The sequence below is a fragment of the Nymphalis io genome, chromosome 23 (genome assembly GCF_905147045.1).
Source record: "Nymphalis io chromosome 23, ilAglIoxx1.1, whole genome shotgun sequence".
NCBI lineage: Eukaryota > Metazoa > Arthropoda > Insecta > Lepidoptera > Nymphalidae > Nymphalis > Nymphalis io.
The window spans coordinates 2,150,635-2,382,495 of NC_065910.1; the positions used below are offsets into that span (position 1 = coordinate 2,150,635).

At 32.8% G+C, this 231,861-nt stretch overlaps 10 protein-coding genes across 18 annotated transcripts; 6 read left to right on the forward strand and 4 right to left on the reverse strand.

Annotated features, from left to right (window-relative positions):
• The first annotated feature begins 575 nt into the window (after nucleotides 1-575).
• LOC126777442 (uncharacterized) lies at nucleotides 576-6,103 on the forward strand. Its single transcript, XM_050500452.1, has 7 exons — nucleotides 576-609; nucleotides 2,148-2,216; nucleotides 2,991-3,073; nucleotides 3,513-3,635; nucleotides 3,827-4,076; nucleotides 4,472-4,584; nucleotides 5,774-6,103. Exons 1-7 carry the CDS (start codon nucleotides 576-578, stop codon nucleotides 6,101-6,103), a joined length of 1,002 nt encoding a protein of 333 aa, XP_050356409.1.
• Nucleotides 6,104-13,569: 7,466 nt separating this feature from the next.
• On the reverse strand, nucleotides 13,570-18,286 carry LOC126777709 (serine protease 33-like). The gene is made up of 8 exons (XM_050500862.1): nucleotides 18,253-18,286; nucleotides 17,507-17,623; nucleotides 16,435-16,543; nucleotides 16,023-16,162; nucleotides 15,870-15,947; nucleotides 15,168-15,250; nucleotides 14,487-14,609; nucleotides 13,570-13,705 (listed from the first exon to the last, which is right to left on the reverse strand). Exons 4-8 carry the CDS (start codon nucleotides 16,144-16,146, stop codon nucleotides 13,598-13,600), a joined length of 516 nt encoding a protein of 171 aa, XP_050356819.1. The 5' UTR covers nucleotides 16,147-16,162; nucleotides 16,435-16,543; nucleotides 17,507-17,623; nucleotides 18,253-18,286; the 3' UTR covers nucleotides 13,570-13,597.
• A 40,049-nt stretch (nucleotides 18,287-58,335) lies between these two features.
• Nucleotides 58,336-151,143, forward strand: LOC126777678 (protein Wnt-7b-like). 5 transcript variants are annotated; one of them, XM_050500804.1, is made up of 9 exons: nucleotides 58,336-58,522; nucleotides 99,855-100,147; nucleotides 132,790-132,921; nucleotides 133,316-133,413; nucleotides 139,134-139,245; nucleotides 140,128-140,296; nucleotides 146,161-146,360; nucleotides 148,253-148,395; nucleotides 149,896-151,143. In XM_050500804.1, exons 2-9 carry the CDS (start codon nucleotides 100,023-100,025, stop codon nucleotides 150,045-150,047), a joined length of 1,131 nt encoding a protein of 376 aa, XP_050356761.1. In that variant the 5' UTR covers nucleotides 58,336-58,522; nucleotides 99,855-100,022; the 3' UTR covers nucleotides 150,048-151,143. The 5 variants fall into 5 exon arrangements, with proteins under 5 accessions (XP_050356761.1, XP_050356760.1, XP_050356764.1 ...); XM_050500803.1 differs by lacking the exon at nucleotides 58,336-58,522 and having other exon boundaries at nucleotides 99,830-100,147; XM_050500807.1 differs by lacking the exon at nucleotides 58,336-58,522 and having other exon boundaries at nucleotides 99,830-100,147; nucleotides 140,128-140,287.
• A 3,434-nt stretch (nucleotides 151,144-154,577) lies between these two features.
• Nucleotides 154,578-156,415, forward strand: LOC126777693 (GATA zinc finger domain-containing protein 1). Its single transcript, XM_050500832.1, has 3 exons — nucleotides 154,578-155,100; nucleotides 155,349-155,535; nucleotides 156,179-156,415. The coding sequence occupies exons 1-3, from the start codon at nucleotides 154,690-154,692 to the stop codon at nucleotides 156,343-156,345; spliced, it is 765 nt and encodes a 254-aa protein (XP_050356789.1). The 5' UTR covers nucleotides 154,578-154,689; the 3' UTR covers nucleotides 156,346-156,415.
• A 522-nt stretch (nucleotides 156,416-156,937) lies between these two features.
• LOC126777715 (U6 snRNA-associated Sm-like protein LSm6) lies at nucleotides 156,938-159,024 on the forward strand. The gene is made up of 2 exons (XM_050500869.1): nucleotides 156,938-157,792; nucleotides 158,793-159,024. Exons 1-2 carry the CDS (start codon nucleotides 157,702-157,704, stop codon nucleotides 158,939-158,941), a joined length of 240 nt encoding a protein of 79 aa, XP_050356826.1. The 5' UTR covers nucleotides 156,938-157,701; the 3' UTR covers nucleotides 158,942-159,024.
• Nucleotides 159,025-160,550: 1,526 nt separating this feature from the next.
• Nucleotides 160,551-162,726, reverse strand: LOC126777717 (uncharacterized). The gene is made up of 3 exons (XM_050500870.1): nucleotides 162,580-162,726; nucleotides 161,405-161,487; nucleotides 160,551-160,885 (listed from the first exon to the last, which is right to left on the reverse strand). Exons 1-3 carry the CDS (start codon nucleotides 162,610-162,612, stop codon nucleotides 160,768-160,770), a joined length of 234 nt encoding a protein of 77 aa, XP_050356827.1. The 5' UTR covers nucleotides 162,613-162,726; the 3' UTR covers nucleotides 160,551-160,767.
• A 3,765-nt stretch (nucleotides 162,727-166,491) lies between these two features.
• Nucleotides 166,492-173,789, reverse strand: LOC126777638 (calcium-independent phospholipase A2-gamma-like). The gene is made up of 10 exons (XM_050500749.1): nucleotides 173,147-173,789; nucleotides 172,616-172,929; nucleotides 171,552-171,689; nucleotides 171,158-171,253; nucleotides 170,838-171,036; nucleotides 170,631-170,717; nucleotides 170,261-170,379; nucleotides 169,840-170,034; nucleotides 168,891-169,122; nucleotides 166,492-168,605 (listed from the first exon to the last, which is right to left on the reverse strand). Exons 1-10 carry the CDS (start codon nucleotides 173,265-173,267, stop codon nucleotides 168,340-168,342), a joined length of 1,767 nt encoding a protein of 588 aa, XP_050356706.1. The 5' UTR covers nucleotides 173,268-173,789; the 3' UTR covers nucleotides 166,492-168,339.
• A 122-nt stretch (nucleotides 173,790-173,911) lies between these two features.
• Nucleotides 173,912-191,996, forward strand: LOC126777639 (uncharacterized). Of its 4 annotated transcripts, XR_007670071.1 has the most exons (13): nucleotides 179,272-179,484; nucleotides 179,583-179,632; nucleotides 180,918-181,076; nucleotides 181,600-181,719; nucleotides 181,823-181,960; nucleotides 182,079-182,275; nucleotides 183,093-183,295; nucleotides 184,426-184,654; nucleotides 184,901-185,050; nucleotides 185,227-185,307; nucleotides 187,398-187,521; nucleotides 187,678-191,374; nucleotides 191,416-191,996. XR_007670071.1 is itself a non-coding variant. In XM_050500752.1 (12 exons), the coding sequence occupies exons 2-12, from the start codon at nucleotides 179,598-179,600 to the stop codon at nucleotides 187,844-187,846; spliced, it is 1,605 nt and encodes a 534-aa protein (XP_050356709.1). In that variant the 5' UTR covers nucleotides 173,912-173,930; nucleotides 179,583-179,597; the 3' UTR covers nucleotides 187,847-191,996. The 4 variants fall into 4 exon arrangements, 3 of the variants coding, with proteins under 3 accessions (XP_050356709.1, XP_050356707.1, XP_050356708.1); XM_050500752.1 differs by lacking the exon at nucleotides 179,272-179,484 and adding an exon at nucleotides 173,912-173,930 and having other exon boundaries at nucleotides 187,678-191,996; XM_050500750.1 differs by having other exon boundaries at nucleotides 187,678-191,996.
• Nucleotides 191,997-193,863: 1,867 nt separating this feature from the next.
• Nucleotides 193,864-196,087, forward strand: LOC126777645 (DNA polymerase epsilon subunit 2). The gene has a single exon (XM_050500758.1). The coding sequence runs from the start codon at nucleotides 193,980-193,982 to the stop codon at nucleotides 195,555-195,557; it is 1,578 nt and encodes a 525-aa protein (XP_050356715.1). The 5' UTR covers nucleotides 193,864-193,979; the 3' UTR covers nucleotides 195,558-196,087.
• LOC126777635 (putative ferric-chelate reductase 1 homolog) lies at nucleotides 195,802-230,648 on the reverse strand. Of its 2 annotated transcripts, XM_050500744.1 has the most exons (13): nucleotides 230,375-230,648; nucleotides 208,775-208,882; nucleotides 207,300-207,482; nucleotides 206,715-206,887; nucleotides 203,277-203,430; nucleotides 201,959-202,433; nucleotides 201,409-201,580; nucleotides 201,000-201,057; nucleotides 200,602-200,755; nucleotides 200,229-200,321; nucleotides 199,399-199,511; nucleotides 198,635-198,754; nucleotides 195,802-197,244 (listed from the first exon to the last, which is right to left on the reverse strand). In XM_050500744.1, the coding sequence occupies exons 2-13, from the start codon at nucleotides 208,868-208,870 to the stop codon at nucleotides 197,116-197,118; spliced, it is 1,920 nt and encodes a 639-aa protein (XP_050356701.1). In that variant the 5' UTR covers nucleotides 208,871-208,882; nucleotides 230,375-230,648; the 3' UTR covers nucleotides 195,802-197,115. The 2 variants fall into 2 exon arrangements, with proteins under 2 accessions (XP_050356701.1, XP_050356702.1); XM_050500745.1 differs by lacking the exon at nucleotides 198,635-198,754.
• Nucleotides 230,649-231,861: the final 1,213 nt, after the last annotated feature.

Consider the following 231,861-nt stretch of genomic DNA (forward strand, 5'->3'; position numbering starts at 1 on the left):
CGATGATCGTGGGTTCAAACCCAGGCAAGCACCACTCAATTTTCATGTGCTTAATTTGTGATTATAATTCATCTCGTGCTTTACGGTGAAGGAAAACATCGTGAGGAAACCTGCATGTGTCTAATTTCACTGAAGTTCTGCCACATGTGAATTCTACCAACCCGCATTGGAGCAGCGTGGTGGAATAAGCTCCAAACCTTCTCCTCAAAAAGAGGAGAGGAGGCCTTTAGCCCAGCAGTGGGACATTCACAGGCTGTTACGGCGTATGTAACCAAAATAAATAAGTACTTACATAAAAGTTTATTAAGAGTAGTATAATCTTGAGTTAAAATATAATATAATATGGTTCATGAATCGCTTCTTTAATAAATAACAACTTAAAGATCAAATAAACCACAAATTGTACGAAAAGGCGAAACGCTCTGTTTTTGGCCAATAATTATTTTGACTTACTGTATTATTTATTATGTAAAACTTAGTGATTTAAAAACTATAAAAAATAATTTAAAAATAAATCATTTAAAAAATAGTCGTCAATCGATATTTTATTTTTTTAAGTATGTGATGGATGTAAAATGCTTCTTATCAACCCTCCCCTTTTAGAAGAAGGTGATTAGAGCATATATATATAAAGTTATATATATGTTTTTTTAAATTGTAGTTGTAACAAGACAGACATCGAGGAGTTGCCGATGTGTTAAAAAAGTCTATGAGCCTTTTTTAAGCCGTTATTGTTTAATATTTGAATGAATGCTATGAGAATATAAACAGTATGTTATAGTAAGTAGTATGTCATATGAAATTAGCGTTTTGTCGAACTGACCACTTTGATCTGAAATATCTCCTCTTTGGTTAAGAATTGCAAATTCAAATTTATAAATTCATTTAGCTAGTACTTTTGAGTTTTAAAAACAGTAATTTATTTGTTTTTCCTCGTTATTTTTTCTTTGGCGTCGCTTATTACTGCACAATGGAAAACATGAAATATCGGTATATTTACGAGTACGAGTTCTACCGTGGCACCAGTGCTGCAGAAACAGCTCGAAGGATTAATGATGTGTACGGCGCTGGTGTCGCAAAAGAAAGCAGGGTATGTTTCTGGTTTCAACGTTTTTGTTCTGGGAAATTTCGACCTTCAGAACCAACCCCGTGGACGGCCGGAGACCAAAGTGGAAAATGAAGAATTAAAAGCTATTGTGGAAGCGGATCACAAGGCACTTCAGAGATAGCTGCAGGCTTCGGAGTAAGTGATAAAACTGTATTAATCCACTTGAAGCAAATCGGGAAAGTAAAAAAACTTAAACGATGGGTACCTCATGAATTGAGTGAATCGAACTTGCAAGCACGCATCGACTGCTGTGTTACTTTGCTCAATCGACGCAATAATGAAGAGATTTTAAATCGAATCATTACTTGTGATGAAAAGTGGATACTGTACGATAATCGAAAGCGCCCGTCGCAATGGCTGAACCCTGGTGACCCAGCCAAATACTGTCCTAAACGAAAATTGACTCAGAAAAAGTAAATTGTGAGTGTTTGGTGGAATAGCGCCGGTGTCGTTCGCTACAGCATTCTAAAATCTGGTCAAAAGATTATGGCAGATATTTATTGTCAGCAACTGCAAACCATAAAGGAAGAACTAGCTGCTAAACAACCGAGATTGGTCAATCGCTCTAGCCTACTGCTGCTTCACGACAACGCAAAACCACACACTGCACAACAAATCAAATAACCACTAAGTTAGATGAGCTACAATTGGAATGTCTGCGACATCCACCGGAAATTACCGGATTAATTACCGGAATTTGGACAACTTCTTACAAGGAAAAAAAATCAACTCCAATGCGGTCCAAACCGCCTTCAAAGGGTTTATTGATTCTCGCCCCCAAGGTTTTTTTTAGTACAGGGATCAATGAACTACCTATGAGATGGCAAAAGTGCATAGATAACAACGATGCATACTTTGATTAATTAAATATATTTTACAAAAAAAAAAAAAACTTTATATTCCTCCTATACAAAACGCCAATTTCGTATGTAAGGACCTAATATATTATTAGGTCAAAAAATTAAGTATTAAAGTTCTACAATGGAAACTAAAAATGACGTCTCTTATTATCAAATCATTAAATATACATATTTTCCAGGGAAACCAGTAAAATGGCCAGAATTAAATAACTCTTGGAAACAGATTTACTTCGTTGGATTTACGGATCGTAAGTTAAATTCTAAGATTTTATCATAAACATAGATGATAGCTACAAAAAATATTACAGGATTATTTACATTAAATCCTTAAATATACACAAATAAAAATTTATAAATAGCCACTGTGCAAATCGCGACTGCGTGGAATGGTGGCAAGAATTCAGAATTTCCCCTTTCGCAATTCCGATTCTCTTGAAATATGAACCAGCCATCTTGTTATCAGTATATAAATATTAATATTCAATTTTATCTTTAATAAATAAGAAAAGTAGACTAATTGAAAAAATCTAGTCAGACTGACGTTTCTAATTTATATATATAAAAAAACAGTAACAACCGTATCAGCCTGCGAATGTCCCACTGGTGGGCTACGGATTCCTCTCCTTGAGGAGAAGGTGGAGCTTATTCCACCACGCTGCTCCAATGAATTTTAGTGAAATTAGACACATGCAGGTTTCCTCACGATGTATTCCTTCACCATCAAGCATGAGATCAATTATAAACACAAATCAAGCACATAAAAACTCAGTGGCACTTGCCCGGGTTGAACCCACGAACATCGATTAAGATTCACGCGTTCTAACCACTGGGTCATCTCGGCCCAGTTACAACCGTGTTAACAATTTTTAATAATGCATCAAAAACTAGGCTAAGTAATGAAATCTCTTATAATACTATATTTACTTTTATATAAATTTACTATCCATATATAATAAATCTGTATATATATACTAAATCTAATGATGACAATAATTAACAAAGCCATTTAATAATTCTTTCAGGTCATTATCTTTTACAACATATCACTTATCAAATGGTACCAGTTGACATCGATAAATGCAGAGAGTTCTACAAGCAAGAAGAGGTAATGTTGAGAGAAATTTATATATTTCACACAAAACGCGTGATTTTTATTTTATAGTGAAGCATAAAGGTCACCTGATGGCAAGAGCCCATAAATGGTAACGCCCATAGACATTGGCATTGTAAGAAATTTTAAGCATTGTTAACATCGCCAATGCGCCACCAACCTTGGGAACTAAGATGTTGTGTCCCATGTGCCTGTAATTACACTGCCACATACACAACAATACCAAGTACTGCTGTTTTGCGGTAGAATTTCTGATGAGTGGGTGGTACCGACCCAGACGAGCCTGCACAAAGCCCTACTACCAGTAAGGGTAAAAGAAATGGGCGATGTACAAAAATGTTAAACATGTGAAGGTTAACTTGACTATTATTGTATTTATTTCCCTAGTGTTTGATAGTGTCACCTTGTACTCTGTAAATGTTTGCAATTCCAGTTGGATTTTAAATATATTTGGCCACGTCATGTATTATGCTCTAAAGGCGCTGAATCAAAAAGCCAGTGTACGTTTGAAGCTGGTATGGCGTTAGTGGCTAATAACAAAGGAACATTGACTTTGGTGTGCTATTTTTTTTTAAATTGTATTGCTTTTTTCCACAACACAAACATTTTTTGTAACTAATTATTAGTAAATTATAAATTACACAATTAGTTCGTGAAATAATTTCTTCCTAGTTTATAGTAGTCTTTATTTGGTGGTGACTTATGGTGATATGTATGTATTTATAAAAAAGGCATTTTTCCTTCCAGGTAGGTCTAAGTATATCTGGACCTGGCTGCAGTTTGCCATCTCGTTACATAGAGTTCTTTCCATATATTCCATGGATTAAATCCCATATAGTAACACTAAATCTAAATTTTACAAGGCGAAGTGGTACCACCAGGAAGAAAGACGTCGTACCGATTGATCCCAGTTTAAATATTGTCAGCGATTCACATTCAATGGAACATGATTTTTATGTGACAAAAATTAATGATACGACAATGGTGTTGAATGCCGGTACGTTATATTCCGTATAATCTATTTTTTGGTATATGAATATAGTCACCACTTCACGAGTAAGTAATGAAAGATGAAGAACTCAATTCTTACGGAATACCATTACACGGCCATGAATATATGTTTTGGCTTCAACTAAAATACTTTTATATTTTGTGGTATATACTTTCAAGTCTGCTTTTTTTCATTATTATTAATAAAATCGCTAAATGTGTTTATATAAATTGTATATTACCCATAAGTATTTCGAATACCATTACAAAATTTAGTAACCAAATACGTATTTCAATTGCAAAATTCCAAGTAATGCAAATACTGCCCCGTTCTTAACCTGTCCTTGGTGGAATTAACTCCACAATCAGTGATGGATACATTTGTTTTATTTTCAATTTTAGCATACGCCAATATTAAAGAATATATTGGAGACTGTCTGGACAATCCAGGTGTTATGATGTACAGGGAAGCTGGAATAATTAGAGCGAAGGGATATAATACTGGAGTTTATGCGGTAACTATATTATATTTGCCTATCGTAGCGCTTACTTATAGCCTTAACACTCCATAGTTTATTCTATTCGAAGAAAGAGTAGATATAAACAAAACTTAGATCCAAACATTCCATGCATGTTATTAATATGTATTAATATTTTATAGGCCACGGACGGGCAAATGGGCCACCTGATATGAAATGGTCACCATCGTCCATAGATATTGACGATGAAAGATATATTAAACATTCCTTACATCGCTAATGCGCCACCAACCATGGAACGAAAATATTTAGAACAATGTGCCTGTAGTTACACTGGCTCACTCACCCTTCCAACCAGAAATCAACAATACTAAGTATTGTTGTTACTATTATTTTGCCCGTCTGGATGGTACCTACCCAGCTTGCACAAATCCTACCACCAAGGACAAACAGTTTTTGATTAATATATTTTTATTTATTACACAACATTATTCCATTTAAATACATAATTACATGCACTTTAATTTTACTTCTAATGTTCCGATAACAACTTCGCCGACATTCGAAACGCCATTTTTTCGAACATCTATAATCATAGACTATTCAAGATCTCTAACAATTAAGTCGCGTCAATTCAATATCAAAGTTGATTATTTATCTTTACCCCTCTGAGGGTGGAATAAACTATAGATATTTTTATATTACTATTCTAGAATATTTTACACGTTAACACAGAAATATAACAAAGTCGATTTTTTTTTAATTATTTTAGTCAAATTTAAAATAGTCCCTCCCGATTCCCACCCGACGCAAAGCTGCCCAAAATGCAGGCCGCTTTTCCGCGCTGAACGGCAAAAGACAAGCTCTGTGCCAAGCAGGACCCGGAGCGACTGTCAAATCCCCCTTCTCTAAGGCTATCTATTCTAGAATGATCAGTATTACTTTGTAAGAACGTAAGCACTTACGATACACGACTATTTATTTACCAACAATCCAAATAAATTTTTATAGTCAATGTCGTATATATCACTTTTTGACATTTCACAATGGTATCATGATATTAGTTTTTGATTATTTCTCACAGAATAGCTTAACTCGTTTCAATTAATTATTAAATATTGGTTACCTTTGAAAACTTAAATAGTAATGCACTTGGCTTGCCTTAAAAAATACTTCTTTTTATTTGAAAATATAGTAACGTAAAAATTTCTAATTTTGTTTCTAGCTGTCATTATACGATCTATTTTACAATAAAATTACATGCGTCATGGTGACTCTGAAATGTAAAAAACGTTCCTTAAGTAAATTTTGGTACGAGAAAGGCTTTCGTAAGGATGACTTATCGGATATCATCAAAGTGATACCAGTTGCGAAAAGAGGGAAACCAGTCCCTCCGAAGATATTATTTCTAACAGATATGTATCATCGATACGATAAAATAATAACCGCGAATATTTATTTTAAATTTGAATTTAAACATGAAGCAACGATCAACATTGATTTCTTTGGAACCCTCGTCCCTACTACTACAACTACTTCTACTATAAATAATTAGTGTAAGTAAAGTTTTTTTATCTGTTGTTATTTTTATTGTTAACGTTAGTTATCCTACGTCGATTAATTTTTTTTTCTTTGATATTTTTAGTTTTTTTTCCATGTTTATCATTACTTTGTTTTTAATGGTAATCATTGATCAGCTTGCAATCTTCCTTTCTAATTCCAGTTGTATTTACATAGTTCGGTGCGTCTTAGTCTTTGGAAATTAACACGATATCGTCTGCAAATCTAAGATCATTAACATTTATCCCGTATACATTAATTCTATTGCACTTCCTAATCTAACTGACTAATACGTAAAATGGGTTTTTATTGTGAAAATTAACCAAAAATTTCAATATGTCAATAGCCATAATAAGGTATTTTATAAGTTAAATTTAAAGACAAATGGATATTTTATAATAGAAAACCTACACGTATATGCTCAATGACGCATCGTATGTCTTGACACAACAATAGACACATTTAATAAACATACAACAGAATGGTACCTACGGAATGGGAAAAGACAAAGAGAATTATTTGCTCAATATAATAAGATTTCTTACACACTATAAGCCACTAATATATCTATAAACCACGATCAATCTGATTGAGCAAGAAATATTCAATTAAAAAAAACGGTAATTATAATTATGGAGATGTAATTGTAATAAAGTATTTTAAATAGAAAATATTCAGCAAAGACACTAATGGCGTCTGCATTCACGGCTTAATATATCATAAAATTTTAAACCCATTTTATTTCTTCCTGTTACACTTTGAATCTAAGCCCAATAATCGTATAAGCATCATAATATTTACTAACGTGTAGCAAATTTAATTATATTTATTCATTATCTGAGTTTAATCTAATCATAGTATAAATTAAACCGAATTCTACATCACAGTAACGGGTCGGTTACAAGTATTTACACGATTATAATCTAACCTATAACCTAAGGCGTACCAGTAATACGTTATTTTGATTAATTGTTAATATTTAATATTTAATCGTGTATTGAGTTAGTGTTGTCATCAGATAGTTATGTTAATAAGTGGAGACAGAACTTGAAACTTGTTTATAGTCGCACGGTTAGGGTTGTAGATCTAGAATGTGTTTTCTAATATATTTTTTCGACACTGTAAATTTATTGTTTAATCTTTCGCTCGATAGATGGCGCTGTAAGTACATCGCGCTATTATTTGTTATTCTGTAAAAGTTAATAAGGTAAACTTATTTTTAGAATGTGTAAAAGTTGGATATAAGAATATATAATTTCGTGGTAATTATTTTACTAAAAACGGACGAGCAAACGTGCCACGTGATGATAAATGGCCCGCGCCCATAGACATCTTGGGAACTAAGATATATCCCTTGTGCTTGTAGTTACACTAGCTCACTTACCCTTCAAATCGGAATACAACGAAGCATTGCATTTTGGCGATAGAAAATCTGATAAGTGGTGGTTGGTGGGAGGTATATACCCAGAGGGACTTGTGCAATGTCCATCCATCAAGTAAAAATCGAATTAAAGATAACATATATAAGGTCGAGTGATCTAAAATTATTCATTAATATGTACGTAAAAACTAAACTAAGTACTGTTCTACACGTGCTTATCTTCAGCAGTCCTAAAAAGATTTTAATAATTGTGATAGATAGTGCTTTTTTTTTTTTTTATAGAAAAGGAAGGCGGACGAGCATATGGGCCACCTGATGGTAAGTGGTCACCAACGCTCTTAGACATTGGCATTGTAAGAAATGTCAACCATCGCTTACATATCCAATGCGCCACCAACCTTGGGAACTAAGATTTTATGTCCCTTGTGCCTGTAATTACACTGGCTCACTCACCCTTCAAACCGGAACACAACAATATCAAGTATTGCTGTTTTGCGGTAGAATATCTGATGAGTGGGTGGTACCTACCCAGACGAGCTTGCACAAAGCCCTACCACCAGTATTTACTAACGAAGGTTTAGTACCACATAGTTTTACGCTACCACCATAAATAGTGAAGCACTAACTATAACGATCAAACAAATAAATCTAGCAAACTATACTTGTATTTATTTATTAATAAAATATACATTTTCATTTATGTTCTACTTGTATTAAGAACGATGTAACAAAAATTATCCTATTGGATTTATCCATGTGATACCCATGTATAATCAAAATATAAGAAGAAAACACGAGGCTCGTCTGGTAAATAAATCTACATTGATTGGTCACAGATTTTATCTACCCACTCTATAAACTCATCATTCAACGGTAATAAAAGTCGTTTTTAAATGAAACTGTAACTTCATTATTTTATAATAAGCAAAAACAGCTGAATGTCGAAGTAATGACTTTGTTAAGTACTATTACGTATAAAAAGTAATGGCTTGGAGGCGATATTTTATATTACTAAAAACACAGTAACCAGCCTAATAATGATAATTAGTAGTATGCAGATAAGAAGAAAAATGAATTTTGGAGTGGGAGCAAATAAGCAGAAGGCTCACCTGATGGAAAATGACTACCACCGCCCATGGATATGTGCAACACTCGAGGGCTTGCAGGTGCGTTGCTGGCGTTTAAGGATCGAGTACGCTCTTTTCTTGAAGGCTGTTATATCATATAGGAAAAGTCGCCGGGAAAAACGGATTCCACAGAATGGTTGTGCGAGGCAGGAAATGCCCTTAAAATCGCGCTGTTGTGGAATTCCAGACATTGAGGTTTTGAGGATGAAATTAAGAGTTCAAAATCCAAATCCAAAGAATCAAGCAGCGAGTCCATACATCGATTTTTTACATAAAAGGATATCAACTTTAAATGTATTATTTGCACAATTTGTAAGAGGAAATAAAATATTATTATTATAGCAACTCTGCAGTTTCTCCTTTACACCAAATAAATTACATAGGTATCTTACTTTACAATTATATTTATATATCCTGTATAAATAACAACTGATACTAAATCTTATAAACTATCTACTTTTGCTATCGTGTACATAATCATGTATTAAGTGTGAGCTTAACCATTGCTTATTATTATTTCATTTTAAGGTCTCATATGGTGAAAATCTTGTTTAAGATGTCAAAAGCTTTTCTTTTTTATACTAATTTATTAATATTAATCTACTTTTATTATTTAATTTATGACGTCTTACTTTCGGATGTTATCAGCTGTTGTGTTTGCTTTTAATTTTTTTTGGATTGCTCTGTACATGTTTTAATCTTATATTATATGTTCTTTTAGTTATTATGTAAAAATCGCTAACATACCAAGACAAAAAAAATACACTGTTGTTAACGATTTTTTTTAAATCAGTTTCATCTCTGGATGCTAAATATGTATTTATACAAAGGACATATCATAAAAGATTAGCAATTTTTCTTAAAACCCATTCTTAAAAAAATACCTTCTTTTTTAACATTTTTTAGGGGCTTTGTGCAAGCCCGTCTAGGTATTTGATGGGAGATACCACCTACTCATCAGATATTGTACCGCCAAACGGCAATATGATGCGGCGGATGAGTGAGCCAGTGTAAGTATAGGCACAAGGAACATAACATCTTCATTTCCAAGGTTGGTAGCGCATCGGCGATGTAAGGAATAGTTAATACTTCTTACATCGCCAATGTCTATGGGCGGTGATGACCACTTAATATCAGGTGGCTCATATGCCCGTCAACCAACCTACATCACAAAAAAGAAAAAAAAAAACAAAATTAATCTGACGTAAACGAACTTTAACGAGTCTTAAAACTGTAATGTTAATGACTTAAAATTACATACAAAATGTATTAAAGTATCAATTATTGATGTGTCAACACCGAATTACGCTCAAGGAATTTATTTACAAGTTGTTATACCTCGTCTTAGTATAATCAACACTCGCGAAACAGAAAGAAGACATTTTTATGTCGTAAAGTTTTGCATTTTTAAGCGGTTAATTGACTCCAATTATGCATGTTATATTGGATACTGTTTTATTTCTTTTAAATAATTATTGTTCCCAGCTTTTGTCGCGTATATTTTATTTTATGGGATAATTTGATTGTCATTTTCATTTATAATAATGAAAAAATTGCAGAAGTTTATGATTAAATTTTCTATATAGTCTCCGAGATAACATATTGAACTGAATACGAGGGTTTTAAGCGAAGACTAAAACTACAGAGTTGTATTATATTGTATTGTTTTATATATAATTTACCTTTATCATATTATTCATATTATTTTTTTAGAGTGGAGACCGCGGATCGGCAAACGCAGCGTAGGGCGCCCTCGAGCCAGGTGGAGCGATGACCTTAAGAAAATGGCGGGCACCGATCGGATGCGGAAGGAGGAGGAGAAAGAGGTGGAGGCTTTGGCGCACCTTGGGAGAGGATGATGATGATGATATTTTTCAGTGTATATTATTTTTTTATATAAAAATATCTTAAAATGTAAAATTCTGAAATACTTTTTACTATTTCAGAATTTATGTTTATTATGATATGCTTAACTGATACATAATTAATCTCTAATACTCCGTATAAATCTGGGACGCGAGTGATTCTATAAATGCAACATATAACTTGTGTCAACGGGTCCTAACATTAAGACGTATTTAAATATATCTACTAATATTATAAATGTATTGATTTTATTAAATATAATAATTAAATGTAATAGAAAAAATAGTACTGAGTTTCTTACTGGGTCTTCTTAGTAGAATCCATATTGTTCAATGTTAGCTTAGATTTAATAATCCTGTAAAATTACGATTCACGAGTGTTTGTATTCGTATAAAGTATGATTATTCCTATTATACCTATTCGAATAAAGTATGATTTTTTTAATTAAAATAGACAGACAGGCAACTGTACGACAGTAAGTGACCACATCCGCCCACAGACATTATCGCTGTAAGAAACATTAACCATCCCTTACAGTGTGCCACCAATATGACATAAGATGTTTTCTCCATTGTGCCTGTTTGCTGTTTATTGCTGTTTGGCGGTAAAATATCTGAAAAGTGATGGGCACTAAGTAGTTTTGATTTTTGATTTATATATTATTCAAAGCAACAAAATTAATGTTCGCTTGATGTTGATAAAACCTTCTTAAATAAAGTTATTATTTTTATTCCGAAATAATTGACGACACTAAAACCGCAGGTAAAAGTCAGTATAAAATAAATTATCGATTATTTAAAACATGCTCTTTATCCACAGTGTGAGATTAATCAATTTCGACTTAATGCGGCTGCCGTAACGAGAATATTGCATATTTAAGCCACGTCTTCATATAAATAGCTATGGGGTTATAATTCATGGGCAACAGGATTCCTGCTTAATGGACCCGCGTAAAAATATATATTAATATAATTTTATACACCGTTTTACTATTTTAAGCTTGATGAAGACGACGACATGAAGTAATAGGATATTTTGTTGCGCGTTCACTCTGCGTGTAACGTCGTTTTATACATATATTGAATATTTATATTAAAAAAGCCATAACTTTTTGTAATTACTTTTTTTATTTATCATCACAGTTTACTATTTTAAAAATACTAAAGCCTGCCCGCGGCCTCGCCCGCGTTTGAAGGGTGCTCCAGATTAACATTCCAGGTTAAGCTTGCTGCGTAACAAATTTTATCAAAATCAATTTGGTGGTTCTGTGAATGCTTAACAAACAGAAAGATAGACAGACAGAGTTACTTTCGTATTTAAAATATAGACATTTATTAGTGTATAGACAATTATTCTTAATTCTTGTTTAGAATTACGATGTGGGATAAATTAATGTGGGATTCCTTTGTCTGCTCTTGGACTCAAAGAAGAAGACTACGGTCCTACACGGCGATTCTCAACGGTACCAGTATCTGCCTCTACCCGTCTCACTCGGGGAAACCACCAGCGTACACTGGGCACAACGTAGTTGCTTCGCATCCAATGCTACACAAGTATTCACCAAAACAACTATCACCGGTCATTACCTGTAAAAGCTGGAATGTGAATCGTTTCTTTCAACTCATCCAGTCTTGAAACGAGACGTTGAGACGATATTATAGAGTAGATACCTCATAACTAATCAAACGATTGAATGCCAATTTTATTCGTTAGTTTTCTATCTCGCTAGTTTTATTATAAACGGTATTTACAACCCGATGACATTTATATGCGTTACTTGTTTCCTTAATGATCCGAATTAAATTGACTCTTCACCGAGACATCATTTCCATTTGGGATTAAACCAAAATTCAAGAAAAGCAATAGTAATAATAGTTAAAAGGGGTAAACCCTAATTCGGGTTGACTTAATTAATCGGTTATTCAACGTTTTATACAAAATCAAAATGTAAGTTCTTGCTTTGCAATCAAACCAATATTGGCACAAAGTTACAGAAGACAAAGGCGTCAGTTTTGATTTTTGATCATCATTTTGATATTCAAAGTCAAAACGCTTACAATGAGTTTGAATATTTTAATGTTTTTTATAGAATATGAAGGCAGACAAGCATATGGGCCACCTGATGGTAAGTGGTCACCAACGCCCATAGAAATTGATATTGTAAGAAATGTTTTGCAGTAGAATATCTGATGTGTGGGTGGTACCTACCCAGACGAGCTTGCACAAAGCTCTACCAAATATAAATAATTGTATTAAAATTTATTTTGTTTTTTTTTTACTGCTTTGTCTTTTATTTGTTTATTTTACTTAAGATTGATAATAATTATTTATTACAAAATGTGTTAGATTAACAACCTATGCCTAATATTATTTGATTGTCCGAACCTATCGAAAATTTTTCAAATGCAGATATTAAAATAAAATGATTAGAAACATCAATCTTTAGTTGTTTGTAAATACAACTTTACAACTCTACGCACTTTTATTTCATTTTATTAAAAAATTCCAACAATAACTATAAAATAGATTTAAAAATTTGCTCAAAATCTTCAATTTAAAACTTTTTTCTGCTGTAACAGCATATAACGTTACATATCAAATGCTAAGGTGATGACCCTTTCAGTAATAAAACCGTAACGGTCGCCCTCAAATTACAATAAAATGAGAATGATACGCTCAGTTAAAATTAATTACTTCAAAGAACATTTAACTTAACCGCAATTAAACAAACTGTCGTTATACATTACATTGTATAATATTAGATTTGTCTTATTTTATCTACAACTAGAACAATATGGTATGGTGGTAATTTGTATATAGACAGCTTTTTAATAGTTACCTATAGTTTTCTATTGATTACCTTTGATATATTGGTTTAGGCTATTTATAAATTTAAAGAGTTGATATGTTTTAGGACTATTACCTTTATCAATGTCAGAGTTATGTTTCGCAGAAATTTTTCTTGGAATAACATTAGAAAAGTTAACTAATAGTTGTTAAAATATATGTATTATAATAAGTTACTTGCACTAGGTAATCTATGTAAAGTGGTTAAGTAAATTGAAGATATAAAGAGATAGAGAGAGATAGATATTTACAATGAGTTTCATTTTATTTAGTAAAATGTGTTATCAGTCGACGCTTCAATCCAGGGTTGGAACTTCAATATATCTATGAAGCGACTCGGGCCAGCACATCCGGGCCCTTTGATTCCGAAACCAATCTTAAACAATAAGATTATATTTAAAAGATTATAATATATAAATGATCATCTGTCACCGAATTTATATATTTCAAAGGCAATATTAATATTGTTATTTGTCTACCGGCTATATATAAGGCTTGTGTGAGGCATAAGAACAGAAGTGATAACAACAATATCCCACGGGCCAGACGATTCTGGCCTCGATAGCTAGTTTTTATCGCCAGGTGGACCGTTATAAATATACCGTTGCTTTTTATTTTTGAGATTTTATTGTTACTACTTGGTATTGTTGTGTTCCGGTTTAAAGGGTGAGTAAGCCAGTGTAATTACTGGCACATGGGACATAACATCTTAGTTTCCAAGGTTGGTGGCGTATTGGCGATGTAAGCGATGGTTAACATTTCTTACAATGCCAATGTCTATGCGCGTTGGTGACCACTTACCATCAGGTGGCCCATATGCTCCTCCGTCTACCTTGTTAATAAAAAAAATATCATATTTCAAATATCCCCATGTATAGGTATTTTATACATGTATTAGGTATTTATTTACGGTCATACTTATAAACCTTGCTTAAAGACTGTTAAGTTCAACACTAATTTCTCTCTTTCTATCATTATTGATTTGGCATTCGAAAGAAGAAGAAACAACATTGTATAACTAATTAATCGCTAAGTATCATTTATAAATAAGGCTGTTAATCTTTATTCGTGAAATCAATATACGAAATTACAAAAATAATAATATTTTCAAGTATGTATAGTAATTTTTATTATAAAATATATATTTCTTTACTTACTAAAACCCAAGGTCCTGTTGTATTTGAAACGAGTGCCATCCCATTTTCCCATACACAGTTTTTCTTATTATTCTTAGCAAATGCACAAAAGTAGTGTGAGGGTATATAAAGATTGTTTTTAAACTGGAATATTGAATTACAAAACAATTTATAAATATATAAAAAAAAACAATTTTATAATAATATCCGTATTTTAGATTCAATATCAAATAATTATGAAATTTTAACCAACAACATTAAAACAATTTTTTGAATAACTAATACTAGCTATGAATTTTTAATATTAATATTTAACCTCTATTTAAATGTTTTTTTTTTTTATAAGAAGTGAATAAAACTATACAGTTCAAGATCGTGGTCAGTTCAGATTGCGGTCTAACTTGTAACTCGATGTTATTGTATTTTACAAGTTTATTGTATTTTTCGAACCATATTATTACCTGCATAGTTGATGCCTCTTACTAACAAATAAGTGCATTTATTCAAATTTCCTTAGTTATAATATATATAATAATAATATAATATCCTGGTATATTATTCACACACGGCCATCTGATCCCAAACTAAGCAGAGCTTGTACTATGGAAACCAGACAACTTATATACTACATATTCTACTTTTCTTTCGTAAATACATACTTATATAGATAATAAGTTGAATAATAATAATGTTTCATCTTACCCCGATGCGATTATAGAACTCATTACAAAGCGGCTGGTCAACATATTCTAATTTATAAATTAATTTCTCCAGAAATTTATTTTCTGTAAGCAAAACTTCTGTTTAAATATTTTATTGTACTTTTAATCTAAAAAAAATATATTATATATATACGGTTTTGATGGCAGGTTCATAGAACAAATTGCCTGTGACGATATTTAATTCTTAGCCATTTCCCCTGAGCTTATAACAAAAAAAATAAAAAGCCTTAATGCCTAGAACAAATGGTTCTTAACTGAAAGTCACAGGCTTAAATCCAAGCAATCACCATTTAGTTTTCATGTTTTCAATATGTGTTTATAATGCATCTTTTGCTCGGCGAATAAAAAGAAATCATGAGAATGCTGAGGGTTGGCTGAAATTCTGATAAATGATAAACCACCTTACTCGCCTTAGAAGCAAGGTAGTAAACTCCAAACCTTCACCTTCATCACTAGAATTTTTTAAATTCACTTGGTGGTAGGGCTTTGAGCAAGCCCGTCTGCATAATTACCAAACACTCATCGAACATTCTACCTTTAATTAGCAATACTTAATTTTGTTGTGTTCCGGTTTGAAGGGTGAGTGAAATCTATGACATAATATCTTAGTTCGCAATGTTTCCATACCTATTATATAAAAAAATGTACAAAAAAACTAATAACAATGACTAAGAAAACTTACCGTCAGTATATCCCACTGCAAACAAATTATTTGATGTATTGTAACTATATTGAGGCCAGCAAATAGGTTTTAATTCATCTAAAAATGTTAAATGATATGAAAACTCAAAACTACCCTCATTCGAAACATATTAGTAAGCAATCATTATTGTACCTTGGTAATGCTCCGCCAATTCTACCAAAGCTATAGTATTGTAGGTGGCAAACTCATATTCAGGATGGATCGTGTAACTCATGACTCCACTCGACCATGTCTCATTATCTTTTATAATAAACATAACTTTACTTTCTCTCCTTACATAAAAAACAATTTATTTTTAAAATAAGAATTTCATTTTGTACTATACTTGAATTTTCTGTTCAATATATACACGAAAAACGCTTGATATTTTTTAACGCAAAAACTATTTTTAAGGACTTCGTAAAAACAAATAAACATTACTTGTATTTATTTTTTTACCAAAAGTACGAAAGTAAAACCAGTTTTATAAAAAAAATATTCCATTTTGTCTTTTGCCAAAAATTATCAGCCGTAAGATGTTTATCAATTTCAAAATGCAACATACGTAAACTTTGAATGAGATATCTTGGCAAGATCGTCAGCGTTTGTTATACAATAATTGTTCTTTACCAGAACTATTCCAGTTAGTGCTACTTTAAGGGAATCTTCCTCGTCTGAAATATAATTTATTAACAAGTTAAGGACACTTACTGGAAAAAACTTAAGCTGAAGTTTTTGTCGCACGCATAATGTTGTCATTCTGACCGAATCAGCCACGGCCAATCTCAAAAGACATTAGCCAACTGCGCAGGACACATTATAGTGAACAAGTGCGCATACACTTGTAAACATAGGTGCACTCTCTATTCCTTCACTCTCATAACTTGATGGAACGACACGACTGGAAAGAGTTTATGCGCAGGATCAACGGCTTTACGTGTTTTCGGAGGCACGGGAGTGTACACACTTCTAACTTCCAGACTGCGGGCTGCTATTCAGAATCAACGACATAAAAACTCAATAACTTGTTTATTGACCCGACTTTGGCTTTGACATGTTTGAACCCAGGTCCTCGGGATTTGCGGCTTTATGTCTAGCCACTAGACCAACGAAGCAGACATATTATGTTGTAGTTAATAGAAGTGAAAGCTAGGTTTTTCCTCTCAATTAATAGACGATAAATTATTATCTTGTATGATTAAAACATACGGATTATTGCAATCGCAGGAATTTCAGTACATGTTCCAGACTAATATACGAACGTGTGTTTTCAAATTAGATGCATTTTTGGTAAGGGTTTTATATCGTATAATGTTTAGTTCACAAATCACTGATAAGCGAAAAGTGTCAACCAGAAATGTGTGTTTTTTTTATATTGAAACTAGACAAATAACTATATTGAACCATCTAAAGCTTAAATCTAAATAACTTTATTATGATACAATATTTTTGATAGGAATTACTTGAAATAATTAAACTGTACAATTTTGAAAAACTTTAACGTTTTCTCCCAGAAATGAGCTATGAGCTTATTTGAGTGACCGAAGTTGCAATTGCACAATCATTTTCAATCTTCTATACAATATTATAATCTGAAAAGTAGATAAGACAATAATGATAAAGATAATCTTACTTACGGATATGAAAACGTAATACTCCAAGCCAAGGGAAAGTTTTCGTTTCACCAATAATACCTTCTTGTAAATCTGATCCTATTGACGCGTCACATGGCGACTGCTGTGACGTTTTGTGACCTAAATAACATAGATGTTAAATTGAATATAAGTTTAATTATAAATTGAATTATATATATATATATATATATATATATATATATATATTACTAGCTCTCGTTTATTCGCCCGTCTAAGGGAGAGTGGGAAGTGTTAGGTTAGGTTACCCTGTCTGTACAACCAACAAACGACCTGATACCGTGTATGCAATATTTCATTATTATCTGTTTAGTAGTTAAGACTTGAAAGTTTAATAAACAAACAAAGTCACTTTTTTATTTATAATATTAACGTTAATCAATCTTGAAAAGAATTAGCATTAACAACAGCCTGTAAATGTCTTATTACTTGAGAAACTCCTCCTCTAATTTTGAGGAGAAGGCTTAGACATTCCACCACGCTGTTCCATCCTGGGTTGGTTATTACACTCGTGGTATAATTTCATACGACACATGCAAATAAACACATGAAAAATTAATACTTCTTGCCCGGGTTTGAATCTTTAACATATGTATTCACGTATTCTAACCAAATTTATTGAATTCAAATAAGTTGATATACATGTTTAAATTGCCTACTCCGAAATAGCTTTATAGAGTGAATTAAAGGTGTAACGCGCCCTGTACATAATATTCAAATGATTAATTTACAGTTTGTAACATTGATTTCAACAAACCAGTTAGAATTATAAAAATCAAGCACTGCACGAAGATAAAAGACATTTTAGTGTAATAAAAAATAGTAATATTTAATTATTATTTGTTAAAAACCATGAAATTCTTGATAACATTTTTGCTACTAAAATTAACAATGTAAATGAAATTGATAACGACTGAATAATATAAGTGTTTTTGGTTTGTCATTATATTACTAAATAATTACGTATAAATACGTATTAATATACGTAATAATTACGTATTAATATAAGATCAAGGTAATATAAGGTAAGTATTCATCAATTTTAAATAAACCGTTTAAATATGAAATAAATTTCTTATTAACCTCGTCCTAGCTATAGAATCTGGTCGCCTTAACCAAGCCCGTGACCCTTGGTTCCATTGATTTGACAAAATGAAACAGAAATGAAACGCTTTGCTAAAAAAACTCATCTGAGGCAAATCATTTTAATGTTATAATGAGATAAATAATGAACTGCAACTTTCATATTTTGAAGCATAATATTTTACCGTATCAAAGTGAAACAACGTAAATTTACACATCATTTTATGATATAGTCTTACATTTTATTTCGTTGGTTTATATTCGGTGTACTTCAACTATTACTGATCAACGATAGACATTCGATGTTGATATATAAACACCGCTGGTTTTGAGACCGATTATAAAATCAACGTTGGTGTGATTCACATAGTATTTATACTGTCAAACCTAGGAATGCCAAGTCGTTCATTATCATACTTATTGAACCTAATTAAATTTAATAAGATTCTATACGTTTGTTTTAAAAATCAATGTATTTAATTAAAAATAACCGTAACAGACTGTGAATGTCCCACTTCTGGGCTAAAGGCCTCCTCTCCTCTTATTGAGGAGAAGGTTTGGAGCTTATTCCACCACGTTGCTCCAATGCGGGTTGGTGTTTTTTTTTATTTTTATTATTATTATTTTTTAATTAAAAATAAAACACACAAATAACAATTCGAATCGTAGAAATACTATGTGAATAACGTAATATTAGTACAACAATAAAATTGCATATTATGCATAACTCAAGGTCGAGAAAGTTTTCTTCGCTCATAAATCTGTTATTCCCTCAGCGCCTCTAACTATACCGTACCGTAACAGCCTGTGAATGTCCCACTGCTGGGCTAAAGGCCTCCTCTCCTCTTTTTGAGGAGAAGGTTTGGAGCTTATTCCACCACGCTGCTCCAATGCGGGTTGGTAGAATTCACATGTGGCAGAACTTCAGTGAAATTAGACACATGCAGGTTTCCTCACGATGTTTTCCTTCACCGTAAAGCACGAGATGAATTATAATCACAAATTAAGCACATGAAAATTCAGTGGTGCTTGCCCGGGTTTGAACCCACGATCATCGGTTAAGATTCACGCGTTCTTACCACTGGGCCATCTGGGCTCTAACTATAGTTATCTTTATTAATGGCTACAAGTGAAAACAATTCAGGTCCGATTACTAGCACTAAGTTAAAAACTAGAATACGCTCGAACTGGTTGGTTCCACTACGCTCTTTTATATATTATTTTTTTATCAGAATGAATATACGTGTTTTTTTTTGTTAAAATTCAATTCAATTACATTTCATAAATAAATGGCATTTAGGTAACTAATGAAATGATATGATTACCAAAATTTAAGTGATACTACTGGTGGCGACCACGACCGCTCTGACAAGAGTGTCACAATGAAGAAGACTGGTGGTAGGACTTTGTGCAAGCTCGTCTGGGTAGGTACCACCCACTCATCAGATATTCAACCGCAAAACAGCTGTACTTGTTATTGTTGTGTTCCGGTTTGAAGGATGAGTGAGCTAGTGTACAATGACTATGGACGTTGGTGACCACTTACCATCAGGTGGCCAATATGCTCGTCCGCCAACCCATATTATAAAAAAAACTGATATTAAATTTAGTAAAACGCTTACAAATAAAAACACTAATTCTAATTCTAAAATATCATCCCCCCCCTTTGAGATAAGTCCGCCTTTGTACTTATATTATTTTAAATAGCATTGAGTATTATTTCATTATATGATTATATTTCTCGTTATATTTAAAAGGGCGCACACGGCCACTACCTCAAGAAACACTATCAATTCTAGTGTGAAGTCTCCGCTATGACAGTTCTCCCCGTCTACTACCCCTTAGAAAAAATATAAAATTAAAACCAAAACAAATAACAATTTATTACGTATACAAACGTATGGCGTATAATTATTAGTATTATTTATTAAATCCAACAAACATAAATCACTTGATTTATGCAAAACAAATATTTAAACTAAATTTACCTCGAGAATAATTATTGTGTAAACAATACATTAAAGACAACTAATTTATTACTCACGACATACCCATTAGATAGTCCAAGACCAGATTTATTACGATTCGCTGATTACCGACAATCAATATAAAATAACTATAATTTTAAAAAGCCTGCAAATTGATATATATTTAAAAAAACATATGTCACAACTTTACTACTCATTTATTATTTGACGATGCAAGGCAAATAGCTCATCTTATATTAAGTGGTCACCCCATACATATAATAAGGTGTCTCATTCAAGATTCGGGTGAATTTGGAGGATTTGCAGGCCCAACTGACCACCCACATTCGAGCTATTTGCTGCACCATTTACCTATTCTACCGTCAATATATATTTTTGTTGGTTTAAAGTCAAGCCGTATGAGCCAGGTATTATAGGCTCAAGGAACATTATATATATTCAGTGGTTAGCTGTGCATTAACAGTGTGGCGAATTTTAACAGATAAATATATAATTCGTATTTTCTATATAGACATAACAATGTAAGTCAAGTGATTTTATTACTTCGATAGTATTATAACTATTACATTTATTACATGAACCAAAAACATGTTCACCTATTTGTTCACCAATTTTCCAGCAAATAATTAAGAAATCTACTATATAATCTACTTAGTGTTAGGGTTCTTAGCAGTTAGCAGGTAGCTCTGAAGGTGGCTCCTTCAGAAACTCATTTACCAGAGAAAATATTTATATAATTTGATAGTTTACCATTTTAAATAATCATATTCCATTTGTTCGTCTCCATATTTCTTATTATAAGTATCCTAAGGAACCAATCCCATAATAAATGAAACTTTATAACCTTCCAAGGCTTCAAATTAAAATTACGAATGAAAGAGTCAGTAGTGTTTCTTTGTGTCTTTTGTTGGATTTTTTTATGTTAAATAGAAAAGATGGCCCATAGACATGCGCACTTCATAATATTAACCGTTTTTTACATCGTCAATGCGCCACTAAACTTGGGAACTAAGATGTAATGTCCTTTTGTGCCTGTGGTTATATTGTCTCACTCACTCTTTAAACCCAAACACAATAATGCTAAATATTGCTGTTTGGCGGTTGAATATGTGCTGAGTCGACGGTACTTACCCAAACGGACTTGCACAAAGCCCTACCGCCAAGTAAATAGAATATAATAATGACAAAAAAAGATGATTTAAGAAGACAACAAAGACAAGACATTGAGCTAATGTCAAAAAATAAATTCAACAATTGTAACGTATGCAACATAACGCCACGCTATATAATGCCACGCTACATATTGTCACGCCACATGCCGAGACCAGACAAGCCAAGCCAAGCCTAGCCAAGCCAAGTCAAGCCAAACCTAGCCTAGCCAAGCCAAGCCAAGCCCAGCCAAGCCTAGCCAAGCCTAGCCTAGCCAAACCAAGCCAAGCAAAGCCAAGACAAGCCAAGCCATGCCATGCCATGCCATGCCACGACAGTTAAAGCCGGTACTGTCCACCAAGCCCGCCTGTATTAACTTAATACCCGATCGGATCATTTCGGAAGTCATTAGTTTTTGTACAAAAATGTTGCTATGGCAACCAAAATAACGGATGAGATGATGTAATGTGTGAAGTATTAAGATATAAATATATATATAGGCCTCTGCATCTTTGACAGATGATTTAAGCGGCATCGCGAAGGCACTTGCGTTCATGACTGAAATCCGTGGATGCCGCTACGCCTGGGCCAGGCGACTTTATGGCAACACGGGCTTGCCCAGTACCCATGCCACCCTCTCCTCCTCCCCAGCAGGATCCGCAGGAATGACGAGTCAATACGTGTGGTGCTGGTTTGGCCGCAGTTGACTGGCTTACGCCTAAACGGAGGCACCGCTCCGGGTTTAATATTAGTTTTCCTTCTTCTTTGGCGTGACGCTGGGATAATTTTGGGAAACAACGTATCAAGGAGAGGGGGGAGGATACTGTGATCACGGAAGATACAGGAATGTGACACTAGTAGCTAGAGCAGTCCGGGGTCGCGTACCCGTAGTGATTCCAACCAGCTATCGGACAGATAACTGGTAGATCCACCCTCTGGACAAAAGATATAGATATAAATATACATTCGATTATTGATATATTGTTACCATTATTACCTTCCTGTTTCAAAATGTTTAATAATAAAGCAGGTACAAAGTGAAATAAACTGCGCCTTTGTCTCTTTCACTCTCAATAAATCACAAATATCTGACAGAGACAAATATTAGTTTATTAATACGATATTTTCACATTTATTAATAAAATCATTTAAAAAGACGCAAGAAGAACACACATAAGGTATTATTTACACAATCGGATATCCGATAGTGGCTCGTCGGTACGGACTTGTTTGCATCACGAACTTGTTCAAGCGCATTATTTGTTTAGTTCGACGTGACAGTGACAAGTGGAACATGCCTTTGTTGCTTAAAATATTTACAAGGCTTTACTTTATAATGTTGCGTGTGCAAAATTAAAAAAATCCAGATCATTCGAAAGTTACTTTAATATATATATATATATATATATATATATATCGTACACTCAAACAAACAGATACACGAAAGGTGCTAATTAAAAGAACAATTGTCATAATCAAAAGAAAAAAAAACATCTGTATTGTTTTTCTGAATTTATTATTACAATTAATTAATTATTTTTAACCAGAAAAAGCGTCCTATTTATAATAATCATATTTTAATTTTAAGTAAGTTCTTAAACATATCTAAAATATAAAAGACAAATAAAAATATAAATACATGCATTTCAATTTTAAAGTTCAATTATCAAATTTAGAAAACGTGACATGAAAATATTACGACTTTATATAATACGAATAAAGTCCTGTAACTATTTTTATTTATAATTCATACATTACAGTAATATTTTATTATTATTTTTACTTTCAATTAATCAATAACGAAATCCTATAACCAATTACCTTTTTTTTCTAATACCTCAGGCGGCGTACCCCCCGCGTTGTCAACATTTTAATGCAAATACTTGTATCCGCGTCAAATTATCCCTATTATCAACAACACAAGACGCTTTAGGTTTACGTTCCACTACATATTTAGAACTATACGAGGCTATCTTTTGTTATTTCAGTTAATTATCAGCACATATTATACTGGTGGTAGAGCTTTGTGCAAGCTCGTCTGGGTAAGTACCACCCACTCATCAGATATGCTACCGCAAAACAGCAGGACTTGGTATTTTTTGTTCCGGTTTGAAGGGCGAGTGAGCCAGTATAATTACAGGCACAAGAGACATAACGCCTTAGTTCCCAAGGTTGGTGGTGCATTAGTGATGTAAGCGATGGTTAATATTTCTTACAATGTCTATGGGCGTTGGTGACCACTAACCATCAGGTGGCCCATATGCTCGTCCGCCTTCCTGTTTTAAAAAAAAAAGAAAACATATAATAGAAAAAACTCGCCCGCCCCATCTGTCGTCTGAACGCAATAAACTCAAAATATACAAACCGGATTTTTATACGGTTTTCATTAATTGACGATGTGCGTAATTGATGGGAAAGGTTCAATGTATTGGCTAAAATACGACAATAATTTTTGAACATTTTGGTGAAAATAATACCCTCTATGAGCTTTATGTACATATGTATTATGATATAAAATTTTCTGAATAATTATTCTACGCAATCATGCAAAGCCAGTGAACTAATTTTACCACTCAATTACCACTTTATCGCACTAGAATCGAAACGTAATCGTTTCGTTTAACCGTTTTTCTATTCTCATGAAACGATATGGTTGCGATTTGTCGAAGTTAGATCGAAATAAAATCGTAAACGTATCGTAACTACTATAAATTAGTAGATATACCAGTTACGATTCTACTAAGGTTTATTTATGCGTTAAATTGATTATGAACGCGCTCAGGACAGGTAAACTCCAAAAACTGGAAATTGTGTCCTATTTAAATAAATTTGAAAACAGAATACATATGTACAATTCTTATTATTTTCATTTGCAAGGTAAACTCAATGTAAGATACATAGTACAGTCAGAGGAGTATCATCCTTATACAGATAAGTATGTATTTAACAATATGCAATTTAGTTAAACTCCAAAGATATGCGGGAGATTCTTATCAATAAAGTACAGAGCTAGGAAGTGTCTAACGCCATGGAAATATAGTATCTTAAATCGATGCCTAGATGTCTAAGCTCAAAATAAACTTCTTCACATCCAACAAGTAATTCTTAATAATATAATTTTGTCCTAACGTTAAGTATTATTTAAGGATTATTAAGGAGTATTATTTGAGGAGGGGGAGGACATAACTTAGCGGTTAGAACACATGAATTTTAACAGTTGAATGCCGAAGTAAGCACGACTGAATTTTTATGTGCTTAATTTCTGCTTATAATTGGCGGTGGTGAAGAAAAACATTGCAAGAAAACCCGCATGTGTCTAATTTCAATCAATTGAGCCACATGTGTATCCTATACCTTTTCCTCAAAGAGAGAGGTCTTAGACCAGCATTTGGGCATTTTTTTTTAATTCCCAGGACATCATTTACATTTTCAGGTATTTACAGGCTGTTACTTCAATAGTTTCCTTTGAATACTGTTATTTTATTAACATAGATATGTAATTAATTTTGTGTAAAAGAGTTATCGGTACACCTATATACCGAATCGATTCTATATTTAATTAAATTTTGAGTTCTCATTTCACGATTCATAAAATAAGTCAAATCGGTATATATCTTGGTGGTAGTTTTTTTTTTATAGAATAAGAAGGCGGACGAGCCATCTGATGGTAAGTGGTCACCAACGCCCATAGACATTGGCATTGTAAGAAATGTTAACCATCACTTACATCACCAATGCGCCACCAACCTTGAGAACTAAGATGTTATGTCCCTTGTGCCTGTAATTACACTGGATCAATACTAAGTATTATTATATTCCGGTTTGAAGGGTGTGTGAGCCAGTGTAACTAAAACCACAAGGAACATAACATCTCAGTACCCAAGATGGTTGGTGCATTATGCAGTAGTAAGGAATGGTTAAAATTTATAACGGCTCTAATGTCTATGCTGGTGGTGACCATTTACCATCAGATGGCTCATTTGCTCATCCGACCATTTTATATAAAACAGAGGAGAAAATGGTATAAAAAGAAAGAAAGGTAACAAACGTAAAGGAGTAAATTAAATATAAACAAATTAATACTAAGCTTTCAAATAAAAAAGGCTTTTTTTTAATTTGTCATTTTAATATTAATTTAATATTTGTTTAATTTTATCATAAATTTCTTTCCTTCTAAACCGAACTCATTATAAGCAATTCAAAAATATGTTTTTTCTTATTTATCCAATCGCAATCCAATTAAATCCGTTTAAATAATAACTGTGTGTATTCGATTTCGATTTTAATGAGATTGTAAACATTATTGAAAGAATGATAAAAAGTTTGTTTCTAATACAATCTCCATATTTACATTTTTATTTCAAATACAGAGAAGTTACGAAGCAACGCTATAATCTTATGTAAAGTTTGTTTTTGTACTCTTGTTTTTATTTCATAACACTAAAGCTCATCAATATATATACAGAAAAAAAGAAGAAAATCGGTTGAACAATATAAGAGAAAATAGTACCAAGGATATTCAAGAAAGCACAGACGCAAATGTCTAAATAAGACAGAAATTATTTTCTTCACTGCAACGTATTATGAAACTAAATTAATGTTCTTATCGTATTTTTTTGTTGTTCTGCTTATTAAATTACTTGTTAATACTTTACTTTATATACTTGCTAAATAACTTGTTCTGGTTAGGTTCAATCCATGTTTCAATGTTAAGGTGGAAACTTTGTTGGCTTATGTGAGACTTATTTTGTTATCAAATGTTTATGTGTTATATTATGCTGTATGCTTCCCAAATAAATAAATAAATAAAGAATCGCAATTCAAATCTGATATGTAGTTTTAAGTAGCACCCAAGCGGAGTAAAAGCGTATCGCTAGTGCAATACTAGATAAATACAAAATTAAACCACATGAAATCTAGAAATCCAAAATAACTTAGAGCCGAAGAATGGATCATAACTCACAGAATAATGACCACAGTAATCTATTCCCACATAAACCACCATTAAACTCATTACACCGTCTTCGCTTAAACGTTTAGGAGATACGCCCACGAACATACATTCATGAGCGATTATCCGGTAATCATTTCTTAGTATACATTATCCTTTCGATAGTTGTAAATAAGATTTTTCCACTTACATGACTATGTATTTAATATTTTTATTATGTAATGCATATAATGTACATACCTTAATCTTAATAGTATAAAGAGAGAAGTTAGCTTTCAAAATAAATTCACGTCCCATCGACAAGCTGAGCGCAATATATATATTAACAATATATATATAATTTCGTTCAATCCATAATTGACTACTGTATTTTTGCAGATTTTTCTCGGTAGAATCTACATTCCAAACCAGTGGTAACTTTACTTTCACTTAGTTTCATGTTGTAACATGACGCTTCAAAAGTGCTTATATGAGCTTACTTGAATTAATAATATTTTAATTTGATTTATACTATATATATTTAATAAAGAAATAGTGAATTTATAAAAAAAAAACTAATAAAAATATACAAAATGAACTAACGAGTTTTTATGAATCTAGAAATGTTTACATGTTGATAACTTGCTGAAGCAACATTGAGCTTAAAACAATGCAAAATATTAAACAAAAAGTCTCTTAAGAGCAATATTTATTTTTTAATACTATTAATACAAAAAAGGTGAAGATTTTTTTTTTTGTTTAAACCCGCAACACTCCGTAATTACAAGTCGGATTTAAAAAAATATTTTGTATATGGCCCATTGTAGATAGCCCAATTCTTGAGGAAGAATATATTTTAAAATATTGTTATTAATTAATTATATTTAAAATCACTTTATGTCCTACAGAAGCGGAACAGGGAGTGCAACTCACACGAGTTACACTTCCTCCAATCTGCGCAAAGAAGCTAGTTAAACATAATATAATAAAAAAGTCGATAAAAGCTTCACTAGTGATCGAGCTTTGCACCAACTAATCAAATATCAATACGGTTAAATGTTTTATTTGTTATTTTGAGTGGATACGAGTAATTACAAACTCTAGGAATGCATCTATAAATGCATTTTTCAAATAATATGGATTACTTATAGTTAGTACTTGCAATGTTTATTCACATTTTGTTATTTTTAAATAGTTAAGAGCAATAAAAAACAAAAAATCAAGTTAACTGTGTGTAAGGATGATTATTACTGGCCGTTAATAATAAAAATAATATTTAAAAATATAATGAGTTTAAAAAAAAGAATAAAGGTAATCGTAAGCTATTTTATCTTTGTATAGTTAAATTTTTTTTTTTGAACAGAAAATATTGTTTTATTAATTAATACATTAAAGCCTTAAATCTATACAAATAAAAAAATAAAAATAGCTACTATACAAATCGTGACTGAATTTAATATAAAAATTTGTAATCTTTTCTTAATTACATCTTAATTATTAAATGATAAATATTATATATTTAAAGTATTTTTACTAAACGAGGCCAGGTAATTTAACTGTTTCGGTACTCATGCAATTAGGATCGCTTTTAATTTTATCTTGTTTGACAATTAACCTGCATAAAACCTTTTTCGAGAAAACACCTCTTTAGAAACCGGAATAAATTACAGTATTCGACACTTGAACATAAAAACAAGGAACTTTATAATGTGTACCTATCAAAAGATCTAAAAAATTGTACTGTTACGAACTATTGCAATGCATGTTGAAATAAAAAGAAGCCTGCTTAAATCATCTTCAAAATTTGTGCTTGTTAAAAGTTTCATATATGGACACGCGGCGCATGCGCGTAACATGCTCACATATACGTGACGTCCATCCTAAAAGAAAAACGTTTATTAAAATATGTTTGAGGTTTTGGGGAACAAATTTTTAAGGTATAATATGAATAATATTAACTAATCTTATGACAGAGATTTATGTACTGCACTTAAATTGCTTGCGTTATTTTTTTGTTACTTTTAAACTGCATTGCATACGCATACATACATATGTAACAATTTGCTCTGTATTAAATTCTAAAATAAACTAAAAATGTATAAATAATGTATACAAAAAAGCCTAGAAGTTACAGACATTATTCTTTTAGAAGTGATCTTTGTAGCTTTGATGTATGTAATATATATATATATATATATATATATATATATATATATATATATATATACAAACACACTAGTTTTCGTTTGCGGATTGAGTGATTGTAGGACCATTTAAGAACGTCGCATAACTTCTTTGCACACTCTCTAAATGCATCATTCATTTGAAAAGTAACTAAAAAATATCCATGTTACAGATAATGATAAATCAGAGTACATTTTAATGTTGTTTGGTAATGATCTTGAGAGCTCACTGGAGATGGTTTGCAATGATTAATAACGCTTTCAAGTAACCGCTAGGGTAAATGTACTACGGATAAGGTTTTCGTGCGTCCTTTGTACGATTTGAAATAAGTAATGGTATATATAAAGTTAATGTTTATGTTACTTTTTGCGTCGTACAACCGATTGAGTTGAACCTTTGCTTAGTCTGTATTGGAACTTTAAGCTTTCTGATATACCAACTTACAAAAGTGGCACAATATACATATGGAAGAATTTCATCCAACACAATTTTAAACACAACACAGGTTTCATCATAATATTATCCTTCAACGCCGAGCACGAAATAAATTATAATCTCGTGCTAAGCACATGAAAACAGGGATGTATTTGCTACTAAATAAATGTTACATTATAAAGGTTACATCTGCTACAGAACTTTTCAACGGAAAACAGTTTTATCGGCCCGACCTGGGAATTGATGGCCTCGGGATACCAACGAGGCAGTCAATATCTAGTGAAAAAAGCAATAGTATAATAAGTGAAATTAGAAAAAAAAATTAACAAGTATGATAGAAAACGTAAAATATACTATAAAGTATCGAATCTCATCTCAAAACATATGCGGAATTTTTTACAGTTTAATTTTTTCTTTCCTTGATTTCTACAATGGATATTTGAGCTAGCTTTGTAGCCGCAAGAAAAATCTAGAGACCCGTGATATTAAAATCAAGTCGTACGTTTGGTATATGAAATATATCCGACCGCAGACATCGTCCGATACTGATAGAGACCAATAGAGAATCAGGGTAAGCAGGAGCTTCGTTATTTTAATACTGATTAGTAATGAAAATGAAATAATCTTATATGCATATTATACATTTTTAATTACATCGTATATATTTTAAATTACATTTCGTCTAATTACTGAAAATACATTAAGTTTAATTTGAAATATAAATTTAAACGTAAAAATATCATTTAGTGATTATCACATAATTAAAGTTTAAACATTTTTTTTTGACTTAGGTACCATTTTTAGTTATCTTAATTTTCATAAATTTAAATACAAATAAAAATAAATCGTAAACCACAGAAATCAAATCAACAAATGACATATCTTATATCAAATAGTAGATTAAATACAAAACATTAAAATATGAAACAGATCGGCAAAGCGCGAGCTGAACATGATATCATACATTATAGAACACAAAAGATAGACCAACATTCTATTGTGTTGCCATAAATCTCTGTAAATAATATCGAAGCTTTGGGCCGAAGGACGAGCAGGTAGGGTGACCATAGAGTATGACATTTATTTTAAAGAAGAGTCACAAAAGGATAAACTTTTTTTTTATAGAATAGGTAGGTAGGATGGCCCATATGCCACCAACTTTAGGAACTACGATGTTATGTCGCATGTACCTGTAATTCACTGGCTCACTCACCCTTCAATTCGGAACACAATACCAAGTACTGCTGTTTTGTGGTAGAATATATGATGAGTGGTTGGTACCTACCCAGACGAGCTTGTACTAAGCCATAGCAATGGCATGGCATTAAAATCATAAACAACTCTTTTTTTCTCAACAATTCATTGGCAATTATACGAATTACGATATCATGTCCCTTATAAATAAAAAACAATACGATTTTTCTGTACAGTACAGTAACAGCCTGTGAATGTCTCACTGCTGGGCTAAGGCCTCCTGTCCCTTTTTGAGGAAAGGGTTTGGAGCTTATTTCACCACGCTGCTCCAATGCGGATTGGTGAAATACGCATGTGGCAGAATTTCATTGAAATTAGACATATGCAGGTTTCCTCACTATGTTTTCCTTCACCGTCAAGCACTAGATAAATTATAATCACAAATTAAGCACATACATTTTATTCTGTAACGGTCGAATTAGTAATCCACACACAGTCGATCCTAATGCCAAGCTAAAATAATTATATTAAATAATCTTTATTATGTGTAAAGTCGGAGAAGTAGCTGTACTCAGATCTGAATACTTGCGGTCAGAAGTATAGCTCTGAGATATATCTCAAACAAACAGAGCGGTTAGTTTTATTCTTGCGGTTTTCTACCGTTCTATTCAATTTAATACGGTTTTTAACACCAGGATTTATAATTTATGGAATACTTAGTTGTATACATTTCTAAAACTTATAAGATAATTTTGTGTTTGTCTCCTAGAAAAAGGATATAACGGTTAAGTTCATTCGTAAAATATGTTGATAATAAAAGATAAATCTTTTATATGTACTAAAATTAATGCCACTTAGTACTTTGAGTAGTACTTACTAGGTTGCGTATAGCATGTATAAAATTGCAGCTCAATCAGTTGAGAGGTCAGCATTACTTAAGTTAACTTTCAGTTGCAAGATTTGACCCACACATACGATTAACAGTTGCCATTACTAGTTAAACACGGCAGAGTATTATATATATACATATTTTCATTGGTCAAACGGTATAGAAGTGGACGTACTCTAAACTGGTGTCTACTTTTACATACTATGTCTCTGTCTACTTTTACTGGCGGTAAAGCTATGTGTAAGCTCGTCTGGGTAGTTACCACCTACTCATCAGATATTCTACCGCAAAACAGCAGTACTTGGTATTGTTGTGTTCCGGTTTGAAGGGTGAGTGAGCGAGGGTAAGCGATGGTTAACATTTCTTACATGCCAATGTCTATGGGCGTTAGTGACCACTTACCATCAGTGCATATGCTCGTCCGCCTACCTATTCTATAAAAAAAACATCAAGGTGGTAGAATAGAATTTAGAATTCTGGCGCGGTGTCCGGCGGTGAAACATTCGAAATTATATAATAATTATCTTATTTATCTTTTCATTTTTAAGTCTTATAACATTATCAACAAGTTTTTGTTGCGTTTTCATTAGGTAATAAACTTATATTATATAAGTTAATTGGTAACAATAAATTATAGTATTTCAATCGGAAACATGGTAACCCCAGTCGGAATGCTATAATCGGGCCGATGACATGTTTACGAGAGCCGTACCCCCGGATAAGATGTAATAGCCCACGATGCGACAAAAAATAAACCACAGAGACGTTTAAATTGTAACCTCCTTAGACTAAGAAGTACTTTGTTCGTGAGATCATAGGCATTTGTATGAACGAAGGATTTATCAGAGATCGAATATTTAGTCCGTTTGTATCCTATTCATAAATCTAAAGGTATAGAGGAGGAGTAGGTAGGAACAAAATTAAAAATATATGACCTTACTTGTGAACATTGTTTAACGGGTGATTAATTTAACAATGCTCTGTCTCCTTCTTTTGAATGTTGTATCAATGATGATAGAAAGAGAGAAATCAGTGTATAACTAAACAGCCGCAACAACCGTTATTACTATTATTTTTTTATTAAGTAATTTTAGATTTATGTTTCCCTGGTTCGGTTTTAAAAATATTTCAGTACAGTAACAGCCTGTTAATGTCCCACTGCTGGGTTATTATGGAGCTTATTCCACCACGCTGCTCCGATGCGGGTTGGTATACATATGTGGCATAATTTCAATGAAATTAGACATATGCAGGTTTCTTCACGATGTTTTCCTTCACCGTCAAGCACAAGATGAATTACAAACACAAATTAAGCACATGATAATTCAGTGGTGCTTGCCAAGATTCACGCGTTCTAACCACTAGGCCATCTTGACTTTCTGTTAATAATAAAATAAATATTTTTGTTAAATCAAAAATGTTCAAATCAAGGATGAATAAAAAATAAGTCGGGGCGGCGATTAGTAGAGTATATTTATCTATAATGAGGTATGAGTTTCATGGAAAGCTTAAAGGGATCACCCATGTGGTTCCAAGTGAACATATTTGTATAGTCTATTGTCAAGGTTCGTGTGTTTCCATTGTTAATACCGACATTTGATTAAAATCCAACGAAAAATATTCATTGGATAAATTCAAATTTTGAATTTTTGGTTCAATTTGCGTTATTGATAGTATAGGGAGTTGTTCATATAATTTATCAGACAATCAGCTTGTGTCCGTGAAAATATAAAACAAGTACAAAACAGGTACAAATTTGTGTACAAATTAGCGTTTAGTTAGTGTTTTTGCATATAAGGTAAATGGAACGGCGTTTTAATATTCCACAGCAAAGACCCCACTTACTGCAGAAAAGATAGCGATGAAGATCCATTCACTCATTATAGGATGTGTTGTTATATAAAGTATAAAACAATAACAAAAGAATAATATTGAAATTTAGGTATTTGTTTGATTCAAATGTTAATTATTCCGCATTGATATTAACTTTAGGTTACAAAATGTATATTAAAATATATATTGTATATTAATAAAAACAGGTGACAAACGTGTAACAGAAACGGTTTTACGTCAGAAATGTTACACTCGAAACTTGCAATAAATTCATATGACTATTTTAAAAATCAAAATAACGTGACGTATGACGTGAAACAATGGATAAACTCAGTTCGCCCTTCAAACTCGTAACTAATATGTTTGACACTTAATACTTCCTCCGAGTTTTTGAATAATACGGTAATAATACATTAGTTTGAGTTATCTGTTTTTCATGTTTTTTTTAAGCCGCCTTTGATATCGAACGATGTTTTAATAGTTCTTTGTGGGATTGATGTATGATATCATAATTAACGTGGACAAAAGGTCCCGACCCATTCAACGTTTTGTATTTAAATTTGTTTTTTTTTTAGCAATACCTTGGTTCGAATTATTTTATATATAGTTCGAGATTCGAGTGGTTTTTTCGCATTAAGGCTTATATCTTTTGATTTTTTTTTTAATTTTGATATTAAATTGATTCAGCCGAATATGAAAATACAAAGAAACACACAAAGGAAAAAAATATTATGGCACGATATTATATACTATGAAATAATTGTAATTTATTATAATAATATGATAATTTAACCAATGTTTAAAACATGCAGAAATCTATATTCAAACGCCCATCATATACAATTCGGTGATAACTTGTCAAGGTGACAATAATGGTGCATAATGCGCGTGCGCAGCCAACCGCTAAATCGCGGAATACTGGCACAGTTGCGATATTTACGAGACAAAACGCAATAAAAGCAATATTTATTTGTGTCTAAAGTGTACACTGTAGTGTTGTGAATGGCAGGCTTTACGCGGATTAGGAGGAAATCACAAATTTCCATTTCCCAACAGAATTGTCCAATGGGTGGCACTTTGATGAAAATAAATTATTTTTAGTTGGTCCGATTTCTTAATCGCAATTTTAACTGATATCAAAATAATTAGTTCGACTATCTCGTTGGTCTACTGATGGGCCGCAGATGCCCTCCTGGGTTCAAATGCGAGGTTGGGCCAAAATAGTTATTGGGTTATTGTGTCGAATTCTCAGTAGCAGCCCGGAGTATGGTAGTTGGAAGTGTGCGAGTACGCTCCCGTGACTCGGAAAGCACCTAAAGTCGTAGGTCCTGCGCCTGAACCCTTTTCGATCGTGCCAGTTTGCCGTCCCATTGGATTATGAAAGGCACTGTGTTTTCACACACACTTGTGCACTATAATATAATACGTCCTGCGCAGTTGAATATGGCCGCCGCGCCTGAAATCAGTCAAGACATCATTAATTATTTTGTCATTTTGACAGTTTTCTTAAGGAAGTTTAGCAAAACGTCAATTTTATTATAACCTTCAAAACAATAAACAAAATAACATGACACTTCCAAAGCTACTTACTACTATTACTACTAGTGCAAACCGCTTTATTCCGGTTTAATTTAATATGTGAACACTACTTTAAATGCAAAAACGTCTCCAAGCTGATTTCACTGTATTTGAATCGATGGCTTATAATATTTACAATACCATCATCTATGAGTGACAACTGACCATATTAAAAATATAAATAATACATTATAGAATTTATTGATAACAAACACTGCTTAACAAAATATAACGATTTTGCAATCACAATAAAATGTTACAAATTCCCTTTATTACGTAATTATTTTACTGTAAAAGGATTACATTTTAATGGACTGTTTCCAAACAATCCAAATTAATCTCCTTTACTCAATAAATTGTAATCAATTACTTATTTCCAGTATTTATATTTACTTGTATTGAAATAAACCGGCACTATGTAATGGTCTTACCTCTGAGCTATTTCAGTTCAGCGAATATGTCTTTTCAAGTGGGCGGTTAATAAAATACCACCGTTTTATGAGTTTAGTGTTGTAAGGATAGAAAATTTTAAAAATCGGGACTGTTTATTATTACGGGATTTTTTTACAGGAAATTTAACAAATTATTTTAAATATCAAATACTTTTAAATATTATTAATAAAAATAAAGTAAATATGTCGCATTTTAAGTAGTAGATTTGTGATACTATACTGGCCTTAATTTTCGTATTTAAATAATTATGATTTTGATATCAAGAAATGTAACTGTCAATGAGTGTTCACTTAATGGACAAAAGCCTCCTCCTTTTTTAGAAATTGGTTGCTGGAGATTATTCTCTCACGGTTCTTTTTGGCAGGTTAGTAAATTTGCGAATATGAAATTTACTATATAAAAGTTAATATACCATATATTAATTTCATATTAAAGAGCCCGTGAATGTCCCACTGCTAGGTTAAAGGCCTCCTCTCCCTTTTTTGAGCTTATTCCACGACGCTGCTCCAGTGCGGGTTGGTGGAATACATATGTGGCAGAATTTCAGTGAAATTAGACACATGCAGGTTTCCTCGCGATGTTTTTCTTCACCGTAAAGCACGAGATGAATTGTAATCACAAATTAAGCCCATGAAAATTAAGTGGTGCTTACCCGGGTTTGAACCCACGATCATCGATTAAGATTCACGCGTTCTTATCACTAGGCCATCTCGGCTTTTCTTAATGTTGATATTAAGACGTTAATTTTATAACACATACAACTGCACCGTCTGCCAAATATCTTACTGAAAAAAAAATCGGGACGTCACTAATCGGGACACAACAATACAGGCACAACACTAAATTATCGAAGTATTGGTGGAACGGATTGAGACGACTTTATGTTGTTTGAGCGATACTTTATATATTTTACTTCTTATTGAAATTAATGGCAGATTGTAGTGATTTAAACTGCAACTGTATTATCATCATAACTTAGCATTGCTAGATTGGTCTAGTATTTACTTGCTTTGAAACCTCACTTGATTATACAGTGTTTAAAATAAAGATCATTTTATTTGCATTTTGTTTTTGCTATCATATTTCAAGAAATGTTTTTTTTTTTTGTTTTGTTTTTTTTTTATGTGCAATATGGACAGTTACTTAATAAATTGAAGGAATGTCGACTGCGATATGACCATCCCATTAAGAAAGCCTTAAATATCCCGAACCGACCACGGGGAAGAGGGTGACCGCCCGCAACCCGGTGGTCAAACATACAAAAAGAGGCCCAGAAAGAGAATCTGAGTACACAGACAACCCAGAACAGAGCTCTCTGGCGCAGATGTACAATGAGACCCGACCCCAGCTGAACTGGGAAGAGGCTTTGAACAAAGAAGAAGAATGGACAGTTACTTAATATGTTAGTGAGTTTTAATTAAAATATATATGTATATTGGTGGTTGAATCAGTAATTTGTAAATTGATTGAAACAATTGATTTATCTGATCAAACGATTTTAATGCATATGGTTAAAGAAATTAAATGTATTATCGCTTGGCTACTACGAGATGGGATATAATAATTGCCTTTTAATAACTTTTGCTTGGTGGTAGGGCTATTTGCAAGCGTATTTGATTAAATACCATCACGTTTGTCGCCCAGCAGCAATAAGTAGTATTGTTGTGTTCCGGTTTGAAGGGTGAGTGTAACAACAGGGAAACGTCGAAGCGGCTACGGTTACGTTCCAATCCGATTGCAATAAAGAAAAATTGTTATTATTTCTACTAAGAACCCGGTATTTTATATATTATGCCCTCAGCACACGCGTCATAACGCGATCGAACCTGCGACTTAAACATCGCAAGACAACCTGCAAACCATTAGCCTATTGATGATAAAATTTCGTTGGACATTCAGCTCTAGATAATAAAGAGTATCTATTTTGCGCACACACTTGTGCACTATATCTTCTGTGTAGTTAATTCGTTTCACTCTATATTGACTGTCATGGCTGAAGTTCAGTGAGTTTTATTTAATATGTAACTACCAAAGGGATGTGTTGTATATTATGTATATATATGCAAGGAATAATATGCACTAATGCCTAAACAACAAATGTGAATATGGCGCACTTAACATCGCCACAATTTGTAGACTACGCGCGATGGGTGTACTCGTATAGTAAGTAACGCCTGTAAATGTCCCTCCTCTCCCTTTTTGAGAAGGTTTGGAGCTTATTCCATAACGTTGCTCCAATGCGGGTTGGTGGAATACACATGTGGCAGAATTTCGATGAAATTAGACACATGCATGTTTCCTCACGATGTTTTCCTTCACCGAAAAGCACGAGATGAATTATAAACAGTTTACAATCACATGAAAATTCAGAGGTCTTGCTTGCCTGGGTTTGAACCCACGTGCATCGGTTAAGATTCACGCGTTCTTACCACTGGGCCATCTCAACTCGTATTGCTAAGTAATAAATGCATATATTTCCATCGACTCAATAAAGGTACGAAGCTTCTGACATTATCTGTTATATCAAAAATTGTACAGACAACATAAAAAACTAAATACAAATTAAATATATTTATTGCATTTAAATCATTTACATAGAACTAGTTGTGACACTTTAGTTGACTAAAATAAATGCTTGCGAAATTATCTGAGTCAGCGCATATTATATTATATTTTGATTTATTGGCTAGATGCTTGTGATATATTATATCAAAAATAAATAGATTATGAAATACTGATTATGTTTATTGTATAATTATAACCGGTCATATTTTCGTTTCAATTATTATATTTAATATTATTATTATTATTAATTTCAATATATTATTGAGTTTCTTATCGGTTATTTTAGTTTGTAATAAACAGTAAAAGATACTGTTAATGTCCCACTGCTGGGCTAAGGCCTCCTCTCCCTTTTGAGGAGAAGGTTTGCAGCTTATTCCACCACGCTTCTCCAATGCGGGTTGGTAAAATACACATGTCGCAGAATTTCAATGATATATATACAAACATATATATATACTGACTGTAAATTTAATTTAAAGGTAAAATAAAGGTTCAAATTGCCTGCCTTCTTAATAAATAAATTCTTGATTTTATTATTAATATAATGTAGATATTTAAAAATGTCAAAAAATGCCTAAATCACAAAATGAAACCTATTTTTATAGTATTTTGTTTCGTCCGACAACATTATAGACTTCTAACAAAAAACAATAGTCTGATACACCGTTAGTAGACAGAATAGTTTTTCAAGGGTTTTTTGTCAACAGTACCGTATCACATCGAAGCGGAATTCGTGTAATACTTTTTACATTACGTCAAAACATTGCATCGAACTTATTACCAGTGACTGTTTTTTTTTATAGAATAGGAAGGTAGACGAGCATATGGGCCACCTGATGGTAAATGGTCACCAAACACCCTTACATAGCCAATGCGCCACAAACCTTGGGAATTAAGATTTTATGTCCCTTGTGCCTGTAATTACACTGGCTCACTCACCCTTCAAACCGGAACACAACAATAATAAGTACTGCTGTTTTGCGGTAGAATATCTGATGAGTGGGTGGTACCTACCCAGACGAGCTTGCACAAAGCCCTACCACCAGTGTTTTGTTTTATATAAATTGTATGATGTTAGATAGTTATCGAAAGGATTGATACGAAATATATAAATAATAATACTTATTAAGCTTTACGTAAATATAAACAAAATATAATTTAAATTTCGAATTCAAATAAAACGAAACATAATCTTGGGTACAATGCCACAGGACAATCTTTTAGACGGCGTGTTTTTTCTATAAACTAGTAATGCTTATTTTGTTCTTATTTTAATATGAGTTATAGAATATATTAATAAAAATAAAACTGTATGCTTTAATTTAAAAAAAAAAACATATTTTCTAAGAAAATAAAAGCATGATACTAAAAGCATTATGTAAATATAAAATAATCGTTGTTTCATTTTTTTTTATATTTAATGTAAATAAGTTTTGTAATATTAAATAAAATTATTGTCTAACATGTCAAGAATAATTTAAAAACTATCGATTTGACCAATAATAAACTATTGTTTTTAAAAAAAGTATCAAGCTGCGTCTGCGTTGATATAGTTCTCTAATCTTTCCGATCCGTGTCGAAGAAGGCCATTGCATTGTTTTTAGTAAGAATTCCACATAACCCAGTTACCCCACCAAGCTATCCCTTATTGAAGATTTCCACTGTGTGAAAAAAAAGTTTTGATTTAATTCAAAGATAGCTAATATTGTGTTGCGCAATTGAGTACTGTAATATCTTCTAGAGGATAAACCGGCCGGCTTATGCATGACTTTTTGTACTGAAGCATGCTATCGTTAAAGAGCAAATAATAATAATAATATCCTGGGACATTATTAACACACGGCCATCTTATCCCAAATTAAGCAGAGCTTGTTTTATGGAAACCAGACAACTGATATACAACATAAACTACTTTTCTTTTGTAAACACATACTTATATAGATAATTACAACCAGACTCAGGACAAACAGACATGTTCATGCACGCAAATGTCTGTCCTGGGTGGGAATCGAACCCACAACCTTGGCGTGAAAGGCAAATACTACCAACCACGCCAACCGGCTCATCAAATTATAAACATCTGTTATTTCATATTAAATATAGTTGAGTTCACACATTCATTAAATTTTTATTGTCTCATATTACGCTTGTAATATTTATGCACTATTTCAATCCATTATAAAGCTTTAAACAAAAACCGGTCCAGCAAAAAAGTGCTAAATACTCGCCATTAAGCGTTCAAATTGTTATCTCTTGCTTTTATCTTCGAATTTCAACAAATTAACAATACTGGACATTAGAATTGCATAATGTAGACTCATACAACAATCTAAGGATACTCATTCTTAAGAGAAGCGATAAGCGGAGCGGAAAATTATAAATTATTTTATATGTAAAATTCTGTATAATATTTAGATTGATAATTATTTTATTTTTATATTTATACTTGAATTAAATACTGCTTGGTGTTATAATACTTCAAATGAGACGATGGAAATAAAACAAAATAATATTAATTAATCTGTAATTAGGGAAATCTCTTTGCATTTTAGGTAACGTTTGCTACGTTTTTTGTGAGTTATATACTAATTATAGCGACTAATATATATATATATATATATATATATATATATAATATGAACTTATATATAAAAAAGCGAGTCAATTTACTATTAGAGTCAAACAATAGTTACGTTTATTAAAAACACATTACTTCAACTTTAATTTAATTAAAATTTAATAATTGAAATAAATTAAATGTACATTGTAAAGTGTAAAATATTAGGAAAGTCACATACCTATAGCTTTTTTCATATAAGTAATATCTACTATACTGTTATTTCAATTCTTATTTAATATTTTGACTCACCATAAAAAAAAAACTAAGACAAAAATAAACAATTTGTGGATTGTCTGAAATAATAGACAATATACTTTAGTCGATATTAATAAAACCAAACCCGTATTCATAGTCCTACCCCTAGAAAAACTCATCGGCTTTTAAGCGAATTAACGTCGCGCCGAAAGCGATAAAACCGTCACAAGCGATATCGCTCGCAGTAAAGCGTCTGACGGATCGCTACCGTTGACAATGGGATGACACGATTTTAGAGGTCCGTGAATATAGAACCTGTTTGTATTTGTTGTTTTTTTAATTATAAATATATTTATGGCGAATAAATTCTATTTTCAAATAAAATTATTTTTATTGTTAATAGATTAGCAGACTCGCCAGCCACCTTATGATTAGCACATAGACTTTGGCACTGGAAGAAATATTAACCATCCATTACATCGCCAATGCACCACCAACTTTGAGAACTAAGATGTTATATCTGATGTGCCTATAATTACACTGGCTTACGCACACAAACCGGAACCCAACAATATTTAGCTGTTAGGTGGTAGAATATCTGATGAATTGGTGGTAACTACCCAAACGGGTTTGCACACAGCCCTACCACAAAGAATGATTTTGTAATACCTAAAGTTTTTGAATGTTAGAATATTTAAATCTATTGCAATTCCTCTTTAAATTTTATTTATTATAATACAAGTCGCGCTCTACCTATTATGTACTTTTTTGTATTATGTATATCTGAATTCTTCGCAGATAGGTAACAAAACGCTATGGATTTATAAGAATAGAAATATAAATATAAGATAGATGTATGTTATAGAAATGCTACAGAATAAATAAAGAGACAATGATTTTTATAATGGCCGAGATGATCGTGGGTTCAAACCCGGACAAGCACCATTGAATATTTATGTGCTTAATTTGTGTTTATAATTCATCTCGTTCTTGACGGTGAAGGAAAACATCGTGAGGAAACCTGAATGGTGTCTAATTTCATTGAAATTCTGCCACATGTGTATTCTACCAACCCGCATTGGAGCAGCGTGGTGGAATAAGCTTCAAAACTTCTCCTCAAAATGGAGAAGAGGCCTTAGCCCAGCAGTGAGACATTCACAGGCTGTTACTGAACTTTATATAAAAATAATAATATAATAGAATTTGCCATCACCTTAACTTTGTTGAACCTCAACATATAAATTTTATTATAGCAATAAACAAATGTTTTGAAAATATGCATTTTAAAACTATAATTTTAAATGAGCATTAAATAAACGTTACTAAACATTATATTTATTATCAATTACTAAAAAGCTTATCGAAATGTTATTTTATGCAAAACAAATAAGCGAATCATATCGTCATAGTCATAATTTTACTTTAAGTATTTATTAAAAAATAAAATAGAGAAACGTAACGATATTTAATATAATACAAATGTTCTTTAATCAAATGTTAAGCTACCGGGTTTACAATGTAGATTATACTACAAAAACGGCAAGAAGTTTATTAATTACTTTCAATAATAAAACTTAAATGTTTATATATATATAATACATCAACGGATACAGACTCCACGCTGCATTGTCACCGATTTAATCTTCAATAACGAGTTAGTTTCTAATTTTAAAAGCCTCGTCTTATTGTCTCTACTGATGACAGGAGGCTATCTTCCAGTTCATGGTTTCTTTTCGGTCATAGGATCGGTATTGCGATTAAAAGGGGTAAAGCTGTCAGCATTGTTGCGACCATTACGCGCGGTCATGATTCGTACAGTAGCACTGTATATTTTTACAGCTTTTATATATTATTAAATAAATTAAAATGCATATTTAAACATTAAATACTTTGACCTAACATCTGCATATGCAATAAAATTAAGGATGTGTATTTTTAATTAATTTAACTATATTTTATAACAGTAAATCGTTTCTACCTAGCTGTAATAAATTAAAACTTATTTTCTGCAGTCGTTTCATTATATATACTACTTTATAGATTTGCACGGTTTCTATTTTTTATTTCGATATTTATATATTTATTCTAGTCCACAATTGTATAAATACTATAACGTATTTAAATAAATAATTTTCTTTAAACTTTTTATCAATTGATAAGCAATATTGATAAGACATTATTTATTTGCTAGAAATTTAAAAATGAATTAACAAAAATATAAATCAGGATTTTTTATCTAAATGATTTAGGACTTGAAGTCTTTTAACTTTATGTGATAATACGTTATAAATCTTAAGCGTATTATATTAAAAAACAATATTTTTTTTGTAATATTTAAAATTGAAAATAGATTAGTAATAGTTATTATTTCTATTCTTTATTATATCCTCTTATTTAAAGTTACTTTGGCTTAAATAATAAGAAAAAGTATGATCACGTTGTAAGTCCCAATTTAATTTTCTGGTGGTAGAGCTTAGTGCAAGCTCGTCTGGGTAGGTACCACCCATTTATCAGCAGAACAGCAAAACAGCAGTACTTGGTATTGTTGTGTTCCGGTTTGAAGGGTGAGTGAGCCTGTGTAATTACAGGCACAAGGGACAAAACATCTTAGTTCCCAAGGTTGGTGGCGCATTGGTGATGTAAGAGATGGTTAACATTTCTTACAATACCAATGTCTATGGGCGTTGGTGACCACTTACCATTAGGTGGCCCATATGTTCACCCACCCTCTTATTCTATAAATAAAAATGTATGAAATATCAATAAAATTGATTATTTTTATACAAACACTAATAATAAAAGTATAAACATGAGAAGTAAATATAAACTTAAACACCGACGAACAAAAGTGCAAAACTATACTAATAAATGAAGACGTTTGTTTTTGTAACGACGAATTGAAAAAAACTACTAAGAAGATGCAGCGCATTACGGATAAGATTTTAGTATATTGTATTATTATGCATATGTAACTGCGCTTGACAAATTCACTTACTTTATATTTAAGCTGTTGATGTAACAAACGTGAATTTCTTGCGTATAACTTATGTATTTAAAAATATAATAATATGCAGATATTTTTTTTTTTTATAGAATAGGAACGTGGACGAGCATATGGGCCACCTGATGGTAAGTGGTCACCAAACGCCCTTAGACATTGGCATTGTAAGAAATGTCAACCATCGCTTATAGCCAATGCGCCACCAACCTTGGGAACTAAGATTTTATGTCCCTTGTGCCTGTAATTACACTGGCTCACTCACCCTTCAAACCGGAACACAACAATATCAAGTATTGCGGTAGAATATCTGATGAGTGGGTGGTACCTACCCAGACGAGCTTGCACAAAGCCCTACCACCAGTAGTAGTAATTTTAGATAAACACCGACAGGAAAGTGTTTTCGTCAATATTACCTCAAAATAACTACGGAACCCTATCAATAGGTGAGAATATAATGCAACAAACGTCGAAAAATCTTATCCCATCAGTGCTCCATTTTTTTACGGTCTGGACTTCATTGTTTTTTAGAGACCATTTGTTTACGTATTAATTGGTAACAGGAATCCTTTTGAGCTTTTTTTTTAATCCAGTGTTTTGTCACGGTAACATTAGATCGAACTTTAGATTAATTCGATATTCAAATTTACATTTCAAGTTTTGTTTAAAGGAAATTGCTTAAGCCAATAATAGATATATAATACAAATTAATAATAATTAACGGTTTCGCTTATAAATGTTGTTCAGCGAGTGTTTAGCTAAACAATGCTGTGTCTTCTTTTCTCGAATGACAAATCAGTAATGTCAGATAGAGAAATCAGTATTTAGCAAGTTTTATAAGTAAGTTAATTGTTCAGTGTATATTCAATTCAATGTTATTTATTTGGTATTATAATACGTAACTATTATTTATCTATTTCTAGATTTAGCTTGTAGCTTCGCCCGCGTGTGCTAGGTGCTAGGTATAAAAAGCCTATCTCCTTCCTTGGGATTCAAGCTTGCTTCATACCAAATGTCATCAAAATCAATTGATCTGTTTAGTCTTGAAAGCTTTACAGACAGACACAGTTATTTTCACATTTATAATATTTATTTTGAGTTTTGGTTGGTCTGAAGAAATAACTGTTTTAAAGGATACCTTTTAAACTTATTACCCTTAAATATATTTTTATCTGTATTCCATCTGGTACATATAAATAAAGTGTTAAATAAATAAATATATTCAAAGGTAACAAAAAGTAAAAGTTTCATATCAATACAAAAAAAAAACACTTACATCCTCAAATAAAAAAAAAACAATTGATATTTATCGTAGATCTCGATGTGAACGAAGTTGTAGCGTTAGAGCGGTAACACAAAAATAAATTGTCGTTGAATATTGAAATGTCGCATATGTGGGTGCATCTAATCTCGTATCTAGTTCGTCTTTATAAGACTGACTATTAGCTACTACCCTAACAACGTTTTTTATAAAAATGTCTGTATACTAACTATGGGTTTATATAAATTAAAATTAAATTTATCTGAAAAAAACTACCCTAACTAATATAATGAATACAATAGTGAGATGGTCTGTTAGCTTCCACATTTTAATTACTCAACCGATTATAAAATGTTCTATTTATTTATTTAATCTTAGGAAGACAAACAGTTATGACATTTGAAAAATATTTATCACATTAAAAAAAATCATATACCAATCAAGTCTTCACAACAATTAAATCAAAAATTCATAGCAGAATAATAACAAATAAAATTTAAAATTAAATATTATTTAAAATTTTACGGAGTATGACCAAATTAATACATAATTTTGTAAAAAATAATAAATATAATAATTCTATTCAAGATGACAATTTATGGTGACTTTTTATTTTACATTTTATTACCTTTAATGGCATAAAAAATAAATCAAGATCAATTCAGGTTACAGTCGGTACAGAAAAGCATACAATTTGTTAAATATATTGCTGGTAGCTATACTTCCAATGAGAAGAAGAAAAAAGGAAAAAATAGTAAACAAAATATTAAAAGCAAAAATCGCACCATGCGAATTTCCCATGGCCAAGCCGTAAGACAATAAATAAATATAATATATATATATATATATATATAGACAATAATTTTATGTCCCTTGTGCCAGTGTAATTACAGGCACAAGGGACATAAAATCTTAGTTCCCAAGGTTGGTGGCGCATTGGCTGTATAAGCGATGATTGACATTTCTTACAATGCCAATGTCTAAGGGCGTCGTCTTCCTATTCTATAAAAAAAAGACTGTTTTCTAGAGTTTTTGAGTGAGGTACGAAATGAGTCACGAACAGACTAAACTGTAAGAACAAACCTGTAAGGCCATTCTGTAAGAACTGACTTGAAAGCCGCCGTAGAAAACGGTCGTAAATGTCAGAAAGTGAAATGCGACATTGACCATAACAACTATAATATTTCAAGAATACACGCATCAAAATAGTATATCACAATAAGTCGGTTGTAAACATTTCACGTTTGAATGAAGTAAGTTTTTACAGAATAGCACTGAACCGTATGTGTCATCTAATTTAAAATATCTTGCTTAAATTTCCCACTAAGCAAATGTAATTTAAATAACCTTCATATTTATATAAATCATTCCATATTAAGTTATCTGGATAAAATTCTTATAACGTAATAAAATCCTTAAATCGCTATTAATCAGTCGACCCATTTGGCATTGAGTCGTTAACAGTAAAACTCGTAGTATACTTTAATTGAATTAGCCATAAAATTCATCTTGTTAAGGTTCGAGTTAAGGGCATTGACCTAAAAATGTTTTAATGTATACGAAAAGACATTACACAAAATTAAACGGAAAACATTTTCAATTTAAAGCGACGTTTTATCTTAATTTTTTTTAATCTACAATATATATATATTTATCTTTTTATTTTAACTTGGTATTTTATAAAAATGTCTGTATATACTAAAATACCAAGTTAAAATAAAAAGAACAAAATACACATTACAAATTTAAAGCAGAAACACGCCGTCTAAAAGATTGTCCTGTGGCTTTGTACCCAAGACGCTGGCACTGTTGCCTCTCTGCACCGCTAGACTCAGCCTTTGGGCTAAATAAGCGCCAGCTCTTGGATCACCAGAAGTGTGGACCAGTTTCTTGGAAATATCTTTTATGATTCTTTTTGTATCGGACGACCATGGACCCAATGTTATAAAAACCCAGCCCCGCAAATTCATATCCGTTGCATAAGTGAATATTTGCGGCGAAAATACCTCGTCTACCTCGTTGGTTGGCCTGAACTCTTTCCGGTCTTCTCTGATTGCCGTCCCATCGGATTATGAGAGTAAGAGAATAGAGAGTGCACCTGTGTTGGCGCATACACTTGTGTCCCATAATTTATCCAGCGTAGTTGGCCAATCTCCCTTGAGACAATCCACCGTTGCCGAAATCGGTCACGCAGACATCATCATCGTATACAACTTTCTATTACCAATGTGTTAGTGTGAATGTCCATTATATAGGCATGGATATGAATGCAACATAGACCGAGTTGGCGCAGTAATTAGAACATGAGTTTTTTCCGATGATTAAACGTTTTTAAATGTGTTACAGATAGTTCTCACAATTTAAAGTGTAATTACGAGAGCGACTCTGGTGCAATAACAGAAAATACTCTTGTTCTCTCATTTTCCTTTCCTATTACATAAATTTATTATTAATTTACGCTTGCTGCTTTGGTCACTTGTAAGAGAAGGAGAGCAGAATCTCTCCTTCTTCTGGTGGTGTTAGATAATCTATGCCATTTTGTTGTAACCCTTGCAACGTGACAGCAAGATTTCATGATCATTTTTGCTTTTATTTGCACTTATTTGTACAGCATGAGATAGCGCAGTGCTTAGAACGCGTGAATCTTAACCGATAATCGTGAGTTCAACCCTGAGCAAGCACCACTGAAGTTTCATGTGCTTAATCAGTGTTTATAATTCATCTCGTGCTTGTCGGTGAAGGAAAACATCTTGAGGAAACCTGCATATGTCTAATTTCACTGAAATTCCACCAGTGTATTCCACAAAACTGCATTGGAGCAGCGTGATAGAATAAGCCCCAAAACCTTCTCAAAAAAAGAATAGGCCCAGCAGTAGGGCAATCACAGGCTGTTACTGAACTCGCTGTTAGTATGTTGCAACTGATTTTCAACCCACCTCCATTCCTCTGATTGAACTGAAATTTTGGTGCTAGTGGCGTTGGTGACCACTAACCATCAGGTGGCTCATATGGTCGTCCGCCTTCCTATTCTATATGAAAAAAGTGTCGTCGCTCATAGTAAGTCAAAATTAGTTTTTTTATATTTTTTTTTTGTTATATACGTTATAACGCTCATAGTCGCTGTCGCTGGTTTTCTATAATTAATTTCGCAGATATAGATATTTTTAACTTCACCCATTAATAAATTTGAATATCATATTTACAAAAATAAGACACTTCAGAAATAGACAAAATAGAGTACGGATGATAAAAACGGTTTAGTTGATGTAATTGAGCGTTTTATTAATAAAGTAAATACATTATAACAGCTGCTAACAAAACTATTTTAATAAATAAAACACCGTTGAGTATTCACTGATTTCCATGCCGCATAACTAATAATTAAATTGTATTAAAATACCTATGTAGATTAATCAGTGCAAATGAGTAACTACCGAATTTCTTGCCGGTAGAATCTGCATTCAAAACCCGTGTTAGCTTTTATTTAATGTAATACTGTAATATGACAATTCAAATTCTTCTCTTTTCTCTATTCGAACTCTTATCTCGAATAAAGAATATTTTAATTTTATTTCTTGGTATACAATTAATCTATTATAAATTAAGCAGAAAATATTATAAACAGGCTAACAGTTGCGTGCAGAGACTAAACAAAACTCTTAACAAGCTTACAACATAAAATCTTAATGGATGATAATGTTCTTAAGACGTTATAAAAAACAACAATAATGACATGCGTGTTGCTAGCTCATGCCCGCGGCGTTCCCTCTGCCTCATTACGACGCCATTACTGTGTCATTGTATGTCTGGCTGTCACAAAAACATACGTTTAATCGTATCGTTATACGGATGGGAGTTATGATTATTTCTCGTTCCTATGAGAAGTTAACAATCTTCGAGGCCTGGGGCAGCGAGGCCTAGAGGCGAAACGATAATATTTCAATACGACCTTAATAGATTACTGCGTTGAAACCGTTTACCTTATCTATAGATTTTTTTAATATGGTTTCAATAAACTTAGTTTATGATCTGAATACTAAATGAATCGTTATTAATAATAGATTGTAATAATTATTTATAGTGTTTTATAACACGAGGGATATTTGTAGATAATATATGTAGAGAATAGAATAGAATAGAGTTGTTATAGAAATTATAATAAATGTATTGTTATAGAAGTGTAATTAATTTTAGCCTGAGTTCGATCACGTGTATGGGGGATGTGCCGTGACATCCCCCATACACGCGTATGACCATATGTCCTTTTCGGTACCCTTATAACGCTTAAACAAAATATCATAATCATCGGTTAAATAGTTAAGACGTGAAAACGTAACAAACAGTCACTTTCTCATTTATGATATTAGTGAGGCTTTATAAGGAGTTGTTTATATTTTTGGGAATGATTATTCATTACCATTACTTCATAACATTACTAAGACCTAAACTAAATAAATTATTTTAAGGGAACTTATTAAAACAATTTCATTTATTCCCTTAAGCAATCAAATGGCTTCGATGACGGTGCCAATGCATACAGCCAATGGCTTCCAACTAATAACCTTTGTGTGTCAGGATTAAAAAACTTATAAATAACTTTATCTTCTATATTTTTACAAATACTGAAAATACATGTTTTAATAACAATATTGCTTAACGCTTTCTAAAACGCAAATATATTATTAAATATATCAAATAAAACAATGACAGGAATTTCGTAATTTCAAAGTTCAATTTGAGACCGAACAGCCCGGGTTTGGTTACACACGGTCTAGCTTTGATACATTTTGATAATGTCCGCATAAACAATACGAGTTAATTATATATTATTTAATTTAATTATATATGATACAATTAATTATCTATATTATTTAATAAAATTTAAATGTATTTACATTCAACTACACTCAACGACAGAAACAAAAGATGTATGTAAATGTAAAAAAGTAAAAAACTAAAAGATGTTTGAAAGAACTTGTTTTATTTTTTAGATACTAAAATACTTTGAAATGTGAATTTTTTTATCATTTTATATTAAGTAACTAAAATTCCCATCAATTAAATTATCTTTAAATTTAATTGATGGAAAATCGTACAATTTCAATACATACCGATTGATGGTATAAATGATTGAGGAATCTTATTTATGTTCTCTACCACAGTCTGACTAAATACAGGCCATAGCTGGACTAAGAGCATCATGTTAATCATGAAAGAAGTTAATTAATAGAGATTTAATACAAACATAACAAAATTTAAACCATTTATAATAACTTAAAAAAAAACCGTATATTTAATTATGTTTTTAATTGTTTTGCTGTCTCTACTCTTGATATTAGGGAAATCTGCGGTCTGCGGCTGAAATAGAACCTCACAAGTAACGGGGTGAGCGAGATGAATATATTCATGAGCTCATCGGGACAGACAGACGGATGGCTCCTGTTCATTAATATTTGCATAGATGAATAATTGATATTATTCCATCATACCTGTTATAATATTGGTTTATAATTCATAGTAATTTTAGTTGTAAATAAAACTGTCGAATGATAATTTTTCTTTAGAAATCATCAATTTAAAAATAACTTAATTTTTTTATATTTTGATTAGTATTTATTTGATTTCCATTGCACTTTATTTGAGAAAAGTAAAATCTGCTCTTGCATCAGCTAGTTCGCTATAACAGGTATATGGGCCAAGAAATATTTAGGCAATGAATTTAGAGTATAATGTATAATAAGGGTCAGTTAATATTTGTTTTAATGCTTTGAAACTGCATTTGTATACCTTAGTGTTTAAAATAATAATAAAAAAACTTTAAATATTTTGATATCATATATTACAGACATATTTCAGCTTGAAAAAAGTTTAAGTCTTAACTAAATATACATTTTCCTGTTCAAAAGGAATCAAACTTATATATAAGTTATAAGTATTATCATATATCTGAGAAGATAAAAATAATCGTCTAGAGGTAAATTTTTCGATCTCTTTTTTCTTATATTTTTTTTTTTGAGTTCATGATTTCACATACGGTATAACTTGACCAACACATTTATCAGAATTAAATTATATCAAAACGATTAACACAAAATCCTAAAATAAATAAAATAATAGTCACAGAGATATAAATATCAACATGTACTGTAAGATGAATCGAACCTGCGACCTCCTGTTGTGCAGGAATGCGCTCTGATTACGTTTTACGATTGAACAGTTACAACCAGTTGTAGAAAAGACATCAACGAGCATCCGTTATTCGCATGGAGCTATTACTTCAACTTGTTTTTGTTTATTTATTTTGCTTTTAAATTTTTCATTTTTATTTCAAATTTACTTTAACTGTATATATATTATCAATGCATATTATTGTATACAATATATAAATGTAATTTAAAATAATGAATATGTGTTTTTTAAATAGTTAAAAAACAAACGAGCAATTTTTTTTTAGTTTCTCAAACCAGAATCGATATTCTTAACTGGTGGTACTTTTACATTAATTCAATCAATCAATCAATCAATCAACAGCCAATCGTTGTCCACTGCTGAACATAGGCCTCTCCCAAGGTGCGCCAAAGCTCCCTGTCCTCCGCCTTCCGCATCCAGTTGGTGCCCGCCACCTTCTTAAGGTCGTCGGTCCACCTGGCTGGAGGGCGCCCTACGCTGCGCTTGCCGATTCGCGGTCTCCACTCTAGGACTCGTCTGCTCCAACGACCATCGGTCCTACGACATACGTGACCAGCCCACTGCCACTTCAGCCTGCTAATTTTGCAAGCTATGTCGGTGACTCCGGTTCTTTTCCGGATAATCTCATTTCTGATCTTATCCTTCAAAGATACTCCGAGCATAGCTCGTTACATTAATTATATTTTTCAAATATGATAACTTTAACGTCCTTAAATATGGTTGTATTTTAATAAATTAAATATTTGATTTTAAATACTCAAAAGAAAACAAATGAAGAAGTAAGAATCCTAATATCTTGAACGTAAAAATATAGAACATAGGAATTTAGACGTTTGATCTCTTGTGCCCGTAACTCTGGGTTTCTTATACTTCCAACCAGAACCCAATTTTATGAACGATTATGCTTAGAATTTACACAATATATAAATACATATATACCGTAACCGTAACAGCCTGTGAATGTCCCACTGCTGGGCTAAAGGCCTCCTCTCCTCTTTTTGAGGAGAAGGTTGCGAGCTTATTCCACCACGCTGCTCCAATGCGGGTTGGTAGAATTCACATGTGGCAGAACTTCAGTGAAATTAGACACATGCAGGTTTCCTCACGATGTTTTCCTTCACCGTAAAGCACGAGATGAATTATAATCACAAAATTAAGCACATGAAAATTCAGTGGTGCTTGCCCGGTTTTGAACCCACGATCATCGGTTAAGATTCACGCGTTCTTACCACAGGGCCATCTCGGCTTTTTACTCGGCATATACATATATACATAATAATTATTGTAAAAAAACATAAATGTTGTGTAATAAAGTTATATTGAAATTAAATAAATCTGGAATGTATTGTGAAAAAAAACAGTTTCATTCTCATATTAGATAAATATGGTCTACTGTAAGTCGGACTTAATCAACAATATTTGGAGCGTTCTTGTTTGAATGTACATTGCTATTACAGACACAAATGATATAAAAGGCGCGTTATATAAGTAAAAATTTAATATACATCTTAAAGTACTTTTTAATTATCATATAATAAATATTTTTTAATTTATTTCGTTTATAAAATTACAAGATATTACTATTTAATAATTAATTCACATTTACTTTCTCCCCAAAAGGGATAGGAGGCCTTAGCCCAGCAGTGGGACATTAACAGGCTGTTACTGTACTATCACATTTACTTCTTTGTAATAAAGCCTTGAGCTCCTATGCTTACGCTAAGGAAAATCGATTAGAAGATGCAATACTCGTTTTTGGTCAACTTTTCTTACAAAATTAATGTATTTAAGTGCAAAAGAGCTTATTTGACTGTGTTTTATTGTAATTGAAAAACACTTAATTTTCTGAGAAAAAGTTATCAAATTACCAATATGATAACTTTAACTTTTATTGCCAATTTGATAACTTTAAGGATACAAATTGGAGTAAGTTTCAAATATTAAAAGATTTCTGTTTAAATCTGGTTACATTCACATTTCATTGTATCTTTAAGTCTTAGGAAGTCATTCATTCATTTGCATTCGCTAAGCCTTGTTTTACTAATCGTTATCCTTAAATGGAAAGTCATTAACATTTTTAAGCCGTTACTTTATTGTCTATACAGGCACAACTTAAACAAGATTTGTAGGAACTGTAGCAATAGTAACAGCCTGTAAATATCCCATAGGTTTTCAAAGGTCTTAGAACTTTTGTACACCACGCTGAAGGAGGAGAACATTATTATATATGATATTTAAAAAGTACTTTAAGATGTATATTAAATTTTTACTTATATAACGCGCCTTTTATATCATTTGTGCCTGTAATAGCAATGTACATTCAAACAAGAACGCTCCAAAAATTGTTGATTAAGCCCGACTTACAGTAGACCATATTTATCTAATATGAGAATGAAACTGTTTTTTTTCACAATACATTCCAGATTTATTTAATTTCAATATAACTTTATTACACAACATTTATGTTTTTTTACAATAATTATTATGTATATATGTATTTATATATTGTGTAAATTCTAAGCATAATCGTTCATAATAGAGCTTATTACACCACGCTGCACCAATGCGCGTTAGTGTTTGTGGTAACCTACCCAGACCAAGTAACTCGGTCTGGATAGGTCTCACCCGCTTTTCAGATAAACTACCACCAAACTGTTGTTTGGTATTAACTGTTGCTGTGCTCCGATTTGAAGGGTGAGTGAACCAGTGTAAATACACAATGGACATAACATCTTAGTTCACTAAATTAGTGGGGTATTGGTGATGTAAAGAATGGTTAATGTTTCTCACAGCGCCATCAGATGGCGATCTTTTACTCGGCCATAAACCAATTTTATATAATAAAGTATATATCCGACACATACAGGATTCATCACAATATTTACCTTCACCGCTGTCCACGAATGAGCAGAAATTTAATTGATTGTATGTATTCAACAAACATCCAAAAATTCTAAATATTCTGAATATTCAAAAGGATGTAGAATATATTTTATGACCCTTGAACATGAAATTCTCAAGAGATAAGTAGCTTATGTAATCGATCAAGTGCTAACAAAGCATCGACCAGCTTTTCATGCTTTTCATGCATTTGATTTCTAAGCCACTGAATCATCGGATTATAATTCAAATGTGATTTATGTATAGAAATATATTCCTAATTCTTATTTTGATATAAATATCCCAATAAATATTTGCATCAGACGGTTTTTTAAGATTATAGTATGGGTACAACTAATTCCAAATGTTACATAGTTAAAACATAGTTGCTATATTCTTTGTGTGTTAATGTACTACTAGATGTCACTAGATGTCGTTAATAAATTTTTTGAAGTTCCTAAATCGCGCTGTCTAGTTTTTTTGTTAATATTATGTATGCTTATGTTAATGATACGTAATCTGCTCTTATTAGATTCATCATTTGGTAAACAATTTGATATGAGCCGCTTGTACAAACGAATGACCTAAAAGATAAAATAACTTAAGTATAACCAATGATCTTGGTAAATAATATTAATTATAAAATACATGTCATCAAAGCAATTACGTAAAATTTGCTAGCAATCGCTGGTCTCTGGATCTCTGAATTGTAAGATTTTAGTTTTAAGTTTATAATTTGTATGTAGAAGGAGTGCACAAAGACAATATTTGTGGCTTAATATGTCTTACAAAACGTACAGCCAATGAAAACATAAACTTCAAACTTAAAAACAAATGACGTGAAAGCGTTTTTTGACATTTACCTTTTTTATTGTAACAATGACAATTTATCATCTAGATAATCTTCATTTGTACTGCTAGGCGGTACGGTATTTGAGATAGCAAGCTTTCGCAATAGTATTTATTGTTATATTTCTAGTAAATACAGTAACGTTAACGATTAACGACGAGCCGTTTGGCGTGGTTGGTAGGTTGTGGGTTCGATTCCCACCCAGGACAGACATTTGTGTGCATGAACATGTCTATTTGTCCTGAGTCTGGGTGTAATTATCTATATAAGTATGTATTTACAAAAGAAATTAGTATATGTAGTATATGAATTGTCTGGTTTCCATGGCACAAGCTCTGCTTAATTTGGGATCAGATGGCCGTGTGTGAATAAAGTCCCAGGATATTATTAATCCAAGCTTAATCAAAATAATAATATATATTTGTAATAACTCAAGGCAATAAAAATAGAATAAAATTATTAAGTATTTAATTATTAATTGATTGGAAAATAACGATTTATTGGTAGTAGTTTAATACACTTCAGTACGTTCCCGCAAATCACAAATACTCGAGATTGCTGAGCCGCACTCGAGTAAAATAATTAGACTTCTGTTTAATCTGAGCCGCGTTCAACGTTTACGAGATGAGAGCGTTATTTTCTTGTCGAATAGCGAAATAACTGGATGTTTTTGCGGCGGTGCATTCGTGAAATTATTCTGTCATGCGCGTTGTAAAATTATCAGTAACTAAAACAACTTTTCTAATTAAACAAGAAAGCGCAGTAAGTTAGTGAGTTATATAAATTTAATCTGACTTACAAGTCACAGTTTATTCATATTTGGGGGATATGTTAGTAATTTAAATTGTACGACAACTTATCGAAAAAAAATAAATTTTTTTAAACTTAAATTTTCATAAAAAAACCTTAAAAAGTTAATTCAATCGTATGAATAACAAAACATCGTTTGCGAAACAAGAATTTTATTGTTAATATATGTTCGTCTTACAGATACTCATACATTGTACGTGTACATTGATACTAGCTCTAATACACCGGAATCACACTGCTTAAATTCAATTTTATAAAATTGGAATATTTTCTTTTATTAATAACGAATTATTGCATCGTTATCGACATCAAATTCATCAAAAAACATACTCAAATTCTAAAATCAACATAGAAAGCCGATATTCATTATTATAATAAAATCAATTATAGGCGTAGTCATACATGAAACAACTACCAAGTTATCGTCGTATAACGCCCTAATGAATGCACAAACTTCATTTAAAATTCACACATGAAAGCCGCCAGCAAAAACATCTCCACATCTCAACTGATGATAATCTTTAACGCCTTGAGCTCATATTTGCATCTAAACTCCCATACAAGAAGCAACCAGTTATATTAAATTGATAAGACAAGCTGGTATCCTGTCAGATTCAATCTTGGAATAGAAAAATCAAGCTATTTTAGGCCTAATAGCTCATCCAACTTCATTGTAATTGTTTTTTCATATTTATGCACTTTATATTTTATTTTGTACGTTTCGTAATAGTAATGTCAATCTACTTCGTTCTTCGTCTTTATTATTAAATATATAATAATTATGAAATAAAAATGTAATATGCCACGTTTTTTAAAATCAATTACATGGCTTATTCGTGCTCTTAAAGTATTGCGTCCCTATTTCTTGTTGAATATTTTACCTAAAGTAAAGTTAAAGTAACAGCCTGTAAATGTCCCACTGCTGGGCTAAGGCCTCCTCTCCCTATTTGAGGAGAAGGTTTGGAGCTTATTCCACCACGCTGCTCCAATGCGGGTTGGTGGAAATATTTTACCTATTTTACCTATTAAATGTTTATATTGAACTAATCAATCTATATGGGCCTATAATATGTTATATAATTTAAAAAAAAGTAAAACCCAGGTTTTTTATTACATTAATTATTTTCCTTTAATTTCAGTTTGATTTTATTGAATTCATGTTGTTTATAGTTTAAACCAGAGATATAGAATAAAACGATGAAAAGTTAAAATCAAACAAATTTACAAGGGAATAAAAACTAATTTGAAAAATATTTTACAGTACAGTACAGTAACAACCTGTGAATGTCCCACTGCTGGGCTAAAGGCCTCCTCTCCCTTTTTGAGGAGAAGGTTTGGAGCTGGAGCGCTGGAGCGGTGGACACACTGCTACGATGTGGTTTGATGAAATACACATGTGGCAGAATTTCAGTGAAATTAGACACTTTCAAGTTTTCTTACGATGTTTTCCTTCACCGTCAAGCACGAGATGAATTGTAATAACAATTTAGGCACATTAAAATTCAGTGATGCTTGCCCAGGTTTGAACCCACGTTCATCGGTTATGATTCACGCGTTCTTACCACTGGGCCCTCTCGGCTAGCTAAAAATCTTTTAATAAAATATTAAACAATTTAAAAAAATGTTTAACATTTTTCTCGTTTCCTAATAGAAACAAAATAGCAAAATTTATAATCTCCCATCAAAATACCTGCAAACTAATTTTTCTAAATTACTTTAATATACTACTTTAACTAAGTATTATGAAGGCGATAAACGTACTGAGTGCATTGCAATATCTTTTGCTAAAGAATTTCGTTCCGGGTGTTAAGCTCATTGGTGATTTATTTCGTGATATTATTAAACTAAACAGACATACTATCAGTAATATAACTACCAGTAGGTTCGCATAACTGACGTCACAGATTATTTGAACAGAGAATTTAAATATTTTTATTTTTTTTATATTTGGAATGAAACAGAAACGTGGTGAAAATTATTATTCCTTATTTAAAAGTTTAAATTGAATATATTTCGATATTTTTACTTCGATATATCAAAATGTAGATTAAACTGAGTCAACTGGCAACAAACTCAGGAGTTTACTATATTTCTCAAATGAAATACATAGTCAATGGTCAGCTCTGCCTTGGCATTGTAAGCAGTAAGCCATAACTTACACTGTCAATGCGCTACCAGCTATGGAATCTTAGATGTTAAGTCCTTTAAACCGGAACACAATAATACAAACTATTGAAGTTTGGCGGTCGAATAACTTAGAGTCAAGTAAAGTGTAAAATGGCGTACCGTACATCGCGAAAATAATCGTAAATAGTTTAATTATGTACTCTAGCATAGTTTTAAGGATAAATTGTTACTAACAATAATATAGATAAAAAATCATTTTTCGTTGTCTATTTTGTATGGACTTTTGTTGTCTGAAATAAACGTATTATTATTATTAGTAGTACTGGATACGTAAAGCCAAGGGTTTTATTTTTTTCAAATTAATATTTATATATATAGTTATTATATAGAGTTATTCAAGTAAAAAATTAAGTTAAAAATTTTAGAATATGAATTATTAACTACTATAAACACATCACAATATATCCACAAATATTATGATAAAAAACAAGCATTGCTCCCGTTAAGGCCTTAAGCATTTCCCATTCAAAGGCAATGGACACCGAAACGCAGTCAGTGGAATGAAATAAATATCGTAGTTCGGTCCATTCCATTTTCCCTTTAGTGGATGCTGAGAAGTCAATCCGAACGCACGTGCAGATAACTCTCCCAAATCCGCGATCGAAATTCGAATCGTGATTTTTTTAAGTGGACGTTTCATATGTGCCAGTGTTAAATGTGACGTTTTTTTCGGCCTAATTATTAAAAGGGTTTATTTTATAAAAAAAGAACACCTTATAAGAAAGTTTACGTAAGTTTTTGGGGATATTTTTTTTATGAGAAAATTATTTTTCTTAAGCATGTAAGATTTTTTTGTGGTTTGGTTTACTAAGATCCGTCAATTTAAGTTAATAAAATAAACGTTGAAATAGAACACATAAGTATAATAATTAAAAAAAAAAATTCAAAAATAGAAGATTATTTGGAATGGAACAACAAAATAAGATAAATGGAAAAATTTAAAATAATAGACTATTTATCGATATAAGTATATGCATTAAGTCAATTAATTTAATTGTATAAACACGGTAAATTATTTAATGAGTGTATATTCGAATTGACACTTTTTTTTTAATCTGATAAGGATTTATTTATTAACTGTTTATCGCACGACATGTTTTTACAAAGACATACAATTATATAAAAAAGTGAAGTTCCACTTCTTATACAAAAAAAATGTTTTGATTTACGATTATCTATAACTTACTTACAAAATACTTTAAATACTAATCTTATAAGTTTTAATCTAATTATTTTAAGTAATTCGTATTTTTTAATCTTTATTTTTAGAATTTATAATTTAAATAAATAAAATTATTTCCAAGCTAGAAATCTATCGTCTGATTTACCAAATTTCAAAAAGCATAGATTCATTGAATTGTTAACTTGCTTAAATATCGCTTCATCACAACTTTTAAAACTATTACCAAATTTGAAATGAAATTTAAAATAAGTCTAACTATCTTTTAATGATAGATTAACGATGTTTTTTATTACTCTGCTTAAATATTATTGATATTGTACGTAATATTTTATGAAAATACCCATCTAGGTGTATTGGATGGGATATTTCTTTAGACAAAAGTACTTATATAAATATAAGCGGACTCCCATTAACCACGCCGTAGTCCACTTAAGCCCCGCAGCTAATCGTACCATGAGTTCTATATACAAATGATTTTATATACAAACGTTGACATCTCATTTTATCAACATTAATGATTTGCGAACTGTCCATCCTTAGTAGGTAAATAATTACGTCGGTCTAGTAAGCAAAAGTTGGTAAGATATTTAATTAAATATTATTATAATGTTTATATATCAACAAATATTTTTACGACCTCAGTGCAGAACCTCTAAGAAATAAATATTTTTTTGAAATCATATTAATTTAGGCATGTTGAGTACAATAATAAATGCACACACACAATCACATATATATACATACAAAAATACGCGTACGAACATATTATTATCAATTGTTTTATTTTCTTTTTATTTTTCATTTGTTCTTCATATATATATATATTTACGACGCCTTAAAAAGTATCTATGAATCTAATTTAGTGTGCAATGAATTGTCGAAGAATCGCTGACTCTGATAGTACAATTTATATTAGTTTCGGAGTCAGAGGTCCACCACCAGTGTTGCTAATGTAAAAACCCTAGATTTAGACAATACTGCAAACAAATTGTGTAAATAAAAATATATTATTATTATAATCATTTCTTCAATATTTTTTTGAATGCATATAAATTGGTGAAATATTACGCTTTAATAATTATATTGTTTGTTATATTAGACACAGTTAATTATTTCGCTTATAAACATTCTGTATATTTAAAAATATATATATAAAGAGAAGATAAAGCATTTAATATATATTTGCATTTAATAAATAGAAACAGAATATATTAACATTTTAATCTTTAACTACGCACATAAAACAAAATGAATTTTGACTTTAAATTTATTTTTAATATGTCATGACATATATACATATTACGAGTATGAACATTACAATATTTTAAATCCATATGTCAATAAAATGAGTTCGAATTATTATGAATTTATTCCGGGTAACGATTTCAAATACAATGGTTTATTGTAATTATCATATAATAAAATTAGAAAACATTTCTAAATGATTACAATAAGAATTGAATCTATGCCTTATATACATATATATAGGAAGGCGGACGAGCATATGGGCCACCTGATGGTAAGTGGTCACCAACGCCCTTAGACATTGGGATTGTAAGAAATGTTAACCATTGCTTACATCACCAATGCGCCACCAACCTTGGGAACTAAGATGTTATGTCCCTTGTGCCTCTAATTACACTGGCTCACTCACCCTTAAACCGGAACACAACAATACCAAGTACTGCTGTTTGGCGGTAGAATATTTGAGTAGTGGGTGGTGCCTACCCAGACGAGCTTGCACAAAGCTCTACCACCAGCGTATATATATAGGATATGTTGCAAAATATGCTCTGATTAAAAAAGCTTCTACTGTAATATTATAGATTAATACTTAATAATTATGTCCTGATGACCGATTTCGATAACGGCGCTCAATCTGATGAGAGATTAGCCAACTGCGCAGGACATATTATAGTGCACAAGTGTGCGCAAACACACAAAAAATTCAGGAAAACTCAGATAAGATTTCATACGAACTTCTGTTGTACGTGCTTTCCGAGGCACTGCCGAAGAAAAAGAAGGCCGAGTGTACACACTTCCAACTTCCATTCCGGGCTGCTATTGAGAAAGACAGAAAAACTTACTAATTTTTAACGGCCTGACGACGAGATCTGTAGCCTTATATCTAGCCACTAGACTAACGAGTCAGACGAAAGTCATAAAGTCGTAATCTATCTAGTAATACCGAGATTATAAAACAATAAAGGCAAGTTATTGGACAAAGTTTCAACGATAATACTTAAGATAAGACAAACTTGTGATATTGTTAAATTAAAAAATTGTTTATTAAATTTTATTTTCTTGAAGTAATAAAAAAGCAAGCCGAGATGGCCTAGTGGTAAGAACGCGTGAATCTTAATCGTTGATCGATGATCGTGGGTTCAAACCCGGGCAAGCACCACTGAATTTTCATGTGCTTAATTTGTGTTTATAATTCATCTCGTGCTTAACGGTGAAGGAAAACATCGTGAGGAAACCTGCATGTGTCTAATTTCATTAAGATTCTGCCACATGTGTATTCTACCAACCCGCATTGGAGCAGCGTGGTGGAATAAGCTCCAAACCTTCTCCTCAAAAGGGAGAAGAGGCCTTAGCCCAGCTGTGGGACATTAACAGGCTGTTACTGTTACTGTTACTGTTGAAGTAATTAATTTAATTATGAGTAAATAATTATATAATTTAATTACTATAAATTAGTGAACTCAATACGGAACTAATACACGTTTAAATGTTTATAGAAATACCCGTAGATTCTGCGCCAAAGTTCGTTATGGTAATGAAAATAGTTTTTTTTTGTTATATTATTATTTATTACGAATAAATAACAAGAATGCTTCTTTATCCTGAATTCATATAGGATAAAGATTATTATTACCTACATATACTAGAATTTAAACAAAATAATAAAACAAAACCATTTACAAGAGGCAAAGGTATATAAACCTCAGGTTTTCACGCTAAACATAAACCCTCTTTTGTTTATTAAAGAAAAGTTTTTAATAACGTCTATATGCCAAAAAAACTGTAACGAGTTTTTTACGTCAGATTATATTTAGAAACGGGTTCGTTAATTAACACTTGCACCTGTCGTCGCGAACTTAATTTCATTCAATTAACGTTTTTTTTTAATTCCGTTACATCACGTGAATGAAATACTGAATTTGTTAACAGTTACTTCAATATTGTGTATTTATTATTTCAATTCGATTCGACGATTACGTACGAGTTCTTTTTTTGAATTTTGCGAGAAAATTAAATGGTATTTCTTTTATTGGGATGCCGACGATATATAATGTACTTAATCTATGGAAATTCAATTTTGTATGTAGTTTATGTATGTGTTTAATTATTTGTTTTGTTTTTAAAGTATTTGGTGGATTTTATTATACCTGAATTTACATAATATATACAACACCATATATTTCAACTATAAAATACTTTTGATTGCGAATACAGGTATATATCAACTCAATTAAACTGCTGATAAGCTCCTTTTGAGAAAATTTCCACCAAGATGCTCAAATGCAGGTCGATGGCTACACTTGTGCTAGCACAAGTGTAGCTATCTAGGATTTTAATCCCACCGCCACCATTCAACAACAAGTGTGAGATGATTGAATTGAATTAAGCACGTGAAAATTCAGTTCTGATTGCTGGTCTGAACTTATTTTCGGTATCTTATCTTCATGTTCTACCCACTGACGAGCCAGTTGGCGTGGTTGGTAGATACTTTCCTTTCACGCCGAAGGTTGTGGAATCGATTCCACACAGGATAGACATTTGTGTGCACAACATGTCTGTTTGTCCTTTTTTTTTTTTTTTTTTTTCTCGCTGGAAAAACACATTTATGTGTTTCCCCCACATGAGGTGGGGGGGTATGTGGGACTCGCCGGCGCTGAAGGCGCCGGAATACCCACTAAAAACCAGCGGTACCCACTCCATCTTGTCGGGGGACGTCACGGGATCGCTTGCGCATACTACCGTGCCGTCCCGACGGTTGGCCCGCTTCTGCGGGCCTCCAAATCCTAGGGGGTACTCGGGGTACAGAGACCCCCTGGCCCTGGCGACACTCACGGCGGGACGAGAAGATGCGCATAGCGCCGGCGTCTTCTCCCCGGTCTTCTTCGACGAAGCGGGTCAGCGGAGGCACTCTCCTCGCGCTCCCGCTCCGCGGCCTCCTTCTGCGACATGACATTTTCGCAGAAGGAGACCATCTCCATCCAGCACCTTTCGCTACCAAGCATGGCATTTATCACGCTCGGCAGCGAAAGGTCTCCGCCGATTAAAGTCGCCAGGGAAAGGCGCTGAGGCCCCCAAGCGGCACACTCCATCAGAGTGTGGCATGCCGTGTCCGTAGGCGCACCACACTCGTGGCAGGAGGGCGTTACCTCCCGCCTGACTATTCCGTGCAGGTACTTACCGAAGCACCCATGTCCAGTAAGCACCTGAGTCAGTCTGAAGGTCAGTGTGCCGCCTTTTCTCGTTACCCAGCGACTCAAGTGGGGACGGATCGCCTCCACTGTCGCCAGGCCTGCTGATGGGGACCTCAGATCCTCCTCCCACCTGCGAATCAGGGCTTGCTGGGCGAGAGTCCTGATTCGCAGCACCTCCTCCAACCCTGGACGGTCGCCACGCGACCTCACTTCCGCCCGGAACCGGTACACTTCCGCGAGCACCTCCGCCTGGAGCTCCCAAGGCGGATCGCCCGCGAGAAGTGTTGCCGCCGTCCACGACACCGTACGATATCCGCGTATCACCCTCACCGCTATGATTCTCTGCGGCCTTCGCAAGAGAACCTTGTTCCGAGCGGTGAGAGCGTCCACCCATATGGGAGCACCGTACAGAGCCATGGACCGCACAACACCGGCGTATAATCGCCGGCATGGCGTTTCCGGCCCTCCTACATTTGGTAGGAGCCGGCTTAAGGCAGCAGCAGCGTTGATGAGCTTCGGGCCAAGTTGTACAAAATGCTGCCCGAAGCTCCATCTTCCGTCCAGGGTCAGGCCCAGATACTTCATGTGGGCCTGCACCTTAATCACCGTCCCCTGGACGGTGATAAACGCCCCTCGAGGGGGGCCTCGACGTGGACCGTGGAATAAGAGGGCCTCCGTTTTTGAGATGGAGACCCTCAAGCCCAACATTCCTATGCGGTCCACTGTGAGCGACGTACCGACTTCGGCCAGGCGAGCCGCCTCCTGATAATTCCGCCCTGTCGCCGTGATGAGAGTGTCGTCCGCATAGCACAACACCCCCATTCTGGGAAGGACGGATGTCCGCAGGAGCCAGTCGAAGCCAACGTTCCACAGAATTGGGCCGAGAACTGACCCCTGTGGAACGCCACAGCCCACCCGACGCCGGACAAGACGCCCATCGCCCCCCTCCCAGAGGACTACCCGGTCCTGGAGGTATGCCCCCAACAGCCTCCTGAGATAGGAAGGCACCCCGTGGTATCGGAGTGCCTCCCCAATAGTCTCGAAAGGAAGACTATTGAAGGCGTTCGCAACATCTATCGATACCGCCAGAACTACGTCCCCTCGGGCCACCGCATCCGTGGTCCGAGTTTTCAGGGCGTCCAGGGCGTCGATAGTTGATCGACCCGCCCTGAACCCGTACTGAGCCTCTGACAGACCCGGCCCCACCTCGTCGAGGTGCTGAATAAGACGGGCAGCGAGAATTTTTTCGAAGAATTTGCCCGTCTCGTTCAGCAGCACAATCGGCCTGTATGCCGAGGAAGAATCTGGCGGTCGACCTTGCTTTGGCAACAAGATCAACTTTACCTCTTTCCAAGGCTTCGGAAACTGCCCGCTGCACAGACATTGGTCGAACAGCTCCCGAAGCCTTACGCCTAGGTATTCCAGAGCGTCACATAGAACACGCCCTGGAATCCCGTCTGGGCCCGGCGCAGTGTTTTTGGCCCTCAAGCGGTCGAAGGCCACCTCCATCTCCCGCTCCGTGATCAGTGGTGGAGCCACTGTGTCGTCAATCATAGTGCGAGGGACCATCTGTGGAGGGACATGCTCACCTGGATGGGGGAAAAGTTCCCCGACCAGGCGCAGGAGGAGATCCGATGACATTGTCTCTGTCACGGGGGCACCCTGCGTGCGAAATTTTCCACGCACACCGCGGAACGGACGCCCCCAGGGGTCCCGGTTCAGGCCCGCCAGTAGTTCTTCCCTAGCTTTCTCCTTGGCCTGACTTATCGCCAGCTGTAGGTCTTTTTTCAGCTGACGATAAGCGGCCAATAGCTGTCCCTCCAAGTCCGCATCAAAACCGTTGCGCCTCCTACAACGGACGTAAGCCCTTCGCGCCCGGCTGCACGTCGCCCGAAGCTCTGCTATTTCGGGCGACCACCAATACACCTGCCGGCGCGGAGCTCTATGCCGGAACCTAGGCATGGCAGCTTCGCAGACCTCTTTGAGGGCACTGCGCATGTGGTCCGCTAGCTCTTCTGCACTGGCGCCCTCCCACCTTCCTGTGGAACCCCATCGCTGTACGATGGCAGCCTCCCTGGCCAGCTCACGATCTAGCTGACTAAGAGACCACCTTGGAAGCGTGGTTGGCACCCTAGAGGGTTCCACCGACCTGATGTCTGTTTGTCCTGAGTCTGGGTGTTATTATCTAAATAAGTATGTATTTACAAAAGAAAAGTAGTATATGTAGATATCAGTTGTCTGGTTTACATAGCGCAAGCTCTGCTTAATTTGGGATCAGATGGCCGTGTGTGAATAATGTCCCAGGATATTATTATTACTGAGCCATCTCGACTCTCAGTAAATGAGCCAGTGTAATTACAAGCACAGGATAACATGTGCAACTCCAACATTAATATTATTAAACGTGCTGCATTATCGAATTATATATTTGTAAAGTTTAATAATTAAAATAATAAATAAACTTATATAAGTTAGTGTGGTCTTTACGTAGCCCAAAACATGTAAACGATACACTACATATTATAAAAGAAAGTCCCCCGCCGCGTCTGTCGCCCTCTGAATGCGAAAAATTTACAAAACTACTAAACTAATTTTCATACGGTTTTCACGAAAGGACTAGGTGAAAATTAGTTGAAATATTACTACAAAGCCGAGTTGGCCCAATGGTAAGAGCGCGTGAATCTTAATCGATGATCGTGGGTTCAAGCGCGACTGAATTTTCATGTGCTTAATTTGTGATTATAATTCATCTCGTGCTTGACGGTGAAGGAAAACATCGTGAGGAAACCTGCATGGGTCTAATTTCACTGAAATTCAGCCACATGTGTATTCCGCCAACCCGCATTGGGGTAACGTGGTAGAATAAACTCCTAAGCCTTCTACTCAAAAAAGGAGACTCCTTAGCCCAGCAGAGGGATATTCACAGGCTGTTACTGGTTCTACAATAAATGTTAGAGATGTCGGAAAAAATAATGCCGAACGGCTGAATGACGTGTATCGCGTAAACTCTTATAGAGTTATATCTATTACTATATAAACGAAGGATGTTAACTTATATACTACCCGTACGAAGCAAGGACTGATAAAAATAAAAACGGTTTTACTATTACGGCTTAACAAATTCTTACGATTATATTCGCTTTTTTTCATAATAATAATTATAAAGCAAGATCAATACAAATCGAAGCAGACAGAAGCTGCCATTTACGTCTAATTGGCCATAAAGCAGTTTACACAATTAATCCTTAAAAAATTAAATACATCGTAAAGTAATAAATTAAACAAATTAATTATACTAAGTCGATGTTATTTCACAATCACACCAAAATAGATTGATTGGAACATTTCGCTATTTTACCTAATATTTATTAAACAAGTTATCGGCCACGACTTTGCTTATAAACTCGTACTGCTTATCCACCAGTTGTTTTTTTTAAACACAAAAAAAAACTATATTTCATATGTATGTCCGTAAGCATTTTTTACAAGAGTAAATAGAATTTTTAAAAAACCTTATCCGACAAGGCTCTTAAAAATCTTTTAAATTGTATTTTTAAGTTAATAAATTAATTAACGTACATATATGCTATTGTTTTACAATGTAAATTACACTAAAAAGCCACTTTTTCTATTCTAGTCCAATCGGTTCAAAATCGGTTCAGCGGCTTAACAATGAAAAACGTAACCGACAAATAGACGGACACAGTTACTTTCGCATTTATTATATTAATGTAGCAGTAACTGTTCGATGCCCCAACAAATACGATTAAAAAATAACAAAACATATATAAAAAAACAACCATTTATACTTATCTAATATTTTTACGATTGCAACAATCTATCGTTAAGTGAGGGGGCGTACTTTTTGTTTTTTATACAATAGGCAGGCGGACGAGCATATGGACTTGACGGTAAGTGGTCACCAACGCCCATAGAGATAGGCATTGTAAGAAACGTTAATCATCGCTTACATCGCTGTTGCGCCACCAACCTTGGGAACTAAGATGTTATATCCCTTGTGCCTGTTATTACACTGACTTACTCACCCTTCAAACCGAAACACAACAATACCAAGTAGTGCTGTTTTGCGGTAGAATATCTGATGAGTGGGTGGTACCTACTCATACGAGCTTGCACAAAGCCCTACCACCAGTGATGATAGAATACAAAATTTATACAGAAATTGAATATATCACAAAATATTTGACCTTTATGTTTAAAAGGATCCTATTTGCAAATTTTTATGGTATTAGCACCAGTAGTTTGGGCTGTTTCTTGATATGTTAGTCAGTTATTTATACTTTAATAGCTAGATATATAATATAAAAATTCAGACAATCAATAACTTTTATAGAAATAATAAGAAATACAAAACGAATAGATTGATTCAAACGATGAATCATTAACATCGACAACCATCATTTATGGCACTTCGTTAGACATGGTTGTAAAAAGATATCGCCTACTGTGAAACGGACGGATTTATTATTATACAAGAAATAAACTTGATTAAAATTTTATATAAATATATGATATTATAAGAATTCTAGTCTTGGAAACAATAAATAGTTGTGAGGCTCGTGTTAAAAAATGCACATACATGGCAAATTAGAAAATCAAGTTTAACAAAAGATTTTTTTTTTTAATTATGGCTGATAATATGATATAAATAATAAAATTATGGTATCAAAAATATTGGTTTTATTTAGCCAATAGGCCACCAATCTTAGAAACTGAGATGTTTTGTCCCTTATGCAGTTACACTGGCTCATTCACCCTTCTAACTGGAATACTTAGTATTGTTGTGTGGTAGTAGAATATCTGAAGATTGTGTGGTATCTACCTAGACGAGCTTACACAAAACCGTATTACTTTTAAGCCTGCATTCTACGATTACATAGAATAGAATAGGAAGGCGGACGAGCATATGGGCCACCTGATGGTAAGTGGTCACCAACGCTCTTAGACATTGGCATTGTAAGAAATGTCAACCATCGCTTACATATCCAATGCGCCACCAACCTTGGGAACTAAGATTTTATGTCCCTTGTGCCTGTAATTACACTGGCTCACTCACCCTTCAAATCGGAACACAACAATATCAAGTATTGCTGTTTTGCGGTAGAATATCTGATGAGTGGGTGGTACCTACCCAGACGAGCTTGCACAAAGCCCTACCACCAGTAGATTATGGTATTCGTGTTCTAAAATGTAACCTTAAGAATGTTCTACGTACACACAGACTACATAAGAAAGCAAAAAACATTTTAATGTATAAATTATATATGACGAGCCGGTTGGCGTGGTTGGTGGATGCTTGTCTTTCACGCCGAAGGTTGTGGGTTCGATTCCCACCCAGGACAGATATTTATGTGCATGAACATGTCTGTTTTTCCTGATTCTGGATGTAATTACCTATATAAATATGTATTAACAAAAGAAAAATAGTAAATGTAGTATATCAGTTGTCTGGTTTCCATAGTACAAGCTTAATTTGGGATCAGATGACCGTGTGTGAAAAATGTCCCAGGATATTATTATTATTATTATTAATATAATATAATTCGGTTCGAATAAATAATGGAGTAATAACTGTTTAAAACATAAAAGTTATTACCCAATTTTTTATTCAATATATATATCCTAGACCGTAGGAACTAAGCTCTACCTTCAAATTTTGCTGATGTGATGGTTAATAAGTGGTTGGATGGTTCAATAAATCTTTTTCTTTCGAATGTCAAATCATTGATGATAGAAAGATATATCAGTGTTTGTAACGTATTATGGTCTTAATTTTAAACATTGTGTCTTGTACACTGGTTCACTCACCCTTCAAACAGGAAACGTTTTTGACGTCATATGAACAAATACTTTTATTGATATTGTCATTATTGAAACTAAACCGAAATAAATCACGAAAACCCCGTAGAAAAAATAATTTTATAATAGAGCAATTCTTTACAATTATACAATTATTTATGAACCCTGATAGTTGAATAATAAATCAATAAATTATTTATAAATAAAAACCTATAGAATGACTAATAATTAACCATATTGTGTACAGTTGATAAGTATTTTTACCTTTTCCAGTAAATAAAAAATAAACTGATTATATGTGACAGTATTTACAACACTAAAGTTTCATATTGCAACGTTTTATAAAGAAACGTTGCCCTAAAATCCTATTTTTATCGAAATAAAAGTTCATTCATCTTAAAATAACTTTAAGCTTCCGTGAATGTTAATTATTTTGTTAGTTTTTATATAGTACGAATATATCTCAATTATTGAACATTAGATATATTTTTTTGCTGTATTAAGTAGGTAGACTGGCAAGTAGGCTACTTGATGGTAAGTGTTCACTCCCATGGCCATTGGTTATGTAAGAAATATTAACCATTCCTTATATAGCTAATGCGCCACCAACCATGGAAATGAAGATTTTATGTCCCTTGTGCCTGTAATTACACTGGCTCATTCTCCATTCAAACCAGAACGCAACAATACAAAAAAATGCTGTTTAGCGTTAGAATATCTGACGAGTGGTACCTACCCAGACGCGTTTCCACAAAGCCCTACCACCTAGATAATATTGCGATAATTTCAAATTAAATATACATACGTACACGTATAAAAGTAATTACTACAAGGGCTATCTCTATATTGAATAGAAACATTATAGTGTTATTCAACATTCAGTTTATTTCGAACCTAGGACATCAGGTCATATAGCCTTACAAACGAGCCACCAGACCAACTAAAAAGACATATTATATGAAAATCATATATTCAAAGTTAAATAATGTTGATATCAGTATTTTATTAAAGTGGTACGTTATACACATATACAGTCACCAGTTTATACAGGGTTACAGGGTAATATGTCACGATCCTTTTAAAGGGTTATAGTTCAGGACAATAGCTATCAAATGACCCCCAAAATGCTTATGCAAAAGTGTATCGTTTTCGAGTCATTAATTTTTTAATATTTTTTTTATTTAAAGGATGTTTAAGATTCTAAAATTCAATAAAAAAAAAATCAACGTATTTTCCCTATTTTTTTTTGTATTTCTTGCTAGGGTACATCCTAGTTAATAATAACCAGTTATAAAACAAAAACAATCTTCAAGCATTTTTAAATTACAGATCCAAAACTGTACAACTTTTCGATTTTTTATTTTGATTCTTTAAGTTACTCGCAATTTTTTTGTAAAAATCACTATGGCTCTTATCGTGCGGATCATTTTAAAAACATCTGCGTTTCCTTAGCTATCCATCGGTACATAAAAAGTACAGTAACAATCATAAACTCAGGAGAAAATTAGATAACAAAGAGACCAGGTAGGAAATTCTAAGAAATGCTATTGTTAAGAAATTAAATCTGGATCAAAGACAAAAGGACCTCAATGCAAAGTAGTTAAAGATTATTTTTAATAGGGGTAATAGGTAAAAAAGGAGAGATAAACCAGAGCTGTTTGTGGAATACTATTATCAATTCCTTTGAATTTACCGTCATTTTTTCTAATTTCCTTTTATCTCATTTCTTTTAGGAATAAGAGTAATAAAACCTTGTCGGGGTACATAATACTCACTGTACTTGCACTGCTCGTATAGTGTGGACGCGCTTTAGTGAATATTGATCTCTTAAATTTTTGAAAAAAACCGCTTCGTTTACTGGACTCTGTTTCTTACAACTTCGTGACTCGGCTAGCTAAAAGGAAACGTACCGTACCGAGAAACGTCTTTGGGAACCGCTTAATCGCTTTTTGTGAGGGTTTCCCTGTTCTTTTTGAGACCAATATCGAATATTGTGGTAGTTAGTAATACCATCTTTGTCAAACTTTGACTCGTCTGTCCATAAAATTTTTCTCAAAAAATTGGGATTTTCTGCATCACAGTGTAGCATAAATCGGCAAAAATCTAAACGTCTTGCAGGATCTCCTTCTTCAATCACGTGTACGGGTGTGTAATGATAGGGATACAATCCAGCCGCGTGGACAGTAAACCAGACTCTCCATTGAGATACGCCCAGTCGGTTTGCCACAATATTGGTGGAAACTGTAGGGTCCTCTCGAAAATGACGAATAATTACATCTTCTTCATCTGGAGAACGGACACGAGGGCGTCCGGAATCAGATTGTCTCCTTTGCACGCGACCAGTTTCTCTAATTCGACGATACACACCAATAAAGACACTATTGTCAGGTGTCCGGCGATCCGGAAATCGACGATTATACTCACGACGAGCAGCTGCGGCGTCACCGTTACAATATCCATAGCAAAATAAGATGTCAGCGTATTCCTCATTAGAGTACGGACGACGAGAAGAATTTTGTTCTGCAGCCATAATAGTCCTTTTTACGCGCCAAGTTATCATAAACACAAATCACAAATTCCTTTTAGCTAGCCGAGTCACGAAGTTGTAAGAAACAGAGTCCAGTAAACGAAGCGGTTTTTTTCAAAAATTTAAGAGATCAATATTCACTAAAGCGCGTCCACACTATACGAGCAGTGCAAGTACAGTGAGTATTATGTACCCCGACAAGGTTTTATTACTCTTATTCCTAAAAGAAGTGAGATAAAAGGAAATTAGAAAAAATGACGGTAAATTCAAAGGAATTGATAATAGTATTCCACAAACAGCTCTGGTTTATCTCTCCTTTTTTACCTATTACCCCTATTAAAAATAATCTTTAACTACTTTGCATTGAGGTCCTTTTGTCTTTGATCCAGATTTAATTTCTTAACAATAGCATTTCTTAGAATTTCCTACCTGGTCTCTTTGTTATCTAATTTTCTCCTGAGTTTATGATTGTTACTGTACTTTTTATGTACCGATGGATAGCTAAGGAAACGCAGATGTTTTTAAAATGATCCGCACGATAAGAGCCATAGTGATTTTTACAAAAAAATTGCGAGTAACTTAAAGAATCAAAATTAAAAATCGAAAAGTTGTACAGTTTTGGATCTGTAATTTAAAAATGCTTGAAGATTGTTTTTGTTTTATAACTGTTTATTATTAACTAGGATGTACCCTAGCAAGAAATACAAAAAAAATAGGGAAAATATGTTGATTTTTTTTTTATTGAATTTTAGAATCTTAAACATCCTTTAAATAAAAAAAATATTAAAAAATTAATAACTCGAAAACGATACACTTTTGCATAAGCATTTTGGGGGTCATTTGATAGCTATTGTCCTGAACTATAACCCTTTAAAAGGATCGTGACATATTACCCTGTAACCCTGTATAAATAACAGTGTAATGTAGATTTTAATAAAAAATACGAATCGAGTGACTCAGTGGGTACCACGTGCTGACTAACCCAGGATTGCGTTTTTAAATCCGGTCGAGCAACAATTAATATTTTATTTATAAATATTTATGAATATACAGTCTAATGGTTAATTAAAATCTAAAACGAATTTCGTTTCCTCAAACTTCACCTTTCTTACTAATAAAAGTTGTATAGTAACTCTCACTCTTTCAAACGTCAAATTGCTGACGACAGAAAGAGAGATGATCTTTTAACAATTTATCACTACATCGTTTATCAGTAAGAATGTGTGATGTGATGTTTATTCCAATCGAAAAGGAATAAAGATAAAAAAGCCTTAATTTTACGCTTAATTTATTATAATTTACAATCAAGATGCCATTTTTTTGCGAATGCAAAAAAATCATAGATTATTCAAGATATTGACCAATTAAATCTAAATAAATAATCTCTGTGGATATGGAAATGCAATATTCCAATTTTGTAAGTCTGTAGATACCAGAGATAAAAATTATTATATCTTTATTCTACTTTTCGTGTATAGACCGGTGATTTTAACTGTGACTACTGACAGGGAACTATCAATAATTACAGACATATTATCAAAGACTGAGATGGCCTAGTGGTTAGAACACGTGAATCTTAACCGATGATCGTGGGTTCAAACCCGGGCAAGCTCGACTGAATATTCATGTGCTTAATTTGTGTTTATAATTCATCTCGTGCTTGACGATGAAGGAAAACATCGTGAGGAAACCTGCATGTATGTAATTTCATTGAAATTCTGCCACATGTATATTCTACCAACACGCATTGGAGCAGCGTGGTGGAATAAGCTCCAAACCTTCTCTTTAAAAGGGAGAGGCCTTAGCCCAGCAGTGGGACATTAACAGGCTGTTACTGTATCAAAGACCCCATGGCGCATTGACAATGTAAGGAGTGTTTCATATCTCGTACACACTATTATATATAGGACACTTATTCGTCAGCTAAGAGAAACAATGATAAAGTATTTCATATAATGAGTTATATTACATTTTTACTATAGGCACACGTTTCAGACCATTTCATTGTTTTTTTTTTAAATTAAATTGTCAAAGATCCAACACGAAAAGGCACGAAGCTCTGACGAATGAAACGAAATAAATTAACTATAAATATTGTAACGTCAAACATTTATGGCAAGGATTATTAAGATTTTATGAACAGTAATTAATTTTTATTACTAATAATATATATATATTCAAATATATTTTATTAATACCAAGATTTATTATAATCTGTAAAAAAAACACAAATTGAAAATAGTTTTTATTAAAGTATGATATTAAAAACACAGATACCTACATAATTCTTTAACAAGTTTATTATGTTGACAATGGTACGTGTTGATGACTCAGTGAAGAACACAGATTTTATATTACACAAATATGCGAGCAAACTTATGTGCACACTATACTCCTCATATCCATCGCCCGATGAGACAGAAATCCGAAATGTGTTAACAGAAAAATCCACTAATTTTATTACTCATGATTTTAATGCAGGAACTCAGGATTATAAACTAACTACTAGACCATCGATTCAGCTTAAAGTTGAAACACATTTGTATACGTTTTTTTATACCGACGAAAGCGAAGGCGCGTTGGAAACACTGTTGAAGATGGCGATAAATGGCTATTGCCGTAACAATTTTATAGTTATCTGATGAATTCTGACTAGGCTAGACGTGCCAGAACGCAGAAATTTAACCACAGCAACTACTCACCAGAGTGTGTCTAACAGCTGGCCTCTTAAACATTGACCTAAATCAATTTATTAACGGTAGCTGTCAAACGGTCGTTATTCCTTGAATATTTTAGTGAACTAAATTCGAAATCTGTCAAAATAAGATAAAATGAAAGCATTTTGCCTGGATCTAGTATTCAAGTGGAGATAAGAGCTACAACTGTGAAACAACTAACCGGTATACGTTGACAGACGGTTGATAAATTATTATACGTAATAATAATGCCAATCCTAGACATTATTACGTTGTTCGATAAAACTTAAGAAGACAAGTTTGTTTTTCGAAGAATTGACCGGTTATTGGTTTTTGATAATAACAATTACTAGTACATATTATATATACTATCGTACGTATTATATATGTAATTATTTGTAGGTATGTATGAGTATGATAAAACTATTTTTTTTTGTAATTTATTTTCCTTTTGCTCATCTACAAACGTATAATTATAATAATAAATAATATATATTCTGTGCAGTATATTAAAAAATGAACATATTATTATTTCCTATTGTCCTTCTTTTAAACAGAAAACAACGAATTTATTTAATTTATTTACATAATATTATATGTTGAATAGAAACATTTAAGTCTACTTTATGTCCCATGAAATATACGAAACCTTGGCTGCAAGTAATTAAAGTAAAAAATATAACAAAAATATTTACTATATAATGGCGGCTTTACCCGCCTGTAGGTCATTCTTTTCTGTCCCTCCAACACGTTGTATGCAATTTCAAACTAATCGGTTGATTAGTTAAGCCGTGAAAGCGTAATAAACAAACAAACAAAATAATTCTCCTAGTTAAGATTTGCAAGTAGAAGTTATACCAATCAATTTGCATTTGCCAGTCAATTTGCATTAGACGGTTAAACTTCTCGAAACGAATTTTCCTTAAGTGATCAATATTATCATATCAATAACATTCTATCAAATGGATTGTGTCAAGTTATATGCGCTGGCGAAACACTTGACATTATATTTCTTATTCTAATGCATGATCATTTACAAGAACAGCTATTTAATAGCTTAGATTAAGTTTATCGAAACCATCACGCGCTAATAATATTACAGTATAGTACAGTGAGACATTAACAGCCTGTTAATGTCTCACAGCTGGGCTAATTCCTCCTCTCGCTTTTGAGGAGAAGGTTTGGAGTTTATTCCACCACGCTGCTCCAATGCGGGTTGGTAGAATACACATATGGCAGAATTTCAATGAAATTAGACACATGCAGGTATCCTCACGATGTTTTCCTTCACCGTCAACCATGAGATGAATTATGAACACAAATTAAGCACATGCAAATTCAGTGGTGCTTGCCCGGATTTGAACCCACGATCGTCGTTTAAGATTCACGCGTTCTAACCACTAGGCAATCTCGGCTTTTTAAGGATCTCGGGATTAGCTACCTCGAGGAGGATCAGCTACCTCGAGGGGGATCAGCTACCTCGAGGGAAGCCAGTATTGTCAAGCTGGTTTAAATTGACAAATCGGTCAGATGAGACTCAAATAGAGTTTACCTTAACCTAGGTCAGATTCCGATAACTAATAATATTACTTAAATATAATTATATATATTGAATAAAATACATTTTTTTATTATTAAAAAAATACATAGAATTCATTATATTGTAGTACAAGGGTGTCTCTTAATTATGGCTAATTAGCCATTTCTTCCAGACAACCCAATCGAAAGAAACTTTAAAATAGAAGCCAAGTATGATAATAAACTTACATAAATGTACAAACGAATACGTAATATCTATATAAGATAATAACAAAACGTTGATTAATATTATAGACTTATAAATATAATAAAATAAAATATATTATTATAAAAACTCGTTAGAGAACCTAGGATCTGTCTATCTATTTGTTATTCAGCTTGTTATATTCTTGAGAGCACAATTTTGGTTTCGATTACAATCTAAAAGAGCACAAAAACTCTTGATAAGAATCGACCCGTATAATTAAGATATCAGTTGAACGTACAATAAGGTGCGATTACACTGACAGAGAGTTACAGCGGCCCAGTGGTTACGACCTTTGAATCGTTACCAATGATAGCCAATTCAAATTATAATAATTTATCTCGTGTACGAACGCCCATAGACATTGGCGATGTAAATATTAAGCATTCCTTGCATCGCCAGTGTGTCACTAACTTTGGAAACGAAGACGTTATGTCCCTTGTGTCTGTAGTTACACTCATACTTCAAACCGGAACGCAACAATAATAATTATTGTTGTTTGGTAGAATATCTATGGCGTCGATGTTTCCTATCCAGACGGTCTTGTATAAAGCTCTATCACCTTGTAATCTACTTGAGTCGGATGAAATTCTGCCATATGAATATCCACTGGAAGTAATAAAATGTGTTAGTAAATAAATAGAGAGTAAAATGCTTTAGCTCAGTAGGGAAATATTTATTTCTTCACTTATATGCACATTGAAGAATCAATGATATATTTATAGAAATATTTCATCACCTAACAAATTTTCGGCAGTATTGGCTGAACCTAGCATAATTCGTTCTGATCCAGATTTAACCGGTTAGTTCTCAAATAAAGCGATTTTCGTTTGACTTCATGACATTTCACGAATTTACTATTGTCCTTAATATCCTTACAAATATTATAATTCGTTTGTTATTCTACAACAATTTGTGCACAACGGTACTGTTTGCGACCTTCGTGCAGATTGTGGAGTAAAGTGCATCAAAAGTTACTTTTTAAAATTATCGATACATGCATGTCTAATAAAAATCTATCATCTAACATTGGATCAGCATGATGGATTGAACTGCAAACGTGCTTCTCAAAATGAACTTAGCCCAGCAGTGTATACAGGCAGTTACTGTAATATGTGCATTATGGATGAATTTCATATTCTAAAACAAAACGGTCATTCATCACGTTGAATTGGCATGTGAACTCAACTTTACAATTGAATAAATTATTTTCATTATGATCGTTTATATGTTACACTAGCGCTATGACATTTGATTTAAGTGTGATTTAGAACAGTTATTTGAAAACATTTAGATTATATTATATTTAATTAAACAATAAATGACCATAACAAATGAATAAACATAATATTAATTAATATTTATTACTATAATTATGTACATTAAAAGGACAATTAGAATATTTTGATGGGATAATAAAATTATAGCGATTTTAATTTGGCATTATGCCATTTTCTGGGCAACCTTTTTTATTATAAATTGGTAGACTATAAAATGGGCGACTTAATGATAATTGGTCATCATCACTCACAGACATTTTTTAATATAAGGACTGCCTCGTTGGTCTAGTTGCTTGATATAAGGCCGGAGAGCCGGAGGTTCAATTTCCAGGTCGGGCCAATAAAAAGTTATTGGGTTTTTCTGTCAGAAAATTCTCTGTAGCAGCCCGGAGTCTGGAAGTTAGAAGTGTGTACACTCCCGTGCCTCGGAAAACACGTAAAACCGTTGGTCCTGCGCCTGAACTCTTTCCGGTGGTATCGGATTCCCGTCCCGTAGGATTATGAGAGTTAGGGAATAGAGAGTGCACCTGTGTTTGTGCACACACTTGTGCACTATAATATCTCCTGCGTAGTTGGCTAATCTCTCTTGAGATTGGCCGCCGTAGCCGAAATCGGTCTGGAGGACATTATTATTATATTGACTTCACTGGGTCACTACACATCCTTCAAATCGGATAGCAACCCAACACTTAGTATTTCTGTTTGGGGATATAATATGTGATGAGTGAGCGGTACCCAGAAGGGCTTGCTCAAAACCCTGCCACAGCCTTGCTGTTCTTTCACACAACAATCGAAAGATCGATATGACATGAAGTTTATGCTCTGGAGTCTGGATAGTGGCGTAGGAAATTATCCCGGAAAATACACAAAAATTGTAGTGACAATCCGTAAATAACCCAATGCTCCATAGGTTACATTAAAGAATTGCTTGAAACACATTTCACTTCACCGGTTTCACATGTTTCATCCTATGATAAAATATAAATAGAACAAACACACACTTACTATTGCTTGTCCGGATTTGCCCGCAATCTTTCTTTATGACTTACGGATAATATTCACTGGGCCACAACTCAACAAGGACAGTCCAACAGACACATATGCAATAATTGTATTATATTGAGACTTCTAAGATTATATATACGTTATAATCCAATTACAACGATACATTTCGTTGATATCAAAATATCACGATCCTTGTTTATAAAATTGCAATACAAAAAACCAATCAGCTGTCCATCAGACTTCGGATTAAATAAATTGAACACGCGTCTCAGCCATAACTATTTGTATAATATTTTTTGTATTTATTTCTATTTCATAGGTGGTCTGCATATAATTGAGTGTGGTTTTAATCCTATTTCAAATGTATAGCAAAGGACTTTTTTTATCCTGTCTGGTTAGTTTTATATTGCAATAGCCCTGTTGTTGAATGAGTTATTTTAAATCAAGACCTCAGATTCAAATTAAAAGCAAAAACCGCTGATTCTTTTAAAGTAATATTAAAATATTTATTCACAAACTTGCATAATATGTCGATACATTGTAATACAAATATATTCACGAATTCAGATATTAGTAATATTACTACGTGCAATGTTAAATTTATTAATGCAAAAAACAAACATAAATATTGCTTAATACTTGATAAAAAAATATTTAAGTTATTATTTGTTAATTTCCATACATTATATATTTAACAGTAATTTGAGTTTCTTAACGTTTATTTTCGATAGAATCTACATAAGATACAAATACATTCCGACCCGATTCTATTTTTAAAATTAGTAATTATTGAATAAATTAAACTACATGGTAACTAAGTCACGAATATCACTATGACGTTTCAGGTTAACCAATATAATTGGTAACCCTATCGCTGATTCGGGTTGAAAGGTAGGTAAGCCAATATAGGCACTTAAAGGGCAAGAGTATAACATTCGTAGTTCCTATGAGTTGTCGACGCATTCAAGTTTCAGAACATTAATATATCTTAATTTAATATATATTAATTAATATATCTTACAGAGCAATAATTTGGCTGGCTTACCATCAAGTCACGTCAATAACAAAAAAAAATATATAACGTCATCATTTTTTATTTAACTATAACTTCTTAAAAATACAACAAGACAAAGGTCTGCATCATACGTCTTTCGACGACAGCAGTTACCTAATCGTAACGGACAATCATCATTTTGTCTCCCATTAGCGAAATGTATAGTCGATTAATGTAACTGTTTATTGACGAAATTGATACGAGTTGTCAAAAAACTGTTAAAATATGCGATACCATGTAACTTCATGAGAACTTATCAATTTTACTAAAACCTGTTTCGATGGAGATATAATAATTACGATAATTACGATACATATCCGCAATACAAAACATACAATCCAAAATAATTAGTATGATTTAGGAAATAAAGCTCATAATCCTATAGCCAGCCTCGTGTTCTTATTAACAGTACACTGCATTTTTGACTTGTAATATTGTACAGTTTTTTTTAAATAGTTATGTATATTTTCATACCAAATCCTTGGCATTTGGGTCAATTCGTAATTACGTGTTATTAAAAGCCCAATTTACATTATTAACTCCCCGGTTTTACTCGGAAACTATTTTGTTACGAAACTATTACATTAAATGTTATTTTTCTACACATTTATTAAACGCTACATATTTTTTTTTTGGTGATTATAATTTTAACGAATGTTACTTTTAATATAATGATATAATGAATGAAAGCAATCTCAATTAATAAATTTTATTTAACATCAGCTGTTTAATTGGTTTAAATCTTTCAACTGAATTCTATGCCAGTTCCACACAAGCGATTTTACTGCTAAAGTTTTATTCACTCTCATGACACTGTTTAAAATTGAACATACATATTTTTTAAAATTGCTAGGACTGCTATAACCGGCTTTTTGTGTTAACTTACTTATTTTTCCAATAAATCTCAATTTGCAAGCTGACATACTAACTGATCCACATAAAGACAAATGAAACCTTACTCAAAGCTAATAAAACCAAGAAACCACTTACAAATACGCGTTTTGAATATAAATAAATATTAATAAAGATGTTAAGATGTAATATCGAGATACGCTTGAAATATTAACCACTTTACAAGTGACTTTTAGCTCGACAAGTGCTACTTAATAGCTAATTAATCCTTTAGAAAGCTCGCATTCATCTGCCCAAAAACCGAGATGGCCTAGTGGTTAGAACGCATGAATCTTAATCGATGATTGTGGGTTCACAGCCAGACAAGCACCACTGAATTTTCATGTGCTTACTTTGTGTTTATAATTCATCTCGTGCTTTAAGGAAAACATCCTAGGGAAACCTGCATGTGTCTAATTTCATTGAAATTCTGCCACATGTGTATTTTACCAACCCGTATTAAAGCAGTGTGGTGGAATAAGCTCCAACCTTCTCCTCAAAAGGGAAAGGAGGCCTTAGGCCAGCAGTGGGATATTAAAAGCCTGTTACCGTACTGTTTTCCGTAATTTAAGCGTATATGACTCATATAACACATAATTATTTTATTATATTTGTGATGAGAGAGCTTTGGTTTAATCGTTAAAAATATATAATATATATAAGTTAATATATATATATATATATATATATATATATATATATATATATATATATATATATATATATATATAATAAGTTTATGTTCAAATTCAATATTCACTTAGTTTTCATGTAGTTAATCTCTGTTTATAACATAAAAAATATCATATCATGAAACGGGCATGTGTCGGAGCAGTGTAGTAAAATAAACTTCACTTTTTAGGCTTCACTTAATGAAGCAATTAAGATTCTAGGTGGAATTCATACTAGGTTGCATTTGCCTAAATTGTAATCCTTTTAAATTTAAATAAGGAATAGAAATTTAAAAAAATAACAAAATATATTGTTACATAATTGCATTTGTATTTCGAAGTCTCGTAGGAACGCGGAAAGTAAAATTACTGAGTTATTATTGAACTGGGTTTATAGTCTGAAATGTGGTGTTAAAATAGACGCGAAACAGTTTTCAAACGTATATAAATATTATGGATGAAGTACGCATCTATGCAATCGTATAGTTGGAAACAAATTATATACAATAATATAAGAATAATAATAATAATATCTTGGGACATTATTCACACACGGTCATCTGATCCCAAATTAAGCTGAGCACATCCATAGCACAATATGGAACCCAGATAACTGATATACTACATGTACTACTATTCTTTTGTAAGTACATACATATATAGATAATTACACCAAGACTCAGAACAAACAGACATGTTCAAGCACACAAATGTCTGTCCTGGGTGGGAATCGAACCCACAACCTTCGGCGTGAAAGGCTCGTCAGCACAATAAAATGTGTTATATGTATTTAATGCGTTATTCTATATTATATACGTTATTGTAAGCACCACTTCCGTAGTTCCGGTTGACACTTGCTACCATTACGTGTTGATTTTAATAAAACAAAACATTTTAAAAATGTCAACTCTATACATTCTAAAACGAAAACTTATATATTGGAGCGAACCAAATGTTAGCGTGACTCAGAAAATTATTTTTTCATAGTAATATTTAGTAAAAAAATTATATATATATTTTACGTCTTAAAAAACGCTTACTAAAAAAACTCAATGTTGCTTGCCAGTAAAACATAATAGGTTTTTATTGTCCTGACCCGGGATTGCAGACCAGTATCTCGGGATCTGCAGTCATATAAGCACTGCGCTAGACGATCGAGGCAGTTTGTTATGATGTTATCTTCGCTATATCCGTTCATATCGACACTCTGCTAATTGACGTTTCTAGCATGTAGTCAGGTCTTACTCACAAAACGATACTCAGGCAAGTACCTCTACACTCGGCAAGACTAGCGTTACTTGTCGCATCATCAATATGATTTTAAGCCTGGACATAACCTCTACAACACTTTAACAACTTTAATATTAAAATATTACTTATTAAATATTACTTTAATAAGTAATATTTTAAGTATAATGTTTGATTGAGATTGAATATATATATAAAATTTAGAGGATGTCAAAATAGCATATCACGTAAATAACGAGTGAAATAATAAGTAAGTTCTGACACAAAACCGGACAGATAGTTTGCGTACATATTTAACTACAGTAAAAATCCAAAAACAGCTTAAGTTACCTTTTTTTATATAGGAAGGCGGACGAGCATATGGGCTACCTGACGGCAAGTGGACCAATGCCCATAGATATTGGCATTGTAAGAAATGTTAACCATCGCTTACATCACCAATGCGTTACCAACCTTGGGAACTAAGATGTTATGTCACTTGTGGCTGTATTTACACTGAACACAACAATATCAAGTACTGCTGTGTTCTTACAGCACCAATGTTAATAGCGATGGTACCCATTTACCATCAGGCGGATCATATGCCAATCCGCCTAGATATTTTATAAAAATAATAATAATTGGCCAATTAAAAAGAGTCCAGGGTGTATTATAAATTGACCGTTGTAGATAGACAAGCAAAGACTCCTCCATAAAATAGACGTTAATATTGAACAGAACGACTATATACCATATACAGTCTATAAATTATGATTCAATACGATAAATCCTTCAATCGAAACGAAACAAAGAAAAGAAAGATGTTATCGCTTTGACTGAAAACTTCGTTTCTTTTACGACTTTAGATTTCTAAACTTGGATGATAATAGCATATCACTTACAGTATATAAAAGATTTCCGTGATTCAATAAAATAAACAACATATAAACATGAATGTAACTCTTAATGCTTTAGAATAGAGTTCAATGTCAAATGATAGTATCTCCCACTTAACTTTAACTCATATGGCCATACAACGATGCCAAGTTTTTCTGCGATGTTAAACGAGAATTACTACGGTTTGTATGGCTACGTAATACGGGTTCGATTCCCTGTTGAACAACTTAGTTGACGGGTAATTAAACACTAATGATAGTGTGCTATGCTGTAATTACGTCAACTTCTCAGACTCTCCGGCTAATTGAGTGTTTCGCAAAATATTATTTAAGTTATAATAATAAATAAAGACCTAACTAACGTATTATAGAAACGAATAAGTGTTGCATTTTCTTATAATAATATTATTATAACTTAGTAAAACTAAACTTTGAAATAAATTCAGAATTCGTACAAAAATTATAACAATTTTAGAACTTCAAAGTATGAGCACTATTTGAATAAATAATTGAAGTTGTTGATTAATGAATAATTTAATATTTTTTATTATTTAAATAGCTAACAAAAAAGTTTTTCTTTACATTTCCAATGCACACCCTAAAGACCCTACTCTCTCGACAGCAAAACTCGACGTCACACTTATAACCTCTTTTCTACTCATCTCTAAAAATGATCACGAAATTGTTTATAATTGAAAAAAAATAAGTAATACTCCGATTCTATAACCATTTTATTAACAAATGGTATGTAAATTAGAGCATGAAGATTTTTTTGTTTTATTATAAATGTTTGCATATCGTTTTAAACTAAAAAAACGTACTTTACTCATCCTTTTTCTATTCTATCCTTAGAGTAGAAAAGAAGTAGAGTAGAATAGATTATGAAGAACTAATCCTCATAATCCATTCTACGTATGTATTAGTTATTATAATAATATACTAACTAAATAATAATATACTAACTATTACGTGTCTCTATATGATAAATCAACTTTAGACTAAATTTTTATATACAGTTCTCGTCTCTTTATCTCAATCTTAAATCAATTGATAACTACCAAGAAGTTTGTAGTTTGAGGCCGAGAGAATTAAACAATTACACAGTTGCTAATTGAATTCAATGAAACATAGAACGTTTCTGAACGAAAAAAACTTTGTTAACTAATTCCTACTATCAATTCGTAAATGCTGTCTCGTGAAAAGTTGTCTGCTGTTTTATTTCACAATCAAATATTTTTATAACATTTCTCATTATGTACCTAATCAAATAAATAAATAAAATAATTAGATAAGGTACTATGTACATATGTATTGGAGGAAATAAAACCCATTGGTTAGAACACCCGAATCTTAATCTTAAACGTATATATTTTATATGAATAATTAATCTTGTCCTCGTGAAGGAAAACATCGTGAGGAAACCTGCATGTGCTGGATGAAAATCACCCATCCAATCCAATGTATATATGTATAATGATTACTATCGTCCTGGGTTCAAAATTGGAAATAAAAGTATATAATGAATATTAATTACTCTAGTAAGCCCAGATTATAGAGTAAGATTGACAATAGATTTAATTTAAAATACTTTTCTTGCTGACTGTACCTTCATCTTCATTTGCTCCGATCGATATATTTTAAAAATATAGAAAATACTTTGTATGGTTTCTTATTGTCACAATATTATTTTTTTATTAAACAATGTCAATATTAATTCCTACGCAATTTACCTTATTACCCAACAAAAGAAAATGTCACAACAAATCCGAATGTATTTCAAGCCAATAAGTGCGTATGTAAACTCGTCACCTTATCATGTCCGCATCGAATCTCATAATCACGAACGTAACTCAAAGTAAATCCGTATCGACACCTTACTCGACCGGGAAATCGAACCACGAGCTAACGAAGCCAGACCACTATAAATCGGATTAGTATTTATAATCGTGGCACCTCTTACAAGATAACGTTGAACGTGGTGATATCTTTGACTTGATAATAAAGCTGAATAAAGATGAATAATTTTAATAGCATCTGAGATCAAAACAACTATTTATTTTCTAATGCATTTTAAATTTTACTTTGTTGCTGTTTATGGGCTTAGATGGAAATAATGAATCTTAACTGAACGTCGTGGATAGTGATCTGACCTGGAACGACAAACTTTTTTAAATTCATTCATACATTGTTTTTCATATTGACGAAAAAAGTTTGATCAAAATCTATATAATATGTAATTATTTTATCAATATGAAAAAAAAAACAGTCTATAGAGTATTTGACGTGATTGTTTTATATTTTACAAATATTTGGTAAAATTTACGTTAATGGTATACTATACTATACACTTTTAAATTAACATTATTATAAAATAATTTGTCCAGATTGATTATCAATGCACAGCCAAAATCACTCAATCTATTTTTATCTATATTTGAAATTCAGGACCTTTCAACACAACACAACAACAAAGTTCCAGACTTTGTATGAATTTTATGTTTTTTTTTGTTTTTTTTTTTTTTATAGAATAGGAAGGTGGACGAGCATATGGGTTACTTGATGGTAAGTGGTCACCAAACGCCCTTAGACATTGGCATTGTAAGAAATGTCAACCATCGCTTATAGCCAATGTGCCACCAACCTTGGGAACTAAGATTTTATGTCCCTTGTGCCTGTAATTACACTGGCTCACTCACCCTTCAAACCGGAACACAACAATATCAAGTATTGCTGTTTTGCGGTAGAATATCTGATGAGTGGATGGTACCTACCCAGACGAGCTTGCACAAAGCCCTACCACCAGTAAAGTAAAGTAGTTATATAGATATCAATAATGAAACACGATATTTTTAAATGAAACTTATTTGGGCGCAAAGAAGATAATTTCTAATGTTTATGTAACGTTTGAGAAAGAAACCGAGTCGCACGCGCTTTGATGTTTGTCGTTGTACATCAATAAGATCGTCAGACTTAAACCAGAGTTTAGTAATTTAGAACGGGTAAGTGGGCTAATTGTTTGGTTATTTATCAGGGTATAAAATTAACGACTTAAATAAAACGTGGGCGTTTCGTCTACCACGTCCTATCCCAATTACTCCAACAGCAAATTGAGATACTTAGGCCGTTAATACTGTGGGTGTCAAATTGCGGTAATGAGATGTGCCGTAACATTATAAATTACTTGCACTAAATCCCGATCATAGAATAATACATCACAAGCAATTCATCAATATAAGGCTCATTATAAATTACTTAGCCTATAATATAGATCGAGTCAATGACATATTTTAATTATAAACGCTCGCCTTTCTCTATGTTTAATTTCTTGCTAACTTATATTCAAGTAGGTTGGATATTAAGATATTGGTTGGCGATTGCAATTGCTTGTTTTTATTTTTGTATTGAAACATCTACTTGCGCATCTTGGGGGTAAAACCGAACCGTACGTTAAACGAACAAACGCTCCTCTCTGCCGCCGCTGTTTACTCTCTTATGTATGCGTGGTTTCCTATATACTTCGTACTGGTGGTAGGGCTTTGTGCAAGCTCGTCTGGGTAGGTACCACCCACTCATCAGATATTCTACCGCAAATCAGCAATACTTGATATTGTTGTGTTCCGGTTTGAAGGGTGAGTGAGCCAGTGTAATTACAGGCACAAGGGACATAAAATCTTAGTTCCCAAGGTTTGTGGCGCATTGGCTATAAGTGATGGTTGACATTTCTTACAATGCCAATGTCTAAGGGCGTTTGGTGACCACTTACCATCAGGTGGCCCATATGCTCGTCCACCTTCCTAATCTATAAAAAAAAAAAAAAAGTACTATATATAATAATAGTAATAAGAAAGTATATTCATGTGATTAACAAATGAAACTACATGTATTATTTTTAATTTACTCCGTGTAAAAATCGTTTTTATTAATAAAAATTTAATCAATAAACATATTTTTTTTATATCTGACAACCCTTAATTTAAGTCCAAAATAATTCGTTCAATGTCAAATTTACGAATAATATTAGCAACAAGTAATATACATACTATTGTAATAGTTAAAGGGAAAACTTAGAATTGCTTGAACATTTAGAGTTCGTCATATTTATCTCTATTTTATTTTAGTTTGAACACTTTAATATATACTTTTTATTGCCCGTAAATGCTAACAATTTTAAATTAAAATACACTAGCAATACACAATGTTGTTTAATTAAAAACGATTCTGATTGCAAGATTGTCGAAACAATTGAACGAAATTCGTTTTATTTAACTGCCAGGTAGTAAAAATATTTTTTAATGCAATAAGAATACCGACATCCTTAATATAATATTTTGTATCTATGGAGTTTAAAATAACAGCTCCTAAATCGTACGAACCACTGACAGATTGACTGACAGTTCAATAACATAGACAACTTGGCCACCATATATAGTATTAAAATGTTATACTAAGCATATATTTTATATTTATAAGATAAATTACATAAGTACGAACAATAAATAATTAAAGAACGATGTAAGGACAATTGCTCGCTGTATATAAACTTCTTTATAATAGAATAAATACTCAAGCATATAAATATATACATAATATATTATATATAATAAAACATAATAAGTAATTTATAAAGACAATATTTTTTGAGAAAAAAATTATGAATTATCGTTTTTATTTTTTATTTATTTAAGAAAGGCTTGTTTTTATTTGCAAAGGGGCCATTTAGTGGCAGGTACACACTTCAGCCTATAAACAGGTATTTCAAATGTGTAAACCAATTATTGTTCCGTCAGCCTACCAAGGGATCAAAGATGCAATGACTTATTAACCTGTATTTACTCTACGCTACCATCAGTAGTGTTATTGGAATAGGCCATAAAAATATGTTTACAAATCCCTTATAAATTTACGGTCAGTGAATACATAGGACAAATTTTCATTCGCAATATCACCTCACGTTTTACTTTACCACCGAGATGAATTGTAAGCACAAATTAAGCACATGAAAATTCAGTAGAGCTTGGCCGGGATTGAACCAGAATCATCGCTAAACATTCTCCTCATCTAACCACTGAGCCATCACGGCTCATTCACACAATGACTAAACACGGTGATGAGTATATCCTTCGGTTAGTTACCTCAAACACCTTCCGTCACGACGTAGCCATGAACGGACGCTATTACAAAATAATAATCCTAAGTTTTTTTTAATACCTAATAAAAAGCTATGGTATTTCTTACACAGCCACGTTGTATTAATTAATTAATTAACCAGTTTCGACCGTCACATCTAGATAAACTAATTACAGATACTTATCTCCCCATCAGTAAAAGTCTAGACTTGAAAAAATACATATCTTTTTTATAGTTATAATTCATATTCTACTTTTGAATTTAATTTTGTTTTTCCTAATTAATAAACTTGCGATGTAGCACGTGTAACTGATAATTATTTAAATGAATCAATTTAAAAAGTTAGATTATATTTAATAGATGTCTCGTTTAAAAATACATTCAATTAGAACTATGATAATGATGACGTTCTTCTGAGCGATTTCCACCACGGTAGCCATTCTGTAGGGTAACGTAATATGCACATGTGTGTGCAAACACAAGCGCACTCAATTTCTTTATTCCAATAAACCGATGGAACGACAAATACGTCACGACCGGACCGGAAAGAGGACCGGAGAACCGACGACGACTCTACGTAAAAACTATCCAAGACATTTTTGCTTGCGATTTCAACAATCCTAAATTCTTCAAATTCCAACCTTATTCCTATGGCTAGCAGTGCTTTGACAAATAAATATCGTTCCAAATTTAAATTCTATTACAAACATACGTAATACTGAAATATAATTCCTCCTTTTGTTTAAAAAAAGAAACGAACTTTTTTGTAAAATATCATATCGTTCCAAATATATAAAAAAGTATAAAAAACACGTCCAATAATCTTAATCTTTGACAATCAATTCATTGATATATTAAATGAAAATTATTATTAGGTTTAAGTAATTTCTTTATAACTAATACAAATCATGAGGTAACCTTTGTTCAGCGTTTTATCATCAAACGTCACACTGTCACTAATCATAGACTTTACGTCTTACTTATACACACATTCCATATACAATTAAATTATCTATAAAGCCTTAATCCTTTACTGCATATATCAATGTACGTTACATTATGATTCTGAGATAAGTATTATTATATGACTATGAAATATATTTTAGGATAACTTCCCAGTGGAAAAGGAAAGCTATGCAAGGTATTATCGACGCTTAAATATTATAGCTTGAGTTTAGTATTGTGATATTACACCTTAAGCTTGATAATAACGATAATGATTTTTTCAATGTCCATATTTATGATTTATGGATTAAATAAAGAAGGTTTTTATGAATACTTCAAGAACCGATTTTGAAAATTCGCATACAATATGTAGGTAAAGTAAGACTTTTTAATTTGATTTACATAAAACTACCCTTGAAGTACAATACAATACTTTCACTAAAATTAATTTACAATTGCGGGAGGACATACAGTTTACGAGGATAAGTTACGTAATAAAATAAAAATAACTAAAATGGGTTCACGAAAATAAAGCCAAATTACTTACGTTCAATTTTAGCTACAGATGCTCAAATTTCAAATGATAAATGGGCATAAAATTATTAAAAAAACAGCGTTATAATTTATATGTAGCGTAAGCCTTATTATTAAGTACAAAGATTTGTCTATTTATTAATAAATGTATATATTAGTAATATATTAGTTACAGTGCTTACCTTCACTCGTATGAAGTAATTGATTAAGAGAGAAAAGAACAAAAGATTGGGTCATATGCCATAGATATATTATTGGTAATTTGAAATCATCTTTATATATATATATGTTTATAATGGATAACGCCATAGTTATTTATTATACGGAACGGCGCATAATTTATAGTTTATAACTTAACTAACAATAATAAAATAATATTGCTTAATTATATAACAATTAAATATATTTATATGATAAAACAATTTATTTGTATTTCGAAATGGCATTCCGAATTTAAAAAAGGATTTACGATTTTATTTAATCTTTAAAAAAAGTTTATGATCAAAAGAAAAAAGGCTAATTTACATATTTACCTCATATTATATATTCGATAATCATATGTGACTATTCCTTTACAATACAAATGTCTCCAGAATACAGTCCAATCCTTCTCTTTAAAAGGAGAGGAGGCCACTAATAAGCAGTGGGGTGGTTACTGTTTTTGGAGTCAATAGTTTATTTTTTTAATGGCAAATATTTCTATCTATTGCAAATTTAAAAGGATAATATATAGATGATTGCAATATTTACAGTGTTGCAATTAACGTGGCTTTTTTAGATGCAGATTTTGATTTATATTTTTAAAGTCATGTTTTTAGTTAAATAGAAAACAGATATTGAAATTTTCGCATTTCAAAAACAACAATCATTAAAATCGAATTTCATTTTATCGATATCTAGATGACACGTAAAATGCACACAAAATTTTAAAACTCAATTCGTTAATTTCTCTTTTTTTTAAAGTCTAGCTAAATATTTGATTCAATTATTTCACTAATTAATTTTTATACTTCTTCTAATATTTTTAAATAATTATAATTCTAATTAAATGAGACGTAGAGAAATGGTTACTAAATTAATTAAAGATTACATTAAAAAAAAACTAATGACGGAAACGACGGCCATTTTCGATTTCTAATGACGTCATAACATAATCTATAAAACATAAAAGTATTTAATTTAACGAATGTCAAGTATCTTATTTATAAGCCGGTTTAAGGGAAAATCTTGGTAGTCAGTTTTAGTAATAAAAATAATGTATGTACTTCAATATACGTATATAGTAACAGACCCTTTTCATATATAAATATGAATTTTATAAAAATGATAATAGGACTTCTTTGGAATAATATATATGCCAATATGAAACTACATTGTGCCATGAGCTTTTTTCTTAAGATATTTGCCCAGCAGTGGCTCATTTACTCTATTACTTTACTTACTTTATTGTTATATATCTAAAGGCAACCAGAAATTTATTTATTTTTCCGTAAGATTTTTATCAAAACGGGAAATCCTTCTATTCACCGATATAACGGAATTCAACACAAGCGCAGCCATACTTCAGGTTATAGTTGATAATGTTTACGACTATCGTTTGTACGAGGTGATAGTAAGCTGATATACGTACTGATATACTGTTACCTCATACTGACCGTGTATTCGTATTTCATTTCAAATATAAATGTGCGAACTTTGCTAATTTGTTTAAAACTAGTTACTCATTTTTGATGTTTATCTTATATTGTCACGTTGGTTTAAATTAAAATAGGGAAATAACTGAATTAAAATGAAATACTCTCATATGGGACATATTAAAGGAAAAACTTATCTGTTCAAATACTTTTTTACCGATGTAAAGGATGGAAGTGATTTATTTACTTTTAAGCTTATATTACACACAATTACAATACATAAAAACAATCAAAGCATAGAATATAATCTTGCAAATATGGCTTAATCGTTATTGCGAGATTGAGATCGTCCAGACAACCGTTGTGACAGGAATTTAACTATATGCAAGCAAAAGTTAGTGCAAGCAATAGCTTAGAAAAAATAAGTAGCTTAACATAAAAGGTTGTTAAATGACACAATATAATAACAAAAGACTGCCTCGTTGGTTGTGACTAGATATAAGGGCACCGACCCCGAGGTCCTGGGTTCAAATCCCAAGTCGGGCCAATAATAAGTTTTTGGATTTTTCTGTCAAAAATTCTCAGTAGCAGCCCGGAGTCTGGAAGATAGAATAAGGACACTCCCGTGCCTCGGAAAGCCCGTAAAACCGTTGGTCCTGCGCCTGAACTCTTTCCGGTCATGTCGGATTGCCGTCTCATCGGAATATGAGAATGAGGGAATAGAGAGTGCACCTGTGTTTGCGCACACACTTGTGCACTATAATATGTCATGCTCAGTTCAGTCATTTCTAATGAAATTGGCCGACGTGTCCAAAATCAGTCGAGAGGATATTATAATTAAAAAATAAAAATAAATAATATAAGTTATTTTATTATGACAAATTAATAAAAGTGTTTCAAAAGTTTTCTAAATATCTCATATTTAAAAGTGACACCCCCCTACAACATTTATATATGAAAATAACCGCCCGTTTCGACTTTAAAATCAAAATTTATACAACGCTTCCAATTTCCTACTTCAAATTGACATTTTCAAAAATCCTTCTATAGTGAGTGCTTATGTTATAAAATAGACCTATGTTCCAAATTTCAGATTCCTCGATTCATTTCTTGCTGTGCGTTAATAGACGGGATAAACAATTTTATGAGTATATATATATTCAAATACAATAAAGCACGAGATGGACGAATTAGTTCGTATTTCCTGATGGAAAAAAACAGATTAGAATTTATGGAATTTTTCCTTCAGTCATTGCATATTATATTTAATTGTTATAACAAATTAATGTTAGATACTTCGACCTTGAATATGAGTGTAATCATGAAATTAATTTCTTATATGAATTATATATACGAGTACATGCATTATATGTAATATATGTTTGAAATTAGTAAAACTTGTATGAATTTTGTATTTTTTCATCTCACGTATGTCCCTATGGTATCCGGGTGGATCATTTCGGACGTCATGGATTTAGCTGCCGCAAAAGCGCTAGCCGTGCATATGGCCATGGCTCTCTTAATGATATACTTCGTCGGGCTTTAGCCACAGCATCGATTCCTGCTACTTTGGAACCGAATGGTTTATGCAGAGATGATGGTAAGAGACCCTATGGAATAACATTAGTGCCATGGTCGATGGGACGTGTTCTTGTGTGGGGTGCAACTTGCATAGATACACTGGCAGTATCTCATATATATACATACTCTTGACATACGTAGACATATTTTTGAATATGTCTATGTTCATTCAATCAAACCTCGCTTACATAGCCAATGCGCCACCAACCTTGGGAACTAAGATTTTATGTCCCTTGTGCCTGTATTTACACTGGCTCACTCATCCTTCAAACCGGAATACAACAATAACAAGTACTGCTGTTTTGCGGTAGAATATCTGATGAGTGGGTGGTACCTACCCAGACGAGCTTGCACAAAGCTCTACCACCAGTAAAAAAAGTAACTTGCGAAAAGGTTGGCTATTTCTACTCCTGAACTAGTGCTAATGCCACCTAACGACATAGATGCAGGCAAAAAAATTACTTTTATAGTAATTCCAAAAGGAAGTCGGATCCTTGTGAATATTATATTCGACGTTTCTTTTGTGGTTATTATTTTTTTTTTTTTTTTTTTTTATAGAAAAGGAAGGCGGACGAGCATATGGGCCACCTGATGGTAAGTGGTCACCAACGCTCTTAGACATTGGCATTGTAAGAAATGTCAACCATCGCTTACATATCCAATGCGCCACCAACCTTGGGAACTAAGATTTTATGTCCCTTGTGCCTGTAATTACACTGGCTCACTCACCCTTCAAACCGGAACACAACAATATCAAGTATTGCTGTTTTGCGGTAGAATATCTGATGAGTGGGTGGTACCTACCCAGACGAGCTTGCACAAAGCCCTACCACCAGTAAAATTATAACAACTATCAAATAAATCATGGCAGCGACTACGCATTATTTGAAATTCAAGTTTATCCCTAGGGTTACCATATTTACGATATTTGGTACGGAGGTTCTCTTTCTCTTTGAGTAACTTAGTAAGGTTGTGTTTGAACCATTTAGGATACTTAGAATTCCGTAATTTTCGCTTAGGTACTAATCGCTCTATTATTTCATACAGAGTGCTATAAAGTATCTCAATCATGGCATCAACATTATTAAAATTGGAAAATTTATAGTACCAATCTATATTTTTTAATTCGTATTTTTTAATTAATATTTTACCAATCTCCAATTCATATTATTCGTTATTTATTTATTTATATCATTATTATAAGCGCATTACATGGATAAATTGCCTAAAATATGTGCAGCACAAACAGGTGGCCTTATCGGTTATTAGCGTATCTTACAACCTTTGAGTACCTAGCAATTTATTTGTAATATAATAAATAATGTCATTGTTATAATAAAAAATCAATCGGTGATATCATAATTGAAATTATTAAAAGTATTAATTAAAACAAATCATGCATTTTATAATAATTACAAATGAAACGTGATATTCGGGCTTTGTGGTTTTGCATACTCAACCGCCATATGTAGACATAGTATTGTTGTGTTGGTTTGAAGGGTCAGTGAGCCAGTGTAGCTTCAGGCACGAGGGACATAACATTTTAGTCCCAATGCTGATGGCGCATTGGCGATGTAAAGGATAGTTGATAGTTGATGGGCCAGTTGGCGTGGTTGGTAGATACTCCTCTTTCACGCCAAAGTTTGTGGGTTCGATTCTCACCCAGGACAGACATTTGTGTGCATGAACTTGATTGTTTGTCCTGAGTCTGGGTGTAATTATTTATATATGTATGTATTTACAAAATAAAAGTAGTATATCAGTTGTCTGGTTTCCATTGTACAAGCTCTGCTTAGTTTGGGAACTAATGGCCGTGTGTGAATGCCTATGAGTGAGTCTTACCATTAGATTGCCCACTATCAGTAATATTTATTGTAATTAAAAAACAATAGAATATTCTAATAAAATTTATAAATTATAACACAATTATACAATAATATCAATGTAAATATACATAAATTATACGATGTTAGTGGGTGATGATTGTAAATTCTCTATAATAAGACGATTAAGAAACAAAGTGCATATAACGATAACAGCATTTTGTTGTTAAAGGTAATATATGACCTATATGTAATGACCTTTAGCTTTAGAGATCCGTGATTAAATAATAAAAACCGCTAACATAAAAAGTGACTTGATTCAATGTGTCCTTGACAAATGTTACTTAATTAACTTAATTTGAATAGAATGACTTTATTTGACATTTAATTAAGTAATAAAAAATAAACTCAATGACATGAGTACAGCCTCCACCGGTGGAGCACATGGATTGCACATGGGTTTCTTTCATGGTTAATTTTAAAATTTTTAATAGGTAATTTTACCTGGAAAATTGGTCCCTTAAGAGAGTGAAATTAGGGATGAAAGTTCAGTTACAGTTCGTAGTTTTTTTTTATTAGCAATATCAAAATCGGTGTTCAGTTATGTGATAATATAATTCTATATTTCCAAATTTTTTTTTTTTACATAATGCAGGCAGTATTATGTAAAAAATAATTAAAGTATATTGCAATCCATTTCACGCGCTAAACATAATGTATCTAAATAGTCTTTTATAAGCACTCTTAAATATATAAAAACAATGTTGTTTTTTTTTAATCGCATCTCAACACTTCTTAAAGTAACAGCCTGTAAATGTCCCACTGCTGGGCTAAGGCCTCCTCTCCCTATTTGAGGAGAAGGTTTGGAGCTTATTCCACCACGCTGCTCCAATGCGGGTTGGTGGAATACACATGTGGCAGAATTTCGATGAAATTAGACACATGCAGGTTTCCTCACGATGTTTTCCTTCACCGAAAAGCACGAGATGAATTATAAACAGAAATTAAGCACATGAAAATTCAGAGGTGCTTGCCCGGGTTTGAACCCACGTTCATCGGTTAAGATTCACGCGTTCTTACCACTGGGCCATCTCGACTTCAACACTTCTTGTCCGTGGCATATTTACTCCACCGTAAAACAATACTTATATTGTTGTGTTTCAGTTTTGAAAGCGACTGGGACATTGTAATATCAGGCACGTGGGACATAACATCCTAGTTCAGAAGTGGCTTTTTTAATAGAATAATATCAATGCCCTATTAGGGGATTACTAATATTACTATTTGCCCCTACAATTAAGCGTATAACTTGCGTCAGCATTCGGACAATCATAGCCCAGGGGTCAGAATCGGACATACTTTTACGTTACGAAGGCCGGTAAACCATTGCGTTATTGACGCTTCCATATACTTCTTTATATAAAAGAGAGAAGAAGAGAGAAGAAGAATATATTCAAAACAAAACCTCTTTAATTTTTAACATTACAGAACATGATAATCTTAAAAAAATATTCTCTTTAAATACCATATAACCTTTCCAGACTTAAGACCACCTTCGGAATCATGTTTTTTCACTGCGCCTTGGCTCGTATCGCATCGAAACCGATATATCTGTTGTTTATTGTCCAAGTTCTGTTAATCTCATGTTCAACAACTATTGATAAGGAGATGTGAACATTTCAACATTGTACAATTAATGAACATACGCGACGAATCGTGTAGGTTTAGGTATTTTGTATTGTACCTTAAACAGGTCTTATGCACTTATATACAGAGTGCTTCACGCAACGTAGAATTTATTTGTTATAATTATATGTATGTAATGCAAACATTAGAAGACATTCATACATTCTTAGCAGTGTTATTATTTTATTGTCTTTGTCCAAGATCGTCTAGTTTGACACCCACTCATTTAGTCTACCGCTTATTGACAGTATTATAGTATTGTTAATCTGTATTCCAGTTTGAAGGATGAGTTCTATGACGTTCTATTGGTGACCAATTATAGTCGAGTTTTCGTCTCTCATGCTATTATAAATTTATTTTTATATGTTTTGTTAGCATCTATTACGCCTATATGACTTGACACTTTCAAATCTTTAATCACTGATAACAATATATGCTATGCTATTCTGTAAGAACAAAGTCGAAACTCAAAACGCAGAAAACCGTAATTTACCTGATACAAAGTAAAACTAAGTATCACTGCACAAAGTCCGACCATCAAGTAAAATTTTTTACTAAGAAATATGGCAATTAACTCTTAGTAAGGTATCTTTTTTACTAACATATATTACTAATATATATATTACTTTATATATAATTATATATATTCTTCTTAATTGGTCGCAAATACAACACGCATGCCTATAACATAGACCATAGACATACGTAACATTGCACGCAACACAGTGCTAACAATTGCTAATAAAATAAGTAAATATTGCACTAACGGACGCTACCGTGCTGTAATCTTCAAGTGAAAATTTTAAAATAATATCCTTCACATCGCATAGACACATTATTTTGCGATACAGGCAAGCCGTTTGTTACGCGTCAAGTTACAAACGAAAATCAATAGTGCTAGAACCTGAAATAGTATTAACCAACGTTTCATTTATATGTAATGTAATAAAATAAGTAGTATATTTAAGTTTGTTCAGCTCGCTTCAAATAAAAGTATCTTTTGTTTTGAAAACGTTACGTGTTTTTGATTTATAACGAGACCTTACTTTACCACGACTCACGACTATTACTTTATGGCTAATGCTATTTGTATAATAAATAATTTTATTGCCGCCATTCGACATTTCATTGTTTCTATTGTAAATGATAGTCGACACTCAATGTTGGATTGATGTTATTTAATTTCAAATAAAATAAATAACAGCCGTCTTAATACGGGCCTGATTCATAGGAAGGCAAAAGGAGCTTTATAAGAATAGTCACTTTTCATCCAATATGCAAATACACATACCATTATTAGTTATTAAAAAATACGTATGAAAAGTAAAAAAAAAAATCTAATTAAATTTAAAATGAACAAATTAAAGTTAAAGGTGACAAAGTAATATTAAATTAATAATTCTTCTAAGTTTTAAATTGTGTGCATACGGTTCAACTGTTAATCGATTAGAATAGACTAGTTTAAACGAGGTTATTCATATTTCAAGTACGCTGCTCCATTGGGGATTGATACATACATGTGGAAGAATTTCATCAGGTGCAGAATTCAGACAATTTATTCCTTCGCCTATTACGAAACACAAGATAAAATATATAAAAAAAAATCATAGTAAAACTCAGGTTTGAATCTTGGATGTTCCAGCCACTGGACCATATCTATCAATAAACAAACCAACACAATTGTAAAGTAAAATTATTGTTATTATAATCATTAATCGTAATAAAACATGCTTTTTCCGCATCTCGCGTGGGTTTCATACGACTTGTTTAATTGAGATAAGACCTTAATACGTCTCAATAACTCAATCTACTTATGTCTTACACAAAGATCAAATGCAAATGATCTTTCAAGTGTACATTGTTTGTATTTAATATTACTAATAAATAAAATAAAAGTAAAGTAAATATTCCACATCGTGGGTAAGGCCTACTCTTTTTAACCAGAAGGTTTGAAGCTTAATCTTCCTTAAAAACAGAAGATATTCATGTCAGGTTTCTTATAGGCAAGCGTGCTACATCTTAGACCGTGTCGATGCTTAACATCAAACGCTGGCCTATTAATTGTAAAAAAAAACAGTCAGTATTATCAGAATTGCATCTGACACGTGCAGGTTTCTTCGCACCGCCAAGTATTTTCCTCTCCCTCCTTTTTTATCAAACAGCACAAAGTATATATAGTACTAAAGACAGACCTTGATGATAAAGTATTCTTTACCAGTTAACTATAGTAAGTTCAGGATAGAAAATTTGCAAATGTGCAAAAGAGAAATAGACGACCGTAACAAAATAACAATATATTCAAAATAACATTTATAAAGAGACTGGCGGTAAGGCTTTGTGCAAGCCCGACTAGGTAGGTACCACCTATTCATCAGATATTCTACTGCAAAACAGTAGAACTTGTTATTGTTGTATACCGGTTTGAAGGGTGAGTGAGCCAGTGTAATTACAGACAAAAGGGACATTACATCTTAGTTCCCAACGTTGGTTGCGCATTGGTGATTTAAGCGATGGTTAACATTTCTTACAACGCCAAAGTCTATGGGCGTTGGAAACCACTTACCATCATCATTATATATATATATGTTCGTCCGCCAACCTATACTATATAAAAAAAAGAAACAATTTTGAATTGAATCCCATTCAAAACCAGTACCGGAACTGAAGAACTGGTTTAAAATCCAAACAAGGACCACTTAGTTTTAGTTGATGGAAATCGCGATGACTGACGATGGGATCGTGTCCCATTCCCACGGGATCATAGCGGAACGAGCTTTTTCTTATCACAGTGCTGCCCTTTGCCCAGAAGTGAGACATTTACGAGCTATATTTGCATGTAATGTGTGATCACCCAAACATTCGTAACATTTTGCAAGTATATTTACAACATTTGAATTATATTTATTCTAAAATTATTGTATTATAAAATTAGTGCAGACTTTTTTGTGATATATATATATATATATACAAAAAATATGTTGTGTTGTATTTAACGAGATAATTAATCACACTAATATAATAAATAAATTATAGCAAAAAACCCAACGCGGGCAGGTTTTTTGCTATAATTTATTTATTATATTGTACACATATATTTAAATTAATAAGGACCTAATTATGTACTAATATTAAACCAAGCCACAAAATTATTTGCAATCGATAAGCACACATTTTATCAAATATTTTACTTATCGAAATAAAACCTTTTTAATATTATATAAACTCAAACAATTTAAACAAAAAATCAATTAAAACCTTCACAGTTAAACCTTTCTTAAATCACTCAATAATACAAAGCAGTGTTTTTGTGAGCGACAAAAAATAATGTTCAGTGCGCAGTGGTTAAAAACAAAAAACATCTCGACTAAAAAGTGTCAGTGAAAATGTGTTTAAGGAGATAATATCGAAACAAATAATTAGGATGTGAAGCCATGTTGGAATGCGTGCGTCGCGCAGGCCCAGTTGTACGCGCGTCGACTAAAACTGGACAAAAATTCTTGATAACAACGAGACTCGTATTTTTTCTTGTGCCGTTCATTATACTTCTGTCTGTAAGGTAAGTTGATTATTTGTAACTAATAACTTTGTAAGCTGTAAAAAAACATTTAAAGTTAACTTATTTGGTAGCTAATAATTGATCAAAAATCATAATTATGATGGCCAGTAACCAGTACCAGTAACAGCCTGTTAATGTCCCACTGCTGGGCTAAGGCCTCCTCTCCCTTTTGAGGACAAGGTTTGGAGCTTATTCCACCACGGTGATTGGTACGATACACGACGGTTGGTAGAATACACATGTTGGCAGAATTTCAATGAAATTAGACACATGCAGGTTTCCTCACAATATTTTCCTTCACCATCAAGCATGAGATGAATTATAAACACAAATTAAGCACATGAAAATTCAGTGGTGCTTGCCCGGGCTTAAACCGACGTCCACTAACCACTAGGCCATCTCGACTTTTAATTTTTGATGATAATGATATACTCATGACCGTTTTCGGCCACGGTGACAAATCTCTGGAGGTCTCTCTAATCTATTCCCTTACTCTTATAATCCGATGGGACGGCAATGCGACACGACCGGAAAAAGTTCAGGCGCAGAGCCAAATGCTTTCCGAGGCACAGGAGTATACACACTTCCAAGTTCCAGACTTCGGGCGATTACTGAGAATCTTTGACAAACAAAAGTTAATAACTTTTATTGGCCGGACTTGGGAAACATAATCAAACAGCATCATTAAAATGACCATTAATCATCTTACGTTATTCTATTGCTAAACAACAATATTTTGTGTCGCTCTGTTCCAATTTAAATGAGTGAGCGTGTGTAATTAAAATCTAGACAGACCATATTTGATCTTCTAGTTGGCAGTGTATTGACGTTAAATAAGATCTATATTTCGTACAATGCTAATGTCTATTGGTAAATGTAACCATTTGATCGTTAGCGTTAATTCATTATTTATTTAGAAAACTAATTTCTTATAGTTTACAGTTAAAAAACAGGTTTGCAGATAGTAAAACAGAAGAGAAACAAAGAGAACACAGAGAGAATTGAAAAGGCTCAGACGAGAGGCTCTATTTGCATTACCAATATATTGTAAATACAAATAAAATTGGAATCGTAATTTATATAGGAAATGTAATCTAAATTATATGAAAATTATATACATGACACAAAATATAACAAAAACTCGTCCATTGCCTAAATATTGATATACTCTCATTTTTCATACCATTCTGGTGTTTTTCCAGTTTCTTTGAGTAAATCACAATAAAACTTTTTTATCTTTTATCTGTTAAAATAAAACATTTATTCAATTTTCGTATAATATCATGTATGTAAGTACATATTTTAGAATAAAACCGAGATGGGCCAGTGGTAAGAACGCGTTAATCTTAACCGATAAACGTGAGTTCAAACCCGGGCAAGCACCTCTGAATGTTTCATGTGCTTAATTTCTACTTATAATTCATCTCGTGCTTTTCGGTGAAAGAAAACATCGTGAGAACCTGCATATGTCTAATTTCACCGAAATTCTGCCACATGTGTATTCCAACAACCCGCAGTGGAACAGCGTGGTGGAATAAGCTCCAAACCTTCTCCTCAAAAAGGGTGAAGAGGCCAGCCATATTTTCCAAAAGTTTTCCTTTTTCAATTTTTACACATTGTTTTGAATTCACATAATTATCGTGCAAATAGATTGACCCCTATCAATAACCAATCAGCACTTCATGTCTCGTTATCGCGATGAATTTCACTAAAGATTTCACATAACTAGACCCCGTTACATTTTCTGTATGACATTTATAAAATTTAGCTCAGAAGTTGTATGTCTCCTAAAAAATGTTACCACACGTATAATTAATGCTTCATGCATTAATAAAATAAAATGATTATCTGAGAAATTATTTTTATAAAAAATAATCATTTTTATAAAAAATACTTTAATATACAGATAATTAATTTAGTTTTATTCGGAATGTAAATAATGATACTCAAAACATTGACTTTAGAAGCGAAAGTCCAATGCAGAAAATATACAGCCAAAAATATAAAATACAATGTCTGACAAAAAAATACAGGAGTACATTAGATGGTAAGACCACCAGTACCAAAACAATGTGCGGAAATTTACCTCAATCGTTCGCGTGGAACTGGTTTATAAGCATCGTTGCATGATTTGACACACGCACACTGACAGGTAAAGTTAAATGAAAAGCTTGTAGGAAACAAATTCAAAAAGTCGAATAATTGGATGTTCGCAGAAGAGCGGAGCTATTCTATAAGAAAACAAAACACAATTGGGAAATATCAGACATTAACTATAATAATGTTTACATTTCAAATCTATACGTTTTCTGCGGTGAATTTCGAGTTGTTCTTTCTAAATAGCCCCACAGATTTTAATATTTTACGAGTGAGATACGAATTGAGTCTTATGTAGTTACTGCTCCTGTCAAATACATTCCTAATAAATTACTTCAGTGCCGTTCGAAGTGTTTATAGTCATTGTAGTTACAAAATTAAGGAAAGTTGGCTTGTGCAAAAATTGCCTATAATAATTAAGAATAATCAGCTATTAACCAGCTTGCGCTGCAATACCGCTTTTTTAAACAATTCGAGTTATGCTATCTTTTTGTCAGAAGGATAAAGTAAATCGGCTACCTCATGGTAAACGGTCATTATCACCCATAAAGATTAGCGCTGTAAGAAATATTAACCGTTCCTAACATCGTCAATGCGGCACCAACCTTGGGTACTAAAATAATATCCCTTGGGCCTGAAGTTACACTGGCCCTTTAAACCGCAATACAACAATACTATAATATTGTTGTTTGGCAGTTGAATATATGATGAGTGGGTGGTATCCACCCAGAGGGGCTTGCACTAAACCTTCTCACCAAGTAAATCTATTAAACATTGATGGCACTATGCCAGAAATATCACTCAATTGCCAATGAGTGTCAAAGTTTCAACTCAGTCGGATGAACGATGCCGAGCACATAAAATACGAATATAAAGACAGATTTCATGTATAAGACAGTGAAATAAAAACTGTGATTTTTAATGACTATATACTGATTTGCTCATCTACCATCCAATTTCGAAAAACGAATTCCACGTAAGCCAACATAACTAAATAATTAATATAAAAATATTTCGTTTTAAAAAATGCGAAATAAACTAGTTTTTATCTCACCTGTTCTCTATAAAATGTTAGCAACGTTAATGACACATAAAATGAATACGAACTTACATTTATTTTTTTAATTAAACGAAATTAATAAAAATCAGCTCTTCCGGGGAACAGATAGAATATGTGGAACTTGACCGAAAATTGTGGATTCGGGTTCAAGCATATTTAATTTTTCATGTGCTTATTATTATTTTTATTTATAATATAATAGTGCTCGGTAGTAAATGGAAACCAGGATATTCTGCCACATGTTATAGCACTCTGAGAAGCAGCATGGTGATGTAAGCTCTAAATAGACGAGACCGCCTGTATGTTATACTTCTGTAGAAATAAGAGTGTTTTAGCTACTATTAACTAACTTATTACTAATATCATAAATGCGAAAGTTACTATGCCTGTTATACTAATGCGTTTTAGCTACTGAATCGTTTTCGATGAAATTTGATATGAAACTCGAACAACAAGGAAGAACATAGATTACTTTTTCATAACTTAACACCTGCCTCCTACCTAACACGCAGCTAAAGCCGCGAGCGAACCCTAGTATTATAATAAAGTAGAGGTTTATTATTGAGGAAAAAAATAATGATCGCATAATGCAAACATCATTACATAAAGGAAGGATAAAATTAGTATTAACGAATACGCTACTTAACCATCAATGTAATATATTATAGCGTAACTAACTTAAATGCCAAATTATCGTTACCATACATCATACTAACCATCCTCGAAAGATTGACGTAAAATAAAAATGAGGCGGTATTTTTTCAACAAAAGATTATGATACGATAATAATACGTACCCCGTAATTATGTTCGATAAATCGCATATATAAGGCGAACCGTACAAAACCAATTTTCAATACAAACAAAAAACAAACATGCAATCAAAATCCTTATGAACATCAAAGCCTATTAACCTTACATGCGACTTGAATGGTAATAAACTTGTTGACGTTTTTAAATGGGCTTAACGTAAACGAGTTGGTTTTCGGTTTGCGCTAATACTTGATACGCGGAGGCCAATTATGATTTTTTACCGTTTCCGCTTACACAGGGAATTTTATTACGTTACGCGAATGACAAATATTTTATTAGTCTCTTTTGTCAGTCACTTTTAGTTCAAAATAAGTTTCAAGGTTTTATGGGATGGTCCGAATGAAAAAATGCATTCCTTTTTTAAAATAGTTAAATGGCAAATCCATCAAGCATTATTGACAATACGAGTGATCTACACTATGTAGAATCCCGCAGCATCTTCGATCCGTGACCAAAACGGACATCCCAGTGATTTAGTGGGTAAGAATCCCACATAACCGGGTTCCTGTCAAGAGCCCGGTTGGGTACCTTTCTGACAACTTCCACTGCTTGAAAGAAATGTCTCTAACGTATGAGGCTGAAGAGTTTTAAATAACACCCCCATATTCAAAATTTGACAGTTGCGGTTCAGTCGAAATCGGAGAAGAATAGCAACTCGTGAAGTCCTTCCGGTCATAGTCATAATAAGAGTTACAAATTACATATCGTGCTTTTGAAATATTTATTGCTCTTGGAGCTTTTTTTCTTTTTAAAAAGTTTTCCGCATTGTATTGGCTAAAACGTTACAAAAAATTACAGAATTTTTTTTATTTGCGATCTCACAAAGTATACGGTACTATTTAAAATCCAAAATTATATTTTTAATTAGTGAATTGAAATTAATATGTAGTCATTTGCAAAACGTATATCAAATTTTTCATAGCAATACATAGAAGGAGTATTTACTTAATTCCATAACATAATGAATGCGTCAATAGCAAAATAAACAGTGATAACTTGTTATTTCTGAACGTAACTTGATGCGATCAAACCCATTATTACTGCCAATCCTTTAAAGCTGCCATAACCACTTAATGTGAAATTACCTTCTATCCTCTTATATAATATAAATTAAACCTTACACCTTTGATTTAAAGTACAATTTACAATACTTCTAATTTAGGAAATGACAACTGATCACTTCGATTCGGAACTCCGCTCCTCCCATCAACCCACGACTATAAGTTTAATATCAGAAACGTCAGCGTTAACGTTTAATTCAGTACATCATTTATTGATGTGCAGAAGTTTTATGTAAATGGATGTTCAGCTTGATCAGTACTGTCAGTCAAGTATCGATATTGATGGCGTGTGAATGACGCGCTAGATATATAAAGTCACGATAGTTACATTACTATCTGTGATGAAATTCATATGCGTCTTAAGTAGGTTCTTACGAATATGGAGTGACGCGAGTATTTCAATGAATATTTAGATTAAAAAAATATAGTTAAATATAAATCATAAATTTAAAAACTACTTTAATATAAGTTAATAATACGTTTTACTGGTGGTAGGGGCTTTGTGCAAGCTCGTCTAGGTAGGTACCACCCACTCATCAGATATTCTACCGCAAAACAGCAGTAGTTGGTATTATTGTGTTCCGGGTTGAAGGGTGAGTGAGCCATAATTACAGACAAAAGGGACATAACATCTCAGTTCCCAAGGTTGGTGGCGCATTGGCGATGTAAGTGATATTTAACATTTCTTATAATGCCAATGTCTATGGGCGTTGTTGACCACTCACCGTTAGGTGGCCAATATGCTCGTCCACCTACCTATGCTATAAAAAAAATTACAAGTTACAGCGTCTCTTTTTGGTGGTCGTGAACTATTTTAAAATTTAATTATAATAGACAAAACTTAAATATTTAAGTTAGTGGTTACCTTTTATTTTACCTTTTACTTTACCCATAGACATTAGTATTACAAGAAATATTAATAATAGACCACTCATTACACGAACAAATATTGACGCCAATAACTTTAAACATTTTTAGCTAAAATAAACTGTAATTTTACAACGGCGCCATAACATTTTAAAAACAACTTCCTTAATAGTATTTCTTATTTAAATCTCGGTTTTCTAAGAACTCATCAAATCTTGCCGTGCAAAAAATAATTGGGGCCAAAATTCCTTAGATTACTGTGACTCATATAACGTAGACGATTATGTATCAAAATATAGTTAAATTATGTTGGTATATATAAATATTTTTTGCCAACATGATAAAATATATTTTTATTTTTTATAGTATAGATAGGCGGATGAGCATATGGGCCACCTGATGGTAAGTGGTCACCAACGCAAATAGACATTGGCATTTTAAGAAATGTTAACCATCGCTTACATCACCTGTTGTGCCTGTAATTACACTGGCTCACTCACCCTTCAAACCGGATCACAACAATACCAAGTACTACTATTTAGCAGTAGAATATCTGATGAGTGGGTGGTACCAACCCAGACGAGTTTGCACAAAGCCCTACCACCAGTATTGATTATGATAGAAGAGGATTTTGAATTTCTGAAGTTTATTCTTCCAGCGAACTAAGCTGAAGAGATGTTCTTTACTTAATCGGTCGGTTCAACCGTTTGACGTTTTACGACGCATTAAAAATAAATTAAATGCGTTGAAATTTAAATGAAAATTTAACCGTGAGCATTGTTAACGCATAACGAATAAGGAGAAAACGATTAGTTTTAGTTTAATGTTTCACAATCTTATTCCCTTAATCGAAATGTTTCTACGTAACATTAAACCATTTAACAACCACCCGATACAGTCATCAAAGCATACTCGAATGACTGAATGACTGAGGAATGAACGAACATTATTGTATCGCAATGGATCAGCGTGATAAATAAATATCCGAATTCGGTCCCATTCGCAATTCACATGACTTTTGTCTTACTATTTAAAATACTGACTTTTCCAAGTTCAAAATGGAGGACGTTCGGAATTCGAATTTAATTTTTCAAGATATCAATAAAATTTATTTTCAAATATCAAATATATTTTTCGTATCTATATATGAGTATATATATAATTCTATATATAAGAGTATGAGTAAATATATTTTTCCTTTCTAAATTAATTTTCTTTTGCATACCATACCTTATTTTTTGCACTTTATAAGGTTGGCTGGTAATAAATACTTGTAATTGTTGTGTAATTACAGGCACAAGGGACATAAAATCTTACTTCCCAAGGTTGGTGGCGCATTTGCTATATAAGCGATGGTAGACATTTCTTACAATGCCAATGTCTAAGGGCGTTTGGTGACCACTTACCATCAGGTGGCCCATATGCTCGTCCGCCTTTCTATTCTATAAAAAAAAACTCATAGCAGCGCCCACCGTGTTGTACAGTAGTCTTAAATAAAAAAACATTAATTTATTGATTATTTCATAACTGCACAGTTAATTTTTTTTATCATATTTATCACCGAAATAAAATCACTCAAGACTTTTTAATACCGACTGATATTTACAAAACAATTACATATTCGCCGGGAGGGCAAATGACTCTACTCCACCTGATGGTAAGTGGTAGTAGAGTCCAAACGCGACGACGGCCAGTACAGACGGGAAAAACGTTCTGCACTAGCCGCCATCGCCTTGCCGGCCCGCAAGATGCCTCTTCACGCCTCGTTTGAAGGAACCCGGGTTGTAAGAGGAGGGGAACACGTGAGCTGGTAAGGAATTCCATTTTTTGGAAGTGCGACAAAGAAAGGAGTTGCCAAATTTCTTTGTTCGCGATGGAACAGTTAGGCGGTGACATCGAGAACCAGCTCGCGTGGACTTAAGAAGGAAGGGGGAAGCAAGAATTAGAGAGAATAATTCCTGAGAGCACTCACCGTGATACAGTCGATAGAAAGCGCTCAGTGCTGCTATCTCACGACGCAATTGTAAAGGTTCAAGGGTGTTTGTGACCTTTACGTCGCCAATAATGCGTACGGCACGTCGCTGCAACCGGTCCAAGGCCTCAAGTAGGTACTTAGCGGAGCCATCCCAAAGGTGCGAGCAATATTCCACGCAAGACCGTACCGGTGTTTTGTACAGCAGGCACAGTTGTTGTGGCGTGAAAAAGCGCCGCACCTTGTTCAGAACTCCGAGTTTCCGTGAAGCTGTTTTTATAACAGCCTCGATGTAATCCCTTGGACTAAGGTCGCAGCGAACGTCAATCCCCAGCATGGCGATTTTGCTTTACATCACCAGCGGAGTACCACAGAGGGAGGGAAGAGGGGAAAATGTTGACTTTTTCGCCGTGAGAGCGCATACCTGTGTTTTCTTGGCATTAAACTCAACAAGATTGTCAGAGCCCCATTTGGCGATGAGTTCTAACGTCCTATCGAGTTCAATGACTAGATCCTACCGCCTCTCCTCAATTTCCGCTCGCCCAGCCACTGCGCGTCCGTGGTATCCACCATGCACTGTACTATCGTCTGCATAGCAATGTATGTTCCCAAGAGAGAGCATATCATTGATGTGCAGAAGAAAGAGTGTGGAAGATAGCACAGATCCCTGGGGGACCCCAGCATTCACTACATAGAATTGTGAAGCGCAACCATCTACTAAAACACGAAGGCTACGCTTGTGTAGGAAGCTGGCAATCCAGGTGCATAGCTGAGCAGGCAGACCATATACCGGCAGCTTGGAGAGAAGAATTCTGTGCCAGACCCTGTCGAAAGCCTTGGAGATATCGAGGCTGACAGCCAACGATTCTCCATGCTTGTCGATAGCTTCACCCCAGAAGTGTGTTACGTACGCTAGAAGATCACCTGTGGACCGTTTTGGTTGAAACCCGTACTGACGATCATTAATTAAACAGTGATCTTCTAGGTAATGGATCAGTTGGTTGTTTAAAATCCGTTCCATCACCTTACAAAGTACTGAGGTGATAGCTATTGGCCGATAATTTGCCGGGTCAGACCGATCCCCTTTTTTGGGAACCGCTTGCACATTAGCTCTTCTCCAAGCCTCCAGCACACTTCCCGAAGAGAGAGAAAGTTGGAACAGGTGCGTTAACACAGGAGACAGCTCCGCTGCGCACTTCTTCAGCACTATGGCTGGTATTCCATCGGGACCGCTAGCTTTCCGTACACCAAGTGATTGCAGCTCCGCACGCACATCACGTTGCCTGATTTTAATGTCAGGCATCGTATGGCCACATGAAGGTATTGTAGGTGGCAGTGCCCTACAATCATCGATGACGGAATTGTCGGCAAAGAGTTTAGCCAGGAGATCATCTTGCTCTTGCGGACTGTGAGCTAGCGATCCGTCCGGATTTCTGAGCGGTGGCAGCGAAGGTTTGCAGAAATTGTTTTGCACAGACTTGGTCAGACGCCAGAAGCTACGGGAGCCCCTAGGATGCGAAACAAGGTCATGACCAATCTGTACAATGCGCTGGGCATCCGCTCTCGTGTATGCCTTTCTACAGGACTTGGAATTTTTATTATAGTTTGCTTTCAGTGAGTCAATGTTAGATGCCCCGCTAATGCAGCCGTTGATCCATTTGCGATATGCCGCCTGCTTAGATGATACAGCATCGGCACATTCACGAGTGAACCAACGGTTACGCGTACTCCTACTGACGAGATCTGAGCTAGGAATGTAGTTTTCCATTCCCAACATGATCTCGCCAGCAACAGCAGCGGCACTAGCCGTCGGGTCATTCCCACTGAAGCAACGTTCCTTCCAAGGGACCGACGCATAGTAATCGCGCATACCGTCCCAATCCGCTGACTTATAGTGCCAAACGCGACGTTTGCATACCGCTAGTGGCGGCAGCTTGGCCTGTGGCACTCTGGTAGATATAAGGCTGTGATCCGAAGAGCCAAGAGGAGCCTGAACCACAACCTGATATTCCACCGGGTGAGAAGTCAGCAGAAGGTCCAGTAGAGAAGGTGCTTACCCATCAATGTCTGGGATCCTGGTGGGCTGATCAACCAGTTGGGTCAAGTCATGTGTGAGAGCAAAAGCATGAGCAGTCCTTCCAGCATGGTCAGTTTTGAGGGATTTCAACCAGGATTCGTGCTGAGCATTAAAATCCCCCAAAAACACCAATTCCGCGTTAGGAAATTGCTCTTGCGCAGCATCTGCCACCCGACTAAGATGGTCAAATAATCGGCTTGTCTCCAAGTCACCATTGTGGGATCTGTAGAGGCACACGTAGACTCGGCTCTGACGAACCAGGTCCACACGTACCACCAACATGGAGAAGGAGGGGTCCTCCAAGCAGCGCAGTCGGTGACAGCAAACATCCGTCCTGACGAACAAGCATACTCCGGCTTTCGCTTTGAAGGATTCTTCAAGCGTGTAGCCGGGATAATTAAGATAGCTGGTATCGGCAGGACGGAGTATTTGTGTCTCCGTGAGAAACAACATTGCTGGCCGTGCTGTCTCGAGATGGTGGTGGACAGCGTTGAGGTTAGTGTGGAGTCCACGGATGTTAGAGAACTCGACCTCAAACACCGAGGGTATGGTGGGGGTGTGCACCGCTGTACGACCGTTATTTCTGTATTGTTGCGCCATTTGGGAAAAATAAAATGGAAAAGAGACGTGAAGCGAGCGATGTATTGCCACGATAGGGATGGACAAAGTGTGGAGGTGTGTTTCCCCAAGTGGTTGCCAAAAGGAAAAATACACTGACCCGCCGGACGGAAGGGCCCCCGAACCCCCCCGAAAGTGGCCGCCGGCACCCCACCTACCGGTCACCAACCGACACGACGGCCAACCCCGAGATTATGCGTGGCCTGGTGGGGTAGCCTCACGAGCTAGTTAGGCACGCTCGGGCCCCTGTACTATGCCACGGGCGGCCAGCGAAACAGCCGTTTCTTCGGGTCTCCCTGTCCGGCAGGTCAATACAGTTTCACCCGGCATTGGTTCAACAGCCGTCTCCATTGGACCAACACCCATCGCGGCAATACTCGCTCGGGCTCTGGCTGTACGCTGGCTGACCTCGAAACGCGGCTGCAAGCCACTTCACGAGTTTTTCACCATGCGTACGGTGGTAACAAGCCAGGCGGATGCTTAACATCCTCCCACCTGGGATTAAAACAAAACGGATACTAAAGTAACTGTTATAAACTATATAATAACGATTAATTTTATTTGCAGTGATAAATAACATTATTAAAACAATTAATCTTACATTTTATTGTTTCTGTATTGGTATTTGATCGTTGAACGTGAGAACGGAATCGTTACAATAATTAACACCTGTCGAATATATTAACTTTATTAAAACTATTATACCGTTAATATTAAATTCATTCCATACATCCATTGTTTTAAAGCATAACATTGTAGAAATAACGCGTATGAGTCATTTGTTTTGAATTAAATATATTGTCTATATATATTATAGGATGTAGAGAATTATGTAGTTTTCTTACCTAGTTCATATTCATCAGAAAGTAGTTATAAAATTTTGTGTAACTGCATTCGTAGAGATCGTAGTTATAATTAAAAATCATATTTATTTATTTTACTTTTCTTATCTTGTTTGTGATAATAATAATGTCCTCCAGACCGATTTTACCTACGGCGGCCAATCAAAAGAGAGATTACCCAACGCAGGAGATATTATAGTGCAGAAATGTGTGCGCAAACACAGGTGCACTCTCTATTCTCTCACTCTCATAATCCGATGGGACGGTAATCTGACACGATTGGAAAGAGTTCAGGCCAGTACCGTCAACTTTACGTGCTTTCCGAGGAAGTGTGAAAACTCCAGAGTGTTCACACTTCCAACTTCCAGATTCCGAGATGCTACTGAGAATTTTCTGACAGAAAAACCCAATAACTTTTTATTGGCCCGACCTGGGAACTGAACCCAGGACCTCCGGGTCTGCGGCCTTGATATAATCAAGCCACTAGAGCAACAAGGCAGTTTGTGATATCGATAATCAGTATTACAAAACAAAAATATCGATATTATTTACGTATATTTTATATTAATATATAAAGTATAGTTACGTTCAGGCAAATGCGGTACAACATAATTATGGTAAATTCAATTTGGAATAAATCGTACGTGCTCATGAAACAAACATTTTTCGGTTCATTAATTTCAAAATAAAGTCATTGATCTTATCAAATGTTATAGCTTGCAATCAACATTATACTCAGAACAATGCAAGGTCTAGACAAGGCTAACATATAATTATACGTAGATAATAAAATAGTTATTTTATATTTTACTTTAAACGTCAAATATAATATAACACTTATTGAGTCATATATAAGGATCTAAGTGTCATTAATATTTAAAAAAAAATAACATACTAAATAACAGATCTTATGACATTTTATTTCAGTAAAACTTACGATTGCGAATAAATATACGACTGTATAACAAGATACGAGAATTTATATGTAAGCATGTGGATAATATTTAACAAATCATACGCTGACGTCATCTGATGGTCGAAATCTTACACTTACTCGTCTGACGCTCGAAGTCTCAGTTAGCCCCTACCGTTTACCGAGCACTAAGATGCTCACACATAAACAATTGTAGTCATTGCCATATGACGGCCGTTCGACAGGATTTATGAAATTTTTCGATCGAGTCTTATTTCGAGATCCGATTTTATTAAATGGAATTGAGATGAATACTTACTTTAATTTATTTTTTTAAATCTAATCGATGCAACAAAATATCCATGCACGGGCTGTCGGCCCCGTATATTAAATATATCATGGTTACCGGATGGTCGGACGTTGATATGGTAGAATGACAATTGCTAATAGTTTTTTTTTTTGTTTTTCGACAAAAATATTTCCAATGTTATATAAATTATACCTTTTATAGTTTATATTATTAGAGTGTTGTGTACTGATATTTTAATTGTATATTAATAAAAATTGTATCCATTTTCGATATTATTTATTAAAGTAAAAGTTGAAGTATACTTTATTCAGACTCTTATAAACACTTTTGCTTCATTCTACAATTTTAAGCTTAATATAAAGCCACCACCCGTTCGGAATGTGGATTCTACCGAGAATAATAAATCACTTTTCAGTTTAATATGCAATTAAATAAATGTATGTAATTTTTTAATAAGCTGCTTGATGTCGCATCGGTATGTCGCTTTAATCACGCATACTTACATTATTATCTCACCCCAAGTGTCGAAAAAATTCTTCTCATATTTATATGAATAAAGAAAAACTGTAAAAACAAATAATGCCGCGTGGATTGCTGCCAAGTTATTTCTTCTTTTTTAATTAAACTGTAATTTATAATTCGTAATAAAAAAGGGCCAAAAAGGCGAGGAATTTTGCTAATAATATTTGAAATATTTACAGGTTGTTACTTTATTTCGGATATTAAGCTGTTAATTTGAAAACACAGATACACAGAAGTAAATATAATATTAAAAATTTAAAATATAATAAATTCTTCTGGAAAGAATTCTGGCTGAAATTACTAATTATAATTATTCCTCATCATTATTATCATTTTTCCGTGCACGTAGTATATTAAAACCGTTGATATAGTAATTAGTATACATGGTTTTGGAGTATATGATATATTTACAATGTACATATATAGAAATACAGGTCATCTGCAACCTTGATTACACGTTGTTCCTTCTCGTTGTGTAGAATTGTATTTTCATGTTCTCTCTGGCATTTCAATGTATCGATTTTTTTTTTTTATTTTAATAAAAAAACAAATGTGGTTAAGCCGTAACCATGGAATGTCTCACGTCTGTATTAATAGAGTAATTTTATTTCGAGGAGTGATATAATTCTAACGTAAACGTAAAATAAATGGGCACACCAGCTCATACCAATTATTATATAGGCGATGTCTCATCATCCTCAATAAGTCCAGCCATTCGTAATCTTTTGACAATCATTCTCACGCATTTAAAATCAGTAGCCTACGATATACACTCAAGTGTCACGTAATAAGCTTAATTCAAATGGTCCCGACGTCATTTTCATTCCTTTAAAGCACAGATAATAACATGTAATCTTATAAATAATGTCTTAATAGAACCTTTAATTTATATAATCTGTGAAACTGGGATTGGAAAGTTATGAAATAGAAATTTTTATCAAGGATAAACACGTTCTAATTGTTAATAAATTAGGAAATATTTCAGAAAAGTAATATATTTTATTTATTAATTAACAACCGTGTTTTAATAGGACTTAATCTTAAATTTCAAACGTCAAACTTTTAAGTTTAGAAAGTTTTATTCAGTACAGATAAATAACGTAGTTATTGAATGCAGATAATTTTATATTTATCTATACAGACATAACTGAATATATACATATGCAAAATATACCTAAAAATATATTATTACTTTATTTTTAAATTTCTATGACTATTTCCATTTTATGTACTGTCATTAAATAATTATTTTATTTATAATTTCATCGTAAAGAAATTAGTTACACCGTAACTACAAAGACGTACCTTATAAAAGTTTCTGGACTCGTAACAAATATATGAAAAAAAGTTAACGGTGACATCTGACTGACACAAGTAAAAATGTCGCTTATTGCTTTACAAAAAGTAGTCAGTAACTGGATACACGATAATAGTATATCATTACTGGCCGGATGGACATACGTACAATGCGACACGGTCTGGGGAACGTGGACAGAGGATCATTACGTGATTATATTATCTGTATTCTTTGTAGTTATGAGGTCGTATATCTTTTCATATGAAATCATACTTTTATAAACATTACATTCATTAATTAATTATATTTTGAAAGTAAACAATACCCTAAACATAGGTGGATAAGATAGGTGGTCCGTCTGAAGATCAGTGCGGCCCAAACTGTGGTCCAAGCTGTGAGCCATTTTGAGGTTATTGTGGTCCATCCTTTGTATTGGATGCTAAGCATACTTGTTAAATGCTTTATATAAAAATACAATAATAAAATTATATTATAGGTATATTTAAAAGAGCAGGAAGGTTATTATAATTAGACATCAAATACATTGTATTTGTTATGATAAATAGTTATAGACACTAAAGTTTTTATTTATAATATATATAAAAACATTCTTAGCTAAGGCTTATAAACTTAATACAAGTAACAGAACATGACGACAAAAGTACTTGTCTACTTGAATAAAGAATAAACTCTGAAAAAAAACCATCTGCTAATCGAATCAAAAATATATTAGGGCTATTCTATAAAAAAAAACTCGAAACTCACCGCAAGAAACGGTCGTGAAATGTCAAAAAGTGATATGCGACATTGACTGTAATAATTATAACATTTCAAGACTACACGCATGAAAAAAGTATATCACCGTAAATCGGTTGTCAACATTTCACCGGTGAGTAATGAAGTGAGTTCTTACAGAATAGCTGAGCAGCTGTGGTTAGGTATATTTCGTTTACGCCATAAAGCCGTTGGCAAGCAATCTGGCGCCATCAAACTGTTTTATTTCTTACTCTAATAATTAACATTGTTATCTCGAATTAAATATACTTGCCCGAAATAATAGGATATAACTCCAATCTGTATTAATTAAAATATTTGAAATAAAAAGGGTCCTCTTGTGAATTCTAGACTACATAACTAAACGGCCATTAAAATTCTACGACCACATTGTCAAAAAACTCATCTATCATACGATAAATCCCGCTCGAAATTCCCGATTCGATCAGTTTAGACAAAGAAAATATTTTTATAGTCAAAATTCGTTCAGAAATTCCTCACGGTCTCTGGACGTAAGCATGCAAATAATCCAATCTTCAAAGAATCCAGCCTTTGAGGCAAATAAAATAAATAAAAATAAATTAGCTGGAACGAAGATGCGGTGGTCTCGTATACGAAACACGTGAATCGGAATTCCTGATAGCATATTACATAAAACAAAAGTTTATTCCGCTATGGGCATACGATATCAATACATTCATGTGTTATAACAAAGGTGTTATAAAAAATTTCATGTATTATAATAAATAAATTTAACTTTTATTTATTAAATTTTAATAATAATAACTTAATACACGTATTATTTGTCTGTTTAAATTAATTTGCGATTCTATTGATGAGTAATTTTACGATCAATGCTACAAATAATTGCATTGAGAAAATACACAAAAAACAATTTTTAAGTAATAATTCAAAAGATAAGACATTAAATACAAATATATTTTTAATTTTGTTATCTTATAGAAAAAAAAAACCTATTCCGCTTTAGTTACGATATAGAATAACGTAAAAAGTATTCTCCAGCCCAGCCCAATTAATTACTTATAAATAATTAAATAGCTAACTCATTTAAAACTCTATTCAAAGAAAGATTTCCAAAAACCACAAATGAATACAAGAACGAAGTGGAATGGAATGTATCTGTTTCGAACGCACGATATATTACCATTAGAACGATATATGGAATTATCAAATCTTATTAAAATATCTCCCTTGATTTATGTAAACAAGACTGAGTCTTGTAATACTACAAATTACAAGAACATTAGGGTAATTTTACGATAATATAACCATATTAGTTGTAACGGACGACTAGCGGCCGCGGCTTAATATTGTTAGTCATAGCGAGTTTAGTCATTTGAGATTATTTGATTTTGATTATTTGATTTAAGTCTTACGTCAAACACACCTTGTGTTTATGTTTGATTCCAAAAATATTTTTTGTCTGTAAGTGTAACTATAAATGCAACAACAAATATTCGTTATTTGGAATTTATTATTTAGTCGCCCGGAGCTCCATGTTGAGTAACTGAATTCATTGCTATATTAAATAATTCTTTAATACGAAACCTACAATGTTTATATATTTTTATATATAGCATATTTACTAAGTGAGAAATTTGAATGATTTTTAATGGACTGGCAATGCAACATTTATATATAAATAAACAATGCAACACATGTATAAAAATATTTTTTTAAATATATTTTATGTAAAAACACAATTTGATTTGGATATATATGTAGATATATATAATCTTTGCTTGCTCGCGTGAAGTTAATCAGAACTAACCAGAACTAGTAAGGATAAATGTCAGACTTTTAAGAAATATGAACGGATCAATGCTTTTTAACGTGATTTATTATTATTAATGCGTCACGTGTGACGAACACGATCACGATTATAATGGTTGTAAGGGGAAATTTTGACGTCAGCATTTTTTTATCTGTCAATGAAAAAGGAATTTTAACAAAAAAAAATATGCATGAATCAAATAGACCTCCTTTAATGTATAGATTATTCATTACATTTTTGAATTCGGATTTTGAATTTTGGAATTCTTAACACAAAATGCGGTGATTGGCTGGATTGGCTGAGCCTTTGGTGTATTTTAATATAATTTCGTTTGAGTTTGCTAGTTCAACGTGCCTCTATATTTTCATTGCTAGGCATCATTACCATTGAAATTTCAAGATTATATTTTTTTATTATCTAGCTGAATCTTTACTGATAGTCCTGAAAATCAGACTGATTAGTGCAGTTGTAACTTTACTATTAAAATGAAATGCAATAGTTTGCCTATTGCCAAACATTATTTTTTTTTATTAATCAGAGTAGAAGACACAATTGCTTCTTTAAGCAAAATTAATTTGACTTTCTTTTTTTTTTTTCTTTTAACAAAAAATAATATTATATTGATAAATGATTAATAACTGATTGGGAAATAATACATATTATTTATTTCAGGTATTATTAAAAAAGGTGGTTGTCAATCAATTTTGTAAAAATTTTTGGAAAATTATTTTATTTGTAAATTATTCAATGATTTGATTACATGTATTTATAATTTTTAATTACTTACCTGCGTTGTTGGTCTAGTTTGTAGTTAATAAAACTGAAGATCGCAAGGTCTTTGTTCAAACTCCGTATTGAAACAATATAAAATTTTTTTGGGAATTTCGTCGAAACTTTTAGTAGCAGCCTGAAATTTAAAGGCATTCCAGCAGCTGTCAGGAGTAGTCCTGACAGCTGGTGGAATGCCTTTTGAAACGGTAGCGTTTAATCGGATTATAAGAGTATCGGAATTGAGAGTGAACCTGTGCTTATGCACAATTGTGCACTATATATCCCGAACATTCAGCTATTCATAAAAAACATAAGTAAATAATAAATATATTTATCATCGTGAATATATTTATATATGACCCAACTTTATATTGCAAACAATGAATTATTGATTTCTTACTCCTAACAAAAGTTTTAAACCATTCGCAGAATTCAAGGTTACTTACATTTTAAGTTATTTGAAATCAAATACAAGAATTTCAGCTTTAGTAATCAATATGTTTATTTAATGTGTCATTTGCGAAAATCAACGAATAGATAAAATTATCGTTTATATATTAAAATTTACGCAATAACTAATCAAAGTTGGAACCAATTAAAATCTCCTCTCATAGGAGTTAATTGTGTGTCTATTTTGCATAAGATAAATCGTCTAAAATCGGAAATGATAAATTATGAACATTATTGGAAGATAATTAATTAATGATTTATGGTCATAGTCATTTAGAAATTAGGTCAGGCTGCTTAAGGCACTGAACTGTTATTGGGGTCAGGTAGACCCCCTGCTGGGCATAAAACAGAGGTATAGACAAGGTAGATGAATTTATGTAACGAGGTGTCATGACGAATGTACAGTCAGAATCTATTAATCTAGATTTGAGAAATTAATTTTACAAAACTAAGCGGCCACCTAATAGAAAGTGGTCACCATGTGAATGCAGTTTCGTGATAGAGAGTTGATGTTGGTAATATTAAAAAGCCAAATTTTAATGATAAATGCTGTGAGGTAATGAGATATATAAGTAAGCCATTTAGTTTCATAAATCTCACTTTATTTTTTTAAATTAATTAATTAAATAACGATAACAAGAAAAGAATGTTAAAAATTATTAATAAATATATGTTAAATGCTGACTGTACCTAACAGATATTTTTACATCTTGACCATTAAGCTTCATTAACAGAATTAATTGTGTTTTAATTGGAATATTCAATTCATTTTTAATAATTTATAAACATTATGCAGAAAGAGCACTTGAACTTTAAACGAAGAACTGAAAACCAAAGCCCTGCAAGCGCCACTGACTTAAGGTTATAATTTTTTATTATTTATCTCGTGTTCGTTGTTAAAGAAGCATTGGGAGTAAGCCTGCATCATATTCTACTTGTACATTGACTAACCCTCAGCAAAATACCATTATGTATGTTAAAAAAAAAATAAGACTTGGAAGAATATCCTATTATTTGCAATTTGAAGCTTTCCTTGATAGAGTTAAAACTTTGTATAGTTTTAAATATACCTGGTATCATACTATTAACGTACAATAGAAAAAATTTCGCAAGTTATATCAGACACTTGTTATAAAAATAACTTGACATAGCAATATATGACAAACATGAACTTTTCCAAAATATTTCAATCAAATGTTTCAGCCGTTCAGTTATTTAGACACCAAAACCTTTAAGAGTTCAACGCGTGTAAAGCTACTATCAAACGTTTGTTATAGTAATCATTATCGGATTCTCTTATAAACGTTTGGCGGGTGATTAGTAAAACAATGTTTGTCTTCTTCTTTCGAATATCAAATCAATAATGACAGAAAGAGCGAAACCAGTACTTAATTAAACAGCAAAGGCCGTCTGTAGCTTATATAATCAGTGTTATATAATTACCACTACCTTAAAAATATTTAATAACGATTCTATAAACATAAACTTAAAATTTTGGTCAATAATGTTACGCTCGAATCTGTTTTATTTTTATATAATCTTGTTAAAATATTTTTATTTTTCTAAATATTTAATATTATATTTTTAATTAATGAGAATATAAAATATCCCTCAATATCGAACACTTAAGACATACTCGAAGATAATTTGAAATCAAAGATCATCGTAAAAAGTCGTACAATCGTAATCGAATCGTAAACGATTACCATTACGATTCGATTGTCTTGAAATAAGATATATACCATTTATATACATATCTTAATTTACTCCTAAAAAAGGGCGCCTTTTAAGGTAACAGCTAGTATATCTACATAGATAGATAATGACAAAACAGTTCAGTATCTCCAGTTTTTTCCTCTTTATATCAACCGTATTTTTTTGTTTGATCGCTATTTGCTAGCTTCAGTGATATCAATAAAAATGGATATAAGGAAAAGAAATTCAAAACACACAAATTTTCCTCGAATTTTCAATAATGTTTATTATGATCGAATTTTGACTACTAGACGAACACTAGTTATTACAGTTTGAAAAACTTCATAGCAGTGTGTAGTCCGCAAGAAGATAAATGCGTTATTTAGATAAAGAGTATCTAGCGTAAGTTGTTTACTGTCGAGCATTTGTTTGTCGGTGCGTTTCAAATAGATTTAAATGTAGTAAAGAGGTTTATGTTGGACTTAAAAAAGAAAAAAGTAAAAAAAACTTGTACTTACGATGTTACGATTATTAATGTCTTCGACAATTTACTTATCCCAATAAGTTATAAAGTAGGAGTCGTTTGTTTTCGATCAACACAAATACCTTAAATTCGTATTTAGCGTATAATTTGTGTTAAATATAAAAAATATTATATCATGTGAATATACTATCAATGTCTTTATAATGTCATAAGTTATGCGTTAGGCTTATTATACAGGTCTATACTTGAATATATTAGCTTTCAATCAATTTAAGCAAACGAATTAATTTGGTGTACTTTCGTATTGGGACTAACATTTTTTACTGTATATTGTCGTTTTGAAAATACATTTCTTTAAACATACAGTACAGTAACAGTAACAGCCTGTAAATATCCCACTGCTGGGCTAAGGCCTCCTCTTCCTTATTGAGGAGAAGTTTTGGAGCTTATTCCACCACGCTGCTCCAAGGCAGATTTGTGGAATACATATTTGGCAGAATTTCAGTGAAATTAGACACATGCAGGTTTCCTCACGATGTTTTCCTTAACCGAAAACACGAGACGAATTATAATCACAAATTAAGCACATGAAAAAATTCAGTGGTGCTCGCCCGGGTTTGAACCCACGATCGTTGGTTAAGATTCACGGTTCTTACCACTGGGCCATCTCGGCTGGGCGATATTCATTCAAATGATTATAATTGTATATAATTAATACGTGTATATTTTTGATTGATGAAAAAGAATACCACCTGAATTTTCTTGCCAATTCTTGCCTATGGAATCAAGATTCGATACCAGTTGTAAAGTGAACCTTGTAAAATTTAATATAAAAAGATTTTAAAGTGCTTATTGTTAGTACTTGTGAGCCTACTACAATTAAGTCTATTTTCATTGATTAGATTTTGATTAATTGTTACTAATTTTGGTCAACTGGTGTTAGACCTTAAGGGGTCTGAGTAGTTACATCTTGGTTATCACATATTCTACTGCCAAACATAAGATTATTACTGCTCTGTTCTAGTCTAAAGATTAAATATCTCAATGTTATTACAAGAAGATAAGAGACTTTACGATTATGATTCCATGGGGGTCGAAGCATTGACGATGCTTACAGCTTACACTGTAACCTCATGGAGTAGTTGCATACCAAACTTATTCTTCTTGAGGTACCTGTGCCCGAAAAATTGCTCGTCAGCCTTCCTAATAAAATATTTTACATAACCATCGACTTCAATCGCTAAAATACATAGTATTTTGTCAAGTATAATTTCCCTCATAATCGTTTAAGGCGTAATTGCATAATTCATGCCACTGCGTACAAACTACGAACAATTTAAATATATAAAACAAATTACTAATATTATTAAGTCAATAAAACATGATCTTTTTGATTATTCTGTAAGCTATATTTAAGTTAAACATTAATCAAAACAAGTTCGATAAATGATACCAACGGCTATTTATTAATTGGAACAAATTTATTAAAGCATATCTTTGGCATAATCTTTTCTGAAACTAGCATTTTACAATTAATTATTATTATAAGTTGAACGAACTTATATTAGACTGCTACACGTATTGTACTCTGATTTCCGGGCTTTGTAAGAAACATAGACTACACGAATAATTCTTTCTTTATTTAAATAATTACAGAATTCTTAAGCTTGATTTAAATTATCTTAATTATGTATATCATGTAAAAGGTATACATATATGTATATGGTATAGATGTATCTTACGTGGGAGCAAAAGGATACCACAGGACTTTGTTATTTAATTTTATATAATAAAATGCCCGTGCCTCGAAAAGCACGTAAAGCCATTAATCCTGCGTCGAACTCTTTCCGGTCGTGTCGGATTGCCGTCCCATCGGATTATGAAAGTTAGGGAACAGAGAGTGCACCTGTGTTTGCGCACACACTTGTGCACTATAATATCTCCTGCGCAGTTGGCTAATCTCTCTTGAGGTAATTATTTATTATTATACTATTAATGAATAAAATACAGGTAGTATTATTAAAATAATTTAGTTCTTGTTTGAAAGTTTGTAATTATAGAAGCATAAACTGAAGATATTGTTTACCGATTTCTTTTTAAACATATAGTTTTTACCAGTAAGATATTTTTCTATAAATATCCTTAATATATATTTTACCTTTATATTTATATACCTGGTTAGATTAAAATTATACCTCTATTACTTTACTCTACTACTAACCTAATTGACGGCCGGTGCAGGACGTCTGTGAGGGTACCACCCACTCATCAAACGATCTAGCGCCAAACATCAATATTCTCTATTGCAGCGTTCCGGTTTGAAGGATGTGTGAGCATGTGAAATTACAGGCACAAGATATATAATACCTTTTTTAATTCCATAGTTACCCCTTTGCCTTCCAAAAAAAATCTCAAGTCAGATGCTCAACCTAATCTTATTCACCGACCACCAAATAGTAAGAACTTATGCATTTACACATAACACTAACAAATTATAAATATACCTTACAAAAGTTTCCCAATATGATACGCCCAACCATCTTAATCTTATTAAATAATAACTCGTAACGCGGAATTGAATCAAGACAACGAATATCCAGTAGAAACTTAAATGAACACTTGTCTGGTCTCTTTAACCATTTAATGTTAATGTAATTTTCTAACTTTCGTATCAACAACAATAACCATTCAATGAGAGCGTTAAGGAGGAGGCTTTTATCCTGGAACATCTAACAAGTTAAATAGGACGTTGGAACGAATAGTCTGTAGTATTGTAATGTAACAATGTAATGGTGTAGGATACGTTTTTAGTGATAAGCGAAGCGGAAAATAAATTAAGGATGAATAATTTATCGCGAACAACATAAATAAATATCTTATAATTTAGTAAATATAAAAGTGTGTGTGTGTGTGTGTGTGCGTGGTACCCAAAACATTGGATAAAAAATATTCAAAAATATTGAAAGAATAAACGCTTATTCAACATTTAAAATCTAACGGTTTTACTTATAAGCGTTGCTTTTTTTATAGAATAGGAAGGCGGACGAGCATATGGACCACCTGATGGTAAGTGGTCACCATCGCCCTTAGACATTGGCATTGTAAGAAATGTCAACCATCGCTTACATATCCAATGCGCCACTGACCTTGGGAACTAAGATTTTATGTCCCTTGTGCCTGTAATTACGTTGGCTCACTCACCCTTCAAACCGGAACACAACAATACCAAGTACTGCTGTTTTGCGGTAGAATATCTGATGAGTGGGTGGTACCTACCCAGACGAGCTTGTACAAAAGCCCTACCACCAGTAAGTTTAGCCCATATAAAAGGCAAAAGAGACATTACATTTTAATTCCAAAGGTTGGTGGCGCATTGACGATATAAGGAATGGGGAATATTTCTTATAGTCCAATATATGGGGCCTTGCAAATTTATAAAATAAAAATAAAAAATCAGCTGTTTAAAAACTGAAATAGTGATCAATTTAGACTGAATGAAATAGATAATTTACAGCTTATAAAGCAGCCTCCTCATTATATTCGACCGTCAAGGGTAATTGATCTGCGATATGGCACGTGTGACAGACAAAACAAATTAGATTCCACGGTTGACAGCTCATTCACAATTGGCGACACAGATTGTGACAATATAAAGTCAGGTAATAGGTAGTCAGGTTGTGAATTAACAAAAAAATATTTTCTACGTTAAACCAAATTCCATTAATTATCAAACTCCGTCTTGATATATCTTTGACGCTATTATCACAACCTTTTATGATTTGAATTAAACAATAATAGGATTAAATTTTACCACAATAGATTTACTTCGCATCTATGTATTTGATTCAAATATATTATTTTCATTATATAAATGGAAGATGGGATTATGGGCTTTTTTATAGTAACTAGCTTCTTCCATTCATAAACATTGTCACTTATATATATATATATAAGAATGATACACCAGTAATCCTCAACCAACTATGTGATTTAAGATAAGGTTAATATGTGTTTCCTTTATTTAGCTTATAATTCATTTCATGCTCGGTGATTAAGGAAAACTTCGTGAGAAAACCTGCATGTGTCGGATCAAATATGTCATACATATATCCATCAATCCGTATCAGAGTAGTGTGAAAACTTTCGCCTTATAAAGGAGATGAGAGAGAAAAGAGCCTTAGCCGAACAAAGCAACATTTGGAGACTGACTTGAATATAACTCATGAAAGTTTAACGATATTGATATACTTTTTTTTATAGAATAGGAAAGCGGACGATCATATGGGCCACCTAATGGTAAGTGGTCACCAACGCCCTTAGACATTGGCATTCTAAGAAATGTCAACCATCGCTTACAAAGCCAATGCTCCACCAACCTTGGCAACACAACAATATCAAATACTGCTGTTTTGCGGTAGAATATCTGATGAGTGGGTGGTACCTACCCCGACTAGCTTGCACAAAGCCCTACGACAAGTAAATGACTTACATAGTAACCATCAAACAAGACATATATAATTACGTTACTCATGATTACAATTAGCGCTTCACTCGCGTCTGCGCTCCTGTCATAATTCAGAATGAAGGATTTTTGTAAAAACAGTCATCCACTCAAGGGTTTCATTCTCAAAAATCTTTCCTTAATACTAACCTACTGTGTAAATAAAGCCCGTATAGAAATGTTTGTGTTGTGCGTTGATGTGTCAGCGTTATATACATAGATAAAAACGCTACAATTGACACTTAGACCACACCCCGCCGTTGTCAAATACCCACTATCTCCCGCCCAGTAACGACATATTATTTTATACCGTCCAGTTTACCTTTATCGTACATGGATAAACGTAAATTGTAGACCATTAGAGAAATGAATATTAATGTCACAGATTATATTAACTCAATATGTGTCAAAGATTTAGATTAGATTCCAGTATCTCGTCTTTATGGATATTCGTATAAACATCGATGTTAAAATATTTATGTATCCCATCGAGTTGCATAAATGTAAATGTGTTTAATCTATGTTATGAATGTATTATTTGTTGTATGTATCCATATCTTATCTGTTTTTATTTTTAAACACAAATATATATCAAACTACGCTGAATATATAGGTATCCGTATCCGTAACAGCCTGTGAATGTCCCACTGCTGGGCTAAAGGCCTCCGCACCTCTTTTTGAGGAGAAGGTTTGGAGCTTATTCCATCACGCTGCTCCAATGCGGGTTGGTGGAATACACATGTGGCAGAATTTCAGTGAAATTAGACACATGCAGGTTTCCTCACGATGTTTTCCTACACCGTAAAGCACGAGATGAATTATAATCGCAAATTAAGCACATGAAAATTCAGTAGTGCTTGCCCAGGTTTGAACCCACGATCATCGGTTAGGATTCCCGCGTTCTTACCACTGGGCCATCTCGAATATATAGGTAAATATAATAAAATGTATGATGATGAATTTGAAGCTCATTAATTGTGGTATATTAAATATTCATTCTTGTAATGTTACAAATCGTGAACAATTAAACTATATATTTTATTAACTAAAATACGAAACTAATACTTTCTTGTTTTTTTCAGTAGATTCGAAATTCCAAATTTCAGTAGTAACTTTAGATTTAAATGTTTGTTCTTCAATCTACTTGATAAATTTCAGTAAATATAAAGATCCACATGTTTCACATCTACGTATCGTACCGAGATAAATATATTTTTTGTCAGGTAGATAATAGTTTTATATGATATAGTATTAAAAACTACATTGAAATTTGTTTGCGTGTTTTATGTTTAGTTTCATAAAAAAATAATGGACTTCAACAATATGCGATTCCAGTAATAATCTTATCTATACTAATATTATAATAATACTGCCTCCTTTGTCTACTAGCTAGATATAAAGCTGAAGATCCCGAGGTCAGGTCCGAGGTTCAAATCCCAAGTTTGATCAATAAAAAGTTATGTGTTTTTGTCGAAAATTATCAGTAGCGCCCTGGAGCTTTTACTGGTGGTAGAGCTTCGTACACGCTCGTCTGGGTACTCATCAGATATTCTATCGCAAAACAGCAGTACCTGGTATTATTGTGTTCCGATTTGACGGGTGAGTGAGCCAGTGTAATTAAAGGCACAAGGAACATAACATCCCAAGGTTGGTGGCGCATTGGTAATGTAAGCGGTGGTTAACATTTCTTACAATACCAATGTCTATGGACGTTGGTGACCATTTACCATCAGGTGACCCATATGCTCGCCTGCCTTCCTTTTCTATAAAAAAAAGGGTTAGAAGTTAGAAGTGAGGACACTCCCGTGCCTCGGAAAGCATGTCGTTGGTCGCAAGCAAGTCGTTAAAATATACGTTAGATGTATTATACATAGTGTTGACAAACTACGGGCGGGTAAACCGCTTGGGTTAATGCCTTAGTTTGTATTAAAATATTGATTTATATCTTATTATGCAAATTACTTCATTAGTCCGAAGTAGCTTAATATCGTTATCTCTAGCTAGTAGACCAGCGCGAACTATCGAAATAAATAAGTTATTAAGTTTATCTCTCAAGAAAGCTCGCAGTTTAGCAGTTGGCTGTATAACACATGATTCGTAAAGCACGTAAAGCCTGTGCCTAAATCTTGAGTCATATCGGATTATTGGAATAGAGAATATCCCTGTGTTTGTGCACTATAATATCTTCTATGCAGTATAGTCTCTCATGGCCGTCGTAGCTGAAATCGGTCAGAAAATCATCTTCGTCGTCTTACTACATTATATTATATCCCGAGTCGTGATGGATAGTTATTGCACTATAAATTGTCTTAGCTGTCAAAAGAGATTAGATACAAAACGTAAAGGGCATATTGATCTGCGACATACATTTTTATCAATTCGATTTAATTATTTGTATTAATAGTAACCGCTTTTAGTTTATAAATATTCAGCTTTCACATTAAATTTTCACCTTTAATTGAATCGATAAATAAATGAGTCTGAGAGGAATAAATCACAAATTAATTGGCTCGCGTGGGATCAACTTCAGTGTTTTATCTTTAAACCTACATATTATTTATACACGCTTCGATACCAATTTGTTGTTGCGTAAATGAAAACTATAATGTTGTCAAAAGGATATTGTTTCAAGAAAAGGAAATTTATTTTAATAACAATTTTATGTTTAAAATAATATATTGAATTGAATATTGTGCCTTTATGTGATTAAACCAAATTGAAAAAAAATATACCAATCCTAGATGAGATAAAACTCTTTTTAACAGAATTACAAATGTTTTCAAAAATATATATGTTATTATGATTAAAAATACTAAAATTAATTTTTATTATTTTTTAAATTATGGTTTATTCTAGTTAATTCGTTTATATTTAACAATTTACGTTTTAGTTTGTTATTGGGCGCTAGGTAATGATATTACACCCCAAAACTGGCACGAAATAAAATACACACGATAATGTTCATAAACAATAAAAAGCGTCGATCGCTTCTTAGACAACAAAATAAGATTTATAAAATCATTAAATATAATAAATAAAAGTAATTTAATTTTTTAATGTTTCGATTATTGCGTCGGTTTTTATTTTGAAAAATAACACATAACATTACACGTTGGTCAAGTTTTTATAAAAAATAATTTAAAAAAAAAAACTAATAAAAACCAATAGAAAGAGCTATTGTGACTTTTACAACATTTCATCACAACATTCAACTTTTAAAGACAGATAATACAAAATTAGAAATACCTTTCGTTATGATAAAACAACATAATAATGTTTGTCCAATTTATCTAATCCGGTTAAGTGTTCCACAATTCATACAATTATTGTAGAAAGACAGACGAGTGGGTAACACCGGTTCGTTATATAGATTTCGTTATGATAAGGAGAAATTATGTTTTCCGCCTCATAATCCATAGTTTTATGATAAGTTGATAAGAGAAATCCAGTCTAAAGAGGTGTGGAAAAGTCTTACATTTATATTTATTATATTTTTTATTGCATAAAGAAGGTAAGGTTTTATATTTTATTTTATTATACACACAATTCATTATTTTGTGAATAATTTTATATTTTAATCATTCTTTCATACTGTAAAACAAGCGTAAATAATTTCATCTGTCATGTACAGTAACAGTAACAGTAACAGCCTCTGAGTATCCCACTACTGGGCGAAGGCCTCCTCTCCCTTTTTTGAGAAGAAGGTATGGAGCTTATTCCACCACGCTGCTCCAATGCGGGTTGGTGGAATACACATGTGGCAGAATTTCAGTGAAATTAGACACATGCAGGTTTCCTCACGATGTTTTCCTTCACCGATTGCACGAGATGAACTATAATCACAAATTAAGCACATGAAAATTCAGGTGCCCGGGTGCTTGCCCGGGTTTGAACCCACAATCATCGGTTAAGATTCACGCGTTCGTACCTCTGGGTACAAACGCGTTTACATGTATACAATGCAAACATGTTTACGTGTATACGCGGTATCGAATTTGTATAGATCTCTGATGGATTCACGTGAATTTGCGAATTATAAATTGTAATTATGGAAAAAAAGGACTCAAACATTACATCTAGTTTTTCTTGAGACACAATTCGATTAGTTTCTATAAAATTATTATCTGTTGGTCGAATGATTCTTTAACAATTAATACTAGTTTTTTTATTAAACACATAAATAGTTCACGAATTTTACATTTCAGATCGCTCCCTAACTAGAAATACCCTCAGATATGCGACCCGAACATCGATATATCCCATTGTATGCAAATCTGTTCCTCCTAGTATCTTAGCAAATACCGTTTTAGTTTCATTCTTATACTTATCTGAGACAAAATTATAAATGACGGCATTAAGATTTGAGATAAAGGCAAAACTTAACCTTAATGATACTAAACTAGCATTAAGCGTATTTGCAAGCAATTTGATTACCAAACTTTGTCTATCTTAGTAAAGTTAAGATAAAGTAAATTGTGATATTAATAATAATTCAAAGTATTTTAGAATAATATCTTCAACGGCATAAAGACAAAAACCTCGGGCAATAATTAGTACAATAGTTTATAAAATTTACCAATTTAGCATTCCACATTTTAAAACGTTTGTATTTTGAACTCTATTCCATTAACATAGGATCTACTAATATAACTACTTATATTATTGTAATATGTACCTTAGTTAACTCAGAAACAGGAGCCATTTTCAAATATCTCATAATAATGGACACTAAAGCTATCGTCTCATTAATATATCGACGGTAATGACATGTACCAATTAACGTTGAGCCGTGACAGACCGAAAAGCAATTCACAACTCCTACACACTAAGAAATAAAAGGCTAGCCACACAACAGCTTACTTGTAAAATAACATTAAGTTAAGAGAAGAAGTATACTTTATTGATACTAAAAAGGAAATTTCGTTAGGTGTAATTTGTATATTGAGACAAAACAGTATTTTTATATTGTACGTCTAAGGTCAAAGTTGAAATTGGTTTTAGTATTAGCTGATGATTGAATTTATCGGGTATAATTTTATCAGATATGTAGCAGCAAAACTTTAATAGACATACAAATAAAATGTTACTATGACTCTCATCACATCGAAGTTCATCTGCGAATGACAGACGACATAATAGTCTATTGATAGTAATTGGCTACCTCCTGCTATGAATATTGACACTGTTCTTTATTAAATCAATGCGCCATCACCCGTGATGACTGCCGTGCTGTATGCCTGTAATTAATTTTTTAGTACACCTTAGTTGCCTTACTTACCAAATCCTTTCCGTTTATTGGAAATTTAAACCGGACAAATGTTACTGTTTAGCGGTAGAATAATTTGGTTACCGTCAATGAAAACGAACTACTGCTACTGAAAGCATATATGATATTCTCCTGATTGATTTTTGCCACGTTGGATATTCTCTAACATGCCCACTGCGCGGGACGTATATTATTGCATATGTGAGTTTACAAACACAAGTCCACTCTCTAGTTCCCTAGTCTCATAATCCGACACGACCGAAAAAAGTTTAACTGCTATACGTGATTTTCTTTACCATATCACTACCAACTTCCAAACACTAAGCTGCTTTTGAGAATATCTCGACTGAAAAAATCTAATATTTTTTTATTGGCTCAATCCTGGATTTGTACCAACAAGGTACCTTATAAACGTACAGTTGTATATCTAAATAAAAGAAACAAGTTCTCAAAAATCACAAGTATAAGTCTGCCATAAAGATCGCGTAATAAGTAAACATATTCTATAATTACAGGCACATGGGACATAACATCTTAGTTCCCAAGGTGCATTGGTGATGTAAGCGATTGTTAATATTTCTTACAATGTCAATGTCTATAGGTGTTGGTGACCACATACCATCAGGTGGCCCATATGCTCGTCCGCCTACCTATAATATAAAAAAGTGCCCTATTTTGCAGAATTAAACCACTCCAGTTATTTCACTTGAACCACATGCTCAACCAACCGATCAAATAAGCTAGAGCCTAAAACTAATGTATTCTTTATTTTGCCAGTTATTAAACACAATTGTGCCGCAAACAATTCTAAACAATCCGTCATAGTTCCGTTGCGCGCTAAATTTTTGTGACAATATGTGTTCCTTCCGTTCATTTTAGGTGCTAATAATGAATGAAGTTTAATCTTTTTTGTTACGTCACTTATAGTGCGTTTCCACTAAAATACCTTATTAGAAAATTATATATTTGCATAAGTCACCAATACCGCGAAGGTGCGTGTCCATTCAAATATGCACCTTGTTCACAACTTCTCAGAAAGTAACCAACTTTTCTTGCCATTTTGGCTACACTGAATTACAACTTAAGAATTTTATTAATCTTCTAGAAAACGAGACAGCATTATTCTCGCAAACATTGTATACTTATTTTCATCTGTATTTCATTTTAATTCAACAATATTACATACTTACTTATAAGTAAGTTAGTTTATTGGGAAGTATCTTCATGTCTATATTAGACTCGCTCAAGAAACGCTAACTAACTAAGTGGAACATGTATAATAGTGCACAAACATATTGCACTCTTTATTCCTTTAAACATATAATCCGATGGGTTGTCGAATTCGACACGATGGGATAGTTCAAGCACATTACAAACTACTTTACGTCCTCTCCGAGGCACGGGAATGTAATATAATAATATCCTAGGACATTATTCACACACGGCCATATGAGCTCGTTCTATGGAAACCAGACAACTGATATACTACATATACTACTTTTCTTTTGTAAATACATACTTATATAGATAATTACACCCAGACTCGGAACAAACAGACATGTTCATGCACACAAATGTCTGTCCTGGATGGAAATCGAACCGAAGGTTGTCGGCGTGAAAGGCAATATCCACCAACCACGCCAACCGGTCCGCCAAACACTGAGAACATCCAGACTCCGAACTGCTATTGATATTCCTAGAAGAAACAAAATAACTTCATAACGACCTTACGATATCTAGGATAAGCTAGCTACTAGACCGGCAAATAGAAAATATTGACAATTATTATTAACAAAGTTTGTGAAATTAATTTGTCTAATTACTCTGTAATTAGCAGGCCAATGTTAAATAAATACAAGGAAGTGACGTCTTCGCAAATGAAAATAATAACATTGACGCAGTTTACGTTAATAATGAAAATTTACATTGTTATTAATAACGTATATTTATATAATAATGTTTTGTGCATTGTTAAACAAACATATGAATCTTTACGTTAATTGTTTATCATATCATAATCAAATGTAATTTACTTGATAAATATATCCTGCGAGTTATTTTTCAACATAGCCTATTAATAAATTTTAATCTCATGTCAAAAAAATCATAGAAAAACAAGGCTTATTAGTTTTTACTCGATATAAAATATAAATAGACAATAAAAAGAATCTACGTTGCGAACCCGTGGTACTAGAAATGTTTACATTTAATTAATTACTTTACCAATACAACTCAAATGTGCTTTTATGATTGTACTTCAATAAATAATATTTGGACTATTTAGGGCAAGATAAAAAAATAATGTCAAATCAAATTTGAATGCAATGCAGCTATATGTGATGTTAATTTGTGTAAACATCTATCTAAGTCAAAAAACCTGACAAAGTTTAAAAAGTATTTTCCTTACTCTTTAATAGACAATAATAAATGATTCTTAAAGTGGTTAATATTCTTTAAGGGACACCGTATCTGGCGCTGTGTCGCTTGGCGCCCACCTTGTATGCGCACGCGTCGCCGGCCTCACTGACAAGCAGCGCGCCATGTGTCGTTCGTCGCCCGCCGCTATCGCCGCCGTGGGGGACGGCCTAAGGTAACATTTTAGTCATAAACTATAAGTATTTTTATTGAAATCAGTGACATTTGCCCGTATTTTGTATTTATTTAAATACATATTTAATCTATTCTCATTTTCAATTTGAAGAGTACTCTATATATCCAGAAAAAAATAATCGGATTTCATTATACATTACTTACAAAAAAACAAAAAGTATTATTTATTTACTTAATACCGTAAAATATGATGCAAAAAATAACAACCAAAGTAAATTTATTAATTTACTAACTACTTATGGAGTATTTCATATAAATAAACATGGCAGTTATAGGCTGTGACGTCAGAAAACGTTATATGATGAATGTTTTATTATAAAATATTCTATGCTCTATGTAAATGTACAGTAATGGTAGTCTTTGTTTATGATCAGATTGGCGTACGCTGAATGTCGGTCACAGCTCGGCGGGTACAGGTGGAATTGTTCCGGTATTGGTGATGGAAATGATTTTGGACACGTCATGCCATTGGGTGAGTTATTAACACCTTTTTTTGTTCTACCGCAAAACAGCAGTACTTGTTATTGTTGTGTTCTGGTCTGAAGGGTGAGTGAGCCAGTGTAATTACAGGCACAAGGGACATAAAATCTTAATTCCCAAGGTTGGTGGCGCATTGGCTATGTAAGCGATGGTTGACATTTGTTACAATGCCAATGTCTAAAAGCGTTTGGTGACCACTTACCATCAGGTGGCCCATATGCTCATCCGCCTTCCTATTCTATAAAAAATAAAAGATCACCGATACCGCATGCTACCTTGACAGTCCGAGAGTACACCTATGTCGAGTAAGTGTACACTAATTCTAATTATTTCAAATCATGAATGAAGTAAAACCTCATTAATAACGAATCAGAGACAGACTATACCAGGGCGTCAGATGTAAGGCGGAGTAATTTATAAAAATATAGGCTAAGACTGTATTATATATATATATAATAAATGAACATGTTTAATAAATGAACATGTTGGTTGAATGGTGTTAGACATTGTAAGATTTTAATATATATATTTTATTGTTTTTGATCGTACGTCGTGGGTAGTTAGGCTATTTCCAAGGCCTACATCATATATTATAATTTTACGAGCTTCAAACTCAGTAGGCAATCTCATAATTGATTACAACGACAGTTAAAATGTTTAAACATATGTAAAGTGCACAATAAAGTATGCATTAAAATAGGGTTGCCACTTTTAATTTTTTAACTTTTGCTTGATATTAAGGACAATATTCATTGTATTTAAAAAAAAAACACTAACCGATATATAGTCTGATAGTAAAATGAGATAAGTATAAAAGTGATAACTCGCGCCAAATTTTTTGATGGCAAAGATACTAAATTATTCATCCAGAAAACTATAATAAATACGGGTGAATTCTCATTTTGGTTTCTGTAACTCAGACGTGTCCTGGCATAAAAAGGTGATTGGTAGCCTTGCATTAATAAGATGTGGGATAAAAACAATAAATGTTTACCATTCGTGAGCACGGCCCACAAAATCGTGATCGAGTAATAATGTAATGTTGATCTGTGTACAGTGTGATATAGATTCATTATATATTTACAAATATAACAGATAAATAATATTGTAATAATCGATATCTTGAAAAAGTATGTATAACTAACAAAAAGTACTTTCGTTCCGTATTTGGCTGATTAATTAGTTATTGTAGTGTCTAAAACTTTTTTTATAACAGCAACACTATAGATCACTGACACTTAGTTAATATTTTTTACTTCCTTCACGGATGGTCATATTTTAATGTGATGCGCATAAATCAGTTATTTCGATGTTTTTAAGCTTATATTAAATATATTTTTAATGGCAAGTACGCATTTTTAATAAAAAAGTTAATTTTCTTAGGTTTAGATGATATCATTGATATTTAAAAAAAAATATTTTTTTATTCAGTAAATAATTCATAATCATCTGATTTTTTTTTACGAAGCCATATGATTGAGTAATTTATTAATAGCTTTGGTACATTAAAATTAATGATGTGCGATTAATTTTTATATACGTTCTACCTTCGCTTAAACTTACAATTTGATTCCACTTTTCCGTTAGTAACTCGTAACTGATAGAAGAGCCTTTATAGGCTACGCCCTAATGTTAAGCTTATCAAGAATTACCAATTTATAGGCAAGTGATATAATTATCTGCCTTTAAATAAAGATTCAAACGTCTCTTGCTAATTGATGTAATTACTACGCCTAATTATTTAACATTATCTAACAACAACCTGTGAATGCCCAGTAGCAGGTTTTTATAGAGGTAATGCCTAGGTTATTCACCTTTATAAGTTAATATAGCAACACTCAGATATTTTTTTTTCTTAATTCGCCAATGGCTGAAACAAGTAAATCGTTCACTTTTTTACAAATTAAAATAAACGAATATTTTTTTGTCACATATATCATTAATGAGTTAATCATTAAATATATAAATATATTTGTATATATTTAGAACCTTAATATATATTTTTATAAAGCAATCGTTTAACTTATGTTCAACTAAATTATAAATTTAAAATAACCCATTAATTAACCTCAAAATTTCAATATAAGAATATATTTGATTAATTTTTTTTTAAATATAGTGACAGATAAATTATCAACGATGCAATCGCATGATTCCAGATCAATCAAATAAAACATGAATTCACATAGGGTCAAGATAATAGGCATAAATAAAAATAAACCCTATACAAATCTTATATCTAATAATTTTTATAATAAATAAAATGTTTATTGTATTTCTATGATATAAATAATAATAAAGGTTTCCATACACAGTTATACAAATAGATAATCAAGAAAAAAAGAACGTAATCCGAACATTGGAAAGCAGTATCACACCCACATTGACACCGTGATTTATACGCTACGGCTAATTGACTTGTGTTTGTTTAGTGCTTCGCGCTTCCCGTTTATATGTCACGACTTCTTAACAAAAAAAAAACAAATTTATTCATAAATATTTGTTATGAGTACGCCAAAAGGTAGCAAAATTTCAAATTTCCTCTTTCCCTACACGCACCTGTCTCAATGCGTTTATGCTTTTACATTTTTATGCTTTTTCTATCTACAACTATCTATCTGTTTTTTTCGCGTTGCACATATTTTAAAAATTATTCCAAAGCATAGTATAGTTGTTTCAACTTTAATATGGTAATGAGTACAAAGTCTTGTTAACAGCGCTGCATCGACTGAATTAAGAAATAAATGTATATTTGAAGTATAGACGATATACGACAGGAGATCTGATGTTTCACGGAAAGAAAATGCAGTAAGCACGAAAAGCTTTTTATATTATAAAAATAAAACCAAAGATTTAACAAACAATAAAAAAAATATAATTAACTATCCAGTTTGGTCTAATAAACAAAAATATGCAGACTACAGCACATTTCGTGTTCTTTTTTTAAATCGAATTTATTTAATGTTTTTGATCAAACACAACCCTTGTAAATATAATATTCATATATTTGTATAGTAAAAATTATTCAACAGATATTCTACCGCATAAAAGTTGAAGTTGTTTGAATGTCTAACAGATGATGCTAATGTTGAGTAATTTACTTAAGACCTTTTTTATTGACTTCAAATTATTAAACAAGAATATATAATTTTATGGATGTACATAAATGATTTTTATATACTTTATAACACCATTACATTTAATGAATAGCCGTAGTACAAGATATTTTTGCAACTTATATAAAATACAATGACTTGGCTAAAACGTTTCATAAAGTAAATGCAAAATGCCAAATGCTAATTTTTCACATATATTGCTTAAAAATATACATATTTTATATAAAAAAACACACTCGCATAAAAATAAGGTCATGTTCCACAATGAATCTTTAGTAATCCTATCCTTGTTTATTTATTCGACTTTTTCAATAATTACCTATTTGCATATAATGTACAAAGAAATTGTAACTGCAATATAAAGTCGTGCTCTTGTAAAATGATCACGACTACGACACGACCCCGACATCTTTGTCCCCGACCTGTCACGTCATGTTTATTGAAGTTTATTTATTTTATTCATAGCGATGTTAATTGAGAGACAGGTCCGAATGACTTTTGAATGGTCGCCATTTTGTTTACATTCGAACATTTTACGATGACAGATTGTTTTGGCGGCAAATTAATTTGAGGTTATAAAAGATGAAATCAAAATGTTTATGTAAATTAATGTATTCAAGAATATATATTTATAACATTTTTAAAGTTTCGATGCAATTAATATGTTGTTTTGTGTGGTTTAAAGTCTTTTAGACATGATAAATTATTTTAAATAAAAATATTCGTTGATTGTTAATTTCAAACTTTTTAATAACTTTTTTAAATATAACATTATAATAGCAGTATTTACAATGAATAAATTAATACGTAAAGAAAGTAACTTGTTTAAAAATATATTTTTAAATTATACATCGCAATTTATAATCAGTAATTGTTTATTTTTTTTATGGACGTTTAATTTTTCCTCATAAAGAAATATATTTTTATAGAGATATTATTGATAAAAGTATATACAACAAAATTGAATTACATACGCATATACATATGTAAATCTGTTACAAAATTTAAAAAATCGCATTAATTTGTCACAGAAAACAATAATATTATATTATGATTTATTATATATACACGATAATAGTCACAAAATTGTTACGTATGATATCTCTGCTTTTTTTGGAAAAAAAAGCGTTAAAAGATTTTATTACTACATTCTGAACTGATGAATTTAAATCAAAATACTTTTATTCAAGTAGCTTTTTAGAAATAAGATTACAATATGAAGCATCACTACCGACTTATTACGATACGAAACGAAAAGAAACCCAACAGTAATTAAAAAAAAAAAACATAATTTTTAAAACATTTATATAATTAGTGAACTTTATATATAATTCATTTTTTTCAAACGAAGTCACGATAAATCGCCAATAATAAATATAATTCATACACCTTCACATCCCTAATAAGGCAGCTTCTCGTCGTGGTTTTCAATCGAGATAATTTAAATATTAGACATTATCGTCGCATTGCGGCACGATCGCTAATAGACTTATTAGCCTGTTGCGATCCATTTGACACATGATAAATAACAAAACTGTATAAGGTTGGTCCAATAATGACGATAAAATGAACAATAAGAACATTCTCGCTATTTTGTAAGAACTAACTTCCTTACTATATAATTAAGAACTAACTTCCATACTCACCCGTAAAATGTAGACAACCGACTTATTGCCATCCCATCGGATTATGAGAGTGGGCGAATAGAGAGTGCACCTGTGTTTGCGCACACACTTGTGTGCTATAATATCTCCTGCGTAGTTGGCTAATCTCTCTTGAGATTGGCCGCCGTGGCCGAAATCGGTCTGAAGGACATTATTATACCTCCATTGATATACTATTTTGATACGTGTATACTTGAAATGTTATAATTATTACGGTCAATGTTGCATATCACTTTCTGACATTTCACGACCGTTTTCTGCGGTGAGCGAATTTGTTCTTATTGAATATATTTGATTGCTCTAATGATATATTTCTAATTGTAACATGTTTAAGTAACATAGTGAAACATTTCTGACGAAAAGAGGTTTTACTTGTATCACGTGATCAGAGAACATGAACGTGAAAAGATATTTACAAACTCATTATATTTCATTTCCATTATTAGTTTCATCTGCATTATACATTTGATTTTGTTTGTTAATGAGTACATTTTTTTTTGTCCGTGTCTATGCGTATCTATGTGTATTTCAGCTTCAAGTGAGCCAATGTTATAAGTCACCTAAAATTGCCAATGCAGTTGTAAATTTTAATAAGAATAATGTACCGCCACTGTACCACTGTTTTCAAAAATATGTGTTACAATTTGGAAATTTGGAAAAAAATACACGTTTCTTCATTTAAGTATCCAATAATTAAAACGTGAATTCTATAAATTTGTCAAAACAAATTAAATTCTATCACCATATTCAGCCCACATTCATCCACTATTGGACATAGAACTCCTCACCCTTGTGCCAATTCGCCGGTCATGTGCTAATCGCATCCATAGAGTACCCGCCACTCTTTTTGAAAAAAATATATCATAATATACTAATTCAATCACGAATTAAAATGTTATCTTCTAGTTCTAAAGAATGGGTTTTCATTGCAGCTACTCGTGAAGCCGCGTTTACTTACGCGATAACGTCAGCGGGAGTCACGCACGCTTTGAGCACGGCCTGTGCGCGCGGAGACTTACCCGCGTGTGGGTGTTCTTCGAACAGGTAAAACATTCCACGGATAATAATTGCAAACTTAACATACTTGTGGTAGGGTTTTGTGCAAGCTCGACTGGGTAGGTACCACCCACTCATCAGATATTCTACCGCAAAATAGCAGTACTTGATATTGTTGTGTTCCGGTTTGAAGGATGAGTGAGCCAGTGTATTTACAGGCACAAGGGACATAAAATCTTAGTTCCCAAGGTTGGTGGCGCATTGGCTATGTAAGCGGTGGTTGACATTTCTTTCAATACCAATGTCTAAGGGCATTGATGACCACTTACCATCAGGTGGCCCATATGCTCGTCCGCCTTCCTATTCTATATAAAAAAATAACTTTCAAATAAATCGTCACCACTTCTTATTGATTTTCATCACAAAACTATCAAAATCACTACAATTTTATCCTTTGAGACAGATAAACTTTTCCAGTCCAAGCCTGTAAATGTTCCAAGGCTAGGAAAAGGCGTATTATGCTTTTAATGATAAGTTTTGGAGTGCTACCCCATCACGCTCTAGTAGACATTGGGTTCTACCTATACGACACATGCACGTTTCCTTATGATGTTTTTCTTCACAGCAGAGCACGAAGTACAAACACAAATTAAACATTTGACTAGCTAGTTGCTTACTCCGATTAGAACCAACCGATTACAGCCACTGATCCAGCTCAGCTCAGCTCAGCATTAAATATTCAACAATATATAATTCAACCGTATGTTTGTATGATTCGAACATTTTGTTTTATTGATATCTCTAAAACTCATCAAACATTAAAATAAATCGGTTTACAAGACAAAAAGGTTCTGAACTGGTTTTTCTTTACCTATTTATATATAAACATATTTCGATTATTATAATCATATGGTTTTATTCTAATTCAAGCAGGCGGCGCTCACCAAGTCCATCAGAACAGTTCCAATGGGGTGGATGCGGAGAGGCCGCGTACGGCGCAAGGTTCGCTCGGCGGTTCCTTGACTCGAGAGAAATGGAAGCTGATGCCAGAAGTCTAATGAACTTGCACAACAACAGGGTGGGGAGGAAGGTGAGCGAGGTATCTATACATGTTCTACAGTAGGGTCTTAAAATTCTATAAATAGCAGTGTTTTATTAGTAATTAAAAAGCCTGTAAGTGCTCCACTGTGGATTACGGCCCATCTTCTCTTGAAAATAAGTTTTAGAACTAACTCAAGTTGTTTTTAGGAGAAGGCTTGCTACACCACGCCGCCCTAACCCGCTATCTTGAATTAACATGTACGTGTTCGCCATTAGGTCAGCTCGATTTTACTAGAATTTTTTTATAATATTAATAATAATGATTACGGTGTAAGTTACGTTATTATTAGAGAAATTATTGAGATCTTGGCGCAAACGCGTCGAAATCACGTCGCCGACTACTATTAAACTTATTCAATTTTCAAAATTCAATTCAATTAATGACGTTATATTGAAAGTTAATAAAATAATGAAAATTTTTAAACTATACTTATTTATATCCGATAGGTGAAATCAATTGAAAACATAATATATTTACAAAAACGCAAATAATAGAACACTCAAGAATGCATTTTTGAGGCGATACAATACTATATTTCAAATGTCTAATTACTGATAACAGAAAAAGAGAAGTCGGCCTAACTACTTACCCGCTACACGAAGTTTATTATTAAGACCGTATATATATAATTGACTCTTTTAACTCCGCAGTAATGGGTACACTGGGAAAATATGAGCAATTTTAAAAAGAGAATATCTCTCACACGCACAAACACTCACGCACACATGGTTATTAAAATGTATACTTATTTTAATTTCGTTAATGTTTTAATATACTCGTAAGTACGTAAATAATTACATTCTCAAGGTTGAATATAAAAAAGCATATATAGTTAAAAACAACAAGAATTACATAATTAAAAACAGTAATTCTTGTTGTTTTGGAAATTACTACATATTATAAAAGCCCCCCAACCGAGTCTTTCTGTCTGTCTGCTTGTCTGAGCACGATAAACTTATCAACTGCCGAAAGGATTTTCATACGGTTTTCACCAACGGACGGAGAGATTCGTGAGCATTTTTGTTATCTAATTCATTAAGTTTTTGTGTCAATTGACTGAAATATGACAATGATTATTTAAGATGTCTGAAAAATCATGACGACTGGGAGCCTTACTATATTATATAGTAACTATATTACGATATATACATATTGTTATGTTTAAAGAGCCAACAAGTCAATTTTAACTAAAGGTCGCAAGTACAATTCCTTACGATTATGCTCAGTTTATTTTATAATTCTCGATGAATCTCTACTACTAACCCGATCTCGAGCAGCGTGGTTTTGACTTAAAAATCCTTCCCTTTAACAGCACAGGAGACGTTATCAGTAGAACATTTACGGTTCATTTACATATATATTTAAAACGAATATGACTTACAATACAGGTCCTACAAATCCCCTATTTAATATTGATGAGCAATCTTTTCTAACTAAGTAAATTCCAATGCAATGGTACCAACAGATACAATCATGCATTTCGTATTAGCATAATTTCTAGAGTCGTAATGCTTGGCAATTTCTTCAAATGTATCCTTAATGTTATGTGATTGCTTTAACGTGTATCAGTAATACTGGCGAATCAGCGACGAGATGCAATTAAGGCATCAATGATATGTCGATCTCGAAAATCGGTGTACATTTATTCGCATACGTTCGTATTTAATCGGATTTATTCGGATTAAACGCTTGTTATTGTAGCTGTATTTTATTTTTAGATAAATTTTGTTTTCTAATATAAGGATTACTATTCTCAATGGTAAATTTAGTAAACATTTCAAAGTTGCTTTAAAAAGGGTGATGTTACATATATATAAATATTATTAAGACGGTCATAAGGAGCCGAGATGGCCTAGTGGTTGAGCCGAGATCTTAACCGATGATCGTGGGATCAAACCCGGGCAAGCACCAGTGAATAATTATGTGCTTAATTTGTGTTTATTCATCTCGTGCTTGACGGTGAAGGAAAACATCGTGAGGAAACCTGCATGTGTCTAATTTCATTGAAATTCTATCATATTTTTATTCTACCAACCCGCATTGGAGCAGCGTGGTGAAATAAGCTCCAAACCTTCTCCTCAAAATGGGGAGGAGGCTTTAACCCAGCAATGGGGCATTAACAGGATGTTACTGTTACTGGTCATAAACATAGATGACTAATGGGTATAATTTAACAAAATTCTTATTATATTAAAATGAGCAAAAGCTAAATACAAAAAAACACACACAAAAAAATACAAGAAGAGGTTTTACAATCGCAGTACCGATCAAATGTGAACAGTCCCTAATCAAATATAATATCTCGTGTTTTCTTCAACTTTCCTCGAAGCGAGCCAGGGGGTCCAATTAGGTATTGTGCGAAACGATAGTCCGCTTTCAAAGGCTACAATTACCCCTCAAGCTAAACCAGCGAAATCGGACACTGTTTCCCATTTGACGCAGATTTTAACATATCTTAGTAATATTACACTAAATTGTATATTATTTTAACGGACTACCGATAAAAATGATTGGGTAATAGGGGTCCCAAATATAAGTTGGTACGTTTAAAGGGACTAAAGTTAAGTTCTTGTTTGATTTTTCACATTTATAAGCGTTAATAGCTCAAGGATATGATTTTTTTTCCTTTATTTTACTCATGGGTATGATATAAATACCGATGAACTGATCGATTTCGGGCAAGGCGGCTATTCTCAACTGAGACTAAATAAAGGATATTATAGTGCAGGCGTGAGTGAAGCAACAATAATCCGACACGACTAGAGATAGATTAGGCGGAGAACCCACGGCTTTACATGATTTCCATACACAGGTAATAATCTCAACCTTCTAACTGACTGGGAATACTTTGGACCAGACTTCGCAAGGATAAAATTAGGATTTTATCTCATGATATTTTCTTAAAAGATTTAACAAATATTATACAACTTGATGATTGATTGAGTCAAACGACCTATTCGACCATACGTTGCAAAATAAACCAATTTTGATTCAAATCCTGTAATACATTTAAATATCTTGTATAAATTAAATACACTCATAATTTATATATTGAAGTATTTGTCAAATATTATATGTATAAAGTTAAGTAATATTAGAGAGAAACTTACTTATTTCCAATGATTTAAGAAAATAAATCAAATAATTACAAAAACTATTTATAAGCTATATATAATATAATAACTACATAATGTACAATTATATTGTAAATAGTCGATTAACGTTACTTTCCTATAGCACTCGTGCAAACGTTATGAAATATTTAACTTTTGACCGGCAAAGTTATATTACGCGTATCGTATACGTTTATGTATAGTTCAGTTAAGGTGTGTTGCCTGAAGACAACTTCGCTACACTTACACTATTATGGTTTCCTAGCACTCATCGCTATGATGTATTACAGAAAATAGGAGGTACTTTATACTTAAACTCTGTAGATTACATGTTGTAATGTCATTTTTTTTTTTTATAGAATAGGAAGGTGGACGAGCATATGGGACACCTGATTGTAAGTGGTCACCAAACGCCCTTAGACATTGGCATTGTAAGAAATGTCAACCATCGCTTATAGCCAATGCGCCACCAACCTTGGAAACTAAGATTTTATGTCCCTTGTGCCTGTAATTACACGGGCTCACTCACCCTTCAAACCGGAACACAACAATATCAAGTATTGCTGTTTTGCGGTAGAATATCTGATGAGTGGGTGGTACCTACCCAGACGAGCTTGCACACCAGCCCTACCACCAGTAATACTCTACATTCTATTATATGATATTTAAAAAAAAATATTTTTACATACCGACCGTGACATTAACCTTATAACTCTAATTATATTTGTCTAAAGGTATCCCTTTAAATAGAAGATCTACAGCTACCACCATATAACAAACATATCATTGCAGTTTATTGGACATATTTCTGCCGAGACGTTGCTCTTACCGAGATGGCCCAGTGGTGAGAACGCGTGAATCTTAACCGATGATCGTGGGTTCAAACCCGAGCAAGCACCACTTAAGTTTTTCATGTGCCTAATTTGTGATTATAATACATCTTGTGCTTTTCGGTGAAGGAGAACATTGTGAAGAAACCTGCATGTATCTAATTTCATTAGGAGCAGCTTGGTGGAAAAAACTTCTCCTCAAAAAGGGAGTGGAGGCCTTAGCCCAGCAGTGGGATACTCACATTATGTTACCACCTACAACCACGTTACTCTTACTGTTTTTCCACGGCTGAGGATAATATATTTTTTTAATAAATATTAAACGAAATTCAGAACTAAGTATCGTATAAATTACATATCCATGTAAAAGTTTGTTAAGTTAAGTGTACAAGCTAATTTATATGTAATATATGATTGAAAGACAAGATAATAAAGTGGGCCTTAAATTACCATAAGCCAACATTACTTCAATTTTATTTCAAATAATTCAATGAAGACATTAAAATGTCTATTCATTGGATTGCGATTCTGCATTATCAATTAAGCTCTACACACAGGACTAGACGTCTGAATAAACGTGTATTAGTATGTTTTATATTTTTCTAATGTTTCCGCGTTATCCAGAAACGGTAAAATGTTTTTTTTAAAATACATATGAAGTTATTTAGTTGGCACTTTATCAACATTTATTAAAAGTGTTTCCAGAATATTCAAAAACACCATGTTTAACTTCCATGCAAATTATGGCACAGATTAAAAATATGTTTAATAAGTCCAAGCAAATGAAGAGGCGCACGCAATCCTTACCCCAGATACCGGATAAAAATTGTAGCATTTTAAAATAATTACAACCATTTTCTTTATATTTGCATAATTGCATAATGTTCACATACCTAATCATTTCGAGTAGTTTGCAATTTGTACTTGACATTCTTGACGCTAAAAACATAAAGTAAAAACAAGTTCAGTGATCTAGTGATACTTCACACAAAACGATGACTCCCGCTGATAATGCAGTTCTTTTAAATGTCGAAGTTTCTTCAACTTTTTCATAAATAGTATAAAGGCAAAGGTAACAAAATCATCTGCCTATAGATGATGTTATTGTAATGACGGTATTTAAGTCACGAAAAAAAATCTGTAGAGCCATTGTTTAGAGCGGCATAATTTTATAGCAACGTTTCCAATACCGATCACCACGCCTAAAAAAAAGAATACCGTAAAAGCATTGACTGGAATCTATTCAACAAATAGTACAATTATAGTACAGCTGTTCAATGGTATAATAACTGACGAGTGTACCTTCTTATAAAAACATTTAGCTTCCTTCAATAAAAGTAAGTACTTTTGTCAGTGCAGTATATTTACCCTATGGCCACATGCCCGGAGTGGCAATCGTTAATTATTTTTGTCACTAAACTATAAAAACCCACGTAATCAACATCAAACAAGTACTCTAAAACTCATTATTTGTTAGCTACCTGTTCTCAATTAATCAATAATTAATAAATAATTAACAATATAATAATCTTAAAATATCCTTCTCCTTAAATATAAGAGTAGACATTTCCTTTGGCCGGGGAGCAAAATCTCAAATTACGCTGATGAGTTTTAATATCCTGTCTCTAATCACAGCCAAGTGTCAATAAATAGAATTATACCATCACAGACGGTACAGATTATGATTGAAACTAGTATTGATAGGCGGCAAAATTTTAAATTGTTTGATATGTATATGCGTCATAAACAAATGTTAAACTACACATGTTTTGTTAACCACCACATAAAAAGGTCATGATCATTGTGTACCGAGTTGGATGCATCGGTATAACAATAGCTAATAATAAAAATCCCAACGGACAGACCACTTGTCTGCAACTATACTGTCCAAAGAATATATTTCCATTAATTTCAACAGGTTGTAAAAGATTTAGTGAGACGTGAGTGTAAATGCCACGGTGTGTCTGGCTCCTGCGCGCTCCGCACTTGTTGGCGTGCGCTACCACCCTTCCGAGCGGTAGGCGCTGCCCTACGAGAGAAGTATCACAGAGCTAGGCTCGTGGCACCACATCCACCACCGGCCACGCATGCGCCACAGACACATCTTGTTATACGAAGGTACGTTAGTAGATTTGTTTATCTAATCAATAAACGAAAAAAAAAAGACATTGTCCTAAATGTATATATATATTTGACGAACCGGTTGGCGTGGTTGGTAGAACACTTGCCTTTCACGCCGAAGGTTGTGGGTTCGATTCCCACCCAGGACCGACATTTGTGTGCATGAACATGTATGTTTGTCCTGAGTCTGGGTGTAATTATCTATATAAGTATGTATTTACAAAAAAAAAAAGTAGTATATATAGTATATCAGTTGTCTGGTTTCCATAGCACAAGCTTTGTACAAGCTTAATTTTGGATCAAATGGCCGTGTGTGAAAAATGTCCCAGGATATTATTATTATTATAAATCAATTTTCATGGTGATTTTTTGAACATCATGCGGCGAGTTACAAAAAGAATAAAAATATCATCATGAATTATTTGTACTAACAAACTTTCATAGTTATCAATCAAACCATGTCGAGATCTATTAATATTCATCTCCTACAAATATTACAAATTTGATAACAATATATATTTAATTTTTAATTACCCAAAATAATTATTTACCTTGGTGATGCCAACATTCAACAAGTCATATAACTTACGTAAGTAGTGATTAAGTGAAGTAGTGATAGTCCTTTTATTATATTCAACTTTGTAACTTCTTAATTCATGTGACTTTCAGCCTTACTCTTATTCTCTATTTAGTCCTTTACTTCTGTTGTGTATATGCTGAATTTTGGACTTATAATTTAATCATTCACAGATAACTTAAAATCCGCTATAAAGGAACAGATACACTAACTTCCATTTATATATATGGATATACTAGTGTACGAAGAGTGTTCGAAATTTGACCGTAATAAAAAATATCAAAAATTTCAGGAAAAATTATATGATTTTTTTTTTATATATAGAATAGGAAGGCGGACGAGCATATGGGCCACCTGATGGTAAGTGGTCACCAACGCTCATAGACATTGGCATTGTAAGAAATGTTAACCATCGCTTACATCACCAATGCGCCACCAACCTTCGGAACTAAGATTATGTGCCTGTAAATATACATAATTTTTTCGTACGCTTATTTACAAAACAAAAAAAAAAAAAGAAAACAAATCGATTGACAAACAAAAGAAAAAAATACTTTATAAAATACTTACTCTTTTGCCTTTGCCTATATATATTTATAGATAATATTTTAGTCATAAACCGCATATTATGAGAAATTTGCTACAATCGCACAGATCATGAATATGAAATGATTTTGCAACTTTGACCTTAACTCTTAACCGGATGAAGGACAGTCTGAGTCACATTCTCACCTGTACCTATTACGATTATTAATACGAGCTCAACGCCACAGAATATCAGTTAAATTATACACATGCAAGTTTCCTTACGTTGTTTTATGAAAGTGAAAATGAAAATTAAGTGGAACTTGCAGTGTTATTGTTGTTATTGGTGTTTAGTCTTTGTTTATGCACCTAGCACCTTTATGCAGTCTATGAAAGACATCGAGACGAGATCATAGACAATTTTTAGTACTTTTTATAATTTTACCAAAAAAAGAAATATTGTTTTTTTATTTAATGTTTAACTACGTCATACATTCTTAAACAATAATGTATTAAATAATTATTTCTTCTAAATATTTATAATAAAACAACTCGACAAACCGCGTATCTATATATATATATATATATATATATATATATATATATATATATAACCGCGTATCTATATATATATATATAGATACGCGGTTTGTCGAGTTGTTTTATTATAAATATATATATATCTCAAATCTAAAGATTTTTCATAATAATATTGCAAGTAATATGTTCAATTTATATAAGCAAAACCTATTTACAAACGTCGTAATAAATCTTTAAATCTCTACAGGTCAAGACAGAACGCCGGCGTAGGCAGGCAACCTCGCAAATCTGAATTAGTTTATCTTGAACCGTCCCCATCCTACTGCGAGGCGGACCCCGCTACTGGATCTCTGGGAACTCATGGACGCCATTGTAATAGAACGTCTAGAGGTAAGATATCGTTTGAAATGCAACGAATTTTTATTTTTATTTGCGTTATTTTAAATATAATTTCAACATTCTTAATAATGTTATACATTCGAAAGTGTGTTTTTCGATTGTTCCTTTCACGCAACATCGAAACAATATAGATTTTTTTGCATAAGGTTCGGTTATAAATCGAAAAGTGAAACAATATGCTACTTTTATCTCGAAAGGCCAGACGGTTTTGGGCAGTTATTGTGTTTATACATACATATAGATATATATTATATTTAGTTTTACAAATCATTAGAACAATTGGCCTCTGCTAATGATTCTATCATTCTCGTCAGTCGGATATTAAGCTTTCTAAGTTCGACTGATGTTGTAGTGAAGGATCTTGCTGAGGCTAGGACAGCTTGGAGTGTTTCTTGCCCTGATAAAGTATTTCCCTCAGATATAGCTTGTCAGAAGCACTGGGATTCACCCCGTATTAAACTTACACACAATTTGCTCATGTCCCAGTGTACTTCAGATACAGACCGTGCAAGACTGCTAGCTGTATCTGAAAGAGAATCAGGCCTCAGGCTCTCCCTTCTAAAAATTTAGGGACAAGTACTTGATCGGGCAACGATACGCATCGCCGTATGCCTTCGCTTAGGTTTAAAGGTGTGCGAGCCTCACACATGTCCCTGTGGTACCCAGGTGGACAATTTCGGACGGCATGGATTTAGCTGGCGCAAAAGCGCTGGCCGTGCATATCGCCATGGATCTCTTAATGACCTGTTTCGTTGGGCTTATGCCACAGCATCGATTACTGCTACTTTGGAACCGAATGATTTATGCAGAGATGATGGCAAGAGACCCGATGGAGCGACATTAGTGCCATGGTCGATGGGACGTGTTCTTGTGTGGGATGCAACTTGCGTGGATACGATGGCAGTATCTCACATTAAGAATACGTCTCGAAGTCCAGTGCAGCCGCTGAAGCTGCTTAAATACTAAATCGCCGCAAGTATTCACTTTTATCCAACTATGAATTTGCGGGGCTGGAATTTGGGGGGAAAAAGAATCATAAAAGATATTTCTAAGAAACTGGTCCACACTTCTGGTGAACCAAGAGCTGGCGCTTATTTAGCCCAAAGGCTGAGTCTAGCGGTGCAGAGAGGCAATAGTGCCAGCGTCTTAGGTACAATGCCACAGGACAATTTTTAAGACGGCGTGTTTCTGCCTTACATTTTTAATGTGTATTTTGTTCTTTTTATTTTAATTTTGTATTTTATAAAAATGTCTGTACATATATTTTGTATTTTATAAAGTATTTTTTACTATTAGAACAAATATATATTATTATTTATTATTTTTTATTTATGTTATACAAATAGTCAAAATAATAATATATGGCGTATAAATTATTACAACAGAATAAGCAAAAGTTATTGTACCTTGTTGGTAATCTAGTAATGTATGTTTGCCCCAATCGTGAGATAGACAAACAAAACGTAAACAAAATATTTTTTAATTTTCCAGGTGAAGAAGGCTGCGAGACGCTCTGCTGTGGTCGCGGGTACAACACAGTGCGCACGGAAGAAGAAACTAAATGCAACTGTCGCTTTCACTGGTGCTGCCGCGTGTCCTGTGACAAGTGTGTCACACGCAGCGAAGTTCACATCTGTAACTGAACGACATCTAGCGAAGAGTAGCGACACTACGTTGTCAAAATCTTTTATAATTTGGCAAATATAACTGACTGAAAAATGAATTGACTTATATATCAATCACATATTGTATGCTTTTTCTTTTTCGAGTGTATTTTGTTTTGTGAATATTGTGACTAATTTCAAAATTATTATATGTAATGTCTTTTAATAGATCTTATAACTTAAAATGAATGTAAAAAATATTGGACTGTAAAATATCATTATTGCTTAAAAAATATTATAAAAATCAACCAATACCACTCTCTACTTCAATTATAGAGTTGTACTCTTAAATGCGTACTTAAGGCAAATAAAACTTCCATAATAAAAAATTAAGATTAAAACCAATATCAGTTATCTGAGTTATGTCAATATTTTAAAGAATTTACAAACAAAAAAAAAACATATTAAAAAGAGCAATATTTATTAAAAGTAACAAAAACTGACTGCAGAATTACAAATTTCACTAAATATATATATATTATTTCTACTTGATATGTATATTGCAGATTCTATAATCATTATATTTTTTTATTTGTATATTTTCACCAGTATTTACCACAATTAACGTTTATCTTAATTTCCATTTAGATTTAGACGCAACGGCTTTAAAATTATATTTAAGTTACACTAGTTATCTATTTGGATTTATAAAGCGTCATCTAGCAGAGAATAGTGTCATTAAGAGAACAAATAATATTAAGAAGATAACTGTATGACATTTTGCATTTATTAAGCTTATTTTTTGGCTGGTTTATAGAAATGAATATGTATTTCTTATAATGCTTTTTAATGAGACAATTGTAAAATTACATTAAAACATGCCTTTTTAAATAAGCCAATGTACTATTTATACAATGTTGAATAAAATGTCTTTAATATATTTAAAGAGAAGGCAATTTAACTACGGCAATTACTTAAAATATATAACACAATAGATAATTATATAGTGATAATACTAATACGGTATGCAATTAAATGGACATAATATCATAATTACTTATTAAATCATTCCGTTTAGCTTAAGATCTAACTTATTCATATCACAATACAGTTTTAAATAAACTTTTTTCACGTCTGTCTTGTTTCATTGAAATCTATTAACAACGAAATTTGACCTATTTTAACGAAAAGATAAACGGGAACCGATTATGCCTTAGGTACGGCAGATTTTTTTCATTTTCGTTTTAAAAAATGGAAATGACTGCTATTCAATGATATAATGCGTTAATAAAATTTGGAGAAGATCCATTAATTTCGGAAAAGCAACTGAAAAATAAAGGTAGGAAAGACTGATGTACCTTGGACATTGGATACAAACCAATGATGCTTTAGACCAGCAGTACTCAACCTGCGGCCGGGCCGCTTGCGCCAGACTTTTTGGTTGGCCCGCCTGGTGTTATTTTATATTCAGCTATTTTAAATTTTAAAGGCTTTTAACGCTTAAATCATTTGAATGAATCAACTGCTTGTGACCACGAACACTGCAAAGTATTTGAATCCATTCACGTTGTTTAATTCAATTTTTATGAATCCATATTTTTCTACGCCGTGATTAAAACGTGTTTTTGTCCCCTAAAAAAATGGTTGAGTCAGACATACTCAAACTTTAAACAAATAAAGATATACTATAGATATCTGTTAGATAAACATACAGTTACTATAGTTTATATAAAATATTTTAAACGTGAAAATTTCATAATCTAAAGATTTCAATTGACAAATTAATAATTTAATTAAGGATGAACACATGTTCTAGTCCAAAATCATGACTTATCGCCACATACGTGCACCTAACATAATCGTAGGTAAAGACACCGTACAGGTGGTCAGCGATTATATCTATCTTGGACATCGTTTATCTTTTGATCAGAAATCTCAAATACAGCAGATCGAACGACGCATTGGATTAGGGTGGGCTGCTTTTGGAAAGCTCGAAGATACGTTAACATCCAAACTCCCACAATGCCTCAAGACCAAGGTGTTTAACCAATGTGTCTTGCCTATACTCAATTACGGTGCCGAAACATGGACGCTTACTAAGCATAACATGCACAAAATAAAAGTGCCATAAAGGGCGATGGAGCGTGCTATGCAAGGCATCTCCCTTGTTGATCGTGTACCAAACGTAGAAATCCGACGAAAGACAAATGTCGAAGATATTGAGAAGCGTATCACGAGGTTAAAGTGGAGATGGGCTGGACACTTGGCCAGACGAGAAGACGGAAGGTGGACTAAAGTCGTCACGGAGTGGTGGCCTAGAGAAGCAAAAAGGCCAGTGGGCAGACCACCCGCCCGATGGTCAGACGATTTTAGGAAGATGGCGGGTGCTCAATGGATGCGACTAGCACAGGACCGAGAGAACTGGCGCGCCTGTGAGGAGGCTTATGTCCAGCAGTGGATTAATGTGGGCTGAATATGGTGATGACTTAAGGTTTAATATATTTTGTTGCATTTATGCATGTTATTTTATAATAACCCTATCCCCTTAGATGTAAACAAACGCCTTCGTCACCCTCCCACAGCCATGACGCCATATTTGGTATTATTTTATCCCTGGCCGTGAATGCATATGTCAGGAGCCGATCGTGAACTTTTTAGGGCGACCTTGACAAAATTTCTACTGAGTAACCTCGCGCCATACGCACTGGCAAGGAGATCGAAGGCCAAGATCATTCTCCGGTCAAAGAGAGCTCCGTTAGAACAAAAAAAATGGCCATATTCTCATATTTATATATATCTTGTTTTATTTGATATTGTACCCAAGCATTTTTTTTTAATATATAAGCTAGCGCTTGACTGTTATCATACCTGATGATATAGTCTAAGATGGAGCACGCTTGCCTAGAAGATGCCTATTCACTCTAGACTTGAAGGTACCCATATTGTAGGTGGTGGGAAAAACGGAAGTCGGGAGGGTATTCCAGATCTTAGCGGTGCGTATCAGAAACGAGGAAGCAAATCGTTTCGTATGTGTCTTAGATACATCAACTACGTACGGATGCAGATCTTTACGATGCCTCGCAGTTCTGTGGTAAAAAGGTGACAGAGGAACCAAATGAAATAGTTTAAATTAAATTTCATTTAATAGCATGGAGATAATTTGACGTAGCGAGATAAGCGACCACTTGAATCATCAAAAATATGAATTAATCTCATAGGCACCAATCTTTTAGTCTTTATTTGAAAAAAAAAATGTCGTCGAGTCACTTTTGTCTCTGAACTCTTAGTGTCCCAACCAATTCATTCAAATTCCACAGAGATCGCGATTGAAGTCTGTGGATCTGGGATAGCGTAGCATATACCCGTTTAGCATACCTGGGGTACTTTTTCTCTTCTGTCTTTAAAAACATTCATTTATGATAACAAAATACGTACTAATCTACCGTACTCTAAAAGTAGACAAATTTGATTAAAAATGGTATGTGACAATCGATATTTTGATGTAATTTCGCAGTACATAAAAATAGATGGAATTTAACTTACACACCTTACACACTTAACACACCTTAGACCAATTTCCCAAATTTATGTCTTTATACGCGATCAATTTAATTTCCTATTTTATTTTATCTCAATATACATATTATTTGCTCTTTCTTTTTTAATGTCATGTAATTGGCTCATTTTTAATTCTTATATAGTTTTATTATTATTATTTTTGTGATTGTGATTCTAATTATTAATGTATATTATGTAATGTAATGTTTAATTAACATGTACCAAAAGTATGGGCCTTGTTGCGTGAGGAATAAAGATATTATTATTATATGAACTCAAAAGCTATATCCAACAGACCGTAGGTTCGTTATAATTTCTAAAGCTTCGTACGTGTAATGAACTTCAAAATTAAATGTATCACTAACTTTTAATGATGACATCACGGCCTCTATTAACGTACCAAAGATATAAGTTGGTGCGATGAACTTTTTAAAATCGAATTTTAAAAAAAACGTGTTCTTAATGGTTACATAAATATATACTCATGGGATTGCACAACTATTGTTTTATTCGTTTGGTATCTACATTTCGTTGGGACATTTAGCTTTGGTAGTTGGTACGTAAATTCACGCAGTCCGAAATCATGAGATAAATCTTTACAGCGATAGTTTGTACGTAATAAATTAAACTAGACAACGTCGCCATAAACTATGCGGTAAAATAAATTCACTGGACATGTAATCAGATATAGGCCATAATTTACCAAAACGAGATTTATATGCAAATCAAATGTAAGCGGGGCAGATTTCCGTTGATTTATATTTTTTAATAATTTCATTGTTAATTACTGTCTTTTTCTATTTGACACTAGGTGGCGACTGAGTATAAATTAAAAATATTCAAATAATTCTTGATAAATAATCTTACATTTACTAGATAGTAGATAATTCTCTTAAAATTTTATGTCTTATGTATATTTAAAATTAATGTACTACAGTATTTCTACGTTTAAAAACCACAGTCGCAGTGTACATTTCTGTCTACTACGTTTCTGACAAGTAGATACAACTTCAAGTTGTCAAACTCAAAACTTTGACTATATTTTTGTTTATGTCGCTTATTGAATATTTTTAAATTAAAATATTAAAGTTAAAAAAATCAACTTAGATGAAAATTAACAAAAATGCCAAAGCCGACATGTGTTCAATGCAATACAAACGATTCACTGCTCTGGCGGAGTGCAGAAACCGGTCAAATATGTAACGAATGTCACCTTACAAACACTGCGAATAAGGAAGCTAAAACCGAAGCCAACTTTATAAAAACCGAAGGAGAGGATAAAAAGGAAGAGAAAGATGATATCGATGCTAAAAATGGGAAGACGGAAGGAGAAACAACGCCAGCAAAGGCTACTGGAAAAGGTACTCGAAAAAGTACACGGTCAACTAGATACAAAGCGAAAACGCCAGCTCCGGCGCCATCAAAGCCTACAGCGCCTCGTGGGAGAGGTCGAAGAAGTATTTTTAAAAGACAACCATTAAAAGCGCCCACGGCAACAGCCACAGTTGTTACAAGTGATTCCTTATTTTTTAAGGTAAATTTTATAATCAGTAATTTTAAACGTCTTTGTTCTTTATATTTTTGGCCTTCTGATAGTTATTATTTTATAGTTGAGGTGATTTATTCCATACTAAATTGGTAAACATTTTTGTTGATTGAGCATTTTAATCAACAGTGAATTGAAATAATTTATTATTATTAATAATAACTTATTAATTTATTCATTATTATGTAAGTTATTTACTTTTTAATTTATTCTTAAATATTGTTATATATTTGTAGGGTACATACATGCAAGTCGGTGACATTGTCTCAATGATAGATATTGACGGGGGTACATACTATGCTCAAATTCGTGGTTTTCTCACTGACCAGTATTGTGAAAAGAGTGCTGTTGTCACTTGGTTGTTGCCTACAAAAGCAAGCCCACCTCCAGAGAAAGGCTTTGATCCAGCTACTTACATTATAGGTACATATAATTTTTCAAGTAAACACTTAAATGTTAACAAAATATTTATTATTTTACAATTAAATGTATAGAAACAATTAGTAATTTACAATATTCCACTGACTATATGATTATTTTTTCAAACAGGAAATCTTATTTAACATCTAAAAATAATGCTTAAAAAAAAGTTTTATGATTATAATTGTTTTATATATATATTTTTCTAATGTCCTTTGACTTACTATTTGAATTATTATGATAAAGAAAACTTCTATTAAAATAAAGCTTTTAATTTTTTTTTATATAAAACAGTGGCGTGAAGTTTCAGGTAACAGCCTGTTAATGTCCCACTGCTGGGCTAATTCCTCCTTTCCATTTTGAGAAGAAGATTTGGAGCTTATTCCACCACGCTACTACAACGCGATTGAATACACATGTGGCAGAATTTCAATGAAATTAGGCACATGTAGGTTTTCTCATGATGTTTTCCTTCACCGTCAAGCACGAGTTAAATTATAAACACAATTTAAGCACATGACAATTCAGTGGTGCTTGGCTGAGTTTAAACCCACGATCATCAGTTAAGATTCACGCGTTCTAACCACTAAGCCATCTCGCCTTTTAAATTTAAGTAAATGTACTGTCAACATTTTAATTTTTTCAGGACCCGAAGAAGAGCTCCCTCGCAAATTAGAATATATGGAGTTTGTAATGCATGCCCCATCAGACTACTATAAAGCTAGCAACAGCCCATATCCTTTAACAGATAATGAGTTGAACAATTACTCTGGATTTATTTGGACAACACTTGACCCTAAAGAAAAAACATAAAATTATATAATTTTTATTTAGGGTTATGTAGCCATTTAAGGTGTTTAATAAATGATTGTGTTTATGTTTATTTTTTACCATAATTAATCTTAATAAGTCAATTAATACATTGGCTGTTGATTGATTAAAGTCAACTAATAATTTAAAAGAAATTTATTAATAATATTTACATTATTGATTTTGAATTATATTACTCAAATTATTATATGTGATTAAAGATTACAATAAATGTTTACTTTTTAAATAATAACAGACGGGATGTCAATCAGTCGCATGGTTCTACATAATTTTTATTTATGACTCGATTGACTGTTTTCTAAAGCTCTCGGTTCTTTGTATCTATGGTACGGTAATAAATTAAGGGTCCGTTCACACAGACCGGCTCGGAGAGGAGAGCAGATTTTTATCACGTTGGAAACAGTGTTTTGAGTGATTGTAGTAAAGTTTATTTTTGCATTTGCACCTTTTTTGTCATTAAAAATGCCTGAACGCGCTTCGTGTGAAGTAATAAAAGGAGCCGACCGGCTCCGCTTGCGTGCTCTTTCTCGCTCGTACCCGCTTTCAGATCTCTTCCAGCCGGTCGATGTGAAATAGTTGGCGGCTCCGCTCCGGCCAATTCCAAGCGTATACGACCCGGTCTGTGTGAAAAGAAAAAAGCAGGCCGATGCTCTCCGAGCCGGTCTGTGTGAACGGACCCTTAAGCTCATATTGAAAACGGAATGTTGTCACTAAATCAGAACGTTACGAACCACCTTTACGTATTACAGATTTTATTATCCCTAGAGAAAAAATGTCTTTGTACATAATAGAATAATAAAGTCATTAATTTACGCCTAATAAGACCAGACTTGGACACAATGTAATCAGATTAATATATTCCGATTGCAACATATAATCATCAATTACTATTACAGATTGAAGAATTTTGATTGATACTGAAGAGGGTGCCCGGAGATGCTCTGGGGCACTCACTTGACTCATTCACATTACTTTTGTTATACTGAAACTTGACGACCATTCATTTGATTACAATTTGCTCAAAAATATTTGATCAGTTTGGTGGTGGATATTTTTAATAATTTCTTATTCGCATTTTGTTATGTTCTTACGACGATAGTTTTATAAATATTAAAATTGTCGTCGTCGGTCGTCATAACTGACAGTGTGTTTGGTATTAACTAGCAACTCTTAGTTTTTGACGTCAGTCACATACGACAGCTGACATCGACAGTTTAGTAATATTATTTATGGCGGTATTTTCATTTTCATGTTCTATCGGATAATAAAATAAAAGTAAATAAATTACGTTAAAAAATATTTATAATTTAATAATAATACGGCAATTAATTCATAAAGATGAGTCGTAAAGAAGCACTTTCTTCCTTTATTCAACAAATCCACGGTCGCCCGGTGGTAGTGAAACTTAACAGCGGCGTCGATTACAGAGGTAATAATTATTGTAACCTCGACTTTCATGGCCTTCCGGTAACTCTTAACGAATAAAATAAACACAAAAATATTAATTTTTTCTGTTTTTCGCTTTGCCTAACTTTGCTTATGATTTTTTTTTCTACTTGAATTTTAAAGGTTAGTTTGTTCATACGTGTATATAAATCATTTTATCAATATATAACATCAAACTTTACAAATTCTGCAACTAAGATCACTTACAATATTCTATATGAGTTAATAAATAAAAACAATTATGAACTAATTATTCCTTGTAAGTGTAAAACTAAACTGAACATTCATATAGCTTCTGATATATAAATATGTTGTTTACATGCAAAATATTGCATCAAATATTCTTGTCAATGTTTATTCCGTTCAATGTTGAGTTTACTCATTACTGTTGCAGGAAGGTCATTGTTCATGGCATATAATTTTATGAGATCGTAAATAACATATTTGCTATGTAACAATGGTTGATTTAAGTATAAATAAATTGGTATTACAATATATAATGTGATTGTCAATAAAATTATAACAATGTATATATAATATAGTTACTTTAACATACTCTATAGGATACAAACATAGTATAATATTTTGGGATGAGATTCTTTGATTAGACAAATCAGTATTAGTAGTTTCATTGTTTATTTGGTTAGATATTTTTATACTATTTGCTTTTTTATTGGTTTGTAAGTAATTTTTACCTAAAAGGTATAAAACATTCTTCCTAAAAATGCTAATAATATGAATATTTAAATGTTAACATGAACACTATTTGTTTTAGTTTAATAGGTTGCATGATAATCTGAAAAATTAAAACTAATACAAAAATACACAATACATTTGTTTTTTGTTATTTTCGTGAAGTTTTTTTTTTAACAAAAAATATAAAATTAAATATTAACATTTAGTAGCCAGCACTCAGTACATAAGTAATTATTTTTATAAACAAATATTCATAAATTAAATAAACATCTTAATTCTGATTCTAGGAGTTCTCGCATGTCTGGATGGCTACATGAACATAGCATTGGAGCAAACTGAAGAATATGTCAATGGCCAGCTCAAAAACAAATACGGGGATGCCTTCATTCGAGGGAACAATGTCCTTTACATAAGCACACAAAAAAGAAGAATATAACTGGGTTTTTTTTATATATATATAAAAATTATAAATAATTATTTAAAAAACGCTGTACTTTATGACTAAAATAAAATGTGATGAAAAAACTTACTTTTTTTAATATATAACATTTTTTTAAACTTGTGTCTATATAATACAAAAATTGATCGTAATCAATTATTTTTTTAAATTACATTATCTTAACAAATGCATATTTTTATAATTAAATATGTTATGTATTTTAATAACTCCTTTTATCTTTCTTGTTAGCACCATCATATGTATAGTAAACCTTGACTTCTTCAGAATCCTATAATATGAAATAATTATATTAAAATTAAAAAAAAAACGATTAATTTTATATTATGTCAATACTTACCTTATAATCCTTATGAGGTCCACGTCCATTCCCTAAATTAGCGATTAATTTTTCACTGTTAACGCCATATTTACTTTTATATTCTTCTCTAGCATTTTTTCCTGCTTCCGGATTAAATGGTATATCAACTTTATACCCTAAAATCCGTGGATTGAATAATGGCGCCCAAAAACTCGATTGTAAAAACAAGCACTCATAACAAATTAATGTGGCCAGGATAAAAAATAATTTCAAAATCATTGTCACTTGAAAGGTTTTCGTTTTACGAGATGCAAAATGCGAATGATTCGAGGTAGGAAATATACGCGTAGACGATAAACATAAGATAAGTATATAGTTTACAAAGTACAGTTTTGTTGACTGTGCTAACAGGTCTCAAGGATTAATTTGAAGTTGCTGCCGGTTTAAGGTGAAGTTAAATCGACATATTTAATTAAATAGAGTCAACTTGTCACTATTTTTTAATTATTATTTCTATTATGCAGCTTAGTAGTGGTACTCCCCTTTTGAGGAGAAGATATGGAGCTTATTCCACCACGCTGCTCCAATGCGGGTTGATGGAATACACATGTGGCAGAATTTCAGTGAAATTAGACACATGCAGGTTTCCTCACGATGTTTTCCTTCACCGTCAAGCACGAGATGAATTATAATCACAAATTAAGCACATGAAAATTCAGTGGTCCTTGCCCGGGTTTGAACTATCATTGGTTAAGATTTACGCGTACTTAACACTGGGTCATCTCGGCTATGGCGGTCATTCGCTATTCATAAAATAAAAACTCGTAAATGTCTTTTCAGCCAGGTTTAAAGCTTATTCTAAATAGAATGTACATATACAGCTTTTCATACGATGTTTTCCTTTAAATTCAAGCACATGATGAATTCAAAAAAATTGCTCGTGTGTTCAAGTTACATATAAAATAGTAACCTACTCGAATGCCCCTGGGATTCAAGTTTGCTTCATACCAAGAAAGCGTAACAAGCAGATAGACAGCGTTACTTTCGCATTTATAATGTAACCATCAGAAAATTTTCTCTCTTCGAAAATTGATAAAAAAAAAAATTTATATTCATATCAAGTAAAACTTAAAAATATTGTGTATTGACCTTAATTAAATATTATAAGCATTTTAAAAAAAGGACAGGAAGACAACTTCATTAAAAACTGCTTTTTATTTACATAAGTTTTTCTTTCAATGTCGTTCGTTTATTACTAAAATTGTAACAGATAAAAGTAAAAGCCAGTTTGCTTTGAGTTTATTGATTTATTTTTAATACTTAGTTAAAACATAACATTACTTGATACAGAACCTTACATAAAGCTGTTCAATAATTGTTGAACAGTATTGAAAATTCCGAATTTAAATGAAGTATTAGGTAATATTCTCCAAATTGGGTTACTTATAATTTTATGTCCTTTTATGATATACACGTTGCATTGTTTGAATATAATACATACATTTTAGTGAATGCCTTCAAGTGGCGAATATGATTTATATTGATATAATTCTGGACCTCCATAGCCGTATAGTAGCTTTCCTTTGCCATTTTCATCATAATACGGATACCGGTATTTAGGCCTGAAATTAATAATAATACATATTAATGTAATCCAGCGCGTTGTTCCACTGCGGATTTGTGGATAAAAACCGGGCAGAATTTTATCCAACATATGTAGGTTTCCTCACGAAATATTCCTCCACGCCGAGCATAAAATTAATTTTATCACAATATATATGCTATTCAAGACATAAATGGGATATCCTGTCTACTTAAATGTTAAAATTTTTGAATAACTTGCACCTCAACCTATGCCCTCTTCTTTATGTCTCTTTTGCCACGAGGAATAAGTTCTAGAAAACTTTCGTCCCCTAAGTATCTCCTTTAGGGAATGAATATAATAAAAATGTATTTAACGCCGTACAATGAAGTATGGTGTATATATTTGCGTTGTACGCAGGCAACAAGTGTAAGATTTTATTAAGTAGAACGTTCTGGTTAAAAGTTTTATTACATATATTTTAGTAATCATACAAAAAACGAAACGTATTGATACTTAAAGCTATCATTTCACTACCAAAACTATTAATACTGAATACCTTTCGAAATATTGGAAATTTGGTGCACGTGGTTGTGGAACCGTAGATTCTGTGGTAATAACCATAGATAAACCCACAACGAGCTGAAAGAAAAGTTTACATCATGCATTGTCACAAGAAGGCAATATAATTCAAATAAACTTTTATTTAAAAAAAATGTAAACTAATGTATGTATTTTACCCTTTGCCCGCCTGGGTAAATACCACTCATTCATCGCATATTCTACCGCCAAACAACATCGTGTTCTAGTTTTAACGATGAATAAGTCAGTAAACTAGAAGCACAAGGGACATAACATCTTAGTTTCCAAGTTTTATAGCGCATTGATCCCTAACTAGGGATGGTTAATATTTCTTAGTGAAAATGTCTATGGATGGTGGTGACCATTTGCCTGATATGTGCCTATTTGCCATTTTGGCCATTTTTTTTTAAATAAATAAAATTCTCCTATCATTGCCACGAACATTATTAGGGCAGAATTTCAAATATTTCTATAATTGCCATTTATTTGTTTATTACAATAAATGTATACTTAGTACAAAGCTTAATAATATACCATTATTTGAATGAATTAGACGATTTTAAAATGTATCTATATAAATTTTATAAAAGTAAAGGTGTTTGGCATGCCCAGGGGATGGGAATCCTGCTTGTTGCCACTTTAGATAAGGAAAACGTTTTAGCGTCCCAGACAGCCCCGTCACGCTTTCCGTTACACTCATAGCATTTAAAACTTTTTGTCATTGATTCATAATTATATGGATGAACTTATATAAGAGAGTCTACATATATATTGCGAAGAAAAAAACGTTATTATGGATATGGTGGTGATTATTACGTTTCATCTATTTTTATAACCCTTTCTTCACTATAGGCTTTTTTACTCCACAACTCCTGTCAAGGATAAATGTTACGAATAGCAATTTTAAAACTACAATAATTAATTCTCCAATCTAAAAATTATACTCAATGCCATCTATCGGGGGATAGCATTTATATTATGCTTATTATTATTATTATATATATTCGTACACATTAATTAATTTTATGCAAAAGTAAATATGTACACTTTTATTTAAAGCTATAACATTTATTATGTAGACGTTGCTTGCATAACTTCGGAGTTACTCAATAGATAACTTTGTCACTTAACACAGAAATAAATGTTAATCACCATAAAAATGAAAAACCTCCAACACTTTTCCATTTTTGAAAAACAAAATACACTAGCACGAAATGGTTTCTTTAAGATGAATGTTGAATCGAAAGCACAAACTTATACAGCGTACGTGCGCCACTGAGTGTAACGGTCTTCAAACTAGTCAGCTGCCTCTAGAAAGTGTGTCTCGAATGTTAATGATTCTTCATAGCCTACTTAATCCAGGATTTTTTTTTCTTGTGACCTTGAATTACTATTCATACAAAGTTTAGAAGTGAGATGAATCTTTTGTCTTGTCACTTTTAACCTGTTTCACGAGGTCACTGAACTTTAAGGTTGGAAGGTTCAGTAGCTGAGTGTGTCTTGATAGTTTTGATATTTGTCTTTCTATTTAATTGCAAAAACTGAGTTTTAATTATTTTACCTAAAGGAATATTACGTTTCATTCAATTTAATTTTGTGTTATTTAAATGTAATTGTACATTTTTATTAATTTTAAGTTATATAAAAATGAATGTAATATTATTTAATTTGAAATTAATGATAACTCATAATTTATTGAGCTATAAGGATCAAGTTATGTAATCCAACTATACTATCGAAGTGAAAGTCACGGCACCGTAATGACTTCTTACGTCATACATACGCTTCTAGAACAATTCTCATATTTTCATTATATTTGTTCACGTGTAGGTCTCAGGTGTTAGATATGAAAAACGTAGCCTATCCTTGGGGTTCACACTTGCTTTATATCAAATTTCATTAAAATCTTATCATAAACCACTGATTTGCCGTGAAATCAGACAGTTACTTTAGCATTTATAACATTACAATAGTATAGAACACTGAATTTTACAGTGTTTTATTAGTATTTGTACCTATTACATATTATTATGTACTTAAAAATCTTAAATGTTTACTTACTTATTTTGTAATAGTTGTCGCATATAAATCGGCAGGTCAGCCGTCTATACATGTTTTACATAATGAAGAAACGTAGGCAGTTGTATGACATAATCGATCAAACAATTATTGCGTAACTCGTTTATTTTTTACGAAGATCGAGGATTCAAAGCCGGCCTCTAATTTATTAGTGGTTAATTTGTTTATAATGTATCTCGTACTTGAAACACGACTACCTTGTTGGTTTGTTTATTTATTTTTTTTTATAATTTTATTTGGGAAACAAACAGTAACATAACACACAAATATATGATTGAAAAAGATAATACAGATACCAATCAAGTTTCCACTTACAAATAATACAGAATTAGAGCAATTTGAATACAATGATATGAATTTAATTAAATATATTAATTAACTAATCTAACCTAATATAAAATCTGAAGAGAAAAGCATTTAATTAAAATAAAATAATGTTAACAATAATAAATTAATAAAAATACATCAAATTACATCCTCTTTAAAAGTAACTCTAATTACGATTATCTAAAACATTTTTAATTATTTTTTTAAAATAATTTAGTGAGGTTACAAATAAGTCAACACTAGAAGAGTATTTGTTATATTTCCTACAAGATCGGAATATAAAACTGTTTTATGTGAATTTGGTTCTTGTAGTAGGTACATCAAATAGACATTGGTGGCGAGAACTTAGTCTGGGACATTTAAAATTTATGTTGTATAAAAGGTAAGGGGAGTCAACTAGATTCCTTATAACTTTAAATAAGAAAACCTGATCTCTCAATATGCGTCTGTCGGCCAAAGGTGATAAATTATAGGAACAAGAATAGGAAGCACTTTGTTGTACTTTAAACTCAAGGTGTTTAACAAATTTTTTTTGAACTTTCTCTAACTTGTCAGTGTAGATATTATATTGAGGATTCCAGATCACGGACCCATACTCGAGAATTGAGCGAACATATGCATTATATAAAATAATTAAAGTTTCCAAGCCTCTGAAGTCTGCCAATCCTGAGTACAAATCCAAGCACCCGATAAGCCTTTGCAACAGCATGGTTGATATGTGCATTAAATGTGAGTTTACTGTCGAGGTATATCCCCAAATCTCTCACCTCGGATACCCGTCTTAGACTTATACCATTTAAGTGATAGCTGAATTCTATCGGTTTTCGTTTTCTCGAAAAAGATATTACATTGCATTTATCAATGTTAAGAAGTAACTGGTTATCACAGCAATATTGAAATAATCTATTGAGGTCTTCTTGTAGATACAAACAGTCAGATTTTGATTCAACTTCGAGAAATATTTTCATATCATCAGCATACAAAAGTGTAGTCGAGTGCTTGATGATGCTCTGGACATCGTTAATAAATAAATTGAATAGTAATGGTCCGAGGTGAGAGCCCTGAGGAACACCTGAGGAAATCGGAACAAATGAGGAGCAGTAACCTCTTACCGCAACCGCCTGACTTCGATTTAATAAATAGGAAGAGAGCCAACGAAGCAGATCACCGTGTATACCGACCTCTTCCAATTTACGAACGAGAATGAAGTGTGAAATTTTATCGAAGGCTTTGGAGAAGTCGGTATACACAACGTCTACCTGGTATCCCCTGTCCATACTGGTTATGACGCGGTGGATTAATTCTGTCACATTAGTTTCCGTAGATCTTTTATCAATAAAGCCATGCTGTTCTTTAATAATCAAAGGCCTCAGCATAGGGTAGATGCTATCATATATTATTTTTTCAAAGAGTTTTGCTATTGTGCAAAGCTTAGATATGGGCCTGTAATTTTGGACAACGTGTTTGTCACCAGACTTCAATATGGGAACAACGTATGAGCGCTTCCACAACGCAGGCATTTCACCCGAGTTTAAGGATTTGTTAAATAATAAATAAAGGGGCATAGCAAGAGTTTTAGAGCATTCCTTTAAAAATATAGGAGGCAAACCATCTGGCCCATAGCCTTTATTAACATCAAGCTTTTTGAGGTATTTCTTAACAGCTTGCAGTGAAATACTTATTGATCCTATATTTAAGCTATTAAAAGACAAAGCTTTTGGGTGACTGTTTGAACCTCCAGCATTCGACGTGGTGAAAACCGAACTGAAATATTCATTAAAGGTGTCGCATATATCAGTGCCTCCACCAACAGTCCTACTTCCGTAAGTTAGGGTATCGGGAATACCATTCGTTGTCTGTTTTGACTTCACAAAACTCCAAAAAAACCTGCTGTTACTTTTAATTTTTCTTTCGGATGCAGCAATATAATAATATGGTTACTTTATAAGAGCGCAGATCTCGAGGCCCTAGTTTCAAACCGAGATGACCCAGCAGTTAGAATGAGACACTATTGTACTTTCATGTGCTTAAATTTATAAATCATGTCGTGCTCGGGTTGAGTGAAAATATCGTGAAGAAATATGCATGTCGGATGAAAATCTTCCACATATGTCCACCAGTTAGTATATGCACTGCCGAAGCGAGTACACCTGCTGTTAATCGTATTTGTTATCAAAACGTTTTTATGTACCTTAATATAAAAATTAAAAACTGAACAACTATTGATATCTTTTATTTATTTAAGAAATTACAAATGACTAGAAAACAGTGTACTGAACTTATACAATCGCATTTTATTGCTAATAGAATTATTTATTAACAACAAATTATATTTAACATAGAAATAATAAAATGCATTTTATAATTACGTATTGGTAAAACTGGAAAAATACCAACTAAGAATAATACGAGTGGTATTTTTTTTAACATTGCGAAAACAAGAATATATTGTAACATAATTTTATGTATTTTTTTTTTAATTTGCATAAGCTGCCAGTGTCATAGACAACAAAATATCTTTTAAAAAAAAAACAAAATACATATTCAAATACTCACTACATTTAAGTGATATATTATATATATGATAAACTACAGCAAAAACAATATATTGTTTACAATAATTATAAATAGAACAATTATATATAATAGTGAAGAATACAATGAGCTAGTTTAATGTCATAAGACAAGCTATTATATAGCTTAACTAAACTATCTAAATATAAAAAAAAATATTTATTGCATTTAATATTCGTTTTTTTTTTTTAATTATTTAACGGTATATAATTTTATATAATACAATACATATTCGTAATTATTATTCGAACACCATTAAAGTTATTATAAACATTATTCGAATAAAATATATATACTAAATGTATATTTTATTTGAAATATTTTTTATTTAATATATAATGTATTTATAATAATGTATGTACATACATATTATTTAACTATTTATTATGTTATGTACAGCCATCTTTTATTATTTTTCTTCTATATCTATTCATTACATTAAGGCGGCCTAGAAGAGATTGCTTCCTTAGCAATAAGATCAGCTCTATGAACTTTCTTGTCATAATACTATGTACAAATTTCATTTACAACAGTGTAAGCACTCTTATATTAATTTTCTAATTTAATTAATATCATCGACATAATTATCACAATTCACTTAATATACATACAAAGACTTGAAAGTATAAACATTGCGAAAAATGTATAATATACTTATAACATTACTTCATAAATGCAAGTTATATTTCACAGTATTGTATTTAACAATAGCATTGATTGTTATTTCTTATACATTTTTTTTTATAGAATAGGAAGGCGGACGAGCATATGGGCCACCTGATGGTAAGTGGTCACCAACGCCCATAGACATTGGCATTGTCATTGGAAATGTCAACCATCGCTTACATAGCTAATGCGCCACCAACCTTGGGAACTAAGATTTTATGTCCCTTGTGCATGTAATTACACTGGCTCACTCACCCTTCAAAACGGAACACAACAATATCAAGTACTGCTTTTTGCGGTAGAATATGTGATGAGTGGGTGGTACTTACCCAGACGAGCTTGCACAAAGCCCTACCACCAGTAAATTATTATTTATTAATTTTTGTGTTATTGTTGTATTTATAGTCAGTATATAACAATGGGCGACACATGGAGAGTGCAATATAAATTATAGTTAATTTATAACACTATTCTACTTCAATAACAATGAAGTTCACTATGATTAGTTCACTGCAATGAGATAATAATCACATATAATAAAAAATCTTATTATAGGATCTAAAGTTTGTTTTCTTTGCAGGCTCTTAGCATATTCTACTTTTTCTTTAATTTATCGTTTTTTTTTTTTATATTCGAAAGCATTACATTAACTAGGTTCTATCTAATATGAACAAGTGTCATTTTAATAATCTTTAAGCAGATACAATTAATAAAATTGTTTTAAAAATTAAACAATTTACAAATTAAATACTCTTTTTTACTAAAGTAATTGGAAATTTTCAATTATTCAACAATAATATTGGACAATCCATATTTTTTATTCATAGTGACGTCATAAAATGTCATCTGTACATCCCTCTCACTCACGCTTATACACTTGTTATCCTCCATCTCAATCTATACATTTAAAAATCAGTAATTAAACTACAAGGCTAATGAGATATGGTACTACAAAATTTTTAGACATGTTATATATAACATGAATATTTCCAATATTTATATATTTGTTTGTTTGTTATATTAGAATTAGGATCTTCTATAACCTTATAACGACATTTTATCATACATAGGACATATTATACAGGATAAATGCATTACTCATTTTCAATAGACGTAGTAGAGTAAAAATCCATACTGATACTTGGAGGTTCAAGATAACAAGACTCGCAATCTCAATTTGCATTACAACGATTGATTTTCAATCTTTCCATTCATTCCATTCACTTTCATTCAGCAAGTTTCATATTCTTGCTGGTTCCTTGACCGTCAGTTGGCATGTGATATACCCATCAACTGGCTCCTGTAATGTACATAGTCCATTACCTTCTGGGTGATTGTTCGTTTCCTCACCAACATTGCGGCCGCTTGTTCGAACTTGTGTTGATTCCTCCTGATATAAGCCATTGTGTCTGTGATCATGCTCTGTAGCTTCTCAGGGTTGATTTCGTCCATTGCGCACTCTTCCATTAGTGGTGGGTTGAATCGGTAATAGTTGCCAGGTGGTAATAAGTCGTTAAGGACTAGATGTACACCTGGTAACAATAATACTTAACTAATTAAAATATTGAAAAATAACCATCTAATTCTTAATTGCTTGGCATAATTTAATTAAAAGTTAACTTTATAAATATACTAATTCATTCACTTGACACTTTTCATACATAAAATAAAAAAACTTTTAATACAAAAAAAAGTTTTGTTTTGGTTACAAATTGTCTATAAGTAAAAACTCAAAGGTATGACTTTTATATATCAATTGGTTTATTGAATTGTTTTAACAAAATTTTTCATATAATTATATGGTACAATTTTTTTACCTTCGGTATCAGTAGCAGAGTCCAAAATCTTATTGAACTTGTCCTTCCAGCTGGTTCCAGAGGTTTCCTTCGCTAGTCCCTTGCTCATTAACTCATAGTCCAAATGCTTGTTGAGAGCTCTGCCGGTTCCCACTGATATAACTGTGCTGTTCTTCATGTTGTTAGGGCCAAATAATAGTTTAGCTTCATGTAGACCCACACCAGTGGGGTTGTTGACCATTATACCACCATCCTGTAAATTAATTGAATTTTATACTTGATATGCTTAAAAGTTTCATAATTTCTATAAAAAAGAATTATGCAAGCCGCCAGTGATTAAATTAAATAATTAATGTATAGAATGCATTATCAAGTAGAATATGAAATAACTAATTAAATCATTGGTTTACGAGGTAGCATTTAAAGAATTTCATGAGACAGTTCACACCAAAAACAATCAAATTTATCTGGTTTCTCTCTCAAGAAATTATGCATCTGATCTCGCCCCAGTTGTATGGGAGTGCCATCCCGATGGACTATTAGAGTGAATGAAGAATGAATGACTGAAGACTGCCAAAATAATATAATATCTATGGTCTTAGTAGGCTAGTCATTGAGATTGGCCATAAACAATATTCAATCATGACATAAAAATGAGGAGCACTATTTAGTTAGTAATTATATACTTAAATGTAAACTTATAAGTAAATCATTGAATTTATGTAATTTAATTAATTATTGTTATTTTAAACCGAATTAATATTAATTATTTAATATATAATATTAATAATATTATTATTTACTATATAATATATAATTTATTTAATATACCTCCCATATAACATATAAAAAAAGTATTAATTAATTGTTTACAAATATATTTGCTTGCCTATCGTTGGCGAAATGTATTAGATACATATAAAGAAATCATAACATATATAAAACTACTTATTATGAGTGTCGCACGTACCTGGTGCAGCAGCCCTTGCAGGCGGAACTCCGTGAAGTAAGTGGGCGCGGCGGCGGAGGCGCGCACGGCGTGCCACAGCTGCGCGCGCGAGCTGCCCGCGAACACGGAGCGCACGCGGAACCCGCACTCGTACGTGCGGAACAGGAACGGCGCCAGGCGCGAGCCCGAGTTCACCACGCACGACACCAGCGCCATCTGTGACGAGTTACTTTTAGTTAATTTTTATTATGATTATTTTTTAGGCTGTTATAATAAATATAATAGCTGATGGCAAGTTTTTTAAATAAGCATTCTATAAATGTTCTATTGCTGGACAAAAGCCCACTCTCCATTTCGGGTTTTTTTTTTATTGTACTTAAAAAAAAATTCAATGTCATCATGGAAATAGCTTTGTAAGTCTAACTCAAATTTATAATCTTACCTTAGGTGTGTCATGTCTGTTACACTCGGTGAGTGTGCAATCCTGAAGGTTCTCTTTCAGCAACTTCTCCCAGGCATCCGTATCATAGTATGAGTGACTCCATACTAGCCTAGATGTGCCTGAGAAAAAAACATTATCAAATAATTTATAAAGAGAATGACACCTTCTTTATTTAATTTAAAAATTTTACAAATGAATTTTTATATTTAAACCTTTTGTATTTTCTAATTAGTATTAACAAACTTTGCATGTATTGTTATATAGTGTTAACATTATTCTATAATTAAATTACTTTTTCTTTGTAACCTATATGGACATATTATTATTAACATTTTAAAAGAGCTTTATAATATAAACAAATATTACTTACCACCGATAACAGAGGTGTTCCCAAACATTTGTTTTGATAAGTTGTGGTACATTTGATTTGCCGTTTCCAAGTTACCAACGCCACTAGCTGTAATATAATGATATTTTTGATCAAAATTTAGCAGTACATATATACATGATGTATGTCTGTATTATTGTATATACAGAAACATTCATTTGGATTATATATGACCTAACAGGATCTTACCAATCACGGCAGCAATGATAGCTCCTGTGCTCACACCGATGATGTAGTCAAACATTTCCTGAACCCTCCTCCCGGTCAATCTCTCCAAGTGCCTCAATATCTCTATTGCTATAATTCCTCTGATGCCTCCACCGTCTATTGACAGAATGTTTGGACCACGATTCTTCGTAGGACCCGTGTAACCCATTAGGGCTAAAGCCTAAAAATATATATATATATTTAACAATTTTATTTTTGTTCCTGAATTAATTCTTATTTTTTCTATATAAATATATGTCAAGTGTTTTATGAACATGTGATGTTTCTAAATTTGAACTGACCTCATTGACAAGACCATTGACTTCCTTGTTGATAGATATATCAGTATTTTTCTTCAAATTATGCTGCACCCTTAATAACGCTCTAACTGCTCCTTCCTGTAATAGATAAGACATTTGCTTTTAAAAATATTGCAAGATAACTTTGATAACAAAACTTTTTTAGGAACTTATTAAAGACATACTGTCTTTTATTGTTTTCATTAATTTTATTTTTCTGTAGGACAGATTACTTAAATAATAAAAAAGATACATCAAAGGCACAGACAACACACACTGGAGACAGGTTGGTCAAAAAATAAACTACCATGTATGAAATGTCATATATTATCAATATCATGTCATTTGCTTTTTTTCATAATTCTATATAGAAACTGCTATTTTTTTAACTGGTTACCTTAATAGCATAGTCTCTAGACTCAGGGTATTGCTGAAGATGTTCTATGAAGTGTTCAGTCCTTTTCAAAAGGCATTCTGGTGTTTCTGCAGTCACTATGGCTGATATCACATAGGCTGTCCGGGAGTGGATTGAAGTCTGTAAAGAAATTATTTATCAAATTAAAAAAGAAAGGATGCATGACTTTTGTTTATGGATAATATGTGTAACAATACAATAATCTTCAAAATTTTTGCAAATTAGTGCACATCTAATATTTTATACTTTATTCATGTATGAAAAAATTACAATCACTAACTGCAGAAGTAAGTTCCCCAGCATAGATTAAAAAATTAACATTGTCTGTCGAATTCTTATAAAATATTCATTATTTCATACATATTATAAATATTTAATCCTGATTCCCACTAAAATTATTATAAGTAGGGAAGTGTGCTTGCTTCAGACGACAAAAAAAAGGATTAATGCATGATAGACTTGATAATACCATACGACTCTTAATCATTGTCAAACAACGTGAAACTGTAGATTCAATATAATAATTATTATACAATAAACATTGCATTTCTTTAAACAAATGAAAGAGAACCAATAACATTATGAATTTTTTTTATCATTTATTTTACCTATATAAATGCTATAGATAACAATTGAATACAGATAAGAAATCACACAGATAAGTATGTTTACCATGTAGTGAGCTGATCATGCTTGCCTACTTTCATTTATTGGTGCTATCTATGATAATATTTCATTGTTATTGAATGATCACGACTTATTATTATATGAGAAGTGCATGTCAGATAGGGATTTCAGGTCAACTGATAATAAAAATTGTTATTGATACCGAAATTGTCAAAAAGTCGGATTATTAATAATTGAGTATGACTGATTATAAAAATTATATTTGTGTCTTATTTTTTGTAATATCATTGTAATTTTTTATAATTAATGTCTTAACAATGATTTCATAAGCAAGGATAACTTTTTATTGTGATTAAGTAAGATGAATTAAGAAAAAAATATTTTTTTTTTTAAATAGACAAAGGCATAATAAAACATACTTTAGTTATGATAGGTTTGTTCATTTTCCATGTTGGTTCAGATATCTTTCCGAAATGAAGATCCTTTTTTAGTTTAAGTCCTTGCCAGAGACCCTCTAAAGTGATTTCCTTTGCCTCTGACCCTATCGTCAGACCCTCCTGACTGATTTTCTCCTCTTTATCATTTTTTTCTTTTACGTTTTGTCCTTTAGTGTCAGTTTCTTCGATTGTTGTTGCATTTAGTTTATTATTAGAAGCTATTTGTTCTGCATTTTTTACATCTACTGTTTGGCCTATTCTGGCTGATACAGCTCTTTCAAACTTTTTAATCAAACCTGTGACAAAGGAACGAAGGATAATTAATTATTTTATGAATCTGATTTACTTTATATTATTAATTTACTATTCCAATAAATGTAAAACTAGCTAAAAACAAAAAATATATGGCTAAAAATAAAAACTAGCCCAATATAGATAGCAAGTATACAAATATGAAATTTATTTTAATTCTAACTTTATGAATAATAGGTAGTAGGTGAACGTAAAACTTACTTTCCCATTGTTCGGGCGTCGCTGGTTTAATTTTTTGCACTAACTTTTCAACTTCGGAATTTAAGTTACTTATTGAAAGGTAGTGCCGTATTATGCGCCACTGTCCTCCTAACGACGACATTTTCACTACTTGTTTTATTTAAAACGTTCTTTATAAATATTTCACGTATAAATTACACTTTAATCAACTTAAGTATTTTGATAATATTATTATAAATAACTTAATGCACATACACTGATCACGTACGCAATTTGAGTGGATAATAACTTCAAATAAAGAGTTCAAAGATAAATCTTAATTACACACGTAGCTCCGCAAAAGTCAAATCTTTATGTTATCATCCGCAAAACTTCTTAGTTTCGCATAAAACCTTGGCAAATAAATTAAAATATCGCTAATAATATATCACAAATAGATCAATGACAGCTAGCGCAATGACGTCAGATCGCGCGATCAGTGCTACCAATATGAGCTGACCAAAACAAAGTACTAACATTCGATGTCTCTTTTGGTTTGTTGGATTCTATTAACACTTCCTGATATATTATTATTAGCAAGGCTATAATTATTTATTAATCTTGTATTCTCCGCAAAAGAAAATTGTAGACTGAATCAGCGCGTTCAGTAACAAGTAGTTTTATACTTGTGTAAAAACATGTTTGTGTTCACGTTTAGATCACGAATCATGATAGCAAAAATTGTGACGACGTTCGGTTGTTCGACACACCTCTAGTCTGGGTCAATGAAAATTCTCTAAATTGTAAATAAACATCGTATGATCAGGTTTGTATCGGTTCCAAGAGTTATGACGAATCATATCCGAGTATGTTTTCTAATTGCTAGTCTATTTACGTGTTTTATGTAACTTAAGCTACATATAGTTATGTAATTCGCAAATTTTGATATTGGTACCTATATTGAAAATAATAAAAACTAGACATTTAGCTTATCTTTTAAAATCTCTCATAAATCTAAATATAAAAATGTAAATACGAAATAAATAATAATTATTATTTTGAAACAAAATGAAGTTTATCTACTTAAAATTTAAAATAAAAGTACCAAGTAATTAGTATCATAATTATTATAAAAATATTGTTATGAATCAGTACATTATCAATATATTATTAAAGACACTTAAATATTTTTAAACAGCGACCTCGATATATATAAAAACCAGCAGCTGTTCCCCGCGACTCCGTTCGCTTCACACGTTTTCCCGTAAATCCCTTAATTTGTATGCTTTTGTCCTATATTCCTTATCCAAGTCCCAGGCTACCTATATGTGACCAGATAATCCCATCATGTCATTACGATCACCTCAGAGGTCTTGTCATGATGAGATAATAACGACGCTTTTATAATACATACTGTTACAATATTTTTTTATATTATATTACTTTCGCATTTATAATATTAGTGTGAATAAGTATCCTGTACCTATTTGAAGATATATTGAAAAGTAACTGGTATGTATAGTAGTAGTGTTATTGTACGCGTTAATGAAGTGCGGCAAGTATTGCGTAGTTTGTTTATCATTTTAAAATGCAGATATAAATAAACTTTAGCTGACTTATCACATGTCAATGTAAATATTATTACTAACATAACATGTAGATAATTTAATTTTATCAAGTAATCTAACTTCAGCTTGAACAAAAACGTAAATCATCTTATAAATATTAACCTATTTAATTTATTTAAATGAAACGTACAAATTGATTGTATTGTTACAGATATTTTTTGTTTATTTTACTTTTGTAGTGATCATACTTTACATAAAACCTACCTATAAATTTAAAGTTGTATATTATAAGTCTTATACATTAAATAAAAACTAACTTGATTTATTAGATTTTTTTTTGTTTAGTTACTATGTAACCAAACCATGGTTCAGTGGCATAAAAACAAACAGCCAAAGCCTGGCTTAATTTTAATTTTAAATTAATCGTAGATTAAAGTATGAAATACTTACAATTCGTTTTAATAGATTCTGTAATTTGTTTCGTTATTAATGTAAGTCCCTGTCTTTCTATAAATAAAAGTAATCACGTTACATTTTTGTTCATTTTTTATTTAATGGAAGGGGTATTTTTATTTAATACATTTTTCGTTCGGAGAAAATAATCCGTGGGCAGATTTACTGCGTTCATTTATATGTTGTTTTGTTGTTTCTACAGTTGACTATTTGTTGGTGTTTGTTATTACGAATTTGGATATGCACGTGAGAGTAATGCGATGTAAGCGTTGTTATTCTAAGAATCTTCGTGTTGTTTTCAAATTGAAAACGTAGTTAGGTGTGTTAATAATTTGATATTGTTTTTCTCTTTAATTTTAATTGTTAGCTTCGCTATTGTGTTCAGACAATTTGGCTTTGTTTCAATACATTCAGTGATCGTGTCTCCTCCTATTTAAAATCATAACACTTAATCTATATTTATTTAAATATTAAGACATAGGTTTTATACCTATACCATAAAACACTGTTCTAATTTCAATTTTATGGCTTATCATGAAAAACATAAAATTCTAATCAACTCGATTCTAAGAACTGTAAACGGTACAGTAACAAGAATTGGTCTAGATGTCATATGATCTTCCCCAGTTATAGTTCGAGTTCTCTTAAACATAACAATCGTATCGTAATACGTCTTTTTCGGTCGCTAGTTCTGGGGCCTAAAAGAATACTATTTTAATAAAATGTTATCTGGCGTTGACAATTATAAAAATAAAATGAATGATTAATTATGATGTCCTAAATAAAGAACGAGTCCTTATTTGGGACATCACTCTTTATGATCAAGTTGGAAGTATCCTTTTTATTATGTGTATTTGCTAGGTTCAGAAAACCTTGTTATTTGTTGAAAACTCATTTTCTCATACCTACTTATATATTTTTACAAACAATATTGTTATTCGCACAAGGAACGGTTAAATTTACAAGCATGGAGAATATTATTGTTTGTTGATAGCAAACGGCGACAGAACGAGTTATGTAATCTCATTACGTAAATATTTATTGCAAAAAAATGGCGCCGTAAGAATTCAATATTTCAAGGTTACGTTTATCTACGATCCGCATAGACAATATCATTCGCTTGAGAAGGGATACCCAGCTCGTGGTTTTAGTTTTACCTTTAATTTAATTTAGGCGAATAAATTTACATGTTTTATCAGTATGATAAAAAAACGAACTAAGTGTTTTTTTTAAATTAATTTTAAATAATATTTTAATACACTTCATTAATATAAATGATAAAATATTGATTTTTTTTTTATATGAAACTTACATCAAATTCAGACATATTTAACACTTAAAGATAAAAAATACTAAAAAATATTTTAAGGAACTGATTTGAACGAAAATTACAAAACAATGGTTTAAGCGTTTTTGTAATCTCTTATAGTACTTTTGAAACTACGAAATAATTTTCAAAATAATGTTTAGTCAGAAGAACTACCGACCAATAGTTTAGTCTTCTATCTTAATATAAACTAGTACATACTAGTGCGCCATTTATGTTAATTTGGTTGCCTCCTATATTTTATACTTTATGTTATTATATACGACAAAATACCACAATTTATATTGTAAAAAAACATATCATATAGGATGTACATTTTAATATTAACAGATAATATAGTTGTATATAAGTATTAAAAAAATAAAATAAAAATAATCATATCGTATGACTTGCCCTAAAATTGATAAACAACGCTTGATCTAGCAACATCAAGTGGATGTGGGCAGTGACGTCAACTTGGGGGTTTTCCCCTAAATTTGGAGGAATCAAGATGTCCAGGGGTTTTTTAGGAGATACATTTATTTGGGGGGATTTTTTAAGGGGTATTATTCGAGATTTTTTTAAAAAAAAAACGTACGACTCTATGCAGTTTATATTAAGCTTCGAACGCAACCAACAAAGTAATCCAAATATAAACTCCAAGCGTGGCTATAACTGAAATATCAAAAAACTATAATATATTGAGATTGAAATATATTGAGACAATATCTCAACGGTCAGCGTGCTTGTACAACATGTAGGAGACCCGGGCTTCGAATTCTGGTCACTGAATGAAAAATAAAAATCGTTTAATTTAATTGTTATCATGATTAATATTATTAATTAATGTATGTAAATGTGTAAAATGTTTATGCCGGTGCATAAATACACCTGCTATTTTATACTACTTGAATATATTTTTATTTTGTATTTAAAATTACCTCTCAAACCGAGTTTACAACAAAAAATTTAGGAGTTCCTAATCGATATTTAGGGGAATTTGGTCCTAGGGGGAATATTCTGTAGAAGTTGGCATCACTGAGCGTGGGAGGTGGACGAGTTTTGTTGTTGGACATTGTGATTGAACACGTGCGCTGTATACTCATATACTAGGTATGCTATTTAATAATAGCATAATGGTAATAGTGTGCCATATAGAATAACATATAAAAAATCTGCCTTTTATGATTATTTATCGATTTGATTTTTATTATTTATATTTCCTTTTTTCTACAAATTTTTCATAGTTTTACACAGTATTTTTATAATAAAATTTTAAAGCTATCTTGTTCCATTGTAGTCGTATACAGAGAAATTAATAGACCAAGGGACCGTGAAACCGCAATTGAGACAGAGATAGTTTGTCAATGTATGCGTCTAATACTGCCATAGTAACAGCATTCCCTGTTTTAGGCGATAAATCATTTTCAGGATTTAATTAAAATAAAATGAGGATTTTAAAAATTTTATCTTAATATTGATTATACATTTTTTTAATTATTTTTTTTTTTTTGTTTTCCAACTACACCCAGACACCGTTGCATTGTTTGTTTTTTTTCTGTAGTTATAGTCCGTTAAAAATACGTGACTGTATGCATTTTTTTTTACTTTTTTGGCACATCTTTTATTTTTCAGGCAATTGCAATTTTCTTCTGGTGGTTTTTATTTTTGCATTATCTTAAAAATTTACACTTAGATGGTTATGTGTTTACACTTAGATGGTTATGTGATTAGAATTCTCTTCAGATGTTGAAATCTAAAACACTCAATTAAATTATTAATAAAGAATGATAGCCACATATATTTCTATGTTAACCTTTTGACTTGGAATGCATAATATTATAAATTCAAGAAGAATATTAAATAATGTGCTTAAGAAATTACAAATAGGAGAAATAATAAATTAAAATAACAAATTTATAGATAACGAAGCACTTTACGCTATTATTGGACTCCGTATTTATTTGTTTACATTGTCGACGAGTCGAGAGTTTTTACTGAAAGTCGGGACATTTTTTTAGCTGACACTGGCAGCACTTTCATGATAAATAATTATTATAGGTTTTATACATATTAATGATAAAAGCTAGAATTATCGTCAGGATTTTAATGCGACATAAGGTACCGTCATGGTATGGCATAAATATTAATCACTGAGAAACTATATTTAGGGAAAAAACCGTCGTAATTATGCGTATGATATGACAATGCACTACTGTATAATCTTCGTTATAACAATTGTCTCTCTGTTTTTTCACTGGATTAGAATAGTTTTCTATCATAAAAATAAGCAAAAATTGAACAATAAAAACAATGTACGCATCAAATTGTTAAGTTTGTTTCGCTACTTGAGTAGCCGACCTTGATAAAATTGGTTACGCGGTAAGGGACAAAAAATTTATAAGTGGTCACCACTGCCCATAGCGAGCCCATATTAGCGAAGTAAGAAATAATAATCATTCCTTACAACGCCAATGCGCCACCCACCCTGGAAACTTGTGCCTGTAGTTAGGCTGGCTTACTCACCCATCAAACCGGAACGCAATAATACTAAGCATTGTTGCTTCGCGGTAGAATATCTGATGAGTGGGTGGTACCCTCCCAGATGGGCCTGCACTCTACCACCAGGTAATATAATTAATATTTTAAGAACTCCGTGATTTGAAAAATTTCTTATATTTAAAATATTGAATAAATAAAAAACAAATCAGAACCTTGTTAATAATGTCGATATTATTATTGAGTTAAATATCGATATTTCACCAACTTCGGTACATATCTCCATCACTATTTGACTTTACCTTTTACTTTACTTTGGCACTTACCTATTTACCTATCTAGCTTGTTACGCTGTTAGTGACAGTGACAGCTTAAATTAATATTCGCCGAATTGCAATTTCTGAATTGCGTCTAAGTTTTATTCGCTTCAAAATAATGTACTGAGAAATTTATTAAATGAACAAGTTGTCTGCACAGGATTACTAGTGTTTATTAATTTCATGCGTTTCTTTAAATTTTTGCCTATTGCTTATTGCATAATTTTGAGACAAGTGGTCAGTGTATTGCAATACAATATATAGTAAAAACATATACTAAACCATAATTAACGGTTTTTTATTAATTATAATAACTGTTTAGGATGTTGTTGTAGGTTCCATCAAAGAAAATGGATATTTTACGTCATTTCCAGAACATATCTTGGTAAGTAGAATTTTATCCTTTTCCAATTATCTCGAATTTGTTAAATTTACCCTACAAATGTCATTTAAAATTACATTTGTTTATCGAAAGTGTTTACTATTTAATCATCCCAAACTATAACATATGAAATTTTTTTTTTTTTTAATTATAGAATTATCTATTAAGATGTGTATTGGAGATCAGTTGTAAATAGCAAAAAAAAAAAAAAAAACAATTTGTTTGTTACAATTTATTATAATTATTTAAATCCAATTTTTTTACAATGTACCATGTTTAAGTGTTTCGTTACATATGTAATTTAGGTATATAATCACAAATACCATGGTGTATTCATATTACATTAAAGTTGTAAAGAGTGTATTTTTTGAATCAGAGGCTTAGCTATCATAGGCAAGGTGGTGCAGGTACCCATTTGGTGAGGGCAACATATGAAATATATTACATTTCCATATTAGTAATATCAAATCTTAAATATCAATCATTCTTTTACAGTTTATATTACAAGGTGAAAAAAGTCATTTAATATTTCTAAACTTTGGCTACATCTGCACAAATCAATGGAAGTAATGGCGTAAGTAGGCTCCGGTAAAGTGTTACCGGAGCCTACTTACGCTATTGTTTACGATGACATGTAGGTGTCTATTTACCATTAGACTTATTTTCCATTCAATCTTAAAAAAAAAAAAAGAAAATCCAGTTAAAGTTTTTGATTACAGTATTTATGTTCTGTTTCCTTTAAAAAGGTTATACCTCAAGTCTGTGTGGAGTTATATCAATAAGCTTATTCCCCTGTTATTGTATTTAAAAAAATATACTTTGTTCAAGTAGACACAAACCTACTTATTTCAACATTATACAACTTTATTTTAAACATATAAATCAAATGTAAGGCTGTCATGGTTAAACTGTTAATATTGATTTATAAAGGTAAAGTAGGCATTAATAAGCACTTTTAAATTGAAGTTGATACAGTAGGATGTTACATTAAAAAAAAAATTATGTAATCATAAATCATAATTAAGTGAACAAAATTAAAAATTAAGTAACTGTCTGTAAATGTCCAACTGCTGTGCAAGGCTAAGGCTTCCTCTCTGCTTGAGACAAAAGTTAGAACATGTTTATAATTTTTTTTGAATTATTTATTATGCTAAGTAATTCTGTGGTGTAAAATTATTCTTTTTTCTCTCTATTAATATGAATAATAAAATTATCCATTAATTCATAGTCTATATGGATATATTCATTGAACCATATTTCATATGAATAGTATGTTGTATTACTTCAGGTGCAAACCAGACTGGTGCTACCCAAGTATGAGTAAAGAAACAAATGAATTGCTACGTCAATGTATCGACTTGCCAGCATTAAAGTTGACGGATGACGTTGAGGAAATCATAAGGAAGAGTAAAGCTTTTCCAATTCCATTTCCAATTGAAACTGTCAGGTGAGATTGAAGCTTTTTTGTTCATTACAATTACATATGTGTGAAATTTATTTTTATTTTATTTCTTTCATTATTATTTACGATGCTTAGTGTCATTTTTGCATGTCGTGGTTACCTATAAGTATGACAACTTTTACCCTTAGATCTATTAGCTTGTAAACTTTTAATTTGTAATTATTACTGTATGCCATGTTGGTGATCCTAAATAAATAAATAAATACTGTCTTGTATATTTCCTCAATATAATTTTCTATATAAATAATTAGGTAAATATTGCATTGAGGACATGATTGCAATATTCTGATCAATGTCGTCAAGGAGCTTAGTGAATTATGCTTTTCTTCACATGCAACAGAAATATGACACAAAAAAAGATTATTACTTGGGACCTGGCTTGGGATTATTAAACTTCTAACTTCATTATTTCGTTAAGAAGTCAAAAGACTAGTATATAGCTAACATATAGGCTTTGCAAGGACGCTTCCTACAATATATGAATAATTTTTTTTAATATTGTTTACAGATTAGAAAAATTGAAAGTGCGGAAACCAATAGATAAGTTGAAGAGAAATATTGTATCGACCTACCCTGTAATACATGAAAGAGTTTTACTTTTAATGACACATTTTCTAATTTACAAGAGGTGACGAACGAGTATATAATAGAACTCTCAACATTTTATATAACAAAATATATAATGTGAATGAAAGAGATTTTTGTTTCATTAATTTATTTTTATATTTCAGAGAATTTGGTTCGAATATTGAAAAATCACTGTACAAAGACATGACGGTTCCAGATTTAATAGAAAGGATATTAAAGAAGCGAGCCGTAACATTTATGAACCAAAATGATAGCTATTTGCTATTTACTGGCGAACAGGAGTGAGTAATTTTTAAATTTAATAATGCATTTCAAATTAAAAAAAAAAATTATTAAAAACAGTGATCTCTATCGCTATTGCTATAATTTCATGAGTTAAAAATATAATTCATATTTTAGTGAAGAAGGTTGGGAGCAAGTAGGTACAATACATCAAAAGCCTCCTCTAGTTCTCGAGAACTGTTTGAGCTACGATGAAATGAAACTGTCTTCTATGGTGTACATAAGTGGGTATACTGAATGCATAAATGATGGTGAAAGACAAAATTGTGGTGTTATTAGGGAAGATGTCGCTGAAGAGGATGCTGTTATCATTGGTAAGTATAATATAAAGGCAACGCCCGCTAAAATAAATTTAATATTATATTCATTGAATATTTAAATTAGTTTTTATCTAATTCCATTTAATGATATCCCCATATTCAATATGTAGATAGAGAGTTGACCTAAAACCTGTTTCTTGGCTTTATAAATATTGCTCGATAAAAATTATTAAACAACTAAAATAATATTTATTTGGGACGATAATATGTATCATGAGTAATTTCAAGGACATAATTATAATTGGTCGAGGAAAAATAAATAACAACGACTATCATTCCTTAGATCTTTCATTCATTTAATAACTCGTTCAAGGTTAAAGTTGTTTATTTAGCGTTTTCCTGCTTCCACATGAATGGACTATATATTAAATATTTATGCTCTCACTTGTCAACATGCTAGTTATATATATAGGGAGATATATAAATGCGATAGTGAGTTTGTTACTCTTTTACATTTTAAACTGCTCAACCAGTCTTAATAAAAATTTCGCTTAAGCGTTGCCGTCAGAGCGTCACGGTAGAACGCGATCCCGTGGCGCTCCTCGCTAAGACGGAAAGGGTACCGCTGGTTTTTTAGGGGGTATTCCGATGTTCGGGGCGCATTCGGCGCCTTGTTTCGGCCCCATTGTTCCCTTGTGGGAAACGTGTAACGCGTTCTTCCAGCGTAAACAAAAAGCTGGCGCTGGCGAAGCCGCAGGAGGCAGTTTCTAAACAACCTCCTCCACTCACTAGGGTCACTAGGGCCCTTGGGAGAGGTAGAGGGAACATTCATTAATTTCTCTAGTCTTGTCAACTAACTTATCAATTTCAGGCTTAATAGGTCCACGTTTTGAGCGCCGAGGTAAAATGGATTATGAGGATATTGTTATAACGGAGCAGCAGAATTGCCTAGAGCATGGTTACGGAGAGGAAGTAACACCCACGACTTGTCTGAATGTTTTGAAGACTACATATGTGAGAAATAATCAGTCTGCCAAGCATATGTGGAGACAGATGTGGTCGGAGTTCTATCAGGTATGTTTATAATACATTATACATAATTTAAATTCCTTGTTTGTAGTGGTTTGTTTATACGGCTGCAGATTTAGCCTTTTTACTTGATTTATGATTTTACTGGTGGTAGGGCTTTGTGCAAGCTCGTCTGGGTAGGTACCACCCACTCATCAGATATTCTACCGCAAAACAGCAGTACTCGATATTGTTGTGTTCCGGTTTGAAGGGTGAGTGAGCCAGTGTAATTACAAGCACAAGGGACATAAAATCTTAATTCCCAAGGTTGGTGGCGCATTGGCTATGTAAGCGATGGTTGACATTTCTTACAATGCCAATGTCTAAGAGCGTTGGTGACCACTTACCATCAGGTGGCCCATATGCTCGTCCGCCTTCCTATTTTATAAAAAAAAGCCACAAAAACCACTACCAGTTGTTCGGTTTTGTTGGAAAGAAATTTGTATGGAGCTGCCCCAGAGCTTAGAAATAGGCAGTTTTTTTATATTATAGTAAAGTCTTGTTCTTTTCGTTTCCTATCGTGTGCAATTGCCTTCTCATCGATATATCAGAAAGTAAATGATAATCACAAATTATTTTATAAAAAAAAACACTGACACTTATTTTTTTGCATCTTCTAATCATTATGAACTTATTGAGTTTATAGTAATAATAATATCCTGGGACATTTATTCACACACGGCCATCTGATCCCAAACTAAGCAGAGATTGTACTATGGAAACCAGACAACTGATATACTACATGTACTACTCTTTCTTTTACAAATACATACTTATATAGATAATTACATCCAGACTTAAGACAAACAGACATGTCCATGCACACAAATGTCTGGCCTGGGAATCGAACCCACAACCTTCGGCGTGAAAAGCAAGTATCTACCAACCACGCCAAACGGCCCGTCAAGTTTCATGATAAACTTTGATTGTGATATAAACGTCAAAGGCAATAAAACCTGCGTTACATTAAAAAAACGTAGACTGTGCTGCCATCTATTAATAAATATTAATTTTCGATTCTAACGACTTAAGTAGTTTCTTCCCAATATTAATCATAGACAAATCTACATGTCAAAAATGGAAAACAATATTTTATATAGTATAGAGATATATATAAAAATACAAAAACATTTTAGGTTCACAGCTACACATACGAAGAATTATCCTCGTACATAAACATACAAGATAAGGAAGAGGAGAGACGTTACATGGAAAGATATATTAAAAGGCCGGGCACAGATGATATATTTGATAACGAAGTGTATTACAAGAGGATAAGTATATTAGCAGAGAGCACCCTCCTGGAAGCTGAACACAGGGCGAAGGAAGCTGGGAAAAATGCATTTGTTAACGTTATTGGATGTGGTGAGTGGATCGATGTACTGAACTGAGTTAATCAAAACATCAAAATACTCTTTTTGTCTCTTGATTAAATTGATTAAATTTTAGTTATTTATCTCCAATATTTGTAAGTAATAAATATGTACAAATCAATTAACACTAATGAATCCTAACTATAATAACGATGTGTCTTGTGGGTTTTTTTTTGTCTTCAATAATTTGTATAAATAATTAAGTTACTTGTTGTTACTGAGTAAGTTCTCCCATCAGGTCTTGGTGTATGGAAAATATCCCCACATCAGCCAGACGTCTACATCCTAACGTTCTTGGAGAGGATACGCTCCTTCCTCAGGAAGGATCTGTTGAATCATGTCACTGATGTCAATTTTGCATTCATTAAAACTAGTCCCGGCATAACAGGTAAGAATGAACGAATGAGTTTCTATATCCATTCATTCAATTCATACAATGACGTTTTTGTTGCAAATGTTTTCTCAAATATGTTGTTTGTCACGTTTGTTATAGTACATTTATGATTATTGTCCATTAAATGAAATAGTCTTCTTTATGGTCTTTATAAAGATAATATTTTTTAGCGTTATTCACAAATCCAACGGAGCAGAGTGATTCCCCGGTAGAAAAGCGTATCTTCTTCGAAAGCAAACGACATCCCAAAGGTAAATTTTAGTTATTTAAATGACAAATAAAAATTAATTATAGATATTACTGTTTTTTTTTTTTTTTTTAAGTTGTAAGGTTTTTTTTTTTTTTTTTTTTTTTTTTTTTTTTTTTTTTTTTTTTTTTTTTTTTTTTTTTTTTTTTTTTTTTATATGCCCCGGGATGGCAAATGACTCCACTCCACCTGATGGTAAGTGGTAGTAGAGTCCAAACGCGACGACGGCCAGTACAGTCGGAAAGAATGTTCTGTACTAGCCGTCCCCGCCATGCCGGCCCGCAAGATGCCTCTTCACGCCTCGTTTGAAGGAACCCGGGTTGTAAGACGAGGGGAACACGTGAGCTGGTAAGGAATTCCATTCTTTGGTAGTGCGGCAAAGAAAGGAGTTGCCAAATTTCTTTGTGCGCGATGGAATTGATGTCACAGTTAGGCGGTGACATCGAGAACCAGCTCGCGTGGACTTAAGAAGGAAGGGGGAAGCAGGAATTAGAGAGAATAATTCCTCAGAGCACTCGCCGTGATACAGACGATAGAAAGCGCTCAGTGCTGCTATCTCGCGACGCAATTGTAAAGGTTCAAGGGTGTTTGTGACCTTTACGTCGCCAATAATGCATACTGCACGTCGCTGCAAACGGTCCAAGGCCTCCATTAGGTACTTAGCGGAGCCATCCCAAAGGTGCGAGCAATATTCAACGCAAGACCGTACCTGTGTTTTGTATAACAGGCACAGTTGTTGTGGCGTGAAAAAACGCCGCACCTTGTTCAGAACTCCGAGTTTTCGTGAAGCTGTTTTTATAATAGCCTCGATGTAATCCCTTGGACTAAGGTCGCAGCGAACGTCCATCCCCAGCATGGCGATTTTGCTTTGTATCATCAGCGGTGTGCCACAGAGGGAGGGATGAGGGTAAAATGGTGACTTTTTCGCTGTGAGAGCGCACACCTGTGTTTTCTTGGCATTAAACTCAACAAGATTATCAGAACCCCATTTGGCGATGAGCTCTAATGTCCTATCGAGTTCAATGACAAGATTCTCCCGCCTCTCCTCAGTTTCCGCCCGCCCAGCCACTGCGCGTCCGTGGTATCCACCATGCACTGTACTGTCATCTGCATAGCAATGTATGTTCCCAAGAGAGAGCATATCATTGATATGCAAAAGAAAGAGTGTGGGAGATAGCACAGATCCCTGGGGGACCCCAGCATTCACTACATAGAATTGTGAAGCGCAACCATCTACTAAAACACGAAGGCTACGCTTGTGTAGGAAGCTGGCAATCCAGGTGCATAGCTGAGCAGGCAGACCATATGCCGGTAGCTTGGAGAGAAGACTTCTGTGCCAGACCCTGTCGAAAGCCTTGGAGATATCGAGGCTGACAGCCAACGATTCTCCATGCTTGTCGATAGCTTCACCCCAGAGGTGCGTTACGTACGCTAGAAGATCACCTGTGGACCGTTTTGGTCGAAACCCGTACTGACGATCATTAATTAGACAGTGATCTTCTAGGTAATGGATCAGTTGGTTGTTTAAAATCCGTTCCATCACCTTACAAAGTACTGAGGTGATAGCTATTGGCCGATAATTTGCCGGGTCAGACCGATCCCCTTTTTTGGGAACCGCTTGCACATTAGCTCTTCTCCAAGCCTCCGGCACACATCCCGAAGAGAGAGAAAGTTGGAACAGGCGCGTTAACACAGGAGACAGCTCCGCTGCGCACTTCTTCAGCACAATGGCTGGTATTCCATCGGGATATAAATATGGCCAGCGCCAATGTGTGTTTGAAGTGTTCGAAATAAGAAAATTAGTCAACTGTCAATTATACGTGTTGACGTATCTGCAAGCAGTATTCGTTGTATAGTGCGACACGTGATCTTTTGAGACTTTAATTTATTACCAAATTTGTACTTTTTCGTATTATTTTGTGTTGATTTGCAATTATTTAAAATATTCTTTAAATAAGTATTATCCTTTATAATTAAATAATAGGTTCAATGGATGATTATGACTTCCAATCCTATATACGTCATTACTTTTTTATTTTAAAAATATAAATCGGTATCTGATGTAAAAAAGTTATGGTAGCCGTTTATTTTCAGGTGGTATAAACGTGCAGGTTGAGGACCGCTCGCCTTCGGCCAAGCTGTTCGGCGAGCACGCGGGCAAGCTCCTGATTCTCACTTACCCGTGGGACAGCAACGCGCATCCGGGGAACGAGTTCTGGTGAGTGAAACTTTACAATTACAACTTTACTCTATAAATAATAATAAGCAAATAATATAATAAATTATTGAAATAAATAATTCCATCCAATATTATTGAAGATATTTGTATTACATAATTTCAGAAGTAGATAAATCTTATAATATCTTGTTTAAGGTTGGGAAGCTTATCCGGTTCAGGCGACCCGGCAGCTGCGTGCTCCACGCAAGTCTCGGAGCTGCATAATGCGCACATCAACCCCGCCGTGAGCGCCTACAACGTGCGCGTCGCGGGCAGGAGCGGGCTCAGGACGCTTTCCGACTACTGTCTCGCTCTCACCGCCTAGGATCGAGCGAGACGGGTATACCCAACGACTCCATTTGGTGAACTGTTGGCATCACATAGAGCACACATAAGTAAGATCATTTGGATTTCACGCGTCACTATAGTATTGTCTCACTCTTAGCGCATATGCAGGAACGAGAAAACATATTAGTAGGTAATTAAAACATGTACACAGATCTCGCTTAGCAATACATAGTTCTCGTTCATCACTCGAGATAGAAATAAAAAATATTAAGCTATCTCGCTCTAACTTTGTAATATATCAAAGTGCACGAATATAAACATAGACTAAGAAATTTTGTAGATAATTATAAAAATCAACAATAAACAAAGACAATGATGGACTGTATTCGAATAATTAGGTAAAATTTATTAAATTAACTTAGAAATCAAAAGTTCTTCGTATAGGAGGTAAAATAATTATATTTATATATTATAAGAAGGATCGTGATAACGCTAAAGAATTAATAAATTTCAATGTTGCCAAGTAATAAAATTAAATCGAAAAATGTTTTATATCGAAGCTATTAAAGAGAGATGAAATAATTTGTATGTAATATAACGCGTAGACAATAGACTATCGAAATTACAACGCACATTTAAACAATATTGATTTCCTTGACATTAGAAATGTAATGTGTGTATGAAACTAGCCTTCTCTCGCTCTAATAGTGTAGGGGTGACAGAAATGAATTTATAAAACTGTGATGGATGTAAATAAACGTAAAAAAAAATGTCCGTGGAGGTAACTAAAGCGTATTTAGAAAAATATTCTTGCCTTAATTTTTATTTAATTTAGTAATTAAGGAGCTGGCGAGCTTAGGTATACGATTTGCTTATGTTTTTATTACATAAATAGCAAAAGTAATTTTAATTCGATTACTGGAGTAAAGTTAAATGAGGTGTGTGAGATAATTTAAGGTCATTGGTTACAAGAGTATCAATTTTATCGAATGTATTTTTTTCACGTATGTCTTTGGAATATTGGTGAATGTCTGCGCCATCGTTTTCATTAATCCAATCCCAGAATGAGACATGGACAAATGACCAAGTACTAGATTTTATGTTTTTAAATTACTGTCAACTGAAAACGCATACGCGTTATTAGGATTTTTTAAAACGCTGGAAAAACGCATTGCGCGTTTTCCCCACGGGTACAGTTGGGGGTTTGTGGATCGTGTCCAAGGCGCCGAGAGCGCCTCGAACATCGTAATACCCACTAAAAAACCAGCGGTACCCTTTTCGTCTTAACGAGGAGCGCCACGGGATCGCCTGCGCATGCTACCATGACGATACACGTTATTAGCTTTTCCTAACTGCTTCATTTATTTTTTATTTTGTAATTGGTTTTAAAAACTCACTTACACGGAATGGCCCTTTTATCAGATGATAGCTCAGAGAGAGTCCAAGTATTATATTTTTATATTAATGATTTATTTCATAGTCCATTGCATTTCTCCACTCCTGTGCATTATCACTGTCTAAGGCCTTTCGTTCGCCATTACCATTTTATTACGAGAACTGACACGTTCTAAACGTCAGTACACTATTTGTTAATTGACAGTGCGCGCAATATTCACATACATTACAGTAACGAAGCACTATTTGACACATTTTTGACACGTGTAGGTAGGGCATTGTCCCATTCTTTCTGAGTCTAAGGTTTCGAGTAGTAGAGTGGTAGACTTAGGTTGACGTTACCTTCAGGAACAAGATACAGGAGCGTACCCAGCCACTCGACATCAGCATGAAACCCAATGGTCCTGAGCTTGTGTACACAAGTTATTATCCTATTTAGACAATTTTCTACATGTCCACAGCTCTCTTGGTCTGTAGTCATCATTTAACGTAGTAAACCTACCTTCCTTGTCGAGCCGGAGTTATAGATAACTTTGCGCAGGATATTCCATGCATGCTTAGGAGTTTTCGCTTTTTGAATGTGAATATATTTGATAGAATCTATCAGTAGTATGATTTTCATCCTAGCTTTTGTGTCGTCACTTTTAGGGAAGGGAACACGTTATCGTTTTCCACGCATTTTCAAAGGTCCTCGTTATTATCTCTTACGCAACCTAATAATGACGAACCATAATAGAGTTTACCTATTCATGGACTAACTGGTCGAATACCATTCAGACTAGTTTAGGATCCCAAAAACCCACGAAGATCAATAACACGCCTTCAAGCAACACAATAATAATGGAGCTGACGCAGACGCCAATTGAAATGGTAATCCAGAAATTTCGATTATAATTCTCTTTGGAATAAAAACTTAAGACTATTAAGCTACCAAAATATTAGAAAGATACACACGTCTGTGGATATTTATTAGTTTAAAGAAAAACAAAAATGTTATCCTCATTAGTAAATCATATAGAAATAGTGTTTGCCAGCTCATAGTAGGCTCGTTTAATATTTAGTCCAATTCATACAGTATCTTATCTTAAGTTAACTTCATTTCATGCTTAAGTAATCATAAAGTATTACTTCGTTTAGTTTTTAGTAAAATTATGTAATTTATTATGCACGTGTGACTGTGAAACGAGTTAGACATTTTTAAAGCTAAATTCCTCTCAAGATACTATGTATTGCATGATAGGGTTAAAATAAAGAGACGCTATTGTTTTGTAATTAAAACCCTTCGAACCCGTTTGAGACAAAATTACGAGACACGATATAAAATAAATCAAACAACAACAATAATATCGATAAATAATATATGAAAAAAAAAACATTTCAAGTATCAATAGGTGCAATATTGGTACAGGAAAGGTACTGTGGAAAAAAAAGTCCTCTCACGTTCTACCAATTAAATCAAAGGAATGCCGCCTTCTACAAATAGACAAGTACTTCATGCACGTAACACGAATGTGCTACGCAATCCTGCAATTTTGGCGCATACAATACTCGCAGGATCAAATTTAAAAAATAATTCGATTATAATTTGTGAAATAGTTTAAAATTGGCTGAATATTAATTTCAAAAATGGTTATGATTTCAAAGTCAACTTGTAATGACACTATTTTTAATTACAAAAAAGCAATGTAGGGGAAGTAAGATACTATAAATGTGCTGTCAGGATTACAGTTTAGTAACAACAGCAGGTATAACGTTTTTAAGTTTTATTCTTTTTACGTTTTGTGTACCTTCATAATTTTGACTGCGTTTATTTTTTGTTTTATATATTTTATTGTTTTATGTCTAGTACTGTAATAAAAATTATTAGCTGATGGTTAATGCGAGAAATAATTTAATAAAAATTTAGGATGGGGCAATAATAATACGGATATGTTTTAATTATTTATTGAATGTTTCCATTAAAGCCTTATATAAATAAAAAATAGTTACTGTACAAATCGTGACCGCGTGGAATGGTGGCAAGAATGCTGGCAGCATTAATATATTATGTTTAATTTAAAATGACCTTGATTTTTGCAAAATGTCATACCTAGAATATTGTAGGTACTGCAATGGCTAAGATACTGCTCTTACTGCCCCATCTCAAATTATCACCTTTTATTTAGCAAATGTTTATTTAATTATTATATCATTACATAAATATTGTCACAGTTTAAACGTTTGTCAATAAATGGACTTTAAAAGTATTTTCAGCTTTCTAAAATATTATTTCTGCATTGATAGTATTTTTGGATTACGATACTTCAATGATGAAGTTAGAATGTATTAATTTTCTTAATATCTGTGATTTTTTAGCATTTTTAATGTAATATAAAAAAACTACTATTAAATATTATTAATCTTGTATTGGATTTACTATGATTTTCGTTTGTCATACGTTCTAAGGTATGAACATTTTCTTTTATTGTTAATTTAAAACATTTTAATGAACTATGGTATGGTAGCAAATGGTAGCTAATTATTATTCTTATTCATATATTTAATATAAGAACCATTTTTATTCGATTACATTTTTTTATCTTTATTTTGTCTCTGGACAGTCTGTAAAATTAAGCTATGGTGTAAAATAAGACTATTAAATTTATAATCTATGCTTTTATTATAGGGTTTGGTATCATTGTGATAAGTTAGTAATAATGTATGCCTAGAACCTTTGTATTGTATTAGATTTGGCTAATACTCAAGTGATTGTTAAGTTTAATTTCGTAAGAAATATATGCTGTTTTATACTACATACGTTGTTTTATTTGCTTGTATTTGTTAATGGTATGCCTTCCCTGAAATAGTTTGCAATTTCGATTCCAATTTTTTAAACAAAAAATACTTATTAAAGTAAATACAATACCTTATCAGCCTTTACTATATATTAGCGTTAAACAGCATGAAACGTGGGAAATCGCCGGGTCACGACGGCCTCAGCATCGATCATTTAAAGTATGCTGGTATTCACCTTTCCAGAGTTCTCAGGTTACTCTATAATCTTTGTTGTACCCATGTTTATCTACCAGATGCAATGATGATGACTGTTGTGGTGCCCATAGTTAAAAACAGAACAGGGGATGTGGCAGACGGGTCAAATTACAGGCCGATATCACTGGCGACAATCACAGCAAAGGTCCTGGACAGTCTTCTTGATGCACAGTTAAATAATTTAGTCAAAATTCACGACGCGCAGTTTGGCTTTAAGCCTGAATTATCAACTGAGACCGCAATACTGTGCCTCAAGCAGACTGTGCGGTACTACACTGACAGGAAAACGCCGGTATACGCGTGTTTTTTGGACCTGTCTAAAGCTTTTGATCGAGTGTCATATAAAATTCTTTGGCAAAAGCTCAAAACCGAAACAAGCTTAAGATCCAATCAAATCTCATTGCTTAAGTACTGGTATGAAAACCAAACGAACGTGGTGAGATGGGGACAGTCACTAAGCGATTCATACAAATTGAAGTGCGGAGTAAGACAGGGTGGCCTCACATCGCCCAGGCTTTTCAATTTGTATGTGAACCAACTGATTGGGAGGCTGAGTGGAGCCGGAGTTGGATGTTCCATCGATGGCGTGGCTATGAACAATTTCAGCTACGCGGACGACATGGTTCTGCTGAGCCCTTCAGTCAGTGGTCTCAAAAAATTGCTAAAGATCTGTGAGGACTATGCCAGGGTGAATGGACTCAGTTACAATGTGAAGAAAAGTGAATTTATGCTTTTCAGGGGTAGGAACAAGCCGATAAATTGTAATCCTGACATAAGACTATATGGCACACCCCTGAAACAGGTAACTGATTTCAGATACCTTGGTCACATAGTTAATGAAAACCTCAGTGATAACAGTGACATTGAACGTGAGCGTAGGGCTCTGTCGGTCCGAGGTAATATGTTGGCTCGCAGATTTGCACGGTGTACGACACCTGTAAAGCTGGCCCTGTTTCGAGCATATTGCCAATCATTTTACGCGTGCAGTCTGTGGACGGACTATACGCTGAGGGCCTACAGTGCCCTACGCGTCCAATACAACAATGTGTTGAGGGCGGTGTTGAGGAAACCTCGACACTGTAGTGCGTCGGCAATGTTCGCTGATGCTCGCGTGGACGATTTTTTCTCTATAATACGCAAGCGTGTCGCCTCCATTATGAGCAGAACTTCGAAAAGTACCAACACCCTCCTCAGCACATTGGCTTGTAAATTGGACAGTCACTTCTGGGAACACTGGAATGGTGTACATGTGAAGCGGGTCTAATTCTAGGATTAAGTACTAACATAGTTTAAGCATTCGTTACTAATCTATCTAATTTTAATTATTTATTTTAATTTATTTGTTATTATTTTTTAATTTTATTTGAATTTAATGTTAATTTTAATTTAATATGGATTGTTTAATCTGAAATAAAGTATTATTATTATTATTATTAAGTTCTAGGCGAAATCTCCAGTGTGACGTATTTGTCACGTCTATGATTAAAAATTTATGCGTATTTTAAAATAAGTTAATGCTGAATTATTGTGGCTTGAAACCGCAGTATCCAAAGCAATAAAAAATTAATAAAACATTTTTTGGCTTTGACACTGACAATGTCAACAAATTGTTTTGTAGTTTCGCGGGTTTTATATTGAACCTTTGTGGAAAAACTTAAAAAACTAATTAGGCTCGCAAATATCGCTTGGTTTTGCAAATATCAGAAGACAAACATGATAGTGTCTCTTGTCTAAATATATATGAAATGGCGGAACTACAACAAATACGATTAGAAATAAATAATGCCTTTAAGCTTAGCGGTTTCACTATTCGCAGAGAAGCATGTACATTCTTAGTAGAGCAATTGTCCACTACATCGCCACAGGAAAGAAAAAAAGTGATTGATAAGTTACTGGCGCATATATTGCATCAATGCTTATCACATCCTGTGTTAGAGAGGCACCATTTAGAAGTAGCATTCAGAGAATGTTCGTCCGCAGGCCTCGAAGAAACTGAAACTATCTTAAACGTTATCGATGCATTCAGTGTTCCTAAACTTAACTACGAGAATGATAGAAAGAAATTCATAAAAGACGTGAATGCAAGTAATAATCTGTACCCAGAACCAAAATGGAAAGCTCAATATTTAAATGATAGATACACAATGATCTGGCAGAGAACTGTAAGAAATAAATTATTTGCGAAAGAAACTTTACCTTCAATGGAAAGTGAGAATCAATTTCAATTGCGCAAAATAGAAGTATTACAAAGTTCATCAAGTAGAGTTGATAATGTAATAGTATTGGGACTCCTAACACAGCTGACTGAAGGTAAATATTATTTGGAAGATCCTACTGGCAGTGTTCCATTAGACATGACACAAACCAGATATCATTCAGGACTGTTCACTGAAAGCAGTTTTGTTTTAGCTGAAGGCTATTATGATGACAAAGTTTTAAATGTAATGGGCTTGGTTTTACCTCCGTCTGAAAGCCGAGCCACTTCATTACCATTCTTTGGCAGTTTAAATACCTTTGGTGGCAAATCAAAGTCATTGTTAAAGAATTCACAAAACCTGTTAAAAATTGAACAAGATAATGAGGACGGAATGATTGTTTTTATCTCGGATGTTTGGTTTGATAATTTAAAGGTTATTTCAAAGTTGAAAACATTGTTCGCTGGTTATAACGACTTTCCGCCAATAGCAATAGTTTTTATGGGCGAGTTTTTATCATGCCCATATGGCTATGAGCATAGTACACAACTTAAAGCAGCTTTAATAAACCTATGTGATATTATTATTCCATTTACAAAACTCAGACAATCATGTAAGTTTATTTTTGTCCCTGGTCGAGGAGATCCAATTGCTCCCAATATATTACCAAGGCCAGCGATTCCGAACTCTATTACAAAGGAAATAAGAGATAAGTTAGGTGATTCAGTAATATTTACAACAAATCCATGTAGAATTCAATATTGTACACAAGAATTGGTTATAATAAGGCAAGATTTAGTTACAAAGATGTGTCGGAACTCTATCCATTTTCCTGACACTGGTGACATCCCAGATCATTTGACGAAAACTCTTCTGAGTCAGTGTACACTGTCTCCATTATCATTGGGGGTGCAACCTGTGTTCTGGAAACATGCAGACGCCCTAAGTCTCTACCCCATGCCTGATTTAGTAGTTGTTGCAGATAATTTCCAACCTTATACAAGGACATATCAGAATTGTCACGTTATGAATCCAGGGTCATTTCCCAGGACTGAATTTTCGTTTAAAGTATATGTGCCTGCTTCTAGAACTGTTGAAGATTCACAAATCCCAAATGATGATACTTGAAATTGTATATTTATATTAGTGTTACTAACAGTAATATTAAGCATTATCTTTGGTTATATGGTAATCCATTCTAAGAGTACAAGTTCACACCAACTTTTTACTATTATTGAATAACATTATATCCATAAAATATTAGTATGAATAAATAATTTGAGTTTAGGTGTACATAATCATTAAGAATATGTATGGTTCTGATGTTTACAAAGCAAAGGAAATAAAAAAAAAAAACCTGTTATTCTATTTCTTTATTTAATCTGTATTTACAACAACATTTAAATCTTAGTTTTAAATCTAGTGCTGATTAATGGATATAAATCTAAATTAGTAGCCATGTTGTAACTTAACCATTAATGTACTGCCCCCTGACTAACAAATGTTGTATAGCGGTTGTATAGTTACAAAATGCTTTGTCTTTGTTTTTGAAGTTTAAAATTATTGTTGACAGAAAGAGACAATTCTATATTTAACTATTCACTCGCTAAATAATGTTTATTAGTAAGGTTGTGTATCAATAAATATTAACACAAAAATATTATCTTAAGTTAACAATAAGGTACAGGTAACTTATATTGTGATATTTGTTCGAAATGTTTTTTTTTTTCTTGTTACATAATTGGTATTGCCAAAAAAATATTTATTAGAGTTCTGTTATATAGAAATAATTTTGAAATACATAATAAATTTCTGTATCTTTGGTTGGACTTTTATTATTTTACTTTGGTGAAGGTAAATTTACGGGAAAATACTTACGCTAATCACATTCTGTATTTAACAGGAATGATAAATGTAATTAAAAATAAGCAAATCTTAAAAAAAGAATTAGGTACTTTATTGGAGGTATATAATTAGGTAAACATTGTGCAATTATTCGCGTATAATTCAGTTGAATTTGCGTAATTCATTATAATTTGATATGATAGCAATAATAAGAAAGACATTTTGGTCCTGACATGTTTTTTTAACTACTGTAAATACAGTCAATCTATAGATTACAATAAGAGAGTTGGGCGTAATCAACTGCTTTTGTAATCAGATTAATAATATAATTGAAATATTCATGTCTACATTATTCATGATTACTTTTAATTCTTGATTACATTCAATCAAGATTACATATAATCGTTAATTTTAATTACAGTAATCAAGATTACAAACATGCATTTGTGTTCATCATGCAATGATTGTTACATAATATATGAACTTGGTTTTTCTCTTACCTAACGCAAATTTTATAAAAAAATGTAGCAGTGATATAAATAATCTTCACACATTTGTTAATCTGATTTTGCCTAAGTATGATTGATAACAAAAACAATATTTGTACTTAAAAATTAGGATACTCTATTGTATACAAAAAAATCTATCAGAACTCTAAAAAATTGGCAGTGTCTTGATGTTAATTTGTCATATAAATAAATACTTTACAAAAGTTCATTTTAATAAATACTGAAATAAAAAAATGATAGACAATTTCTTTAATATATACTAGTGGACGGAAATTTCATACATATTTTTGAGTAAAATAAAATTCGAACCCTGTATTTGTTTATTTACATATTTAGGCCCCCATCAAACTATTGTAGGTTTCACCAATAGGAGCCAACGCGACAAGGCAGATCATGGCCACCACAAACAATAAGATGATTGGAGCATACACCCCAAGAAGATGTTTTCTGAAGACCGAGAACTGTAAAAAAAAATTCAAATGAAACTTGTTTAATTTGTATATTATTTAAACAATTATGTAAATATTACAAAATAATTATTTATACCGAATACATGTGTAATAATATAAAAGGATAGTATTCCACCACCCCGAAAAAAACAGTTAAAAGATTTTCTTTGCTTAAATAACTATATTTTTTAAAAAGATGACGTTGTGTATTAACTTCCTACTACCTAATGCCTAAAGTATTACGCATTACTTACTTGAATTTGTAAAATACATACGTATACTTACTCTACAAATTCAAGTGAAGCCTATAAAATAATATACAAAAACAATTTGTTTTATATTCTTTTAGGGTTCGTGGATATTTTTTTTTTATAGTATAGGAAGGCGGACGAGCATATGGGCCACCTGATGGTAAGTGGTCACCATACGCCCTTAGACATTGGCAATGTAAGAAATGTTAACCATCGCTTACATCACCAATGCGCCACCAACCTTGGGAACTAAGATGTTATGTCCCTTGTGCCTGTAATTACACTGGCTCACTCACCCTTCAAACCGGAACACAACAATACCAAGTACTGCTGTTTTGCGGTAGAATATCTGATGAGTGGGTGGTACCTACCCAGACGAGCGTGCACAAAGCTCTACCACCAGTAGTATAGTAGTACAATACAATAGTAGTAGATAGTAGTACAATAGCATTGTTATAACTACCAACGGTTGTTAAAGAGCGTTAATATAATTCATAAGGGTTATGGCGGATAATAAAACTTGATCTATATCCTCACTTTAAATGAAAAATAAATAAAACTTAATTACTTATAATATTTTTGTTAATTCTTAAATAGAATAACAAAAAAACTTTTCAACAAATAGTTTTCAAAGAAGAAAAACATGCATTTGGTTTTTCTAAGAAGCCGCGAACACAACCAAACTCTCAGCAATCTATAGTTCCAACATGGACTTTTAACAAAATCAGAATTATTTCTTTGTTTTCACATAATTTAGGCTACTTAATGAAATGAACCTCAGGTGAAATAACTTGAGAATACCAAATAATGTGATTTTTATATAAAATAAAACAAAAAGAAACGGATTACGTTGGCGACAACGCATAACTAAAAATTAAAGTATTTTGATAATGAGTGCTACCAGCACACTTTTATTCACATATTTATTTGCTCACATAACGAAGTAGACATATCTAATAATGGTTAATAAAATACATAATAGTAAATAAGTGACAATATTATAATTAATAATATTTTTAGAGTGATAGAAATAAAAGAAGACAGAAGTGGTCAACAGAGGTTAAAACGAAAGAGGTGATTTTGTGGTTTTCCAAGGCACCATAGTGAATTAGTTGCATGTTAGAAAGAATATTCGAGAACTTCTTTCTCACCGGTGCATCGGAACTTCTGTCCACTGCAGTAACTTGTCGGGAATGGCCCAACATATCCTTCATAGGGAACGAATTCACTCGTCCGTTGCTTATCCGACCCTCTGAGACGCATACCGTCAGCTAGAATGATAATACAGTAATAAAGGCCAAAAATAACCACATTTTCCCCGTAAAATTTTGCCCAATTTCGATAATATTTCTTTTTTTTTACCAAAATAGTATCGCGTGTAATGAAAACGTATTATATAATAATTTTTGTGCGTGAAAGTATTGTGTATGTTTGTATAAAGTTGATATATACATAGGGTTGCCATCTACAATCGTTGAAAATAAGATATCATCCAATGAAGTTAAAATGTAATATATATGTCGCTTTTTGTGTAATCTGTAATCAAATGCACTATACGGTGCGTTAATATCGATTATAATAATGTATATATAATAAACATCGTTGATCGTGTTAAGTTTTGTGATTTGTTTAATAATATTTTTCTATCGTTAATTTTGATAACTTATCATATTACTTTGATAGGTGTTAACTTAGACCTGTTTGAGTAGTTAGCCTTGAATAATAATAATAGAAGATTTTAATTCGATTGTGTGTCGTAATGTAATATTCGGTGACGGACTTTGTGATAAGTACTTGGTATATTTGGCTAAGATCAAAATATATATGACTACATGAATCTAGATCGAGGTTATGGGGTATTGTAATCCATGATCACCATTTGGTGAATTTCTCTAATGATAAAATTGCGTCTCACCGAGAGTATGATGTGCGCGAGCACGTGGAACACGACGTAGGCGGCCAGGATGAACACGCTCCACGGCGGCAGCTGCGCCTTCTGCAAGTACACCGCCAGGAAGATCGTCGCGACTGGGGGATGACGTATTAATATTAATCATTTTAGAATAAGAAAAAGTTTACAGGTACAACATTACAAGTGAGTTGAGAAAGCTCTTGACATATACAGTAACAGCCTGTGAATGTCTCACGACTGTGCTAAGGCCTCCTCTCCCTTTTTGAGTAGAAGGTTTTGAAGCTTATTCCACCATGCTGCTCCACTACGGGTTGGTGAAATACCTGCATGTGGCAGAATTTCAGTGAAATTACCCACATGCAGGTTTCATCACGATGTTTTCCTTTACCGTCAAGCACGAGATGAATAATAATCACAAATTGAGTACATGAAAATTCAGTGGTGCTTGCCCGGTGTTGAACCCACGATCATCGGTTAAGATTCACGAGCTCTTCCCACTGGGTCATCTCGGCCCTTTACATATAACAAGTGGTAAATTAGTGCAACAAAACTGATTTTTCACGTGCCTAATTAAATTTTATATTTCATCTCGTATTCGACGATTTATAACATAAAATATTTTGAGAAATATTTCGGATGAAGTTCTGCCCTATTTAGTACCAACTTCTATCCAGTTGGATTAAAAAAGCTCTGTATCTCTTTAATAGGATACACCCTTTTTTAATAGAACATTAATTGTTCAGTATTAACAATAATTATTAATTATTAAATATTAACCTTAAAATGTTACTAGTAAACAGAAAATTATAGAATAGGTACAAGAAATTACTCACTTCCTAAAATGTGTGCGGAGTTTCCAACGAGCCAATGTAACCAGTTGAATAACGGACGGTGCTTAGTACCAGGGTGAGGTCTGAAGAATGCTCCTAAAAATAAATAAAAAACAATTATTATGGCTATAAGACATAATCAGGCAAGTAAGGCCCTAATGTATAATGCGGGCGAACATCGTTCATTCAAAGGATATAAAAATATTTAGAAATCGTAGAATAAATTATATTTTGTGTATAATTTAAAATTAAACCCAAATATATAACATTGTATTGAAAAGTTTTTAATATTGGTCGGATTAACCAAATGTCCGTACGTATGAAATGGACGTATATTATAATTATATAAAATAAAACAGAAATGGAAAAAACTTACCAATGGGTTGTATGAAGCAAAGCACGACAGTGACAATACCAGTGATGGCGTGAGGGTTGTCTCCAGTGGTCTGCCAGCCACCAACATCGATCAGGATTAAGATGAAACCAGCCATTGTCAGCACCCATGTTAGCACCATCAGGATTCTATGATACTAGATAAAAATATATACAAGTTGAAGGTATTATATAAACAATTGTGATATAAAAGAGGGATTTACATTAAAATCTAGGTAAACACTATCGAGATGGTTTTTAAGATTATTGCGAAAAACTTGCAAGAAATTTCAACCTATATATTTTTCTAACTGCTAAGGGCTTGTCGGAATAAGTTAAGAAGGGATTACCTTTGAGACCTTGCTCAGTGGAAAAGGCATTTGCAATCATAATAATACTTACCGCAAACCAAATATCCTTTCCTCCGAGTGTTTTTCCCACCCAGGTCTTCTTGAAATATCTGGAATATAAGGAATGGCGTTATTCACGACATATTTTTTGACGTTTAAAATAAGTATTTGGAGATGTTACGAGTAAATATACTTTCTTAGTTAAAATTTAAGGAAACCGACAGGAAATGTATCGACAAAAACTTGAAGTCGATCAAGACAATACAAAATTGTATGTCACCTATAAAGAAGGCATTTATAATATTATTTCGTAACCCTTACTAATATTAGAAATGCCTTCCTTTACGCAGCAACGGATCTATGCAATATTTTGCATAGAGACTGATCGAGCCGGAGATGACATAGACTTTTTTTGAGAAAGATTTACGAGAGCGAGTACAAAATAATAATATAAGCGGCACCTGGCGAGCACGATGCCCAGCGAGGCGGCGCCCAGCCAGGCGGCCAGCATGCAGCAGCCGTGCAGGCGCAGCAGCGCGCGGGACGCGCCCGCCGCCGCGCCCGGCGCCGCCAGCCGCAGCGCCGCGCCCGTCGCCTCGTACGCCGCGTTGTGGAAGCCCACGCGCGCCGCGTCTGCGGGCACCGCGCACACTCTCACGGCCGACCGGCGCATTCGAACGAGGAAGCTACGTTCGATATTTCAAAAGCCGCCCAGAAATCGTATATAGAATAAAGGTATTGCAAAACGTCTACATCTGGGCGTCGTTAATAAGTCTACGTCTGGGCGTCGTTAATAAGTCTACGTCTGGGCGTCGTTAATAAGTCTACGTCTGGGCGTCGTTAATAAGTCTACGTCTGGGCGTCGTTAATAAGTCTACGTCTGGGCGTCGTTAATAAGTCTACGTCTGGGCGTCGATCCATAGGGACCGACGCTACCTCCTGAGTTATTTTAGCAGCATTTATAATAAAATGATTTAATCGGACCTGCACGTTAAGATATGTAAAACTCACCCTTCATCGAGTCCCCGGCCAACACCATCAGATTGTACATATTATTAGCTAAATCGAATGTCTGTCCCTTTACCGTGGAGACGGTGTCCCGCTTGAACTTGCAATACAATTTCCCATCTATCATCGAAGATTCTAGAAGCTGTACGATGTCCTGAGGTGAATCTGACCTTCTGACGTACGGTTCGACCTTTGGATAGGTCCAGGAAGTGAACAAGTTGATCCTTCCATTGTCATTCCTGACGCATTCCATGGCACTGTCGTCTCCCATCTTGTTGTCTAAACTCAACCCTGCTGCTACGTATTTAGGGTTGTTAATCCCTTGAATCTCGAACGTGTAAGTGTCACCGGCGACGAAAATGGCAACGATGACTTTGCAGTTTCCATTTGGTATGCAATTTTGTGGGATACCAAAACATAGTTTTGTGTCCTCGCATCCTTGATAAATGATGTCGAGTGATGTTGGAGTTGCTTTTGGCTGAAATTAATATCAATTTACGTTATTTGTGAATTTGATAACCTTAATATTAAAAGTGCTCAAGTGTGTAAGATCACAATACGATGGTTTTGCCAAAAATATCAGAGTTTAATATTTACATACTTTCTAAAACAACAATATTGGATAAAAAGGAGATCAACTTTGTTTCTGAGCATTGGCGACCAATTAAATTATTTTAGATAATGTCCTAAAACGATTAACAGGTAACAACCATTGTGTCTGGTTGCAGGGAGAAGAAAAGGAAGTCTACTTTGAACTACGTAGTAAGGAGATATTTTTTACTGATGTACTAATATACGACGTAAATATATATATATATTATAATTTATTGTGGAGCTTTGCGCAAGGTCGTACCACAAAGCAGTAGTACTTGGTATTGTTACAGTGGTTGTGTTACAGTTTGAACGGTGAGTGAGCCAGTGTAACTGCAGGATATAATGGACGTAAAATCTTAGTTCCCATGGTTGGTGACGCCAGGAATAGTTAAGATGTCTTATAATGCCAATGTCTATGGGCGGTGGTGACCACTTACCATCAAGTGGCCTACTTGCCAGTCTGCCTACCTAATATAATAAAAAAAACTTACTAAGTATTAGTATTCTAGGCATTCTCTCTGTCATATTCCCTTTCATTGATATCGAGCTTAATGATGTTACATAATGATACATCATGTCCTGATGAAAAATAAAAAAGCAGACTGAAGTGGCAATCTGCTGGTTATGTATGGCAAAGGATTCCTAGGATCCAATTTTTGGAGGAGGCGAGCCCTAGATTAGGAGACAGCATAGGGTATCCTCTAGCCAGGTGATGACATATTAGTACCTTAGACTCCATAATAAGTGGTGGTCCTTGTGTCGTTCGCTGTGTAGATACGGTAGGTGAGGAAGTGGTGATCACGGTGTCAGGGGTGACCACTTCGACTAGTGGGGATTCTACATTTTTCCAGAAGGTAGCGTAACCTTGTGCTACAGTCGCTCTGAAACAATAAAACATCATATATGATTGAGAGTTTTTTTTTTTTTGTTATTTCAAATATATAGGAGTAGATATCAATATAATTTTAATTAAGTTTAATATACGAAATGAAAAAATTATTTTTCTTTTTAATAATTTTTTTTTTTTTTTTATAGAATAGGAAGGTGGACGAGCATATGGGCCACCTGATGGTAAGTGGTCACCAAACGCCCTTAGACATTGGCATTGTAAGAAATGTCAACCATCGCTTATAGCCAATGCGCCACCAACCTTGGGAACTAAGATTTTATGTCCCTTGTGCCTGTAATTACACTGGCTCACTCACCCTTCAAACCGGAACACAACAATATCAAGTATGGCTGTTTTGTGGTAGAATATCTGATGAGTGGGTGGTACCTACCCAGACGAGCTTGCACAAAGCCCTACCACCAGTTAATATAATTACATTTAAAATAATACTAATAAGATTAAAGATTAATTGCAGAAAAGAAATCATCAGCACGTTTTATAAAGCTATATCACCGCTATATAAAGTTTAGTAAAGTTTTAGGACTTATTAGTGATAAATTTTAGGAAGTGGCGGTAAATAGCGGATTTCTTATAAATATAATTTATTCATAAAACCTCATACAATAGATACCTATTATATAGTATTGAGTTGGTTTCCATTTTGATCGTCCGGCGTTATACGCAGTCATATTTAATAATAGTTATTATCACAGAGCAAAAACTATTGCAAAATTGTAATAAATGCCAGTGATAAAATAATTAAAACGAAATAGATTCAACGGTTACTTTTCATTTAAATTTCTCAATAGATCATTTAAGAAAAAAATACCAGAGGTACTTTTACCGTAATCCTAGGATTTCGAATTAACTTATACTTATAGTAACTTATATATATAACTGACTGACATATCATCGCACAGACCAAACATGGGGTTAGCACCATGAAAATTTGCATACAACCCGTATGCAAAGTACCTTTGCGTAGTACTGGTGGTAGGGCTTTGTGCAAGCTCGTCTGGGTAGGTACCACCCACTCATCAGATATTCTACCGCAAAACAGCAATACTTGATATTGTTGTGTTCCGGTTTGAAGGGTGAGTGAGCCAGTGTAATTACAGGCACAAGGGACATAAAATCTTAATTCCCAAGGTTGGTGGCGCATTGGCTATAAGCGATGGTTGACATTTCTTACAATGCCAATGTCTAAGGGCGTTTGGTGACCACTTACCATCAGGTGGCCCATATGCTCGTCCACCTTCCTATTCTATAAAAAAAAAAAAACCTTTTATACAATAGGTTAGCATTAAGGAAGAATTTTTGAAAATTGAACCCCTAAGGTATAAGAGGGATAAAATTTTGTATAAAAATTATTTTTAGGTATTTAGCAATTCTAAAACGCGAGGGAAGCCGCGGTACGGAGTAAAGCGCTAGTTATAGTATAATATAACATGCTTGCATGAATGCGCGCGCGTGCGTGCATGCAAGCTTGTGTGAATACATGTGTCTATATGTGTGCATAACATGTCGTTTTATTGGCTATTACAATTTATTAACAATAAATTGTACCATATTTTTACATTAAAAGACTGCGTTTATATGAGTTTGTGTATTTGCATATGCAGCTTCTAAGAGAACCACTGCTCTGAGGTAACTTATTGTAGTGAACCGGTTTTCTAGGTCACAACAAAACAACCAGCCGTTGTTAAAAGAATGCAACCAATCATACTTCAACTAAAATTAACAAAGCTTTATGTGTGATGTGTAATGTCTAAATCTGTACAATTATGAATGAAATTGACATTTACAAAGTTATGAAGATAAATTACTCAATTGTCTATGGTTAATAATTAAATGTAGTTGGTGAAAATGTTTTTTTTAATTGTTCTAATATTAAATTAATTGATATAAATACGTTTTGGGCTGTTTAGGTTTTTGACGTAGAACGATTAATTTTTTTCGTAGTAAAAAATGTTAATTACATTTTCAATCAATATGTCATTACGCTTAAGCGTTATGAGTAATTCTATGAAATTTATAATTTTTAATCTGTTAGTAAATACGTATAATATAGATATACAAATTCTCATTAACGAAATGCGACGCGACCAAAGCTGCCATTGTCAAGGCAATTCAATCGCCTTCTACTGAATCGACTTAAAACAATTTATATACTTAAATATATTTTTTAAATATCTATTTAGAAGCTTGACACAACAATGTTTTTAGTTAAATTCTCCTTCTAAGCAAGTGTAACCTGTCTTAGGAAACATCGTTCACTTAATATAGTAATCAAATATAAATCTTGATCGTATTTCCAAAAATATTTGTGTCAGCAAATTTCTAAAATCGATAATTCAAAAATAATATCAAAAGAAAAAAAAAACTAACACTCTTAAAACACTCCTAAATACAATATCATTATGTTGTATGTATTTATTAAGGTATATAAGTCGAATTAAAAACAAAACCGTATGATAAGAAATAATATTGTTTGTTTATTTCATTACTCAGCTTAATTAATTGTTTTATGATTTAGTGTTTTAGCGAAACGTCTCGTCACCTAATTTATTTTGCAATCCTATCCCTCTATGCGGTGTGACAGTGAACGCAGAGATACGTTGCTAGGTGGACGTACCTACATACCTTTGCTCCGTAAAGCTATATAGGTACAATTTGTCAAAAATACGCACAAAAAAATATTATGTTGTTGAGAACATCAATTAAAATGAATATAATTTTTTACAATAGTAATATTTGCAAGACTTGCGAGCTAATTTCTGATAAAATAATACTTGGGCGTGGCCAAAATATGAGAACGTCGAAGGTGATTGCAGTTAGCGTCGTAACGGTGATTAGCCAGCTACGAACTACTATAGCATGACATATAATACCGACGCACACATACAAATATTGACTAACACAATCACTCTGTATCTGATTCACAGATTGCACGAGAATCAATCCCTCATTCTCTTGTTTGATAAAATTGCGAAGAAAGTCCGACCTGAGATCAGGCTAACTCCGCTAACTTCTCAATTCTTGACTGCCGATACACCGAAACAATCTAAAGTATATATGTATGTAGTTGGTTAAAAACTGCGTCATCCGTAGCAAAATTATTCAACCGATGATGGCTGTGTGCAGGCCCACTAGGTGAGTTCCACACAGAATATATATTCTATCGTAAAACAGAAATAATCTGTTGTTTTGTTTTCCAGTTTAAAGGGTGAGTGAGTCCGTGAAAATACAGGTTTAAGGAATATAAAAAAAACTTACCTAAATTCAATACCTCCCAAAAAGTCATCAGGCGCTTGCCAAGTGAAGCTAAGAGGAGCCTTTTCCTCTGGGTTTGTATGCGTGACGGTATCGTTGTTACCGCGACAGTTAGTGATTTGGGCGAGATTAAGGTCTGGAACTTTAGTGAATTTACCAACTATCTTTTCTGTATCCTGAAATTTGAAATAGCTATTATGTGACATTTGCTATATAAATTAAAATATATAATTTTTGATAGCCTATATATATGCATACGATATGCATGTTTCAATCTTTTCCACTCTTATATCCAAAATTTTAACAAATAAAAAAATAAAAGATAATTGGTTGACACAGGAAAAAAAAGGCACTGAACTGCTTTATCTTTGCCTAAATAAAATATTATTATTATAAGTATATAGCATCGGTTGCTATTTATGGAAATTAAGTATGATGTAACAGCCTGTGAATGTCCCACTGCTGGGCTAAAGGCCTCCTCTCCTCTTTTTGAGGAGAAGGTTTGGAGCTTATTCCACCACGCTGCTCCAATGCGGGTTGGAAATTAAGTATTGTACACATTTTTCTTAAATGATAAAAAAGTCTTACTTGTATTCCTCTCGCTTGCAAGATAAATCCGCCAATCGGTGCCGGTGCTCCAAATGGACTTCCAATGGTGACGTTCAGCACATCTCCTTGCCTTACTTGAGATGCTGACGTATATATGGCGTATGGGGGTACCGATGTCTGTGGTTGAATGTCGCTGTGTCGTGGTAATTGGTCTACGCAGGCCTTTAAAAAATAACGATTGTTTATATCCTGTTTTGATTTTAAAGCATTGTTTATGTTGGTCTTGATTATAGACTATAGATGATTTAGAATTTGTACTAAATACCGTGTTTATGAAGTCTATTAAGCTTTTTAGTCGATCATTAAAGGAGATCGATTTCTTTCGGTATCTGTAATTTATGTCATGTTTTAATAAGATAAAACTTTCGACTTCCCTATAATTTAACTTTGAGAATTTATTTGTTTCTTATTCCTTGTTTGTTAGGAATATGTCACATCTTTAAAAAAAGTAATAAATGTGTCTGTGGTCTCATCCCAATATCTTTCATGATAGAGACAAGGATATTTGTGAGTAAGATCTATGTCAGTGAACTCAGAGACAATTAATAACAATAATACATGTATAAAGTTTTGTTAAGGTACAAATGTTTTAAAAAATGCTTAAAATTGAATTTATTGCAATATTCTCTGTATTGTTTTCCGGTGAAGGGCGTGTGATTCATCTAACAGAAAGTAACTAGCTCTAAATAGAATTCCATTGTAGTTTACGTTTCTAGTACCGGTTTGCTGTGCGACTGCCAATGTTATGATGCCAAATGAGAGTTAAGTTTTGTTTCAAACGCCCTTCACACCGGAATACGACAATATTAATCGCAGTTGCTTCGCTATGATATATAATAAATTGTTCGTATTCAAATGCATCATGAAACTTAATGAAAAGAAAATAAATAAATAAGTGAAATTTCGCGTCAGAATTCTTTCACTTGGATATGTTACACAATAAACGATGTAATACATATTTCTCTTTTGATTTAACATTTATTTCACTCAAATAATATCTGTAGTTCTTCCATTTGGTACATAAATAGCAATTCATATTACGCCAATAGGCCCAGTTCTACTAATTTAAACTTATAGTTACGATACTTTTCCGATTCTATTTCGATTCAACTTCGATCGAAACGCAACCAGATCGTTGTGTTTGTCTTAAACAGCAACGATTACGTTTCGATACGATTGCAATAAAGTGGTAATTTGTCAGTAGAATTGGGCCCCCAGTAGACTATTCTGTAAGAACAAACTTTGACCTCACCGCAGGTCACGATCTTAACAGAATGCTGAATGCTACATTGACTAAGTATAATAATAATAATTAATAAAGCATTTATTTTCACGAGCGAGATATGAATTAAGTTACGGAATAAATACATATTCTGATTTAATTGTTGAAATATTATATACAAAAAACAGCTTTTAATAACTTGTTAACTTTTACCGTTATAAATAATGCTTACCAAAGGCGGTGCTCCGGAGCCATATTGATGAGAAATATTAACGAGTGATAATACCGTTATCAGTATTAGTTTCACGTTTCTTTTCCTTCGCAGCATATTTTTTGTCAGCTGTAAATAAAGAAAAACCGGTATTAGTATTTGTTAAACGATGTTTTATAGGTTGAAAGTCATTTTAAATTAATCATCATATCGATTTACATTTACCAAAAACTACATTTAAAACTAAGGTTACTTTTTTATTTAAATAAATACTATACTTATTATAATGTACAGGATTATATGAATGATATTATAGAAGAGTTTGGTGGAAGTATTTCTTGACTATCTCGTTACCTGCTGTGGTGTAAGCCTGCTACAAGCAATATGTCATGGAAGGGGATGGTTCACGTCATGAGATTGAAAAAGCAGAACTACTGAGGGAGGCTGACGTTACGGTTAGCGTGACCCGCCGTAAGAGAGTAGGACGCAGGCGGCGTGATAACGCCAATTACCTGCCTCCATAATAAGGACCTTTGGGTAATGAATTCGGGAAGTTCATTACTTAGGTATAAGAAGGTCCTCGAGATAGAACCGCAGATCCCTTGTCCTTGGCACGTAGTAATAAAAAAAGAATACAGCATGCGTAGAATTCATTACAAATGAACAACCGCCAGCGGGGTCGCGGATGAATGCGAAAGCGTACCCGTAATCTTGCCACTTTCGGAGTGAATTTAATCGGTAGGGTAGTCCGACATAACCCTCCATCATCTCCGAGATGATGAATAATGAAAATCCACGAATTATAATTCGTTGATGTTCATACAGGATATATAAATATAATTTATGATAATTACATGGAATTTTTTGATTGGGAAATAAAATACTACTGAAGTTATTGCCGGTTATTTTCGTTAAAATTAAAATTGTAAAATGATTCAAAAGTCCTTGTAGCCTGATAGCCTGCTTGAATAAAGTATATTTTGATTTGAAAATGTTTTATGCAATGAGTTTTGCGTAATTAATAAGCATTATCTGTTATTATTTATACATTATATTTTTTTCTTATGTGTTTGTTGTATTCATTATATTATTTAATTACTAGCTTCTTCACATACATAATTATACAGGTAAAAAATCGGAACATACATTGTATTATATATATGTTGTTTCATTTAAAACAAAGCCGAGATGGCCCAGTGGTAAGAGCGCGTAAATCTTAACCGATGATCGTCGGTTCAAACCCGGGCAAGCACTCACAAATCCATTCCAAAATAACAAATACTGAAATGATTTGGGTAATGATGAACGCAGTTTTTGAATTTGTTAAAGTTAATTAGGATAAGAATCCGAATAAATTACATTACAAATTATTTATACTGTACTGATCATAAGGTAAAAGGAAGTCAGTAGAAGTCTATTAATGCCTCAGTTCTGGACTCAAAGGCCAGTTTTCCTGTTAAGGATTACGGAGCTTAATCGACCTACTCTGATGCGGATCGACGGATACCCATTTCTTTGGATATATACAGCTTTTCTCAATATATTTATCTTTCATATATTAAACACGAGAATAATTGTAAGTATATTTTCTTCTCATGGTAAATTCATGTCTTGTCTGAAATTATTAGTTGCAGTCCTTGAAGATTATTATTATTATTATTAATATTATAAATGCGAAAGTGAGTTTATCTGTTACTCTTTCACGTCTAAACTAATAAATCAGGGGTAAATGACATAACACCGATATCCTCCCCTCCTCCCACCATAGAGTTCTAGTTACCGCCCGCGATGTTCTCGTTTTATTTGTCTCTGATTATATTTAGTAAGCTAATTGCTGCGTTAGTTACTTATAAGGTTATCACGACACAGTGTGACAACAAATTGTGGTATGTCCGTTGATATCATTGAGTAACGGAGTCGCCGTGAATGACGATTACGGAAGTGAGGTCACGGTATAAGAGAAAGGGTGTGAACTAAATGTATGCTGACCTTGAATGCCTTCGTTGTAAAGCTAATGCGAATTTACGAGTACTCGTTATGTGTTTTGATGGATTAACTTTTATTTTATTTCATGCAACAAATTTCAAGCCAGTTCTTGTTTTATCGTATTTTTACGATAATTAATGAAAATTAATCTTTATAAGCACGTTGTTTATGTAATCATTTATAATTGGAATGGCTAATGATGCAACAATTAATTATTTACTTGATTTTATATAACAAGCGTGTGATAGAATATTTTTAAACTTTTACTAATTCTTATTTATTAAGTACATATTCTTTTACATTTCTTTTGTCAACCCGTTATGAACTTCGGTACTAACCGATTACTAAACCGATTTAATAATTATTTTACTATCAGAAAGCGACTATTCAGAAGTAAAAATTACAGTAATAATACCAATATTGCTTGTATCTAGTCTTATATATTTAAAAATAAATATAACGAAAGAAAAACAACTTTTTTAAATAATGTAATATTATTGAATGAAATTAACAATACAATTAAATGAATCAGACTTCTTTATTATTGATCATTTATTACTTACTATTGAAAGTCAAAGTCATTACTTATGACTATACTATATACAAGAAAATTAAGCAAAACACAGATTAACTTCATAAAATTCTATGAAATAAGTATTTTGTATTTTTTGGTTGGTAGACCTGCTCTAAAAGCTCATTTTCGTTCAAATTTGAATTTTAAAACATTTTCATGTCAAATACTTTAAAATAAATTTTACTATCGTCATTTTAGATCTAGTGTCTGGTATGTATGTAATAAAATGTAAAAAGGCGGCAGGCCGGACACCGTCTAATTTGCTGCACGTATCCAAAAAGCCTCACTTTGTCCGGTTTTATCCGGAGAACTGGCAACTCTAAATGCTTGATGTAATTCTGTGATGAATGGGTCAATCCGAGCGAGAACCGAAGCTGTGAGATTCAACACTACCGCTGGTAACGGTAAACGGAAACGGAAATACCACGATAATTACTTAATGTGATTAATTAGGAAATTAATATTTGTTTATTTAAATCAATGTGTTTTGCGTACCGTTTAAAGAAATACAAACTATTCAGCCTATTATATTAAAAAACCAGTGCCATTGTGATAACTTGTAATGAAGGCTAGAAGCAATTTCACACATCGTGTATCACTAATACAAACAATGATAGTAATTTAATTTATTTGTGTGTATTAAAAAATACTCACTAGTCGTAATAGTGACAAATATTCACTTAGTAAACAAAACATGAGTTTACACTTTTTTTATATTGTAGTGATGATTCTGCAACCACATAATTTAACGTTAAAATTAACTTGGTGTTGTTGAGTTCCAGTTGGAAGGGTGAGTGAGCTAGTGTTGTAAGTATCTTAGCATACACAAGCGATCCCGTGACGCTTCATTAAGACGGAAAGGGTACCGCTGGTTTTTTAGTAAGTATTCCGAGCTTCAGGGTTAACTCGAACGGGTTAACAGCGAAACCTACATACTACATTCCCACCGTGTGGGAAAAGCGTAATGCTTTTTTACGGAGCTGAAAAAAAAGATTGGTCGCGCATGGGCGATGTAAGGGGTGGTTAATATTTCTTATGTCTATGGGGTGGTTAATATGTCTATGGGCGGCGGCGTCAATTAAAGATACCCAAAAGAGATAGTAACCACAAAAATGCGGCGCAGAATTTTTAAGCATTTTTTTTTAATTTTTCTATGAGCGCGGTCTATTGAGCATGGCTACTATGCATATAACTCTTGAACGCATATAAAATTTCAAGTTTCTAAGTCAACGCGTTCAAGAGTTATATAAACACACATTACAGTCTCGTAGAAAAGTTTAGGCTCAGGAATGTCATCTGTCGGCTAGTTCTATCGGCTAATTTCAGCGACGTGCCCAGCAGTGGGACATTCACAGGCTGCTACTGGAAACGTGAACCTCAAGGAAGATAATAGGCTGCTTTTTTACACCTTGCCTCCTATTAATACACGGGCGTATCCGCACTTGCTATAAATTAATAATGTACATATATTGTATAATTAAAAAAAACATTTAAAAAGGGAAGTGTGTTATACATAGTTATCTTTACTCGTTAATTAGAAGTAATTCGAACAGTTTAGTTAAGTGTCCCCATTTTTTTTATATAACGACCATTATTGGTGAGGTCGACTTGATACTAACCTTGCGGGACAATGTCGGTGGGCCTAGATAACGTTTAGTTTGTAAAGCGTTTTGCGTAATAAATGCAATGTTTTTTGTTTGTCAAAATGTATACTTTAAAGTTGTTTACTTGGTAGGGCTATGTGCAAATCTGGGCAGGTACAACCATAGCGCCAATTTCTAAGAGCGATGGTAATCAGTTATAATATATAATATACCTATTATGAGTAAATAAAAATAATATATAAAAGTTTTAAACATTACATTTGAATATAATTGATAGCACTTTATATATTTTGTGTAATCATGTAATAATTTTATACTTATATATATTCAATCAAGTTAAGCATCCGGTTTTAAATATTTGGGTATCCTTATTGCTTCTTAAGAACTATTTCCGGCTGCAATTAGAACAAGGCCACTTCACGTGTCAGCTTTAGGCAATTAATTTGTATGTCCTTAAAATAATTTATTTATTTAACTTGCTATATCTGTTGTTTGGTATTGTTAATATAAAATCTTACTGAATCAGAAAAAAACACTTCGTTTTATCCTACGAAGAATTTCTCCTTTTGTTTTATATACGAGTATTATAGTTCTAAAATTTTGAATACTTTTTTTAATAGTATATGTAGGCGAACGGGTAAATGGGCCACCTGATATTAAGTGGTCACCACCGCCCATAGACATTGGTGATGTAAGAAATGTTAACCATTCTTTACAAAGCCAATGCGCCACAAACCTTGGGAACGAAGACGTTATGTCCTTTGTGCCTGTAGTTATACTGCCTCACTTACCCTTCACACCGGAACGTAACAATACTAACTACTGCTGTTTAGCGGTAGATTCTGATGAGTGGGTGGTACCTACCCAGACGGGCCTGTACCAAGTCCTACCACCTAGTAAATATTTACTTCAGTTCAGTTAGGATGACAATACATTTTTATGGTAATCATCACTTTTTTTTTTTTTTTTTAATATCCCGGGACATTTTTCACACACGGCCATCTGATCCCAAATTAAGCTTGTACAAAGCTTGTGCTATGGAAACCAGACAACTGATATACTACATATACTACTTTTTTTTGTAAATACATACTTATATAGATAATTACACCCAGACTCAGGACAAACATTCATGTTCATGCACACAAACGTCTGTCCTGGGTGGGAATCGAACCCACAACCTTCGGCGTGAAAGGCAAGTGTTCTACCAACCACGCCAACCGGCTCGTCAAATCATCACTTAATTATAATAATAGGCTAGATGTTGACCATTTAAGAGTTTCTACGAACTCCTCATAAATACGATATTTTTACTATTGTTTTTTATTTGTACATATAAACAGCATGTAATACTTTCATATTCTTAGCTGCAATCTTAAGTTGCAAAGTATTGTAATAAAATCTTCGAAGTTCATTTTAACCTACTTCTAATTGACGTGTCAGTTTCAATCATTACAAGTGTATGTAATATGAATTGTAATACACTAATCCGATAGGTGCTATCAAATTGTTCTACGAATGAGCGTAATTGAAATGTAATTGCTTCTAGCAAAAGCATCAAGTTATAGATTGTTTTGACGAGTCTCATAATAAATTACGTTCTTTTTATTCGTACATTAGTGACTGAAGCGAGGTTTTTAGTAATTTTAAAATACAATTTATTTGTTTTAATTTATAACGATTTAATCTTTCACAAACATTAACGAACATACGCACGCAAGTTCCTAAAAAATACAAAAGTATATACCTATATATACTTTTTACTAGGAAGTAGGAGGTACCACACACTTATCATATATTCTACCGCCAAACAATACTCAGTATTGTTTTGTTCCGGTTTGAAGGGTGAGCGAGCCGGTGTTATTACAGGGGACATAACATCTTGGTTCCCAAGGTTGGTGGCGCATTGGCGATGTTATCGATTTGTTACAATGCAAATGTCTATGGACATTGGTGACAACTTACCGTCAGGTGGCCCATATGCTCGAGGTGAAAGTGAAAAATGGTAACTATCCAAGGTTTTTGGGTAAGTAAGTTTTCCGCAAACCCGTCTTGGTGGGTTCCCCTCACTTATCATATATTTTACCGCCAAAACAGCAATACTTAGTATTGTTGTGTTCCGGTTTGAAAGGTGAGCTAGCCAGTGTAACTACAGGCACAGGGGACATAAAAACTTAGCAATTCCAGTGCCAATGTCTATGGTCTGTGTCACACATTAACATAATCTGGTCCATTTACCAGTTCGCCAATATATATATATATATATTGGCGAACTGGCAGTGAGATAGCAGCACTGAGCGCTTTCTATCGACTGTATCACGGCGAGTGCTCTGAGGAATTATTCTCTCTAATTCCTGCTTCCCCCTTCCTTCTTAAGTCCACGCGAGCTGGTTCTCGATGTCACCGCCTAACTGTGACATCAATTCCATCGCGAACAAAGAAATTTGGCAACTCCTTTCTTTGTCGCACTTCCAAAAAATGGAATTCCTTACCAGCTCACGTGTTCCCCTCCTCTTACAACCCGGGTTCCTTCAAACGAGGCGTGAAGAGGCATCTTGCGGGCCGGCAAGGCGAAGGCGGCTAGTGCAGAACGTTTTTCCCGTCTGTACTGGCCGTCGTCGCGTTTGGACGACTTACCAACAGGTGGAGTAGAGTCATTTGCCCTCTCGGCGAATATAAAATATATATATATATATATATATTTTATAAAAATAAATAAACATATATATATATATATATGTTGTGTTATATATATATATACAATTAACTCAGTGGTCTATATGTTACTTGTTCGTGTCGAACTAAACTAGGACGTGTCAACGACTTAAAGAAATGTTTCTTAAATGTATAATTTAGTGGGGTTGAATCTAGGGCGAAGTGGTATTGAGGTAATGGTTTGACGTGAACGCTTTTCCTTATCGGTATTCTTGATCAGTTTAAATAATATTCAAGTGAAAGTTTATACGTGATTAAAATCAAACTTAAAAATATTTAAAAAGTGGATGAAAATTTGAGGAAAACATAATATGTATATGAATAAGCGTGTTTCGCTCATTTTTTGATAACAATAAAGCTCGTCAATATTAAACAAAAAACAAAAGAAAATTCGGTTTACAAACAGAAGAGAGGCACAGACATGTAATGTCTTTGGCTATTTATACATAGGTTATACAATTAAATATTAAAATAATAAACTATAATACAGTTTTTATATTTTTTTTATTCGAAAAGTGTAGTGAAATAATTAGAAAGAAACCTAGTAGTTGTTTTAAATACAACTTACGACAGTTATAATTTAGCAGTTGAACCAGCGTGGCTCCGAGTAACTCATAATTTTTAAGCCAAATTTGATAATTTTTTTTTTTTTTTTTATAGAATAGGAAGGTGGACGAGCATATGGGCCACCTGATGGTAAGTGGTCACCAAACGCCCTTAGACATTGGCATTGTAAGAAATGTCAACCATCACTTATAGCCAATGCGCCACCAACCTTGGGAACTGAGATTTTATGTCCCTTGTGCCTGTAATTACACTGGCTCACTCACCCTTCAAACCGGAACACAACAATATCAAGTACTGCTGTTTTGCGGTAGAATATCTGATGAGTGGGTGGTACCTACCCAGACGAGCTTGCACAAAGCCCTACCACCAGTAACTTTCTACACTATAATTTAAAGCTTGTATCCGCAGAACCAAATACATAATAGAATTTTGGTACTTGGCACGTTACATCGCGTGACTTCTAAATTTCTTATGATTTGGGATAATTGTTGCTTGCTTTGTCTTAAGAAATTGCGTGAGAATAGCCTTATGAGTATAAATTTTTTTAATGTAAGTTCGCTACCACCGTACGAATATGAGTTGTTGAATATTATTAAGGAAGTTTACTAAAATCAAACGTGTTTTAGTTTTGAGTTTAGTAAGTGTTTTACTTTGTTCTATTAATAAATAAATAAATAGTAAGCTCTTAGTCACGTAAAAAAATGTTATTTAAATATCATATACAATTATATTCTCCTGACCGATTGCGGCCAAATATATGAAATTTTCTTATGCTTTTTTCCTTGGTTTATTTTTTTTAAATGCTTTTGGTTAGCATGTAAATAAATATATATTATGGAAGATATAAATGATATTATGAATACCAACCCTCATTTTTATTATTTATGAATTAGGGTCGCATTTCGAACACTAGTTATTAAAAAAACAAAACAGTTTCTCAAATGATTCCTCAAGCTTTGCGTGTTAGGTATATGTTTCATAAAAATATTATAACTTTTAGCTTGTTTTTATGTTACGCAAAAGATCAAATCATGTTAACCTGTCATGATAGTTCAGAATATAAGTTATAAAGGTACGATTAATCGTAGAGCTCGCTTTAGTGATTGTATTGTTTTATATGATCGTGAGAATATTTTTATTTCCTTGTTAATACGCAAGTTTAGTAAGAATAGAATAATTATGTATTATATTATTTATTATCAGACGTCTTTGTAGTGTTTACTGCAAATGAGGTCTTACTGTTTTATTGTTTACTACGGGGACTTTTTGATTTACAAGGATAATAAGAAGGTCTTTGTTAAGCTTATGATTCATTTTCGGGAATAGAAATCGGTATTGTAAATAAAATTCCATACGTAATCGTTACGTAATAAAGCTGTAATTGCTAAACTTCAGCTTTATTCGTTAAAAATACTTTTATACTCTGTATCAAAATATAAAATAGAATTGAATATGAATTATGATACACCAAAAGAATTACAGAAGCATACAGTTATACACACAAACAAAAAACTATTAATGTACAAAAAGCGGTCTTATCTAAGCGGCTAAGAGAGCGGTATAGAGGTGTACTGATCAATTTTACTTTTTAATATATAATGTATATAATAATATTAATGACATAAATAATTATCGAAATATACGATATACGAAACTATCAATTATTACAAGACTACGTGTAGGATTAATGATTTGGTACTACTGACAATGGCAAGTCAAAAATATTAAAGCCTTGAGTTTTATTAACGTAGTTCAAAGGCTCTACAGGCTTCGTTATGACGTCACGAAATTATAACCAGTATTTCAAGGTCAGAACCCAAACTGGATACTGTTTAACTTGATCGGTACATGCGTCCTATTCTTACTTGTGAATTTTATGAATTGAAAGAGTAGGATAGGAATAAAACATTGTCAGAGAGTGGGAGTTTTTTATAACAAATTCTGAGACGTTTTTTATTTAATAATCCAGAGAGGTGTAGTCTTGAATTAACTTCCGAATCCTTGTATGTTACTCAGAAATGGAGTAATAGCTTATAACCAGTTAAAACCAGTTTGAATTATATTAAATTATTAAAACATTGCATACCTAATGAAGACTTTAAATTTCATAATTCATAATTATTCTTATAGTACGCAATTTTTATTTCCATAATTACATTTTTTTTCATTTACATAAAATTTTATTTACTCATGCAATATGGAAGACAATTAAGCAAATATTACAGAAATTTAGGTCATACATCTTTTTGGGTAGTTAGGCTCACTCTTTAAAATACATAGATGCTTCGTATACATAAGGCTGCACACCACAGGGTCTTCGGTCCCAGGTTGGATTAGAAAAAAACGTTATTAAGTAACATGGATTTAGTAATAATCTCTCTCTCTGTTTTCAAAATTTCGAAAATCAAATAAAACAGTTGATCCAGCGGCTGATCTTTTAAAGGTTGTGTCGTATTACTTGAATACTTGTGCACTATAATATCTGCGATCGTATTGTCAGGTAATTATTATTACGCAAGGTCACAAAAAGAAATTTGTACATTACATTTATTATATCTATAATAAATTATACATATTAGCTACAAAATGTCAATTAAAACCTATTATTATTGAGTAAGATCCGCTGTTGTTTCCGTATTTTGTATTAATATAACGACTCAAAGACACATATTTACATGACACGCCTATACTATGTGTAATTGATAACTAACCTTGCCTTATTTAATAAATGCTTGATCAACGTCATTGGTTTTTTTTATGAGCGGAATTGCGAAGGTTGCATAGTGTAGGAGGGTGACGGTTGTGTCGGCAAATTAATTAGCGTGAAATGACCCACAACAACAAGCGTGTAATGATTTTGAACTCTTTGTTAAGTACAAATAGAGTTCTTTTTTTACCGACAACAAAAATATAAGCGATTCTTTATACCATCGATGCACCGTCAACTGTGGCTTGAAGCCACATCTCTTTTGCAGCTATTTGACACTTTGTGTTGTGTCAATTTGTATATTTGTGTCTGTGCTTACAGAATAGCTTTCAAATATAAAAAAAAAAACTGCTACTGAGTTGTGCCTTTTTATAATATACCTGTTTGTTTACAAAATGCAAAACGAAGGATAACATTCGATTTTCAATTTCCTTATTGTCTTGTTCATTTGTGTAAATAGCTACTACCTTTTTGTATGTGGGATTCCCCGGTATGTTGTTTGATATTTTATTACGTATCGTTTTCCTACATAATTATTTGTCTTGTTGATGAAATAATTTATTTAAATGTATTAAGTAACCGTAATTATTTTTTTATATTATTATAATATTCTTCAGGATGTTTTCCTTCACCGCTGAGTGCGAGATACGAGAATTATAAACACCAATTAGAACTGATATTGATGATAATTCAGTTGTTTTGGTCTGGGCTTGAACCCGCGATCATCGGTTAAGATTCAAGCATTCTAACCACGAGGCCACCTCGGCTTTTTTTAATTACCATATAGCTAGATTGTATTTATTTTAATGTCCGTTATCACAAAAAATAAGACTTATTTTTACGCATTATTGCGCCTAATCTGCGCTTATTTGTGCCTTGAATTAATCAACATCGCATGACAGGCGTTACATTGAATGCACTTCCTATTTTTTTTCAAAGTTTTTGCTCGTCCATTCAATAACAAGTAATGAATAAGATTGTAAACAAAGAATATAGAAACGAAGGTAATACGTTGTTTAGCGCTGTAAAATAACATATTTTCAATGGAGATTTAAAACGGTAGACGAGCAAAGTGGTTATCTGAATGTTTTTGATATTAAAAGCGATTGCTTTACACGAATTACTACTACACTACCAATCATCATTCTAAATTCTATTAACTGAGAAAATATGTATATTGTAAAACTAAAGAAGAATGCTTTCCATACTGGTTTAAAAGTTAGCAAACAAAAATTTCCAAATATAGCATACATTTAAAAAATACAAAAAAAAAACCTTTCGCTATATAATAAGACTTAAAAAACTAATATCTTCATCCACGCCAGACGGCAAGTGCGAATAAATTAGGTACTTACTATAATTAAGTAAAATTATTTAATAAATCATAAACATATAAATTTCAATCTTAATTAGCAAGCATTAAAGTGTATTTTGCAATAAATGACGAATGTCGAACGTATCATGCCCGTTTGACATAAAAATATAAATATCAAAATGGACGTCATACGAAATTAAATCTTATCATTTGATTATTAAGTTGAATTTTAATTAACTTGCATATGCGGTATGTAATATAGTTAATTTGACACTGCACTTTCTCTACACAAGCTGGACTACAACACTGGACGACGTAAACGTGCTTTCGCTTTTGTTCTCAGATAAAAGAAAATTAAAGTTACTGACACCTGTATCTACTTTTTTTTTAATTTCTCTGTTTGCACAAATGGAAATGAACTGTTTACGGTGGTAGGGCTTTATACAAGTTTGGGTATGTACCATCCACTCGTCAGATATTCTACCGTAAAACAGCAGTACTTGGTATTGTTGTGTTTCGGTTTAAAGGGTGAGTGAGCCAGTGTAATTACAGGCACAAGGGACATAACATCTTAGTTAACAACGTTGGTGGCGGATTGGAGTTGTAATGGTTAACATTTCTTACAATGTAATATCTATTGGCGTTGGCGACCACTTACCATCATGTGGCTCATGTGCTCGTCCGTGAATAGGTAGTTATTCAATAAAAAAAAGAAATAGATCATAAATATAAGGTTCATGTTATATTTGTTTTGTTAATACGTTATGGCGTCAACATAAAAAAATAGTTTCATTAAATAATGAAACTAATGTCATAGTGTACTTTCTATTCCTGATGGCGTGGACTACAAATATACGTTAAATGATAAATCATTTGCGACGTGACACAGCATTGTCTTGAGGTCATTATTATTACGCTAGATAAGACCAAGGTCACCAAAATTTATTATATCTATAATAAATTATACATATTAGCTACAAAATGTCAGTCAAAACATACAATGAGTGAGTAAGATCCGCGGTTGTTTCCGCATTTTATTCGATAAATCTTTTGCGACGTGACACAGCAGTGTCTTGAGGTGGCTTTCGATGGCGCGTGATATTATGGACGGACGCGAACCAGTACGCACCGATGTACCATGGAAAAAATATCAGAGCAGGCAAGTCCGTAGCCGTGCGACGGATTCACCTCGAGTTGGTAAAATTAAAGTTGCGGTGTGACAGCTGCAGCTGCACGATATTTTCTGTTTCACTGCATTATGGAATGACAAAATTACTTCGAATATCAAGACTGATACAAACCGACACGCACCGTGGAAAACACACAAAGGTAACATAAGAAGAGAGTATTATTCGTTGTGTTATTTGTTTTAAATGTTGTTATTGTTCCTGCCTTATATATATTTATGCATCTCTGCAACGCAATATTTTTATAGGTATTTATATCCGTAAAATCCGTCCGTAACAGCCTGTGACTGTCCCACTGCTGGGCTAAAGGTCTCCTCTCCTCTTTTTGAGGAGAAGGTTTGGAGCTTATTCCACCACGCTGCTCCAATGCGGGTTGGTAGAATTCACATGTGACAGAATTTCAGTGAAATTAGACACATGCAGGTTTCCTCACGATGTTTTCACCGTAAAGCAGGTATTTATATATGTACATACAACATGATATAGTCAAAGCATTTTTATAGTTATATAGTGGCTCCTATTAGTTTTGTATCAAAGTTGATTTTTCTTTGTGAATTCCATAGTGATTATTTATTGTTCATACAGAGACAAGACTTGGTTTCCGCCGTCTTCTCGTACCGAAATAAGCACTTGCAACTCGATGTTGCAAGAAATATTTGAAAGTAATTGTTAAGCTCGAAATTCAGGCGTAAGTAGCAGCTGCGGTCAAATTGTAATATACTCTATTGTATTAATTAATTATTACTGCTTTAAAGGTGAAATTCGTATGTATCGTGTAAAAAATATATTTCGCTATAATAAAGTCAGACTAAAAATAACAATTCTTGGTAGTAAGGCTTTGTGCAAGCCTGTCACTGTCTGGGTAATACTTACTCATCATACTATTGTTGTGTTTCGGTTTTACGGATAAGCCAGTGTAACTAAAGGCATAAGTGTATAACGTCTTAGGTCCCAATTATACCAAGGTCGGCAGTACATTGATGATGTCAGCTGTTTAATTAGTATGACGATGTCAGGTGACTCATTTTCCAGTCAGCGTACCAATTTTAAATAAATATAATGTAATAACAAAATAATTAACATATATTATCATAGTATTATCAATTATCGATAGGTAATTTTCCTACACTTAACTAACCTTCCGCTGTGTAACTCGTAACGACAACGCTTTATTTAATGAAAATATTGCATTAAAAACAGACAAATAGGACCAATTTCTATGTGACGGTTCAGTTCATGACACCTGGGCCGACCTTCGCGCGACTCTAATAGCATTTACTTTAAAAAAAAAAAAACTCTTTGCAAAACTAAATACAAGCAAAGCCAAATCATTAGAGCCTCAATCAGTTTTCGAGATATGTATATATATGTTCTATACAACATTTACTATTATAAGATTTTTTTTTATAGAATAGGAAGGCGGACGAGCATATGGGCCACCTGATGGTAAGTGGTCACCAAACGCCCTTAGACATTGGCATTGTAAGAAATGTTAACCAAATGATACAATAACTTGCTTACTGTGGTTTCACCCGCGTTAAAGGTTACTGCTCCGCCCCAGTGAATGTCATTATACTTTCTCAATAAATATTTATCTAACGTAAAAATAGCCCAGAATAGAGAGCCCATGATTGTCCCAGCGCTGGACAGCGACCTAATTTCATTTCAGGTTTTTGTTTATTTAACCAGGCTGTCATATTGTAATTGCGGCAAAATTCCATCATATACGTGCAGGCTAATCACGATGTTTTCCTTCACTACCCAGCAAGCTCCGGATTGGAATTCGCCATCATTTTATATCCAGGTGTTCTATGGAATGGAGCATTCCAGCTCGAAGATAGTATATTTTTTTCAATGTACATTATAGTTTAGTAGAAAAGAGCTAAAAAGTATAGATCTACAAATCCATAGAGGAACCACAGTTTTAATTATCCGGTGTACCCTCTATATTTATAAATCTTTGCACAGCTGTGGGGCACAAAGGCATTATGACATGCTCAACAAATTTGCTGAGACCGAACTTATATTCTCCGCTACATACATAACGTATGTATGTAGTTAGCTAACTATACTTAGTAATGTAGGACAAGAAATGTCAACATGCCGATCTCCAATCATGGTATGAATATAAATCGACTTGAATGTTTGTATTTTATTACGACAACTAATGATAGAAGAAATTATTAGCATCGGATTTACACGAATATGTTTACACTAAAAGATACACTAAAGCTTAATATTATGCTATTAGAAAATGTTTAATAAATATTGAGACCTGCCAACCTGCAAGAATATTTGCAAAAAAAGTGTTAAATTACATGGAAACATATATTCATATTACTTTACATAATTTAATACACTCAATTTATTTGATATATCATACACTTATATATACTTTTATCCTTACTAATATTATAAAAGCGTATGTGCTTGTTACGCTTTCATATCTCAACTACTCAACCGATTACCAAGAAATTTTACATTCACGTTGTCAGGGGTAAAGAAAAGGAAGGGTATCTATCACTTCCTCCCTCACACGCGGGTGAAGCCAAACTGATAATTAGTATTATAATATGAATACTGGTTATGAAAAATTTAACAAATATGTCTCGTTTACTTAAAAAAACTACTAAACTAATTCAAGTAAAATTATACTAAAAAGATGCAGAGCGTTTCGGGGAAAACATGCTTACACATTCGAACTTAAAACTCACTCAAAAGTTTACCTTTAAAAATTTACTTATATTTACATAAATATAATGACGTCAGACTTGATGTTAATTTATTAAGAATTTGTCTACACGTACAATAAATGATTTTGAACAATAGATTCTACATTGAAATATTTTTATTTTGCAAGTTAAGCGCATGTCGACATAATATTAACAAAAGTATGCAAATTTTATTAACACGATTTCTGTTGCACGTTTTTGATAACAAAACAATTCGAAATGATTATTTGAATATAATACCTTAAAAGTAGTATATAATATTTAGCGTCAATAGCGCAATGGTTTACCGTCTAGCGATGTAAAAGTCGCAGGTTCGATCCTGGCCCTTTGGGCTATTTTTGTCCCTTCTCCTAATACAAGCTATACACTTCATTGGAAGGGTAAATAAGAATATTAGCAATTCCTTAAAAACGGGCATTGTAAATGTAACTAATAACCATTAAAAAAACTTTACATATATTATACACTTTACTGGTGGTAGGGCTTTGTGCAAGCTCGTCTGGGTAAGTACCACCCACTCATCAGATATTCTACCGCAAAACAGCAATACTCGATATTGTTGTGTTCCGGTTTGAAGGGTGAGTGAGCCAGTGTAATTACAGGCACACGGGACATAAAATCTTAGTTCCCAAGGTTGGTGGCGCTTTGGCTATAAGCGATGGTTGACATTTCTTACAATGCCAATGTCTAAGGGCGTTTGGTGACCACTTACCATCAGGTGGCCCATATGCTCGTCCACCTTCCTATTCTTTAAAAAAAAAAAAACACTATTTATATATATATATTTTTAAACTACAGTTTGATCTTAGCCAGAAGGCCGAGAAGAATTTTTTAGACTGCTTATACTAAAAATATTTTTTTTGTTACAATTGGTTGACTTATATTATTAAGCTTAATACTATGCTACTAGTAAATATCTAATAAGTAGAGAGACCTGCTAACCTACACAAATATTTGCAAAAAAAGTGTAAGCTTACATTGAAACACAATATATTCAAATACAAGCACATATATTTAGATAAATTAACACATACATTTGTATATATATATATACACATATAACAATGTATACAAAATATATTATTAACTATCAAACAATCTCTAACTACATCGCAATTGACCTTTGCAATATCTGATAGAAAAAAATGTTTTGTTTTTTTTTTTTTTAAGAATTTCATGTCTTTTATAATCTGTTTATTTTTTGTACGTTTTTATTTAGACTTCTTTTTTACGATATAACAAGTTCTTTTTTTTAACATTTTTATCAATCGACATGCCAATGACATCGTTTCAGTTCATTTTTTTATATTTTATCTAAAGCAGACCTTTAATTAACAAAATTAATTGATTAGACATTTGAAGCTATTTACATTTTTGCTGCTTAGTAATTTAATTGATTAATTGTTTTAGATTTCACATGCATTTTTTTCATCGATTATGTAAATATTTTTTGTTACAAGGCTTAAGCTAATAACGTTCGATTTTTAAAATAAATTTGTGCATTTTTTTTTATAGACGCATTATATAGAATTTGTGACGTTGATTCAAGGCGTTTTTGCAATTACTATATTTTATATTTCAGTCGACTGGTATTTTTATATCGCTAACACTACGTAGTATATTCTTATTTAGTTATGGGCGTATATATATAATATCCCAAGATATGTATTGACCTAAATATTAACTATATATATATATATATTTTTTTTTTTGTGCATTTTGCCTTATAATTAAAATTAACCGTCTGGCCAAATGTTGCTCTGGAGTTGCGTCTGGAGAAATGTTATATGTTTTAGCCATGTAGGGCAACTCTCTTTTCTTTAATTTCTAAGTGCAATTTCATTTAGGTTTAAGGTGCAAGTGCATTTAATAAGTGCACACATTAAAACATATAAACTATTATAGTAAAAAATATAAATGTCTCACAGACGAGCATCGGCCTGGTCTCTTCTTTAAAATGTTTGTAGCTTATTCTACAACACTGTTTCAATACAACCAGTATTGTATGCTCATGTCATTCTATACATGTAAGTTTGCTTAGTAGAATAATCGAGCACACGAAAACGCTGTCGTTTTCATCCAGAGTTGAACCTAGGATGATGGTTGCGGGTCCAACCTGAATTGGTCCACTCCTGTTTTTTTTAATACTGTTATTTATTTTTGTTAATAGGAGTGCTATGTAATATAAGCAAATAGGGTAGAGAATACGCTTATTTATAATGTAATATCTTTACTAATGAACAAATTTACGAGAAATTAATACAAGAATATGCAGGGTGTTTAGAAGAAAGTTTTTGTACATAATTAGTTTAGTACAAAGTAGTTGCGATTAGCTGTTTAATTCGCTTTAAAAACTATTGACGTGACAAGCGTGTATTTAATGTTCTTGTAATAAATATAACGTTCATCGACAATGCACTCCCGAGAGCGTCTATCCATTCACAATGTGTTAATAGAAATACAATAACATAGTTGCTCGGTCGTATCTCCTGAATTGAACTTAAATCTCAGACAAATGCAAATATTGCAAAGATAACTTGCTTTCAATATAAGTAATAAATTTCAAATATAATTCATATTAATATTGTTGACATTATACAATAATGACGTGTTCGTTTACGTTTAATTAAAAAAAGACTTATCTGGGTCTTCCAGTGTTAGTGAACTTATGACGCACCGCATCTGTCATAAATGAGGGAATATCTTATAAATATTTGTGTCACGCGGTTTGACTTTATATATATACATGAGTATGTTATCGAACAGTTATAAGGACCATTATTTTAAAAATGCGAAAGAAACTCTGTCTGTTACGCTTTCTCGGATAAACCACTGACCAAATTTCGATAAAATTTAACTGTGTAACGAAAAAAAAAACTATAAATTAAATAGAACGATAACAACACGAGTAATTTATGACTATACATTATCTATGTTGTTAAAAATATACATAAAAGTAATATAAATTATATTACTTTTATTTATTGCCAGGTTTAAAATAATATTATCGATGCTAATCAGTAACTACAACATCGGGATAAAAATGTCCGACCTTATAATATAATAACAATATCATAATTTGTCGTTTTCTTAATTATTTAAATGATTTATATATAAAACCGGTTTTACAATTTTACTCCTAAACCTGATAATAAATTCATATCGTGTTCGGCAGCAGGAAATAATCGTGAAGACTTGCATGTGTCAAATAAAATTTATGACACGTATGTACTCGCATTGGGGCAGCGTGGTGGAATAAGTTCCAAGCCTCTCCTCTAAAGGATTGAGAGCCTTAGCCCAGCAGTGCAAACTTCACAAATTGTTACTGATTTGTATTGTACACAGCGTGGATTGTTGTACAGCGTTATTCAAAAAAAAAAAATACGCGCGCTAATAAAAACGCCATTTTGTTGGTAGACAGAAAGGTAAAGTAATTATGTATTGGCACGTCATGTGATTTGCTAAATGTCTAATTTGGTTTTTTAACAATACTTGAGTGAGTTATTTAAATCGATTTCTATGATTTGGTGTTCTATTTTTTAAAAAACGAAATCGAAGTTTTGTACAATCAGTTACACTTCTTGATGCTAAATATATAAGAATTCATATGTCACCATATTTTTATATCGCAAATCAAAATGTACGCTTATTTTAAAAGTCCTTCAAGTATCCCCTATCCTAACAAAGATTAAGACGTTTGTCATAAAAACAATCACCATAGTTACTACAGTTAGTACACAAGAATAATACATTTTCGATTTACGAGATAAAGCGATTCGTTTGTCGCCCGAGGTATTTATTGAAGGCCGACATTGTCACGGTGCCTGATCGTTGAACGTGTCAATGGCACGGTTCCGCAACGACACAGTCCGTTGAATACGAAAACTTTTGAAAAATATAGCACTTACCGCGATTGGTATAAGATTCAATTTTGAATATTTAAGAATGATATATAAAGATAAAATAAACAGCAATATTGTAGGAGTATTAGAATTATTCATGTTAATAAATGTAGTATGATATTAATACTATTAATTCCTTATTCGTTTCAATCTATTAAATTATTTTACCGGAAAAATTGCATAAGTTAATGCCTTGTCATGAACAGCGAGTGAGTAAGTTAGTGCGACATCAGCATAAAAATATGTTTATTTACACAATGTTTATTTGCATTTACTTTGCAGTTTTTATTTTTATTTACAATTCGAACGTCAAACTTTTGTGTTTCAATCATGGTTTCTCTTGTAATGTGTCCCACGAAATCGCTTCGTATATATTCTCCTGACCGATTTCGGTCACAGCCGCCATGAAGACGCACGTGTGCGACCGTGTTTGTGCGCAAACACAGGTGAACTCTATTCCCCCACTCTCATAATCTGGTAAGGCAGACTCAACCGGAGACTTAATAGATTCTTTATTACTTTATATATATTTGATAACCATGAGCCTAAAGTTTTGAAACTAGCAAATTCATATGTATATGTTAGTTTAATAAATTCGTACTATAGATATAAGGGATACCTTATCCGCCAAAAAAAATGTGAATTGAATTTCGTCGGATATATTTCAAATGGAGGACTTACAGAATTCCGATGTCTTGTGATCTGTTCCGTCATTCCTGAATGTGATACGCGACATGGACTACAGCAATTATAGTATTTAAAGGTTATACGTATCAAAATTGCTTAACACCGTAAATCGTATTCTATATCCTAGGAACAACATAGTTTGGAGACGATTCTCTAAACTATGTTGTACAGTAATCGACGATACGATTGTCGTATTGTCGCTTGTATTATTTAATATATTAACAAAATAAATGTAATATTAATCGAGAGTTATAACTGAATAAAAATTGTCATCTTATTATTTGGCAGCTCATAATATGTTTTAATGCTAAAAGAAGAAAATTTTAAAATAAACACATACCGTATACTTATTGCATAATATCTACATTATTATCATTCTTTTACGCGGAACATAAAAAACGTCATTAATTAAAAAAAAACTATTCAGCAAAAACTTGAAAAGAGATTGCATTTTTTTTTATTTCATGTAAATTGACAGCGATCATTCTTTTTTATCGTCATTACTCATACTCAATAATTTAATTATAAACACGAAAGCTCGATTCTCTATTATCTATTATACAGTCAGTGCTGTTTACACAATAGACCTCAATAAATTGAGATTCTTTGACGGAAATACCCAACAAATTTATATTGTGGCCTAAGACACTAGCTAGACCAACGAGGCGGCGAATAAATATAATTTGTTTATGACGTGAAGGAGACATCCAAATATATTACTCGCGAAATTACTAATGCAGTCTGTAGGCGTTTTTTTTTGATTTACAGTTTAATCCTGTATTAAATAGATTTTTTTAATCCAGTATTTATTATAATTACTTTTTATTAAGTTCACAAAATTTTTCTTTAACCTCATTTTACCTTTAATTTCGTTATCATCAAATAATGTTTGCATCTGATAAATTTTACGAACTGAATACACTTATTTATTTTACTAACTGAATACACCATTTCTATGGTTTGTTTTGTGTCTTAAAACACATTATTATATGGAGTGGTTTATACAGAAGTATAAACCACTCCACTCTTTTAAGACACAAAACAAACAGGTACACAGCAATAGTCAATACTCTATCATAATACCTGTGATACTGTAGCATACGAGTTGCGATTCAAACATCAATTGACGGTAAACGGATGAGTTGGTAACCCGCACAGAAATAGCACCTTCATCACGCAGTACCATAAATATATGAAATGTTTTTTAAGAAAACCTTTCCATGACAAAATGTTCTTTTATAGCAACTAAATCGGTGGTAGTAAATTGGTGGTACGAATAAAGACCCATTATTTAGCTAAATACGAGTATAGCTATGTTAGCTAGTCTACAGATCCCATTAAATTAATCATAAATTATTAATTTCAAACAGCGTTTAAATAAAAAAAGCAATTATAATTCCAACGTGTTTTTCAATTTAAATATAAAAAATATAAATAAGGTTTAATTAACAACATACAAATATAAATAATCATATTCATCAATGACTAAAGCAAATTAAATTCTTGTTTTTTTTTTTTTGCTCATTATGAAGTCATTACTAATGAGGTAATGCATGAAAGTATATATGTAAAACTTTATTTTTTAATTGACATAACATTACACAATTTTATTCAAGAAAACATATTTCAATTTTAAAGTACTTACGAAAAACCGGTCCAGCACTCGCAAAACTCGTAAGATTTCTAAACACTCCCCAATTTTCACATAAAACAACTCACACGTTTTAATACTGTTTCTTCTATAATAAATAAACTTAAAACTGTTTCTATCACAAAGTTCACAAGAATAAATCTTCGAATTGCTATTTTATCTGATGTGAATGAAAGTACTATTAATATAACAGTAGTTTTAAAACTTTTTTAAACAAGCGATCGGCGTAGTTTTTACTGTTCAAATTAAACAACCTTCGCCCGCGAAAGTATTAAGCGACTGCCGACTGACAGTGGGAAGTTTCAGTGTTACAAGTATACGTTAAATTCCGTTAACATGATTATGATTATTACATCATGATCACAATTTTCCCCGTTTATATCTTATTGTTAAAAATTCATTGCTTGCATTATTTTGTAAATATTTATTGAACTTATTCTTGGGCAAAATAAAATCAGATTAATGATTAACGACTGTAGCAAGAGTGATATTTAAGGCAGCGAGTGAGTCAAGTAAGTGCCCCAGAGTATTTCAGTATCAATCAAAATTAACCTGTAATCGTGATTAATGGTTACACATTGTAATCGTAATCGTTAATCGGATTTTTTATATTGCCTAAGTCTGATTTAACTTGTGTTATTAACTTTTTTTTATTTATTTATTCAAATACCTAATGTTTTTATTGTTAACCTTATGCTGAAGTATTAATTTTTATATGTATAACTTGTTGCACATTTATATTTATTATTTATATTTATTTTATTTATTATTTATAAATATTACATTTCCAAATTTTACTGCAAAAGATAGATAAATTAATAAATAATATATTCATAGCACAGTAAAACTACACATTTTGAAACAAAACTTACTTGTAATAATAGTATAACTTGTTAAATTATTAGTAATTACTATTAACGTACTATTACCGTTATGACCATTTTGCACTTTTGTATGATATAATTTTTTTTTTGCCTGGCAACATTGTCAGAGGAATGACCGGTCGGCAATGAAGCGTCTAACGGCATTGTGCCATAGGAAAGTGGTAACAGTCCGATTTGAACGCACAGATTTGCGTATTTTGTTTTTGGACTTAAATAGTAGGGGGTTTTTACGTTGGAATGAATGAATCAAAAATACTTTAATTACAAACAAGTTTTACATTTTAATAGAGTTGAACGAAAATTAATGGTCGTTTATTTGTTATTTCATTAAATGATAAGTACGTAGTTATGTTAGCTCAAAGCATGAAGACAATAGAAGTAAATGCTTAATCAGCGGATTGTAACTCATTGTGTCATTCCATGCTTTGGGATCATGTCTTGGGAAACGATTTGTAAAAAAGAAAGGAACTAGACTTCGACTAGAGCATAAACCTCTGTTCGGTCGTGTCCATTTTAATTATAATTAAATATTTTAAAATTGAAATATTATATCTTTTTTTTAAAAAAAAGTCTGTCTTGCTTCCGCAAACTTATCTG

What these genes read in the sequence shown, in the direction of transcription:
- LOC126777635 (XM_050500744.1), bottom strand. Translation starts at nt 208,870, where the DNA reads ATGCTGCGAAGGAAAAGAAACGTGAAACTAATACTGATAACGGTATTA. An exon ending in CACTTATTATGGAGTCTAAG is followed by an intron (nt 202,434 to 203,276) that starts GTACTAATATGT and finishes TATTAATTTCAG; the next exon opens with CCAAAAGCAACTCCAACATC. An exon ending in ACAGAAGTTCCGATGCACCG is followed by an intron (nt 197,245 to 198,634) that starts GTGAGAAAGAAG and finishes TTTTTTTTACAG; the next exon opens with TTCTCGGTCTTCAGAAAACA.
- LOC126777678 (XM_050500804.1), top strand. Translation starts at nt 100,023, where the DNA reads ATGTTGGAATGCGTGCGTCGCGCAGGCCCAGTTGTACGCGCGTCGACT. An exon ending in ATTATACTTCTGTCTGTAAG is followed by an intron (nt 100,148 to 132,789) that starts GTAAGTTGATTA and finishes ATATTCTTTAAG; the next exon opens with GGACACCGTATCTGGCGCTG. An exon ending in ACACATCTTGTTATACGAAG is followed by an intron (nt 146,361 to 148,252) that starts GTACGTTAGTAG and finishes AAATCTCTACAG; the next exon opens with GTCAAGACAGAACGCCGGCG.
- LOC126777717 (XM_050500870.1), bottom strand. Translation starts at nt 162,612, where the DNA reads ATGGAAAAGTGTTGGAGGTTTTTCATTTTTATG. An exon ending in GGAGGTTTTTCATTTTTATG is followed by an intron (nt 161,488 to 162,579) that starts GTGATTAACATT and finishes CTTTTCTTTCAG; the next exon opens with CTCGTTGTGGGTTTATCTAT. An exon ending in AATTTCCAATATTTCGAAAG is followed by an intron (nt 160,886 to 161,404) that starts GTATTCAGTATT and finishes TATTAATTTCAG; the next exon opens with GCCTAAATACCGGTATCCGT.
- LOC126777709 (XM_050500862.1), bottom strand. Translation starts at nt 16,146, where the DNA reads ATGTTTATTATAAAAGATAATGAGACATGGTCGAGTGGAGTCATGAGT. An exon ending in ATTGGCGGAGCATTACCAAG is followed by an intron (nt 15,948 to 16,022) that starts GTACAATAATGA and finishes TAACATTTTTAG; the next exon opens with ATGAATTAAAACCTATTTGC. An exon ending in AGTTCTATAATCGCATCGGG is followed by an intron (nt 14,610 to 15,167) that starts GTAAGATGAAAC and finishes TCAATATTCCAG; the next exon opens with TTTAAAAACAATCTTTATAT.
- LOC126777645 (XM_050500758.1), top strand. Translation starts at nt 193,980, where the DNA reads ATGGCGGAACTACAACAAATACGATTAGAAATAAATAATGCCTTTAAG.
- LOC126777639 (XM_050500750.1), top strand. Translation starts at nt 179,431, where the DNA reads ATGCGTTTCTTTAAATTTTTGCCTATTGCTTATTGCATAATTTTGAGA. An exon ending in CATTTCCAGAACATATCTTG is followed by an intron (nt 179,633 to 180,917) that starts GTAAGTAGAATT and finishes GTATTACTTCAG; the next exon opens with GTGCAAACCAGACTGGTGCT. An exon ending in CTATTTACTGGCGAACAGGA is followed by an intron (nt 181,961 to 182,078) that starts GTGAGTAATTTT and finishes TTCATATTTTAG; the next exon opens with TGAAGAAGGTTGGGAGCAAG.
- LOC126777638 (XM_050500749.1), bottom strand. Translation starts at nt 173,267, where the DNA reads ATGTCGTCGTTAGGAGGACAGTGGCGCATAATACGGCACTACCTTTCA. An exon ending in GACGCCCGAACAATGGGAAA is followed by an intron (nt 172,930 to 173,146) that starts GTAAGTTTTACG and finishes CCTTTGTCACAG; the next exon opens with GTTTGATTAAAAAGTTTGAA. An exon ending in GAACACCTCTGTTATCGGTG is followed by an intron (nt 170,380 to 170,630) that starts GTAAGTAATATT and finishes TTTTTTTCTCAG; the next exon opens with GCACATCTAGGCTAGTATGG.
- LOC126777442 (XM_050500452.1), top strand. Translation starts at nt 576, where the DNA reads ATGCTTCTTATCAACCCTCCCCTTTTAGAAGAAG. An exon ending in ACAAAGGAACATTGACTTTG is followed by an intron (nt 3,636 to 3,826) that starts GTGTGCTATTTT and finishes TTTTCCTTCCAG; the next exon opens with GTAGGTCTAAGTATATCTGG. An exon ending in GACAATGGTGTTGAATGCCG is followed by an intron (nt 4,077 to 4,471) that starts GTACGTTATATT and finishes TTTCAATTTTAG; the next exon opens with CATACGCCAATATTAAAGAA.
- LOC126777693 (XM_050500832.1), top strand. Translation starts at nt 154,690, where the DNA reads ATGCCAAAGCCGACATGTGTTCAATGCAATACAAACGATTCACTGCTC. An exon ending in GTGATTCCTTATTTTTTAAG is followed by an intron (nt 155,101 to 155,348) that starts GTAAATTTTATA and finishes ATATATTTGTAG; the next exon opens with GGTACATACATGCAAGTCGG. An exon ending in TCCAGCTACTTACATTATAG is followed by an intron (nt 155,536 to 156,178) that starts GTACATATAATT and finishes TAATTTTTTCAG; the next exon opens with GACCCGAAGAAGAGCTCCCT.
- LOC126777715 (XM_050500869.1), top strand. Translation starts at nt 157,702, where the DNA reads ATGAGTCGTAAAGAAGCACTTTCTTCCTTTATTCAACAAATCCACGGT. An exon ending in CAGCGGCGTCGATTACAGAG is followed by an intron (nt 157,793 to 158,792) that starts GTAATAATTATT and finishes TTCTGATTCTAG; the next exon opens with GAGTTCTCGCATGTCTGGAT.